Raw genomic sequence first — 272,072 nt, 5'->3', positions numbered from 1 at the left:
AGAGTTTTATGCTCTAACCACTCTACTGTCCTAGGGGAAAAAAATTAAAGACAATTAGTATATTATGTACTAACTCTTCTCTATTTTAGCCTCATTTGAAGCATGAAATAGTTCAAGGTGGATGTTACTATGCACATTTTACAGTGTGGAAAATTGAGGCTGGAAGAGGATAAGCTACTTAAGAATAGTGGGTCAAGACCCACAGCCATGACTCAATTTTCTCAAAAAGCAGCACTCGGGAACACTGACAATGCTGACAACCCCAAGAGGTCACCACCCCACTTGGGTTTACAGCCTCGTGTGCTCTGGGCACCTGTCTAGGGGGGACCCAGAATTCTGATAAAGCTGACTGTTGGCATCTCTGGAGAAACAAGAAAAGTCCTCAGTCTGAGGTCGGATTGGCTGTATTCAAATCCAATCTCAGCTCTGCAGCTTTAATAGCTAGGTTGTCTTGGGTGGGTGATTCTTTTTCCCTAAACCCTCATTGCCTCAGCTGTAAAACCATAAAAACACTAAGGTAAAGTGCTAAGCATATCCTGCCTGGCACACCAGAAGGAGCCTCATCAGTGCTGGCAATTTGCATTTCTTCAACAAGAGAGAAAGAACCAGGGGAGGAAAACAGAGTGCCTAGCGGCATGTAGATTTCTCACAAACCCTGGCTGAAGTTAGCACATACTGAGGGTGGGGAGGAGGTGTGGGATTGTGTTGCTGTTTAGTTGCTAAGTCATGTCTGACTCTTGTGATCCCATGGACTGCAGCCAGCCAGGCTCCTCTGTGCATGGGATTCTCCAGGCAAGAGTACTGGAATGGGTTGCCATTTCCTCCTCCAGGGGATCTTCCCGACCTAGGGATTGAAGCCACATCTCCTGCATTGGCAAGTGAATTCTCTACCACTGAGCCACCAAGGAAGCCTGAGGTCAGGGGAGAGGACTCCAGTGATGGATGATGGGGCGGAGGCAGGACTTTGGAGGATGTGTACCTAGCAGTCCATCAGGGAAGAAGGTAGGTAGAGCTTCAGATCAGAGTCGGGGAAGCTGTCTTCTGGTCTCAGATGAGCCTGAGATGAACCACTGGGCTCAGCCAGCTCAGCTGTAAAGGGAGATGAGGCCGAGCCACCTGGGCTTGGCGCTATCTCAAGACCCAAGGAGGACTAGTTCTTGGACTTCCCTGGTGGTCCTGTGGTTAATCACCTTCTGGACCATCACCTTCCAATGCAGCGGATGCAGGTACAATCCTTGGTCAGGGAGGTAAGATCTCATGTGCCTCGCGGCCAAAACAACCAAAACATAAAACAGAAGCACTATTGTAACAAATTCAATAGAAACTTCTAAAAAAATGGTCCACATCAAAAAAATCTTAAAAAGAAAATGAGGGGAGACTGGGCCTGAGATTTATTGTGCTGTGGGACCGTGAGGGGTGACGACAAAGCCATTATGGGGATCTCACTTGGGGCAATGGCCCTTCTTGTCTGCCCTCCCGGCCACAAGGACTTCAGAAGTTGTCGGCTTCAGGTCAGGGAGCTGAGGGGTAAGGATCTGAAATCCTGCTTGGTGAGCCCTGAGATCGCCCTCACTCCACACACCCCATTTCCTCCTGTCAACTGTCCACAAACCCATCCCTGGAGCTGGCACCTCATGGTCCTTGTGGCCTCATCAGCCAGGAGGATTCAATCAAGCTAGCTCTGATGTCAGATGGATTCTAGGTGAGAATGCGGGAGAGTTACGACTCTTGGCTGGGGCCGTCTGTTCTTTTTCTGGCACCTGGGGCTGGGACCTGACCCCCACGTGGGTTTTCTGACGGCACGACCACCAGAGACGGAGTGAATCTTCTCTTGGTGGCAGCCCATGTGGCTTCCCAGCTGCTCAATGCTGGGGCCCCCAAGGAAAAGGCAAAAGATGCTGTGATGTAGGGGAAGGGAGTACGCTATATTAAGAATACGAGCTTTATTTTCTTATTTCTGTTGAATGTTTTGATGTACAACGTTGTGTTACTTTCTGCTGCACAGAAAAGTGATCCAGTTATACATATAGACACATTCTTTTTATATTATTTTTAATTATTTATTATTATTGTTATTATTTTGGCTGGGCTGGGTCTTCATTGCTGGGCGAGGGCTTTCTCTAGTTGTGGCCAGTGGAGGCTCCTCTTCACTGTGGTGCACAGGCTTCTCATTGCAGCAGCTTCTCTTGCCGCAGAGCATGGGCTCTACGTACATCGGCTCAGTAGTTGCGGCAGGCAGACTTAGTTGCTATGTGCCAGGTTGGATCATCCTAGACCAGGGAGCCAACCCATGTCCCCGGCACTGGCAGGCGAAGTCTTAACCACTGGACCACCAGGGAAGTCCTGTACACGTTCTTATTTTGATTTTATTTTCCATTATAGCTTATCATAGGTTATTGAATATAGTTCTCTGAGCTCTACAGTAGGACTTTGTGGTTTACCAGACAATAGAAAGTGAAAGTGAAAATGTGAGTTGGTCAGTTGTGTCCGACTCTTCGCAACCCCATGGACTGTAGCCCGCCAGGCTCCTATATCCATGGAATGCTCCAGGCAAGAATACTGGCATGGGTAGCCATTCCCTTCTTTGGGAGATCTTCCCGAACCAGGGATCAAACCCAGGTCTCCTGCATTCCAAGCGGATTCTTTACCGTCTGAGCCACCAGGGAAGCCCTTATACTGATTAACTCCAGCCTCCCACTCCATCCGTCCCCTAACACTCTCCCTCTTGGTCACAAGTCTGTTCTTGTCTGTAAGTCTGTTTCCTGTTTCATAGATAGGTTCATTTGTGTCGTGTTTTAGATTCACATATAGTAGTATCCTATGATATCTGTCTTTCTCCTTCTGATTTACTTCAGTTAGTATGATAATCTCTAGTAACATCCATGTTGCTGCAAATGGCATTATTTCAAAGAATACGTGAACTTTAAAGACTCACAGGACTGAGTTTGAACCGTGACTCTGCCAACTTACTAGCTGTGAGGCATTGGGCAATTACCCACCCTTCCTGAGTCTCAGTCCTCTCCTCTGAAGGAGGGTAGATGGTGGTGGAAAGGGAGGGGTTTTACCATTGGGAAAACAGACATGGGACTGCAGAATTCCTGGTTGAAAACTAGTTCAATCCCACCTAATCTTTGGATATGTCTTCGTTCAGATTGAGGACTCCAGGGCCCTAGTCCATCTGAGGGGCTGCTCTACCTCTGAATGAGGACTTCTTCCATCTGACTGAGCTGAACTGGGTCTCCTGTTCGTCCCCATTACTCTATCCCAGAGCTTTCCTTGAGACCATTTTTGCTTGACCAATGTCCCATTTCTGGCAAACTTGCACTTAGCTTTCCAAGGGGGTGGTGCCAATTGGATCAAGTCATTCTTGTTAATGGTGTCAATGAGCCAGTGTGTTGCTTCCTTCTGCCAGCAGAGGTCACTTTTTGAAGGCACCTTCTGGCCCAGACGGTAAAGAATCTGCCTGCAATGCAGAAAACCTGGGTTCAATCCCTGGGTTGGGAAGATGGCAACCCACTCCAGTATTCTTGCCTGGAAAATCCCACGGACAGAGGAATCTGGTGGGCTACAGTCCATGCAGTCACAAAGAGTCAGATACAACTGAGCGACTAACACTCTGAAGACAAGATATCTTATCCCATTTCTCAACCCAGGGAAGGGGGGGATATTCTGAGAATCTGGAATGTATATTTTCTTAGAATTGATGGCTCTTGAGTTTAAAAGGGAAATTTGAAGAAGTAAAACATGGATTCTCTCTGTAACATCCCCACCAAGTGGTCATCTTGTCTACTGCCAGTATGCCTCTCATACTGAGTGCCATACAGAGGCACTCAAAAGCCTCTGTAGCCTTTGAGAACAGTTGAGAACCAGTTGAGAATAGTTCAGAGTGTTAGAAAGCTCTCCTCTAGTCTGAATTGTATCTAGTCTGAATTTTCAGAGTGTCACACAAGCCAGCTTAGTAGTCCCTGTTTCATTCAGACGTTTGAAGACTCCTGTGGTGTCTTACTTTCCCCAAGTGGGTGGCCCTCAATTCTCTCGGTTGCCCCTTATGTAAAGTAGAACATAATCTATCTGGTACTTAGTGTCTGAAGCAGCCCTAACTTTAAGAGTTCAAACATTTAAAAAACCATGTTGTTGCAGTAACTGAAGAAATGTTGTTATAATGAATGTAATAGCATGATGACAACATAATTCATCCAGTAGAGAACGATCTTGTGTGGATGTCACCATGACCCAAATGTCGAGATACGGAGACGACGGTTCTGTCATAATGGCTCATCCCACGGACATCAGGGTGGTCTTGGAGTAGCACAAGGTTTGCCGTGTTTTTCAAGCTTTGGGATGATAACTAACATTTTAAGTGCTTAGCTGTAATTGTGCAAATATTATATATCCGTTCTCTAGTTCATATTTGGGAGTGGGGAGAGACACAACAAGGTGGTGCTGGATGGAGTCTTTTCTTTCTGCCACTGAACTATGGTGGGGTGAAAATGTTGAAATCATTAATTTCAAATAGATCAGATCTAAATTTATTGTATAGGGTTTCAAAAATCCTTAGCAGCCTGGCCTTTCCTATAATAGAACTCAAGTACTTACTTCTCCTCTGAAAGGTCAGGCCCAGAAGAGGTCACAATATTTTTAGTACAGTGCAAACAACACAGAATAGAGCAAGATGATCACCTCCCCTATCCCTGAAGTGATATCTTTAGTTATATGTCCAAAGACTCATTTGGTCTTTTGACAGTAGTGTACTGTGGCTTACTCCCATTGTGTTTGCTGTCAAGTAAAATTCCAATTTTTGCAGCTTTCTTGTCATTTTAAAATCATTTTGGTGTCAAAAATATAAATGTAAGTAAATATCCATGAGTCCATGCTGATACAGATAAATGATTAAGTAAATAAATGGAGAAAAGACAAATCTCTCATGCAGAAAATTTCCAATTAATTTACATAGATACACCCACTCAAGGAGGTGGAGCAGAACTTGCACTAAGAAGTGTTGGCTGCACATAGTGGCTTCCTTCCAAAATACACAACCTAGAAGCTAAGACAGGAACCTGCCATGGAGAAACATGAACAAATTCCATCTCAGCCAGGTGACTGAGATCAACATGACCGGTGGTAAGTCACATAATGAAAATGGCACAATTATCCTTGCAGAACACTCTGCAAAACACCTGGTCAACACTCTTCGAAGCCATCAAAGTCATCAAAAACAAGGAACTGCTGAGAAACAGTCACAGCCTAGAGAAGCCTAAGGAGACATGACAAATAGATGTAACGTGGGATCTCAGATGGGGTCCTGGAACAGAAACAGGACAAGGATATCGGGTAAAAAGTATAGACTTTAGTTAATAATCAAGTATCAGCATTGGCTCATTAGCTGTGACAGACGTCCCGCAGTAATGGAAGATATAGGGGAGAATGGGTGGAAGTACAGAACTCCATAATAATCTTTGTCTGTTAATCAAACAGTTTAATTCATTTTGTTAAATGTGAGTGTTGATATATTTAGTTTAAACCCATCATTTTACTGTTTACCTTCTATTAGTCCCTTCTATTCTATATTACTTTCCTTCTACTTTTTGACTTCTTTTGCATTAATTATTTTTCAGCCCATCTTCCACCCTCCCCCCTCCTTGCATTCACAGTTACATACTTTCAAAAAATAGATTTATTTATTTGGCTACATCAGGTCTTAGTTGCATACCAGGTCTTTGATCATCCAACTCGATGCAGCATGCAAACCCTTAGTTGTGGCATGTCGGATCTAGTTCACTAACCAGGGACTGAACTCATGCCTCCTGCGTTGGGAGCACAAAGTCTTAGCCACCGGACCACCAGGGAAGTCCTTGACAGTTATACACGTTTTATGATTCTTTTAATAGTTACTTACGACACTTATCAAAGTCAACATGACTTGGCACTTTGGCACCTTATCTACACAATGCAGGACCCTTGAGCACCATAACACCATTCCACCCTTCCTGACTTGAATGCTAATGTTGTCATTAATTTTTATTACCTAGATATGTCAAATAACATATGATACTACTATATTTGTCTCATAAGTCAAATGTTTAACTAATTTTTCCACAAAGTTGTTACCTTCCGTGACTTCTCATTCTTTCTCATATCTTCATGCTTAATCCCAAGATACTTTTTCTTTGGTGTTTCCTTTAGTGTGGGGGCCAGTGAGGAAATCTCTCAATTTTTGTTTTTCTAAAAATGTCTCCATCATTTTTTGAAGAATATTTTCACTGGGTATAGAATTTCTTGTTGGCAGTTGTTTTCTTTTAGCATTTTTATGCCTTTGGGGAGATATGTTTTCTGTTTTATCTAGGTCTATTGGATAAGTTATGAAAGTGAAGTTGCACAGTCATGTTGGACTCTTTGCAACCCCGTGGGCTATAGCCTACCAGGCTCCTCTGTCCATGGAATTCTCCAGGCAAGAATCTTGGAGTGGGTTGGATTTCCATCTCCAGGGGATCTCCCCGACCCAGGGATCAAACCCAGGTCTCCTGCATTGCAGGCAGATGCTTTACCCTCTGAGCCACCAGGGAAGGCCAAACATTCAGAATGCTAAACATTCATTAAAGCTCAACATTCAGAAAACTAAGATCACGGCATCTGGTCCCATCACTTCATGGGAAATAGATGGGGAAACAGTGGAAACAGTGACTGACTTTATTTTTGGGGGCTCCAAAATCACTGCAGATGGTGACTGCAGCCATGAAATTAAAAGACGCTTACTCCTTGGAAGGAAAGTTATGACCAACCTAGATAGCATATTAAAAAGCAGAGACATTACCTTGCCAATAAAGGTCCGTCTGGTCAAGGCTATTGTTTTTCCAGTGGCCATGTGTGGATGTGAGAGTTGGACTGTGAAGAAAGCTGAGTGCCAAAGAATTGATGCTTTTGAACTGTGGTGTTGGAGAAGACTCTTGAGAGTCCCTTGGACTGCAAGGAGATCCAACCAGTCCATCCTAAAGGAGATCAGTCCTGGGTGTTCATTGGAAGGACTGATGCTGAAGCTGAAACTCCAATTGGAAAAGACCCTGATGCTGGGAGGGATTGGGGGCAGGAGGAGAAGGGGACGACAGGGCATGAGATGGCTGGATGGCATCACCGACTCGATGGGCATGAGTTTGAGTAAACTCCAGAAGTTGGTGATGGACAGGGAGGCCTGTCGTGCTGCGATTCATGGGGTCGCAAAGAGTTGGACACGACTGAGCGACTGAACTGAACTGATTGGATAAGTTCTCAGCATGATCCTAAATACCTGTCTGCTGTTACTGAAAGCAAAGTTCCTGATTCTCTTTTTATACCATCTGGTAAGACTCACCTCTCCCTGTCCTTGTATGATATGTTATTTATATAAAAGTAGAAATCCTGTTAAAAACAGGTCCACTGTGCTAGCCTCCCAGCAACATGTCATGGGGAACATGTCTACATGTATCTTCCATAGCTTTATCTAAATGTTAAAGTAAGACATTTAATAAAATATTAATTCATTCATCACATATTTATAGAGTTCATACTATGTGCCGGATGCTGTTCTAGGTACTGTGAATACAACAGTGGGGGGGGGAAAATGACTTGGTTCACACTCTCATAGAGTTTAAATTCTAGTCAGGGAAAGAGACCATTAAATAGCTAATTACAACATAGCTATGAGAGATGTACCACTGGAAATCATTTTCTCAGGTTGATATTAGTCATCTGACATGTCTTTATCTTGCCAACAATGATATCAAAAGTAACCTTGTCAAATCCTTTGCTGAAATCCAAAGTCAACATGTTTATTCATTCCACCAGTCATCAGAGTACCTTTAATCTGACATATTTATTTACTGGTCAACCATGTTAATTCCTGAGAACTGTGGATTCCTCTTCTAAGATTACTCAAACTGTTTTTTAATAAAACCCATGATGAGAATCTAATTCCCTGCTCTGGTTTGTGGTTTTCAGAAGGCATTTTCTTTCCCTTTTTAGAAAAAACAAAAACTGGGAGTGTAGGGCTTTCAGAACCCTGAAGCATTTCTCGGGATAATTAATTAATACATATATATATACATACATACCTCACAGTAACCACAAACCAAAAATTTATGATACATACACACACAGAAAAAAGAAAGGACTCCAAACATAATACTAAAAATAGTCATCAAGTAACAAGGGAAGAGAACAGAAGAAGAAAGGAACAAAAAAGAACTACAAAAACAACCCCAAAACAACAAAATGGCAATATGTACATACCTATCAACAATTATTTTAAATGTAAATGAACTAAATACTTCAATGAAAAGACATAGAGTGGCTGATGGATACAAAAACAAGAGCCATATATGTGCTGCCTATAAGAGACTCACTTCAAATCCAAAGACACTGACAAACTGAAAATGAGGGAATGGAAAAAGATATTTCATGTAAGTGGAAATGAAAAGAAAGCTGGAGTATCAATACTTATATCAGACAAAATAACTCTAAAAAAAACTGCAACAAGAGACAATAAAAAAATTGCATAACAATTAAGGAATTGACCCAAGAAGAAGATTTAACAGTTATAAATACATATACATAGCTTCCCCAGTGGCTCAGTGGTAGAGAATCTGCCTGCAATGCAGGAGACCCAGGAGATGCAGGTTTGATCCTTGGGTCAGGAAGATCCTCCAGAGAAGGAAATGGCAACCCACTCTAGTTTTCTTTCCAGGAAAATCCTGTGAACAGAGGAGTCTGGCAGGTTGCAGTCCATAGGATCACAAAGAGTTGGACAAGACTGAGTGACTGAGCATACACATAGACAGCAATGTTCATTGCAGAATTATTTACAATTGCCAAGATATGAAATCAATGCAAGTGCCCATAAATTAATGGATAAAGAACATGATATACATAAACACACATATATATACACACCCACACATACTTGCATACACACATAAACACAATGGAATATTACTCAGCTATGAAAAAAAGAACAAAATCTTCCTATTTGCAACAACATGGATGGATCTAGATAGTATTATGCTCACTGAAATGTCAGAGAAAGACAAGTACTGTATGATTTCACTTATATGTGGAAAGTAAAATAAATAAATAAATAAAACCCCAAACAAATGAATACACCTAACAAAGCAGAAACAGAGTCAGAGATATACAGAAAAAATAGGCATTTGCCAGAGGGGAGGGCTGGGAGGGGAGGAAAGAAATAGGTGGGGAAGATTAAGTACAAACTTTTAGTTGCAAAATAAGTCACAGGTGTGAAATGTACAGTTTGAGCCAATAACTGTGATTCTTGTGTGGTGACATATTGTAACTAGACTTATTGTGGTGATCCTTTTGAAATGTATAGAAATTCCAAATCAAGAAGTTTTGTAACAGGAACTAACATAATGTTATGGGTCAATTCTACTTCAAAGACAAAGAAACTTACAGAAAAAGAGATCAGATTTGTGGTTACGAGAAATGGGTGGGGGTGGGGAGGACAAATTGAAGGAAGGCAGTCAAAAGGTAAAAAGTTCCAGTTATAAGATAAATTAGTACTAATACATGATAGATACATCAAAAATTAACACAAAACTTCTTAATTTTGATCTGTACAAGATGATGAATATTCACTAAACTTACTGTGATGATAATTTCATGATGTATGTAAGCCAGATCATTACTTTTTAATTGAAGTATAGTTGATTGACAGTGTTGTATTAATTTCTGCTATACTGCACAGTGATTCAGTTATATGTATATATTCTTTTTACATTCTTTTCTATTACAGTTTATCATGGAATATTGAATATAGTTCTCTGTGCTATCCAGCAGGACCCCGTTGTTTATCCAGTCTATATGGAACAGTTTCTATCTGCTGACCTTAGCTTCCCACTCCATCCTTCCTTCGCCCCACCCCCTTGCAACCACAAGTCTGTTCGCTATGCCAATGGGTCTGTTTCTGTTTCATAGATAGGTTCATTTGTGTCATATTTTATATTCACACGTAAGTGATCTGGTGACTCAGATGGTAAAGAATCCGCTTGCCGTGCAGGAGACCTGGGTTCAATCCTTCCGTCGGGAAGATCCCCTGGAGAAAGGAATGGCTACCCACTCCAGTATTCTTGCCTGGAGAATCCCATGGACAGTTCATGGGGTTGCAAAGAGTCAGACACGACTGAGTGACTAACACTTTCATAAGTAACCTCATATGAATAGTTGTCTTTCTCTTTCTGTAAGTCAAATAAATCATTATGCTGTGCAATAAAACCAGAAGAAAAAATTTAATCCATGACTATGCCTACTGCCTTTGCATACTGTTCTGGAGAGAGTGAAGGACAGAGGAGCCTGGCATGCTGCAGTTCATGGGGTTGCAAAGAGTCAGACACGACTTAGCAACCGAACAACAACAAAAATGCCCATTGCATCAAGGTTGCTTGTAGGTAAAATCCAAATCTGGGTCTTAGCTTCATAGAGGAAGGAATCATATCTTTAGGTTCAGTAACACTTTATATTTTTAGTTTCTAGGCTGCACAACTCTTCCTGTATAATTTTCTTAGAAAATCTTCACTGTGGTTCATTCACTGGTTTTCCTGGAACTTTAACTAAATAATTAGACTGCAACTTAACAATAAAATTCCCTAAATCAGTAGTTTCCAAATTTTTTGCTTCTAATAATTTAGACCAGTAAATTATTTTTAAGATGCAAGAGATACACATGGAGTCACCAATAGTTAGTTTTGCCAAGTGGAAACACATTAAGAAATCAACTACCAACAGTCTACACAAGAAAAGATATTGTAAGACTGATAAGATGGGCATAGTCTCAGAATAAAATGTGGTTTCATACTGATTGATTTTAACCTTTTAATAAACATTCTATGTTGTCCTCCTCTTTCAGGTGTCACCCCCCCAAAAAAAAGTTGTCACCAACTGGCAGTGGTGAATTTCCACTTGGGAACCAAAATGTGAAGTCTAAGAATGGAAAAGGTCTTGCTCTTAAGACGATAGGATTTCATGCTTAAGAGACGTAGGAAATAAGTTATGGGTTCTGTGGATAGGAAATAGCATCCCAGTTGTTAAAAATTTTGGCCGCACTGGGTCTTCATTGCAGTTCCCAGGCTCAGTAGCTGTGATACTTGGGATTTCCTAGTTGAGGCGCGTGGGTTTATTTGCTCCACAGCATATGGGAACTTAGTTTCCCAACCAGGGACTGAACCGCAGCCGCTGCATTGGAAGGTGGATCTTTAACCACTGGCCCACCAGGGAAGTCACAACCCCAGCGTATTCATCTCTGTTCTTGTTTGGGGGCCCATCCCCTTCTTGACTCTTAGTACTGACCACAGCAAGGGGCAATAAACAACAAGCACCAAAATATGGAAAGGCCAGATACACACACACACACACACACACACACACCCCTCTAAGTTCCATAAGTATGTTTGAGCAGATCACGAGGTAGTTCTCCTCCTGCCAAGTGGGTTCGTAATCTCAACTAGAAAAAGATTTCAATATTCCTCTGCCACCTGATGGTAATTTTGGCTTTATGTTCACACAGATATATAACTCGGATATTTCCAAGTCTGGCTTTCTGAGACCTTCTTTCTCTCTCGTAAGGCTAGAGTCCTAATGCCTCATCAGAACTCAACATTATCCCTGAGGATTTGGGAGGAGTTCCATTTCTCACAAAGCCTTTCTTGCCACCAGTAGGTTCAGGGAGGTCTGGCTCCTATAGGAAATTGGGTTCCCTTGGACCCCAGAGATTCCCTTCAGGCTACTGCATGTGACTCCGAGCTCGGAGCCTTCCCTTCACCCGACAGGAAGACGGCCCCGATTGTGGTCCGCAGAAAGGTGAGTCCGGACAGGCAGAAAGGTGAGTCCGGACAGGCTGCACGGTTCAACACCCTGTCCCACGGTCTCCCGCCGGAAGGCAAGGCTCCCGCCTAGGACGGACCTTCGCTGTGAGCTGCAGGGTGGGAGGCGGCCACAAGGGGGCGGCACAAGGACCACAGAGCCGCAGGGCTTCCACCCCTACTCTGAAACCCCTTGGCCCTGCTGGTCTGGAGCATTTTCTCAGGCTGGTCCTCTCCCCAGGACTCGATTCTGCTTGCTTCCGGTACTTTTGTGCTAATAAAATAATTGACTGGAACAGCAACCAGTGAAACAAACACAAGTTTACCCGTCCTGGTTGCAGCCCAGGTGAGGCGCCGACAACCTTCTTGCTGGGCTTTTCCATCACCCCTGGAGCAGCCCCAAGGCGGGACCCGAGGGCTCGTGGACCCGTGACCAGATGACCATTGATTTAATCTAAACTTGCTGTGAGGAACCTGAGGAGCAGAGGGGGGATAACATTTTTTGCTAGAATCATACAGATAAGGGCGGCTTCCCAGGTGGTGCAGTTGGTAAAGAATCTGCCTGCTACTGCAGGAGATGCAAGAGACCTGGGTTTGATCCCTGGATAGGGAAGATCCCCTAGGGAAGATCCCCTGGAGGAGGAGATGGCAACCCACTCCAGTATTCTTGCCTGGAAAATTCCATTAACAGAGGAGCCTGGCAGGCTACAGTCCATGGGGTCTCAAAGAGTCAGACATGACTGGGCAGTTGAGCACACACACACACACACACACACACACACATACACAGTGAGCATCAGAATTTGATATAAGACCAGGGCTCTTGCTCTGTGTGTGTGTGGGGGGGGGGTGTGTGTGGGTGTGGGTGTGGGTGTATATATGTGTATGTGCATATATGTATATGTAAGTAGGTATGAATATATATGACTCTGTGTATATGTATGTGTGTGTGGGTATCTGTGGGAGTGTATATGTGTACGTGTGGGGGTGGTCGTGTCTCTGTATGTGTGTGAGTGTATGTATGTGTGCCTGCTTTGTGTGTGTGGAAGGCTGGTGTGAGTTCCATCCTTGTTCCATTACAACTCTCAAGCCCAGCTGCTAAGCATCTCCTTGAGCTCTGCAGACTGTAAACTGGAGATAATATTAATAACATCTCCTTCATTGTGTTCTTAGGGGGATTGTATGAGCTCGGTGCTTAAAGAAGTCTTTCTTATCTCTCTTTGCTATTCTCTGGAACTCCGCATTCAGTTGGGTATATCTTTCCCTTTCTTCTTTGCCTTTTGCTTCTCTTTTTTCTCTTCTCTTCTCTTCTCTATGTGTAAAGCCTCCTTAGACAACCATTTACCTTCCTGCATTTCCTTTTCTCTGAGATGGTTTTGGTCATCACCTCCTGTACGATGTCATGTACAGGCTAAGTGTTTTGTACAATGTCAGGTCCAAAGCGCTCATTCAACAATGGTTAACTTCAATGGTTGACTTCAGGAATCTCAACCTTATTTGTGAGTCAGAAGATCATCCTGACCTTCATTTTCTTTACATTTTCAATGACATTTCTACCCATGGAGACTACAGACAACTTTGCCTTTAGGAAACACGTATGACTGTAAATCGAAGAGTGAAGCAATGAGGGTGGAGTGAGGTACTAAAGTCAAATAATAACAGGTTGCTGTAATAATTGGTGTTTGTCTATTTCATGGTTCATCGATTATTTACTAAGTGTCCATTCAGCACCAATAATTGGAAATATGACCTTCCTTGTCCTTGAGGGACTCTGTGAGTAAAGGAGTAAGGTGTACTCATGAATCCATTGTCCTTTCCTCCCATACATTGTGTAACAGAGCAATAATATTAGTAAAGGGACATCTTGAAAGATGCATAAATCCATTTGGATTTATCTGCTTGGAGACTGACAAGGGTTCTCCATCTACATAGCTCCACTTCTGATGAATACATTAAGGAATCAACTCCAAAACTTTCTGTTTCCAAATATTCCTCTCTCTTCTTAATCTACCTCTTAAATGTCTTGGTGTTAGTCCCCATCTCCTGCCTCCACTTCCCTTCCTCACTCTTAGAAAGGAGTGGAGTGTGAGAATTCTACCCTGAATAAAGGGGATAATGACATGAATGCCCCACTCTCACCAGACTGAATGTTTTCTCTGCTCCTTCCCACAAGCAGACTTCCCTGGTGTCTCAGACGGTAAAGCGTCTGCCTACTATGTGGTAGACCTGGATTCAATCCCTGAGTCAGGAAGATCCTCTGGAGAAGGAAATGGCAACCCACTCCAGTACTCTTGCTTGGAAGGTCTCATGGACGGAGGAGTGTGGTAGGCTACAGTCCATGGGATCGGAAAAAGTCGGACACGACTGAGCGACTTCACTTTCACTCTCACTCTCCCACAGCAGAAGGGAGGCCATGCATCCCCTTCGGCGCTGATCAGCCAGGCCAGAGAAACATCCCCATCAAGCAGAGCTGCAACAGGGCCTCTGGAAGCAATTCTTGAGTGTGGTCTAGAGATAGCAACTGCTTTTCATTGATCCATGACGAGATGATGATCATCAGCAAGGACAACATACTAAACTTTCTTAAGACTGAATTCATTTCATTTTAAGTATTATCAGTGGAGAGTATACCCTTCCTCTCTTTTTGTCATTAAGATATCTTTTTGTGTATGAAACAGTGGTGATAGGATATCACAGTTTAGTTGTTGTTTTGTTTTTTTCTTAGTTTGGTTATTTTTTTTTAATATATTTAATTTCCTTTCTTTTAAAAAAGTATTTGTATTTTTGGCTGTGCTGGGTCTTAGTTGCAGCATACAAACTCTTAGTTGCTGTGTGCGGGTTCTAGTTCTCTGATTGAACCTGGGCTCCCTGCCCTGGGAGCAGGGAATCTTAGCCACTGGACCACCAGAGAAGCCCCTTGGTCGTTGTTTCTGTTTTGACTTCCTTGGCAAAATTAAAAGTTGGCAAACCAACACGTCTCCCCAGATTTTGATCTGAAATTTTAGCAGGGTTCAAAATTCAAAAATGTGACAGTCCCGCTAACACACCGCATGGTGGATCTGAGTAAGACAAACCTTGGGTATAAATCCAACTCTGTTACTTCCTTGATTGCATGAACTGCCCTGTCTTGTCTGAGCCACAGACTGCTCACCAACTGTTCAGTTGCTCAGTCATGTCCAACTCTTTGCGACCCCATCGACTGCAACAGGCCAGGCCTTCCTGTCCATCACCAACTCCCAGAGTTTACTCAAACTCATGTCCATTGAGTCGGTGATGCCATCCGACCATCTCCTCCTCTGTCATCCCCTTCTCCTCCCGCCTTCAGTCTTTCCCAGCATCAGGGTCTTTTCCAATGAGTTGACTTTTCATATCAGGTGGCCAAAGCATTGGAGTTTCAGCTTTAGCATCAGTCCTTCCAGTGAATATTCAGGGTTGATTTCCTTTAGGATTGACTGGTTGGATCTCCTTGCAGTTCAAGGGACTCTGAAGAATCTGATGCCTTTGAACTGTGGTGCTCATCAATAGTGGAATAATAATTTGTACCTCATATTGGTTATAATCTGTGTGTAAGTGACCTGGGATATTAGAGTCTTTTATGGCAACCTTTATACAAATATCTTTTTAGCCTCAGCAAAAACTCTTGCAATAGAATTTTTTCACTCTCTGTCCCTTCTTGGAATTTACAAATTGAAAAATAGGAGCCACAGGCAACCAGTATACTGCTTGGTGTGGACTCTTTCCTACGGTCATGGCTCCCAGGCTGAAGGTTCACAGAAGGAGACATGCTGACATCTGTATCTCCAGAAGGGAGATTAAATCTCAGATGAATCTGTAAGAAAGAAGACATTTCAAAATTTGAGAGCACAGCTGAATGCCAAAAGTAAATTATACCATAAGCCAGATGTTCCAGGAACTTCTTTTCCTTTTTTTTTTTTTTTTTTTGCCTAAAGGAAAAGTTTTAGTTCATAAAGAAAACAATGAGCAAAAATAGTTATCACAGAAGTGTTCATGGTTATTTGAAATGAGACTATTTGAAAATAATCAAAGAGGTGCACAATGATTTACAGAAAAGTTGTTCATTTAAGTGTTATTTATCATGTGTTAAATGCAGAAACATCCTAAATGGCTTACCATATAACCAGATATGTTATATAAATTACGGCACTTTCATTTGATGGACTGCTATACAGTCATTAAAATTGTGTTATTGGAGAATATTTAATGTCTTGAGGAAAGGTTTGCAATATTTTTGAGCACAGAGAGCAGGTTGCAAAGTAAAATATATAATGTGATCATATTTTACGCCCTTATCATACAGATATCAGTTGGAACTTCTTAAACTTTGGGATCCAGAGAAGATTGGCTCAAATTCCCAGTCCCACAGCCTGGGGAAGTAAAAGCCTCACCAAGATTTCTCCAAGGTCCTAAGGACCTACCTTCTCACTGTTCCTTCTGCTTCTTTAAGTCATGGTTTCTCTCTACCATTTTGAATTCAATGTGAAACCCAACCTCTCTTTTCTATTTGCAAAACAAAACTGAAAGCAGTAAAGTCAACTGTATTGAACTTCCTTCTACCTTCAGTGGCTTTGGAGTTCAGGTAGCAGAGATGGACAGGATGGAGGAAAAATTCTACCACTGTAGTGGACTGAATCATTAGCATATGTCCAGGTCCTAAATCCATGAACCTGTGAAGGTGACATTATTGGAGAGGAGGGGGTCTTTGTGTATGTAATTAACATAAGGATCTCTAGATAAGATCATTCGGGATTAAGACAGCCCCTGATTCCCAGGACAGGTATCCGTGTAAGACAGAACAGAGACCCAGGGAGATGGGTTGAACGCCCTGGAAAGATGGAGGCAGAAACTGGAGTTATGGCGCCACAGCCAGGGAATACCTGGAGACACCAGAAGCTGGGAGAGACCAGGAAGTTCCTCCCCTAGAGCCTTCAGAGGGAGCATGGCTCTGCCCATACCTGAAATTGGGGCTTCTAGTCTTCTGAACTGTAAGAGAACAAATGTCTGTTGTTTAAGCCACCAACTGAAACAGCAGAGAGTGAGAAAGCTGGCTTAAAACTCAACATTCAGAAAACTAAGATCATGGCATCTGGTCCCATCACTTCATGGCAAATAGATGGGGAAACAATGGAAACAGTGACAGACTTTATTTTGCTGGGCTCCCAAATCACTGTGGACAGTGACTGCAGCCATGAAATGAAAAGATGCTTGCTCCTTGGAAGAAAACCTATGATCAACCTAGACAGTGTACTAAAAAGCAGAGACAACAACCTTTGCCAACAAAGGTCCGTATAGTCAAAGCTATGGTTTTTCCGGTAGTCGTGCGTAGATGTGAGAGCTGGATCATAAAGAAGGTTGGATGGCATCATCAACTCAGTGGACATGAATTTGAGCAAACTCTGGGAGATAGTGAAGGATGGGGAAGCCTGGCGTGCTGCAATTCATGGGGTCACAAAGGGTCACACGTGACTGAATGACCGAACAACAACCACAAAGCCACCAAGTCTGTGGTCATTTATTATGGAAGAGCCAGGAAACTAACACAATCCCTTAAGTGTGTGCAACAGTAAAGGGACCTGTACCTACTAACAGGGGCCTAGGTGTCCTCCCACCATCACAGCAGAGAGTGTCACCGCCCTCGTGGATGCTCCTTTAAGCGTCTCTCACTCTCTTTAGCCCCCGCCTCTTCCTCCTTCCCTTCCTATCCCGTAGACTCGCATTTCTCCTCCTTCCGTCCTGTAGAACTCTCTGCTCACAGCTCACTCTAATGCCCCAACTCACATGTCCCAAACTTGCTTAACCACATCCTTCCCATCTCACTGAGGGCAAGGCCGCCCTTCCAGTGGCACAGCGCTGGATTCCCCTTCACTCTGAGCTCTGACTCAGTCAGTTCAGTCGCTCCATCGTGTCCGATTCTGCGACCCTGTGGACTGCAGCACGCCAGGCTTCCCTGTCCATCACCAACTGCCAGAGCTTGCTCAAACTCGTGTCCGCTGAGTCGGTGATGCCATTCAACCATCTCATCCTCTGTCGTCCCCTTCTCGTCCTGCCTTCAGTCTTTCCCAGCATCAGGGTCCTTTCCAAGGAATCAGTTCTTTGTATCAGATAGCCAAAGTATTGGAGCTTCAGCTTCAGCATCAGTCCTTACAATGAATATTCAGGACTGATTTCCTTCAGGATTGACTGCTTGGATCTTCCTGCAGTCCAAGGGACTCTCAAGAGTCTTCTCCAACACCACAGTTCAAAAGCATCAATTCTTCGGTGCTCAGCTTTCCTTATGGTTCAACTCTCACATCCATACATGACTACTGGGAAAACCATAGCTTTGACTAGATGGACCTTGGTAGGCAAAGTAATGTCTCTGCTTTTCAATATGCTGTCTAGGTTGGCCATACCTTTTCTTCCAAAGAGCAAGCGTCTTTTAATTTCATGGCTGCAGTCACCATCTGCAGAAATTTGGAGCCCAAAAAAAACAAGTCTCTCACTGTTTCCACTGTTTTCCCATCTATTTGCCGTGAAGTGATGGGACCAGATGCCATGATCTTTGTTTTCTAAATGTTGAGTTTTAAGCCAACTTTTTCACTCTCCTCTTTCACTTTCATCAAGAGGCTCTTTAGTTCTTCTTCACTTTCTGCCATAACGGTGGTGTCATCTGTGTTTCTGAGGTTATGGATATTTCTCCTGGCAATCTTGATTGCAGCTTAAGCTTCATCCAGCCCAGCATTTCTCATGATGTACTCTGCATATAAGTTAAATAAGCAAAGTGACAATATTCACCCTTGACATACTCCTTTCCTGATTTGGAACCTGTCTGTTGTTCCATGTCCAGTTCTAACTGTTGCTTCTTGACCTGCATACAGGTTACTCAGGAGGCAGGTAATGTAGTCTGGTATTCCCAACTCTTTAAGAATTTTCCACAGTCTGTTGTGATCCACACAGTCAAAGGCTTTGGTATAGTCAATAAAGCAGAAATAGGTGTTTTTCTGGAACTCTCTTGGTTTTTCAATGATCCAGCCAAAGTTGGAAATTTGATATCTGGTTCCTCTGCCTTTCCTAAATCCAGCTTGAACATCTGGAAATTCACAGTTCACATACTATTGAAGCCTGGCTTGAGAATTTTGAGCATTACTTCACTAGCATGTGAGATGAGTGCAATTGTGTGATAGTTTGAACATTCTTTGGCATTGCCTTTCTTTGGGATTGGAATGAAAATTGACCATTTCCAGTCCTGTGGCCACTGCTGAGTTTTCCAAATTTGCTGGCATATTGAGTGCAGGCACTTTCACAGCATCATCTTTTAGGATTTTAAATAGCTGAACTGGAATTCCATCACCTCCATTAGCTTTGTTCGTAGTGATGCATCCTGACTCAACCCACAACCCATCCATCAACAATCTTGTGGGCTATGACTTCAGAATTTACCCACTACCTGACAAATACGCTGCTACTCACCTGGTCCACTTGACCATCACCTCCTGCCTGGATGACAGCAACAACTCCCTCATGGGTCCCTCTGGTCCACCCTGTCTCCCTGTAGTCTGTTCTCAACCCAGCCCTGTAGAAATCCTTTCATAACCTTAGTGCTATCATGTCACTCATCTGCTGAAAACCTGGGTCAGAGCCAAAATCTCTAAATGGCTCCAGGCTAGATGACTCAGCTCTTGTTGTTTTTGATCTCTGACTTCTATCCCCTTATTCATTCCATTCTAGTCACAAGGGCCCCCTTGCCAACTCCTCCAACACACAGGCTGGATCTTGCCTTGGAGCCTCACTTCAGCTCTTTCCTCTGCCAGGAAAACTCTTGTCCATTTGCTTATTTCCCTCTCCTTCTATGATTCCTTCTTCAAAGTCTCCGCTCAGTGGACCCCGCCCCCACCTCCCTTCCCCTCAACATGCTGTAAATTTTCTCATGAAAGCCTAAGTAACAAACTTGTGGCAACAACAAGGGCTACAATCTGTCTATTCTTTCTTTCTACCAAAAATGAAACAGTTGTCATGAGAATGTTGTTATGTTTATTCAAACTGAAATACAAACTCATTTTTTTTTTTCTAACAGATGATCATTAAATGTAATTTGGGGCATATAACTCAGAAAGAATTCAAATACTTTGATCTGCCTGATTGATTTCATAATGTGGAATGGCTTTGCTTATGATATGTTGAATATTTTCCATAAGTTAAATGAGGTAAATCTTCACTTACAGAGTTGTTTTAAAAGATAGTTAAGACACATGGTAAGACTGTGTTCACAAGATTGCATTTGTGTTGAAATGAACACTCTTTTGATTTACCCAATTCTGAGAACACTTAGTTAAATACGATCCTTCTGAATGAACCAGTGACAGGTCATTCCACAGGGCGATCTCATGGATAGGCAGGAAGCCTTTCTCCTGGTATATTCTCTGAATCTTCCAGATTCCCAACATCCTGTGGTCCATGTTGTGCCTTTGGTCCCCAACATCCTCCCTTGTATTGCTCCATTTCATGTCCTTCTCTCTTATCAAAGGCTCTCTTTCAGCTTCATCTCATTTCACAGGACTTGGGGGAGTGATACAGGGGCCAGGTGTCTTTGGATCCTGGGAGTGAAGGAAGGGAGTAAGCAGGCAGCTTCAGAATGGAGATGATCAGATCTTACAGACCACCAAGGTTAGCTTGCTGATCCACTGGAATGTTCCTCTGATTAGGAAGCCATCAGGAAAACAGTGAACATAGAAGAAACGGAAAGAGAGAATAAGACCAAGAGACTTGGCAAGGCAAAATAAAACTCAAATGAAAATGAAGGGGAAAAACGAAGTATGAAAATGGTACGGCCAATGTCAGGTGTTGTTGGAGATGAGGGATTCACTTTTGGATATCGGGTTAAGATAAATGGACCATTCCCATAAATACATCCCAGTGCCTGTTCATATATATTTGGGAAATGTCAGCTCAGGGTTCAGAATTGAAACTAAGAGAAATGAAGTGTTCTTTTAAGTGAAGGATGTAGACATGAAAGAAAAAAACACTCAAGATTCAGTCTTAGGTTTTAACCCAGTTAGGAGGTGGGAAGAAAATACAAAGTTTCTGAAGAAAGAAAATGGAGAGGAAAGGATGAAGGGGGATGAGAAGACAGAGAAGAACGTAAATACCGAGTGTTAAGGAGAAGGGATTCTGTATGAAAAATTTAGGGTAAGCAATACTGTCTGTGGCAGAGTAATTCAAATGAATGACGACAAGAATGCGAAGCTTCTTTACAAAAAGAAAAATCTAAACAAATGGTAAATTTTGATTTGTCTTATATAACTGAATCCCTAGTGAAACATCTGTGTGAGAATTGCATTTAGTATCATGTAATGAACTCACAGCATTCACAACACTTGCCTTTGGTTTTATAGATGGATCTGAATAGCTTATACGTTGCTTTTCAAGAAACGCCACCTGAATGTTCCTTACAAACAAAGATGGAGAAATAAAAGGAACTTCATCTCGGTCCTGTGCACCACCTATTCATATTACATCGTGCTGCCATGGTCTCTGAGGGAAGAGAACATTTGGGTATGCTGTGAGTTAGGTAAACACCCACTAAATATTGATGCAAGCATAATTAGAATGACTGAAATAATCCTGGCGTAAAATTACCCTCACAGTTAGAAGAGACAAAATGAAGTAATTTGATCACGAAAATTAATACAGGTCAACTCTCACTTTTCAATGCAGCTAATTGAAAACCATCTATTATTCAAACCTCTTTCCCTCCAGGTTTGTACTTTTTTTCTCCTTGCCCTGAGAAAGAGGGCAGGGAGAGGAGTGCCCCAGGGAAAAACTCTCCTATCGAGATGGTGGAGCAAGAGAATCATTTTTATTTTTCTAAGGCAGTGGCTCCTAAACCTTTCCCTGTATTGATTTTGCCACCCATGGCACATTTTTGTGGGCATGTCCAGGGTGAAAGGACAGCTGGTCCTCTTTCACTCAATGTTGAAATGACGAAACTGGCATTTATTGTAGTTGAAATCCTTTTTGAGTAACAGTTTTATTGAGATATAATTCACAGATCATACAATTCACCCATTTAAAGTGCACAAATCAGTCGGTTTTAGTATTTACAGAAGTATGCAACTGTTACCATATTTTATCACCACCACCCGCCCCCCCCCCCGCCTCAAATGCCTACAGGTAGTTCCTGAGATCACTTTCCAAATGAACTACTTGCACTTGAATCCTTGCCTCAAAATCTGCTTCTGTGGAAACTCAAGCTAGAACAGGTAGTTCTCCCACAATCCAATCACCGGAATTCCTAGCAAAGTCTATTCTGAGGCATGTCACTCGCTCCTAAGAGAACTCCCCACATAGAATAAGGAAATATTGATGGGGTTTGTGCTTTATTTCCTAAAGGGAATTCAAAAGAAGCAGGTCTAAGACTTCCCTGGTGGTGCAGTGGATAAGAATCTGCCTCCCAATGTAGGGGACACAGGTTCCATTCCTGGTCCAGGAAGATTCCACATGCCAGGAACAACTAAGCCCAAGCTCCATAACTACTGCCCGCACACTCTAGGACCCATGAGCTGCAACTAATGAAGCCCGTGAGCCTAGAGCCTGTCCTTCTGGAGGGGTGGGGAGATGCATCTCTCTTTCCTAGTTGGTATTGCCATAATAATCCTTTCTCTGTGGCCCTAAGAAGCAAGTCGACAAAGTTGGTTTGCACAGGTTGAGCATCTTATTCATAGTTCTTGTTGTTTAGTCGTTAAGTCAAGACTGACTCTTTGCGACCCCATGAACTGCAGCACACTAGGCTTCCCTGTCCATTACCAACTCCCAGTGCTTGCTCAAACTCATGTCCATCGAGTCGGTGATACCATCCAACCATCTCATCTTCTGTCGTCCTCTTCTCCTTCCTTCAATCTTTCCCAGCAACAGGGTCTTTTCCAATGACTCAGTTCTTTGCATCAGGTGGCCAAAATATTGGAGCTTCAGCTTCAGCATCAGTCCTTCCAATGAATATTCACGACTGATTTCCTTTAGTGTTGACTGGTTTCCTTTAGGGTTGACTGGTTTGATCTCCTTGTAGTCCAAGGGGTTCTCAAGAGTCTTCTCCAAAACCACAATTCAAAAGCATCAATTCTGTGGTGCTCAGCCTTCTTTATGGTCCAACTCTCACATCCATTCATGATTACTGGAAAAAACTATAGCTTTGGCTATACAGACCTTTGTCAGCAAAGTAATGTCTCTGCTTTTTAACATGCTATCTAGGTTTGTCATAGCTTTCCTTCCAAGGAGCAAGTGTCTTTTAATTTCATGGCTGCCATCACTGTCCACAGTGATTTTGGAGCCCAAGAAAAGAAAATCTGTCACCACTTCCACTTTTTCCCCTTCTATTTGACATGAAGTGGTAGAACCAGATTCCATGATCTTAATTTTTTTTTTTTGATGCAAAAGCAGTGAGGAACTTTATTACAAGCTTGAGCAGGGACTCCCTCCACACAACCTAATGACCATGCAGAGAGAGCCCTGAGTGATGGCGGCGATCTATTTTTATACCGTATAGTGGGGGAAACGGGAAGCTTAAGGGGATTGGTTAATTCTTTAACTAAGGATGTCTTGTTAGCTACTGATTGGTGGGTTAGAGTAAGAGGGTGAGGGACTTCCTGTCCTCCCCTGATTGGCTCGTTGAGTTTCTTTGTCTTAAAGTTTTGTTTTCTCTCCTGGGGGCGGGGGGTTTACTCAAAATGGCAGTGCTATGTTAAAATGGAGTCGTTTGGGTTTCACACTTCACATTTCCCCCTCTCTTTGTTTCTATGGAAGGCCCAATAATGGGTCTTCTACAGAGTCAACTATATCCCATGATCTTAATTTTTAAATGCTGAATTTTAAGCCAGCTTTCTCACTCTCCTCTTTCACCTTCATCAAGAGGCTCTTTAGTTCCTCTTCAATTTCTGCCATTAGGGTGGTATCATCTGCCTATATGAGATTGCTGGTATTTCTCCTGGCAATCTTGATTCTAACTTGTGACTCATTCAGCCTGGCATTTCACATGGTGTACCCTGCATGTAAGTTAAATAAGCCACAGGAAGAGAACTGGTCAAATGGGAGAAAGGGGAGCTGAGAGACAGGGAGATGGAACTCTGATGATGTTTAAGACTCTGAAGCTAGATCCAACTTTTGAGCTTCCAGCTACAGCAGCCAATCACTTATACCTTTGATCTACCCATGTTGGGGTAGATTTCTATGATTTGCAACCTGATTAACATGGTTGGTATCTACATTCTTCAATCTCTGAAAACAGTAAAGAACAGAAGTGGCAAAGGCAAGCTTCACTATCTCTGGGGGTCTTTTGTGTTCTAATAAGAAAGCTTCAAATGCTTGAGCCCTGAGCAGAGAACCCTTGGCCAAGATACTCAAAATAACATGTAGTTTTAATCAGTGCTATGTAAATAGCTTAATCCAAGAAGGAAAAAGAAAAACCATTGACCCAAATAGGATATTGGTAATTCTGAATAAGTGCTACAAATGCTTATAAAAGAACGTGTAATCGCTGAATAAATGAAATACAAACATCTATTTTGTTACTTGGAGAGTTCTTTAATACATAATGGGGAAAACGGTGTATTGAATGCACTGTAAGCAATAAATGCCTGTTTCCTTTTCTAAAACAAATCAATTATTGAAACCATTAACCACCATGTAAATGTAACTCTATTTTTTTCCCATTTATTTCTCCCTTTTGAATCTTTCTCATTAGTGGAAGGAAATAGGTTTATCCAGCAGATGGAGCAGCATGGTGGAATGAGCATGGAGTGGAGTGGGATTTGGACGCCTTGCCTGTTAACCCCAGCTCTGCCAATTACTAGTTCTGTGACCTTGGGTAAGTCACTAAATCTTACCTGGGTTCCAGGTGTGGCAAGAGACCACTGTCTGGAATCTCTTACCCACATCTGAGAGTCGTAGTGATAAAAACCTTTTAGGACAGCGTCTCTCAGTCTTTATCATTCATAGGAATTCCCTGGGGACTTCCAAATTTCACAAGACCTTTGCAGATTCTTGTTATGTTTGAAGTGGGATCCAAGATCTGCATTTTGAATAAGCTCCCAAGTGATGCTGATGTGGCTGCCTTCACACTTTGGGGAAACAAGGTAGAGGGTACCTTCCAGGCTCACAATGATTTTCCTTCTTCTAGAAACTGCCCTGGATTTTAGTGGTGGGCTATTAATAGTTGCTCTTATACCTGCTTGCCATAGCTGTATCCCCATAGCTTGTTCCCCCTTGCCACCTCTGCTACATTAGAGGTGATTTCTGACCCAACCAGGGTCAAAAGAAGGTCTCATCTGCAAATCTGGTTTTGAACAGACAACCAGAGTTGGGACATTCACTCACTTGATCATTCATTCAGCAGTTCTTTTCAAATTCTCTCTATGCCAGATACTCTAATGAGCAGAGGAGATATACTAGTTCGATAAAGCAGGTCTCTGGCCTCACAGAGCATTCATGATAGTACTGTACAAGATAATTTCAGATAAGCTAAGTGCTTTGAAGTGATTGGAGGATTTCAAAGGTTGCAGGGGACCTACTTTAAACAGAGGTGCTGGGGAAAGCCAAGGTCTCACTTCCCTTTCTACAATGACCTTGGTGGACACAGGTTGAATACAAATGAAAAACATAACAATTGAAAGAAGGCTGGGTCCCTGGTGATTGTGTGCAGGAGAGCCACTCTCCCCTGCAGATTAATTGACCTATGATGAGAATGAAAAAGAAACTTTTATTGCATTAAACCACTGAGATTTCAGGATTTATCTATTACAGAAGCTAGCACTGCTTACCATAGTACATAAATTATTGAACTCTTTCTGAGATTCTAAAAGTTGCCATTTTTTTCACTTATATTTGCTGGAGCTATTCTCTACTGGGCTTCCCCGGTGGCTCAGTGGTAAAGACCCGCCTGCCAATGCAGGAAATGCAGGAGACGCAGATTCGATCCCTGGGGCAGGAAGATCCCCTGTAGAAGGAAATGGCAACCTGCTCCAGTATTCTTACCTGCAGAATACCAAGGACAGAGGAACCTGGCGGGCTACAGTCCATGGGGTCACAAAGGAGTCAGACATGACTTAGTTACTAAACAAGGACACCAAAATTCTCTACTACTTGAAAGAATCTTAACAGATACAATTTCTGTGGAAATCTGATGAGCTAATAGTACAAACTATTGGACATCTGTGAGGAATCATAACTGTAAACTGGTTTTTCTGAAATGTATCCACTTTCTGGATATATTATTAGGGGAAAAAATTTTTTTTAAGGTTTGACATGTAAATTAATACTGAGGTCAATTTTTTTCCTGGTCATTTCTATCTTCAAATTCTTGTTCAGATCTTTATAAAATCAACTCATTAAATTGCAGTGGGTAGAAATTAAGGAAGCAATTGTAAAGTTTATTATTTTCCCTTAAAACATAAGTGCTTAGATTTTAAAAGTGTCCTTGGTGGCACAATGGTATTAACATTTAAATTTGCCACATTTCTTCTTATGGGCCATCAACAGGCAGTAAACCTGGGCATCTCTTAGAGATGAATTTCCCCAAAGGATGTCTGTCTTACATACTGCATCCTCAGAGGGATATTTTCTTCCTTGGCTGCTGGTCCCAAGAGCATATTGCCGGTCACCTCACTAGCCTTCCTCTTCCCCTCTTCTAATCTTTATGAATGCTGGGAAGGCAGAGAAAAGCTGTTCCTTAGGACTACTTGCGACAACCATATCTCAGTCTCCTAAGACTTATGGCTGGATCACACTTGAGGACAACACAGATAGGATCAGAGAGGAATGACTCAAGAGGTCAACACTGGGGACTCGGCTTTCCTCCTGTGGCCTTCATCAATGTTTATATCCCCGGGCTTGAGGTTTTCTTTGTGATTTTGTGTTCTCACTGAAAATTTAGCAGTAAATGACTTACATCATATGAGCTTACTGGAGTCTGCATGTGGCAACAGCAGTGTATGAAGTCAAAACTCCTATCCTTTGAGCCATCAAAATGAAGTCTTCCCCAGCCAGGGGTCAAGTCGTGTGTGTGTGTGTGTGTGTGTGTGTGTGTGTGTGTGTGTGTGTACACAGAGTCTGCAGGTTTCCATGGAACCAGACTTGTGATGAGGAGAAAAAGATGGGCCTCTCCAGGACACCTTTGAATAAGGATGTCAACATTCCCTTCTATGTGGCTTTAAAGTCTTTGGTTACTTCAGCAACAAAGGTTCAGTTCAGTTCAGTCACTCAGTCGTGTCCGACTCTTTGCAACCCCATGGACTGCAGCACGACAGGCCTCCCTGTCCATCACCAACTCCCAGAGCTTGCTCAAACTCATGTCCAGTGAGTCAGTGATGCCATTCAACCATCTCATCCTCTGTCATCCCCTTCTCTTCCCACCTTCTATCTTTTCCAGCATCAGGGTCTTTTCCAAGGAATCAGTTCTTTGCATCAGGTGGCCAAAGTATTGGAATTTCAGCTTTAGCATCAGTCCTTCCAATGAACATTCAGGACTGATTTCCTTTAGGATTGACTGGTTTGATCTCCTTGCAGTCTAAGGGATTCTCAAGAGTCTTCTCCAACACCACAGTTCAAAAGCATCAACTCTTCGACACTCAACTTTCTTCATAGTTCAAGTCTCACATCCATACATGACTACTGGAAAAACCATAGCTTTAACTAGACAAACATAGCTTAACTAGACTTTGCAGGCAAAGTAATGTCTCTGCTTTTTAATGTGCTGTCTAGGTTGGTCATAGCTTTTCTTCCAAAGAGAAATTCTTTTAATTTCACGGCTGCAGTCACCACTGCAGTGATTTTGGAGCCCAAGAAAATAAAGTCTGTCACTGTTTCCACTGTTTCCCCATCTATTTGCCATGAAGTGATAGGTCTGGATGCCATGATCTTAGTTTTCTGAATGCTGAGCTTTAAGCCAACTTTTTCAATCTCCTCTTTCACTTTCATTAAGAGACTCTTCAGTTCCTCTTCACTTTCTGCCATAAGGGTGGCGTCATCTGCATATCTGAGGTTTTTGACACTTCTTCCAGCAATTTTGATTCCTGCTTGTGCTTCAAATGCGAAGTCAAGTGGGCCTTAGGAAGCACCACTAGGAACAAAGCTAGTGGAGGTTATGGAATTCCAGTTGAGCTGTTTCAAATCCTAAAAGATGATACTGTTAAAGTGCTGCACTGAATATGCCAGCAACAAAGGTTAGTCTTCGCATCATTGCTCACTCATTGATTAGAAGTGGAACTGTAAAAACAGGGAAAATTGGGGACACAGGAAAATATACATAAATATGGAAACTCAGAGACAGAGATTTTAAAGGACACATGGGAAGTGAATACTCAGGAGTCTAGAGAGCCTCATCCATCCATCACCCACCCATCTACCCGTCCACCCGTCCATCTATCCATCCACATATCCATACACCCATTCATCCATCCACGCGATAACTGAGCTGAGCTCCTATTTATCAAGTACTGCCTATGGTCAACATTGTGTGTGCGTTAGTCGCTCAGTCGTGTCCGACCGTTTGCAATCTCACGGACTGTAGCCCGCCAGGCTTCTCTGTCCATGGAATTCTCCAGGCAAGAGTACTGGAGTGGATTGCCATTCCCTGCTCCATAGGAACTTCCCAACCCAGGGATCGAATCCTGATCTCCTGCATCGCAGACAGATTCTTTACCGTTTGCGCTACAGGGAAGTCCTGCTCAACGTTGGAGGTACACAAAGACGAAAACGGAAGTCTAAATTGGAGGTGGTTATAGCCGATGTGCCCTGAAAGGGCTCCCGCGAAGCTGGAACACACGGTTTGGGCACGTCGGGGAGATGCATGACGTGAACTCCACACCACCGCACAGGTGTATGGTGGGAGAAACCTGCACACCATAGAGATGCCGAGACCTCCGAGCATCCTAGAGAGGCCGGAAGTGGCTCCAGGAGGCTGGTCCCACGGCTCAGGCGCCGAGTGGGGATGCCGGTGGCGAGAGGGAGGGGCCTGAGTCGCCCCACCTCGAGCAATCCTGGCGTCGCTATCGTCTTCTACCTCTGTGAGTGGGCCGGGGTAGGGAGGGTCGCCCCTCCGCCGGGACCCAGGCGGGGGCGCCTGGGCTCGCACGCGCGTCAGGATACCGCGGAGGGTGACCTCGCCGGCTGCTACCTGCGCGTCGTGGCCGCCCAGGTGGGACGAGCCCGGTGGCCGCTGGTACGGGGCGCGGTCGTGAGTGATGGCCAACCTGAGTATCCCCCACCCCACCCCCCAACTTCCCCTCGGGTTCCAAGCAGCGGGCCTCACCGTCGCTTTCTAGGATCGTTGCACTGGATAGCTTCTGGTTTTCGTCTTCTTTTTGAAAAAGATGGCAGACCCCAAGCTCAGAACTTTCAACAAGTGTCTGTGTCAAGCTAGACTCCATTCACCTTTTTTTTTTTTTTATTATAATCGCACTTTGTGGGGGAAAGATTACTTTCGCTTGATCACAGATCATTCTAGTTTTCCATTTAAGTGACCGTGTAAGGTTCCTATTTAAAATGAAGGTATTTATTGCTAAAAGATAAGGAGTTTTAAATAAAACACCGTAAGTAAGTACTAGTATCAGAGATAGGGCTTCTCTGGTGACTCAGTGGTAAAGAATCTGCCTGCTAATCCAGAAGACACGAGTTCGATCCCTGGGTCAGGAAGAGCCCCCAGAGTAGGAAATGGCAAACCGCACCAGTAATCTTGTCTGGAAAATCCCATGGACAGAGGAGCCTGGCGGGCTACACTCCACAGGGTCGCAAAGAGCCACACACCATTTAGTGTGCAACAAGGTATCAGAGATACCAGGTGTGACAGAAATTATGAAGGTGATAAGTGAATGACACTGCGTTGTTCACAACCCAGCTGGGTCCTCCTACTCTGACCTGTCTTCAGGTCCTTGCTCCAACTCAACCTCTGTCACCTGCATAATTTGTAGGCCAGTTTTTTGCTTTGTTTTAGATTTTTTCCCTCTCAGCTTGACTAGGGTAAAAATAACGTGTGGCGTTGTGTGATTTTAGGGTGCACTACTTGACGACCTGATGCGCATATACATTGTGAAATGATCAGCACAGTGAGGTCAGTTAACATCTCCATCACCTCACAGAATTATGGTAGTTTTCTTTGTGTGTGGTGAACACTGGAAAGATCTACTCTCACCTGGCACGCAGAAAGATGGCAGCGTCCAGGCGGAGGTCATGAGATCAGATCTGCATGGAGTTGGCGTCTGGGTCAGCAAGGTGGGCCCTGGTTCACCCTGGGTGGTTCGGCCTTGGGAGCTGCGGGGTCCCAAAAGCTTTCAAGCCTGTAATACCGCAATATTACATATGGCCCCCGTGCTGTGTATTTGATCCCCAGAACTCAATTATGTCTTGTAACTAGAAGCTTATACCCTTTGACCAGGATCTCCTCATTTCCCCCATCCCCCACCCCCTGGCAACCACCGTCCTACTCTTTGTTTCTATGAGATCAGCTCTTTTAGAGTCTCTGTGTAATCGAGATCACCCCAATATTTGTCTATGACTTATTTCACTTAGCATAATGCCCTCAAGGTCAATTGGTACTGTCACTAATGATAGGATTTCCTTCCCTTTTTGAGTGGCTGAATAGTATTCCATGTGTGTGTGTCTGTGTGTGTATACATCACATTTTCCTTGTCCATTCTTCTTTTAATGGGCACTTAGGTTGTTTCCATGATTCAGCAATTTTGAATAATGCTGCAGTGAATATGGGGGCACAGATACCTTTTCGAGATAGTGATTTCCTTTACTTTGGATATACATATAAATGGGTAGGCAAGTTTCTTGACCTCTGAGTCTTTTTCTCATATCTGAAAAGCTGTGGATAATAATTACCTCAGAAGATTGTTCTGAGGCTTCAGTGGTAAACCTTAAGCCCCTCGCCAATAATAAATAGTAAATGCCACCATATTGTTATTTTCATTTTAGCAAGGAGGAAACAGGATCCGAGAGTTTCAGTGACTTTCCCAAGGTCACACAGGGAATTGATGGGAGAACCAAGTCTAGGACTCAGATTTTCTGATTTATAACTTAAAAAGCTTAACCCTGCCTCCCCACTACCTCTGCCTCTTGGGAGGGGATGGGGCACCTCCTCCCTGCCCTTCTGGAAATTGGAAGGGCCCCTTTCACATTGCAGAATGCGTTAGCTGTGAAAGCTCCCACGGGACTCAGGTCACCATAGACTTGGCTGCTTCAGATCAGGACTGTGCACAGCCCTGACTGCTTGATGTGGGTTAGGTGTAGCCTGTAGAGTCAGATGCATCTGGGTTCTAGTAGGTACAGCCACCTGCTGTCCCAACTACTGACCTGGCCGTAGTAAATGGGTTTTACCAATTAGTACTTACCTCAGAGGGTTGTTAGTAGCATCAAGGGAAATGATTTGTGGAAACGGTCTAGCAAGGTGCTCAGCACACAGTAGGTGATTAATGAATGACAGGTGACAGTACTTTGATATGTTTTAAGTGGCAGGCATGCTGACCTAGAGGGGAGAAGTACAAGTGTAGTGCTTGCAGGTACAACAGCAGGGGCATTTGAAAGGTTGCAGAGTACATACTGTTTTTGGATTTACCGGGTCTAGGATCTGTCAAATACTCCTCGTTCCTGCTGACTTTCTTAGAGAAATGGCTTAGGTTTGCATGGAGTTAATATGATAGTTTGGGAAGCAGGTGGAAAATACCGATTATAAAACTATGTGATTAACTTCTATCATAAGCATCAGAAATAACTGCAAGACTGCAAGGATCTTTTGTGCAACAAATGTCAGGCAAGTGTATGCTCCTTGGTTCTGTCTCGTCACAACAAAGATTTAGAGTGATGGACATTAAAGCCCTCGGCGCGTCACAGCTGTTGGGTCTTGGATAGACCATGTTATAGCTCTTAGACAAATCAGTGTTACAGCTCTATTTTATTTAGAAAATTGCAGGAAAATCCATCCTCGAGGCGTGAGGGCATGCTGACCCAAAGATGCGAAGAGAAGAGAGTGAGGGAGAGTGACAGCATGTGGGGGAGAGAGAGTGAACTCGCTTTGACTCCTCCTTTTATATGTTTTTTCCTCCCCCTGGGGCTGCCCTATATAAATTGGGCTAGCCCAGGAGTGCTGTTTGTTCTATCTGAGGTCCTCACTCTGGTCCTTGGACCTTCCTTTGACCTTCATTTGTTCTATTTTCACGGGCCTTTCCCTTCCTTATCATTTAGCCACCGCCATTCTGGACTCCTGTTTCCTACTGTAACTAGCTAACATTCCCCCCTCAAGAGATGGGAGGCCCAATTCTTTGGGAATAGGGGCATTGAGGACTTTCTGGCTACTTCCTGCTGAACTGGGATGGCGAGGAGTATTGGGCCTCCCCCTCTTGCTAGTCTCTAACCTCAGAGTCTTTATAGCAGTGTCCATCTAAGAGTGAGTGATGTTTTCCATGGTCAGCTGTAGTTTTATATCTTTGTTGAACTGGCACTGCATGTTGTAGCTTGTTGACCTGGGCAGAGACAAAACAGGTTAGACAATTGATAATACATGGAGCAATCATAAGCAGCATCAATATGGCATAACAAGGACTAGTAGTGGCATTAGCCAATTCCAAATTCACATTGCCAGGATGGCTCAAGTCCCTCCCTGTTCAGGGATCAGAAGATCTATCTCCTGTCTGTTTTGGAGTACAATCCCTGCCAAGCTGTGTTGGCTCTTTAGAGCTATCCTGAGAAATCTTATCCCCAGTAACCAGATTTTGGGGGTGTTCATTAGAATGGCACCCATTTGTAGTTCTGAATAGGCATCTGAGATCTCCCAGGGGCTCACAGGTATATTGAGTGTTTTCTTCTGTTTTCTTCCATGGCTTGACTCATAAGTAGTGAATCCAGGAGTCATGTCCTGATACCTTAACTGCTGTGGGGGTAGAAAGTATTACAAGGTAGGGGCCCTTCCATGTGGGCTAGAGTTGAGCCTTTGGGGACCCATCTTTCCAGATTTTAATTAGGACTTGAGTCCCTGGAGCATATAGTGGTGACTCCTTAGAATCTTTTGGGTCCTGGTTCATACCCCACAAGCATATATCATGTTGGAATTGCCCAATGGCCATGGTATAAGACTGGAGGGCCTATACCTCTGGATCTAGGAAGAGGTCATTGACATAAACAAAAGGTCTTCCATATAAGACCAACCTGTTCCTTAGGGGCAGTACGGGTGTGGAGGAGAGCTATTGGTAAAGCCTCCTTCCATCCCAGGGAGCTTTCCTGGGTTATCTTTTTTATTGCTGATTTTAAGAATTGATTGGCTCTTTCTACTTTTTCTGAAGACTGAGGCTTCCAGACACAATAGAGATAATAAGTAATGTCCAATGCTTTAGAGACCCATTGGGTGACCTTAGAAGTAAATGATGTTCCAATGTCACTTTGTAATGACCTGGGCAGACCAAATCTTGGAATGATTTCATGGAGCAGTTTTTTTTACCACCTTCCCAGCCTTCTCAGTCCAGGTGGAAAAGCCTTCAATCCATCCTGTGAATGTATCTATCATGACTAATAGGTATTTATACCCTTGAGAAACTGGCATCTGGGTGAAGTCCATCTGCCAGTCCTTTCCTGGATAGGCCCCACGTCATTGGACAGGCTGGGCCAGCTGGGGTCTTCAAGCTCCTTAGGGGTTGTTTAACTGGCAAATGGGACAAGAGAAGACCACTTGCCTTATAGTTGTTTGGAGGCCTGTTCCTCTGAAGGACCTTTCTAGTAATCTTTGGAGGGCCTTTTCTCCTAAATGAGTGGTGGCATGTAAAGAGTTAACCAACTTCCATCGGAGGTTTCCAGGCAGAAAAAGGAGTCCCTCCTTTTGCAACCACCCCATATGATCTTCTTGAAAGCCCTCAGTCTTAGCTTTAAGAGTCTCACCTTCAATATATGAAGGAGTTTCTGGCAAATTAGTCTGTGAAACTAAGGTGGCAACCCCTACTAGGCCATTGTTCTGTAATGCTGCTCTCTTAGCTGTCTGATCAGCTGCTTGGTTCCCTCGTGCCACTTCCGTGCTCCCTTTTTGGTGTCCTTTACAGTGGGAGACTGAAACCTCAGTGGGCAGATGGACTGCCTCCGAGAGTCTAAGAATTTGATCACCATATTTGATTGGGGACCCTCTGGTGGTCAAGTGGCCCCTTTCTTTCCAAATAGCAGCATGTGCATGTAGCACCAGAAAGGCATACTTGGAGTCGGTGTCAATAGCTATTCTTTTTCCTTTTCCCAGCTCTAAAGCTCGAGTCAGGGCTACGAGCTCAGCTAATTGGGCTGAAGTACTTGGTGGCAGAGGCTTAGCCTCTATGATCTCAAAATTGGAGACTACTGCATATCCGGCTCTTCTTTTTCCATCTAAAACAAAGCTGCTTCCATCAGTGTACCAGATTTCCTCAGGATTGGTCAGAGGATCTTCCAACAATCCCTCTTTGGGTTTTGTCCAGTGGTCCAAGGTTTCTAGGCAAGAGTGAAAGGGGAGAGAGCCCTAGGGGGCAGGTAGGAGGGTGGCTGGGTTAAGAACCTCACAAGGGGATATAGTGAGGCCTGAATTTTCCATCAGCATTACTTGATATCTGAGGATTCTTTGATCAGACATCCATAAATGGCCTTTACCATTTAGGGGTTGTTTTACTTGGTGCCTGGTAAAATAGTTAGTTTGCACCCAAAGGAGAGTTTTAAAGCATCTTCTATCATGATTGCAATAGCTGCAAGATTTTGAAGGCATGGGGTGAGGGTGGGGGGGGCGGGTGGGCAGCCTCAGGTGGTTGGATCGAGCCTCTTGGATAAGTAAGCTGCAGGCTGGGGCTCAGATTCCAACCTTTGAGTTAACACTCCCAAGGCTATTCCCTTTCTTTCATCGACATAAAGTTGGAATGCTTTTTCTGGGTCTGGCAACCTCAAGGCAGATGCCTGAGTTAAGGCCTGTTTTAGTGTAGCCTCTGCCTTCTTTTGAGGAGTTCCCCACATCAGTGGGATTGAATCATCCCATCCCTTTAAGCTTTTTTTTTTTTTTTTTAATTAGTTGGAGGCTAATTACTTCACAACATTTCAGTGGGTTTTGTCATACATTGATATGAATCAGCCATAGAGTTACACGTATTCCCCATCCCGATCCCCCCTCCCACCTCCCTCTCCACCCGACCCCTTTGAGCTTTCATATAAGGGCTGGGCAATTAGACCATAGTTGGGTATCCAGATTCTACAATACCCAGTTAGCCCCCGGAAAGTTCGCAATTGTTTTCAAGTCGTGGGGGAGGGCAACTGGAGGATTCCTTGTACCCAATCAGAGGACAGCCTCCTGGACCCATGTGTAATCTGAACTCCCAGGTAAGTGACCTTTGTCTCGACCATCTGTGCCTTAGCATGGGAGACTTTATATCCCGTTTCTGTCAAAAAGTTTAGAACCTGAATTGCATGTTCTTGGACAACTTTCTCATCTGGAGAGCAGATTAGTAGGTCATCTACATATTGTAATATTTTCCTGTTAGGCCCCAGGTCCAGATCTAGGAGATCCCGGCTAAGGGCCTGTCCAAACAGCTGGGGGCTATCTCTGAACCCCTGAGGTAATACTGTCCAAGTCATCTGTTGGTGTTTTTCTCCTGGGACCTCCCACTCAAAGGCAAAAAGATATTGGGATTCTTTAGCCAGTTGTATGCAAAAAAAAAAAAAAATGCATCTTTGAGATCCAAGACTGTAAACCACTTGGCACTGGGTGGGATTTCTCCCAAGATTTCATAGGGATTGGGTACTGTGGGATGGAGGGGGACTACAGCTTCATTTATGATCCAGAGATCTTGAACCATTCACCAGGTTCCATCCTTTTTCTTTACTGAGAGGATTGGGGTGTTACACGGCAAACTCATGGGGACCAATAGCCCACAAACAAGGAATTTATTTATTAAAGGCTGTAGTCCCTCCAAAGCCTCTCTTTTGAGGGGATATTGTTTCCAGTTAGGAAACCAAGTGGGATCTCGGAGGACAATGATGACCGGTCCAGCTTGGTGGACTCATCCAGGAATCCCCTGGTCCCACACCTGGGGGTTAATTTTGTCTTCCCATAGTTTTTGGCCCCTCCCTATTGAAGAAGGTGTAAAGGGTTCTTCAGTAATAACCAGGAGCTGTAGGGCTCTATGGGCTGAAAAGCTTCCCATCACAAGGGTGGTCCCCAGTTTAGTGAGTATGTCTCTTCCCATTAAGGGAGTAGGACACTCAGGGACCACCAGAAACTGGTGGGAAAATATTTGTGCATCCCAGCAACAAAGAAGTGCTTGGGTGAATCTTTTAGTAGTTGTTTTTCCTGTAGCACCCAAAATGGTACAGGTTTGGGAGGAGAAGGCTCCCGAGTAGGAGATTAAAACAGACTAGGTAGCCCCTGTGTCAACCAAGAAATTCTCGGACCTACCTGCCACATCCAGTTACACCCTTGGCTCCAGCCCCGTGATGGTTATCTGTGACAGGCGGGCTGGCTGGAGCGGGCCACTTCAGTTCTGTTGAACCATCATGAGGGAAGGCTTGGCGCTTGACCTTGAGGCTCTTGGGTCCCATGGGCCCAATATCCCAGTTGATGGCATTTGTAGCAAGCCATTTTAGGACACTTGTCATGGTTTGGACACTCTCTGGCCCAATGTCCCGCCTGTCTACATATTAGGCATTTGCCTCTTGCCTTGTCCTTCAAGGACTCGGGTGTGCCATCGGGCTTCCCTGGAGGGTGACCAGCATCTGGGCATGCCTTGTCTCTTTCCTTCTCTCCCTCTCCTGGGCCTTGGCCTCTTTCTCCTGTTCTCTGTTATAAAAGGTATTGGTGGCTGTCTGGACCATCTCATCTAAAGAGGAAGCAGGGTCCTGCTGCTGTAGCTATTGTAAGTTAATTCTGATATCTGATGTACATTGGGACAGGAATTTGTCCTTTAAAATCACCTGTCCCTTGTAAGAGTCTAAGTCCAAATTGGTAAACTTTTGGAGGGCCTCTATTAGCCTTTCCAGAAAGGCAATGGGGTTCTCATTGGGCTCCTGAGTTATTGCTGAGACTGGACACAGTCCCACAAGTAATAGGCTTCCTTCTATTTCCATGGGTGGACTTCCTTAGGGGTGAGTCTTTCTGAAGCTTATCCTACCCAGAACTGTTGCAACGTGATAGCCAAGCGTCCCCAGGTCAGGGTGCAGATCCCCAGGCAGGCTGAGGCATAACAGCCTCCTAGAGATTGAATCCCTGGGCAGGTCGAGGCATGATGGCCTCCCAAGAATTGGGTCCCTGGGCAGGTCGAGGCATGATGGCCTCCCTAGAATTGGGTCTCTGGGCAGGTTGAGGTGTGACGACCTCCTGGGACCCCTGGACTGGCAGATCCCCAAGCAGGTTGAGGCGTGACAACTTTTCGAGGACCAGATCCCTAGGCAGGTCAAGGCAGGTTGACCTCCTGAGACCCCCAGACTGGAGTTGGGCATCCCCAAGGTCTCCAGCATGACCAGTGCTGGGTAAGATTACTGCTAAGTCACTTCAGTCGTGTCCGACTCTGTGTGATCTCGTAGGATTAAGGGGTTGTAATTTTAACTCATTGCTGGTTCATCCACTGTGGGTGGGAGTAGATATGATGTAAAGCAATCCAAGCCTGTGCCCTGAGATTGGGCAACAGTGTAACAGTCATAAGCCTTATCTTCTTACTGCTCGAAGGGATTGTAGTCACTGATTTCTTTCCCTAGTCCTCTATAAGAGCAGGTTAGGGTGTCTCCAGTGGTAAATATTTTGTTGTCATAGACCCACTTTAGGTAATAACAGAAGTAGTGACAAAGGACTACTGTGACAAATGGCCCTGTTAGGGGCATTACGGTATTTTAATAGGCTGGGTGGAGCAATGGGGGCAGGGTCCTGATTCTAGGAGTTAGTAATTGGCTTAAGAACAAATTTGTTTAGAGCAACAGACCAAATGTTCCATAAAAGTGGAGTGGAAATTTGATCCGGGGGTATGTTTGTAACTTTAGAAGAAGGGTGGTAAGGGTTTGCCCAAACGACTGTGGGGCTAACTCCCAAAGTGGCAGACATTATCCCTGGAAGCCCAGTTGCCTTTGAAGGGATGCCAACCGATGGACTTCTAGCAGGTGTTTTGTGCCCGTCGCCTGCCCTAGCGGGTTCACTGCGAGATGCTGCTGTTGCACATGTTGTAGGAAACATGGAAGATGAAGGGCTGAATATCTAGAGGGGTTGGATATTATACAGTATTTCCCTCCCAAGGGCCACCTACTTTCTGGTTGTCCCTCCATAAGATTGTAGAGGCGACATTGTGGGCCCAGCAGTGGGGCTGAGGAAAAGAGCATGAAACCGGAAGGAAGGGGGCAGAGCACAACCTTTGAAAGAATGACATAGCACAAGGGCATAACGTGAACCAATTAAAATCAGTTGGGTCCAAGGTGACAAGTCAAATTCAAGTAAACCTTAATCCCCAATCTGTAAACCAAATGACACACCCAGCTGCAGGGCAGCTCTAAAGTACTGTCAAAAGACAAAGGAGTGGGTGGTTCCCCAATGGTTGGGATGATCCTCCCATTCATTAGCATATGAATTCACCCCGCTTTCCAAAACTTAGCCAGGCCTCATTCCATTGCCCCTACCCTGTAGAGTGTAGCGCTTCTCTCTGAATCTTAACAAATCTACCTCTCACCTATCGCTTTGTCTCTCACTGAATTTTTGCAGTAAGACATCAGAGCCTGAGCTTCATGGGTTTTGGCTGGGCTTGAGTCCCAGGAGGGAGCTGAAGGACAGGAGGGAAAAATAGTAGGAAAAACGTGCCAAGGGATCCCCTTCCTAGCCTGCCAGAAAATCTGCTAAATACCTGACATGTGCTCAGTTTTCATTGGCCTGATCCTTGGTACAGAGAAGCTTAAGGACAGAGGAACCCCCACCGGCTTGGCTAACAGCTACTTGGGCTCAGCAGATAGTGCCTTTGGGACATACCAAAGAGTAGCCTCTCCAGAGTCCCTCGGTTGAGCCCACTGCTGCCTGTCTTTCACGGGGGGGGGGGGCGGTTCGAGGAAACAAGAAACAAGAGATTATAAAGGAATTAAGATTTCTTTAGGCGTATGTCTCTCCAGCCATAGGAGTGAGAACCTCCTAACTTAACCAGAGGTCTTCTGGAATCTGAGACTGAGCTGGGTGAGCTTACTACAGAGTTCGATTTTCGGTGTCCTGGGTTCTAGCACGATGGGCCTCTTGTCACTTCCCTTGCTTTCGCTGAGTTGGGCTCTTGCTGTGCTTGCGCCGAGGTTGTTTCAGCCAGGTTAAACCCAAGTCACGGCACCATAGATGTCAGGCGAGTGTATGCTCCTCGGTTCTGTCTCAAGAAAGGTTTGGAGTGACGGACGTTAAAGCCCTCGGCGCATCACAGCTGTCGGGTCTTGGACAGACCGTGTTATAGCTCTTAGACAAATCAGTGTTACAGCTCTATTTTATTTAGAAAATCGCAGAAAAATTCATCCCCGAGGCATGAGGGCATGCTGACCCAAAGATGAGAAGAGAAGAGAGTTGGGGAGCGCGCCGGCCCGGAAAAGATAGAGCACGCGCTTTGGCTCCTCCTCCATATGTGTTTTTCCTCCCCCGGGCCTCCTCTCTGTAAATGGGGCTAGCCTGGAGCGCTGTTTGTTCTACCTGAAGTCTCACTCCGGCCTTCCTTTGTTCTATTTCGCGGCCTTTTCCCTTCCTTGTCTTGTAGCCACAGCCATTCTGGACTCCTGTTTCCTATTCTAACTACCTAACACAAATATCTAGGCAAACGGAGTTTGAGCGGGTAGCTGGACAAGAAGATCAGGTGATAGAATTAACTTCCCTGCCACTGCCAGTAAAACTCAAAACTGCAAATACCCCTGTTTGTTATGATTGTGTCAACTTTCCACTTAATGCTGTGCCGTTAATTTTCTTCGCAGATGTGTTTGGCCTTTTAGGTTTTACACCTCACATCCCTTTTACCTGTATCAGGGTGACTCTCCTTATTGTCTCTAACTACTTGTTCATCCTTATGGCTCTGACGGCTTTGTATTAAATGCAGTTAACTTTCAGATCATGTGTGGAATTTGAGCAGCACCATTTCTAAACCCTCTAGCTTCAATACACTTTCCTGATCTCAGTACGAACACAGTTAACTTTTGCCTCCATTCAGTACCTGGGCAGTAATTTAAAACATGCCATCATAGGATTAAGCTACCTGGATATATTTTTATCTTCCTTTAAATACAGTAAATTTTTTATCTTTATGAAAGCCGTCTTCAGTTCTGCTCACCGTACACAGTAGTGCCTAGATTTGTATGTTGCATTTTAATACCAGAGGGTCAGTAGCATCGTCCTCTTGAACCCTGAGGATGAAGGAACTGTGTGCATAAGCTGAGGTTCTTATTACTGATCCTTCACATTTAATTAGGTCTTTGTAAATCTGAAGTACTCCTAGTCATTTTTATGAGTTTCTTCTCATGACTTCCCTGTGAGATGTCAACTTTATTACCCTCGTTCTATCTTAGTATTATCAAGGGGTCAGGCGGACTTTAAATTTCATTTTTTCTTGCTTATAATTAAGATTCCTTTTTTTTTTTTTTTTGATCATGTACTTAACCATAACCTGTATCTGATAAAATGATTCCTCAGATTAAATGTGACCCTCCCCCTCAACCCAGAGGGAAGCAATTACTGAACAAAGCCACATTTTGGAAGAGCCTTAAAGCAATTGAGATTATAAACAGTGGTCTGAGTGCCCAGCCCTGGAAGGAATCAGATGGAAACTAGTAAAGCAGCCACCATGAAATATAAAAAATCAGGCAGCTGTTTGAAGGAAAACCACGCAGACCATCTTTTCTCCCTTCTAGCTTAGTGTTCATGGGAATTTCTTTTGCTTTCCTGTGAAATGTGTTTGCTGCAATTTTTCTGTGCTCGCTGATACAGACAGCTGGAAAAGGAGGAGGTGGCTTCTGGGTGGTAGCACTAATGGCTGGTCATCTATGAAGGTTTCACCAGCCGGGTGGGTAGGCTTCTTTCCTTGCCATTTGTCTTGCTAAATTATTAATCTTTCCTTACTTCTTACCACTCCTCTGACCCCCCAGTTCAGTTACATAGGTTCTTGCCTCAGATAATTCTGGAATTAGTTGGACGGTAATGAGGAGTAGCATGAATAGGCCTGACAGGTATTCAGAAGCGTTAATAATTTGAATTTGTTCATTCCTGGTGTGATTAATGAGCACATGAACCAGGACTGGCCTGTGGTCTTATGACTGGATGGGAATGTGCAATTTTAAAAACAAAGGACATTGATAACACACTGCTGTATTTAAAATGGATAACCAACAAGGACCTACCATATAACACACAGAACTCTGCTCAATGTTATGTGGCCTCCTGGATGGGAGGGGAGTTTGGAGGAGAATGTGTACATATCTATAGATGGCTGACTGACTTTGCTGTGAACTTGAAACTATCACAGTGTTGTTAACTGGCTATACTCCAATATAAAATAAAAACTTTTTTAAAAAAGGACAATGAGAGATTTGGAAGAATTTCTTTTTTTCTTTTTCCTTTCCTAAAAAATACTTATTTATTCATTTACTTTCACTGCAGGATCTTTAGTTGCAGCATGCGAACTCTTAGTTGCGGCATGTGGGATCTAGTTCCCTGACCAGGGATTGAACCCGAGTCACCTGCAGTGGGAGCACAGAGTCTGAACCACTGAACCACCAGGGAAGTCCCTGCGAAGAATTTTCTGTTGGAAAATTCTTAGCCGGGCTCTTTGAAGCCTTGTCCATTTTCTGATTTCCTTATCAGGGAATTCGTGTGAAGACAGAAAAATATCTTAACCTTCTCCCCCACACACACACCCCGGGCATCCTCTTAATGAAAACCGTGTAACCAAACAGAACAGTTCTAAAACCTGTAAGTGCTGTTTTGCTTAATGGTGTCACCATCCTTAGACTTCACCTGCTGCCCCTGCCTCATCGTGATCTCAGCTGAGCACACTGGCCCTGCCCCTTCATTACCCCTCACCTGGACTCCTGCAAACCTCCAATCTCTCCCTCCTCCAGGTAAAGCTTAATCTTTGACAAGGACTGAAGTGAGCCTGCCATCCTGGACACCTGCAGAGACTGTTGTCTGCAGAATAGAGTACAGGCTCCCCTGAAGGAATCTTGGTTTCTCCGTCTTGCCTTCTACTTTAATTTGCAGAAGCCTGTCTCCTCTAGCATACGCTCCAGAACACAGGAATTCTGTCACATTTTGCTTTATGTCATTTTCATGCCAGAACTTTTCTTTTTAGGAGCTAAGTTAAATGAAAATGGCAGCACTGATTGGCATACACAATGACGACTCTTGGACACGACCGGGCCCTGCATAATTTGTGCCCATCATCATTTTACTAAATTGGATGTATTTCACCGTGTTCCAAATCATCCATGAATTCTGCAAATACTTGACGGCCATCCACTGCATCCGAGGTTCTGGTGGGGACATGCCAGTGAGAAAGGCTAAAGGTTTCGGTTCTCATGGCACCCACAGTCTGCTGGAAGGAGATCAGTCGTCAGAAAGGAAACAAATACATTTAGGTCATGAAATGTGCCACGAAGAAAACAAAGCAGTGTTCAGATAAGGGAGAGCTCTTCAGAAACTACCCGCTGCGTCGAGCACCTGAGCAGACCTAAATATTGAGAAAGACGCAGCCTGGCAGGGATCTGGCTTGTCGGCAGTTCACACAGAGGTGAAGCAAGGAGTGCGCATAGGCCTCAGGGCACAGATGAGCTTGGCATCGTCAAGAAAAGGGAAAAGTTCAGGGGGCTGGAGCGTAGAGTCCCAACAGAAGAGTGAGAGGAAGTCAGAGAAGGAGGTTGCCACCAGTTCATGGTGGTGACAGTAAGAAGTCTGGGTTGAAGTGTCAGTGACGGATACCCTTCTGTGTCGGGAAGCAGCATCAGTGACAACAAAGTCATGTGATCACGCTGAGCGATTTTTATGACTGGCTATTCCAAATCCGAATGGGAGCGTCCTGCACTTGGAAAGTAATAGAAACCTAAGGTCGCATATTAAAAGGATGCTGGGGCATTCATTTTTGATGGATTTTCTTGTAAGCACAACAATGGCAACTGTTTAGTCAGACCTTGGGACTCCAGCCATCCTTCACATCATTTTGCTCAGTTTTCCTAATTTTCTCACCCTCAAGCCACGGAGACAGTCACTTGCTAAATCTTGTCTTCAGCTGTCACACCAACTGATTTCCACACGAATTATCTGGTTAGCTTTACTGGAGATCAAAGCTTCTTAGTAGAGTTATCCAGAAGAATCTGACAAGCTTTGTGTAACCCTGTACTTCTGAGAGACCTAATCATGGTATGTGGGAATGTAAGAGAAAAATTGAATCCCTAGACTCTGGAAGTCAAAGAAAAGGAAATTCAAGAAGTGACATCAGTGGGGCACCTATACTACATCAGACAATTTTATACACGTTCCCATTCGGTCTCCAGAGTCCTGTGAGCTTATTTTTAGCTCTGATTTTTAATGCAGCAACAGCTCAGAGGGATGAACCCGTCCAAATGGTAACACCCTTGGTTGCTTGCAGTCTCCCTAACTATCCACACTTTTCAGTTGTCTCCACTTACTTGACTGAATGAGCAAAAGTGTTGTGTGTGTGTTTAAATGCATTTGAGGACCTGCGAGCCTCCTGTTCCATTTTTTCTTAAGTGGAAAGAGTTGAGTGGGCCACTTTTTGCTTGTTTTGTCTTGTTTTTGAAAGAAAGGTGTCTTGGAGCCTTGAAAAAATAATAATTATAATATAATTTTAGCATAGATGCGGAGGGAGGGAGAAGCAAGGCACTGAGCACACACAGTACTTAGAAGATTTCCTGGGTGGGTGAATATGGTTTGCTACATAAAGAACTTTTTTGTCCTTCCCCGCTTTTTTTACTTTCTTCTTCTTCTTCTTCTTCTTTTTTTTTTTTTCATAAAAGCCAGTATTAAACTATGCTGCAGTGTGCTATCTTAAACAAAAGATGTTGGAAACTTGCTTCAGAGTTCTGTCCTTGATTTTTCTGGTGGGTGGGGGTGTGGTGCGGAAAATGACCCTCCCTGCCAAATTCGAACAGCTTCTTTTCAAAAAGCCTCTAGTGTTTTCCACGGATTAAGAATAATTCTTTCTATTTGGAGAGTGCTTTGTGGTTTTTCAAAACACTTCCAGCTACATTATCTTATTTAACCTTCACACTGACCTTGCCAGGCAGTCAGAGCAGATTATTACTGTTCCGGCTGACACACGGGAAGAAATGTTGACAGCCCAAGAAGTGACAGGAGGGGGGTGGGCAGGAGTCAGCTAATGTCACAAAGCCATGACGGGAGCCCAGGTCTTAGCTTTTCTTTCTGCTGGAGCACACTGCCCTTTTTGCATCTATTAACCCCAAGTAGGGGACCATCGCATCGCATTGGGTCAGTAACAGTGGTGCATCTTCCTTTCTTCATAGGTCTAGTTATCTTTGACTGCCACACATGGATTTCCACAAATCTTCGAAGGAAACGGTCCTCATTACAGGAGGAGGTGGCTATTTTGGATTCCGGTCAGTGCATCTGTAAAATATGTCCATGGAAGTATTTTACTGGTAGTTGCTGGGAAAAGTATAGCTTTCAACCCACATTAATGCAGTGTAGACTTTTACTTGTTGGTACAGTGTAGACCAGGAATGAACCATGCTGCCCACTGCTCAGATTAGGAAATTGAGAACTATAGATACATTCCACTTGAAGAAAAATCCTTTATAAAGCCACTGGATTGGGGTAGGGAGATAGTCATATCACACACAAAAAAAACAATTTAAAATAATAGCTATTCTTTCACAGTTACATTACCATTCATAAATATTCTGAAGAATAGATGGTGGGTGCTAGAACAGGGGGAGGAGGGGTTTTCTGGTGGCTCAGTGGTAAAGAATCCGCCTTCAATACAGGGAGCTACAGGAGATGCAGGTTCGATCACTGGGTCAGGAAGATTCTCTGGAGGAGGACATGCAACCCACTCCAATATTCTTGCCTGGAGAATCCCATAGTGAGAGGAGCCTGGTGGGCTACATTCCATGGGGTCACAAAGAGTCATGCATGACTGAAGTGGCCTAGCATGCATGCATGCCTGGAACGGGGGGCTGGGGGAATGTAATATGTGGACACCACCATCTTTGAAGATAAAGCCTCTCTCTTTGTAATTTAAATAAATGTGAAGATGCTCGTTTTTGAATATTTGCATAAGCAAGACTTGTACCAATGAACGTGTAAAGTGAGGAACTCACAGGATAAGCCAAAGAGACTGGGAAAATTATATACTTTTCCAAGGCATAGCTTAATAGTGATTTGATCTAACTTTTACTCTCATCTTGCAGCCTTGGCTGTGCTCTGAACCAACAGGGAGTCCATGTGATTCTGTTTGACATCAGCCGCCCTGCTCAGACCATTCCAGAAGGCATCCAGTTTATACTGGGAGACATCCGCCATCTCTCTGACATAGAGAACGCCTTCCAGGGTGTCGATGTGGCTTGTGTGTTCCATATCGCGTCTTATGGTATGTCGGGGCGCGAGCAACTGAATCGAAGCCTGATTGAAGAAGTCAACGTGGGGGGCACAGACAACATCCTCCAGGCGTGCAGGAGGAGAGGGGTGCCGAGGTTAGTGTACACGAGCACTTTCAACGTCATCTTTGGAGGGCAGGTCATCAGAAACGGAGACGAATCTCTGCCTTACCTGCCCCTTCACCTCCATCCTGATCACTACTCTCGGACCAAATCTATCGCTGAGAAGAAGGTGCTGTCAGCCAACGGTACAGCCCTGGAGAGGGGTGGTGGGGTCTTGAGCACCTGTGCCCTGAGGCCGGCTGGCATCTACGGGCCTGGGGAACAGAGGCACCTTCCCAGGATAGTGAGCTACGTAGAGAAGGGCCTGTTCAGGTTTGTGTACGGAGACCCCAAGAGTCTGGTGGAATTTGTCCACGTAGACAACCTGGTGCAGGCTCACATCCTGGCCTCAGAGGCCCTGAAAGCCAACAAGTGCCACGTTGCCGCCGGGCAGCCCTACTTCATCTCAGACGGCAGGCCCGTGAACAACTTTGAGTTCTTCCGGCCTCTGGTTGAGGGCCTGGGCTACAAGTTCCCATCCATCCGCCTGCCCCTGACCCTCATCTATTGCTTCGCTTTCCTGACAGAGATGACCCACTTCATCTTGGGGCGACTCTACAACTTCCAGCCCTTCCTCACCCGCACCGAAGTTTACAAAACCGGCGTCACACATTACTTTAGCCTGGAGAAAGCCAAGAAGGAGCTGGGGTATGAGGCTCAGCCGTTTGACCTCCAGGAGGCAGTCGAGTGGTTTAAAGCCCACGGTCACGGCAGACGTCCTGGGAGTTGTGACTCCAAGCGTCTTGTTAGGGATGGGCTGGTGATCTTGCTCCTGGTTACAGTGGTTCTCGCATGGCTGCTGCCTTCCGTGATCCTGTTGGTGTGAAGGAGGAGTGGCACTGAGGTGGTTTTCAGGAAACACAAGTTTTAAAAGTAGATACCTGATGTAAACATTTGGATCTTCAAGTTGCTACTTAGGAATAAATTCTTGGGGGAATTCACCCTGGCTGTCCAGTGGTTAAGACTGAGTTTTCAGTGCAGGAGGTGTGGGTTCGCTCTCTGGTTGGAGAATTAAGATCCCATGTGCTATGTGGCACAGCCAAAAAAAAAGAAATTGATTCCTGGATTAAGTCTTCATTTCCTACCTCCCTGCACAAATCCTGAAGGGAGAAAATAGAAACCAGGATAAGTTTGAGATTCGGTTCCCTGGGTCCTCCTCCTTCAGACACGGACAGTAGACATCATTCTGAAGCCCACAGAGCTAAACTCCCTCAGATGGGAAAAGTCTTACTTGAATTTCTCAGAAGCCAAAAATGTACTTATTTTCATTCCATATGTTCTGCATTGACTTCACAGAGGTTGAAACACACACTGATATGGGAATGGCAAAATGCTAACAGGCTTGTACTTGTGTGAAAAACACCAAGTTGAACTATGTCCCGACAGCCCAAGCCTCTGAGAAGATGGTTGCTTTTGCAGGGGAGGTGGTTGCTAGTCACAGCGTACGTTCTAGGAATGAGTTTTTGCCCTTCATGACATGAAGGTGTTATACCTGTGTGACCACATGGTAATGTTTGATTTTGAAATGAATAGACCTTTATCTTACCTCACAGGATTTTTTGGAGGGTTAAATTAGACCAGGTATATAAAGTGCCACTCACCACACTTACAAGCCATTATTTTTATTAATATTGATTATTATACATTCCTTATGAGGGTTTTCTTCCTCTGGGTATTCTGTTTAGAGGGTGCTATTGCTAGAGACCTATCTGGAATACCTTTGTGACGTGCCTTCAGAGTCTATAACAAGTGTTCCTAAATATATTCAGTGTTGATAAAGCTGTGGTCTCCAAGGAGATATTGAAATCTGGGGACAGCTAAAAATCTGATGATTGATGAGAATATTCAAGTTAATGATACCATTTGCAATTAAAAAATAAACTATAACTCTCAACTAATAGACTGGTTTTCTTACTGGGGAGAATTTCTGTTCTCTGAAGGCCTCTTCCAGTGAAGAATGTTCTGAACAATAGTGGCATTGTCCAGGTGCCCACGGGCACCGCTGTGGCAGACATTCAAGTTGTACTGTCACACGGGAACTGAAGTGTAAAGAAGACAGCGTCTTCACCCATGTTGTGATTCCAACTACAGAAAGGACAGCATTCCCATGCTGTAAGGACAGATGGCTATGGAAAGTCATGTTAGATTTGGTCTGAGAGTATTTATAGGAGGAGGGTGCTGGATGAAGAGGCCCTGGTGCATCCTGCCTGGACATTTTGGAAAAAGTGCTCAACTTGATACCAGAGGATCTGCAACCATGAATATCTTGTATGGTCTTAACCAAGTAACTGTAACTTCTGTGGGTCCTCAGTTGCCTCCTTTGGAAAATAGGAATGTATTTACCCTTTCTATTAACCCACCTGTTGGCTTCTCAGGTGGCACAATGGTAAAGAATCTGCCTGCCAATACAGGAGACACAAGAGACAGAGGTTCGATCCCTGGGTCAGGAAGATCCCCTGGAGAAGGGAATGGCAACCCACTTCAGTATTCTTGCCTGGAGAATTCCATGGAGAGAGGAGCCTGGCAGACTGCAGTCCACGGGGTCACAAAGAGTTGGACATGACTAAGTGACTAACACTTTCAGTTTTCAGATTGTCTGAGTACTTGCAGCATATCTAACACTCCAGGTGCTAAAGGACAGGTATCTATACCCTGTATAGAGGTACAGCCCAGCAGTGACAAGGTGTGTCCATACAGGAAGATGACAGAGAGACCAGGTAAGTGCAGTAAAACATTTTTATTTGTTGTCACTGAGAGGCCTCACAGACTTTCAAAACATTTTTAATGAAGTCCTTCAAAAGAATGGTAGATAGTTCTACCATTATAGAACCAACTATACCGAGCACAGTGGATTTTCCTCATTTATGTTTTCTACAATGAAGGTATCTAAATGAAATTGATAAACGGGCTTCATTGTCATCTAAATATGAGACATTTGACCTTTTCACAACATTTGACACAGTTGTCCACTGTTGCTTTGAAATACAGTCCACTTACTTTTCCTAAACTCGCCCTCTTCTGGCCTTTCTCCTTGTATTAATGATTTATTGTTACATAACAAATTACCCCCCAAGACATATCACCCTAAAATAACAAATATTACTTCTTAGTTGTTGTGGGCCAGGTATCTGGGTGTGACTTACCTGGGTAAACTCTAGTTTAGGGTCTCCTGACGTTGGCTGGCACTGCAGTCATCAGAAAGCTTGACTGAAGCTAGAGGATCCACTTTCAGGATCATCCACGTTACTGTGGGCAGGAGACCTCAGTTCCTCAGCATGTGAGCATCTCCATAGGACTCACTATGTGGCATCATCCTCATGACATGGCAACTGGCTTCCCCCTAGAGCAGGTGACTCAAGAAAGCAAAGTGGCAGCTGCAGTGCCTTTCATGACTTGTCCTCAGAAGTCACACAGTGCACTCCACACTGTACAGTTTGCACAGGGCAGTCCTTTTCAGTGTGGTATTCAGGACACATAACGAAGGAGGAGTGTGCAGGTCTCATCTTGGAGGCTGACCTTCACCATCTGACTCATCTTTCCTCTTCCATGAAAGGTAGCCTATATTCACAGCTACATAATTTTCTCAGCCTGCTTCCCCTCGGTAGAATTTGAGGGGGTCCAAGCAAAGAACTGACTCCTTGAAAAAGACCCTGATGCCAGGAAAGACCAAAGGCAGGAGGAGAAGGGGATGATAGAGGATGAGATGAGTGGATGGCATCACCGACTCGATGGACATGAGTTTGAGCAAGCTCCAGGAGTTGGTGATGGAGAGGGAAGCCTGGCGCGCTGCAGTTCATGGGGTCTCAAAGAGTCAGACATGACTGGGTGACTGAACTGAACTGAAAGTCCTCTTTCCCTTTTGTAGTGTATCCCGTTCAATCCTAATTGTTTATGTGTCTCCTAGGAATCACACTGCAGTTCACTCTATTAGGCAAAAGCCCTACCCACATATTTCTCTGAGATATATTCTATACTATGGGTTTCTGCTGAGACTGTTGAGGGACAAATACCCTCAAGCTTCTTAGAAACCTTACTGTTTGAACCAGACCTGTTTAGGTTTGAACCAGAGGCAGCAGTTTAGATCTCTCTCAGGTCTTAGAAGATTTTAGCCACCACCTTGGTTATGCACTGTCATTTCCACAATGTATGGGCTGCCCTGGTTAGTGGCCTCCACATGGGAGGAGCCTCTAGGATATGAAAATCAGGAGGTGGGGTCACTGGAGGCCACGATGGAGCCTGCTCCCACACTTCTGCATCTCACCAGTTTTCCTGTCTGCTCCACACCAGTTTTTCATGATGGATATCTTCTGTGCTCAGCACTAGGCCCTTGTCTAATACCACAGTTTCTCCTGAAATGCCCTTATCCAAGCTCCTGGCTTTAATTTCCATCTGTATTCCAAATACATTGATACAATACTGAATTTATAGTTCTAGCCCCACCCATCCAACCACCTCTGCACCTCCAGCTGGATATTTCACAAGCACTTTTCAGTCAACATATCCAACATGAAAATCACAATCCCTCCAAATTCTTACAGGGTTCCTCTCCTTAATAGATGTCACCAGTGTTGAATTTCTCATGCCAGAAATCTGGGATAATCTTTGCTCCTGGCTGCCCTTAACCTGACATCTGATCCACCTTTAGCCCTTGAGTTTACTTTCTGCCCATTCCCAGGGTACAGGTGTCACTGCTCTCCCCTCGACTTCAGTAACACCCTCTTTTCTCTTCTATCTGCCTCCACTTCTGTGTCCCTTTTTAACCCATTCTCCACATGCTAAGCAGAGTGGTCGTATAAAGGTGGAAATCTGTGTCACTTCCCTGCTCCAAGCTGTCTGGGTTTGGATTGAGAATCCTTAATGCAACCCAAGAAACTTTGCCTGATCTGACTCCGCCTACCACGCCCTGGTCATCTCACACCATACTGCCTTCTCTGCCCAGCTACACCAACTTACAGGGTCCTGAGTTCTGAGCTTCTCATACCCCCTCCCCTACTTACTGACCTGTGTGTTTATTTCATATCTCAGCTTGATTTTCTTCCAGAGGCCTTCCATGATCCTAACAATTTAGGGTTGGCCCTCCAGTCACAAGCCCTCGTGGCACCTGCTTCTCTTGCGTAGCCTTTCTCACAGCTGTCGTAGTTTGAGTCATCATGTGTCAAATGCCTGTAAGTTCCACGAGGGCAAAACTTTTCCTTGCTTACTCTTGTACCCCTAACACAATATGGGGATTCAATATTAAGTATTTGTTATAAAAATACTTACGGAATTAATGCTGTTTTTCCTTCCAAGTGTGAATACCCATTTCTATCGTGTACATCACTTACTGTTTGTAATCTCTTGAAAACTGGGAAAATATCCAACCTACAAGAATTGTGTGTCAACTAAGTCAAGAGTAGATGAAGTCTAGTAAATCAGTAAGCTCATTTTCCATATAATTTGGTAGTGCTCCCTCCTCCACATTAGAGCTGAAAAACCAATCACTTAAAAGAACTCAATCTATTATCTGAAAGGCAGCGCCTTTCCTTTCCCAAGGTCAGGAGATACTGCAGTTAAGAAATTCCATTGTTTTAGGGTTCCCAACTTCCCTCTCCCTCCCTCAACTGGGTGGAACCCCCAGACCTGCACAGGTGCACAGAACCTGCAGAGGGGAATCTCCTAGACCCCTGAGCATAAGCCACCCAGCACTGCCACCCAAACACTGCCTCCAAGGAATGGGTGAGCAGTTATCCGTAAGCCTGTTGGAGGATCACACCATGTGACAAAGAGCCCTGTCATGGAACCCAAAGGACATGCCAAAGCTGCCGGAGTCTACAGGAAGGGAAAGGGGCCCAGCAGGTCTGTTCACACTGTGGACTTGCTTAGTGCTGCTCCAGTCATAGGTGGCAGGGGATGCCTTGTTAAGAACTGTAGCAGTTACAGAAGGGCCAATTAACTAATTTTGGCACCAAATTACCTAGGTTATCATATTTCTCAAACTACAGAGTCAGCATAGGGATTCTTTCAAGAGAAGGTTTTATTGTCCTAAACCACATAATGTACTGATTGTAAGAAATCCGGTATTGCTGTGTCATAGATTTAATTTGTTTACTAACAATCGTTGGGGCATCTTCTACTGTGTATTCCTTCCAAATCCCTACCAGTTCACTGAGCCTTACAGACAGGTTAGAAGAAATAGCCTGCAGAATTCTACTCCTGGCCATGCACCCTAGAGTTAAGAAACCCCCCCCCCCCCCCCCCGTTAGCTGGCATGGGGACCCAACACCAGCAGTACTTACTGAAATTGTCACTGTTGGCTACCATCATCTCTTGCTGTGGAAGGTGACACCCGCCCCTTCCCATTTCGAAACAAGAAATCCAGTCCCAGCCCTTCCTTAGGACTGACCTCCACATGCAAGACCTGGCCAATCAAAAAACTGCCCTCCTTCTGACTGTGGTCATTGGGCCAGAGTGGGCCAATCAGTGTCCTCTTCTCAACTTTTCCCACGAATGTTCAGCAGAGAAACAGCTTTTGTGGAGGTTGCTTCTTTGGGGAGGTGGGGGCAGTGGTTGGGGGATTGTCGCTGGGCTTTGGGGCTGCCATGAACTGGCGTACCGCGGAGGAGAGACCGAATTCTGATAATGTTTGGGCTCCTGGTTCCAGTTGTGAGTTGAGCACAATAGGGCCATGAAATGGAGAAGGAGAAGAGGTCCTCAAACCCGGCACAGCGCCTTTGCCTCCCACCCAAGGGTCACCTCTTCCTGGACCGTGTTGTCGCGTGAGTCTCAGTATATTTTGTTTTCTGCTTAGTCTTTTGAGTTGGTTTTTTTTCCTCCGTGAATTGGAAAAGGCCTTGGTTTATAATCTCCACTGTCCAGTCCTGGACACAGATGAACATCCTCTGTAGTTTCCAAAGGCACTCTCTCCTTTCTCCTGTGCGCCCTCTTCCTTTTTTTTTTTTTTTTTTTAGCATACCCCTCCCCACCCCCAGGGAACTGAACATTTGCTGGAGTTCTTCCAGAACGGACTAATTTCCTTTTCTAGAATAGCGTGTGTTTGGACTGGGCACATATTTAAGAAGTATTGTCCCAACTCTTTCTCCAGTGGACCACTGGAGAAGGAAATGGCAAACCACTTCAGTATTCTTGCCTTGAGAACCCCATGAACAGTATGAAAAGGCAAAAAGTATGACACTGAAATATGAACTTCCCATGTTGGTAGGTGGCCAATATGCTACTAGAGAAGAGTGACGAAATAACTCCAGAAAGATTGAAGAGACAAAGTGAAAACAACACCCAGTTGTGGATGTGACTGGTGATGGAAGTAAAGTCTGATGCTGTAAAGAGCAATATTGCATAGGAACCTGGAATGTTAGGTCCATGAATCAAGGTAAATTAGAAGTGGTCAAACAGGAGATGGCAAGAGTGAACACTGACATTTTAGGAATCAGTGAACTAAAATGGACTGGAATGCTGCTACTACTGCTGCTAAGTCACTTCAGTTGAGTCTGACTCTGTGCAACCCCATAGATGGCAGCCCACCAGGCTCCTCTGTCCCCGGGATTCTCCAGGCAAGAATACTGGAGTGTGTTGCCATTTCCTTCTCCAGGACTGGGATGGGCAAATTTAATGCAGATGACCGTTATATCTACTACTGTGGGCAAGAATCCCTTAGAACAAATGAAGTAGCCCTCATAGTCAACAAGAGTCCGAAATGCAGTACTTGGGTGCAGTCTCAAAAATGACAGAATGGTTCCTGTTCGTTTTCAAGGTAAACCATTCAGTATTATGGTAATCCAAGTCTATGCCCCAACCAGTAATGCTGAAGAAGCTAAATTTGAATGGTTCTATGAAGACCTACAAGATCTTCTAGAACTAACACCCCCCAAAAAAGATGTCCTTTTCATCATAGGGTACTGGAATGCAAAAGGAGGAAGTCAAGAGATACCTGGAGTAACAGGCAAATTTGGCCTTGGAGTACAAAACAAAGCAGGTCAAAGGCTAACACAGCTTTGCCAAGAAAACACACTGGTCATACCAAACACCCTCTTCCAACAACACAAGAGAAGACTACACATGGACATCACCAGATGGTCAACACCGAAATCAGATTGACTATATTCTTTGCAGTCAAAGATGGAGAAGCTCTATACAGTCAGCAAAAACAAGACCAGGAGACAACAGTGGCCCAGATCATGAACTCCTTATTGCAGAATTCAGACTTAAATTGAAGAACATAGGGAAAATTACTAGACCATTCAGGTATGACCTAAATCAAATCCCTTACGGTTATACAGTGGAAGTGAGAAATAGATTCAAGGGATTGGATCTGATAGAGTACCTGAAGAACTATGGACGGAGGTTCGTGACATTGTACAAGAAGCAGTGATCAAGACCGTTCCCAAGAAAAAGAAATGCAAAGAGGCAAAATGTTGTCTGAGGAGGCTTACAAATAGCTGAGAAAAGAAGAGAAGCAAAAGGCAAAGGAGAAAAGGAAAGATATACTCATTTGAATGCAGAGTTCCAACGAATATCAAGGAGAGATAAGAAAGTCTTCCTCAGTGATCAGTGCAGAGAAATAGAGGAAAACAATAGAATGGGAAAGACTAGAGATCTCTTCAAGAAAATTAGAGATACCAAGGGGACATTTCATGCAAAGATGGGCACAATAAAGGACAGATAAAGATGGGGACAACAAATGGTATGGACCTAACAGAAGCAAAAGATATTAAGAAGAGGTGGCAAGAATACACAGAACTATACAAAAATGATCTTCATGACCCAGATAACCACAATGGTGTGATCACTCACCTAGAGCCAGACATCCGGGAATACAAAGTCAAGTGGGCCTTAGGAAGCATCACTATGGACAAAGCTAGTGGAGGTGATGGAACTCCAGTTGAGCTATTTTAAATCCTAGGAAATGATGCTGTGAAAGTGTCGCACTCAATATGCCAGCAAATTTGGAAAACTCAGCAGTGGCCACAGAACTGGAAAGGGTCAGATTTCATTCAAATCCTGAAGAAAGGCAATGCCAAAGAATGTTCAAACTACTGCACAATTGCACTCCTCTGCACTCATCCCTAGAAAAGTAATGCTCAAAATTCTCCAAGTCAGGCTTCAACAGTACATGAACCGTGAACTTGCAGATGTTCAAGCCAGATTTAGAAAAGGCAGAGGAACCAGAGGTCAAATTGCCAACATCCATTGGATCATATAAAAGGCAAGAGAGTTCTAGAAAAATATCTACTTCTGCTTTATTGACTACGCCAAAGCATTTGACTGTGTGGGTCACAACAAACTGGAAAATTTTTCCAGATGTGGGAATACCAGACCACCTTACCTGCCTCCTGAGAAATATGTATGCAGGTCAAGAAGCAACAGTTAGAACTGGACATGGAACAACAGACTGATTCCAAATAGGGAAAGGAGTACATCAAGGCTGTATATTGTCACCCTGCTTATTTAACTTATATGCAGAGTACATCATGAGAAATGCCGGGCTGGATGAAGCACAAGCTGCAATCAAGATTGCCAGGAGAAATACCAGTAACCTCAGATATGTAGATGACACCACCCTTACGGCAGAAAGTGAAGAGGAACTGAAGAGCCTATTGATGAAAGTGAAAGAGGAGAGTGAAAAAGTTGGCTTAAAACTCAACATTCAAAAAATTAAGATCATGCCAATCTGGTTCCACCATTTCACGGCAAATAGATAAGGACACAATGGAAACAGTGACAGACTTTATTTTCTTGGGCTCCAAAATCATTGCAGACAGTGACTGCAGCCATGAAATTAAAAGAAGCTTGCTCCTTGGAAGAAAAGTTATGACTAACCTAGACAGTTATTAAAAAGCAGAGCCATTACTTTGCTGACAAAAGTCTGTATAGTCAAAGCTATAGTTTTTCCAGTAGTCATGTGTAGATGTGAGAGTTGGACCATAAAGAAAGCTGAGCACTGAAGAATTGATGCTTTTGAAGTGTGGTGCTGGAGAAAACTCTTGAGAGTCCCTTGGACTGCAAGGAGATCTAACCAGTCCATCCTAAAGGAAATTAGTCCTGAATATTTATCGGAAGGACTGATGTTGAAGCTAAAACTCCAATACTTTGGTCACCTAATGTGAAGAACTGACTCATTGGAAAAGACCCTGATGCTGGGAAAGATTGAAGGCAGGAGGAGAAGGGGACAACAGAGGTTGGATGGCATCTCCAACTTGTTGGGCATGAGTTTGAGTAAGTTCCAGGAGTTGGTGATGGACAGGGAGGCCTGTCATGCTGCAGTCCATGGGGTCACAAAGAGTCAGACAAGACTGAGCAACTGAACTGTTCAAACTCTGTTGTTACATGATAAAATTATTTTACAAAATGGTTTGTTCCTTAGAACAAGCCATTGGCATCCTGTGGGAGCAGGGACTATGCCTGTTTTGCTGATTTCTTTATTCAGAAATCCCTTTCCTTCATCAACCCAATAAATGCTTGTTGATTGGTTGAATGCACTTACCAGTTGACTTCACCTGAGGTTATGATTTTGATATTCCAAGTATTCCTTTATACCTGAAATTCCCATTCCTACCTCAAAATAAGTACACTGGAAGTCCAAGGTAAAAACTACTGACAGTATTCCATACAATATTATTAACCATGGTCATCATGCTGTATATTAAATATAAATATCTAGATTTATTTCTGGTGCTATCATCACACACAAAAAAACTAAATATGCAAGGAGAAATGTTAATTAGCTTGACTGTAGTAATCATTTCACTTTGTATATATATATATATGTCAAGTCATCATGTTTTACACCTTAAATATATATAATGTTCATTAAAAATATATTTGTGTCTGGATATATACATAGAGAGAGAGAGACCATGTATGTATAGGCTCCAGAGTCATGTCAGGCAGAATACCAGAGCCAGAAGCTCTAAGGTTAGCCCTTTCACCAAAACGACCAGAAAACTGGGGGGAAATGTGCAGAACCAACAACTGCAGAACAGTTATGTATACTTTACCACAAATATACATATGCAAAGTCTGAAAACTTTCCCTGGTGGTTGTGGTTCAGAAGCTCTGTGTGGGTTGGGAGTCTGCAACCCAGGTGTTCCTTATCTTCCAACAAGAAGGTGGAAAATGCTGTCAGATAACAAACACGTGCTCCCTTTGCAAGATGCTAAGCACGTGGCTCCTGAGTACTCGTTGCTTTTCCCCTTCCAATGCTGTGCACTGCTCGCCTTTGCTGAACGACTGGAGGGGGAAATGGGGCTCACAGAAGAACCTTAAACCGAGGTGACCTCCTGCCTCCTTTTTAAACCAGAGGCCCTGTGGTCTGTTGACTCACAAGCACGCTACTTCTCAGTGCTGACTCCTCCAGGCCACCTGGAACCCGCTTCCTTTGGCCCAAGGACTTCTTTTGCGATGCATCTCTTGGGCCTGGTTAACTGATCTTTTGGGCACAAACTAACTGTTTGCTATTGAAAATCTAACCAGAAATGGAGTCAACCAGACCCCAGCACCCCTAAACTCTGCAGATTCATACAATGTTACCCAACTCCACACACATGGAGAAGATACTTCTGTTACTGAACTCAAGTGTAACCATGACCAAGGCAAAATCTAGCTTACCCCAAGAAATCACATAAAACAGAGTGACCTGGGCAAGTGTCTTGCAGCCAACAAGGGGTAGATCTGCAGTAATTTGCAATGTTTATTTTTAACAGAGCTGGTTGAAGCATGCAAGTAATTAAAACATTCTTCATTACTAATATGTGATATTTTAATCCTGGCAAATATTCTAGATATGTTTTTCTCCAGTCCTCCAGGGGAGCCTTATTACAGATTTAAAAGTAAAATACTTTCTTACCAATACATATTTTTAGTTTGTGTTATGAGAATTGAGTTGCCATGTGCTGTTCACCATCTCTAGGATCTAGTGTCCTGAATAGCTATTACGGCTCTGAAATGCTGCCCAGTTTTGAAGAGGAATTACTTGTTGTGTTGCTGGGGCAATTGCAACACCCACACTTAAATTGTCACCATGCAACTTCTTCAGGGTTTTTTGCTTCCAAGTATGTTTATCACTGGGATAATAATGGATGTAATCCATCACCCTCATTAACTAAGTTATTCCAAGAAGATCATTCTCACTAGTTAAATTTGTTGAACGTTTACTATGTGTAAGTCTCTCTATATTTCCTAAACTCATGTCATTCTCTCAGTGCTTTAAAAAGTGGGGACTTTTATCATCCCCAGTGTACACATGAGGAATTGGTAATGTTGGGAGGTCAAGCATCTGGCCCAGGTCACCCAAGTCACTCGACCAGGAAGTGGCAAAGCTTGGATTTGAGACACATTCACTTGAATCCAGATACCAAACTCTTAAAAAAAAAAACCACAGTTGATTTACAATGTGTTAATTTCTGCTGTATAGCAAAGTGATTCAGTATATCACTTTGCTATACAGCAAAATATATATATATATACATATTCTTTCCATTATAGTTTATCGCAGGCTGTTGAATATAGTGCTGTGTCCTCTAACAGGAAGACCTTGTTTATCCATTCTACAGATAATAGTTTACATTTGCTAATCCCAACCTCACAGTTCGTCCCTTCTCCACCCCTCTTCTCCTTGTCAACCACAAAGTCTGTCCTCTATGTCTGTGAATCATTTTCACAGATAAGTTCATTGTCATATTTTAAATTGCATAAATATTTGATATCATTTGCCTTACTCTTTCTGACTTCACTCAGTATGATAATCTCTAGTTGCATCCATGTTGCTGCAAGTGGTGTGATTTTGGGGTTTTTTTTTATGCTTGAGTGATAGTCCATTGTGTATATATTTGTACTACATCTTCTTTATCCATTCTTCTGTTGATGGACAAGTTGTTGCCATGTCTTGGCTATTGTGAATAGTGCAGCTGTGAACATAGGGGTGCATGTATCTTTTTAAATTATAGTTTTGTCTGGATATATGCCCAGGAGTGGGATTGTTGGATCATATAATAATTCTGTTTTTAGTTTTTTGTGGAACCTCCAAACTGTTTTCCATAGTGGCTATACCAATTTACATTGCCACCAACAGTGTAGGAGGGTTCTGCTTTCTCCATACCCTCTCCAGCATTTGTTATTTGTAAGTTTTTTAATGATGGCCATTCTGGCTGGTGTGAGGTGGTACCTCACTGTAGTTTTGATTTGTGTTTCTCTAATGATTAGCAATGTTAAGCATTTTTTTTCATGTGCCTGTTGACCATCTGTATGTCTCTTTGGAGAGATATCTATTTAGTTGTTCTGCCTATTCTTCGAATGGGTTGCTTGGGGTTTTTTTCTGTTGTTGTTGCTGTAGAGTTATATGAGCTGTTTGTGTATTTTGGAAATTAAGTGCTTGTTGGTACTATTGTTTGTGGATATTTTCTCCCATTCTCTAAGTTGTATTTTTGTTTATTTCTTTTTTGTTGTTGTTGTTTATTTCTTTGCTGTGTCAAAGTTTATAGGTTTCATTAGGTCCCATTTGTTTGGTTTTGCTTTTATTTCTATTGTCTTGGGAGACTGACCTAAGAAAATCTTGGTACAATTTATGTAAGAGAATATTTTGCCTATATTCTCTTCTAGGATGTTTTATGGTGTCATATCTTATGTTTAAGCCTTTAAACCATTTAGAGTTTACTTTTGTCAGACATCAAACCTCTTGATGACCATGTCTGAGGTGTCTGTATCATTTTAACATTACACTGCACAAGGCCAAACATCACCTAAACTCCTTTTGGGATTAAAATAAATGGTTGTATTTATTTGTGGCAAAAAAAAAGCTACTGTGCATAGTGACTTTTGCTGCACAAACCCTTAATAAGTCATAAGCAAAGCATTATTTTATAGATGAATGTGCTATGTGGTGGGACTGGTGTGTGTGTGTGTGTGTGTGTGTGTTTGTGTGTGTGTGTGTGTGTGTGTGTGTAGGCAGGTTAATCTATTGAGTCTCATTTATTTAGTAAAGACTATGGCATGTTAGAGCCCTAATAACCCACAAGACATCCTCCAAGAATAAATGACTTGCTCTTGCATCTAATTACCAGCATTGGTCACATTATACATAACCTAATCTCCTCTCCACATCGGTATCCGAGAGCAGAGCCCACGTATTACTCACTGTTGATTGATATCTGACTTCCTTGCAATCTCTTACACCATTTTGGACACAAAGCACAGGCCTAATAAATATCTGTCAGAATAATGAAAACACAAAGTCCAAGTTTTAGACATGAGACAGGAGGAAAAGGGGCAGGATGCACATTCTAATCAATATTTTTTTACTGAAGTACAATTGATTTACAGTGTTGTTAATTTCTGTTGTACAGTAAATTTGACTCAGTTATACACATATATACATTCCTTTTAATATTCTTTTCCAGTATGGTTTATCCCAGGATATTGAATATACTTCCCTGTGCTGTATAATAGGACCTTGTTGTTTATCCATCCTATATGTAATAATTTGCATCTACTAACCCCAGACTCCCAGTCCATCCTTTTCCCACCCTGTCTTCCCTTTGACAACTGCAAGTCTATTCTCTATGTCCATGATTGTTCCATAGATATATTTATTTCTGTCATAATTTAGATTCCACAAATAAATGATATCATATATTGTCTTTCTGACTTCACTTAGTATGATGATCTCTTGGTCCATCCATGTTGCTGCAAAAGGCATTCTTTGATTCATTTTTATGGCTGAGTAATATTCCATTGTGGACTCCCCAGCTGGCTCAGTGGTAAAGAATCTGCTTTCCAATGCAGGAGATGTGGGTTTGATCTTTGGATTGTTAAGATTCCCTGGAGTAGGAAATGGCAGCCTACTCCAGTATTCTTGCCTAGAAAATTCCATGGACAGAGGAGCCTAGTAGTCTGCAGTCCATAGGGTCACAAAAGAGTTGGACATGACTGAGCAACTGTGCACACATGCGCACAATATTCCATTGTATGTATGTACCACACCTTTATCCCTTCATCTACTGATGGATGTTTAGGTTTCCATGTCTTGGCTGTTGTGAACAGTGCTGCTGTGAACATAAGAGTGTGTGAATCTTTTTGAATTATAGTTTTGTCTGGATATATGCCTGGGAGTGGAATTGCTAGATGGTATGATAACATTACTTGTAGTTTTCTGAGAAACCTCCATACTATTTTCCACAGTGGCTTCACCAACTTATATTTCCACCAACAGTTTAGGAGGGTTCCCTTTTCTCCACACCCTCTCCAGCATTTGTTATTTATTTTTTAATGTTGGCTGTTTTTTATTTTTATTTTTTAAAGATATTTAATGATGGCCATTCTGACTGGTGTAAAGTGGTACCTCATTGTGGTTTTCATTTGCATTTCTCTAATAATTATCAGTGTTGAGCATCTTTTCATGTGCCTCTTGGCCATCTGTATGTCTTGTTTGGAGAAATATTTCTTTAGTTCTTCTGCCCATTTTTTGATTGGGTTTTTTTCTGTTGTTGAGTTGTATGAGCTGTTGGTATATTTTGAAAATTAAGCCTTTGTCTCATTGTTTGGAAATATTTTCTCCCAGTCCATACATTATTTTGTTTATGTTTTCCTTTGCTATGCAAAAGCTTGTAAGGTTAATTAGGTCCATTTGTTTATTTTTGTTGCTGTTGTTGTCTTGGGAGACTGACAACCTAAGCAAACCTGGACACAATTTATGTCAGAATATTTTGCCCATAATCTCTTCTAGGAGATTTATGGACGGTCACACATTATATATGATGAAAAAGAGACACAGCTGTTGGGGTGCAGTAAAGATTGGCTGGAGGGGACTTCCTGGCAGTTCAGTGGTTAAGAATCTGCTCTTCTACTTTAGGGGCACAGGTTCAATCCCTGATCAGGGAACTAAGATCCTGCATGCCTTGCAGTTCAGTAAGACAAATAAAAAAATAGACAGGCTGAAACCAGGGTGGCTTTGATCATCGATTTGATCATTGCCCATCGATCTTTAGCTAATGATGTTGTTTTTGTTCAGTCGCTCAGTCGTGTTGAACTCTTTGCGACCCCATGGACTGCAGCACGCCAGGCCTCCCTGTCCATCACTATCTCCTAGAGTTTACTCAAACTCATGTGCATTGAGTCAGTGATGCCATCCAACCATCTCATCTTCTGTCATGCCCTTCTTCTCCTCCCTTCAATCTTTCCCAGCATCAGGGCCTTTTTCCAATGAGTTGATTCTTTGCATCAGGTGGCCAAAGTATTAGAGCTTCAGCTTCAGTCCTTCCAATGAATATTCAGGACTGATTTCCTTTAGGATTGACTGGTTTGATCTCCTTGCTGTCCAATGGACTCTCAAGAGTCTTCTCCAGCACCACAGTTCAAAAGCATCAATTCTTTAGTACTCAGTTATCTTTATGGTTCAGCTTTCACATCCATACATGACTACTGGAAAAACCATAGCTTTGACTAGATGGACCTTTGTTGGCAAAGTAATGTCTCTGCTTTTTAATATGCTGTCTAGGTTGGTCATAGCTTTTCTTCCAAGGAGCAAGCATCTTTTCGTTTCATGGCTGCAGTCACCATTTGCAGTGATTTTGGAGCCCAAGAAAGTAGTCTATCACTGTTTCCATTGTTTCCCCATCTATTTGCCATGAAGTAATGGGACCAGATGCCATGATCTTAGTTTTTTGAATGTTGAGTTTTAAGCCAGCTTTTTCACTCTCTTCTTTCACTTTCATCAAGAGGCTCTTTAGTTCCTCTTCACTTTCTGCCATAAGGGTGGTGTCATCTGCATATCTGAGCCGATTATACCTTCCCTGTGATACTAAAATCCACTCCCCCTTACAACATGACAGTTCCAAGGCTGACCATAAAAGGCCAAAAAGTGGGCAGTGACCCAATACCTAGGAAATCCCCACCCTTCCCTGAAATAGCATGAATATGCCTCCCACTCCTTAGCCTATGAAATTACTTAATGCATAAAAACATACAACACCCACGCCCCACCCTGCTCTTACTCTGAGACGTCTGCCTTCTACGGATGGAACGTGTATCTCTCTAAGGATACTTGCTTTCCCTTTACTGAGACTCACTCTTGAATTCTTTCCTGCACAAAGTCAAGAGCCCTCTCTTGGCAGTCTGTCCTAAGGATTCCTGCAGGTCCCAGGATGTGACATATCCTCTGCTGCAACAGAGAACTTGAATATCTCTGCAACAGAGATATTTAAATTCTCCCATAGAAAGGTGAACTTTTTCCAAAGCCCCTCAGGACAGAAGTTTCTATAAGCACTGGGATGACTTTAGACCTTTGGCCCAAGTGGAAAAGAGTTCTTTGGTGACAGGTGATCTTGGCCCCCTTCAGTGCACAAGGGACTCACACACTTGTTTGCACATCCTAAGGCAGGATCCATCTCTAGTTTGTAATGTGACTTCCAGCAAATCCATCCCTCACCTGTAAGATGGAGATAAAACATTCCCTGCTCACCTCACAGGGCTTCCTAGGTGGTGCTAGTGGTAAAGAACCTGCTTGCCAGTGCAGGAGACATTAAGAGACACACTTTTGATCTCTCAGTTGGAAAGATTGCCTGGAGGAGGGCATGGCAACCCACTTCAGTTACTCTTTCCTGGAGAATCCCATGGACAGAGGAGCCTGGCAGACTATGGTCCATAGGGTCACAAAGGGTCGGACATGACTGAAGCAATTTAGCACGCCCATCTCACAGGGATCCTTCAGTGGATGAAATGTCATGGAGGCCCTTTTGTAACCTGTAAAGCTCTATGCACATAGATCCTTAATTAATAGTGATCCTTCTGGGAGAGGCAGAAGAGTTTGGAGAGGGAGCTGGTGGTATACAGGAGTAGATATGAGACATGACAGTTGAATTTGAGTCAATCGAATAGAATGCTCAGTAAATGATTAGCGATGTCAGACTGGAGCTTCAGTGAGAAGAACTGTCTGATCAAGTGAGGATGGTAGTAGTGAAACTATTTCATTGATTCATTGCTACAAAATCGGTGCTTATTTGGTAACTATGGTTTTAAGTACCTCAGTTCACTGATGTTTTATGTTCTAAACTGAAAATGAAGAGGGGTTTTTTTTTAAAGTTGCAAAGTCGATGGCACCATGCTAGAGAAAAAATGATAACCTATGCCTCTCTGCTTTAAATTTCGATGTGTTTAAATGCTCACAGTGGTGTTGAAGACACACAGCTCAGATTGGGGCTCAAACCCAGAGTATTCTTTTTTTTTTTTTTTTTTAAACCAGAGTATTCTAATGGCGCTCCTCTCGGACGGTACTCGAACACAGCCACTCTTCAGCTGAGACTCGAACCCACCATCTCCCAATAGAAACTATTTATCTGGTCACAGAATTTAATGAAGCTCAGGTTCTTAATCACTCAGCGCAGAAGGAATTCACCAAGAAGGAAGAAGTAGTTTTATAAACAACAACAAAACAACAACAAAAAAACTATCCTATCCAGTCCCTATTAGTGTGTCTTGGTTTTAAAGATGAAAAGGTCATTCTTAATACTGTGTGCAGAATATTTCTTTTTAGTTTTAAAGGTAGGTATCTAAATAATCCACACATGGATTTTTCTTAGAAGTTACAACTCTGCAGATCTGGCCAAAGAACCCTTTTACCAGTGTATCCCCAGTTCTGTATATGTAGGTGTTGTATAGAAAATTGGCCTATAGGGTTCTTTTCTCTCACCATACTATTGCCTTCTACTTCACATTTGTTCCACTAGTTGTTTCTCACTAAATTGTGCATCGTGGTGATCTACTGGTATTAGTATATATTCCTTATTGGCTGACGGAGGAGGCATGCCGGTGTATGAAATGGTGACTATATGGTCCAGTTTGTCCAGGACAGTTCTGAGTTTATGCTTGTTGTCCCGTCTTAACTTTTAATTGTTCTCTTTTTTTTCACTCTCATATGTGTCCCATTTTGTATTGTGAATTGTATAGTCACTGTATGCAAGATGCTTAGGTTATAATAGAAAGGATGACATATTTTCCCATAATATCTGTGTTGTAAGTTGTGAAGTGGTTTTGAGGGGGAAATATCATTTTGAATGTGTATAGTAGAATCTAGCAGAACATCCTAAATTCTGAGTATGCAGCAATATTCTTCCAACCCTGAAATAATTTTATGAGTACATGTTATTGGCCATCATTTTATGTAATGGGCAGCAAAACACATTTACTAGTGGAAGAGAAGGTAATCCGACATCGGATGGCGTAAAAGTGGATGCTGGCACTCTATTTCACTGAATGCTGGTAGCTAAAAAAAGAAAAGTCACAGTGTAAAATATATTTGAAGGAATTCCTCTAGTGTGCATTCAAAATAAAACAAACAAAAGTTGGTATAGCAAGCCATAATACATTTGAATAAATTCCTATACCAGTAGCTATTGTGCATATAGAAAAATACATATCTCAGCCCAATATTGGTACAAATTATGCAGCATAATGATACACTTGAAAGAATTCCAATATCAACCTTGTCATTGCTGTAAAATAAATTTTCGCAGAATACTACAGTATTCAAACAAAAAGAAAAGCATTTCAATTAACTCAAATGGAACTTGGTATTTCAGTAAACATAGCAACCTGAGTCCAGAAGTATTTGTAAAATGCACTTTAAGTGTTTTACTCTTCATTTTCACAGAATGCTAAAAGCCATCTGTGCTGCCTGAGCGTAGGGAATTCTCTTTATAATTGACCATCACTGTGTTAGTAAGTTGAGTCAGTAATCGCCTCAGACAGTGCATTGCACTTCTCACCATTATGGTAGTTAAGTCTAGTGATCCCATCGCTGCATCAGATTCGAGAAAGCCCAGGCCAGCCCAATAGGAACAGGTGTTCAGTGGCGCTGGGGCCCAGGTTCAGCCCCTCCCTGGGGCTCCCCAGGTTTCTGTGTGCGCACCAGAACTTTCCTAACTCTCTCCTGCTCTCCCACCTCCCTGCTCTCCCAACTTGGTCTGCTCTCCCACCTCCCTGCTCACCGCCCAAGGCCGTCAGTGCGACTCACCCACCCCTGAGGGTGGAGTCTGTGAGCGGGGAGGTCTGACTCCTGGGGTGCCTTTCTGCTTCCCACCCTGGGCACACATGCTGAGCAGCAGCGTGGCTTCAAGGGAGAAGACTCAGAGTGTGAGCTTGGTAGCCTTCAGCCTCAGTCTCGCCATGGTAATATGGGACCACTAGACACGTGACACTTTGTGAGATGACGATATTATGGAACATGTCTTATTTATGGCCCCAGTAAGGTAGTTACACCTAACTCTATTTAACAAAGCTGCTTCGTGTTCCGCACTGTAAACCCACCCCTGTTGATTTAGCCATTTCCTTATGGATGCTTGTTCAGATTGTTTCTAATTTGCCACTTTATCAAACAGCGCAGCCATCAGTTCTCTTGTACACATCTCCTTGGATACACTGGCAAGTGGGTCTCTACGGTAGATGCCAGAAGTGAAATTGGAACTTTAATAGGTACTGTTGTATCAGATATGCATTCGGCTGCTCGTTTGTTAAAAAAGTGAACTCAGAGCAGCTTAAGGTTACAGGGGATTGTTTTTCTCATGTAACAGAGAGTCAGCAGGTCTGGGATGGTGATGTCAGGGACCGGGCCCCCGGTAGAAGTTGTCCATAAAAATTATATGGAGTTGATGACATCTGGAGGGGGTGCAAATCTTTGGCTGCTATTTTTTCTTTGATTATAACTGGAGTGGTCTAACTTCTATATTCTTGGACATGTAATAATTTTTATTTTAATATAACATTGCCTAGTTTGTCTAGGCTCCCAGATGTTTATATTAATAGACTTGAGTGTAATATTTTCTTTTTTAATCTCTACTTATGGATGCTCTTTTTTTCTTCTAGTACTGATAAAGTGCTTTCTTTCCTTTTTCCCTTTATATATTTTATTAGTCTTTTTTAAAGAACTGCTTTATCAATTTTATTTAAGTTCTCTGCATTCTCTTTTTTAAAGAACTGCTTTATCAATTTTATTTAAGTTCTCTGCATTCTATGTTTCTTCTATATTAATTTCATTTTTTACTTTGAGGTTGTTTTCCCTAGCTCCTAAGTTAAAAGTTTAACTCATTTATTTTCAGTTTTTCTTCTTTTGGGGTGAATGCACTTAATGGTTTGATTTTTTTGAGCAGAAGTTTTGTCCTTTCCTGTTAACATAAAAATATTTCAGAAATAGATTGTAAAGTTTTCATGTGTAAGGACTTTTAGGGGATATCTTTACTTTGTGACTTTGTGAAATGGTGAATTTGGACTTGTATTGAAGCAATTAAAATAGTTCTTCCTTCCCTGACCCACCATGCGCTGAGGCTCGTGTTATGCCCGATGTCCGAATCCCCGAGCGGGAAGAGAGAAGGCTTCCAAGACAATGCAACTCGCAAAAAAAGGGAAGTTTATTACTGACTCGAGCCAGGGCCTTCTGCTGCATCCATCACAGTGGTGCAGGGTTAGAAAAGCGCTGAGCCCAAGCTGTTACGCAAATTTATAAGATATGCATAAGCGGTTAGTAGCTGGCTTAAGCGGATTGGTTACATGTTTGCAAAGCAATTCTATTGGTACAGACTTTCGAGGGCTTTTTCAAACCTGGGCATTCGCGGGCTTTTCGGCTCTCCCTTTGTTTCTTACTGGGCGCATATTGATTGGCTGGCTCCAGGTTACCTGATGGGAGTAGGGAATCTTACCACTTCGGGGAAGCTAAAACTTAGGTCCAGGCTGCCTGTCATGGTATTAACCCTGGCAGCCTCACAGCTCGATGTCCAGTCAAACATTTGTGAACATGCTATGCTTGGGCAAAGCAAGTATCCTCTGTGTACAAAGTTTAGTGTGTTTGCAGGAGCATATCTGTGCACTTGATCAAACTTGTGACTTACACTATTTAGAGTCTCTGAGCTTATTTCACTTCCTTTAATAAAAGATTTCTGTCCCTCGCTGTAATTAGAAACTTGTTTTCTTTCCCAGTCTGCTTCATGTTCTTCAGAGCTATGCCATGAAAAACACAAAAGTGTGTGTCTGTAATACTTTGGGGCAATGTTCTTGTTAGCAATGTAAAGTGTTACCTTTAGTGATACCTACCTTGCATTGTAATTTGTCTGATTTAACAATGCTGTGCCAGCTTAATTTTTATTCATATTTGCCAGGTACATCTTTTTATATAGCTTTTATCTTCTTTCCTTTCTTTTATTTTTTTGTTAAATTTAAAAATAGGAAACATGAAAAAGTAATATAATGGCATCTTCTCACTACCCAGAATTATTAACTGCTAATAATAACAGTTTCTTTTCATCTCAGTCTCTCTCTGGCTCTCTCGTTCACTCTGATTCCCACCCCCACCCAAACCTTTACTTCTCCCACCTTTATTTTCCATGGTTATGTATTGTTCAGTTTAGGTGGTCTACTATGGACCAGAAAGATTGAACATGCCTGCATCTGCTTTTGGTAGAGAAACCCTGATTTTTTTTTAAAAAAAAAAAAAAAGCAATTTTATTTAGTGTACTGTTCAGGTGCCAATTCTTTATATTTTTAGTTTAAGTATAGTTGATTTATAATATTGTGTTAATTTCTTCTGTACAGCAAAGTGACTCAGTAATGTATATACTCATACATATATACTCTTTTCCATATGGTTTGTCATAGGATATTGATTGTAGTTCCCTATGCTATACAGTAAGACATTGTTGTTTATCCATTCTATATGTAATTGTTTGCCTCTGCTGATCTCAAGCTACCATTCCTTCTTTCCTACCCCACATATCCCTTGGCAACCTCATATTTGTTCTTTTTATCTGTGAGTCTGTTTTTGTTTCCTACACATGTTGATTTACGTTGTATTTTATATTCCACATATAAGTGATATCATGTGGTATTTGTCTTTGTCTGACTTACTTAGTATGATAATCTCTGGGTCCACCCATGTTACTGCAAATGGCATCATTTCATTCTTTTTGATGGCTGAGTAGTATTTCATGGTATATATGTATCACATCTTCTTTATCCATTTATCTGTTGATGGACATTTTGGTCATTTCCAAGTCATAGCTATTGTAAATAGTGCAGCTCTGAACATAGAGGTGCATGTTGAACAAGAGGTATCTTGTTGAATTATAGCTTTGTCTGGATGTATGCACAAGAATGGGACTTCTATATCAGATAGCAACTCTATTTTTAGTTTTTGAGGAACCTCTGTACTGTTTTCAAAAGTGGCTGCACCAGCTTACATTCCCACCAACAGTGTAGGAGAGTTCCCTTTTCTCCATGCTCTTTCTAGCATTTATATCGTTTGTACACTTGTTCATAATGGACATCTTGACTGGTATGAGGTGATGCTTCATTATAGTTTTGATTTGCATTACTCTGATAACTAGTGCTGTTGAGCATCTTTCCACATGGTTTTTGGCCATCTGTATGTCTTCTTTGGAGAAATGTTCATTTAGGTCTTCTGCCCCTTTTCCAATAGAGTTGTTTCTGTGTTGTTGAGTTGTATGAGCTGTTTATATAATTTGAAAATTAAGCCCTTGTTGATTGCATCATTTGCAAGTATCTTCTCCTGTTCTGTAGATTTGTTTTTTTTAAATTTTTTAATGGAAGTATAGCTGACTTACAGCTTTGTGCCAGTCTTGGCTATAAAGAGAAGTAACTCAGTTATATACATATAAACATTCTTTTTTGTACATTCTTTTCCATTATGGTTTACACAGGATATCAAATATAGTTTCCTGTCCTATGCAGTAAGACCTTGTTTATCCATCCTATATAGAATAATTTGCATCTGCAGAACCCAAACTCCCAGTCCTTCCCTCCCCATCCCTCCTCCCTCTTGGCATCCAAGTCTGTTCTTTGTGAATCTGTTTCTGTTTTGTAGATAGGTTCATCTGTGCTATTAATATATTAGACTGCACATATAAGTGATATCATAGAGTATTTGTCTCTCTCTTTGTGACTTCATCTAGTATGATAATCTTTGGTTGCATCCATGTGCCTGCACATGACATTATTTTGTTCTTTTTCGTGGCTGAGTAATACCCCACTGTAGTATCCCAAAGAGCACTACATATTCTTTACCTCTTCATCTCTCAGGGGACATTTAGCTCATTTCCCTGTCTTGGCTATTGTGGATAGTGCTGCTATGAACATAAGGGTGCATGAATCTGTGTGAATTATACATTTTTTCTGGGGATGTTCCCAGGAGTGGGATTGAATCATATGGTAATTCTATTTTTAGTGTTTTGAGGAACCTCCACATTGTTTTCAGGAGTAGCTGCAGCAACTTACATTTCCACCAACAATGTAGAAGGGTTTCCTTTCCTCCATACCCTCTCCAGGATTTTTTATTTGTAGTTTTTCATTGGAGTGTAGTTTATAGTTTATAATGTAATTTATAATGTTGTTAGTTTCAGATGTACAGTAAAGTGAGCCTGTTGTATGAATAATATCCATTCTTTTTTGGATTATTTTCCCATACAGGCCATTACAGAGTATTAAGTAGGTTCCCTGTAGTATACAGTAGGTATTTAATACTTAACTATAAAATGGTGTCTATTTTATGTATCAGTCAGTTTCGCTCAGTCGTGTCCGACTCTTTGCGACCCCATGAACCACAGCACTCCAGGCCTCCCCGTCCGTCACCGACTCCCGGAGCCCACCCAGACCCACGTCCCAGTAGTGTGTATACGTCATCCCCAGTCTGTCAGTTTATCCCACTCCCTCCCTTACTCCCTGCAGTTTATTCTCTACATCTGTAACTCTATTTCTGTTTTGTAGATGAGTTCACTTGTACCCTTCTTTCCAGATTCCACATGTAAGCAATATCATATGATATTTGTCTGACTTACTTCACTCAGTATGACAATCTCAAGTCCATCCATGTTGCTGCAAATGGCATTAATTCATTCTTTGTAATGGCTGAGTGAGGAGGACATGGCAACCCACTCCAGTACTCTTGCCTGGAGAATTCCCATGGACAGAGGAGCCTGGTGGGCTACAGTCCATGGGGTCACCAAGAGTCGGACACAACTGAGCGACTAAGCACAATGGCTGAGTAATATTTCACTGTACACATGTACCACATCTTCTTTATCCATTCATCTTTTGATGGACATTAAGGTTGCTTACATATTCTGACTATTGTAAATAGTGCTGCAGTCAACATTCGAGTCTATGTATCTTTTCAAATTATGGTTTTCTCCGGATATATGAATGGGATTGCTAGATCATATGTTAGCTCTATTTTTAGAGGTTAGCTCTATTTTTATAAGGATCCTCCATACTGTTCTCCATTGTGCCTGTACCAGTTTATATCCAACAGTGTAGGTGCCTTTTCTCTACACCCTCTCCTGCATGTTGTTATCTGTAGGTTTTCAATGATGGCCCTTCTGACCAGTGTGAGGTGATACCTCATTGTAGTTTTGATTTGCATCCTTCTAATAATTAGTGATGTTGAGCATCTTTTCATGTGCCCACTGGATATCTGTCCATCTTCTTTGGAGAAATATCTACTAAGGTCTTCATTTTTCAGTTGGGTTGTTGGTTGTTTGTTTTTGTGTTGTTGAGTGGCATGAACTGTTTATATATTTTGGAGATTAAGCCCTTGTCTGTCACCTCATTTGCAAATATTTTCTCCCATTATATAGGTTGTCTTTTTCATTTTTTCATGGTTTCCTTTGCTGTGAAAAAGCCTGTAGTTTGATTAGTTCCCATTATTGATTTTAGTTTTTTTATTTTTATTGCCTTGGGAGACTAAAGAAATGCAACTGGTTTCTGAATGTTAATCTTATATCCTGCTACCTTGCTGAATTTTTTTTATCAGTCCTAGTGGTTTTCTGTATATATACTAATAGTATTGTGTCATCTGCATATAATGACAATTTTACCTCTTCCCTACCAGTTTGAATACTTTCTCTTGTCTGATTGCTTAGGTAGGGCTTACAATAGTGTGTTGAAGAGAAGTGATGAGAGTGGGCATCTTTGCTTGTTCCAGATTTTAGCAGGAAGCTTCCAGCATTGAGTATTATATTGGCTGTGGGTTTGTCATAAATATCTTTTATTATGTTGAGATGCGTTCCCTCTATACCCACATTGATAAGAGTTGTTTTTTTTTTTTATCATAAACGGTAATTGAGTCTTGTCAAATACTCTCTGCATATGTTGAGATAATTATGCGGGTTTTGTCCTTTGTTCTGTTGTGTGGTGTAATCACATTTGTTGATTTGCATATATTGAAGCATCTCTGTGACCCTGGGATGAATCTAACCTGGTCACAGTGTATGACTTTTTGTGTGTGTTGTTGGATTTGGCTTCTTAATATTTGATTGAGAATTTGGGGGTCTGTATTCATCAGAAATATTGGCCTGTAACTTGTTTTTTGATAGTGTCTGTGGTACTCTTGGTATCAGGGTGATGGTGGCTTCATAGAAAGTCTTCAGGAGTAGTCCCTCCTCTTCAATCTTTAGGAGGAGTTTGAGATGGATCAGTGTAAATTCTTCTTTGTAAACAGTCCTGCTTTTATATTTGTACCAAGCAGAGCACCACTGCCAATATTTTAAAAGTACAAAACAGCCATAGAGCTAAACCTACCTTTCCCTGTCTCAGTCACTGCCTTCCCCACTGACTCAACCTTTGAACTTTTAGATGTTCCTTTCAGTCCATTTTTATACTTTACCTGTCTCGCTATGTGTCTACTAGAAGGAGTACATAGCGTTGTTTTGCATGTAGTTTTAAAAATGTGTACAAATGGTATTACTGGGTGTGCATTTTTCTGCATTTCAGCTTTTCTCAAACATTATTGTTTAAATGTATCCATGTTGTGTATGTATGCTATTCTCCATGTCATTTTGTCTCCTTACACTGTTCCATCTTACAAACACCCTGCAGTTCCCTGTATACCTTTCTCTTAATCTGTTGTATTCCATTTTTTTCCCTTGCTATATTTGTGTGTATGTAGCTCCTTTCAGTCATAGTGTCATTGTGAGATTCACCCATGTTATTTCATGCAATAGCTCAGTCATTTGTAGTTGCTGTGTGTGTTCCATTGTATAAAGACACACAGTTTAACAACTGTGCAGTAGACGGACAGTAGAACTCTTTTCTGGTTTTGCCTAGCGTGGATAACAGTGCTGTAGTACTGTCTGTAGACAGTCTTTTACATGTTCTCAGCAGACATGGGTATGCATTTCTAGTAGGTATAGAGTTGTCCTTCGGTATCTATGAAGATTACTTCCAGGAACTGCTGTGGATACAAAAATCTGAGGATGTTTAAGTCCCATAGCCAGTCCTCCATATCCAAGGATTTGACATCTGTGGATTCAATCAGCTGTGGACTGCAAGCATAGTACATGATCTGAGGTTGGTTTAATCCACGGATGAAGAACCTGCAGATACAGAGGGTCAACAGTATTTAGGGGTGGACTTGCAAATGGTTAACTTTAGAAGAGAGAATGAAACATCTTTACAATGCATTGATAGTTTGGTACGGGTTTACACAAGCACCGCAGTGCCAAGTGCTCTATGGTCTTGCTAAAAACTTAGTGTTGTTAAGCTTTTTAATTTTTGCTATTCCAGCAAGTGTGTTAGTGATATATTGCGGTCTTAATTTGTATTTTCTCTTACAAATTATGAGTAAGCATCTTTTCATTTGTTTATCAGTTATTTGGATGTACTCTTGGGAATATACCTTTTCCACTAATGGATTATCTTAGTGACTTGGAATCACATTTTCACTGAGGTTCTTTGTCAGATATGTGAATATATGTATGTGAAGTCGCTCAGTCATGTCCAACTCTTTGCAACCCCATGGACTGTAGCCCACCAGGCTCCTCCGTACATGGGATTTTCCAGGCAAGAATACTGGAGTGGGTTGCCCTTTAATATCTTTTTCTACCCTGTCTTGCCTTTTTATTCTCCTTATTATATCTTTTGACGAACAGCAGTTGTGAGCTCTAGCAGAGGCTAGTTTTGCTGTCTTCCTTGCCAGGTAGTGCTTTTGGTGTTCTGTTGAAACAACTTTTCCCTACTCTAACGTTGTGAATGCATTCTCGAATTGGTACTGTTTTATTTTTTGTTTTACATTTTACATTTTGATGTGTAATCTAACTGGACACTTGATTTTTGTGTGTGGTATAAGATAGAGGTCAGATTTCTTGTTCATCTTTGTTGTAAAATAAGTTTGCTGAATAAGTTTAAAATCAGCTGGCAAAACATGTCAGTACTCACAGCTAATAATCAACTGAGCCTTCACTGAAGATTGATATGTCCAATGAGATCACATTTTTATTTTTAAAAAACATGATACAGTCATTTAATTTTCACATTAACAAGAGCCAGCATTTGTGTGACACATTCACATGATTGTATACACACAAGCACCCACTATTCATATAAAAGACAAAGTAAACTTTAATAGTGAAACATGCATTTACAAATGTAGCTTTGTAAAGTCTATGGAAAACAAGAAATACAACACTTCTGAGACAGGGTCACTGTGGAATCTGACTCTTCAGGAAGGAAATATTTTGTGACTGAAGGGCCTGAGACAAATCAATGAGTCGTTTTCAAATGCCAGTTTTGTAATTCTGCATGTTTCCTAGATCTAATAATTTAACTTTCTTTTGGCAAGAATATAGCTTTTAGGGTTGTCTTCAAAAAGCTGGCTGTCACCTAAGTTGAAAGTTCAGCTACATTCCTTCTGGGAATTAAAAGAACTAGAGCCCCTTTCACCATTCCTCTTATTTCCAAACATAACTCGTTCTTAGTGGCCCTCGATCAGCCAGCTTAAAATTTTATGCTCAGAGACTGCATAAGTGAATTCTGACAACCTGTGTGTCCCCTTACACATTTCTAAATCGACATCTAAAATTTTTCACCCTAAATAGTTGTAGAGGATCTAAGTTCTGGCCTGTGGTAGATATAGCATGTTTGGATAAAATGGACATTTCCTTATAAATTAAGCCAAGAGGATCTAAATATAATAGGTGGTAAACTCTATCATCCTTTCAAAAAATGACACCAAAAAAGGCAATTTTTAATGGAAAGGAATGCTGCATTTTTTCTTTTTTACACATTGAATTCGTATTCTATTCCCCCCTCAAAATTTCAGTTGAATTATTTATGTCTTTTATATTATTCAGTTGCACATCTGTGACAAAATTACTAAACTTATAAGGCTCTGCATATTTTAAATTTTTCTGAACTGTGCTTGTTTAATAAACAGAGTTCACAGTTTAGTAAACCACTAAATACAGTTAAAATTTCAGTGACAGCATGTCACTTAATGAGTTGAAGAAGGCTTCTACCTTCAATTATTCCATCTCTGTGTAGATTACTATTATCTTTGTTAGAATGGAGTTATATTCTCCCTTTTCAATTTTATGTAGGGAAATGTTGAAGATTCTTGTCACACAGATAGATTGAAACAGAAGTACTTAGGGTAAAGCCATCTCCTTCGGAAGTACATGCTAAAATAAATAATCAGAAATCTGGAGTGTTCCTTCAATCTTTTTGAAAGCAAAGAATTGGGAACCACCAGCATTGTAAGCGGATCTGTATCCTGTTAAGAGGCTTTCACTGTCCAAACACTGTATTTTGAAACACTATCTTGAGTTCTGCTCTACTGTAAGACTGAACATGGAGAAAAGATCTCTTTTTCTCAGGCTGGTGAATCTTTGGAAAGAGTGCAAATAGGAAGGTGAGGATCTGAAAACTGATCCACTGAAACTATTTGAGTCTGTGAGTCCTTGGAAAGCTCTGGTAGACTGCTTGGGGCTAAGTCTGGCCCAATTTAAAAACCACTGGCCTTGGTAGGATAAGTGTAGATTTTACCTGTGTAATATAGCATATAAATTATTAGATTGTGTTACTTTCTTAATCGAGTAGCAGGTCCTCAAATGTATTCCACAGTAACTAGTCCCGTAAGATACTTCTTGGCAAAAGGGTGCTGAGATCAAACTTGGGAAATGTGACAGTCCACCCTCCTCTTCACTGTGGGCATTAGAATAGCCAGATTTTACAGCAGAGGAATTCACTTTCTCCAACCCAAATTTCCCAAACTCAAATTATCTAACCAGCCTCCTCCATTTCATCTTCCACATAGTAACTAATGTTCACCGTTTCCCTATTCAGTAGAATAAAGACAGCTGTGCACACAGGCAGTCGTGGCCTGAGCCCCTCAGTGTTGCTGCCCTCTTTCACAGTGTTCCTGTCCCTCTTCTGCTTGATCTGAGTTGGCTGTGCTCTTCACGTGGCTGGGAAAGCAGAGTCTCAGCTAGGTATTTTATACTCAGGTTATGTGGCATCCAGGCAGACTCAGGGAAGAGCAGCGATGTCATCTGTGCCCCTCTTTCTCTCTCTGTGCATCCTCATGGAGAGAATCCCACCACCACCCAGAACCCTAGGTAATTATGGGGAGACCGTGGTGCCAAAACAGATACTCTCTAGTGGCGTGTTGAAGTCACTGCAGCACCTAGGAGGAGTAGCCAGCTTTAGGGCTGAGGGTGTTTCCTAGCACCATATGGTCCCCTCATTGCCTGCTTTGTCTTGCAACGGGGTGGCTGAGTATGGATTCTACAACATAGCAGCTGAAAAGATGCTGAACTTCTGCCTTCTGTGCAGCAAATTCTTAAATTTTTTTGATACTGAAAATGCATTTCAAGCAGAAAGGGGATCTTGGTCTGAACCGTAAGACTTAAGAATGGGGTGAGATAGGAAGTCTTAGGTCTTTGTTCTACCCCTCGCTAAAAACAGGTAATGACATCAACACCTGAGCTTGCAGAGGTAATGATGGACCCAAAAGGGACTTATGGGTAGGGGTGCAATAATTAGGCTCCACTGGCTTCCTGTCCAACAGGTAATGAGGCACTGACTGTTGTTATTGTTGTTCAGTTGCCAAGTCCTGTGTTGACTCTATGACCCATGGACTGCAGCACGCCAGGCTTCCCTGGAGTTTGCCCCAGTTCATGTCCACTGAATCGGTGATGCCATCCAACCATCTCATCCTCTGTCACACTCTTCTGCTTCTGCCTTCAGTCTTTTCCAGCATCAGAGTCTTTTCCAGTGAGTTGGCTCTTCACATCAGGTGGCCAAAGTGTTGACGCTTCAGCATCGGTCCTTCCAATGAATATTCAGGGTTGATTTCCTTTAGGATTGATTGGTTTGATCTCCTTGCTGTCCAAGGGACTCTTAAGAGCCTTCTCCAGCAGCATAGTTCAAAAACATGAATTCTTCAGCACTCTCCCTTCCTTATAGTCCAACTCTCAAACTTTATCTGTCCATGACTCCTGGAAAGACCAGAGCTTTGACTATGTGGAACTTTGTCAGCTACAGTGTCAGAATTCCCTCTCTACAGTGCTAACCTCAGTGCCTTTTTCACCTAACCTTTCTTGAAAGGTGCTTTGAATGTTTTTACCATCAGGAATATTCATCCCTCAGTTGCCCCCAGATTGCCACCCTTGACCCCACTCACCCAGCAGTCCCTGTCCTAATGAACGGCCCACCCCACCCCTCATGTGCGGCAGCCGTGGGTCCAAGTGCCGGAGGGAGTTCAAGTGCTCTGAGCTGGGGCAGGACCGGGACTCCTCTCTGGGCCTGGTGAAGTCCGAGGCCTTCAGTGTGAGATCGTTTGCCTTTTAGTTCAGATCCTTTTCAGAATCTAATGAGTTAGTTCCTTACAGACTCAGCTTGTCTTCTATAGAAGTCAGTTAGCTGGGTCTTTAGAGGCCAGAGAAGGAATCCTGCTCGCTCTCAGCTCGTGCACAGGTCACTGATCGAGTTTCACTGCATTTGTTCATGGGGGTTTGGAACGTGAGAGGCCTCATGTGAGCACATTTTGGGATCCTCTATAGAGACTGTAAGTTAAGAAAGTGTCCAAGATGAAAATTTAGCAGGAAATCATCCCAACTCATGCCACTTGGGTCTCCACACATGTCGTCTCAATGACAGGTTGGAGGAGTGACCACCTCACACGTGAGCGTGTTCCCAGGGTCTGAACAGAGCACATGCTCCTCCATGCAAACACACACACACACGACACCCTTACACATGGACCCTGGCTTCTATGAGTAAACTTGCTGTTGCTGACTCTCTTTTCTCTTGACCTGAAATAAGACAGATTTCACCGTCATCCATTAGTCTAGGATTTGGGCCACAAGCTGAACTCTCACATTTCTGTCCACGTGTTTGTGGATATTCAGGGCTGGGTGTACAGGGCAGAGTTGGGGAAGTAGGTCCCTGACAGGATGCTTAACTTTTGTGATGCTGTCTCATCACTGGTCGTTGTGCTGCGGTCATTGTTCCTGTGCAGGTGTTGTCAGGATGACGTGAGAAGAACATGGGTAAGGAATCTCCATGCTGTGTCCTGGAGAAGTTGCTACTGGCATTTTCTTGGAGAATGTTCTTTGTGGAGCAGCACTCTGGCACACCTGGCTATCCTTCCTTACATGTCTATTGTCATGTGCAGTCATGCCTGACTCTTTGCAACCTCATGAACTGTAGCCCACCAAGATCCTTCTGTCTTTGGGTTTTTTTAGGCAAGAATGCTGGAGTGGGTTGCCAATTCCTCCTCCAGAGGATCTTCCCAACCCAGGAATCCGACCTGTATTTCATATGTCTCCTGTACTGCAGGTGGATTCTTTACCACTGAGCCATCATCGACGCCCCCATACAAGTCTATAGCACAATTCAAAGCATCCTCCTCTGGAGAAGGGAGGTGGGGAGAGGGATTCCACTTGAGTTTAGGACCACTGGACGAGCCCAGGCTTGGGAGGGCGAGAAGGGCTCCTTAAACCGTAGTGGCCATTGCTTATTTTCACTCTTACCTGGGCGTGCTCAGGAGGACAGTTCAGCTCAGGGAAGGTGCAGATGCTTGAGCTCTTAGTGTAAGTAATTGATGGAGCCAAGAGGGCTCAGGGCTCAGGCTTTCTGAAGGGGGAGCCTTGCCCTCCGCCCTGGCCCGGGCCTGACCTCACAGGGGCTGCAGGGCTGACCCACCTGCGGTTGCACTTCTCCTGGTACAGCTGCAGCTGGTTCTCATTGACGTTGAATTCTCTGACCAGGGCATCGCGGTTGGCGCTGCGCAGGTTCTGGTGGGTGTCGTACAGAAAGAGCTGGTTGTTCAGTTCTTCTTGCCGCCTCCGCAGCTGGCGGCAGGAGGAATACAGCTCCTCTTCACTCTCCTGGAGAACAGAGGGACCGACAACCATGGGGGGCAGGCTCGTCAAGGCAGATGTGGGACGTGCCACCTGGAGGGAGACTGCAGGGAGCAGGGGGCAGACCCGACCGTCTGCCGGGATCTTCCCAGAAGAGCCAGGATCTGTTTTAACCTAAGATGAACTCTCAGCCACTTACTCCATGAGAAGCAAGCAGCCTAAAAAGCTATGGTTGCCAGTTAAGGGGAGCTTTATTGTGAAACACTGAAACAACAGATGCATTGCCCAGTGATCCTATTTCTTAATCCAGTCTGGTTTGTCATGGGCCTGTGTCACCTTCTGGTTCTCATTCAAATACAAATACATAGGCTCTGTGCTTGCAGTAGACACAGCCGGTGAGGGAGAAGGTGGCCTGGATGAAAAGTAGATTGCTGGTGGCCTGGGGGTGGAATGAATGGAGACAGATAAGGAGCAGGAGTGGCTCTTTGGGGTGATGGAAATGTTCCAGAATTGGTAATAGTGATGGTTACTCAACTCCGAGGAGACTAAACAACAGTGAATTGTACAAGTGGGTGAAGTGTGTGGTATTAAAATCATCTCAAATAAATCTGTTACCCAGTTCCCCCCCTCCTGCCAGAAGACCCAGGGAAACATAGGTTACACCCCCAGGGATGGGCATGTGACTCTAGCTGGTAATGTTGACTTCCTCCCCTGCCACCACCACCTCCAGGTGCAAGACCCAGGTCAGGTTAGTGGGAGGTGTCAGTGGGAGTTGGTTTGGTGCTCTTGGTAAAGAGAAAGTTTCTTTTGTGGGTCAGTGGAGAGAGTGATGAGTGTCTTCAGTTGCTAGTGGTCCTTCTGCCACCCTGTGGAGACAGAGGGGAACAGAGCCCCTGGGAGAGAGCAGCTGGGTCCCGCCTTGACTGAGACAAGCCCTGCCCCTACACTTTGCTGCTGTCTGGGCCAAAGCAGTACCCCTGTTGTGCTAAAACTCTTACAGGGTGAGGACTGTGGATTTCAGCATGGGAGGATGAGTGTGTATTACCTCTCTGATGTTTTTAGAAGATCTCTATTGTGTAAAGGACGGCTCCTCGGGAGGTCAGTTTAGTGGCTGTTACCACTGTTGCAGTGGTTCCAGTGAGAGACTCCAGTGCTACAAAAACATCCATCATTATACACAAATGGGCCTCTTCTGTCCTTTATTTTTACAAAAACTGGGCTCAGACCATACCTTGGTCCAAATTTTTTCCCAGCTTAATGACCCAACAAACCATTATGGGCATCCCCCATGACCACAGGTAGAACTCTGAGTTTGGAGCTGGGGAGAGCCATGGTGAATGTTATTCTGTTCACTGGCAAAGGTGCAAAGGAGTGAAATGATTATCTTTGCACAAGGAGTGAGGTAAATGGATAGTCCTTGCTAACTGATTCAATGTATTGAGTGAGGCACTGGGAAGAATCGGTGATAACTTTGCTTAAATGTTTATTCTTCCTCAGGAAGACCAGTTTCCCTTCCTGTTAATGCTAAAGCAAAACAAGAGCCATGTTGAAATCTTAACTCTCAGCTACAAATGGTCTCCTTTTACCTTCTTTCCACCAGGTAGAAAACAACTTCTGTTGCTTTCATATGCGTAATGACTGTGATCAGCTTAAGGTAAGAAATTAATCTTCTCTGCTAATGCTTCTATAATTGCCTTTATTTCTGAAACCCACAGCATTTATAACTGTTACATAATTTAGTACTTAGTAGTCCATATATATGTATGATATAACATCCAAGAAAGTACATAAAACATATATATAGTTTAGTGATTAAGTATAAAGCAAACAGCTATGGAGCCACCAGCAAGTCAAGAAACAGAGTGTCATCTGGCTTTTTTGGAGTCTGAGTTATTACTAACTTATTAGTTTGTTTTCTATTCCAAGTAGATGGTTATTTCTATTTCAGAATATATCTTACTAATTATTCCCACCACTGCTTTTGTGTTACATTTCTTCTTCCTTTTTAGCAAAGAATGACCATAGTAAGGAAGTGATGGTGGTGGTTTAGTCACTAAGTTGTGTCTGACTTGCAGCCCCATAAACTGTAACCTGCCAGGCTCCTCTGTCCATGAGATTCTCCAGGCAAGAGTACTGGAGTGGTTTGCCATTTCCTTCTCCAGGGAATCTTCCTGACCCAGGAATTGAACCCAAGTCTTCTGCACTGCAGGCAGATTCTTTACCAACTGAGTTACAAAGGGAAGCTGATATAATAAGGAAGCCAGCACCTTAAATACCATATCTAGCTAAAGAGAAAAGAAGACGTCAGGGGAAATGCCACCTCTGAGATGTTATTGGGAAGAGTACAGTAATCAAGGGTCTTTTTTAAAAATTTAATTGAAGTATAGTTTATTAAGAGTATGGTTTTTAATGCAGTTTAAGTCCATGCCTTCTCCACTGATAAGAGTTTCTGGAGGTTTACACATCCCTCTCTTCCTGGTACAGAGATTTCCCTCACTGTTGAATGGTAACTATTAGGAAGTTAATTATCTAGACCTACAGCTGTGTGTCTCAGGCATTTTGAAGGCATCCCTTATTCCCAGGTGGCGCTAGTGGTAAAGAGCCCACGGGCCAGTGTGGAAGACGAAAGAGACAAGGGTTCGGGCCGAGAAGATCCCCTGGGGGAGGGCCTGGCAACCCACTCCAGTATTATACCTCCATGGACAGAAGAGCCTGGTGGGTCGCCAAGAGTCAGACACAAGTGACTTATTCTTTAGGCTGCTGTTGTACATGGAAGCATCCCTACTGTGTGTCAGTCCTCTGTAGGTAATCGCCTTCTCTTCTTTCACGATTTTCTCTTTATCCTGACACTCTTCCACTTCAGGAGAATATGCCTGTATGTGGGTCCCTATACTGCTCTGCTTAGAGCTGGGGGATGTTTGTCTCTTCAGCTCTTGAAAATTATCAACCATGAATATTCAAGATATTTTACTATGGAGCTTCTCATTTTACCCTTTTTTTTTAACCTTTTTCATATTTTTACCTTGTCTTGATGTATTGGAGCAAACTGTTCAGTACAATCTTCACAGTTATTATTAATTCTTTCCCTAACCATACCCATTCTGGAATTTCTCACTTACTAAGCTCTAATTTTTTTTTTTCAGGATTTTTCAACTCCTGTTTCCCAGAATTTCTGAATTTGTTCTTTCATTCCTACATGTTCTTGATTAAGTTTAAGAAAGAGTTGTTCTTTTGTGTGTAACCCTTGGACTCCCTTTTAAATTTTTTTTTAAATTTCAAAGTTATTTTCAGATTCACTGAAGTGAATTTTCTTGCTTTTTTGCTTGTTAGCTATATTAGCATTATATTCCTTGAGGTTTAAATATTCATGTGCAAGCTCGTTTAGAATGGGAAGTTTCTTTCCTCCCTCTGTTTATACATTGGCATCTGGTTTTCTTATTTTTTTAACTTTTTATTTTGTATTGTGATATATCCAATTAACAAACAATGTTGTGATAGTTCCAGGTGAACAATGAAGGGACTCAGCCACACATATATTTCTGTTTTGTAAGTTCATTTGTATCATTTCTTCTTAGATCCCACATAGGAGGGATGTCATACATATCTCTCCTTGTCTGACTTCACTCAGTATGACCCTCTCTAGGTCCATCCATGGTGCTTCAGGTGGCATCGTTTCAGTCACTTTTAATAGCTGAGTAGTATTCCACTCCATACATGCACCACATCTTTATCCCTTCCTCTGCTGGTGGACTTCTAGGTCGCTTCCACATCTTGGCTGTTGTAAACAGTGCTGCAGTGAACACTGGGGTGCATGTATCCTTTCAGATCATGCTTTTCTCCAGATACATGCCCAGGACTGGGATTGCAGGGTCATGTGGTAGTTCTATTTTTAGTTTTTTAAAGAATCTCCCTAATGTTATCCATGGTGTCAGTCCCAATTTACATTCCCACCAACAGTGGAGGACGGGTTCCTTCTCTACACACCCTCTCCAGCATTTATTGTTTGTGAATTTTTTGATGATAGCCATTCTGGCTGGTGTGAGGTGATACCGTATTGCAGTTTTGATTTGCATTCCTCTAATAATTAGCGATGTTGAACATCTTTTCATGTGTCTATTGGCCATCGCTATGTCTGCTTTATAGAAATGTCTGTTTAGGTCTTCTGCGTTTTCTGAGCACGTTGTTTGTTTTGATGCTGTTAACATCATGAGCTGTTTGTAAATTTTGGAGACTAATCCCTTATTGGTCACGTCACTTACAAATACTTTTTCCCAATCCATAAGGTGGTCTTTTTGTTTATTGTTTCCTTTGCTCTGGCATCAGGTTGTCTGAATGATCTAAACGGGGGACTCTCAAGGGTGAGGCCAGCACTGTTTCCATGTTGCACTGGGGCTCTAGGTTCTCTGGATACCAGTAACCCTGTCTGAGTCCCGGCTGCAGGGCTGTGTCCACTTTTACCCCATCGTCTCAAGCAAACAGCTGACCCCTGGCCTGAGTCCTGGGCACCTGCCAGATTTCTTTTCATAAAGAGTGTTTCAGAAGAGTGATGCCCACTAGCCCCAGACCACCTATCTGTGTACAGGTCCATGTGCGTTAGCACGCAAAAATGAAATACAGAAATCACCTAACCAAACACAAGCAATTATAAAAAGAACAGGAGGCTAATGAAAGACAGAGTCACTGGAGATAAACAGAGAAATAGCTGAATTGGTATACCCAAATACCGATTAAATACAAGAGCTAGGTTGTTTTCTGGGAGAAACAGAGTCATGCAATAAATAATCCATTGTCTAAACTAATCGAGCAAAGTATGAAAGGCCAGTTAGCCAAGTAAAACATAACAGGTATAGAACTACAGGTAAGAAGGTGCAGAAAGAACCTATGAAATAGAAAACCAAGTGATGATGAAAAGAATAAATATGTGTATATTTGTTGTAAGGATCGTATCTCCAGTATATATTAAGGTAGGTATTTGCTATTATAGAAAAGTAGCCCGTAAGAGAAAAAAATTTATCCTGGAAGAAAATGAGAAAATTCTTAAATTAGGCCCAGAAAGCTTCACAAATGGTGTCTTAACATATGTTGAATGTTGATAGCAGTTGCCTCCAGTTCTGTTCAGAATGCGCCATTGTCCTGGAAGAGAAAGCTTCCGAGTAATTTTTATAAAGCCAACACAACAAAACCTGATCCAAAACATCAGTGAATACCAGTGAGAAAGTCCTAAAGAAAACATTAACACATACAGTATAGAAACACATTAAACAGTACAATCCTACTGTATTTCACCAAGAAATTCTTTTTTCCTTCTCTTAAGATGACTGTGTCACACGTCTGCTCTCCTAACCCTCCCCAAGGTCAGCTGATGGACTTGCTTTGTGTTTTGTGTAGGAGAAATTACACTACAATATTGTAAAGTAATTAGCCTCCAACTAATAAAAATAAATGGAAAAAAATTAGAATTAAAAATTTAAAAAAAAAAAAAAGAAAGAAATCACACGGGAAATCTTCCCATCTCAGCCCCTTACCAGCGCCCATGGCTTCCCTCCCGCACTCACCCTTTCTCTGCCCTGCTTCCCTTCTCCACTAAGTCATCTCCATCAGCAGCACACGCACAGCTTAAGAAGCTCTCCCTTCACCTCCCCCAGCTCCTGACCCACCCCTCTCGTCACCTTCACAGCCAGTGTCCTTGAATAAAAGTCCCCATCAGTGTATCATCTACTCACACTTAAATTCTACATTTCCAGTTTTATTAATTACATATGCACAGGATTTAAAGAGCCAGAAGTACTACTAGAATTGTTACCGAACATCCCCAGCTGTCTCCTGCCCCTTGATTCCCTGCCCCTTGATCCCTGCTCCCCAGGGTCAACAGTTGTTTCTTTTGATTGTTAATGCCACAGTTCTAACAAAAACATGCTTATACTGAAAATTCTTGGTTTTTCAGTTTTTAGGGATTATCTCAGAAAGAAAGCATTGGTTGTTTCCTTACATCCTCTTTTTTATCTTCCCTCATGGAGATAAATTCATTTTGGGTTATATCAATGTATAATTATTATTCCTACTTGGAACCCTTGAAGCTTCTTTAGCCCCTTGTATTAGTTGGATGTGTGTGTGTGTATATAATTTTAAATCTTTGAATTCTTGGAAAGCAGCTTTCGTAATAAGCTTTCTTTGGCCTGTGACAAAATCTTCACGGAGTTCTCTACCTTTAGGTTGTTTCTGCTTGTTTTCGTCCCTACCTATGCTTTTACCTTTTAATTTTTTTATGTTGGCATTTTAAACTTACAGAAAAGTTGCCATAACAGTTCAGCAGTTTCCGTACCCTGCACCACCCAGGTCCCCAGGGTTACCATCCTGACCACCCAGGTCCCCAGGGTTACCATCCTGTACACACAACCTCAGTACAATTGTCAAAACTAAGAAATTAGCATTGAAGCAATACTGTTAACTAAAGTACAGTTTCTGTGGTTTTCATCGACTCTTCCACTCTTGTCCTTTTTCTGGTCCAAGATCCAGTCCACAGCACATGCAGTTGCAGTGGCTTCCAGTCCTCCCATCTCTGACTTTTCCTCAGTGCCCCATCACCTTCTACTGTTTATGACCTTGACCCTTTTGAAGACTGCCGGTCACTCACTTTGTAGAACATCCTGCATTTCAAGGGCTTGTCTGGGTTTTTCTCATGATTTGTTTGAGGTTCTGCAGCTTTGGCCCAAATGCCGCAGAAGGGAGGTGGATGTGATGTCATACATTACTGGTGGTGACACTGATTATTTTTGGTTAAGATGGTGTCTACTGGGTTCATCCACTGTACAGCCTCATTTTTTTTTCTTTCCAATTGTATTTCTTAGAGGAAGGTATTTTGAGACTATGCAAATAGTCTGCTTCTCCTCAAACTTTGACTAATTTTAGCATTTATTGGTCGATTTGACAGTCACACTACAATAGGGATTTTCTATTTTCATCTCTCTTACATTTTTTTCAGTGTTTATTTTTAAATTTATTTTTGGAAGTTTAGTTGATTTAAAAATGTGTTAATGTCTGCTGTACAGGAAAGTGACTCAGTTACACACATATATTAGTGAAGTCACTCAGTTGTGTCCGACTCTTTGCCACCCTATGGACTGTAGCCTACCAGGCTCCTCTGTCCATGGGATTTTCCAGGCAATAGTACTGGAATGGATTGCCATCTCCTTCTCCAACACACATATATACATTCTTTCAAATGTCCTTTTCCAGTATGGTTTTTTCCCAGGGTATTGAATATAGTTCCCTGTGCTATATGTTAGGACCTTGCTTATCCTTCCTGTGAGTCATAATTTGTATCTACGAACCCTAGACTCCTAGTCCCTCCTTCCCCCACACCCACCTTGGCAAGCACAAGTCTGTTCTCTCTATCTCTGAGTCTGTTTCTGTTTCATAGATATATTCATTAGTGTTATATTTTGGAGTCCACATATAAGTGATTTCATATGGTATTTGTCTTTCTCTTTTTGACTTACTTTACTTACTGTGTATCCTTGTTGCTGCAAATGGCATTATTTCATTCTTTTTATGGCTGATTAATCTTTATGACTGTGTATGTATGTATCACATCTTATTTGTCCATCATCTGTTGGTCAGTTATTTCCACAGCTTGGCTATTGTAAATAGTACTATTATGAACATACGGGTCCTTGTACCTTTTCAAATTATATTTTTGTCTGGGTATATGCTCAAGAGTGGGATTGCTGGATCAGATTTCAACTCTATTATAGTTTTCTGAGGAACCTCCGTACTGTTTTCCGTAGTCGCTGTATGAGTTTACATTCCCACCAACAGTGCAGCAGGTTTCCCTCTCTACACCCTCTTCAGTATTTGTCATTTGTAGAGTATTTAATGATGGCCATTCTGATGGGTGTGAAGTGGTGCCTTGTTGTAGTTCTGATTTGCATTTCTCTGATAATTAGTGATGTGAACATCTTTTTGTGTGCCTATTGGCCATCTTTATCTCTTCTTTGGGGAAATGTCCATTTAAGTCTGCTGCCCATTTTTTGATTGAGTTGTTTTTGAGTTGTATGAGTTGTTTGTATATTCTGGAAATTAAGCCCTTGTTGGTCACATTATTTGCAAATATTTTCTCCCATTCCATTGCTTGTCTTTTCATTTTGTTTATAGTTTCCTTTGTTGGTGGCTCAAGCTGTAAAGAATCTGCCTGCAATGTGGGAGATCCAGGTTCAATCACTGGGTTGGGAAGATCCCCTGTAGAAGGGAATGGCTACCTCCTCCTCAAGTGTTCTTGCCTGGAGAATTCCACGGACAGAGGAGTCTGGTGAGCTACCATCCTTTGGGTCCCAAAGAGTCAGACACAACTGAGCGACTAACACTTTCATGCTTGCCGTGCAAAGTTTGTAAGTTTGATTAGGTCCCATTTGCTTATTTTTATTTTTGTTTTTATTTCTATTGCCTTGGGAGAATGACCTAAGAAAACGTTGGTGCAATTTATTTCAGAAAATGTTTTGCCTATGATCTCTCCCAGAAGCTTTATGGTATCATATCTTATGTTTAAATCTTTAAGCCATTTTGAGGTTATTTTTGTGCATGGTGAGAAGGTGTGTTTCAACTTCATTAATTTACATGCAACTGTCCAGCTTTCCCAGCACCACTTCCTGAAGTGACTGTCTTTTTCTCATTTCATATTTTTGCCTCCTTTGTGGAAGATTAGTTGACCGTAGGTGTGTGGGTTCATTTCTGGGCTCTCTATTCTGATCTGTTGATCTATATGTCTGGTTTTCTGCCAGCATCACACTGTTTTGATTATGATAGCTTTGTAGTATTGTCTGAAGTGTGGGAGGTTTATACACCCTACTTTTTTGTTCTTCCTCAGGATTATTTGGCAATTCTGGGTCTTTTATGGTTCCATATAAATACTAGGATTATATATTCTGGTTCTGTGAAAAGTGTCATGGGTTATTTGGCAAAGGTCGCATTAAATCTGTAGACTGATTTGGATAGTAGTGGCATTTTAAATATATTAGTCCTTCCAACCCAAGATCATGGGATATATTTTCATTTCTTTGAATTCTCTTTAATTTCCTTTACTAATGTTTTGTATTTCTCAGCACATAAAGTTTTCACCTCTTTGAGGTTTATTCTAAAGTGGTTTTTTATGTGATTTTAAAAGGAATTGTTTATATTTCTGTTATTTCGTTTTTAGTGTAAGGAAATTCAGCTCATTTCTGTATCCTGCTACCTTGCTGAATTCATTTATCAGTTCTAATAGTTTTGTATGGAGTCTTTAGGGTTTTATATATATAGTATCATATTGTCAGTGCATAATGCCGATTTTAGCTCTTCCTTACCAATTTGCATTCTTTTTATTTCTTTCTCTTATCTGATTGTTGTGGGTAAGGGCTTCCAGTATTTGTTGAAGAGAAGTGGTAAGAGTGGGCATCATTGTCTTGGTCCAGATTTTAGCTCTTCTTAAATAGCTTTTCTTATGTTGAGAGATGTTTTCTACATGCACTTTTGCAAGGGTTTTTATCATGAATGGATATTGAATTTTATCGATGCTTTTTCTACATTTGTGGGATAATTATGTGGCTTTTGTCCTTTTGTTGATGTGGTGTATCACATTCATTGATTTGTGTTATGTTGAAACATCCTCGTGACCCTGGGATGAATCCAGCGTGGTCTTGGTGTATGACGTTTTTAATGCGTTTCTGGATTTGGTTTGCTGATGTTTGGTTGAGAGTTTGGGCGTCTCTATTCATCAAAGATATTGGCCTGTAATTTTCTTTTTTGGTAGCATTTTTGTCTTTGGTTCTTGTATCAGGGTGATGGTGGCTTCATAGAATGTCTTTGGGAGTGTTCCTTTCTCTTCAGTCTTTAGGAAAAGTCTGAGAAGGATCGATATGTAAGTTCATTGTAAGCAGGCCTGCTTTTACCTTTGTACCAGGCAGAGCAGCACTTGCAGTGTTTAAAAGAGAAAGGAAACACACAGCAGAGTTAACACTGCCTTTCCCTGTCTCAGTCACTGCCTTCCCCACTGACTGTCTTTGTCTTGACTTTCAGATGTTCCTTTCAGTCCATTTCTATACTTCTAGCTATCTATCCATATGTCTGTTACAAGCAACATACAATATTATTTTGTTTGCAGTTTTTAAGGTGTATATAAATGGCATCTCTAATGTGCATTTTTCTGCATCTCACTTTTCTCCTACTGTAGTGTTTAGATGTATCCATGTTGTGTATATGTGCTGAGCTCCATTCCATGTCATCTTTTTACACTAATCCATGTCTCAAGTGGGGCTTCCCAGGTGGTGCATTAGTGGTAAAGGACCCACCTGCCAATGCAGGAGATGGGGGTTTGATCCCTGGGTCAGGAAGATCCCTGGAGGGGGACATGGCCATCCACACCAGTATTCTTGCCTAGAGAATCCCCATGGACAGAGGAGTCTGGAGGGGCTACAGAGTCTGTGTGGCTATAGGGTCACACAGAGTTGGACATGACTGAAGCAACTTAGCACGCATGCACACATCTCTCAAATATCCTGCATTTTCCTTTTTGTACTCGTACTAATTTGTGGTGTTCCTTTTTTTCCCCTTTGCTGTATTTGTGTTTTCAACTCCCTTCACTCAGATTATACTTTGAGTGAGACCCACCCACGTTGTCACAGCTTGGTAGGTTGTAGTTGCTGTGTGTGCTCCATTGTGTAATGGCACACAGTTAACACTTGTGCAGCTTGCAGACAGCAAGACTCTTCTTCTGGTTTTGCCTAGTGTGAAATAGTACCACAGGCTTCTTGTACCTGTCCTTAGGAGACTGTCTCCAGGATCTGCCCTGGATACAAAACTCTCAGGATGCCTAAGTCTCATAGCCCGCCCTCCACACTCATGGGTTCACCACCTGCTGATTCAGCCCGTGTGGAATGCAAACATAGTACACGATCTGAGGTTGGTTGAATCCACGAGTGCAGAACTCACAGATATATGCAGCTGTATGCAGGAGTAGAATTCTTGCTCATAGACTATGCATGTGCTAATCACCAGCAGAGAGTCGAATGTCTTTACAATGTAATTTGCTACCAAATTACACAATTACCAGTTGCTCTGTGTTCTAGTTAACAATGGATAATACTGTTAGGCTTTTCAGTTTTGCCACTTCAGTAAAGGATTTTGTGGTATCTTCTTGTCATCTTAATTTGCATTTCTCTTACAAATAATGAAATAAGCATCTTTTCATTTGCCTACCAGTCATTTGGATGTACTCTTGGGAGGTGCTTATTCATGGAATACTCCTCTTCCACTAATGGATTACCTTAGTGTCTAAGAGGGATGGAGTCACATTTTCACCAAGATTCTTTGTCAGATAGACTGTCACAAATATCTTCTTCCACCCTGTCTTGCCTTTTTATTCTCTTTATTGTATCTTTTGATGGACAGCATTCATGCACTCTAGCAGATTCTAGTTTTGCTGTCTTCCTTACCAGACAGTGCCTTTGGTGTTCTGTTGAAACAACTTTTCCCTACTCTGAGGTTGTGAATTCCTTCTGGAACTGTTACTGTTTTATCTTTTACATTTTGATGTATAATCTAACTGGATTTAATTTTTATGTGTTGTATAAGGTCGGGGTCAGATTTCATGTCCATTGGTGATGCTAAAATAAATTTACTTAACTGACTTAAAAAATTGGTAAAATCGGCCAATACTCACAGCCAATTGAGTCTGCTATTGGACAGTTTGCATTTATAGGGACAAGAATCATCTGAATTACTCCTAGTAGAAGGTGTAGAATCAGAGATTCTGATACCCTAAAATTCTATTGTTGTTTGAATTCTGCTTTTAACCAGTTATAACATTTGTTTCGTTGTGAATTAAAGCGTTAAGTAAATTTTTGGATACATGTTCACATTATGTCTTTATGAGAGTTATGATTTTATTCATTTAAAAAAATGGTACTTTAGCAGTTCTAGTTCTTTCTTCGCTTTTTACTTCTCCGTGACTGTCTACTAATGCAGGGGTTCGTCAGAGACTGTGCTCAAGCTTTTGGGCCAGTGTGACTAGCCCAGTCATCTGAGTGTGAGGATTGGGGGCGGGGAAGCTCTACGATACATGGTCTGGCTTCCTGCGCGCAGGACTTGACGACTGGAAAATACAATGATTGGCAGTTCTAGTATGCCCTGTTACTTAGCTGAGAAATACAGGTATTTTTTTAATAGCATTGCCTGTCTAGCTCAAAATATTCTCCCAGGGACTGACACATTGCTAGTGGTCACATGTTAATTTTAGAAACTTGGTTTTCTACACTGAGTGAACTTTTGCTAAGAGTAAGACCAGTAACCCAGAGAATAGAGTAAATGATAGAAAAACACATAATTTGAAAAGACCTGCACCTGTACCTATCTTGTGACAGAAGTAGTTCTTGTTTTCATATGAGGATGAAAAATTGAATAGTATTTAAAAAGAACAACAAAACAAATTTCTGGGCAAATTATATCCAATGAGACCAAATTTTATTAATTTTTTAAAAAATGTTATACAGTCATTTAATTTTCACATTAACAACTGCCAGCATTTGTATCACACATTGATATGATTGTGTACACACAAGCACACACTGTGTAAAAAAATAAGCTTTAATAGTAAACATGCCTTTACAAATGCAGCTTTTTAAAGCCTATTGAGAAATAAGTATGGACGTTTCTGAGACAGGGTCACTGTGAAATCTGGCTCTTCAGGAAGAAAATATTTTGAAAATAAAAAGCCTGACACAAATCACTAAGTAGTTTTCAAACGCCAGTTTCGTAATTCTGTGTACTTCTTAGTCTAATTATTACCTTTCTGTTGGCTTTTTTCTGTTGGCTTTTAGGGTTGTCTCCAAACTGTTAGATGTCCCTAAGATGAATGTTTATATATATTCCTTCCAAAAATTAGAAGAACTGAAGCCCCTTTTAGCCATCCTTATTTCCAAACACAACTATGCTTAGAGACCCTCAGTTAGCCAACTTAAAAATTTTATGCCCAGAGACCTCATAAGTGAAGTCTAAAATTTTTCATCTGAAATAGTTGCAAAGGATCTAAGTACTGGCATGCATAGATACTGCATCTTTGGGTAAAATGGCTACATTTCCCTTTAAATTTAGCCAAGAAGTTCTAAATACAGTTGGTGCTAGACACTATCATCCTTTCAAAAAATTACACAAAGAATACAATTTTTAATGGTAGGAAATGCTACACTTTTCTTTTTTACTCCCTGAATTTGTATTTTGATTCTACTTCTCCCTCAAAATTCTAGCCTAATTATTCTTGGCTTACATATTATTTAGTTGACTAACAAAATTCCATATCATCCTACCATTATAAGGCTCTACATATTTTAAATTTCTTATGGACTGAGTTTGTTTAATAGATGACAATTTTAATAAACTACTAAACACATAAAATGTCACTGACAATGTATCACTTAATGAGTTGAAGTCTTCTCCTCCCAATTATTTCATCTCTGTAGGTTTACTATTATTTTTGTTAGAATGGCCACAGTACAGCATCAGTTCTGTTTTCCCTTTTCAATTTTATGTGTGGCAATGCTGATGACCCTCCTTAACACAGATAGATGGAAACAAAGGAATTAGTGATAGCAGGGTAAAGCCATCTCCTTCGGAATTACATGCTAAAATAAATACTCAGAAATTCCGATGTTCCTTCAATTTTGTTGTAAGCAAGGAATTGGGGACCAACCTTTGCAGGTTGGTCCCCAGCATTGCAGGAGGATCTCTGTCCTGTTACTGTGCTTTCATTTCCAAACGCTATGTTTTGAAATTGTATCTTGAGTCCTGCTCTACAGTAAGACACATATGGGAATGATCTGTTTTCATCTGTAATGGGGGGAAAAGGGCATTTTCTCTGGCTGGTGAATCTTTGAAAAGAGTGCAATAGAAAGGTGAGGATCTGAAATTTTATCCCATGAAACTGTTTGAGTCTCTGACTCATCAGAAAATCCTGGTAGATGTAAGGCTGCTATTGTTAAGTTGCCAAGTTGTGACCAATTCTTTGCAACCCCCATGAACTGCAGCACACCAGGCTTCCCTGCTTTTCACTGCCTCTTCACAGAGTTTGCTTAAGTCCTTTGATTCAGTGATGCCACCCAGCCATCTCATCCTCTGTCACCCCTGTCTGCTCCTGCCCTCAATCTTTCCCAGCGTCAGGGTCTTTTCCAACGAGTTGGCTCTTTGCATCCGGTGGCCAAAGTATAGGAGGTTCAGTACCAGTCCTTCCAATGAATATTCAGGGTTGATTTCCTTTTGGGTTGACTGGTTTGATCTCCTTGTAGTCCAAGGGACTCTCAGGAGTTTTCTCTAGCACCACAGTTTGAAAGCATCAATTCTTCAGCACTCGGCCTTCTTAATGATCCAACTCTCACATCCATATATGACTACTGGAAAAACCATAACTGTGACTATATGGACCTTTGTTGGCAAAGTGATGCCTGCTTTTTAATACACTGTCTAGGTTGTCATAGCTTTGCTTCCAAGGAGCAACCATCTTTTAATTTCATGGCTGCAGTCATCATCCACAGTGATTTTGGAGCCCAAAAAAATAAAATCTGTCACTGTTTCCACTTTTCCCCCATCTGTTTGCCATGAAGTGATAGAACCAAATGCTGTGATCTTAGTTTTCTGAATGTTGAGTTTTAAGTTAATTTTATTTTCAGTCTCTGCTTTAACCCTCATCAAGAGGCTCTTTAGTTGCTCTTCACTTTCTGCCATTAGAGTGGTATCATCTGCATATCTGAGGTTGTTGATATTTCTCCTGGCAATCTTGATTCCAGCTTGTACTTCACCTAGTCCGACATTTCACATGATGTACTCTGCATATAAGTTAAATAAGCAGGGTGACAATCTACAGCCTTGCCATACTCCTTTCCTAATTTTGAACCAGTCTGTTGTTCTGTGTCTGGTTCTAAGTGTTGCTTTTTGACCTGCATACAGGTTTCTCAGGAGACAGGTAAGGTGGTCTGGTATTCCTATCTCTTTAAGAATTTTCCAGTTGTTGTGATCCACACAGTCAAAGACTTTAGCATAGTCAATGAAGCCGAAGTAGATGTACTTCTGGAATTCCTTGGTTTTTCTGTGATCTAACATATGCTGGCAATTCAATCTCTGGTTCCTCTGCCTTTTCTAAATCTAGCTTGTACATCTGGATATCCCAGTTTAAAAATTATTGGCTTCAGTGACTTAAGTCACTGAAGTGACTTTAACTATGCTTTCAATAAAGCATAGAAGTTATTAGATTATGTCACCATCTTAATAGAGCCTCTGGTCCTTAAATGTACTCTGTTGTAACTAGTCCTGTAAGATGTTTCTTGGCAAATGGGTTCTGAGATCTGTCTATGTCTTTTGGTTGGTGCACTTAATCCATTTACATTTAAGATAATTATGGGTATCAATAGACTGGGCAGATGAAAACATGTGCAAGTATGCACTTCTACTTAGCACGTCACTCTACTTAACCTCCAAATTAAATGTAATTAATTTTTAGGTTAATAATGTTTGCATTATGGCTTGCAATTATCTTTTTTTGGTCTGGCTATTGATTGTGAAAACAGATCTCTTTTACAATGGTAATTATATAACTATTATTTAATACCATTGCATCATGATTTTGAGCTGAACCTTACTAGCATGGGAAATGAACTCAATTGTCCAGTAGTTTGAACATTCTTTGGCACTTCCTTTCTTTGGGATTAGAATGAAAACTGACTTTTTCCAGTCCTGTAGCCACTGCTGAGTTTTCCAAATTTGTTGACATACTGACTGCAGCACTTTAACAACATCTTTTAGGATTTGAAATAGCTCAGCTGGAATTCCATCACCTCCACTAGCTTTGTTGGAAATAATGCTTCCTAAGGCCTGCTAGACTTCACACTCCAGGATGTCCAGCTCTCAGTGAGTGACCATACCATTGTGATCCTTCGGGTCACTAAAACCTTTTTTGTACAATTCTTCTGTGTATTCTTGCCACCTCATTTTAATCTCTTCTGCCTCTGTTAGGTCCTTACTATTTCTGTCCTTTATTGTGCCCATTCTTGCATGAAATTTTCCCTTGATATCTCCAGTTTTCTTGAAGAGATCTCTAGTGTTTCCCATTCTATTGTTTTCCTCAATTTCTTTGCATTACTCATTGAATAAGGCTTTCTTATCTCTCCTTGATATTCTCTAGAATTCTGCATTCAGTTGGGTTTATCTTTTCCTTTCTCATCTACTTTTCACTTCTCTTCTTTCCTCAGCTTTGTAAAGCTTCCTCAGACAACCACTTTGCCTTCTTGCGTTTCTTTTTGGGAGGATGGTTTTGGTCACTGCCTCCTATACAATGTTACAAATCTCCATCCATAGTTCTTCAAGTACTCTATCACATCTAAGCCCTTGAATCTATTTGTTACCTCCATTGTATAATCATAAGTGATTTGATTTAGGTCATACCTGAATGGCCTAGTGGTTTTTCCCTGCTTTCTTCAATTTAAGCCTGAATCTTGCAGTAAGGAGCTGATGATCGGAGCCATAGTCAGCTCCAGGTCTTGTTTTTGCTAACTGTATAGAGCTTCTCATACTGTTCATACTGTTCATGGGATTCTGAAGGCAAGAATACTGAAGTGGTTCACCATTCCCTTCTCCAGTGAGCCATATTTTGTCAGAACTCTCCACCATGACCGGTCCACCTTGGGTTGCCCTACACAGCATGGCTCATAGTTTTCATTGAGTTAAACAAGGCTGTAGTCCATGTGATCAGATTGGTTAGTTTTCTGTGATTGTCTGTCTGCCCTCAGATAGAGAAGGATAAGAGGCTTATGGAACCTTCCTGATGGGAGAGACTGACTGAAGGGGAAACTGGGTCTTGTTCTGATGGGGCAGGGCCATGCTCAACTCGTTAATCCAATTCTCTGTTGTAAATCGTTAATCCAATTCTCTGTTGATGGGTGTTAATCCATTTTTCATGCTCAACTCCGTAATCCAATTCTCTGTTGTAAACTCTCTGTTGATGGGTGGAGCTGTGTTCCCTCCCTGTTATTTACCTGGGGTTAACTATAAATTCTCCAAGCCAGGCTTCAGCAATATGTGAACTTTGAACTTCCAGATGTTCAAGATGATTTTAGAAAAGGCGGAGGAACCAGAGATCAAATTGCCAACATCTGCTGGATCATCAAAAAAGCAAGAGAGTTCCAGAAAAACATCTACTTCTGACTTATTGACTATGCCAAAGTCTTTGACTGTGTGGATCACAATAAACTGTGGAAAATTCTGAAAGAGATGAGAATACCAGACCACCTGACCTGCTTCTTGAAAAACCTATATGCAGATCAAGAAGCAACAGTTAGAACTGGACATGGAACAGACTGGTTCCAAATAGGAAAAGGAGTACATCAAGGCTGTATATTGTCACCCTGCTTATTTAACTTCTATGCAGAGTATATCATGAGAAACGCTGGGTTGGAAGAAGCACAAGCTGGAATCAAGATTGCCGGGAGAAATATCAATAACCTCAGATATGCAGATGACACCACCCTTATGGCAGAAAGTGAAGAGGAACTAAAAAGCCTCTTGATGAAAGTGAAAGAGGAGAGTGAAAAAGTTGGCTTAAAGCTCAACATTCAGAAAACTAAGATCATGGCATCCAGTCCCATCACTTCATGGGAAGGGGAAACAGTGGAAACAGTGTCAGACTTTATTTTTGGGGGGCTCCAAAATCACTGCAGATGGTGATTGCAGCCATGAAATTAAAAGATGCTTACTCCTTGGAAGGAAAGTTATGACCAACCTAGATAGCATATTAAAAAGCAGAGACATTACTTTGCCAACAAAGGTTCATCTAGTCAAGGCTCTGGTTTTTCCAGTGGTCATGTATGGATGTGAGAGTTGGACTGTGAAGAAAGCTGAGCGCTGAAGAATTGATACTTTTGAACTGTGGGGTTGGAGAAGACTCTTGAGAGTCCCTTGGACTGCAAGGAGATCCAACCAGTCCATCTTAAAGGAGATCAGTCCTGGGTGTTCACTGGAAGGACTGATGCTGAAGCTGAAACTCCAATACTTTGGCCACCTCATGCGAAGAGTTGACTCATTGGAAAAGACCCTGATGCTGGGAGGAATTGGGGGCAGGAGGAGAAGGGGGAGACAGAGGATGAGATGGCTGGATGGCATTACCGACTCGATGGACATGAGTTTGAGTAGACTCCGGGAGTTGGTGATGGACAGGGAGGCCTGGCGTGCTGCGATTCATGGGGTCGCAAAGAGTCGGACATGACTGAGCGACTGAACTGAAACTATGGTGGAGGTAATAAAGATAAGGGTGACCTCCTTCAAAAGGTCCCATGCATGCACTGCTACACTCAGTGCCCCCAACCCTGCAGCAGGCCACCGGCGACCCACGCCTCTGCCAGAGACTCCCAGATACCCACAGGCAAGTCGGGGACAGTCTCTTGTGGGGTCACTGCTCCTTCCTTCTGGGTCCTGGTGCACAAGGTTCAGTTTGTGCCCTCCCAGAGTCTATTTCCCAGTCCTGTGTAAGTTCTGGTGGCTCTATGGTGGGTTAATGGAGACCTCCTCCAAGGGAGCTTATGCCGGACCCAAGACTGCTGCACCCAGAGCCCCTGGCCCCGCAGCAGTCCACCGCTGACCCACACCTCAGGAGACACCCAAACACAGCTCTGTCTCAGTCTCTGTGGGGTCTCTGGGTCCTGTGCATAAGGTTTGTTTGAGCCCTCTGAGCGTCTCTGGTGGAAATGGGGTTTGATTCTAAATGCGAATTCGCCCCTCCTACTGTCTTGCTGGGGCTTCCCCTTTGTTCTTGGACGTGGGGTATCTCCTCACAGCCGCTCCAGCACCTACCATCTTACTGGGGTTTCTCTGACCTTGGACGTGGGGTAACTTCTCACGGCCTCTCCAGCGCCGCGCAGCCGCCACCCGCTGCTCCAGTGCTTGCAAGTTGGACGATAAAGAAAGCTGAGCACCAGAAAATTGATGCTTTTAAACTGTGGTGTTGGAGAAGACTCTTGAGAGCCCCTTGGACTGCAAGGAGATCAAACCCATCCATCCTAAAGGAAATCAGTCCTGAATATTCATTGGAAGGACTGATGTTGAAGCTTAAACTCCAATACTTTGGCCACCTGATGCGAAGAACTGACTCATCTGAAAAGACCCTGATGCTGGGAAAGATTAAAGGCAGGAGGAGAAGGGGACGACAGAGGATGAGATGGTTGGATGGCATCACCGACTCAATGGACATGAGTTTAAGTAAACTCCAGGAGTTGGTGATGGACAGGGAGGCCTGGCGTGCTGTAGTCCATGGGGTTGCAAAGAGTCGGACACGACTGAGCAACTGAACTGAACTGAACTGATAGAGCTTATCCATCTTGAGCTGCAAAGCCTAATAATCAGTCTGATTTGGGTATTGACCATCTGGTGATGTCCATGTGTAGAGTCATCTCTTGTGTTGTGGGAAGAGGGTGTTTCCTATGACTAGGGCATTATCTTGGCAAAACTCTGTTGGCCTTTGCCCTGCTCCATTTTTCAGTCCAAGGCCAAACTTGCCTGTTCCTGCAGGTATCTCTTGACTTCCTACTTTTTGCATTCCAATCCACTATAATGAAAAGGACATCATTTTTGGTGTTAGTTCTAGAAGATCTTGTAGGTCCTTATAAAACTAGTCAACTTCACCTTCTTCAGCATTACTGGTTGGGGCATAGACTTGAATTGCTGTGATGTTGAATGGCTTGCCTTGGAAATGAACCAATATCATTCTGTCAGTTTTGAGATTGCACTCAAGTACTGCATTTTGGACTCTTTTGTTGACTATTTCTTCTCAGGGATTCTTGCCCATGGTAATAGATATGATGGTTGTCTGAATTAAATTTGCCCGTTTCAGTCCATTTTAGTTCACTAATTCCTAACATGTCAATTTTCACTCTTGCCATCTCCTGCTTGACCACTTCCAGCTGACCTTGATTCATGGACCTAACATTCCGGGTGTCTGTGTAATACTGTTCTTTTTTCCTTAATATATACATACTTTATTGAAGGGTAGTTGGCTTACAGGGTTTCAGGTACACAACCAGGTGATTCACTTGTCCATATAACATACACTAGTTTCAGATTATTCCCATTATAGGCTATTACAAAATACTGGCCATAGTTCCTGGTGCTATACAGTAAACTTTTGTTGCTTATCTGTTTTTTTAGTTAGAAATATAGTTTTCTATTCATACTAAGTCAAACAGGTGGAATCGAAATGTCATAAAATTTTTAGTTAGGCAAAAATTCATAAGCTTTCTAAAATATATATATTATACATACTATTTATATATATATGAAATAGCTGAAATTAAGCAGAGAGATTCTGCATTTCCTTGGAGTGAAGTGAAAGTCGCTCAGTCGTGTCTGACTCTTTGTGACGCCATGGACTGTCCATGGGATTCTTCAGGCCAGAATACTGGAGTGGGTTGCCATTTCCTTCTCCAGAGGACCTTCCTGACCCAGGGATCAAACCCGGGTCTCCCGCATTGTAGGCAGATGCTTTACCGTTGAGCCACTAGGGATGTCTTATATATATATATATATATATATATGAAGTGAAGTGAAGTCGCTCAGTCGTGTCCGACTCTTGTGACCCCATGGACTATATATAGCCTACCAGGCTCCTTCATCCCTGGGATTATATATATATACAAAAACTTTTCTGCTATGCTTGATGAAGACTTGAGAAAGAACACCAAAAAAAAGAGATGAAAAAATTGGAAAACATAAACTAAATTAAATGGGAGCAGTGAATATGAAATAGAAAAGTGAAAATAACTAGATAAAAGTAAAAGATCATCATATAGTCCAGTTGTTTTTAAACATGGCTGCTCATTAGAAACACATCTGGAGCTTTGGAGAAAAAAAAGTATTTGCTATTTTTCAAAAAATTCCAAGATAATTCTGATATGATCTGGATTTTAAAGTGATGACAGGATTTTCTATTAAATGTTAGTTTTGGTGATAATTCTATTACTTTTTTGTTGACAATCATGATACAATGGTATTAAGTGAGTAATAGTTACATAATCACAAGATGTTTATCAGTTTTCACAATTAATAGCCAGACAAAAAATAAAAGATAATTACAATTGCAAGCCATAATGGGAACATGATTAACCTAACAATATAAAATAATTGCATACAATTTTTGAGCGGGTCAAGCAGAGTAATATGATAAGTGAAAGTGCATATATGCACATGTTTTCATCCGCCCAGCCAGTCATTGTCTTTTGGTTGGTGCATTTAACCCAATTACATTTAAGGTAATTATCAATACGTATGATCCTATTAGGGCTTCCCTCATAGCTCAGTTGGTAAAGAATCTATCTGCAATGCAGGAGACCTGGGTTCAATCCCTGAGTTGGGAATATCCCCTGGAAAAGGGAAAGGCTACCCACTCCAGTATTCTGGCCTAGAGAACTCCATGGACTGTATAGTCCACCGGGTTGCAAAGAGGTGGACACACCAGATCGATTTTCACTTTCACTTTCATTATCCTATTACCATTTACTTAGTTGTTTTGGGTTTATTTTCTGTAGGGTTTTTCCTCCTCTTGTGTTTCCTGCCTAGAGAAATTCCCTTAGCATTTGCTGTAAAGCTGGTTTGGTGGTGCTGAATTCTCTTAACTTTTGCTTGTCTGAAAAACTTTTGATTTCTCCATCAAATCTGAATGAGAGTCTTGCTGGGTAAAGTATTCTTGGTTGTAGGTGCTTCTCTTTCATCACTTTAAATATATGGTGCCATTCCCTTCTGGTTCATAGAGTTTCTGTTAAGAAATCAGCTGATAACCTAATGAGACTTCCCTTGTATGTCATTGGTCATTTTTCCCTTGTTGCTTTTAATATTTTATCTTTGTCTTTACTGTCTCAGTGCATTCCTCCTTGGGTTTACCCTGCCTGGGACTCCATGTGTCTCTGGGACTTGGTTGACTATATCCTTTCCCATGTTAGGGAAATTTTCAGCTATTATCTCTTCAAGTGTTTTCTCAGGTCCTTTCTCTCTCTCTCTCTTCTACTTTGGGACCCCTATATTGCGAATACTGGTGTGTTTAATGTTGTCCTAGAGATCTCTTAACCTGTCTTCATTTCTTTTCTTTTTTTTCTGTATTCTGTTCTGTGGTAGGGATTTCTGCCATCCTTGTCCTTCAGGTTATGTATCCGTTCTTCTGCCTCAGTTTGTTTATCTCTGTTTGTTTGTTCTTTAGTTCTTCTAAGTCTTTGGTAAACATTTCTTGCATCTTCTCCATTGTTTCCCCAAGATCCTAGGTCATCTTTGCTATCATTATTCTGAAATTCTTTTTCTGAAAGGATGCCTTTCTCCACTTCTTTTAGTTGTTTCTCTGGGGTTTTACATTGTCCCTTCATCTGAGACATAACTCTCTGCTTTTTCATGCTGATTCAGTTCAGTTCAGTCGCTCAGTCATGTCCGACTCTTTGCAACCCCATGGACTGCAGCATGCCAGGCTTCCCATCACCAACTCCCAGAGCTTACTCATGTCCATCAAGCCAGTGATGCCATCTAACCATCTCATCCTCTGTCGTTACCTATTCCTCCCGCCTTCAATCTTTCCCAGCATCAGGATCTTTTCAAATGAGTCAGTTCTTTTCATCATGTGACCAAAATATTGGAGCTTCAGCTTCGCCATCAGTCCTTCCAATGAATATTCAGGACTGATTTCCTTTAGGATTGACTAGTTTGATCTCCTTGCAGTCCAAGGGACACTCAAGAGTCTTCTCCAAAACCACAGTTCAAAAGCATCAATTCTTTGGTGCTCAGCTTTCTTTACAGTCCAACTCTCACATCCATACAAGACTACTGGAAAAACCATAGCTTTGACTAGATGAACTTTTGTTGGCAAAGTAATGTCTCTGTTTTTTAATATGCTGTCTAGGTTGGTCATAGCTTTTCTTCCAAGGAGCAATCGTCTTTTAATTTCATGGCTGCAGTCACCATCTGCAGTGATTTTGGAGCCCAAGAAAATAAAGTCTGTCACCGTTTCCGTTGTTCCCCATCTATTTGCCATGAAGTGATGGCAAATACTGCCATCATGCTGATTAAGTTTCTGTAATGTGATTTTTGTTCTAGCTACTGTGGGATTGTGATTCTTCTTGCTTATTCTGTCTGCCCTCAGATGGAGGAGGCTAAGAGGCTTGTGTAAGCTTCCTAATGGGAGGGACTGGAGGTGGGAAAAACCTCTTGCTCTAATGGGCAGGGCCTTGCTCAGTAAAGCTTTAATCCAATTACATACTGATAGGTGGGGTTTCCTCCCTGTTAGTTGTTTGGCCTGAGGTGACCCAGCCCTGGAGTCTACTGGCTCTATTGTAGGGATAATGGCACCTCCAAGGGGGACCTTCCAGGACTACTGCTGCCAGCTCCCCTGTCCCTGTGGTGAACCCCTGCTGACCCATGCCTCGACAGGAGACCCTCCAACACTAGCAGGTAGTTTGGGTTCAGTCTCCTGTGGGGTCACTGCTCCTTTCCTCTGGGTGTTGGTGCATGCAACCTTTTGTTTGTGGCCTCCAAGACTGGAGTCTCTCTTTCCCCCAGTCCTGTGGAAGTCCTGCAGTCAAATCCCACTGGACCTCAAGGTCACATTCCCTGGGGATTCCTAGTCCCTTTGTCAGATCCCCAGGCTGGGAAGTCTGATGTGGGGTTCAGGACCTTCACAACAGAGGGAGAACTTCTTTGGTACTGTCCTCCAGTTTGTGGGTCACCTATCCAGCAGGATTTGATTGGCGTTTGATTTTATTGTGATTGTGACCCTGCTACCATCTCGCTATAGCTTCTTTGTCTTTGGAGATGGGTATCTATATTTGGTGGGTTCCAGTGTTCTCCTGTCAGTGACTGTTCAACAGCTAGTTGCGATTTTGGTGCTCTCCACAATATTGTTCTTTATGGCATCGGACATTATTTTCACCCCCACACGTATCCACACCTGAGCATAGTTTTCACTTTGGCCCAGCAGCTTCATTCTTTCTGGAGGTATTAGTAATTGCCCACCCCTTTCCTGGTGGCTGAGACGGTAAAAAAAAAAAAACAAAAAACAAAAAACCACCTGCAGTGCAGGAGACCTGGATTCCATCCCTGGGTTGGGAAGATCCCCTGAAGCAGGCAATGGCTACCCACTCCAGTACTCTTGCCTGGAGAATTCCGTGGACAGAGGAGCCTGGTGGGCTACAGTCTGTGGGGTCACAAAGAGCTGGACACAACTGAGTGACTAACACTTTGACTTTCATACTTCCCCGGTAGCGCATTGGATACCTTCCAACCTGGGGGACACATCTTTCAGAGTCATATCTTTTTGCCTTTTTATACTGTTCATAGGGCTATTGTGTCAAGAATACTGGAATGGCTTGCTATTCCCTCCTCCTGTGGACCACCTTTTGTCAAAACTCTTCATTGTGACCCATCCATCTTGGGTGAACCTGCACGGCATGGCTCATAGCTTCATTGGGTTACGCAAGCCCCTCACCACGACAAGACTGTGATCCATGAAGGAACTTTGGCATAGAGTTTGGCGTATGGAAGTACTTGATAAACTTGTGTGGAATGGAGGCAGGGGGGTCTTCTGATCACACAGAGCTTGGCTGGCTTCAATGGACTCTTTCAATGATATAGGAGCTTTAAGCCCAGTGTAATAAGGGGAGGGCAGAATGTGTTTCTAGGACCCAGTTCCATCCGAGTAAAGCCACCATGCTGACTGCTAGTTGGTTCCTCCCCAGCGCAGTCACTTTCTTCCCATAGTTAAACCTCTTTTCTCCTAAGTCAGTTCTCAGTTCATTCTGACTATGTTGTGCCTCTGCTGACCACCCCCAACCTCATATTTTCGCCTTAAAGAGCCTTACTAAAGCATCACACTGTAAATCACATCATCAGTCAGTAAATAGCATCCCAGGATGTAGACGAGTATCATCTCGTCCTCGGTGGGTCTGCCCCTTCGGGAGTGGCCACACCTGAGATTTTCTGTTGTTCCCTAAAGCTTAGCTCACTGCTCCAGGAAACTGGCTCATCCAGGGAGCTCACCCTGTCTCACCCCGTGTGAGCAATGAGCGAGCCTGCGACTGTGGAAGCTATAGACCCGGAGCTGCCCCGTGGCTGTGCAGACCAGGGAGTGGACAGGCCAGGGGAGTAAGAAGCTGGCCAAGCCTTCACGGGGCTCTGCTCTCTGATAGGCTTGTAAGTCAGAGAGCCCCCAGATTGCCACCCTTGACCCCACTCATCCAGCAGTCTCTGTCCTAATGAACGGCCCACCCCACCCCTCATGTGTGGCAGCTGTGGGTCCAGCCGCCGGAGGGAGTTCAAGTGCTCTGAGCTGGGGCAGGACCAGGCTCTCTGAGCCTGGTGAAGTCCGAGGCCTTCAGTGTGAGATCATTTGCCTTTTAGTTCAGATCCTTTTCAGAATCTAATGAGTTAGTTCCTTACAGACCCAGCTCATCTTCTGTAGAAGTCAGTTACCTGGGTCTTTAGAGGCCAGAGAAGGAATCCTGCTCACTCTATAGCTCGTGCACAGAAGGTCACTGATCGAGTTTCACTGCATTTGTTCATGGGGGTTTGGAACGTGAGAGGCCTCATGTGAGCACATTTTGGGATCCTCTATAGAGACTGTAAGTTAAGAAAGTGTCCAAGATGAAAATTTAGCAGGAAATCATCCCAACTCATGCCACTTGGGTCTCCACATATGTTGTCTCGATGACAGGCTGGAGGAGTGACCACCTCACACGTGAGCGTGATCCCAGGGTCTGAACAGAGCACACGCTCCTCCATGCAAACACACACACACACGACACCCTTACACACGGACCCCAGCTTCTATGAGTAAACTTGCTGTTGCTGACTCTCTTTTCTCTTGACCTGAAATAAGACAGATTTCACCGTCATCCATTAGTCTAGGATTTGGGCCACGAGCTGAACTCTCACATTTCTCTGTGCTCACAGTTGCAGAATATTCAGGGCTGGAGGGTACAGGGCAGAGTCAGAGAAGTGGGTCCCTGGCAAGATGGGTAACTTCTGCAATCTGTCTCCTCACTGTTCATTGTCCTGGGGTCACTGCTATGGTGCAGGTGTCGCCAAGATGAAATGGGAATAACGTGGGGAAGGCATCTCCATGCCGTTTCCCAGGGAGGTCACTACTGACATTTTCTTGGAGACAGTTTTGGTGGAGCAGGACTCTGGTATACCTGGCCGTCTGTCCTTATGTGTCGGCAGCACAACTCAGAGTGCCCCTTGTTGGGGGTGGGGGGATTCTGGTCAATAGACCCCTGGCCTAGCCCATGCTTGGGAGGGTGAGAAGGGCTCCTTAAAGAGTAGTGGTGATTGCTTATTTTCACTCTTAACATGGACGTGTCCTTCTCGTGAGGACAGTTCAGACCAGGGAAGGTGCAGATTCCTAAGCTGGTGTGTGTACTCAGTTGCTTCTGTAGTGTCCAACTCTTTGTGACCCTGTGGACTGTAGCCCACCAGGCTTCTCTGTCCTTGGGATTCTTCAGGCAAGAATACTGAAGTGTGTTGCTGGGTCCTTCTCCAGGAGATCTTCCTGACCCAGGGATCGAACCTGCATTTCATGTCTCTGGCATTGGCAGGCAGGTCTTTACCACTATTACCACCTAAGCTCTTAATGTAAATAATTGATGGAGCCAAGAGAAGAGGGCTCAGGGTTCAGGCTTTCTGAAGGGGGAGCCTTGCCCTCCGCCCTGGCCTGGGCCTGACCTCACAGGGGTTGCAGGGCTGACCCACCTGCGGTTGCACTTCTCCTGGTACAGCTGCAGCTGGTTCTCGTTGACGTTGAATTCTCTGACCAGGGCATCGCGGTTGGCGCTGCGCAGGTTCTGGTGGGTGTCATACAGAAAGAGCTGGTTGTTCAGTTCTTCTTGCCACCTCCGCAGCTGGCGGCAGGAGGAATACAGCTCCTCTTCGCTCTCCTGGAGAACAGAGGGGCCGACAGCCATGGGGGGCAGGCTCGTCAAGGCAGATGTGGGACGTGCCACCTGGAGGGAGACTGCAGGGAGCAGGGGGCAGACCCGACCGTCTGCCGGGATCTTCCCAGAAGAGCCAGGATCTGTTTTAACCTAAGATGAACTCTCAGCCGCTTACTCCATGAGAAGCAAGCAGCCTAGAAAGCTATGGTTGCCAGTTAAGGGGAGCTTTATTGTGAAACACTGAAACAACAGATGCATTGCCCAGTGATCCTATTTCTTAATCCAGTCTGGTTTGTCATGGGCCTGTGTCACCTTCTGGTCTCATCCAAATACAAATACGGAGGCTCTGTGCTTGCAGTAGACACAGCCAGTGAGGAAGAGGGTGGCCTGGATGGAAAGTAGATTGCTGGTGGCCTGGGGGTGGAATGAGTGGAGACAGATAAGGAGCAGGAGTGGCTCTTTGGGGTGATGGAAATGTTCCAGAATTGGTAATAGTGATGGTTACTCAACTCCGAGGGGACTAAACAACAGTGAATTGTACAAGTGGGTGAAATGTGTGGTATTAGAATCATCTCAAATAAATCTGTTACCCAGTTCCCCCCCTCCTGCCAGAAGACCCAGGGAAACATAGGTTACACCCCCAGGGATGGGCGTGTGACTCTAGCTGGTAATGTTGACTTCCTCCCCTGCCACCACCACCTCCAGGTGCAAGACCCAGGTCAGGTTAGTGTTAGGTGTCCGTGGGAGTGGTTGGTGCTCTTGGTAAAGAGAAAGTTTCTTTTGTGGGTCAGTGGAGAGAGTGATGAGTGTCTTCAGTTGCTAGTGGTCCTTCTGCCACCGTGTGGAGACAGAGGGAAGCAGAGCCCCTGGGAGAGCAGCTGGGTCTCGCCTTGACTGAGACAAGCCCTGCCCCTACACCTTGCTGCTGTCTGGGCCAAAGCAGTACCCCCGTTGTGCTAAAACTCTTACAGGTGAGGACTGTGGATTTTAGCATGGGAGGATGAGTGTGTTACCTCTCTGATGTTTTTAGAAGATCTCTATTGTGTAAAGGACGGCTCCTCGGGAGGTCAGTTCAGTGGCTGTTACCACTGTTGCAGTGGTTCCAGTGAGAGACTCCAGTGCTACAAAAATATCCATTGGTAATCACAAATGTGCTTCTTTTGTCCTTTATTTTTACAAAAACTGGGCTCAGACTGTACTTTGGTCTGAAATGTTTTCCCCCAGCTTAACAACGTTAACAAGCCATCATCGACATGCCCTGGGATAAAGGGTTGAATGAACTCTGACTTTGGATGTGGAGAGAGCAATGGTAAAGGTTATTCTGACCACTGGCCAAGGTGCAGAGAAGTAAAACAATGATTGTCTTGCACAAGGGGTGGAGGTAAATGGACAGCCCTTGGTAGCCAATTCAATGTACTGGATGAGTCACAGAGAAGAGTCAGTGGTTACTTGCCTTAAATATTTGTTTTTCCACAAGGAGACCAGCTTCCTTTTCTGTTAAGACTAAAGCAAACAAAACAAAAGTACATAAAAGTGTTAACACTGCTACGAATCATCTCTTTTCATCTTCCCTCTGCCTAAAAGAAAACAACTTCTGTGGCTTTCATATATATAGAATGACTGTTTGTGATCTGGTTGAGGTAAAAAATTCACTGTATAAATCATTTATAGCTATTATATAATTCAGTCTGTAGTATTGCATATCTGTATAGAAGAAACATTCAGATAAGTACATAAACATATATATAGTTTAGTGAATAACTATAATGCAAACAGCCATGGAATCGTCAGCAAGTCTAGAAATAAAGCATCGTTCATGCTGCATACCCCTCCCAATCAAGATTCCCTCTTCCCTTTTAGAATTCTGTGATATGTATTTCCTGGCTTTCTTTTGAGTCTGAATTGTCACAAAAATTTTTAGTTTTATTTTCTATTCCAAGTCCATGATTATTTCTGTTTTGTTTATATATATAATATATATATATATATAACTAATTTTTCTTACCATTGCTTTTGTATTGCATTCTTTCTTGCTTACTATGATCATTCTTAAAGCAAAGTTTATTAGTACTAAATTATTTGTCTTTGTATGTCTGAAAATACTTCCATTCTTCCCTCTGTCTTGAAAAGCAGCTATTAGGATATAAAATACCTAGACCTACAGCTGTGTGTTCAAGGCATTTTGAAGGCATCCCTTATTCTTTAGGCTGATCTTGCTATACATAGAAGCACTTCTGTTGAGTGTCAGTCGCCTGTAGATAATCTGTCGTCTCTTATTTTACAATTTTCTCTTTATCCTGATATTCTTCCACTTCAGTAGAATATGCATGTATGTGGGTCTCTATACTGCTGTGTTTATAGTTGGAGGATGCTTGTCTGTGCAATGCTAGAAAATTCTCAGCCATGATTTCTTGTTGTTCAGTCAGTCGTGTATGACTTTTTGCAACCCCATGGACTGCAGCACACCACACTCCTCTATCCTTCACTATCTCTCTGAGTTTGCTCAAACTCATGTCCATTGAGTTGATGATGCCATCCAACCATCTCATCCTCTTTCACCCCCTTCTCCTCCTGCCCTCAATCTTTCCCAGCATCAGGGTCTTTTTCAGCGAGTTGGCTCTTTATATAAAGTGGCCAAAGTATTGGAGCTCTTAACTTCAGCATCAGTCCTTCCAATGAATATTGAGGGTTGATTTCCTTTAGGATTGAGAGGTTTGATCTCCTTGCAGTCCAAGGGACTCTCAAGACTCTTCTGCAACACCACATTTCAAAAGCATCAATTCTTTGGCATTCAGTCTTCTTTATGGTCCAACTTTCACATCCATACATGACTACTGGAAAAACTATAGCTTTGACTAGATGGACCTTTGTCAGCAAAGTGATGTCTGCTTTTTAATACTATGTCTATGTTTGTCATAGCTTTTCTTCCAAAGAGCAAGCATCTTTTAATTTCATGGCTACAGTTACCATCCACAGTGATTTTGGAGCCCAAGAAAATAAAGTCTGTCACTGTTTCCATTTTTTCCCCATCTGTTTGCCATGAAGTGATGGAACCAGATGCCATGATCTTAGTTTTTTGAATGCTGAGTTTCAAGCCAGGTTTTTCACTCTCCTCTTTCACCTTCACCAAGAAGCTGTTTAATTCCTCTTTGCTTTCTGCCATTAGGGTGGTGTCATTTGCATATCTGAGGTTGCTGATATTTCTCCCAGCAATCTTGATTCCAGCTTGTGCTTCTTCCAGCCTGGCATTTTGCATGATGTACTCTGCATATAAGTAAATCAGAAGGGTGACAGTATACAAACTTGACATACTCTTTTCCCAATTTTGAACCAGCCTGTTGTTTCATGCCTGGTTCTAACTGTTGCTTTTTGACCTGCTTCTCATGAGGCAGGTAAGGTGGTCTGGTATTCCCATCTCTTTTAAGAATTTTCCAGTTGTTGTGATCCACACAGTCAAAGGCTTTAGCATAGTCAATGAAGCAGAGATAGATGTTTTTCTGGAATTCCCTTGCTTTTTCTATGATCCAACGGATGTTGCAATTTGATCTCTGTTCCTCTGCCTTTTCTAAATCCAACTTGTATATTTGAAAGTTCTCAGTTCACGTACTGTTGAAGCCTAGCTTGAAGGATTTTGAGCATTACCTTGGTAGCATGTGAAATACGCACAATTGTGTGGTAGCTGGAACATTCTCTGGCATTACCTTTCTTTGGGATTGGAATGAAAACTGACCTTTTTCAGTCCTGTGGCCACCGCTTTTTCCAAGTTTGCTGGCATACTGAGTGCATCGCTTTAACAGCATCATCTTTTAGAATTTGAAATAGCTCAACTGGAATTCCATCACCTCCACTAGCTTTGTTCATAGTGATGCTTCCTAAGGCATTCCTTTGCATTCCAGGATGTCTGATTCTAGGTGAGTGATCACACTAGTGTGGTTATCTGGGTCATTAAGACCTTTTTTGTGCAATTTTTCTGTGTACTCTTGCCACCTCCTCTTAATATCTTCTGCTTCTGTAGGTCCATACTGTTTCTGTCCTTTATTGTGCCCATCTTTGCATGAAACGTTCCCTTGGTATCTCTAATTTTCTTGAAGGGATCTCTAGTCTTTCCCATTCTATTGTTTTGCTCTATTTCTTTGCATTGTTCACTTAAGGCTTTCTTATCTCTCCAGATATTTTACATTGGAACTTCTCATTTTACTCTTTTTTTTTTTTACCATTTTAATATTTTATTTTATCTTGCTATATTAAAGCAAATTATCCGAACACGATCTTCACGTACATTAATCCTTTCCTTAACTGTACCCATTCTGGAACTTCCCACTTACTAAGGTCTAAAAAAATTGTTTCAAGACTTTTCAGCTCAGAGTTGCAGAGATTTCTTTCCTGGTCCTTTCATTCCTACATGTTCTTGATTAGGTTTAAGGAAGGTTGATCTTTTTAAAATGTGTTTATCCAGTTGGACTCTCTTTTTAAAAACTTTTTTGTAATTTCAATGTTATTTCATATGCACTGGAGTCAGTGCTCTTGCTTTTCTGCTCGCTAGCATTATATTCCTTGAGGGTTAAAATTTCTGTGTGTAGCTTATCTGGAATGGAAGTGTCTTTCCCCCTCTGTGTGTTCAGTGGCATCTGGTGGTCTGAAAGTTCTCGCCCTTGGAGACTCCCAAGGGCGAGGTCAGCAGTGTTACTGTCATGCACTGGGGCACTAGGTTCTCTGGATGCTACTAATCCTCTCTGTGTCCCAGCCACAGGGCTGTGTCCACCTTATCCCATCCCCTCAAGAAGCAACTGACTGCTGGCCTGAATCCTAGGTATCTGCCAGGTCCCTTTTCTTAATGGGTGTTTCGAAAGAGTGATGTCTACTAGCCCAAGGCCACCTGTCTGTGTACAAGTCCATGTGTGTTAGCACACAAAAACGAAATACAGAAATCACCTAACCAAACATAAGCAATCATAAAAAAGAACAGGAGGCTAAGGAAAGACTGAGTCACTGGAGATAAATGATAAACACAGAAATGGCCAAATTGGTCAACCCAAATATCAAATAAAAGCAAGAGTGGTTGTTTTGTGGGAAAAGCACAAACACAGAATCAGGGAAGTAGATAATCCATTATCTAAACTGAACTAGGACAGTGTGGAAGGTAAACTTGCCAAATAAAACCTAATAGGTATAAACTAAAGATAAGGAGATGTGGAAGGAGTGTATGAACTAGAAAACTGAATGATGACGGAGAGTAAATACATGCGTGTAATTATTTTAAGGCTCTTATATCTTCAGTGTATATTTTAGATATACACATACATAGTAGCTATTATAGAAAAGTAGCCCAGAAGAGAAAATAAATTCTTTTATCCTAGAAGAAAACAAGAAAATCCTTAGGCCCAAAAAGCTTCACAAATGGTGTCTTTGTTGTATGTTGTAGGTAGGTAGCAGTTGCCTCCAGTTCTATTCAGAATGTGCCATCGCCCTGGGAAAGAAGGCTTCCAAGTAATTTTTATGAAACCAGCACAAAACCTGACACCCCCCCCCCAAAAAAAAATCAGTGAATACCAGTGAGAAAGTTCTAAAGAAAACATTAACATGTATGTTATAGAAACACGTCAAACCATACAATGCTACTGTATTTCACTAAGAAATTCTTTTCTCCTTAAGATGATTGTGTCACACCTTCATCCTCCCTGTGTGTGCATGCTAAGTCGCTCAGTTGTGTCCGACTCCTTGTGACCCCATGGACTGTAGCCCACCAGGCTCCTCTGTCCATGGGATTCTCCAGGCAGCAATACTGGAGCGGGTTGCCATGTCCTCCTCCAGGGGATCTTCCCCACCCAGGGATCAAACCCACGTCTGTTAGGTCTTCTGCACTGACAGGCACGTTCTTCACCACTAGCGCCACCTGGAAAGCCCTAACCCTCCCCAAGGTCAGCGGATGGCCTTGCTTCGTGTTTTGCGTAGAAGAAATTACATGGGAAACCTTCCCATCTCAGCCCCTTACCAGCGCCCACGGCTTCCCTCCCGCACTCACCCTTTCTCTGCCCTGCTTCCCTTCTCTACTATGTCGTCTCCATCAGCAGCACAAGCACAGCTTAAGAAGCTCTCCCTTCACCCCCACCCCAGCTCCCGACCCACCCTCTCGTCACCTTCACAGCCAGTGTCCTCGAATAAGTCATATGTTCCTCATCAATGTATCATGTACTCACATTCTGCATTTTCAGTTTTTATTAATTACATATACACAGAGTTTAAAGAGCCACTAAGAGCTACTAGGATTATTACCAAAAAAAAACAAAACCAAAAAACCTCTGTCTCCTGGGCACCACCCCCTGCCCTTGATCCCTGCTCCCCAAGGTCAGCAGTTGTTTCTTTTGATTATTAACTCCACAGTTCTAACACAAAAGAAAAACCTGCATTTATACTACAAGGTCTTGCTTTTTTTGATGTTAGTGATTATCTTCACAGAGAAAGATTTGACTGTTTTCCCCACATACTCTCTTATCTTATTCCATGGAGGTAAATCCATTTAGGTTGTATCAATTCATGTTTACATTTTGATTTTATTATTATTACCAACTTTGAACTCGTGAATCTTCTTGGACAACTGGTTTTAGATCGATGTATGTGTGTGTGTAATCAAATAGAAAACAATCCTGTGTTCCTAGAAAACACCTGTGGTGAAATGTTTCCTCTGGCCTGTGACAAAATCTTCATGGAGTTCTCCATCTATGGTTTTTTCTCTTTGTTCTCTACCATCAATGCTTTTCCCTTTTAATTTTTTATGTTGACATTTAAAGCTTACAGAAAAGCTGCAATAAGAGTTCAGCACATTCCATACCCTGGACCACCCAGTGTCCCCAGGGCACAACCACAGTACAGCTGTCAAAGCTAAGATGCTGGCACTGAAGCAATGCGAGTAATGTACAGATTTTATTCGGTTTTCACTGGCTTTTCCACCTGTGCCCTCTTTCTCATCCAAGATCTAGCCCAGGATCCCACACAACATGCAGTTGCTATGGCTTCCAGTTTCCTCCAATCCGTGGCTTTGCTTCAGTGCCACTGTCCTGCACACGCTCCCTCCGCCAACCCCGGCCGTTTATGACCTGAACACTTTTGAAGACTGCTGGTCATTTGCTTTGTAGAACATCTTGCATTTCAAAGGTTTGTCTGATGATTAGTTTGAGGTTGGTGGCTCATACAGTAAAGAATCCGCCTGCAATGCAGGAGACCTGGGTTCCATACTCTGGAGAAGGGAGTGCTATTCACTCCAGTATTCTTGCCTGAAGAATTCCATGGACAGAGGAGCCTGGCAGGCTACAGTCCATGGGGTCACAAAGAGTCAGACGTGACTTGAGCGACTAACACTTTCACAGAAACGAGGTACCTCTCAGGTATATGATGTCACACATTAGTGGTGGTGACACTGATCATTTTTGGTATGATGATATCTGCTAGGTTCATCCACTGTAAAGCTCTTGATTTTTTACAATTATATTTCCTAGAAGAAGGTATTTTGAGACTGCAGATAGCCTGTGTCTCCTCAGACTGTCACTAATTTTAGCGTTCATTTGTAGATCTTAACAGTGGTGTTCTGATGGTAATTTGTTTCTCTCACGCCTGTATTTATGCTTTTCAAGGTTTATTTTTTATTGTAGTTTATTTTCATGGAAGTATAGTTGATTTATAATGTATTAATTTCTGCTATACAGTAAAGTGGCTCAAATACGCACACATATATATTCTTTTCAGTATGGTTTTATCCCATGATATTGAATATAGCTCCCTGTACTATACAGTAGGATCTGGTTGTCTATCCATCCCATATGTAATAATTCGCATCTACTAACCCCTAACGTCAACACCATCCCTCCTCACCCTCCCTGCTGCTTGGCAACCACAAGTCTGTTCTATATGTCTATAACGATTTTACTCTTTTCCTACCAATTTGAAGAACTTTTATTTCTTTTTTTTCTCTGATTACTGTGGGTAGGACTTCCATTAGTGTGTTGACGAGAAGTGGTGAGAGTGGGCATCCATGTCTTGGTCCAGATTTTAGCCAGGAGGCTTTCAGCTTTTTAAGCTTGAGTCTATTGCATATGGTTTTGTCATAAATAGCTGTTCTTGTGTCGAGATATGTTCCCTCTATACCCACTGTTGTAAGGGTTTTATTGTGAAGGGATGAATTTTATCAAATGCTTTTTCTGCATCTATGGAGAGAATCATGTGCTTTTCTCTTTTGTTGATGTAGTTTATCACATTGGTTTACATATGTTGAACCATCTTTGTGACCCTGGGATGAATTCAAGTTGGTCATAGTGTATGACTTTTTTCGACAGGAAAGTAGGATTTATATCAGTGGGCAAGAGTAAGGAGGGGACAAGGCCAAGGTTCTCATGAGCATAGGGCCCACCATTTGTTTCGAGGGCCATGATGAGGGATAGATGTGACTTCACCACCATCTGGGATGAGCTGCTTTTCTGCCACCATGTTTTCAAACTCATTCACATTAAACTTGGTAAATCCCCAGTTCTTGGAGATGTGGCTCTTCTGGAGACCAGGGAACTTGAACTTGGCTCCCCATGGAGGACCTCAATCACATGTACCTTGTTCTGTAGCTTGGTGCAGATGGACATAACGAATTGGGCAATGTGGACCCTGGCCAGTGTGCCCTGGGGCTTTCCAAAGGCACTGTGCATTCCTGTCTGGAGCCCAGATTGGGGACGGCATGCCAGTCATGCACGTCCACTGGAAAGGGCTGTCTCCAAGGCCCCTTAGGGCAACTGGAGCAGGCCATCGGGCTGCACACCCCACTGAGGACGCGGCCATGTGCCGCCATCGCACACTGGGCCCCACGCGGAAAAGGGTAGAGCTGGCTCAGTTGGCTGCCATGGCTTATGATCTTTTCTATGTATTGTGGGATTCAGTTTGCTAATGCTTGGTTGAGATTTGTTGGGTCTGTAGTCAACAAAAGGACTAGGCTGTAGTTTTCTCTTTTGGTGGAAGTCTTTGGTTTTGGTATCAAGGTGATAGTGGCTTCATAGAATGTCTTTGGGAGTGTTCCTTCCTCTTCAGTCTTCAGGAGGGGTTGGAGAAGGATCGGTATAAGTTCTTCTTTGTAAGCAGGCCTGCTTTTACATTTGTACCAGGCAGACCAACACTTCCAGTGTTCAAAAAAGAAAGGAAACACACAACAGAGTTAACACTGCCTTCCCCACTGACTCAATCTTTACCTTGACTTTTCGATGTCCCTTTCAGTCCAGTTTTATACTTCCACTTATCTGTATGTCTGTTCCATGCAACATATAATAGTTTTGTTTGTAGTTTTTAAAATGTGTATAAATGGTATCACTGAGTGCATTTTTCCGCATTTCACTTTTCTCACACTGCAGTGTTTGAATGTATCTGTGTTGTATATATGTGCTGAGCTCCATTCTGCATTGCCTTTTTATACTAGTCCATCTCTCAGATATCCTACATTTTCCTGTGTATCATCCTAGTAATTTGTGGTTTTCCTTTTTTTTTTTTTTCGTTGCTGTTTGTGTTGTTAGCTCCCTTCACTCAAATTACACTTGTGAGATCCATCCATGCTGCTTACAGCTCAGCCATTCGTAGTTGCTGTGTGTGCTCCGCTGTGTGAAGACACACAGTTAACACATGCAGTAGAGGGACAACAGGACTCTTCTGGCTTTGCCTAGTGTGGAACAGTGCCACAGACTGTCCTGTACATGTCCTTAGGGGACACAGGCATGCACCTATAGCAGGTATACTCTTGTCTTGCAGTATCCATAGGGGATTGCCTGCAGGATCTGCTGTGGATACAAAACTCTCAGGATGCTTAAGTCTCATAGCCCGCCCTCCACGCTCATGGATTCGGCACCTGCTGATTCAGCCAGTGTGGACTGCAAACATAGTACATGATCTGAGGTTGGTTGAATCCATGAGTGCAGAACTCACAGATATGGAGGGCCAACTGTATGCAGGAGTAGAATGCTTGCTCATAGGCTATGCACGTGGTAAACATCAGTAGAGAATCAAACATCTTTACAATGTAATTTGCTCCCAAATTACACAATTACCAGTTGCTCTATGTTCTTGCTAAGAACTGACTGTACTGTTAACAGACTTTTCAATTTTTGCCAATCCAATAAGTGTGTTAGTGGTATCTTCTTGTGGTCTTAATTTGCATTTCCTCTTGCAAATAATGAGTAAGCATCTTTTCATTTGCCTATCAGCCATTTGGATATACTCTAGTGAGGTATGGTTATTCGTGGAATACACCTTTTACCCTAAAGGATTATCTTAGTAACTTGGAGGGGTCGAGTCACATTTTCAGTGAGATTCTTTGTATTGGAAAGTCTTCTTCCACCCTGTGGCTTGCCTTTTTATTATCCTCATTGTATCTTTTGATGAACAGCAGTCGTGAACTCTAGCAGAGTCTAGTTTGCCAGGTGAAGCGTTTGCTGTTTTGTTGAAACAACTTTTCCCTACTATAAGGTTGTGATACTGTTTGATCTTTTACCTCTTGATCTGTAATCTAACTTTGGTTGATATTTGTGTGTGGTATAAGGTCAGGGTCAGATTTCATGCCTGTTGGTGATGCTAACATAAATTTGCTCAACAGATTAAAAAAAAAAAAAAAAAAAAAACCTAGGAAAATTGGTCAATACTCAGAGTCAGTGACCATTCAGTCTTCACTGGACACAATCTGGGTTTCTAGGGATAAGAATCATCTGAACGTCTCACAATGAAAGGTGTAGAATCAGATAATCAGGACCACTGGGGAGCCTAATCGCGTGTTCTTCTTTGAATTCTCCTTTGAACCAGTTATTATATTTTATTCATTCCATGGTCAATGAAGGGGTTAGATAAAATTTCAGACAGGTGTTCACTTAGTATCTTTATGGGAGTTATGACTTTATCCACTTTTAAAAAGTGCTCTTTCAGCAGTTTTAATTCATTCTTTGTTTTTTACTACACGCTCCATGTCTCTCCTACTGCAGGGGTTTGTCATGGACTGCACTCAAGTCTTTGGGCCAGGGCGACCAGTCCAGTCATCAGGTCTAGGATGCAGCGTGGCTTCCTGCGCACAGGACCTGATGACAAGAAAATACAGTGATTGATAGTCTGGCGGGCCCTGTTGCTTAGTTGAGAAATACAGGTGTTTTTACTAACATCATTGCATGACTAGTACAAAACATTCTTCCTAAGACCAACAAACTGCAGAGTGGTCACGTATTAATTTTAAAAACTTGGGTTTCTACACAGAGTGAGATTTTGCTTAAAGTGAGAAAGACTAGTAACCTAGGGAAAAAAGGAAAGGATAGGAAAACATTATTTTTAAAAAATGGTAACTGTGTTATCACTGGCAGACCTATATCCTAGTTTATAGAAGAACAAAAAATGTGAATAGTTTTTAACAACAAACAACAAAAAATGATTCCAGACAGACTGCTAGTAATCTATTGAATGAGACAATGTTTTATTTTTTTTAAATGTGATATAGCCATTTAATTCTCACATTAACAACAGCCAACATTTGTGTGATACATTCATATGATTGTCTATGTACACACAAGCACACACTATTTATATAAAAAAATAAATTAAGCTTTAATAATAAACACACGTTTACAAATGCAGCTTTTTAAAGCCTATTGAGAAATAAGTATGGACATTTCTGAGACAGGATCACCATGGAACTGGTTCTTCAGGAAGAAAATATTTTGAGAATGAAAAGCCTGACACAAAATCACTGAGTAGTTCTCAAACACCAGTTTTATAATTCTGCATATTTCTTTATCTAATGATCAGCTTTCTGTTGGTAAGAATATAGCTTTTAGGGTTGTCTCCAAAAAGCTGGATATCACCTATATGGAAAGATCAGCTACACTTCTAGAAATTAAAAGAACTAGAGCCCCCTTCAACCATCCTTCTTAAGTCCAAATAAAACTCACCCTTACTGACCCTGGACCAGTCTTCTTAAAATTTTATGCTCAGAGACCTCATAAGTGACTGTGGAAAATTCATGGGTCCCCTTACGCATTTCTACATTGATGTCTAATAATTTCATCCTGAACAGTTGCAAAGGTGCATGCGGTACATGGTAGATACTGCATCTTTGAGTAAGATATTTCCATTTCTCTTTAAATATAGCCAAAGGTTCTAAATACAATTGGTGACAGACACTACCATCCTTTCAAAAAATTCTACAAAGAAGGGAATTTTTAACGGTAGGAAATGCCACATTTTTTTTTACTCATTGAATTTATATTTTTATTCTACTTTACAAAATTGTAGCCTAATTATTCTTGGCTTATATACTGTTTAGTTGCATATCTGTAACAAAATTACACATCATCCTACCTACACCATCATTTAAAAAGGCTCCATATATTTTAAATTTCTTCTGAATTCAGCTTGTTTAATAAACAGAGTACACATGTAATAAAGAACTAAACACAGTAAAATTTCACTGGCAATGTAATGAGTCAAAGAATGCTTCTCCTCCATTCTTTGATCTATGTGCGGATTACCGTTATCTCTGGTAGAAGGGCCATGGGACAGTATCAGTTCTGCTCTCCACTTTCAGTTGTACAAATGGGAATGCTAGTGATCCTTTTACACAGACAAATGAGAACAGGAGGAGTTAGTGACAGCAAGGTAAAGCCATCTCCTTCAGAATTACATACTAGAGTACTCAGATATCTGGATACTCCTTCAGTTTTGTTGAAAGCAAGGAACTGGAAACCATCAGCACTGGAGAAGGATCGGTATCCTGTTAAGAGGCTTTCACTTTCCAAACACGGTGCTTTGAAACTGGCTCTCGAGTCCTGCTCTACGGTAAGACTGAATGTGGGGAGAAGACCTACTTCTTTCTGTAAGGGGAGAAAAGGGCATCTTCTCACGCTGATGAATCTTTGGATAGAGTGCAACAGGAAGTCGAGGATGTGAACATTGATCCCCTGAAAAAATGAGTCTGTGACTCCTTAGACAGCTCTGGTAGACTGCTAGCGGTAAGCTGGCCCAGTTTAAAAACCACTGGCCTTGGCTTAAGTTCAGATCTGATTTAACTACATCGTAAAGCATATAAATTATTAGATCATGTCACTGTCTTTAATAGAGAAGCAGGTCCTCAAATGTGTTCCTGTGTAACTAGTCCTGTAAGATGTTTCTTGGCAAAAGTGTTCTCAGATCAGACTTAGGAAATGTCATATTCTACCCCCTCTTCAATGTGCACGTTAGAATAGCCAAGTTTACAGCAGGGAAATTAACTTTCTCCAACCTAAATTTCCCAAACTCAAATTGTCTAACCAGCCTCCTCCATTTCATCTTCCACATAGTAACTAATGTTCACCGTTTCCCTATTCAGTAGAATAAAGACAGCTGTGCACACAGGCAGTCGTGGCCTGAGCCCCTCAGTGTTGCTGCCCTCTTTCACAGTGTTCCTGTCCCTCTTCTGCTTGATCTGAGTTGGCTGTGCTCTTCACGTGGCTGGGAAAGCAGAGTCTCAGCTAGGTATTTTATACTCAGGTTACGTGGCATCCAGGCAGACTCAGGGAAGAGCAGCGATGTCATCTGTGCCCCTTTCTCTCTCTGTGCATCCTCATGGAGAGATTCCTAACACCAACATGACCAGATTCATGTGTTACCCTATTATGGGAGAATGGTGGGGCCAAGGCAAATACTCTGCGGTGCTGAATCGACATCACTGTAGCACGTGGGAGGAGAAGCCAATTTTTCGGGGCAAGGGTTCTTGTCAGCACCGTTGAGAATGTCAGCACCTCCCCTCAGCTGTGCTGCTCTGCTCTGTGAGGAGGTGGCTGGGTATGGATGCTACAGCACAGCAGCTGAACAGATGCTGAGCCTTCTGTCCTCTACGCTGCTACTTCATCATTCCTTTGACGAGTAGCAGATAAATGCATGTGAAGTGGAAAGATGGTTCAGATCTTAGCTTTTAAACTTTTAAATGGGGTGAAGTGGGAAAGTGTTATGTCCTTTACACACCCCAGGCTGCAAACAGGTAATGCCATCGACACTTGAACTTGTAGAGAAAATGATGGAGCCAAAAGCAGCTTGAGCTTAGGCTCCACCAGCTGCCTGGCCAACAGCTAATCGGACACTGCCCACTGTGTCTGCCCTGCAGCACTCAGCTCGGTGCCTTTTTCATCTAAGCTTTCTTGAAAGTTGCTTTGAACATTTTTACCACCAGGAATATTTGTCCCTCAGTTGCTAATGCCAAATAAACTCGCAACTTTGACTCGGGAATAACTAAGTGAATTAAGAGCCCCACTTGGTCAGTGTGCTATCAGGTGTCCTGCGGGCTTCATGGGAGAGAAATGCATTTTAGAAGCACATGGAGAGGTTCCGTGAGACCAGGATAATGGCTATTTTTCCTTAACATTTTAAAGACAAGGTCTCCCCTGACTTTACTGCTTGCTGTGTGGAAGTTCTCTGTAAATTTGTGTGGAATGGAAGGAGGGGATCTTCTGATCACACAGACCATGGCTGGCTTTAATGGACTCTTCAGATAATACAGGCACTCTAACCTCAGGATAATAAGGGGAGTGGGTTTCTAGGACCCATCCAAGTAAAGCCACCAGGCTGACTGCTAGTTGGTTCCTCCCCAGCGCAGTCACTTCTTCCCCATAGTTAAACCTCTTTTCTCCTAAGTCAGTTCTCAGTTCATTCTGTGGTGTGCCTCTGACCACCCCCGCCTCCAGCCCACTACTATCCTCACCTTGAAAAAGCCTTGCTAAAGCATCACACTGTACAAATCAGTAAATAGCATCCCAGGATGTAGATGAGTATCATCTCGTCCTCGGTGGGTCCGCCCCTTTGGGAGTGGCCGCACCTGAGATTTTCTGTCGTCCCTAAGGCTTTAGCTCACTGCTCCAGGAAACTGGGTCATCCAGGGAGCTCACCCTGTCTCACCCTGTGTGAGCAGTGAGCGAGCCTGCGGCTGTGGAAGCTACAGACCCGGAGCCTCCCCATGGCTGTGCAGACCAGGGAGTGGACAGGCCAGGGGGAGTAAGAAGCTGGTCAAACCTTCACAGGGCTCTGGTCTCTGATAGGCTTGTAAGTCAGAGAGCCCCCAGATTGCCATCCTTGACCCCACTCACCCAGCAGTCCCTGTCCTAATGAACGGCCCACCCCACTCCTCATGTGCGGCAGCTGTGGGTCCAGCCGCTGGAGGGAGTTCAAGTGCTCTGAGCTGGGGCAGGACCGGGGCTCCTCTCTGGGCCTGGTGAAGTCCGAGGCCTTCAGTGTGAGATCGTTTGCCTTTTAGTTCAGATCCTTTTCAGAATCTAATGAGTTAGTTCCTTACAGACCCAGCTCGTCTTCTGTAGAAGTCAGTTACCTGGGTCTTTAGAGGCCAGAGAAGGAATCCTGCTCACTCTACAGCTCGTGCACAGAGGGTCACTGATCGAGTTTCACTGCATTTATTCAGGGAGGTTTGGAACGTGAGCGGCCTCATGTGAGCACATTTTGGGATCCTCTTTAGAGACTGTAAGTTAAGAAAGTGTCCAAGATGAAAAGGTTACCCTGACTCATGCCAATTGGGTCATCTTCAGGTATGTCATCTTGGTGACAGGCTGGGGGAGTGACGACCTCAAATGTGAGCGTGTTCCCAGGGTCTGAACAGAGCACACGCTCCTCCATGCAAACTCACACGCATACACATGGACCCCAGCTTCTATGAGTAAAACTTGCTGTTGCTGACTCTCTTCTCTCTTAACCTGAAATAAAACAGATTTCACTGTCATCCATCAGTCTAGGACTCAGGGATACACAGCAGAGTTGGGGAAGTGGACCCCAGGCAAGAAACCTCTACAAATCCGTCTCCTTCCTGGTCGTTGTCCTGGAGTCACTGCTACTATGCAGGTGTCATCAAGATGAAATGAGAATAATACGGAGAAGGCATCTCCATGCTGTGTCCAGGGAGGTCACTACTGACATTTTCTTGGAGACAGTTTTGGTGGAGCAGGACTCTGGCATACCTGGCCGTCTGTCCTTACATGCCTGCAGCACAATTCGGAGCGCCCCTTGTTGGAAGTGGGGGGATTCTGCTTTAATTTAGGACCCTGGACAAGTCCAGGCTTGGGAGGGCGAGAAGGGCTCCTTAAACGGTAGTGGTCATTGCTTATTTTCACTCTTACCTGGGTATGCTCAGGAGGACAGTTCAGCTCAGGGAAGGTGCAGATGCTTGAGCTCTTAGTGTAAGTAATTGATGGAGCCAAGAGAAGAGGGCTCAGGGTTCAGGCTTTCTGAAGGGGGAGCCTTGCCCTCCGCCCTGGCCCGGGCCTGACCTCACAGGGGCTGCAGGGCTGACCCACCTGCGGTTGCACTTCTCCTGGTACAGCTGCAGCTGGTTCTCGTTGACATTGAATTCTCTGACCAGGGCATCGCGGTTGGCGCTGCGCAGGTTCTGGTGGGTGTCGTACAGAAAGAGCTGGTTGTTCAGTTCTTCTTGCCGCCTCCGCAGCTGGCGGCAGGAGGAATACAGCTCCTCTTCACTCTCCTGGAGAATAAAGGGGATGACAGCCATGGGGGGCAGGCTCGTCAAGGCAGATGTGGGACATGCCACCTGGAGGGAGACTGCAGGGAGCAGGGGGCAGACCCGACCGTCTGCTGGGATATCTGCCAGTGCCTATCTTATTCAAAGCAAAAAATGATGCTTTTAAAAGATCTCTAAGGGATGGCTACTCAGGAGGTCAGTCCAGTGCTGTTACCACCAGTACAGACCAAGTGGGAGACTCCAGTGCCTCCAAGGCGCACACAGATATACACAATGGGCTTCTGCCATCACTTACTTCTACAAGTGGACGGTGACCTTACATTGGCCTGAAATGTTTTTCCCAGATTAACGACCTAACAGACTGTTGAGGTCATCCCCCAAGAAAACAGGCACTGAGTAGTCAGTGATGACTTTGCGCAAATGTTCACTCTTCTTCAAAGAGACCAGTTTTCCTTCCTGTTAATACTAAAGTGAAACAAAGCAAGAGCCACGCTGAAGTCTTAACACTCAGCTACAAATGGTCCCCTTTCACCTTCTCGCCACCTGATGGAAAACAACTTCTTTTGACTTCATGTATGTACTGACTGTTTATGATCTGTCAAAAATTCATCTTTTCTGCTAATGCTTATATAATTGGAGGCCTTCATATCTGTTTCTGAATCCCAAAGGATTTATAGATGTTACATAATTTAGTCCTTAGTAGCCCATATATATGTGATATAACAAACATCAAGGAAAGTAAATAAAACATATATACAGTTTAGTGAATAACTATAAAGCAAACAGCTGTGGAGCCACCAGCAAGTGAAAAAGTAGAGTGTCATCCACTCTGTGAACCCCTCCCAATCAGGACTCCCTCCTTCCCTCTTAGAATTTTGTGACAGTTATTTCCTGGCTTTCTTTGGAGCCTGAGTTGTTTCCAAAAAACTTAGTTTTTATATTCTAAGTCAACTGTTATTTCTATTTGGCCATACATATATCTTTGTCACCGGTGTGTTTGCATTGCATTCCTTCTTCCTTACCATGGTCATTCCTTCAGCAGAGTTTATTAGTAGTAAATCAGGTCTTCGTTTATCTGAAGATACCTGCATTTTCCCCTCACTCTTGAATGCAGCTGCGAGGATGTGGAGTCCCTGACCTACAGCCGTGTCTGAGGCCCTGTGAGGCCTCGCCTCAGTCTGCAGGCTGCCGCTGCCTTACACGGAGGCGCCGGGGCTGTGTGCCGGTCCTCCGCAGGTGATCTGTCTTTTCTACTTTTGTAATTTTCTCTCTGCCCCGATATTCTGCCACTTCAGTAGAAAAATACCTGTATGTGGGTCTCTATACTGCTGTGTTTATGTTGGAGGATGTTTTTCTCTTCAGTGCTAGAAAATTCTCCACCCTAAATATTTCAAGTATTTTATGTTGGAGCTTCTCATTTTACCCTATTTTTCCCCCTTGTAATATATTTTTCTTGTCTTGCTGTATTAAAGCAAATTCCCCAAACACAATCTTTACATTTATTGTTTCCCTTAACCGTACCCATTCTGGGATTTCCCACTTACTAAGCTTTAAAGATTTTTTTCCCCCCCAGGATTTTTCAATTTGTATGTTCCAGGAATTTCTTCCCCCCCCCATACTTTAACCTTTTTGTTTTGTATAGGGGTGTAGGTGATTAACAATGTTGTGGTCGTTTGAGGTGAACAGCGAAGGGACTCAGCCGTACATATGTTAATACATGCATCCGCTCTCCCCCAAACCCCCCTCCCATCCAGGCTGCCACGTAACATTGAGCAGAGTTCCCTGTGCTGTATATACAATAGTTTCCAGGGATTGCTTAACTGGTCATTTCATTCCTACATGTTTTTTATTAAGTCTGTAAAATGTATGTATCCACTGGGTTCTCTTTTTAAAAAGTATTTATTTTCAGTTATTTTCTGAGTCACTGGAGTCAGTCCTCTAGCTTCTGTGCTTGCTGGCTGTACTAGCGTTATTTTCCTTGAGTGCTAAAATGTTCACGTGCAGGTTCGCCTGGAATGGCAAGCTCCTCTCCTCCCTCAGTCTGTACACTGGCCTCTGCCCTCTACCAGGCCCAGAAAGCTTCTGCGTCTTAACGTGTGTTGTAGGTAGGCAGCAGTTGCCTCCAGTTCTATTCAGAATGTGCCATCACCCTGGGAAAGAAGGCTTCTGAGTAATTCCTATGAAGTCAGCACAACAAAACCTGACCCAAAACATCAGTGAATACCAGTGAGAAAGTCCTAAAGAAAATGTTAACACGTACATCACAGAAGTTCATTAAGCAATACAAGCCTACTGTATTTCACTATGAAATTCTTTTCTCCTTCTCTTAACTAGGCAGACTCACCCTTTCTCTGCCCTGCTTCCCTTCTCCACTACATCGTCTCCATCAGCAGCACACGCACATCTTCAGAAGCTCTCCCTTCATCCCCCAGCTCCCGACCCACCCCTCTCGTCACCTTCACAGCCAGTGTCCTCGAATAAGTCATATGTTCCCCATCAATGTGTCATCTACTCACACTTACATTCTGCATTTTCAGTTTTATTAATTATATATTCACAGAGTTTAAAGAGCTAGTAAGTGCTACTAGGATTATTACCAAAAAAACAAAAAACAAAAAACCCCAGCTGACTCCTGGTCACTACTCCCTGCCCGTTGATCCCTGCTCCCCAAGGTCAGCAGTTGTTTTTTGGTTATTAACTCCACAGTTCAACAAAAACAACACGCTTACACTGCAGGTTCTTGGTTCTCCAGGTTTTAGGGATTATCTTCGGAGAGAATGATTTAGCTATTTTCTGCACACATTCTCTTATCTTCCCCCATGGAGATAAATCCATTTAGGTAATATCAATTTATGTTTACATTGCAATTTTATTATTATTCCCACTTTGAACCCTCCCATCTTCTTTTACCCCTTGTTTTAGATAGATTGTGTGTGTGTGTATGTGTGTAATTTAGAGTTTAAAATCCTTGGAATCTTGCAGCACACTTGAGGTAAAAAGCTTTATCTGACCTGTGACAAAACCTTCATGGAATTCTCTATCTCTAGTTTTTTTTTTCTGTTTGTTCCCCGCCCTCCCCCACCACCACCACCAGTGCTTTTACCTTTTACTTTTTTTATGTTGACACTGTAGACGTACAGAAAAGCTGCAGTAAGAGTTCAACAAGTTCCGTACTCTGGACCACACAGGGTCCCCAGGGTTACTACCCTGCACAACCAGAGCAAGGGTCAAAACTAAGAAACTAGCATTGGAGCATACTAGTAACTAAGTACAGAGTTTCTGTGGCTTCCACCAGCTCTTCCACCCTTGTCCTTTCTCTGGTCCAAGATCCAGTCCAGGACCCGTAGCACACGCAGTTGCGGCGGCTTCCAGTCAGTCCTTCCATCTCTGACTTTTCCTCAGTGCCCCATCCACCTTCTACTGTCTATGACATTGACCCTTTAGAAGACTGCCAGTCACTCGCTTTGTAGAACATCCTGCATTTCAAGGATTTGTCTGGGTTTTTCTTGTGATATGTTTGAGGTTCTGCAGCTTTGACCCAAATGCCGCAGAAGTGAGGTACCTTCTCAGGAGGTATGTGATGTCACACATTACTGGTGGTGACACTGATCATTTTTGGTTAAGATGGTATCTGCTGGGTTCATCCACTGTAAGCCTGTTTTTCTTTCCAAATAAATTTCTTAGGACAAGGCACTTTACATAAATAACCTGTTCCTCTTGAAGTTGAACTTTAGCATCCATTGATAGATCTGAACAGTTGTGGTCCCATGCTGATTTTCTATTTCCCTCATCTTGCATAAATTTTTCTTCAGTGTTTATTTTTTTATTTTTAATGGAAGTATAGTTGATTTACAATGTTCATTTCTTCTGTATAGCAAGAGACCCAGTTAGATATACATTCTTTTTCGCATTCTTTTCCAGTATGGTTCATCCCAGGATATGGAATTTAGTTATTATTATCCTATTATTATCCTATGCTGCACAGTAGGACCTTGTTTATCCGTCCTGTGTGTAATAATTTGCATCTACTACCCCAGACTTCCAGTCGATCCCTCCTCTGCACCTTGGTAACAACCATGAGTCTGTTCTTTTTCTGTTTCTTGGGATCACCTGTGCCATATTTTAGATTACACATATAAATGATATCATGTGGTATTTGTCTCTTTCTGATTGACTTCACTTAGTATGCTACTCTCCAGGTCTATCCATGTTGCTACAAATGGCATTATTTCTTTTTTTTTTATGGCCAAGTCACTGGAAGGACTGATGCTGAAGCTCCAATACTTTGGCCACCTGATGCAAAGAACTGACTCAATGGAAAACACCCTGATGCTGGCAAAGTTTGAAGGCAGGAGGAGAAGGGGATGAGAGAGGATGAGATGGTTGGATGGCATCACCAACTCAATGGACAAGTGTGAGTTTGAGCAAGCTCCGGGAGTTGGTGATGGAAAGGGAAGACTGGCATGCTGCCATCCATGGGTCACAAAGAGTCAGATATGACTGAGATACTGAAATGAACTGAACATTCTTCTGCATGTATGTATACACACTAGATCTTCTTTATCCATCTGTCCATGGACATTTCATTTGCTTCCATGTCTTAACTATTCTAAACAGTGCTGCTATATGATCATAAGGGTGAATGCATCTTTTTGAATTAGAGTTTTGTCTGTATACATGGCTAGGAGTGGGATTGTAGGATCATATGGTAACTATTTTTAATGTTCTTGAGGAAGCCCCATACTGTTCTTTATAGTTGCTGCCCCAGTTTACACTCCCACCAACAATATAGGAAGGTTTCCTTTCCTTCATGTCCTCCCCAGCATTTACTATTTGTAGACGCTCTGATGCTGGCCATTCTGACTGGTGTGATTTGCATCTTTTTGGTTTTGATTTGCATTTCTCTAATTAGTGATGTTGAGCATCTTTTCATGTGTCTTGGTCATCTGTATGTCTTTCCTGGAGAAATGTCTGTTTAGATCTTCTGCCCATTTTTTTGGTTGGGTGCTTGCTTTTTAGCTCTATGTCTCTCATTATTAAACACTCACATGTCCATGGGTTATAATCCAGTATCATTATTTTGCTGCTCAAACTGTTCCAGCTTTGGCCTTTGAGAGGTTTTGATGTGTCACCATCCTTTCTTGGCCTCTTCTTAACTCACTGAAATTTCAGTATAATCCAGGCTCATATTTTATCTGTCCCAGCTTTCAGACTAACCATTTGTCTACAGAGCTCTGATTTCTTTTACTGGAGAATGACATTTAGAAAGGAAGATGTGGGTACTTGGTTGTGCTCATTGCTACTGGGGTGTCAGTTGTTCTAGGTGCTCTGAGTAGACAGAGCTTGGGTATGTATGCACATGTGTATAGTTACTAATGCAAACGTGTTCATTTCTCTATACCTATGTGTATGTATTTTGAATTTATACTGATACTGCTGATTTCCATCAAACAAACATTAATTTTGGAAGGGTTGTATATACTTCTGTTTATTCAGGTTGGTTTATGTCTTCCAGTAAGATTTCACACTTTTCCACCATAGGCCCTATTCTTTTCTTATTGAAATTCTTTCTACCATGTTACAGTTTTTGTCAGTATCATGAATGACATTTCCCATCTGTCCCTACCTCCCATCCCATTTTTCCAACTATTATTTCTAGAATACAGTGACTTAATAAATATACAACAAATAAACAAGTCTCCTTAAAACTGGGGTCCTTTTTAAAAACTATATAGCCATAATTTGTGAGCAGAAAATTTTACCTCTTTAACACACTTTATATTGTTTCTTTTAATTGGTTACATTTGTTATATCTAAAGGTATTATTTTAATCACTATGTTGCTATCCATGCTAGTGATAAACCATCCTTGCATTATTTATTTGTAATATATTGTTCTTCCAGTAAATAGCTGGAAACTACTAATTTTTTTAGAATTTTATTATTATGAATACTAAATTCTAGAAATTTAGAATTCTGTATTCATAACTGACATTGATCTATGGGTGGAGAAGGAGGCATACTATTTCCAGTTTTGATATGAAAGTTATACAGCTTCAAGACAAGCTAATGGCAGCATTTCTGGTTTTCTGTTGACTTCAGCAGATTAAATTTGGAATTGTGTTATTTAAACCCAGACTGAATACAGCTCTAACATCATCTACGACCTGATAGGTGCTTTATTACCCTTCAGGTATTTTCTACAGGACTTTGTAGCCAAGGTTTCTACTGCTTCTTGACACAATTTTAGCCCATTCTTCAAGGCAGTCACCCATTTGCCCTAGGTTTTCAAACTTATTTATCTTACTCTTTGGGGTTCAGTCTCCTTTCAATATTTACTGTTGTATGGTTTTGCCCTTACTTTGTTCTTTTTTGTTAAGCAGGCAAAGATTTAATCGATCTTTTCAATGAATCAGCATTTGTTTCATTCAGCTGACTTATCTTTACTCTTTTTTTATTTTAAATAAATATTCAGTCCCTATACAGTTTCAAGGCAAGGACTTTCCTAAATATACTTATGGCATAAAATGTTTTACTACTTTGGGGTAATCTACTTGATTTTCTTCATCTCAGAATTCCTTATTTTCAAATAGGGAATATTTTGACCCTCTTATTCCCATCTTATTATCTTTCCAACTTTATCAGGTTATAATTTATTCAGGTTTTGTGACCAAGAACTCAATCAAGTTTGAGAAACAGAAGAAAACAATGTACATTATCCAGGTGTAGGACCTAAGTGTGTATCTCTTAAGTCTAACTTGTTAGTCATTAGTTTGATTATCTGTCCTTGGTGATTTTTTTTATATACTAGACATCACAGATTCTGAAAGATGTTTTCAGTCAGGTAAACTTTTATTGTATGAGCCTTTGTTTTCTATGTTTAACAAGTAATGATGTGCCGGGAGCCAGCACACGAGATCCCACCCATGACAAGGTCATGAGGGAGAAAACCTGACCGGCAAGGCGGATCAGGTTTTCAGGGATTCCGAAAAGCTGCCCCTGGCGCTCACCTTAAAGATGATCTCTGTCTTTCTGATGCTTGCTTCAATAGACTACTCCCTAATTTCTGTGACACAGGCAGAAGGCCTTCCCTGATCTCTTTCCTAATAAGAATCAATTTAGAACTTAAATCAATAAGTTTCCCAGGTGGTGGTATTTTATGAGAGTATCCAGGGTGAAAGGAGTGTTTTAATTTAAACTCCTTTGCTGTATTTTAGTTTGTTTGGCAAATTTGTTTATGCCCTTGGTACTAATATGCATGATTGCTTATAATACCCTAATCATAAAACAGCATAAAGAACCTGATCACATATAGTCCCTAATAGACACAGAGCCCTTCGGGGGTGAGGAAGCCCTATTAGAGAACATAAAAATATTATTCTAAAAGTGGTTATAGTTAAAGATTTAGAAAAATAAGAGTTTAAACCTGTTAATTTTAACCAGGAATGCTAAACAGGGGCTGCCTCACTGAAGCTGCAGAGTCTTTGTGTGGTAAACCTTTTAGATAAATTTAACTGATAACTTCTGCAAAAGGACTGACCTTTGTGTTCATTAAATAATAGATTACAGAAAACAGCTTTGCTTTCACCTAGGTCACAAAATGTCAATAGGCCCCAAGTCCAGAAGATAATGTATAAGAGTCTCACAAAGAAGTTGCAGAAAACACCCTGGTTTCATGAAGGATAAGCTGATGTAATATTAAACTATCTTACCCTTAAAAATATACTAACTTAGAATATAAAGCTACGTTAAAAAATAAAGATTTGCCAGACTCTGCCAGACCCTGCAAGCACCCCCGTCTGGTGTCTCTCTCTCTCTCTCTCTCTCGTCTGGTGTCTGTCTGTCTGTCTGTCTCTCTCTCTCTCTGTCCTTATATATTGTCCCTCTTAATGCTCTTTAGCACTTTCTCCCTTAAATTCTACTTTGGCATTAACTTTTCCTTCCCAGTTTTTCCCAGTAACTCCTCATTCCTGTTTGGTTTTGGGGGGGCGGGGGGGGTGACCTTTTATTAGACTTACTTCCTCTAAACATCACACTGCTCCATTTCTTTGCTTCTTCTCTAATAGAATCCAGGCCATTCACCTAATCAAATATGTTATGTTCATTCCATTTTAATTATTATATTTTTCTTTAATTTCTTTCATCCTTTTGTATAATTTTTACTCTCTTGGTCAAGTTTCTATTTTTTTCCCTCTCCTTTGCTTAAACAATTCTTATGATGGTTACTTTCAGTTTCTTAACATTTCCTTTGTACGTCACAATATCGAAATTAACTGTCCCCAGCAGGATGCTTTCTCTGCCTCCTGACCTCACAGGCATAAATGCTAAAACCTTTTAGGATGCCTGTATTTTAATTCCTGGGTGTTACTGATACATTTGATTATTTTTGGTTCTAGACTATCATGAAATCAAGCTCTCTCTCAAGCTGGGGACACACTGTGTCTGAAATCTTGCATGTCCACAGATCTGTCTCTATTGCCTTGGTATGTCCCAGAGTGTAGCACCCCCTGCTTATCCTCCAGGAGTATGCGCCCCATTAGCCCTTCTCCAAAGGGTACGTGTGAATCCACAGGTCTGCTCTGGCTGAGCCTCAGCAGGAAGCATAGATCCTGGTCTTTCCCACCAGGCCACCCCACCCCTGTACCTTTGCTCCACCCAGCCCAGTCCGGGGATCCGTCCTGAAAGGTCCCGGGGCAGCCAGTTTTCTCAAACACACCCTCCAGCTGCGGCCAGCCTGCCCATCGGTGAGGATTAGGGTGACTGTTCAAGGGTCCATACTGTCTCGTGCCCATGCTTCCGAATCTCACACGTTTAGCTCATTTGAGTGAGAGGCCCTTTGCAATTAACAGCAGGATTGGAGATCATACAACTGAAAAGAAACTATTCTAGAGAACAAGTCGACATGGATCCAAAAATATATGGTCTTTTTCCCGCCCCCCGTCTTTGAGCTGTTATTCCATTAAAAAGAGCTAGCCTCAGGAAATAATTTTTAATCAATGATATATGAAGATCTTCATTATTTATAAAGTAAAAAAGAAAAGTACACAACAATGTGCCTGTCGTTCAGTGGGAGAAGGCTACGTGGGTTAGGAACTTCTGCCCGATGAAACAGGGGTTTAACGGCTTTGACAATCACAGTAACATGGAAAACTGCTTAGCATCACTTGTGAAGTGGAAGAAGGGCACATATTCATACTTATTATATGAACCCAACTATGAAAATATCATGTGCAAAACAATGACCAGGCAAAGGGAAGACACCAGAATGCCAACAGAAGTGGTGTGCAGATGGTTTGTGGCTTTTCCAACCTCCCCCCTTCTTCCTTTCCTACTTGTCAAATTAAATATCCGAGGTAATAAAATGGTGTTAGAAACACCATTTGTAAACCATGCATACAGCTAACAGAGTAACAGAATTGATAAGTGATTGTGACATTTGAATGGCTTCTTCAGAAAGGGCTCAATGTGCTTACTGACAGTTTTCTGGGGCTTTAAACTCTTTACCTCAGCCAATGTTTCATGAGTAAACTCCATCTCAGTTCTCCTGGATCAATCATTTGCTCAGATAAAGCTTTCTGCCAGTGCCCCTTGCAACACAGTGATAAATAAAACTGTTTGACCTTGGGCACCCAGAATGCCCAGGTCTCCCAAACACACCCCTCATCACAGTGTGGGCAGAGACACCCAATGGTGCCTGTGAGTGCCTTACAACCATGGAATTAAAAGCTTGGGAACCTGCAGCAGCGATGAAACCTGCACCTTCTCAGACAGCTTTTTCCCTGGGAACCCCATGCAATGCCCCTTCTCCCCCCTGCTCCCCTCTCAGGGGAGAAGTTTCCCTCACCAAGGGTCAAACCTGAGTACACACGTTTTCTTCTAAATATACTAATTTTATCTGCTGCCAGCAATGCCTAATCATTTAAATTCCTTACAATGCTTCCAGATTGTTGATGACAGCTTTGCAGAGCAGGGCACACACAAACGCTCAACAAGGACCACCAGGAAAGGAAGGGCCTGAAGACCTTCCTGTCCCAGCATTTCTCTCACTTAGAATCATGAAAGGTGACTTTTTTTTTTGATCCATAGTTTAAGGCTCAAGTGAAAACTATAATTTTCATATAAACATTACATTTATTTTGACAGAGTCTAAAACACTAACACTTAAAATTTGTTTCAAAACGGAAAAACCTTCCATTATCCATCCCTTTATCCTTTCAGACAATTTCATCATCATGAGCTTATTTTATACCAACAAACCATCACTGAGGTTCTCTGGCCCCTGCCTACTGTGCTTTGTATTTTTCATCCTCTTCCATCTTGATACTTCTAAAATGCTCTGAAGTGGAAAACTCAAGGTTGTAAAAACTGAACGCAAGGCAAACAGGTATGCAGAAAGCCTGGCATTCTCTCTGAGGTTCTGCTGTGTGGGCGGCGGCTATGGCTGTTCACAGGCCCCGGCCCTGCCATCTCCCTCCCCACTTGGATGCTCAGCTCCGCAGGCACACCTGGGAGACACTGCAGGCTGGGTTCCAGACCACCACAATAAAGCGAGTCACACAAATTTTCTGGTTTCCCAGTACATAGAAGAGTCACCTTTCCACCATACTATATAGCCTGTTAATTATGTCTTTAAAAATATATACTTACCTTCATTGAAAAGACTACACTGCTAAAAAAATTTTAAAAAGCTTATCATCATCTGAACAAGGCACAGTATCAATAGTTAACAGCTAAGATCACAGATCACCGTTACAAATAGAACAGTAAAGGAAAAATGTGAAATAAGAGAATTATCAAAATGTGACCCAGACATGGAGAGAGCAAATGCTGTTGGAAAAATGGTGCCAACAGACTTGTCACAACTCTGCAATTTGTTTTAAAAAAAAAAAAAAAAAAGGTGCGATAAAATGAGGAATGCAGCACTGACCAGGTCATCCCAGGAGAACTGGGGTGACCCCAGACTCACCTGACCCATGCTGAGTTTTGCAGGAAGGGAACAGAAGGATCCTGTGAAACTATAGTGGCCACACGTGGGCCCTTGTGGGTTTCATTTTATAGGGGTGGCCATCAGGAAAATTCTGAGGCTCCAGAATCACCATGCATGTGTGTATGTGGTCAGTCGCTCAGGTGTGTCCGACTCTTTGTGACCCCATGGACTGTAGCCCACCAGGCTCCTCTCACCATGAGATTCTCCAGGCAAGATTACTGGAGTGGGATGCCATGCCCTCCTCCAGGGGATCTTCCCGACCCAAGGATCGAACCCACGTCTGCTGCGCTGCAGGCGGGTTCTCTACCGCCAAGCCACCGGGAAAGCCCCCAGAATGGCAACACACACCATCAAACCTAAAACCTGAGCTACCAGCCGCTTGGTGGTGCGTTCTTAAGCTTTTGTCTGACCAGCCTTATCTCATCCTCTTTCATAGTTCAAACAGGCCAGGCCCTTTCCACCAAGCCAACCCAAACTGGCTCATCAGCGTAGAGACTGTGTATCTTCAAGGCCTCGACAAACCAAAAGAACCAAGAAGGCAGGCTCCACCAAGAGCAGAAAGAACCACAAGGGGAGTGCCGCTCCCTGTGGGAAGCTGACGTCTGTGAATTTCCTTCTGCAGGACAAGCCGTGACGAGACCCTATGGGACACTTGCGGAACTCTGGAAGGGAGTACCAGAATACCAGGTGGAGGAAAGCACGTCGGAAGGGCGAGTGTGCCCGGAAGGGCGAGTGTGCCCAGAAGGGCTTCGTTTTGCCCGGCTCTGAAATGAAAGCAGGGAACTTCCAAAGAGCTTCCCCCTTTCCAGCGACACAACCCTATTCACAGACCTGTCCAGCATCCTGCAACAAGACAGGCCACTGGAAGGAAAACCCGAGGACCTCGGAGGACATGTGTAGCTAAAAGGAATCCTCCTTTTATGGTGTGGCGCGCTTGGCTAGATGACTCTCAAAGTTTTCTAAGTCCTTCAGTCACACTCAGAGGTCGTCTCCACCTCCCCCTTGCCGCAGACGTGGCTAAGCGAGCCCCCACTGGTGTTTCTCCACTCACCAGGACTGGCCGCATCTCACAGAAAACCAGGAGGGACGCCAGTTCAATGTCTTCACTGTAGCCGTTCTTCAGAGGAACAGATCTAAATCCTGCAGGTCGAAAACACAAACCAGTTCACGTCAGATCTCTGCTTTTCTTGGAGTACCCAGGGATCAGGCGCCCAGTGCACAGAGCGGAGAGGTGTGGGCCCCGTGCTGGGGGGCTGACTTCCCTTCTGGAAGCCAGAGGTCCCTCCCCCGCCTGATGGTTGGGGAGTGGGGCTACAGAACACGCCCTGACTGCCAGGTCCAGCCAGAGAAATGAAGCTAAAAATGCCTGCCCTCTAGAAATGCAGATGGCTCGGAAGAATTAAAGTCCACAGAACACTGCACACTGAATTCAGACCCTCTACAGCTGTGGTTTCCGTCCCTTAAATATTCCTGAGCCCAAAAGATGCAAAGGAGTAATGAATCCCCACGTCCATCTTCTTCACTCAGCCCTGTACAAAGCTTGGGATGAGCAAGTGTTTTCAAAGATGTCCAGTGGGAAGAAATCTTTACATCCCTTGGCAGTTTGCCCTGTTGATCATCCTCCCCTAAAAGGAGGATGCCATTTCCCTGTTTGTAGTTTGCCATTTCCTATTTGTAGTGAGGACCTGTGTCTGCCAGTCATTTAAATGTTTCTTTTTATTGAGGGAGAGGGTTAAGATGGGACTGCAGTCCGCCCGCCCCTCCCCAGTGAGTAATGTTTAAGGCAACACATCTTAAAGGTTGGTTGTTTGGCTTGTTTTGATAGAGTAGTAGAACTGAATAGACAGCAGAAATTAACATCTCATTCCCACCCACTCATACCTCTTATTACAGAAGGAACTATTGTTAACGGCTTTCCAAAATCATCTATGCAGTGTGTGTTTCCTTTAAAATCACAGAGAATAGTACCCTAACCAGCCATTCTGAATCTTACAGGTTCCACTGAACACTGTATCTTAGGGATTCACTATGTAGCCCTAGTTTGACTTCAAAGCTTTTTCTTAAATGGAAACATAGTTGATGTACAATATAACATTAGTTTCAAGCGTATTGTACAGTGATTTGACATCTGCATGTACTATGAAATGATTATCTCAATAACTCCAGTAACCATCTGTCCCGAAGTAAGTACAGTATTACTGACCACATTCTTTATGCTGTTATACAGTACATCCCTGTGGCTTATTAGTAAGTAGAGATTTGTACCTTGACAGCTTTATATTTGCCTTGTATCTACTGATTTTCTGGGACAAGCAACGCACAAAGTGCCTTCCGCAGTCAGGTTTTGGCTTGTTTGATGATTATCCTTCTATCTCTTAAAGAACCTTTTAGTCTGTTAGTTGCTTTATCATCTTTAAATAATACCTACTGAATCTCTCCCTCTGTGCCACTTCTGATGAGGACACTGGCATGCTTGCATAACTTGACAGCATCTCTCCCTTTCCCTTCCCTAATCAGGTAAACTGTATTATTATTTCCACATTGATGTAGTATGTAATATTTGCATTCCATTTTGTAACCATAATTTTCCCACAAAGGGAGGCTTAGTTTTCCTGATATTTAGCAAAAGCCAAAAGGATACAATAAGGAACGTTTGAACACCCACGACTTAAATCCTACATTAACCTTTTACTTATGCTTGTCCACCCACTAATCTATCGCGTGATATTTACTTCCTGTTTCAAAGAAAGATAAAGACATCTATACACTTCTTCTTCTGTCAGCATGAATCTCATGAACAAGAACTCATGCTTGTCCAGTGTCCTTTTTGTGATGTAAAACTTACAATGATTTTTTTCAATGTCCAATGCTCACCACCTCCTTACTGAACTGACCTTTTTCCATTAGATATTCTGGCTGGCTTTTGTGATCTTCAGTACGAGCTCAGGGGAACATATAATCCCCGGACTATGCCGCTTTGAACATATCCATCCTCTGATTTTACACTTGAGTGGGCACAAAACTCTGAGGTCACACTCTTCTTGAAGGATTCTGGGGGACCCTGCTCTCCTTGAATTCTGCTGTAGAGAAGTTTTCTGAACTGTTTTCCCCTTATACGTGTTGGGAATTATGCTAAGATGTGAATCACCTCTGGGTCTTGTTAAAATGCAGATACTGACTGCAGAGGCCGGGGCTGAGGTTCTGCACCTCTACGGAGCTGGTCTCTGGAAGCTGTCAGTGTAGGTGCTCATCGACTGCCAGAACGTACTGCAGTGCCAACCGCCCCCTGATGCTCAGGGAGGCTGCCCACCCACCCAGAGTGGGCCAGCCCAGTGCCCAGCGCAGGTCTCCCTGTTTGGGGCAGTGAGCTCCACCCCCGCCCTCGGAGGGACGTCTCCAGGTCCACAGACGTCCTGCCACCGCCCAAGTCGCATTGTTATCAGCAGCCCTTCATGTGGACGGGGCTGAAAGTTGCTGGCCAGTTTCACTAGAAACTGATGCCATGTATATTCTGATTGACACAAGCAAGACCCGAGAGGAAAGGGAAACGGAGACACCACTTGAAGCAGCCTCAGTATTTGGCTGGTCAGGAGTCGCGGCGGCCCCCAGGGTGGCCGGCAGAGTAAGAAGAACATGGGGTTGAAGTCAAGGCATTCCCTGGTCTGAATCCCAGGCTCTGGTCGGACAGGCGCGTGACCCCTGAGCTAGTTAATTAGCATCTCTCGGCCCCAGAGTGCTTATAGTTAAAAAGCGGAGATGATAAAACTCCTTTCACAGAACTGCTGCGAGGATTAAGAGAGAGAGAGTTTTGAGGCAAGGAGCACAATAAATACTGTTTTCCCTCTTTGCTGAGCTCCAGCTGGCTTAAAGGCTTAAGTGCATCCCTGGTAACAACGGGCAGGGTTTATTTTCGAGTTCAGAAGCCCCCCCCCCCCCCCAAGCCTTATGCACAAAGGTATTGTTATTCTGTGGCATGCCCTCCATGAATATGGATGTCCCAGGCAGGAGCGGGAGAGAAGGTCTTCCTGGGAGCATCTCACAGCTGGTTACATTCTGTATCATCCTTGAGATGTTCTTTGTGCTCTAAATCCCCCCAAGCTCAGTCACAGCGTTTTCTAGAGAAGTCCACCCAGTTAAGGCAGCTGCGCATCAGCTGGCCGCTGAGTCCTGGGAAGGGCGCCAGGGCTCCGTGAGGACCCCGTCTGGAGGGGGGCACGGCAGAGCCCCTGCTCCGTGCGGGACGCGTCCGGGGGCTGCTGTGTCCAGAGGGGAGGGGCACAACTACCACAGAGAAACCCACCGCCACCTGATTCGAAGAGCTGACTCACTGAAAAGACCCTGATGCTAGGAAAGATTGAAGGCAGGAGGAGAAGTTGAGGATGAGATGGTTGGATGGCATCACCGACTCAATGGAGATGAGTTTGAGTAAACTCTGGGAGTTGGTGATGGACAGGGAGGCCTGGCGTGCTGCAGTCCCTGGGGTAGCAAAGAGTTGCACATGAACGAGCAACTGAACTGGAACTGGAATCCCCTACAATGTGGATTTTGTGTTTGTTTTTTTGTTTGGCAGCTCTGCACTGTGTGTGTGATCTTAGTTCCCTGAACAGGGATCAAACCCATGCCCCCCTGCAGTGGAAGCATGGAATCCTCACCACTGGACCACCAGGGAATGCCCCTTACAATGTTCTTGTCTATTTACCCTAGTACTCTTATAATTTTTGATTTTCGAGCATTATTGCCACATTATTTGTTGCAAAAATATACATTATTGTTTATGAAAAAAAAAAAAAAAAAGACATCCATCCTAAGCCTGACTTGCTGATGTAAAGGAGGTGACTTGCAGAGTGCAGAAGTCCTGCAGCTAAATAGCTGAGTTTAAAGTCGTTTACTGGAAAGTGTGGGCAAGTTAACCTAGAGGACTGGCAAAATCAGGCCTCTCGGACTTACAAACGAGTGTACACTGCTCTTACCAAATCAGGAAAACGGTATGGTATTTCTAATCAGCAAGCATTTCTCAAGTGGGAATGTGTTTCCTCAAAAGGGGGCAGCCGAGGTCTCGCTCAGTTTTCTCCAAGTGTCAGCTGAGGAGCCGGCTGCACATGCAGTTCCTGGGCCCCACCCCGGAGGGCCTGAATGAGAACACCCTGGGACAGGTCCAGGAACCTGGATTTCCCCCCACCCCACACACACTCACCTAGTTGTAGAAATGATCGAAGGCAGAGACAAAGAAAGGTGCAGAAATTTAGGGAGTATCTAATATGTTTCCAAGTTGAGAAAGAATTTTAAAAAGTAAATAAATAAAACCCAAGGTTTTCAACAGCATCAAGAGAAAAGACTATCTGTGTATACAAATTACTAAAAGGAGAGTGGTCTTTTCCTCTTGAAAAAATGATCCTTGAAAAACAGGGACCAGTGAGGATCTGTGGCTGTTTTTTCTCAGAAATACAGGGCCCCTTCTCCAGGCACACAGGGGATTGTTTTGCCCAGCATGGGAGAGAATCAGAAGTGAATCAGCCAACCTCAGAGAAGAGGAAGGGGATGCTCTGACAGCCCAGATGACTTGCCCAGGACGAGGCGGGGAGAAGGGACCTAAGACCGTGGCTCTGGGCCTTGTCCTCCCCTATAAGCACCTAACCAGCCCCTGAGCCTGCCTGAGGAGAGGCCAACAGAGTCTAAGTTTCCAAAACGAAATCCAATTACAGTGCCAAGTGGACCGTCAGGTAGTATTCCAATGTTGGATGCAGGAGCCCCCCGGAGCCGCCCTGCACCCCATCCTGCCTCCCTCCCTGTCTCTGTCCTGCTCACGGGACTCCCATGAGGATCCACTGCTCAACCTACCCACAACTGAATACAAACCAAGACAAAGGCTCCATTCTTCCCAAAAGCCAGCAATGCAAACCAAAAGACAAGGCCAAGAAAAACTGAATGCTGTAATTAAAAGGGGCCTTACCTGACTTGATTCCTTTAATGGGGTACGTGGCATGGGCCAGAAAATTGGGATCGCTGAACATATCTTCCTCATAAACCACAAAGCGCAGAAACGCAAGGTTGGGGTCATAAATCTCAAACGTCACCTTCTCCTGCATTGGGGTCCAAACAGGGCTGAGGCCATTGTCATCTGGAAGAAGATCCAGGCTCTTTCAGGGGTCCCATTTGTCCTGCCCCTTCTCAGCTCACCATCTTTACACCCAGCAGCTTTGGATCTCCTTAGCAGCTGTGTAGATACACATCTAGGCCAAGATCTGATCTTTTTTTTTTTCAGTGGCATCGCAGACCTGGCCCTCAGGAAGCAGAGCGGACCGGACCACCTCTCCTTAGAGCTCTCCCATCTCAACTCCCTGGCACGTGGGAGGGATGGGAGGTGGACCACAGAGCAACAACACGTTTGTAAGAAAGAAAAGACAAGGTGGGGGCCACATCCCTCATCTGATGGGGGAGGTGGGCCAGGCTCTGAGCAGGTGGTGGGTTCTGGAGTCCCTGGGGAGAGCCAGCCTCAGGGAGCAGGGAAAGAAGCGACCTTCACCCTCCATGGGGCCAGCTTCACCGGCCAGTCTGTGAGCTGTTATCCCTACCTTTTACCAGGGGCCAGTGATCCCAAGCCTAGAAAGGCCCCCAGTTCAGTTCATCCCAGGCTTCAAGTGGCAGAACAAGCCATTTCTCTGGGCCTCCCCGCCCACTGTGGGCTCAGATCACCCAAGTTTGGCTGCAGCCTTGGGGGCGGGTCAGCCGCATCCTCTCTGAGCCCTGGACTTAGGTGGTGGCTGATCCACAGAGGGGACACTCCAGCGTGATGGGCACAGGGAGCTGTGGCCTCGCCCAGGCCTCCTGATGTGGGTGATGGGCTGACAAACACTGCGGTGGGTCCAGCTCTGGAGTCCCACGCCCTCCATTGCCCCTCCGAGCTGCCCACAGAGGGCAAGGGGACGACGGGAAAGACCCGGCCACCAGCGCGTTAGTGAAGCCCCGCCGACTGGAACCCCCAATGTGTGACTCAGCTCACCTGAAGTCTCAGTGAGGGAAGGACCCAGGCAACTTACTCACAACTGTCGTCTTGAACTTGTTGTTGTCATACTCCGCTCCGCATATCTCCACCTCCACAAAGGGACACGCGATGCTTCGTCCGGGTTTGGGGAGATGACGGGCCCCCAGAACCTAGGACCCCAAGAGCCAAGTGTTAGAATTCTTCCGCTCCCCCCTCGCACTCCACCCTGGGCAGAGCTGGAGAGTTCTACATGGGTGGGTTCTCGTTTCCTCATCACTGGTGAGGTGCTACACCCTCCGGGAGCAGACACCCCCACCGCTTCCCTGTTGTGGACGAGGAAATGGGTGAGTGGAGTCAGGGCGGAGTCCCAGAGCCGGCAAGGATGAGCCAGGATCGGAGCCCCACACCAGACTCAACAGGGAGACCTCCCTGCACACTGAATCACAACACCCAGGGGACACCTACAGAGACAGAGTTTGCTCACTCGGTTTCCCAGCTCCTCCCGGGAAAGGATGCGGAGAAGGTCCAGTTCTTTTTGTAATGGGCCTTTTAAGACCTTTGGTCACATATGCCTCAGTGTCTCTTCCTTAATCTTGTGTGTGTGTGTGTGTGTGTGTGTGTGTGTGTGTGTGTGTGTGAATCACTTCCGTCATGTCCCGCCAGCCTCCTCTGTCCATGGGATTCTCCAGGCAAGAACACTGGAGTGGGTAGCCATTCCCTTTCCCAAGGGATCTTCCCAACCCAGGGACTGAACCTAGGTCTCCTGAATTACAGGCAGATTCTTTACCGTCAGAGCCACCAGGGAAGCCCCCTTAATCTTATGAGAAATGCAATTCATTTCCCTACTTTGCATAGTTTCCAAACAGGAGAAGACAGAAACTCTTCATTAAGAGACAACGCAATGTCTAAAAGTTGGCTCTGTTTTAAAAAGCTTCCACCCTTCAAAGTGGCCATTGCAGGGATAAGCCCTCTCCTCAGTAAAGAGCAGAGAGCCATGTCGCACCTGTTTTATTTCTCTCTCTCTGGCCAGATGCTGACCCTGCTGATCCCAGCAAGAGATGGATCTGTAACTCGCCCCAACAACAAGGGGAGGTGACCACGACGGACCTGGGGAGACGCCCTCCCGCCTCTCTGCCCCTGCAACGACCCTGGCGGGCCCCACAGTGAAGGTCCTCAGCCGTGTCTGAGTGTTGGCGGTTCACACAAGGAGGCCGGGCAGAGGCCGGGGCTTTACCTTGACCGTCAGGGTCATCAGGATCTTCCTCTGGGACTCGGGTGGCATGGGGTCGTACTTCTCCGCCCTCATGCTCTCAGGCTGCAGGACGTAGCCCGTCCGCCCATTGAGGGAGAACAGGGCGTGGTTCATCTGCATGTACTTATCTGGGGAGGAGAGAGAGCTGCTGCTGAGAGCAGGGCAAGAAAGGGGCCCAAGGGGCTTCTCCAGAAGTAATCTGAGGCACACCGACAGATGAATGGATAAAGAAGATGTGACACATGTATACATCGGAATACTACTCAGCCATAAAACAGGAACAAAACTGGGTCATTTGTAGAGAGGTGGATGGACCCAGAGTCTATCACCCAGAGTGAAGTAAGTCCAAGAGAGAAAAGCAGGTGTCAAATACTGATGCATATATATGGAATCTAGAAAAACAGCACTGATAACCCTAGGAACAGAGACGCAGATGTAGGGAACGGATATGTGGACACAGCGGGAGACTAGGACTGATGTATGTTCACTGCCAACTATAAAATAGATAGCCAGCGGGAACCTGCCGTGTAGTCAGGGAGCTCTGCACGAAGCTCTGCGGTGACCGAGACGGGTGGGGTGGGAAGTCCAAGAGGGAGGATGTATGTCCACAGACAGCTGATTCACTTCACTGTACAGCTGAAACTAACAACACTGCAAAGCAATTATACCCCAATAAAAGGTAAAAATCATTTGAGGTGGCTGTTAAAATAGACATCTGACTTAAAACTATGGGTTTAAAAATTCATTAAAAACTCATGTTATTGGAAGAAAATTGGATTTAAAAAAAAGCTCACACTGGGGACAACAGACAGGGGCCTGGCTTCCCCAGCGAAGGTGTCGAAGGTGTCGCAGACGTGAGATGAGTGAACCCAGCATCTTGATGGAGGGAGAACCGCCCACCCACAGGAAGGGGAGAGAGAGAGCAGGCAGGGTGCCTGTGGAGGGACAATGAATGGGAAGCAGCGTAGAGGGAAATGCAAACAATTCTTGAACTGTTTGGATAAAGCTCTGCTTTAGGTGGGAGAGCTCCTAAACATGCCGGGCCTGGCCGATTCCAGTTAAGAGCTCCAGCCTCTTGCCCTGGACATCAAGAGGTGCCCAGGGACCAGCCTCCTGGATCCAGCTGTGCCTGAAGCTCCACTCCTAGACTTTTAAATTACATGAGCAAATGCATTTTCTTTCCTCCCTGACACCAGACCGACCCCGTGTCTGTCACTTACCATCAAGAAGCCCGCCAAACACAAAGGCCTGGCATGGCCTGTGGTCCCCTTCACCGCTCCACGCAAGGAACGGGACCTCACGCTAGCATGCTGGCTGAGCTCTGACGGCTCCTAAGAAAAGCTACGTGCTCCGGCCACCACATCGCACTGGCGGCCCCAGAAGAATGTGCCTGGAATGATGCCCCGTCATAGATTTATTGGCCACAATCAGCCCCCTTTACCTGGAGTCTGGAAATTGAGCGCCACCATCTGGGAGCCACACAGCCAGAGGCGGAAAGGGTCGTAGTTGGACGAGTCCACCCGCTGTCCTTTGGGGTAAACACGGGTCAGACCCTTTTGATTGTATTTCAGGAGATCGCCGGGCTTCTGTCTGACGATACTGTCAGCCTTCGTCTCCACGAAGGAGCGGATTTCTCGGAAGTCGGGGTTTTCTGCACAAAGAGAGGGAGTCAACATTTATCCTGTGTCTCCTGAGTTTTTCTTAACGCCACTGGCAGGATGTGCAGGTTGTCAAATGCAACCCAGAAACTCTCTCGGAGAAGACGTTCAAGTGGTTGTGACGATCCCAATGTAACTGGTTCTGCAGTGGGCTCTTGCCCTCTGGAGAAGTCTCAGAGATGAAAAGGCAGCCCAGGGTTCCCACCGCCTCAGTCTAGGATTAATGTAATCTGCTTTTTTTTGTTTAAAACTACCAGCAGCCTTGTGCAGGAAACCACCAAAGCGATACAGGATACAGTTATAGAAAGGTGTGGTGCAGGAAGGGATCAGCAGGGAGGAGATCTGAGGAGCAGAAGACACAGACAGGGGCCTGGCTTCCCCAGCGAAGGTGTCGAAGGTGTCGCAGACGTGAGATGAGTGAACCCAGCATCTTGATGGAGGGAGAACCGCCCACCCGCAGGAAGGGGAGAGAGAGAGCAGGCAGGGTGCCTGTGGAGGGACAATGAATGGGAAGCAGCGTAGAGGGAAACGCAAACAATTCTTGAACTGTTTGGATAAAGCTCTGCTTTAGGTGGGAGAGCTCCTAAACATGCCGGGCCTGGCCGATTTCAGTTAAGAGCTCCAGCCTCTTGCCCTGGACAGCAAGAGGTGTCCAGGGACCAGCCTCCGGGTGACCATGAACTCTGGGGTTCAGGGCTGCCTCTCTCTCTGCCCTGGAATTATAGGTTCTCTGGTCTGCCCTGGAATTACAAGCAACTACAGGAGTTGCTTGAAAGGGGAAAGAAAATATGACTAGGGCCATTACTAGTGCAAAGAACCTGCTGCTTTGGAAAATGTGGTCAAAGATCCACTTTGAATTTTCCTGCAGCAGGCCTCCAAAGATACCGAGGTCCTGACCTCTGGAACCTGTAACTATGTTCTTTTAAAGGGACTTGGCAGATGGAGGGCTTGAAGTGGGGAGATTACCTGGCCCTAAGTGAAACTATGTACTTGAGAGGTTGAGGGAGATGTGACTACAGAGAAGAGAAGGCAACACGACCACAAAGGTGGGGACTGGAGAGACGTGGCCACAAGCCAAGGAATGCCAGCGGCCACCAGAAGCTGCCGGAGGCCAGGACCAGATCCTCCTCTGGAGGGAGCGGGGGCCCTGCTGACACCTTGATTTCAGCTCAGTAATACTGACTTTGGATTTCTGTCCACAACTACGAGAGAATAAACATATGTTGTTTCTGCCACCAAATGTGTAGTAATTGGTTATGTCGGAGGAAAAAAAAAACCACCAATCCACCCCTTAAGAGGGTTTCTCCTTCTAAAGATACCAGGAGGGCCTGCTTCACCAGCATCCTGGCCCCAAGGACACTCTGACGGGGAGGTTCCCACTTGGCACGCAGAGTGAGCAGGTACCACGGTCACCATGCTGCGTGACAGCACCAGGCTCGGAAAGGAACCTGTGTTCGCCAAGCTGGGGAGGTGGTGGCGGCAGCTTACCGAGGTTGTCCTTGGTCTTGCTGGTCGGCTTGCAGTAGACGACGAGGTCCGAGAGCTCAATGGCGATGGACTGGTTCTTCTCCCAGTACTTCATGTTGTTCTCCTGTGTGGAGCCAACCGTCTTTAGTTTCAGCTCTCAAGCTGGCCCCTGGGAAGCCCCACTCTTCCAGCTCACCTGGCGGGCGCCCTCCTCCTCTGAGTCTCTCCCCTGCTTTCCCCTTGGCCCTCGTGCATGCGCAAATCACAGTGGCGGAGAGTTTTCCCTCCCCCAACCCCCGCCCCGCTCCCTGCTTCCTCTGCCTGCAGAAATTCTCCACCACGCTGCCCGGCCCAGGAGCAGCGTGGAGCTCAGTCTCCGACTGCGGCTCTCGAGAATACCCGGGAGAGGGCTCTTCTTCATCACCGCCTCTTCTTCATCACCGCCTCTCTCCTTAACCCTCTTGCTCTCACCCACCGCCCTATCCGGCCCCCCAAAACCACTCTTAGAGCTCATCCAAAACCCTAGTTCTCCAGTTCGGGATCTCCGTAGGCCACGGCAGCTTTGTGGCTCGCTCACTCCCCTGAACCACGCACCGCTCTATGCAAAGGGCCCCCGGGAACCAGACCACAGCTGTGGACTTGGGAGCCATTCGCCCCTGGAGGACCCCACAGTCAAGTCCATCCCCGTGTCGCAAACAGGCCACTCACTCCACTCCAAACCAGGGCTCCCTCTCAAGCCCTGCCAGCCTCGGACTCATCCTCCCAGGGGCCACAGTGGGGACGGACCCCCTGGGAGGATTATCATGTACAGGTGGCAACATTCAGCATCTGGGGCGGGGGGTGCTGCCTGGCTCCAGGCATCGCACACTGAGAGCTCGATGGATACTGTCTAAGCCCACCCATCCCTGAGAGGAAGACTGTCTCCGTTCCTCAAAGAACCCGCAGCACACAGACAGGGTGAGCGGTTGAGCCCAGGCCCCGCAGCAGGCCCGGGCCGAGCCCAGAGGCCGAGCAGCAGCCTCACCCGTGTCCCCATTCTGGATCTGTCGCTTCCATCCACACCCTCGGCCACCTGGTGCCAGAGGAGACCTCTGCAGCGCCCCCAGGTTCACAGGCCGGGTCCCCCTGAACCACAGCACAGCCCGTCCTGGCCCCTCGCCCCCCTCCCTCTCCGGCAGGCCCATGGGTCCCTCTTCCTCTGGACCCCGCCGCCTCACGCCTTCTCCAGGATGCCTTCCCGGAGACCTCCATCCGGGACCAGGAAAGAGACGCTGCATCCCCCACACCTTCTGGAATGCCCACAGCCTCACCCAGCCTTGCACCGTCCCTCATCCGACTGTCCCACGCTGGGGCCTCTCAGCCCGAGTGTCCAGACCCGTCTCCACCCCCCCCCAACCCCGAGACAGGTCCCTGGGGAGCAGGACCCCTCGCGGGTGGTGAGTCCTCAGGTGACAGGTGGTGACAGGAGTGTCCCAGCGGTTACCCGGCGGGGACTGGACTCGGGGGCGGGTCTGAAACCTGGCCCGAGTTGCTGGCTTTGCCAAGTGGGCCAGCCATCGAGCCTCTCTGCCTCAGTTTTCTCATCTGTATGATGGGGCTAACGTGGGTCCCTCCCTGCTGCAGCTACCGTGCGAATTCAAGGAGGCGGCCTCTCCCCTCGCTGGGCATGTGAGAAACAAGGGTACCACACGGACTGCCCCAGCGACGCCTTTCCAGGCCAAGGACAGGAGCGTCCACTGTTTAAACAAGTGGGGGAGGACAGCCGAAGTCCGCTTTAAGAATGCCTTCACCCAGGACCGCCGACGAAAGTCCCGAGGCCCCGGTGAACCCCAGCAGTGACCTGCAAACAAGCCCGTCACCTTAGCCCGGGCAGCAACCACCTCACCGGGGCAGATCGGAACGTGAAATCTGCCGAGTTCATCTAAGCACACCCAGCTTCCACCAGCCGCTCCCACACGCCCTGAAGCCCCGAGGCACAGAACAAGCTGCACCGGTGAGGCTCAAAGGGCTGGCATGGGGGGGTGGGCACGGAGCAGGGACGGCGTCAGTCAGCCCGTGGCCAAGGCTTCAGGGAGACTGAAGCCTCGGCTCAGCTCAAACCTCAGGCGCGCTCTCCTAGTCCCTGTGTCAACCTGGCGTGGTCTTCTTGGTACACAATCTTCACCACAGGCTGTTTGGGGAGAGGAAACCGTGGTAATGACACAGCTCACTTCTAATGACGATACAAGCGCTTTAAAGTCAGGGTAGGGCGAGGCAAGCCACACCGGAGTCAGGGCAGGGACCTCTGGCCTCACAGAACACAAAGCAACGAAAGATTATAGAGCATCACTTTTTCTCTCAACTTCAGCAGAAAGCAGCATCAGTTCAAGTTAAAACACCAGCTGCTACTTCAAAACTGTGCAACAGTTCCTTTCCAGGCCCATAGAGTTTTGCCCAGAGGCTGTCCCAGAGTCTGGCATCACAGCACCCTTCAGTGGTCAGGCTTTGGAAACTAACTAGACAGACCTCAGTGACTGATCTTTTGCCATCGACCGAAAGAAGCCAGAGATGATGCAAAGTTACAGGGCCTTGAGCAGGTTCTCAGGGCCTCGGTGAGGAGCCCCCAGGAGTGAGCAGAGGGCGCAGCTCATGCTTGCTTCCCAGTGGCAGCATGGGTCCACCTTCCTTGTTCCCAGGGCAGCCGCTCCTACAGCTGGCTGTGCCCAGACAGAACCTCCGTCACTTCTGCTGCCTGATTTTGTTTTGTTTTTTGAACATTCATAACCAATATGAGAAGGCTCCTCTGTCCATGGACTTCTCCGGGCAAGAATACTGGAGTGGGATGCCATTTCCTTCTCCAGGGGCTCTTCCTGACCCAGGTCTCCCGCATCGCAGGCAGACTCTTTACTGACTGAGCCACCAGGGAAATCACCACGAGAAGACTTAGCAGATGTAAACGCTACTTTAAAAGGAACGTAGACCAAAGGCAGAGAACAGCAGCCTTGAAGAGCTAGGCTTAGCTTCAAAAGCCTTCCTGTGGTGGGGAATGAGGGAGACAGTCTTCCAGCGAAGTCGTGTTTTCCTCCAGAAGAAACGGAGAGAGCCAGGGCTCCCCAGGTAATGCCAGTGGTAAAGAACCTGCCTGCCAATTCAGGAGACCTGAGAGACACAGGTTCGAGCCCCACGTTGGGAAGATCCTCTGGTGGAAGATGTGGCAATGCACTCCAGAATTCTTAGGCCTGGAGAATCCCCATAGACAGAGGAGCCTGGAGGGCTACAGCCCATGGGGTTGCAAAGAGTTGGACACGGACGGCTGAAGCGACTTAGCACGCATGAAGCACCAGGCCAGAGGGTGTCACAGCCACGCCCTCTCCCCTCCCAGCCCCACACTCGGAGGAGGCTTGAGTGCCTGAGAATAAGTCCACAGGAACGGGGGCTAAACGCTTTCTCATTAGCCTGTTTCTCTATTTGCAGTCAGAGCGGCCCAGAACGTCACACACTAGAACACGCTCAGGAGGACCACCGGCTGGCAAACAGTGCCATCCAGATCACGATGACAACCACTCAACCGACAATGAAAAACACACCTGGAAGAAGACGGGGGAAATCTTTCAGATGAACCCCAGGACAGTGGCGCCCCACCCCTGTGCCTCGGAGAGGTACTGCACTGGAGGCGCAAGAGCAGAGATGAGACGGCCCCGGAAAGGTGGGAGCAGCCTTGCTGGCCACAAGCTCATGGTTCATCCCAAGTGACTGACGTGACGGTGTGACAAGCCTTGCAAAGAATAAGGACCCATACGTAAGGCCTCTTGACGAGGATCTGGGATGGGAGGAAGATGGGAGGCATGCCAGGGAAGGTGCCCGTCTGGACAGCCCTCGACACAGAGCCTTGTAAAGAGGTCTTTACTCCAGGGTGTTGAAAAGATGAGTCCCGGGGCCTCTAGTGACCAGAGACTGGCCAACTGTAAAGTCACCCCCAGCAGGGAGAAGAAAAGATCAGGTCAAGTACACTGGAGGAGGGAGACTCGTTGACTGTAAGCAGAGGCCAGAGGGGTCCAGGAGATCCTGAGAAAGTTCTGGAGTCAGTCCTTTGGGTCAGGACCTGCCTGAGAAGCAGCTGGGCACACGGGGAACCCTAAAGCTTCTTCCTGGCTCTGTGGCCACAAGAAAGGGCAGATAGCACCTTGCTCCATCATCCCAGAGATGGCAGCACTTCCCGAGGTCCTCCAGGCACGACGGCAGTGTAATGATGAAACACTACCACGAGACGCAGCCCCCCAGGAAGACCCACCGCCCCCTTCCAATCCGCGATGCTCCTGCTGTCTGAGCTCCCCTCCCTGCCACTCCCCCCCAAATTCTCTGTGGCTGCAGGGCCTGCTCCTTCTGCGGCCTGGACCCACCCACACCTCGGCAGAGGACCAGGCCCAGCGGAGCCCAGGTGCCCAGGCTTACCTTGGTGTCCATCTTCCAGGTGATCTCCCGGATGCTCTGGAACCACTCAAACAGCTCCTCCACGCTGTCCGTGGCAAACTCTACCGGAGGGTCGCCCTGCTTCTTGGGCTCCAAGATAAAGACGAAAGGCTTCTGGTTCTTCCCATGTGGGGCTTTTACTTTGGGAAAAGGATAACAAAAGTCCTGATCAGCCTGACAGAAGACCAAGATGACCAAACTTCTAGTTCCCAGGCCACTTCTCTTATGACCCCAAGCTGACCATCACTGTGGATGTTGGGGTTGACTGGGATGTCTACCTTGGATCAGGTAGTGGTGTGGGTCTTAACGCGTGTCTTAAATGTGAATGTGACCCTATCTGGGAATGGGGGTCTGCGCAGACGTACAGAAGGACCTCAGGAGGTCATCCCTGCCTTCCAGGAGGACCCTAAACCTGAGAACCAGCATCCTCATCACAGGAAGGAGAGGAAAAGGGAGCCCGAGACACCGGGGAGTCAGCTGGCCATCGAAGATGGAGGCAGAGACTGCAGCAACGGGCGTGGGGCACGCATGGCCAGCAGCCCTGAGAGGCTAGGCATGGAGTCGGTTCTCTCTGCAGAGAAAGTACGTTCCAGAAAGAGAAAATGATGGCTACAAGAGGAAAAACTAAAATCTCTGGGCTCATCTGCCAGGCAGTGCTCTAAGCAGAACACATCCCACTGTATCTTATTTCATCCTCATCACAGTTTTTTGGGGTGCTACTCCCGTTCTGCCCATCTCACGGGGGAGACAACAGAGACTTGTTGAAGTAGAGAAGCCCACGGAAGGTCGCAAAGCTGGCAGCGGCCAAAGCTGAGGCTCCACTCAGACCTGACTACCCTCCCCTGAGCCACAGGCCTGCACTCTGAAGATGCAGCCCAGGGTGATACGAAGGGCGACAGAGGGGAGAACAGCGCTCTGAATGCCCTAGATCCAGTGGGGCTGCTCAGTCCTGTCCGGCTCTTTGTGACCCCGTGGACTGTAGCCTGCCAGGCTCCTCTGTCCATGGAATTCTCCAGGCAAGAATACTGGAGTGGGTTGCCGTTTCCTTCTCCAGGGGACCTTCCCGAGCCAGGGATCGAACCTGAGTCTCCCACATTGCAGGCAGACAATCATCTGAGCCACCAGGGAAGCCCTGGATCCAGCCCATCCCATAACTCGCAGCGGAACCTCGGGCAGCTCCTGTGGTCACTACGGGGCTTGCTTTTCTCATCCATTAACAGGAGTAAGAGTCCTTCTCCCACTTGCTGAGGCTAATGGACTGAAGGGCTGCGGTGGGCTGGCGTCGGGGTAGGACGAGCAGAGGACATGGAAGCTGGCTCTGGAAACCTAAGCAGCCCCAGAGAAGCAAGCTGCTCCAGCTTCTTGCCCAGAAAGCCTCTCCTCACTGCCCCCTTCCATCTTAAAAGGCCCCAGAAGCAGCGCAGATCACACCCCTGCCACCACGGGCCCATTGAGGCTGTGGGCTCCCTCCTGCCCCAGGCTCCAAGGGCAGAGGCCAGGCTTCCTGACGTCCAGCTGAACTGAAGGAAGCTGCAGCCTTGGGGGCCGGGGGGGGTGAGTTGACAGGCGCAGGGTCTCACAGGGCCTGAGAGGTGGAGCTGGGCTGAGAGCCAGACACCCCCAACTCCACACTCCACTGCACGGATGTCTCAGCTCCTCCAAGAGAAGCCCAGGGAACCCAGGCGGGCCCCTGAAATAAGGAAGACGGTGCTGGGAGTAACAGCAGCCCACATCCGTCTGGCACTTGTTGTGTACGCACCAGAATGTTTTCACACTTTACAGATGCTAATAGCGTAACAATTTATGAGACATAAGATGAAGTCACTGACCAGCCAGGCCCAGTACTCAGCTTCAGTACCCGAGCTGAGGCTAGAAAGCCCCACCCCCTGCCCGGGGCAGTACAAAAGGGAGGCTCGGGGGCAGGGCGGGGACCTGGGTGGAAATCCAGGCTGAGACCACATGTGCACATACCAACATTATAGATGTTGAGATTCAGGATTCCTCTGCAAAGGGACCCTAAGGGATTGTCTTCAATAATCTGTGAAGAAACAAGACATAACTCACGTTCGTCTTAACGGGAATAATAAAAAGATAACCAGTTTCCAAAGCACACCGTTTAGCAGAGACACTGCCTGTGGAACTGTTTAAAATGCATTTTCATTACAGGCTACGTCCATGGGGAGAGAGCTAAATAATGAAGCCTGTTGCTGATGGGGACCCAGCGGCGAGTAGGTGCCGGCAGGTTCAGCATTTCATTTCCCAACCTGTAAAAACGTGCCTTGTGCAGTCTAGAGCAGGTTTCGAAGTGTTTCCGCAGATCTGGTGTCAAAAAAACACCGTAGACCCTTTCTTCTGACATTACTATGAAATGGGACTGGCCTCCTTTTCCAGCCCAGCTCAAGAACCTTCTGTGGCTCCCTGTGTCCTACAGAACCATCACCTAAGCTCTGCAGTCTGGCCTCCAGGCTTTCTGCTCCGTCTGCCAGCTCTTCCTTCCACTGCACATTTTCCATCCTGGAGGCCAGATGAGATGGGAGTATCTTGGTCTCTGGAAAGTTGGTAGAACTGTGTATCTGCCCATTGCATCGACCACCCCCACCCTCCATCAGGCTAATGCTGACTGTGGGTAAAGGGCAATGTGGTTCAGACACAGCTGGGAGGATCATGTCTCTGCCTCAGGCCAAGAACAGTTTCTACCACCACACCTTGGCTCAGGCCATACCTCCCACCTGGAATTCCCTCCTGCAGGTCTCTCGCTGTTGAACTCTAACTTGACTTTTAACGCTCAAAGGTCCCTTCCTCCATGCAGCCTTCCCTGACTGCCCAACTCTCTTAGAAGAAAGTCCAAGATTTCAGCCTCAGTGCACTGCTGTCACCTTGAAAATACCTGCTCTTCAAGCTTTCTGAGCAAGAGGCAATGAGGAGTAGAAACCAGGTTTGCAACGTCACCAGGAGAGCTTCCCCTCACCCAACATGTGGGCAAGCTTGATTACTCACACCGAACACGTTCTGAACAACTGGCTGGCCAAGCTAAAAGTGTTTCATCTGCAAGTCGGTTTAAGCAAAGGACAAATTCCCTGTCTGGCCGTTTTCACTCTGGAGGGAATCCTCCTGCATATGCAAAGCCTTCCAGCCCAGCACAACCTGATTTAAACCTGACTGTCTGGTCAAGTGACTTTCACCCACAACTCAGTGCTGATTTCCCCATCACTCTGCTGTCCCTGGTCTGGAGCTCAGGGCAACGCGTGCAAAAATGTGTTCACGGAGCCCCCAGAACAGGATCGGTGGGTCCCTCCCTGCTACGAACGATGGAGACTCACTTGCTTATCCGCCTCCTCCCCTTCCATTGGTGAAATGTCCTCGACGTAATTGGACGGGAAGTACTGCTGGATTTTGGTTCCATAGTCTCCTTTCCACCTACAGAAACACAGAAGGCATTGTCAGGAAGCCTGGGCTGAGCAGTGTTAACCCTCATCACTGCTCGCTAGCTCCCTGCTGCTGGGGGCGGGAGGGAGGCAGCCAGTGACTGGGTGACCAGGGGAGGGGGTCATCAGCTGTGGTCCTCTGCTGTTTCCACCAGCAGTGGCTGCTGGGGCTCACCCTTCCCTGACCGTGATCCTAGTGTTTGGTCAGAGCCACCAAGTTCAAAGTTTCAGTGCTTTAAGTGGGCATCAGATACTGTACAAGACAAAAGCTTGGCTCTGGCGGAGGCCCAACCCCTTCAGGGACGGCTGTGAATTTAGAGACGGGGGTGGGGGTAAGGAAGGGTCTGCCGTCAGATGGTCTGGACTTGAGTCCCAGCTCTACCACCAACTGCACCGGTGCCCTGAGCCTCAGACCCTCCATCTGGTGCGGGGGTGGTCCCCGCATCCCCCTCTGAGGACCTTACTGGGACCATAGGAGTTAACATCGTCTTGCGTTCACACATGAAGCGCTCCATAGTGCTAATTCTTGTTATTCAGCTAAAACTGCGCCCCCACCCCTGACCTTCCCACCTTGGTAGCAACACTAATAACATGAGACATTATAGACCTCTGTACGTGTCTTGACTCAAGCAAACTGGCCGCACTCCAAGATGCCCGCAAGTCTGATGCCTGGATTGGATCCTCCTCCGAGCCCTCCCATGGCCCACTTTCTGCAGTCAGGGGGCTCCTTCCAGAATGCACCTCTGACCCACCACACCGAGGCCTTCAAAATCAAGCCTAGACTGTGTAGCTTGGCCATCATAATGCTCTAACCCAGGGACCTCAACTCCTGCCTGTCTCTGCCTTGAACCTGATATTCATTCCAGACCATCTGTGGCCCACTCCCCACATGGCCCTGCCTTACTCTCTACCTTCTATGCCATAGTCCATGCCCTCTAAAGCCACCTAACAATGTAAGACTCAGCCGCAGTCTTCCTCTTCCAGGGAGCCTTCCCTGACTGCCACCAGGCTGAGAGCTCTTCCTCTGTACTCCCTGGGATCTTTCCCCCAGCTGTCAAAGCAGTCCACACCTTACATTAACCTACAGTTACCCATCAGTTTCCCTTCTACATGCGAACTTCCTCAGTCTTAATCAAATCTACACTTGGGGGCACTTCACACATTACTAACTGGAAACATATTAACTCCACAGGCATGAGTTTCTGCAAAAATCTCCTGGTCAATAATGTGTTAACAAATGTTTGCTGACCTGAATAAGCAGAGAGGACTGATTGTCCCATGGCCTGGTGGAAACAGAATTGCCAGCTGTGAGGCCATTTCACATTCTCTTTTCAACCTTCATTTCTCCAGACCCATCTCCAGCAAAGTCTGGCTGAATGGGAAACGGTATGGACCATGTGCCCAGAACTGGGTAGTTTATACCTGCGGTCCAAGTGTAATTATTAACTATGCATTCCCTTCACTCTCAAATGGATCCCAGTTTAAACAAAAATGATTTGGTCCTCTAATCTGGAAGGATGCAAAAAAAATGTGGTCTGAGGCAGGCATCCCACTAGGTGGCAATCTTGACAGCAGGGAGAGAATAAACAATGAGGGCACCTCAGAAGGGCCTATGGCTTACCCTCAGTCCCTCGCTAACAGCACTTACTTCAGTCTCTTAACCCATCTTGAGACAAAATCCTCTGCAGATCCAGGTAAGCAATGGGTTTGGAAAGAGGGTGCTCTCCAAATTAAAAGAAAAAAAAAAAACTTGGTAAACCTCTGGATCTAGCACATGAGTGCGTAGAGTGTGGCCTCTTGAGTCAGAAGGCCTAGCTTCAAATCTCAGGCTGCTATGTGACCCTGGACAAGTTCCTGCTTCACTGTGCCTCAAGTGTCCTCATCTGTAAAATGCAGGGAAGAAGAGAAGCAACCTTACAGGGTCACTGTGTCGATCCCATGAATGATTTCAAATGAAGTCCTTAAGACAGTGCTGACACTGCTCCTTTTAAGTTGCTATTCAGATTTCTAGTCAGGACCGGCTATCTTCCGAGAGGAAGAAGCACCAATTTTGTGAGGTGCCTGAGTCTCTGCAAGGGCTCGTAGTTATGAACAATCCTTACTGCTCTAAGATAGGAACCATCCCATGAAACCACCTGCTGAGGGAACCTATGGGTGGGCAGAGAATTCTTCTCCCTGGGTGAAAAAAGGGGGGAAGAGAGAACTCAACTGTCACACACTCCGGTGCCTTTGGCCTGAAAATGCACCTCTTTATTCCACGATGGGGCCACTATGCAGGGCACGGGACTATGCAATAGCACAAGAATTTGAATTTAAAACGCACAGGCTTGCATAATGGGAACAGCCTGTGGTGTTCAGTAGCTGCAATTTGGAAAGCCTCATTCACTGCGTCTACTCATTGCCCATGGGATTCTCCAGGCATGAGTACTGGAGTGGGTTGCCATGCCCTCCTCCACAGTATCTTCCCAATCCAGGGATGGAACCCACCACATCTTTTATGACTCCTGTGTTAGAGGCAGGTTCTTTACCACTAGCACCACCTGGGAAGCCCACATAAAGTAGAGATAATCACACTCATAATCCTGCAGGGCTGTAACAAGAATTTGCTTAGATAATGTACGAAAGCAATTAGCATAGTGCTTGCCACACAGTAAGACCTCAATAAATGGTAGCTGCTATTACAATTAAGATAATACATAGTATGACATATATTAATAAATGACATCATCATAATTGCTATTGCTGTTTACCCACTTTTGCAAATAGAGCATATATTGGTCACCTTCCCAGAGAAAGTATGACACGTCAAAGCCAGGCCAGAACAGGAGATATGGGGGTCAGGGTTCAGCCAGCACTTGAGTCTCACTGCTAGAGAGGGACAGGTCGAGGGGCCCAGCTTCCCTCAGCCTTACCAGCCCCCGGGCTCCTTGGAGACGTTGTGGATGAGGGCACCACGGCAGAAGCTCAGCTCATCGCTCTGCTTGGCTCTGTAATCATACAGAGCTTTCACGGTTCTCTGAGGCTTTCAAGGAAAACAAAAAGGTAAAGGGTTAGGCCAGGCAACAGAACAGGGAGGCAGCTGCACTTTCTGGCACATTTGATTCTTCTCAAAACAGAGGGCGGCTTTAGTCCAGGGTTATGGCGCCATCTGGTGGCAAAGGACTTGCATTGCCAGGGAGCCACAAGTTCAATTCAGTTCAGTCAGCCTCAGCATCAGTCCTTCCAATGAACACCCAGGACTCATCTCCTTTAGGATGGATCCGACCAGGATCTCCTTGCAGTCCAAGGGACTCTCAAGAGTCTTCTCCAACACCTCAGTTCAAAAGCATCAATTTTTTGGCGCTCAGCTTTATTCACAGTCCAACTCTCACATCCATACATGACCGCTGGAAAAACCATAGCCTTGACTAGACAGACCTTTGTTGGCAAAGTAATGTCTCTGCTTTTTAATATGCTATCTAGGTTGGTCATAACTTTCCTTCAGGAACGCCTAAATCAGAGCCTAGGTTTTTCCAGTAGTCGTGTACAGATGTCAGAGTTGGCCCACAAAGAAGGCTGAGCACCGAAGAATTGATGCTTTCGAACTGTGGTGCCGGATAAGACTTGAGAGTCCCCTGGACTGCAATGACATCAAACCAGTCCATCCTAAAGGAAATCGACCCTGAATAATCACTGGGAGGACTGATGCTGAAGCTGAAGCTCCAATACTTTGGCCACCTGATGCAAAAAGCAGACTCTATTGGAAAAGACCCTGATGCTGGGAAAGATTGAAGGCAGGAAGAGAAGGGGACGACAGAGGATGAGATGGTTGGATGGCATCACTGACTCAACGGACATGACTTTGAGCAAACTCCGGGAGATGGTGAAGGACAGGCCAGCCTGGGATGATGCAGTCCATGGGTCGCAAAAAGTCAGCCACAACTGAGCATCTGAATAGCAAAAGGCACCTCAGAGTAAGCCGGTATTTCCTCAACAAAGGAAGGACATGCCTTTGAGGAACCACGCCCACCACCTCTGAAGTTCTCACTACCCATGTTCACCAGCTCGCTCAGCAGTTCAAGCTCAACACCGTTTCTGGCGGCCCCCGAGCCTCACCAGCATTTTTACCGGGGACGCCCTGACATGCCCTAGGATGCTGGCATTCTGCAGTGCCCGAGGTGCTCCTCCATGAAAGCACCAAGTGCGGCCTCGCACGGGCAGAAACAGGACAGAACCGAGTGCAGAGCGCCTCCTCCGCGATTTGCTGCTGGGCAAGCACAAACCCATAGCAAAATGAGCACCCACACAGCAAGCAGACGCTTAACAGGAAAACCTCCGAAACTGCTTACAACTGCCAACCTGCTTACATCAGCAGCATCCCCTCCTCCGACACAAGGAAGTGGGAATGGGGGTTTTCACAAGGAATCCGTAAAACTGCTCCTCAAGAGCACGGGGCTCAGAAGTCAGACATGTGGTTCCAATCCTCTGTTTGCCCCTTCTGTCTGTTTTCCCATCTATGAAATAGGGATTGAAACACTGCATACTTCACAGGGTCATTGAGACTATTACGTGAGATAATACACGCAAGGATAAAAATGACAACAGTGAGCATTTCTTAAGTTCTTACTACAGTCAAAGCCCTGTTTTAGACCTTTTATCTACAGTATCTCCTCTAATCCTCACTATCCTAACAGGCAGGGAGTAGTGACGGTATCCCATTTTACAGACGAGGAAATAGAGGTCCAGAGAGATGAAGCATCCTTGGCCAAAGTCAACCACCTGGCAAGTGGCTGAGGAGAGAAAGACTCCATTAATGTGAGTTACCACCATAGTCTGTGATGCTTACAGTGTGGGTTCTGTAAGCTTTGCCATGGGAACTCCAACCAGAGCTTTTGAACTTGACTCCTCAACCTTCAAACAGAGCCAGCTCGTCTGTGTATCCTGCTTCAAGGGCAGACCGGACAAGTTGTATCTTTCCCCATGAAACTCTACAGGTCACTGCCAGACTCCAAGGCCACGAGGAAGGTACAGCCAGGGGCAGAGGGGGTGCCACATGATGGCATCTACGAGGAGTAAGTCTCCAGCCTGAGGGATGGCAGGAGAGGTCCTCATGTCAGGTCCCTCGTGAACTAGAGAAATGAGTCACCCATCGTGTGACCAAGCAAGCATGTGTCACCGCAGTGGCTACAAGCGCATGTCTGGGAGCATCCAAATCCTAGCTCCACACTTACATCAACCATTCAACTACTATGTACCTCAGTTGTCTCATCTGTACAATGGGCACAAAAATGGCACCTAATGCCTGGGGCTGTTAGAGGTAATGAGCCATCAGGTGCTTAGCTCAATGCTCGCTATGCAGTCATCAATATGTGCTACCTGTCAATACTGACCTCATCACTCCAGTTCTAAGAACTCACCCAAAGGACATAAAGAGAAAGACACAAAACCTCACAGGTAAAGAAATCATTTTAGTGTTAACGAGAAGAGCTCAGCCTAGAGATAACTCAAATGGCCATTGATGGAGACACAGCTAAAGGGCCCAGTTACCTAGAATATTGTACAGCATAAACAATATTCTATTTTTAAGTTACAATTCTACTCCAGGTTCAGTTCAGTTGCTCAGTCATGTCTAACTCTTTGCCACCCCATGGACTGCAACACGCTAGGCTTCCCTGTCCAGGTAACGCATCAAAAGGGCGTGGCTCAACAAAAAATGGTCATTATGTAGATCAGCAGTGAAGAAACTCACTCGTGGCCAAGCGGCAGGTGAATGAAGAATAGAAATGGCAGGTGCTGGGGTGGGGCTGTAAAACATATCTCCCCGTGGACAAGGATCAGCGGGGACGCAACACCCACAGGTGCAGATGGCTACCTCGTCAGGATGGTGAGACCAGGCCAGACGGTTTTCTCTGCTTTTAAAGTGTTTCCCTTTTCATTGTTACATCATTTTTCAATCACAAGAAGAATAACTGTATTTTGAGACACTCGCCACGGTCTAGCAGCTTGTACTCAAACTCCGCATACAATAGTGTTTTACTAGGCTCACTGGGTATAGGAAGACTTCCTCTACATACCTTGGTATAGTTACCAGGGTTTAATAATGGGGAGATTTCACATCAAACATCCAGATTACTGGCTTGTCTTGAGAAATCAGAAGACCCCGCCTGGTCTCTGAAATGGCAGCTGCTCACGGGGGTGGCTGCTCTCGAGATGGGTGTGTCCTCGGTTTACCATGATCTCCACCATCCCCCGACATCTGCCTGACATGAGGCCGTGTCATTCTCATAAGCAAAGCATCTGTCAGTTCTAATAAATGCATTTTTTTTTCTATTTGGCTAAGTCCCCTAATGCACTTCACACCCGGTTCCATGCACCCACAATTTTTCAAGACTTCACTGCTTGCTGAAAGGGATTTGCATTGGCCAAGGAGTTATAAGTTTAAAAGAAAATCTCCGGATTGCTACAGAGGCCACCAGCAGGGTGTCCCTTCCCAAGCGAGAACTGTACACTAATCACAGACAGGACGGCCCCACCAAATGGAAAATTCGGCTGCATTGCTCCTCTGCAGGCTCCAGCTGAATTTAAGATGAAACCGGGAGCTTCAGGCTAACAGTAAAATCCAGCCCTACCTGCGTGAAGTGACTCAGCAGCCAGGGTGGGAATACGAGATAGCGTGCGCACGGCAGAGGGGTCGCTGAACCAAGTGGAATTTATAAACACCACAGGCTCAGTCAGTGAGCAAGGAACATCTGAAAAGACTTTTAATTAGAAGCTGTTGGGCCCAAAGGTGGTTCATCAAACTTCAGAATTTTAGCAAGGCTTGGTCACATTTGGATGAAATTCTATTAACCTCTTCCCTGAAACTAGATGTCACATTGTCAATCGTCATTTCTTCTCCTCTCCAAAAATTGTTTGGCCAAGTTTTTCAAAACGTTCCCTTGCCCTGTTTTAACTGGGGGATAGACTCTACGTCAATCTGTTTGTTGTTATTTAATCACTAAGTTGTGTCCAGCTCTTCTGCAACCCCATGGCTGTGGCCTGACAGGCTCCTCTGTCTATGGTACTGTCCAGGCTAGAATACTGGAGTGGGTTGCCATTTCCTTCTCCAGGGGATCTTCCTGATCCAGGGACTGAACCCGCATCTCCTGCATTGGCAGGCGATTTCTTTACCACTGAACTACCAGAGAAGACCCATGTCAGTCTAGTGAGTAGGTAATAGTGTGAATCAGAAGTTTGCACTATACCATTGAAGGGTTGATTTCACTGGGATCCACATACATCCTGCTGACGTCATAGAGGGAGTTTATATCTCTTTCCTGAAAAAGAAGAGAAAAATAAATGGAATCATTCAAGCTCCTGGGACAGCCCTAACTTAGAACAAGGATTCTAGGCATCCTCATGGTTTCCTGCCCTCTAGCAGAAGAGCTGAAACCTCAGTTTGTTCACTTTGTGGGTAGAACCAGTAAGAAGCTATTAAGAAGTTCCCCCAAACTTGGAAATCTTACCCCAGAATTAGAGAGAGGCCCCTATGCAGGCCTACCCCATGCCAGGTGCCATCCTCCTTTGTCAAAACACAAGATCTGAGATGCGCTGGTGTCCTGGAGCAAGCTCACCACTCTTCCTGACACACGTTCAATGTCGGCAGCTTGAAACTGGCCACCGCGGGAGTACTCACATCGCAGAAACTGGCAAATGCCACAAAGCAGGGCTTCTCTCCACAGAGCGGGCAGTAAACCGTCACCAGCACACGCTGGAGACCCCTCCTGCCCTTCCCCAGCCCCCATGGGCTGCACCCCCACCCCACACTGCAGTCCTGTGCCTGCCTGCCCCCCACCTGGAGCCCGCCTCCCTCACAGCTCCCCAGCCGCTCCGCCCCCGGCTGCCTTCCCACCCTCTGCAGGAGGCCCGCTCCCAACTCCCTGGCCCCAGTCTGATGCAGGGTCCACCCCACAGCGCCCCATCCTGTTCTTGTCTTCACTGTAACTCACCCTGCCCAGGAGCATCATATCTATGTGACTGTGTCACCCACTCCCCTTTCTAGAACCTGAAGGTCCCAAGGGCTCACGGTGTTCCACCGTGCTCTCCCCGCATCCAGACACACGGTTCCTGACACGTGGCTGGTGCACAGTCAATCTCTTTTCAATAAAGTACTGAATCTTGGATAGGAACTGGGACACGGTAATCAGACTGGCTCCCTTCACTGCTCAGAACCCCCCAGTGGGGACTTCCCTGGTGGTCCGAATATCACTTCCACTGCACGGGCTGCAGGTTCAATCCCTGGTCAGGGAACTAAGATACTGTGTGCTTGCATGGCATGGACCAAAAAAAGAAAAGAACAACTATCTGATAGCTCAGAATAAAAGCCCCTGTGTATGGCCCCACTCCACACAGTTCCGTCCTTATTTAGTTCTGCCCCAACCCTGGACCACTTAGACCCAGCCATGCCAGCTTCTCCTCTTTGCCCCCATGCATGCTCTCACCTCAGGACCTTTGCACTGACTGTTCTTTCCTCCTCCTCAAGCTGCAGGCTGTCTCCTCCACCTCCCAGCGTGTCTGCCCACGTCTCCTCGTCAGCAACCCCTCCTGAGCACCCCCGAGAACTGCAGCCCCTTCCCCATCATCTACCCACTTAGCCACCTGTCTCAGTGTTGTTCTCTGGAGCACTTATCATCCTACCAGCTGACACGTGCTCTGAGAGTTCTTCATCTCGTGTGTCGTCTGTCTCCCCCACACTAGACTGTGAGACCACGGGGCACTGTCTGCGTCCACTCTGCAGCTCTGGACCCAGAGCCGTGCGGGGTGCACGTACGTGCTCGATAAAGCTGAATGAACCAACAGGTGAACCGTAACCTCAGGCGGGATACCCCACCGCGTCCCGGGCGGGTCAGCCACCCACCATGTTGTAGCGCTCCAGGAGCTCGGGGGTCACGGGGTAGCGCAGTTTCATCTTCCGGTAGAGCGCGTGCTTCTCGTAGTAGCTGACCAGCTCCACGAGGCTCTCGAAGTAGGCGGAGGTGCCCAGCACAAAGTGCCGGCCGTCTCGGTTGATGCGACAGTGCTTCACCTTGCCCCTGGCCCTGGGAAGAGACCACGGGGCTGACATCCCGCAGCCGGGTGACGGCCACACGAGCCCACCAATGGCAAACAGCCGGGTCACCCATCCTGGGGCACCAGACAGACCGACGTGGCAGGACTTCCCTGGGGCCCCGGTGGGTAAGCGCCACACTTCCAACTCGAGGGGCACAGGTTTGATCCCTGGTCAGGCAACCAGGATCACACATGCCATGCGTTGAGGTCAAAAGAGTATCTGAAGGGCCTTCCCTGGTAGCTCAGCGACTAAGACTCTGCACTCCCGATGCAGATACCCTGAGTTCAATCCCTGGTCCAGGAACTAGATCCCACATGCTGCAACTAAGACTTGGCAAAGCTAAATAAACGAATAAATACTTTTGTAAGTATCTGAAAAAATACTAATTAATTTTAAAATAAATAAATAAAAATAAATAGGTGAAGCCTTGAAGGCAGCCCAGTGTCCAGAACATCACTTGGGAACTCAACCCTTGGAACCCAGTGTTCTACTACCATCACCAAGAACACGCAGGGAAACCCTGCAAATGGGGAGATGGAGGGACCGTTTGATGAACGGGGTCTGACCCTCCCTCACACTGCTTTTGGTGGAAATTGGAGGACGCAGGTGTCTCGGGGTAGAATTAACACCGAGAACCACAGCCCTGAGACGGCTGGTCCACACGGCCTCCCCACTGGCGGGCAGCGGCGGCTGGGAGGAGACCAGGGCTCCATCACCACCCGTCTGGGTTGCTAGTGCTGCTGGGGTGCAAACTCCAACTCCACTGCTAACGGGCTGCCGCTTTTCAGCAGGTCGTTCCATCGCCCTGTGCCTCAGTTTCCTCCTCCGAAAAGTAGGGGTATGGGTCACGCTCACCCCACAGAGTTGTGGGAAGGTTAAACGAATCAACGTAAAACATGTTACTCTCGGGAACACAGACCAGTGGCTGGCATGCTGAAAGCACACAGTATTAGCGCAGCCTGCTTCTGCTCTCCTTATTACTGTTACTGTCTCCATCGTAGCTGACACTCTGGACAGAGGACCCTGGGTCCAGCGTCCACCTGCAGTTCCCCCTTTCTTTTCCCACCTGCCCTTCCCAGGCGCCTCTGCAGAGTGAGAAGTGGCTGCAGTCCAGGGACTTACCTGAAGGTGATGGCGTAGGAGTCGGTACCTTCCCGCTTCCGGATCAGGAAGGCCCCGTCCCGGGGGACCCGCATCAGCATGTCCTCCGCTTCTCCGCGGCTCAGCCCGTCGTAGTACCACCTGCAGCACAGGCCAGGGAAATGGCCAGGGGAGAGGCCGCTGAGATGCAGCGGAGGAGGATGTGGTGGGTCCCCGGGAGGCCTGAAGTACAAGCCTGGAGCCCACCACGGAAATTACACAGCAGGCCTCCCCATCCAAAATCCCTTCTAGAGACGGCGACTGTGAAAACGATCACCCAGACACAGCTCAGGTGAAGTATTCCTGTGGGGAGTCTGCTTGGAGCACGAGAGAATAAATCAACTTAAATCTATAACCCCCCCCGACCACTGACCCAAGCATCAGAGTGACACAGCCACTGCAGTGTCTCAGAAACTCAGAGGCAGAAAACACACACAATGGGGTTTTAGAGAGGTTGGGGGTTAATTTCAAAGATGCAAAATAGCAAATTTTAAGGCCATACACTTGAATACAGACAAGAAAAGTAAAACTCAAAGTTGTCACAGCTCTATGGCTTCCTCAGAAAGGTGCACTTGAGCAGGCTTCTGATTAAACATTACTCTTTTCTTTTCAGAACTAGTTAACCCTTTGCAAGGCCTAACCGATATTCTCTTTACAATCATTTATTTATTTTTTTTTGCTTTCAGACCAACAGGAATGAGCTCTGACAAGTAGAACGGTAACATCGGGTCAGAATTAGTCTCTGAAAAATCAAAGCCCAAGAACTCGGGACTCTGAAGACAAAGCAGAAGAAAGGATGGGAGGGGCGGAGGGAGAGGAAGGAGGAACAGGCAGCTGGCATCTGGACAGCGGCCGCCCGGGGGGGACTTAAAGAGACCCTGGTGGGCCCAGGCGAGGAGCCTCGTGGGAGCGCGGGCCCCAGCCCACCCACAAGGCTGGCATTTCCGACTCACGCCCCCAGAGCAGGGGCACACGTACGGCTTGGACTCGTGCGGGTTGGGGTTGGGCACGGGGTCGGTCAGCCGGAGCTCGAACTCGGCGCAGCGCAGGTGTGTCTCGCGGTAGTGCTGGATGAGGGCGTAGATGCTGGTGAACATGAGGTTGTCAGTCAGATAGTACTTCATGGTCCCGCCCTCCATGGTGGAGCGGATCCGGCAGTGCTGCACGCGGCCCGACCGCCTGCGGGGAGAGGGACCACGTCAGAGTCAGCCCGGAGGGCTCCTCTTGCACCCGGGCCAGAGCTGCAGCCGCAGCCCCCCGGGGTGGACGCTGTGTGTGGCCGCACAGGCCTCCCTCTGCTCTTTGAACCCACCAGGGCTTCCATACAAGCTACTCCTTCAGCCTGGATTCCAGAACATTCTACCTACTTCCTCTGCCTGCTCTCCCCTTTACCTACATAACTGGTCCTCTGGAGCCAGACAGCCTGGGTTCCAATCCTGACTCTGCCACTGATGAGCTAAGTGACCTTGAACAAGTGACTTGTCCTCTCTGAGCCTCCCTATTACGATCCTAGTGGTCCAACAAGGACAATGGCAGTATCCGCCCCACAGAGATCTCCTGAGGATGGAACAGGATCACACACACACACAGAACATGCCTGGAATGCTGCCTGGTACGTGGTAAACATCTTACAGGTGTTAGCTCTCACTATTAATTGTCTGTTGTTAATATTAGAACTTTTATCCCTCAGGTCTCAATTTAAGCACCACTTCTTTCAGGAAGTCTTCCCTGATTTTTCTCCCAACATCACACCAGATCCCGCTCTGACATTCATAACATCCTGCATTTTTTCCATTGCACTTGTCACAACTAGAATTATGTATTATTTGCATGATTCCTTTTTCACTGTCCATCTCCATTCTCAGACTCTTAATTTCCAAGAGGACAGGGACTGTGTCTGCCTGGTCACTGCTAAATCACTGTGCCTAGCACTGAGCAAGTACCCCCAAAATAAGTATCTTTCAATGAATAGGTGTAGATAAGCTCACTATAGCCTCACCACGGTTCTGTAAGTTTACTTTACAATATTTAATACTGCACTAAAATATCACTAATGTTGATGACTATGTTTTGGGGGCCTCACTCAACCCAAGTCTTGCCTCCCAAAACTCACTAAATGAAGTCTGGGTTTCTAGCCCATGCGTGCATGCTAAGCCACTTCAGTCGTGTCCAACTCTTTGCGACCCTATGGACTGCAGCCTGCCAGGCTCCTCTGTCCATGGAATTTCCCAGGCAAGAGTACTAGAGTGGGTAGCCATTCCCTTCTCCAGGGGATCTTCCCGGCCCAGGGATCCAACCCGTGTCTCCTGTGGCGCCTGCATTGCAGGCGGATTCTTTACCGCTGAGTAACCAGGGAAGCCTCGGTTTCTAGCCCAGCCCCACCCAAGTTCAGCCTAAGCTGGAACCACTTGCCACGTGGCCCCTTGAGCCCACCAGCTGTGGGGAGAAGGTGGGCATGGCCGGACAGAGGGGCATTACCAGAAGGACAGGGTGTAGTCGTTGGGGAAGGTCTCACTCTCCCGCACCAAGAAGGTCCCATCCTTGCCCCCTGTCTCGGCGCAGTATTCCTGAAGCAGCTTCTCAGCACTTGTCCTCTTCTCCACCTTCTTGTGGAACCACTTCTCCCCAAAATGTAGCTCCGTGGGGGGTATATCCTGGGCCACAAAGAGAGGAGAGGCTTCTGAAAACCAGGGCCAGCATCACCAGACCGGTCCATCTGTGCACGCCGCTTCAGGGGACTGGGTAACAGACCAAGGATGACCTCAGCTGGCCTTCACCCCAGGAGGTCTGGGAAGCCAGCCTCCACTGCTCTCCCCCCACCAGACACCTACTCCTGACAGCCCCCATTCACGGTGGCCTCCTGAGTCATGGCCCAGGACAGCCTCAACTCTATTGTACAGGAAGCCTGAAAGCTACAATACCCTGGGGACTGCACTCAAGAACCACACCAAGGATGATCAGCAGCCCAGGGGCAGAGGGCAGGAAAGCCAGGAACTAAGTTAGTGGGTAGGGCTGAACAGAGCACCCAATTGTCCTCATCCTCTTCTATCAAGGCCAATCAAGCCTTTCAGAGAGCAGGAAAGACTCTTAAGCCTCATTGGCTAAGCACATGGGCCAGCCAACCAATCAGAGAAAAGTCAGGCAAGCCTTGGTACCCAAAGAGGCAGCTCCATGGATGGGCTCAGCATGTCCAGGCCTGCTGGCCACAGGATGAGAGCAGTATAGGAGGTCTCCACCTACCAGCGGCAGCTCCTCTTCCACAGTCTGTTCAATGTCATCGCTGAAGGACAGCTTGGCATCAGCAATGGCACAGTAGTGCCGAGTCCATTTCTACAAAGTAAGATCAGCATTAGGTCTCCCCCAAAATCTCTGCTGCATCAACTCTGAGGCCCAAGGCTCCTGCCTGGCATCACCCCGGGGACTTGCCTTTCCCATTTTTGTAGCTGTTTATGGTGGTTTCACTGAATTCAACCCCCTGTGAGACGTTTCCTTTAGAACACCTATTACTCTGGGGTTCTTTCAGCATTTTGAGGGCTTCTTTATTCAGCACGCCTAAAAGCAGACACAACGCAGCACCATGCTCGTCTGATTTGAAGCCTCTGAAGAATGATGGGGTTGTTTTCTCTGTGTGTGCCTCCATGGCTGTCTTTTTCTATTTCATCTACCTTTTAAAACTTTCACAATTTCTCAGCCAGTCTGTCTAGAGACCATTTCTTCAACATTTAAATATGACTTAATTCTTTATTTAACCATTTTTAAGGTTTATTTCTAGGCTATAAGAACAGACATGTAAAAAATACTCAAATATTTGCAGAAAAACAAATATTACATATATATGTAAAATCTGTAATAATCACTTTGCTTTACACCTGAAACTAACATAACACTGTACATCAATTATATACTTCAATCAATCATTTGATCAATACTCAAATGGATTGCCATGTCAGGTTAAGGGATATGAGAAGTGGCATTAACATTCAAAATGCCTCATTCTTATCAAAACACAATGTTTCTTTGGGAATTCCCAGGCAGTCCAGTGGTTAGGACTCTGTGCTTCCATGCAGGGGACCTGGGTTCAAACCCTGGTGGGGGAACTGAGATCCTGCAAGCCATGTGGCACAGAAAATAATAATAATAATGTTCCCAGTGGAACTGTCTCAGGTTGGAGGACACTAAGGAGTTAGGACAACTAATTGCATTATTGCATCCTTTGGACCAGAAAAAGGACATCAGTGGACAGACTGGAATAAGGCCCATAAATTAGTCCGTAGTGATATAGCTAGGTTTCCACTTCCTGGTTGTGACAATTACACTCTGGTTACAGAGGATGTTTTTATTTGGGAAACTGGGTGAAGGATGTATGAGGAGTATGTGTATGTGCCTGCATTTCTGCGTGAGAATCTATAGTATGTTACACTGAATATAAAATTATTTCAAAATAAAACATAAAGCCAGAGAAAAACACGGTTTGCTAACAATGAGCCGTTCGCTTAGAACAAGCTGAGCGTAGGATGGGAATGGCCTCAGTGCTGCCGGCTCTGAGCGGGCGTGAGAAGCCGCACCTGGTCGATGGGGTCCCACATGTGCAGCTCGCCCTGCTGCTTGTGCTCGTCCTTCTTGTCCTCCATGTTCACGTCCACGTCGCCTCGGGGGCCCAGCTTCTTATGCTGAGGGGAGAACACACAGAGCCGTCTCCCTGAGACCCAGAGTGAGGATCGCGGAGCCAGCAAGCCCTCCTCCCCGTCGGCCCAGCACCCACCCACACCGTTCTGCCTCAGGGCCTTTGCACTGCCGGTTCTCTCTGCCCGGCTTCTCTCTCACCACCTTCAGCTCGGCACGCTGCATCACCTCCCCAGAGGAGCGTCCCTTGTCTGTGTGACATGAAATTGCCCACATGCCCCTTTCCCGTCCCTGTCACTCTTTGGCCCTGTGTGTAGCTACGTATCTGTCTTCAGTCCTCCCTGGTGGAATATAAGCCCCATGAGGGCAGGGACATTGTTTTGTTCCCTGTTGAATCTCCTGAGCCAGCTGAGCAGATAGTGATTGCTCAGTAAATATTCAGTGAATCAACGACGTGCCCACGTTCTCCAGCACACAGAGGGAAAGGCAAGGCCACAGTGCATCTGTGGGCACACTGGGGACGTAGGCTGAGAAGACCTGGGTGCAAACAGCCCCACTGCTGCTTTATCAGCTGTGTGACCCGGGGCAGGTGGCCATGCTCCTCTGAAACCTTTGTGTCCATCGACAAGACCAAGAAGACGACTATGAAGACATCCCCCCAGGCAAGTGCTGACCACCCACACCACACACACCAGCCTTGGGCAGCTGTGGCCTGGCGGAGGGGACTCAGGATGGGGAGTCAGACCCAGGCGTGAATTCAGGACCCATTGCCTTCCTCACTGGGGGGCCTTGGCCGCATGACAATCTGCCTCAGTAACTTCCCCTGTGAAATGGGGGTGACAGAGCCCCTGCTGGGTCCCGGAAGGCAGTGGGCAAGCAGGATACATGGCGTGGCACGACATAAGTGTCCCATTTGAACAGCCCTGAGTGACATCTTTGGCAGGAACTGTGTAGCCTCCGCTGGGTCAACCTCTGCACCTGTGTCCTCCCCTGTCAAGGGGGCTGGGGACCCGGGTGACCCGTCCTGCAGGGCTGTCATGAGGCTGAAGACCACTTCTGAGTGTGAACCCAGTCCCACATGCAGCACTTGCTGACGGGGTCACAGATGCTATTTCCACCCCCTTTCCCTGAAATTGACAGCAGTGAGCCACGAGCGGGCACAGGGCTGCTCCTGAAGGGGCGTGTGCTACCCCACACCGGGAAATGGGAGCCAAGAAATCCCTGGGGACATGCAGAGAGCTGTCCTAATGGACACAGAGGGACATTACGGAGAAAGGCAACCAGGCCCCCCAAAGAATCACTGACCAAACCTGAGAAGCTGTGGACCCTCCCCGGCCAAGCCCCCTCTGCCCCTCGTCCTGCCAGAATGCTAGAAGCTTCCCTGGACAACTTAGGGAAATCTACCTCAAAATCTCAGCCAATTCCTCCGAATACGCTGCTGCTCTGACCCAAGGGCACACTGGGGTCCCCCCCTCCAGATGGGCCTCGGCCGAAGACCCCTCACTGCTCCACTCTCCTCTGCTTAGAGGCTGGTCTCCCCCCAAGCCCATGTCCTCCCGACACGTGGGCCTGTCCCACTGACGTCCTGCCTGCCTACCAGGCATCCCTCGCCCTGGATCCACCGTGTTCCCCTTTCTGCGAGCCGGATCTCCATGTGCCTGCAACCCAGCATCGACTGCACAAGGACAGTGCCCCAAGGCAGCCTTGGCCAGTTCTGGGCCATGGACCCCACCTCTGACGTCTGGGGAAGAGTACAGATCCTTTCCTCAGAACAACATTCATGATGCATAAAATTACAAGAGAAATCAATGATACTGAAATACAACTATTAAGACAGTAAATAAAAATCCTTGTAACATACTAATAGACATGCCTCTTTATTAACACCTCACATAAGATCTAGAGGCAGATCTAATAACCATCATAATTTCAAAGTTGTGATGAGCACACATTAGTTTGAGATATTTGCAACAACTGCAAATGTGATGTGAAAATATCCATGATTGCTGCTGGTGACAAAGCCCTAGGTGGCTTGTTGCCAATATTCATGATGAAGGAGATGTTACATTTTGCTTACATGTTAACAAAGAGGCAACATTTTTGCCCCAAGTTCACATGCCACCATCGCCTCCCCCCGAATTCTACCTGTGGACTCCTGGGGGCTCTGCAGGACCTCATCACCTGAAAACCCCTTCCCTGGGAGAGCACAGAACAAGGGGAGTGGGTCCGGGTCCCTGGACAACCTTGTGGACCAGAGTCCACTCTCCTGCACATTGGGCTTGAACCGACATTCTTTAAGCCGCTGTCCATCTGGTCTCTTGACCCAAATGTCACCCTCTCCACGGTGCTCATGGCTGCCACTCATCCCCCCGATAGCACCCAGCTTGCCACCCCCACCACCCCCGGTGCACACAGTCCTTTGGGGGCAGCTGTCCATCTCCAGTCCACCTCCCGAGCTACCCTGGGAGCTCCCGAGGGCACGAATGGAGCCTGGGTCTCACTGGGACAACCCCAGCACATCGCGAGGGCCTGACAGAGAGGAACATGGTGACAAGCTGCCAAGAAACGGACGAGAGACACTGAGTGAATGCGTTCGGGGCACTGCTGTGGGGCAGGGTAGTCCCGCGCACTCTGCACACACTCTTTCGCACTTATACTTGAGGCGCACTGACGGTGTGGGTTCTGTCGTGAGCCCCCAGACAGTGAGCCCCCAGAGGTACTGGGAGGTTAAGCAACCTTGCCCAGGTCAGGAGTGGAGTGAGCGAGGAGAACGGCGAGCCAGGACCCCGGCCCCCGCGCGCGTGACGCCCCGAGCCGCTACCTTGATGATGATCTTCCCACGCAGCTGGCTGGGCGACGGCAGCTGGTCGGCACTGGCCTCCTTGGGTTTAGTCAGCAGCAGGTCTCCAAGCACCTCCTTGAACACCCGGGCCATGTGGCGTTGCTGCTCCACACAGCAGTGCTCCTCGATGGACAGGATCACGGGGAAGCTGTGGGCGGGCGGGTGGCAGGGGTCAGTGGGGTGGGCGCTGGCCACCCGCACAGGGCTCCCCAGCCTCCTCCAGGCTCTGCAAGCAGGACCTGACCTGCACTCTCGGCCTGGAGGGGTGGCGACACTCAGTCAAGGTTTGTCGGCAGTGCCTTTGGTCAAGATGGAGCCCAGCGGGTGAGATGGGGGTGTGTGTTGGGGGAAAGGGGTGTCGTGTCTATATGGGGTGTGTGGGGGTGGGGAGTATGTCTGTGTGTCTATGTGGAGTGTCTAGGGAGTGGGGAGTCTGCGTGTGTCTATGTGGGGTGTGTGGGGGGTAGGGAGTATGTGTGTGTGTGTGTGTGTCTATGTGGGGTGTGCAGGGGGGTGGGGAGTATGTCTGTGTGTCTATGTGGAGTGTCTGGGGGATGGGGAGTATGTGTATGTATGTGTGTCTGTGTGGGGCGTGTCTGGGAGGTGAGGAGTGTGTGTGTGAGTATGTGTCTATAAGGGGCATGACTGGGAGGTGGGGAGTGTGTGTATGTCTGTGTGTGTCTGTCTGTCTGTGTGGGGTAACTGGGAGGTGGGGAATGTATGCGTGTGTGTGTGTCTATGTGGGGTGTGTCAGGGGGTAGGGAATGTGTGTGTGTCCATGCAGGGTGTGCAGAGGGGTGGGGAGTATGTCTGTGTGTCTGTCCACCCAACCCCAGCGGCCTTCCCCTTGAAGGCGAACCACCAGGAGACCAGCCGCCGACCTGGAGGTGACAAAGGCATGGTCTTTGATGGCCTGCACGACGTCGTCGAACTTGATCTTTGTGGTCCGCGTCCAGCCGTGGTAGATGATGGGCTTGCCGTCGGGCCCATCCCAGCAGTCCACTGCGGGCAGAAGCAGGCACCCTGAGCTCCCGCCTGTCCCCCTCCATGGCCACGCTGCCCGGGTGATGGCCATGCCCCGGCCCCTGCCCCAGCGCCAGCTCCACCACCCGGACACCGGGCCAGACCCGGCCAGCCCCGGGCCACCAGCCTGAGGACACGCGTCACCTGCGTGCACATTACAGGAAGACTGGGTGGCCTAATTAAAGGTCCCTTTGTAATGCCACACGTCCGTCCCAAAGACACTAGTTCAAATTTTTTTAACAGAGATTTATCGTGCGTTTTAGCTTCTGATGTGACTTGTCTAAACCCTGGCTTGCTTTCTCTGCTAGAGGGAACATTACAGAGCAGTGAGAGATTTATTTTTCAAGATTCATGGTTACGTAGAAGGTGAACAGTCTCTATATTTTTAACCCCCAGAGGAGACAGGAGCTGAGAGTGTCTAACTAAATTTTTTTCACATTTGCTTTTTCCCTAAGAGAGAAAAAGGCATAAATGAGGCAGCACTCTACTCTGTAAGAGGAACTGCCATTAAGGTCTGATACCTGATGAATGTTTCTGATTGAGCTGGGGCCTACATCAGCGCCTTGTGCCTTTCCCAGCCTGGCACACCCAGGAGCCTCTGGCATGCGTCAGGCTGGGGTGTCAGGAGGAAGCACCCGCTCCCAGCCCCATCCGGGGGCCTGGAGTCGCCTGTGTGGGGCAGCTGTGGGCACCCGGGCACAGGCGCTCAGGGACCCCTGTTGAACCGCGCAGGGCGCCCTCCTGCCTCTAACTATAGCCCCGAGGGGCCGCAGGACAGGAAGGCCATCTTTACGATGGGCTTCCCAGTCTCTCCGCTGTATCTGATGCTTTCTGAACAAGACGACCACTGCCCAAGAAGACCACTGTCCGACCTGGCCAGGCCCAACGTCCCTCCTTGTTGTGGGGGACCCCGTCTTTGGGGGAAAGCCCCCGGCCTAGTGGGGGCCGCCTGGCTCCTCCCCCAGGCTGCCCCGCCCACCCCCACCCCTTGGGCCCCCACCCAAGGCATCCGGCGGGTGGGTACTCACGCTCGATGCAGCGGCAGCCCATCCGCAGGCAGCGAATGTAGGCCTCCGGGGACGACTCACTCCGCAGCTGGTCCCCCGTGAGGTACCTGCGGGAGCAGGGGCCATGTGGGGGCAGGCCTGTACCTTGGGGCGCCCCTGGGGAACTTCTCAGCCGGAGCCCACAATGCCCTGAGTTCTTCCTGTCTAGAAAGATTCCCCCCACCTCACCCTCATTAGGATCTGGGTCAGACACAGGCAATCACATGCCAAGACAGGAGCCTCAGACTCAGACTATGGTCATGGGAGGTGAAGGGGAACCATCCTGGAAACCCAAGGGTGGGGTGGAGAACATGTGTTCTTTCAAGGAAAACGTGGTCGAAGGGAGTCAGGAGTGAGACTGATGGACAATGATAAACGGACAACTCCTGACAGCTGCCCCCCAGGCTACACAAGGCAGAGATGGGCCATCATTCTGACCTCAGGGCCCCAGGCCCGGCACAGGATAAACGGAACTGCTACCCCGTGAACTACGTCCACCAAAGCTGATCAGAAAGACCCTCAATTTTTATCACTCTCCTTCTTACCACCCACGTTCCCCTCCTTTAAGAGTCTGTGTGGCTCAGCTGTCTTCTGGGTTTGGTCGAATCCGCCATTCTCCGACACGTACTCAAACCAAGGGTGCGGATGAGAACTATGAAGTCCCTTTGCCCCTGAATAGGAAGATGTCTTCCAAAATGCCTGGAGACAAGCCTCAGGGCCTGCTCTCCACCTCCTGTCTGGACGACACTCAGGAAAGTGCCAGTCAACAGCCCAGGACCGAAGGCCTCCACCCCCTCACCTTATAAAGCAGACCGAGGATCAGAGCTTGAGTGCACACCCATTTCTCCCTTCCTGTCTGCCCTTTTTTTCAATCAGGGCACACTCCCAAAGATACACATCTGAGTGTGCTGGTCTCTGTCCTAAAATCCATCAGTGGGGGCTCCCACTGCCTTCACAGATTTCACTCAAGCTGACCTGCTGGCCTCGTCTCCTGCCACTCACCCTCCCAGGGCTCTCGTCTTACTAGACTCCTCTCAGTTCCTCCTGCCCCCGGACATTTGCATGTGCTGTCTCTGTGTCTGAAGCCCTCCTCCTCACCTCGCCACCTGTTCTCTCACCAACTCCTGCTCATTGCTGAGACTCAAGGGAGGCCCTTTTCCCATCCAAACAAAGGAGGACAGGGGCTGATCCTGCCCACTCCCCCGTGTTTTTCTATTTTTTGGCCCCACTGTGCGGTATGCGGGATCTTTGTTTCTCAACCAGGGACTGAACTCAAGCCCCCTGCAGTGGAAATGCAAGCCCAGGGCCTGGCGCAAGGCGAACTCTCAGTAAAAGTCAGTTCAGTGACTAATTCAACTGCTTTCCTGAGAGCTGGACCATAAAGAAGGCTGAGCACTGAAGAACGGACGCTTTTAAACTGTGGTGCTGGAGAAGACTCTTGAGAGTTCCTTGGACTGCAAGGAAAACAAACCAGTCCATCCTAAAGGAAATCAACCCTGAATATTCACTGGAAGGAGTGATGCTGAAGGTGAAGCTCCAATACTTTGGCCACCTAATACGAAGAGCTGACTCATTGGAAAAGACCCTGAGGCTGGGAAAGATTGAAGGCGGGAGGAGAAGGGGACGACAGAGGATGAGATGGTTGGATGGCATCACCGACTCAATGGACATGAGTTTGAGCAAAGTCAGGGAGATAGTGAAGGACAGGGGAGCCTAGCGTGTTGCAGTCCTTGGGGTCACAAAGAGTCAGACATGACTTAGGGACTCAACAACAGCAACAGCTATGAATGAGATGCCTAAACTGGGCAAACTGGCTTTGTCAACCTGCTTCTTAGGGCCACAGAAAAAGGATTACTAAGGCAATACCAACTAGGAAAGACAGATGCATCTCCCCTCCCCTCCAGCAGCTTCCATATAGCCCAGCGTGAGCAGTGAGGGCCTACACTCTGCCCACTGCCCATACGCTCTGCTGGAGCAGTGCACCAGAGTGCCCTCTGTACCACCCTTCTCCTGCCTGACGGGCCGCCGGCTGGTGGGGAGACTCACGTGTTGTGAGACGAGGAGATCCAGTAATGAGACAAGGGGTTGTTCATGTCCTGCATGTCCACCACGTCATACTTCTCGTCCCAGATGCTGTTCTCCCGGGAAAACAGGTACGTGAGGAACTAGGAGAGTCATAGACACGAGGGATCACCACACGAGGCATGGGTAGCGACTGGTTCCTACGGGCCTGTGTCAGCTCGGGGAGACGGTACGTGAAGATTCAACACACGGCCCCCTGGCCTCAGCTACCCAAGTTTCCAAAGCAGAAAACTCGGATTGCAAGAGGCTGTATGAACACACGCCTCGCTGACCTATACAGTTAATTTCTTTTTCAATATGCTTCCTCAAGTATTTGAGGCTACAAGAGTACACGCTGCCCATATACAAGGGTTTAGGGACAATAATACCATGAACATTTGTGAACGCACCATCCGATATGAGAACAGAACACTGCCAGTATCGTGATATCTAAAAGGCAGGAAATTCCATCTACCAGTTCCTGACCCCTTAAAAAAGAAAATAGAAGCCTGAGTGACACTGCTTCCTGGGAACAACCTTACATGGGGCGAAGGGAGCTCCCCAGGTCCCCTCAGCCCCTGCTGCCTCACGCGGGGCCAAGGGCACCCACTTCCACATCTTGCAAAAAGCCACACAAACCCTGAAATTCTAGTGCTGTGCTTGTAATGGTTTAAGGCTCACTGGCAGCAACTCCCTCTAGCGGCAAAAGAAAAGATTTCACCTACGTGATCAAACAGGAGGAGGTGAAAGATCAAAGACTATGATGGTTTAGGACCAAGGAAAAAAACAGCTCTTGACTGAGAGAGGCAGTCTAGGGACATCTAGTAGCAAAGCCCTCCAAGGGAAGAGATCTAGAAGATACACTTTGGAGGACAGCGATGTGAATCCAGAAGCCATGCCCACAGGACAGGGAGCTCACTCACCTCATCCACAAACAAGAAGGGTTCAGCAGTTTCCCTCATGGTGTCGTCAATAAACTTCGTCATCCGCTCACGGACTTTGCTCAGATCCTGAGCCCAAAGCTCCTTAGAATGATAAAAAGAACATGAAATCATCAGAGAGAGGACTCTGCAAAATTCTTTACCTCCCAGACGGAGAAGGCAATGGCAACCCACTCCAATACTCTTGCCTGGAAAATCCCATGGATGGAGGAGCCTGGTAGGCTGCAGTTCATGGGGTCGCTAAGAGTTGGACACGACTGAGCGACTTCACTTTCACTTTTCACTTTCCTGCATTGGAGAAGGAAATGGCAACCCACTCCAGTGTTCTTGCCTGGAGAATCCCAAGGAAGGGGGAGCCTGGAGGGCTGCCGTCTATGGGGTCGCACAGAGTCGGACACGACTGAAGCAACTTAGCAGCAGAAGCAGCAGTTACCTCCCAGGATCCAGTTTTAGTCAAACACTGAAACATGGATGTATTCTGGACACGCATACCATCAAGGCCTCACCCTATGCACAGCACACATTTTCCCTAATGAACCAGAGAGTAAAGATTTTAGGCTTTTGGCCACAACCACTCAATTCTTCCATAATAGTGCAGAAAGAACCACAGACAACAGGCACACAAATGGCCATGGTTGTGTTTATAAATAAAACTTTATTTATAAAAAACAAGCTGTGGGCCAGATGCGGTCTGTGGCTATAGTCTGCCAACTCCTGCTCTAAGCTAATTCTTCACACTTGCTAGCCTGAAGAGGAGGGGAGCACAGTTATGTCAGACAACTAGGGCTATTCCCCTGGCTGATGGTTGGCAAGTTAAAGACCCTCTCTGAGCTCCTGGTCCATTACCTGGGAATAATGATACCTAAGCACAGAGGCTGTGAGGACTGAATGAAGTAAAAGTTCTGTGCTTAAAACAACTCCTGCAGCTCAATTCCAGAAAAATAAATGACCCAATAAAAAAATGAGCCAAAGAACTAAACAGACATTTCTCCAAAGAAGACATACACATGGCTAACAAACACATGAAAAGATGCTCAACATCACTCATCATCAGAGAAATGCAAATCAAAACCACAATGAGGTACCATTACACACCAGTCAGGATGGCTGCTATCCAAAAGTCTACAAGCAATAAATGCTGGAGAGGGTGTGGAGAAAAGGGAACCCTCTTACACTGTTGGTGGGAATGCAAACTAGTACAGCTGCTATGGAGAACAGTGTGGAGATTTCTTAAAAAACTGGAAATAGAACTGCCATATGACCCAGAAATCCCACTTCTGGGTATACACACCGAGGAAACCAGATCTGAAAGAGACACATGCACCCCAATGTTCATCACAGCACTGTTTATAATAGCCAGGACATGGAAGCAACCTGGATGCCCATCAGCAGATGAATGGATAGGAGGCTATGGTACATATATACCATGGAATATATGTTAAAAAGAATTCATTTGAATCAGTTCTAATGAGATGGATGAAACTGGAGCTCATTATACAGAGTGAAGTAAGCCAGAAAGATAAAGACCAATACAGTATACCAATGCATATATATGGAATTTAGAAAGATGGTAACGATAACCCTATATGCAAAACAGAAAAAGAGACACAGAGGTACAGAACAGACTTTTGGACTCTGTGGGAGAAGGCGAGGGTGGGATGTTTCGAGAGAACAGCATTGAAACATGTATATTATCTAGGGTGAACCAGATCACCAGCCCAGGCTGGATGCATGAGACAAGTGCTCGGGCCTGGTGCACTGGGAAGACCCAGAGGGATCGGGTAGAGAGGGAGGTGGGAGGGGGGATCGGGATGGGGAATACATGTAAATCCATGGCTGATTCATGTCAATGTATGACAAAAACCACTACAATATTGTAAAGTAATTAACCTCCAATAATAAAAATAAATGGAAAAAAAAAAAAGTTCTGTGCTTAAAACAGCACCTGGTACACAGAAGGTGCTCAAATCACAGCAACATGAATGGTCAGTTGTCGTCCTCCTGTGACATCTCGTTCCATCCAGACAATTCTGCAAGTCACATACTGTCACTGTCATTTTAGAGATAAGGACACAGAAGCTCAGAACATCACACGATCCCAACTTCACACAGCTAGTAATTCGGAGAGCTAGGCTTCCAAATAACCAAACTTTGGAAAACCGACACAGAATTGGTCAAGATTAGCAAAGTATTGCTACTCAGACACCAATAAGGTCTGAAAGATACATGACCAGTTCAAAAACAGCTTCTGCCCAGTCTCAGAAATTCGGAAGCCCTTTAGAAAAAAGAACATATAACGGAAAGAACTTCACTGTTTTCTCTTCAAACCCTAAATCCCCAAATATTCCTAGGCAAAAGGATAAAATATGACCAAGGCATTCAATTTTGGCTCATGTTTTCTGGATTCCTAATATTCTAAAACCTCTATCTGTAAGAAAAATAAAACCAGATGTGCTACCAGCTACATGTGGTTGGATGGGAAGGTCAGAACAGGAAGTTTAAAAGAAGATAGAGCATACGGGCAGACACAAATGAGGTAGGTGTAAGTCAACAACAAGCCTCACTGTTGATTCTTGCAAATTGACTTGGATGAAGGACACCCAACAGCCAGGAGCCAGGGGAGCAGCTGGTTCATTTGTGTACAGGGTGTTACAATCTTTGAATACCAGAGCAGGAGACTCAAATTGTAGGATACTTAATGCAAACACCCTGCCAGGCCTAGATGCCCTGCAAAGGCCAGACACTTCCTACTTCCTTCTCCTGTAGAGCTTTTGCATAAAAAATCATGGGTACCAAGCCGACATAACCTGGAACTGAAATGGCTGTGAAGAAGAAATCTTCTGCCTAAAGGAGTTTAAAATATGAATATCCTAGGGGGGTAGTAAATGTTTCTACTTGGTGGGACTTCCCTGGTGGTCCAGTGGTTAAAACTCCACCATTTCAATGCAGGGGGCACAGGCTTGTTCCCCAGTCAGAGTACCAAGATGCCACATGCCACATGGCTGAAAATGAAAAGAAAAAAGTGTCTCTGTGGTGTGGGGTACTGTGCTGGCAACTGCAATAATGGCAATGATGAGAATACGAGGAGAGAATTAACTGTGATGAAGTGGTCCACGCTGGGCAGGGCGGCACGCCAGGCTTTGCCCTCAACCTTGTCATGTGTGGCTCATTTTGAACTCACACAAGCCCAGGAGCTACGTATAACATTATTCTCTGGTTAAATAAATAAGATAGCTGAGGTTTCAGGTCATTAAATAAGCTGACCCAACACTGAGTCCCAGACACATCAGATTCGGGTCAGTTCACGTCACCTGTCCCTCCCAGGGCTGGACTGCAGCCCACTTGACCAGTCCCCAGATGGAAGTTCAGACGGGTTCTCTGAAATTCTCACATGTATTACAACGCCGCCATCACACCAGCTTGTTAGAAAAGATGGAGGTGGTGGATTTCCATGTGAAAACTGCCAGGAACAGAAGTACCAGGCACAAAACCTGGGTTGGGAGTAAATCTGGAAGAGTCTTCCCTGTCCTTCATCTAAAGAATGAACATAAAGTAAAATCCTGAAGTATGATCCCTCAAAATACTGCCACAAGTTAAAGAAGATAGGGGAGGATTTCACAAAGGCTGTCCCTATATCCAACCTCCCTTGGGAAGTGGAAGGAGGGAACGGTCCTATGAGTAAGAAACGGCGAGGAGGATTCTCTGACTTTCACAGCCCTGCCAAGAAGACAGTAAAGGTGCAGAAGAATGAGGGTTCCGCTGCATCTCTAACCATCAGATCAAAACCTCGTAGTGTAACGGAGAGTCCACATTTAAAACAACAGGTTGCACGAGAAACACCCCATAATTCCATTACTCCTAAATCACCCTCTACAACTGATGATGATGATGGTCAGAAATTTTAAAATGTATTTTTTCAGACTTCTGGTTTAGAAACTACCAAAAACAGAAATAGCATATCTGATGATGATACTGATTCTGAAGATGAATTAAGACTAATGATTGCAAGAGAGGAAAACTTAGAGAAAACGACATGGTCCTCAAGTGAAATTGAAAATGATCCCTTTGAAGTTGGTAAGGGATGGTTTTTAAATCTGATTTTCACAAATTTCATACTTCAACAGGTTTACGCCTCAAAAACAATGTCTCTTGCCTCAACAGTGAAAATAATGTTATGGAAAGTGGTTGTGATTCTACTTCAGGAGATACAGATGAAATCACTGCAATGAAAAAAAGTTCTGGTAAGATCAAAAACAGTGTAGATTTTTCACAGAAAAGTCTATGTACAAGAAAACTTATTTGAAAAACATTTAAAAAGTATGCTCTTTCTGATGGCTGTATTAAAGTACAAAAAAGAAAAAACAGAGATAGCCCTCAGTCACAGAGTTAAGGCTCTTGGTTGTAAATCTCTGACTGAGTCCAGTGAAGATGCTGATTCCATATCAGAATCAACTGAGTCTGGAGGAGATGAGGAGTATAACACCTTGATGGAAAACTGTCTCCGTGTGGATCTGACTTTGGCTAATTTGGAACAGTTGGCTGGCAGTAACCAGGAGGCTCCAAAAGACAAGACTGAGAGCAATGGCCAGGAAACCACGGCCAAGCGTGACAGGGCCTCCAAGAGCCAAAGGACTCCAGGTGACCTCCACAGAGGCCAGCAGTGTAGTCGTCCCGAGGAGATTGTGGCTTCTCTTTTAGAAGGAAAAGAGAACCCACGTGGAAAACAGAAACCAAAGGAAAATACCTTAAAGTCAAAATTTCAGGCTTTCAAAGGAGTGGGCTGTCTCCACGGAAAGGATTCAATGAAAAATTCCTTGCAAGAGAGTGTCGCCTCTAACAATATTAATAAAGATCAAATTTCCTTGAAACTTGAGGAAGCCAAGAAGATGTCCATGGAAAAATGGTCCCTGTGTGCTAATGGCCCATCAAGTGAACAGACTCCTTTCCAACATGCAAAGGAGTCAAATGACTCAAACCAAATTCAGCCTCAAAAGAGACAGTCTTCTTTTGAGAGCCAGGGTCACAAAGCAGGTGTCCCCTAACAGTTCAGAAAAGACAAACAGGAATCCTATTTCTAGTCTGCTGCCACTGACAGATAAGAAATCTTTAAGTGTTGGTGCTAAGACTCACAGCAGAGACCTTGATGAAGACTGTTGCCACAGGACTAGAAACTCAGCAGAGGACTCTGATCGGAGGCCACATCTGTGCAGCTCCAAGGCCCCTAAGAAACTACCAGAGGTTTTCTCAAGGAGAGACTCCCCGGGAAGCAAAACTGACTTCCCACTTTCTGTTAACAGTTCATCAGATGTTAGTGCCAAGGATAAGCATGCTGAAGATAATCAGAAACATTTGGCAGCCTTAGAGGCAAGACAGAAAGCAAAAGAAGTCCAAAAGAAGTTGGTTCACAATGCTCTGGCAAATTTGGACGGTCATGCAGAGGACAAGCCGACGCACATCATCTTTGGTTCCAACAGTGAAAGTGAAACAGAGGAGACATCCACTCAGAAGCAAAGCCATCCAGGAGAGGAACTGGTAAGAGTCCATGGGTAGAGCCTCTGGGAAGCTCTTTGACAGCAGTGATGATGAGGAATCTTGTTCTGAAGATGACAATAACAGGTTCAGAATTAAACCTCAGTTTGAGGGCAGAGCTGTACAGAAGCTCATGAATTTGCAGTCTCACTTTGGCACTGACTCCCGATTTCTAGAAAGTGATAGTGAAGAGGAACAGGAAGAAATAAATGAAAAGAAAACAGCTGAGGAGGAAGAGCTTGCTGCAGAAAAGTTTTTTTGAAAGCCCTGAATGTTGTGCAGAGCGTTTTGCAGATCAGCTTAAGCAATTCTACAAGCAAAGGATCAGTAGCTGCAAAGAAATTTAAGGACATCAGACATTATGATTCAATGAGGCATGACCATGCCGCTTATGAAAGAAAGCAAGATGATAAACTCAAAGAAAGTAAAGCAAAACAAAAGAAGAAAAGGGAGGAAGCTGAGAAACTACCTGAGGTGTCTAAAGAAATGTGTTATAACATTCAGTTCAGTTCAGTTCAGTCTCTGTCGTGTCTGACTCTCTGCGACCCCATGAACTGCAGCATGCCAGGCCTCCCTGTCCATCCCAACTCCCGGAGCTTGCTCAAACTCATGCCCATTGCATTGGTGATGCCATCCAACCATCTCATCCTCTGTCATCCCCTTCTCCTCCCACCTTCAATCTGTCCCAGCATCAGGGTCTTTTCAAATTAGTCGGCTCTTCGCCTCAGGTGGCCAAAGTATTGGAGTTTCAGCTTCAGCATCAGTCCTTCCAGTGAATATTCAGGACTGATTTCCTTTAGGATTGACTCGTTGGATCTTTTTGCAGTCCAAGGGACTCTCAAGAGTCTTCTCCAACACCAGAGTTCAAAATCCATGGCTAATGTATGTCAATGTATGGCAAAAACCACTACAATATTGTAAAGTAATTAGCCTCCAACTAATAAAAATAAATAGGGAAAAAAAAAAAACATCAATTCTCTGGCACTCAGCTTTCTTTCTAGTCCAACTCTCACATCCATACATGACCAGTGGAAAAACCACAGCTTTGACTAGAAGGACCTTTGTTGGTAAAGTAATGTCTCTACTTTTTAATATGTTGTCTAGGTTGGTCATAGCTTTTCTTCCAAGGAGCAAGTGTCTTTCAATTTCATGGCTGCAGTCACCATCTGCAGTGATTTTGGAACCCAAAAAATAAAGTCTGTCACTGTTTCCATTGTTTCCCCATCTATTTGCCATGAAGTGATAGGATTATAACATTGCTACAGATTTAAAACAAATATTCCAGACTGTAAAAGATACCAGTGAAAAGGAAGATAACACATCTTGGAATTTGGACTCTGATGGAGAGAAAGCTGAGGTAGTCCAGGACCCTACAGCTCTGATGATTTGGGATGAACAAACCAGCAGATTCACATTTTCCTTTTTTGAGTCTGATGCCAAAGATAAAAAGGAAGAGACCTGTAGAGTTGAAGCAGTAAAACTTGGGAAGATCGCCTGTCAGGGAGGCCCTGGTTTCCAAGACAGCAGTTCAGAAGAGGAAGACATTACTGAAGAAGGGGATGACAAAAAGCACAGCCCTGAAGAAGTATCATTACCTGAGAAAGAGACTACTAGATTTTTCTTCTTCTCTAAGAATGATGACAGACTTCATGGTTCAGACTTATTTTGGAGAGGAGTGGGAAGTAATATTAGCAGGAATTCTTGGGAAATCAGAACAAACAACTTAAGTATGGACTGTCCAAAGAAACATAAAGACGCCAAAAGGAGAGTGAAACCAAAATAATAAATGTCACTATTAGTTTTGATACCAAATGTAAACAAGTCTCACCATGGAAATTGGAGTGATCTAGAAAATATTTTAGCTGGCAAAGAATTCAGAGTGAAGGAATATTCAAAATCTTATCTGGTGGATATCATTCTGATTGCTTTCTTTCTCTGTAGCTTTCCTATCTGCTCTTACCTAATTACTTCAAACAACCTAAACCTTTATTTTAATGAAGCATAAGATAGTCCCTCAAAATACTTTTGTATAATAATCTCCTTGCCCTCCAACTTCAATAACTAATGAGCATTTCCTGACATGAGGTTTACATAAAGCTTTTCAAAATATATGCATCAGAGCACGTATATTTTCCAAGTTATGTTTCATGTAAATTATACTTGAAATATTTGATTGTATTAAGTACACCCTACCTCCAAAAAAAAAATATGCTGCTCTCATTTCTTTAGGATAAGTTCCTAGGAGAGCAATTATTAAAGTGCAGAAGGCTGTTTTCAAAGTTTCCATATTAACTCCATTTTTCCCAAAGTGTTTTCTGAGAAACTTGCACTAACTCGCACACCAAGTGTGGCAGCGGTTATTTCACATGAGCCTCCAGGCCCCGGGTCACCAGCTCAGCGACCCACAGAGACATTTAGGGTCCACGAGACTGATGGCCCCGGGCCCCACCCCTTGCTTCCGCCATGCACACTCACATGGAGGCACTCAGTCTGCCCGAGTCCTGGCCCCTGGATGTGGGATCCGAACTCTCTGCACTCTGCAGCCAGCCCGTGACCCTGACCTCTGAGGGCAGCCCAGTGATGGGGCCAGTGTGGGGCCAGTGGACTCTCCCAGGAATGTCACTGCCCTGCACGAGGAGGTGGATCCAGGAATGGACCCTCCTGGGAATACCACTACCCTGCACGAGGCGGTGGATCCAGGATACATGGTAAGTTGTCCCCAGGGGTTTAACCATTTAACTCCAAAACCTCCTTACAAAACTGAGTAATTCAGTGCAAGCAAGAGCATGGAGAAAAAGCAGACAGCATGGGTGCCTCTCTCTCTGCTTCGATCTCCGGGCAGTTCAGCACCTTACATGTAATTGGGTCCAAGAGACTTCATCTATCCCCCTCATTTCACCTGCCCTGGGTCATAGTCCCAGGTGGGCAAGTAAGAATTCCCTTGGTCACTCCCATGCACCCCAGCATCCTGATCACCATTCATCATGAACCACCGCAGCTACCCGCTCCGCCTGGACCTTCCTGCGGCCGGACTCATCCAAGTGTGTGTCTCTGTTCATCAATCTCCCTACAACCAATGGCATCTGAACACGGGATGGGTGCTGACACTAAGAAGTTAGCGCTTGTGCTCGCTTCGGCAGCACATGTACTAAAATTGGAACGATACAGAGAAGATTAGTATGGCCCCTGAGCAAGGATGACACGCAAATTCGTGAAGCGTTCCATATTTTTGGACGCCACGGCCGAGGAGGAGGGCGAGTTTGAGGAGGAGGCCGAGGAGGAGGTGGCCTAGAGCCGCCGGAGCCGGGAGGCCGAGGCCGTGGGAATTCTTTATTCACTCACAGCCACTCTGGTAGTCTGTCTCACTGTGTGTGTGCTTTCCTATCCTGACATCACGTTCTGTACAGCCGCCACCATTAAAGCGTTTTCATAGTGTTAAAAAAAAAAAAAAGAAGTTAGCGCTGGTTGCGAAAGGTGTTAACAAGAGTGCTACTGTCCTGTTTTGTTAAAAAAAAAAAAAAACTCCATTTCACGAGAGAGACATATTGGAGTATTTACAAATGGAATGATACAGAGTCTGGGGTTTCCATTAGAATTTGCCAACAAAGAAATGAAGAAGGAGGGAAGGGAAGGGAGACACGTGGATGTGGGGATGGAAGAGGGATGAAATGAAAGTAGCAAAACATTCATAATTCTGTAATCTGAGTGATGGGTCCACAGTAGTTTATGATACCAGCCTATCTACTTTTGTGTTTGTTTGAGATGCTGTACATACAAAGTATTTTTTAAAGTAAATGAGCTGGATATCATCATGAATCTAAAGCTGTTCTTAAAAAGTCTATTAAAACAGAAATAAAGGACGTCCTTCACAGTCCAGTGGTTAAGACTTTGCCTTCCAACGCACAGGTGAGGGTTCGATCCCTCATCAAGGAGTTGAGAATCCCACGTGCCTCAGGGCCAAAAAATACAAAATCCAAAACAGTCGCGGTATTGTAAAAATTCAATAAAGGCTTTTAAAATCTTTAAAAACAACTAAAGGGAATAAAAGCACGTGAAACTCCAGTGATAGAAATAACATTTTTGAACAGACAATGTGACTATGTGTGTACACACATACCCACACATGCACACAAAGATCAGCACCATCTTCTCCGAACCCCACAATTCTGAGAGGCAGGGCTCTCAGCCCCATTCAAAGAGGAGGAAAGCGGGGCACAGACAGGCCGAACCACTGCCCAAGGTCACACGGCTAGTGACAGGATGCCAGTTTCTCTCAGTCTAGCTCGGCTTCTCCCTGAGGCACTCCTGACACGCGGGGCTGAGGAATTCCTTGCTGCGGGAGTGGGGCGAAGGTGGGGTGCAGTCGCCTCGCAGCAGCCCTGGGCTCCCCCCACTAGACGCCAATAGCCCTGACCTGAGTCTGCAGCCCCTGCCCGGATGGCCCCATAAAAAACCACTGCTCGACACGAATGCCGACTCAGCCACCAGCTCGGGGCCCACCCGCAAGCACCCCGAGAGACACCCACAGGTCACATAAGGACAGCATGCTGCCTTATCCCTTGGAGGACCCGCAGGCTCGTCCACCTCAGTCCCATCCTCCCTGAGCCAGGGATGGCTTCCCGGGGAAGGGCCCCCCAAGATGAGCCGGAGGCAGGGGAGCAGAGGCCAGCAGGTGAGGGTCCCCATCGCCCCCTCCTCCATCTGTGCCCAGGGAAGGGGCTGCTGCGAGGCCAGCCTCATTCCAGAGCCTCAGCACCCAGGCGCCACTGGGCAGGGAGACGATTCCTGTTTCCTGACGGCAGGTGCCGACAAGGTGACAACTGTGGGCACAGCACCCCAACCCTGCTCTCCCCTCACCTGCTGTTCATGCAAGAGAAACCGCTGGAAGTCGTGCAGGTGGACAGCAGAGGCGTCCGGCCGGTCGGTGTTGCTGCCCTCGGGGAAAGACATGGTGTTTAGACGGGGGCGGTCAGTAGTTGGGAGGCGGTCCCAGTCCGCAGACACCCGGGCGCCCAGCTGAGCCCCCCCCACTGCTGCCCAACGGGGTCAGGTGTGGGCTGGCCGACGGGAAGACAAAGGTCACTCAGATGACAGCCCTGACTCAGGAGGATGCAAAGAGGGGCGCTGACACCAGAACCCTGGAGAATTAGGCCCTGGAATCCACACCCAGCTGCTCCCAGCCGGTCTCGCAGGGGTAGGCAGGGCAGGCAGGACAGTGGAGGCCAGGGTGGGGCTGGCCGTGGAGTGCATTTAGGGGGTGGCGATGCTGGAGAAGTGACCCCAGAGTCTGCTCTGAGGCAGGAGAGGGGCCTGGATGAAGCCCCGACTCTGGGCGGGTGGGGAGAACCCGCTGGAATATGCAAGACCAGGGCCAGGGAGCCAGTGGAGGGCCTCTGCTGGGAGAATCTTCCGCCTGAGACAGGGACTCCTTCAGCCTGACCGCTGGCCTCCTGGAGAGGGTGCTCAGCTGGACAAAGAACCTCACTGGACCAGCACAAGCGATCAGGAGGGCTACACAAGCTACGTCCTGTAAAACAGGGCTCTCCAGGGAAACGCATACTTCTCCCTGAGCATCTGCAGTGGGGGTGGGAGGGTGTTTTTTTTTAAATACAGGAGATAAAACACGCTTTAAGTTTTATCCCTTTACTAAACACTCAGGGTCCAAAGTCTACTATCTCTGAGTGTATATTTCTAGCCTTCTTTCTTAACAGCCTCATGGTCCAACACTAATCTTTTCAGTAAAACACTGCAAACAAACCAGATTCATTGAGATGAATGAATACTTTGGAGTTTTCAGGTTTCTGGTTTAGAACTCAACAGAGGAACAGTTGCCAGGGCATCTTCATCAACGAGGGCTGGTTCCTAAAAGCAGGCCCAGGTCAGCAGACCACAAATCATATTCTGGGTGCTGTTAACTCCACAGTAAACCTTTCTCCCAGGTAGAGAGGCTTGGGAGACACAGCACACTACAGATCTCCCACTTGGGGAATCAGTAAGTTCAGTAAAGGGCCTCACAGGTCCTGCAGCACTTGTTTTAGCCATCATATCATCACCACTATTTATGAGCCTTGGCATGCACCACATAAAGCACTTTATGTGCTTCAACTCATTTTAATTCTGTTCAACCTGCTTAACCAGGACGTCCTGAAGCAAGCAGGCTTCTCTACAGAACCTTCTGGGCCATCCTCCCAACACTCCACAAATCCTGCTGCTGTGCACATTTATTCGTGGCATTGGATTGATTAGAGTCCATGACTCAATGGACATGAGCTTGAGCAAGCTCTGGGAATTGGTAATGGACACGGAAGCCTGGCATGCTGCAGTCCGTGGGGTCGCAAAGAGTCGGACGCGACTGAGCAACTGAACTGAACTGAGAGTCAGGATAGTCAGTTCCCCAACAAGGGGACCCCATCTGTGTGGAGAACAGGGCCTGCCAGAGAGGTGACCTCCTGGAGGTCAGGTGGCCGGGCTGGGAAGACCCACAAGGGCGCCACTGCCTGGCACAGCTGCCCAGAACTACAACCCAGCAGGGTGCCTCACCCCAAGAGGAACACGGAAGAATCCTTTTTGAATTCGTCAAGGATCTGAAACAGAAAATAGAACACACACACACAAAACAAGAAAATTAGACATGTCAAGACAATGAAAATAAAGAGTTTTTGTTAAAAAACTACCATGGCCGTTTATGTGACTTGGAAATATTCAAATATTTACATCTTGACACAAAAGGTGGAAGTCTTCCTCACCTCTTTCACAGCCTGATTCTTGAGGAGCAATCACTCATAATAATTTGGTAGTTCTCCATCTTGAGTTCATTTTATAGATATTCAATTAATTATATCTTATCAAATTATATCTTATCATCTTATGTTACGTCTATGTCTTCCAACATGTTTGCTATTGTTTCACACTTTGGACATTATTTAGCAACTTCAAATTGCTCTGCCTCACTACTTTGAAAACTCACACTGTATTCCACGTCTGTCCTTCAATTTTCTGCTAACACATCCAGTATCACACAGAATGTTCCCACATATCTACCTTCGCCCACTTGTGCCAGCACTTCCGTGAGGTGGATTCCTGGGTGGGAAAGCACCTGGACACCAGGTGTGCACATTACCTTTCAAAGATTCGCCAAAGTGCTCTCTAAACCACTGTCCTGCCTGGCAATGCCCAGCAGAAAATACACACCCCTTTCTGCACCCTCACAGCTACATTTCAAATCCTTAATAATTCAATGGGCTCACTTCTCATCCTTGAATTCAAGAGAAAAAAAAAAATATCAGTAGCTCTAGTCCAGGCTTCAGGGCCTGCTCATACTCCAGCTGTTGATGAAGGGCGGTGAGCTCCTCCACAAGGAGGACCGGGGACACCCCCGTCCCCAGCCGCCACCACACCAGCTCCCTAGCAGGTATCTCACACACACATGTGCAGGGATGCACACACACCCACATACCACACACACACATGCACACCCATAGTGCGTCCATTTCCAGTTAGACAGTATGACTGGAACAGTCTCCAGTGAGACTGACTGGATCAACACTGGAGTAATTCAGGACACAGATGGAAATGCAGCTCCTGGCAGGCTATAAATGCTAACAATCTAAAACGACTCCTGCCCTCAATGCCCCAGTCCTCTTGCCAAATAGCCTGCAATCCAGGATGACATGTGGAAAATCAATGTTCTAGAAAAGGTAGCCACTGGCCCCTAGGAAGCCTCAGGCGGTCTGCAGAAGTCTGTGCATGTATTTTTTTTTCCTTTTCCTGGAAAGATGGTCTGTAGCTTTAATCAGCATCTCAAAGAAGTAGGTCACCAAAAAAGGTTAGGAATCACTCTCTTAGAAAGACTTAGAAGGACTTCCTTTCATGTTCATGTCATTTACAGCAGCGGTCCCCAACCTTTTTGGCACCAGGGAACGGTTTTGTGAAAGACAATTCTTCCAAGGACTGGGGACGGGGGGATGGTTTCAGGATGATTTAAGCATATTACATTCACTGTGCACTCTACTTCTGTTATTATTGTACCAGCTCCACCTCAGATCATCAGGCATTAGATCCCAGAGGCTGGGGAATCCCTGATTTATAGCATGGCTTTTTTTTTAAGGAGGTAGGATTTTAGGGAGGGCATGCTGTTTGCTCTCTGGACTCATTTGGCCCTTACATCGCTGGGTCAACCGGGGCATAAGAACAGATCCTCTCAAAAAACCCCCGAGACTGGTTCCCCACATCTGGAGAAAGGCCACCTGTGACTCCCCTCCAAGTGTTTCCACTCCACGTGGTCCTTACTGAAAGCCAGCCCCTTCCTCTCCACGCAATGAAGCAGAGAAAAAGCTTCACTCCATTCCAGCCACGCGGGGAGCCAGGATGAAGGAGAGGGGTGCCTCTACTTCAGAGGTGACTCCAGAGCCAGGAAAGACCAGGAGGTACACTCCGGCTTTCCGGTCCCTCTGCCTGCAGTCTCACATCACCCCACTTTCTGAACCCCCAGAAGCCTGTGCGCAGAGGCAGAACATGTTTGTAGGAACCAGCCCCTTGGGGTACAGAGCAGGGACCAGACTGAAAGCAAAGGGGTTTGTCACACTATTGTCTCTGCCTGCCTATGTCTGAAATTTCCCTTAACACAAAAGTTTAAAAAATTAAAAAGTATCAACGGGAGGGGCTTCCCCAGGGGCTCAAACGGCAAAGAATCTGCCTGCAATAACCCAAATTCCATCTCTGGGTTGGATCAGGAAGATCCCCTGGAGGAGGGAATGGCTACCCACTCCAGTATTCTTGCCTGGAGAATTCCATGGACAGAGGAGCCTGGCGGGCTACAGTCCATGGGGTCACAAAGAGTTGGACGTGACTGAACAAGTACACACACACACACACACACACCCAACGGGACCCCTGGGGGTCCAGTGGTAAGACTCCACTGCAGGGGGCCCAGGTTCCATCCCTGGTCAAGGAACTATATCCTGCATGTCGCAACTAAGACCCAGCAGAGCTAAATAAACAATAAGTATTTTTAAAATAATAAAAAATAAAAAGAAGTATCAGTGAGTGGGCAGTGAAGCTGAGCAAAGGAGAACTGAAGCTCTAGCTCTGAGTAGCCACCTGACCTCCAGCAAGTGACCTCTCTGCGTGTCAGCATCTTTGGTCCATAAAATGAGGATAATAAGAGTTCCTATCCTACAGGGTCTTGAGGAGAATTAAATGCATGTAAGACATATAGCACAGTGCCTGACATAGAGTTTACACTTAGCAAATGTTAGTTGTGATCTTTTAGTCATAACACTGTTATTACAACCTAGTCAGAGATATACCCCTCTCCAGAGGGTGGACACACATGAAATTTTAAGTTCTTATCCTCCTCCTGCTGCCAAAGTTTTGGAAGCTTTGAGGTGTGAGTGCAGCAATGTAAGGAGGTAGTTAGACAGGAGAAGGAACTGGCAACTTCAGGTTGGAAACCTACAGCTACTGATAAGCAGGACTCCACTCCCTGGACTTAAGTCTGGGGATCACCAACCATCATGAACAGCTCTATCACCCCAAGGAGCCCAAGAAAACCAGCTGAACCCCTAAGAGCACCAAGGTAATGCTTTTCTCTGCCCTGAGCTTCCAGCGAAGCACTAGGGAAGTAAATGGTATGCTGACAGTTGGAAAGTGAAAGTGAAATTCTCTGTGACCCCGTGGACTATATAGTCCATGGGATTCTCCATTTCCCTTCTCCAGGGGATCTTCCCAACCCAGGGATCAAACCCAGGTCTCCCACATTGCAGGCAAATTCTTTACCAGCTGAGTCACAAGGGAAGCCCGCTGACAGTTGGGGGAGAGGCATTTACATACACAAGAGCAGTGAGGCTTCTCAAGTGGACCAGCAACTATCTATAGAGCCTGGGGCTTTGTTAATCAAATTCCAAGTTCACTGAATTAAAACATGCAGTTGCCAGACAGGACAGTTATACCCGCCAATGAAACAGAGAAGAGGCTATTGACCCAAAAAGTCTTATAGGGACCAGGGGAGGTGACCCTGGCCCCTAAATTAGTAAAGAGAGCTGCATGGGGGTGGGAGGCAGGGCTGGGACAAACCAGAAAGCATTCTTCCCTCCACTCAGAGGTTGCCAAAGATAGCCAGAACATGATATTTTTTTCCCAAAAGAAGCAAAAAATCTGGATCTTAATAAGAAAGCTTCCAAGTTTTAAACACAGACAATTCATTTTAAAAACACTTAGCCACACCACCCTGAACATGCCTGATCGCATCTGATCTCAGAAACTAAGCAGAGCCAGGCCTGGTTAGTACTTGGATGGGAAAAAACATTTCAACCACTAGGCTGAGTACCAACCAAATGCCGGCTGAATGTGGCATTCTGACCACCAGGGGTAACTTCTGGTAGGTACAGACATTTCCCCCAAAAAACTGGCCATCTAGGACTCATGGATTATGCAGAAATTTGACTTAAATTTCTCTCTCCCTCCTCCCTCTCAAACACACAAACATTCGCTTTAAAAAGAACCACAGTGAAAAGTTCTCTTATGTGGGATTTGATCATGGTGGAGATTATCAGTGGGTAACCTGTACTGGCAGGTACAACAGCTTTTATGCAAAACGTATTCCCAAGCGTCGCCTGCCCTCCATCTGATGAGACAGCAGCTTGAAATGTCACGGCAAATGATAAGTACTGTTTTTCTTGCAACTGCTTATCTTGAGTGAATCAACTTTTTCTCAGTCCTGGTCAACTGCCTAAGACAGCAATTGTCATTATTCTGGACTTCGTTTACATACTATTATCACAACATTTTCATTGCTCTCAAAATCTGATTATAAATGAAAGCTGTAGATTTAAATCTAAAAAGTGTTTTGATCAGCTTTTATGCAGCAGAATTGTCTTAATTAAGGTTTCATATAAAAAAGAAGAGGGGACTGAGTAGTTTAAAAAGTTGTATAACCAAAGACTTGATTTAATACTTTCATTTTATAGAGGAGGTTGAGTGATGGAGCAAGATGGCTTCCCCCAAAACCACCTGGGGGCTGGAATTCAACTCTTTCAACTCCCAAAGTCTACCATTTCTTTCTACTCTACTTGGCAAACCAAGCACTAATTATTACATGGGTAAAAAAGTGAACACACTGCAACTCAATCTTTTACTCTATACAAGCATGTATTTTTCCCCAATCTAGGCAGACAAGAAATGCTTCTCCCATTTGGATGTATCTGCCTCAGATACACCCAAAGTCCCACAGCCAGTGGTCACTATCAAGAGGTGTGGCCCTGCGGCCAGTCTGCTGGAAGAAGGTGACTGATAACTGTCTCGCATGCTCATCGCTTTAAAACGTCTGCACTCCTGACCTCCAAATCCTCGTTCCGCCTTCCCCAGAGCCCGGTGGGGTGAGACTCATCACGCCCACTGCACGGATGGGAAGACTGAGGCCGGGAGGGGTCAGTGGCTGGCCCAAAATCACACAGAGTCCTGCCCATTCCCTGCTCCAGACCCACCTCGGCCGCCTGCGGAGCCCTGTCCCGACAGCAACAGCAGCGACCACCAGGCACACTGCTCCACGCACTGCACCCAGCACCTCCCTTTTTACGCCTTATGCTTAATGGGACTTCTTTTTTTTTTTCATTGCAAAAGTAGTGTGCTACTTGGAACAAGCTGAAGAAAACTGAGGGAAGCAAAGAAAAATTTAATTATCTCGCCGGCACATTTTCTCAAATCCCTCCAGGACACACAGAAAATCAACATTAAATGTGAGGTGTGCGTACTCTTCTCCTTGTTCATAGAAACACATGCAGACGTATACAGGAGGATTACTGTTTGTTACCAAGAAGTCAGACCTGGCTCCTCATTTCTGCTGCTGGTTTTCCTCACAAAATATCATCAACAGCTCTCAGGAAGGACAGAAACCCAATGAACTCAGGCTTCTTAATCAGCTGCAGGGTCCCACAGTACGACGGGACCATAACTTACCCGGCTATTACACTCCTGAGAGGCATTCAGATGGCTCCCAGGTATTCGGCCAGCATAAGTAATGCTGCAGTAAACAGCCCGGTAATACACTCCTAGATCTCAGTGCTTTCATTTCTCTAAAACAGAGCCCCTAATGCCACTGTCAGGTCAAAATGCATGCCCATCTTAATTTTAAAATAGCACATTATCGTAATCAAAAAACATTCTCATTATAGGAACACAACTATAAAAAGAACAACACACACACATAATCCCTCAACCCAGAGGTAGTTAACTATTAATACTTTGGTAAATTTCCTTCCAGAACAAGTTGACACAGTAGAGTTAGCTGAACCTTTTTACTTTAATAGTCCCAGACTAAATTCCAATCAGACTAACAGGCACTCACATTCCCACCAAGAAGGTAGGAGACGGTCATTTCCCCACCCTGTCCCCTCAACTCTATCCCATTCAAGACCTTTGCCTATCGAACAGATGAAAACAGGACATCACTGTCATTCCCACTGTCTATGTCCTGGACTAGAAGGAAGACAGAACACTTCTCATGGGTCTCTTAGGAATGGGCCAGACTTCAAAACCCAGGGGAAAGAGAAGCATCGTTTCATCGTTGGCTTAGGAATCATCCTACCCATGCCGATGGCTGACAGGCACAAGAAAAGATGCTCAACATCGCTAATCATCAGGGAAATGTCAATCAAAAGCACAAAGAGGTATCACCTCGAACTTGTCAGAATGGCCATCGTCAAAGAGAACACGAATAACAAAAGCTGGCGAGGAAGTGGAGAAAAGGAAACGCTCAGACACTGTTGGTGGGAATATAAACCGACGCAGCCACTGTGGAAAACAGTATGGAGGTTTCTAAAAAAAACTTACCACAGAGTTGCCATATGACCCAGCATATCCACTCCTGGGTATACATATCCAAAAGGAACAACAGTACTAATTCAAAGAGATACATGAACCCACTGTTCATAGCAGCATTATTAATAACTGTCAAGGTACAGAAGCAACCTAAATGTCCATCAGCTGATGAATGGATAAAGATGTCACACACACACACACACAATGGAATACTACTCAGCCATAAAAAGAAGGAAATATTGCATTATTTCTGTGAAATATTGAAATACTGCCATACCCAACATGGATGAACTTAGAGAGTATCATGCTAAGTAAAATAAGTCAGAGAAAGACAAACACTGTATGATATCACTTACACGTGGAATCTAAAAAATATAACAGACCAGCGAATATAACAGAAAAGAAAAAGAAAAAAAAAGATTCACAGATACACAGAACAAATTAGTGGTTACCAGTAGGGAGGGAAGGGAGGAGAGGCAAGACAGGGGTAGGGGATTAAGAGGTACAAACTGTAATATTATGTACAAAATAAACTACAAGGATATGTGGTACAACACAGGAAATACAACCATATTTCCATAATAACTATAAATGGAGTATAACCTTTAAAAAGTGTACACCTGTAATTTATATAACATTATACATCAACTATACTTCAATTTTAAAAAATAAGGTCAAACAAAACTATCAAAACCTTCAAAAACTGAATGGGGAAAAAAAGAATCGTCTTACCGATTTTTGCTGTTCAAACATAAGTTTTTTATAGAAGAGATGGAACTGTTCAAAGCTGAGTTCATCTTTGTGTGCGCCTATTTCCTGTAAATATAAAAAAAAAAAAGTGACCACACAATTTTTGGTGTCCACCACAAGAATGCCTCCTCCCTGTTCACAGACATAGCCAGCTCTGCTTCAACACTGGCTAAAAGCAAACTTCCATTCCTCTGAACCCAATCTCCCTGCTTGGAGAACATACCCACCGGGGACCCCAGGTAAGACCCTTCAGCTCCCCAGAAGGGAAGGGTCTCAGCCAGAACTCCAACAGGCATAATGCAGAAGACCTCCTTTTAGGGCAGGAGAATCTTTCAAATCTAGATATACTTATAGGGTATGTACACACACAGGTAATTTTTAAAAGCACAGCTTCCTAGGTGGCTCAGATGGTAAAGAATCTGCCTGCAATACAGGAGACCCAGGTTTAATCCCTGGGTCGGGAAGATCCCCTGAAGAAGGGAACAGCAACCCACTCCAGCATTCTTGCCTGGAGAATTCCATGGACAGAGAAGCCTGGCAGACTACAGTCCATGGGATCGCAGGGTCGGACATGACTGAGTGACCTTCACTGTACTGTAAGAAAAAGAACCGAGCCTTTAGAGTTAATAGAGCTCGACGTCAGTCACAGCTAGTCCCCTGAACTGCTTCACGGCTTCCCTGGTAGCTCAGCTGGTAAAGAATCCGCCTGCAATGCAGGACACCCTGGTTCAATTCCTGGGTTGGGAAGATCTGCTGGAGAAGGAATAGGCTACCTACTCCAGTATTCTTGGGCTTCCATTGTGGCTCAGCTGGTAAAGAATCCACCAGCAACGTGGGAGACCTGGGTTCAATCTCTGGGTTGGGAAGATCCCCTGGAGAAGGGAAAGGCTACTCCTTCCAGTATTCTGGCCTGGAGAATTCCATGGACTGTATAGTCCATGGGGCTGCAAAGAGTCGGACACGACAGAGCGACTTTCACTTCACTTTGTCCAACTCACTTAGCCCCCTCAGACCCTCAGCTCCTTCCTCTGTAAAACGGGAGAACTGCCACTACCCCCCTAGAACTTTCCTGAAATCAAACCAGGTAACATTCACGTAACACCTGCTTGGTAAAGGCAGGATAAGGGACAAAATCCCAATTACGGGATGGCCAGTGGTAAATGCTTCTCTCACCTCTCTTCTCTCAATCCCCACCCTTCTCTGGTTTTGCCTTCTTGGACTAGTTGGAAATGATGGGGGAGGGCCAAAAGATGGCCAAAAAATGCCATAAAATGGGTTAACTCTTTTGGGAATTCACGGGTACAAAATCCTGTGACATGGCCCCAAGAGCCTCCAACTGGGACTCTTGGGGTGGAGTCCTGCTGGGGTCCTTGACAAGGGTCCGGACCTCTGTGAAGGCCAGAAAGGATCCCCAGGGGTCATCTCCATCCTTACACCCTTCAGAAGAACCCCACCCACCCTACCCTCTCCCCTCACTCATGGAACAACCTGCCCCAGATCTACCAACAGTTTAACTACACAGGAACAGAAATGAAATGATGGCGGAAGAAGGGATGGAAGGAAGGATGGGTGGGTGGAGGGGGCGCTGGGAGGAGGGGAAGGGCAGAGAAGAGCCAACTCCACAGCCACTATCATGGCTTGCATACAAAATGCCACCTCCCTGGCAACTTCCATAAGGAATCATTCATAATATTTTCCAAATGAAACACATGTGTTCATATTATTAAAAGAAAAACAGGCTGTGGGTTGGTGAGGGCAAGGGAAAGTTAGACTGATGGAAACATCCTGAGCCAAGCAGCTCGGTAAACATGGTCTTCCTGGATGACACCCTCTGTCAGGATGGAGAACGCGGGCCTGAGAGCTTCACATGCTCCCCCGGTCTGGACTAAGACGGATGAGTCTGGAGGCGGAGGGCTTTCCTGAGCACACCACGCAACAGCGCCTGAAGGCGTGCAGTGGCTTCGTGGGAGAGGCACACATAACCCCGGGATCGCCAGGCTGAGCCGCGAAACTTACCAGGAACTTATCTTTGAGGAACTTGGCACTGCTCACTTTGAAGTTGACCAGGGGCAAGATGGTCTTCAACTCCCGGAGGCTGATACTGCAAAAGAGGGGAACCCCAGCTCTGTCAGACTTGAGGGCTTTCAACAGTGGAAGGTCTTGCTACTCCTGCCAGCTCCCACCTCAACGAGAAGACCTGCCACCAGCTCTGAGTGACCGCTGACTAGGGACAGAGGGCCCGAGATCAAGGTGGGGGTGACACCCCATGTGCAAGGAGGGTCCCCACCATCAGGGGACTGGCCGTGAACGCGGGTCACAGTGGAGATGCACGGAGTGAGCAGAAACACTGTCAGATGACCTTGGTAGATAGGAAAGGTTACCGGGGTTCAAACCAAAAGGAGGTCACTGAAGGCCAGAGATGAGGAAGGGAAAAAGCCAACCTTTTCTGAACACCTACTATGTGCCAGGCTGCCCTGGATACCTCCAAGCAATGATGTCACCTCGCCTCTCACTGCACTCAACCCTCAGGGTTCAGAACAGGCAGTGAGGGCGGGGGCCAGGACACTCAAGATCAGAGCTGCCCTAAAGACCTTAAAAGGTGGATATCGTTATCACCATTATCACAAGTCCATCCTAAAGGAAATCAACCTTGAATATTCACTGGAAGGACTGAAGCAGAAGCTCCAATACTTTGGCCACCTGATGCAAAGAGCCGACTCATTAGAAAAGACCCTCATGCTGGGAAAGCCGGAAGGTAGGACAAGGAAGGGGTCAACAGAGGATGAGATGGTTGGATGGCATTACTGACTCGATGGACATGAGTTGGAGCAAACTCCGGAAGATAGTGAAGGACCAGGAAGCCTGGCGTGCTGCTGTCCATGGGGTTGCAGAGACCCGGACATGATTTAAGAGGTTGAACAAGGACAACCATGATTCCTCTGCATTCCAGGTGAAGAAACTGGGGCTCAGAGAGGTTCGGTGCTGGCATGTGGGAGATAAGACTGCAGAGGAGCTGGCCTCTGGGTCTGTCTGTAAGCGCTGCATTTAGCTGTCTCCCAGGGAACGGCAGAAACAGAGTCGGGGGAGGAGGGGGTCAAGGGCACGCGTTCCAGACCCTTGTGGCTGCAGAGCCAAATGCTCAGCAGAGCGAGCAAGGGTGGTCCCGGGGAGCCTCTGGCTATGGCCAAAGAAAACTGCGCCGTGTTCTCAGAGACGTCAGACCAGACAGGGGCTATGCGCGGCCAGGAAGGAAGTCTGCCCAGGCTGTGGGCAGACGGCAGCCCCGCTTCCCCTACCCCGTCTACTCGCCCAGAAGGAAGCGGCACGTCCCAGCCAGCAGCCGCCCCGGGAGACGGCCAAGCGGCCTCCTGGCCGCCTCGTGGCCCCACCCCCAGCATCCTTGCCTCTCGTCTAACGGCCTCCCTGATGCCAGAGACCGTCATGGGCCTGGTGCCCCCTATGCCCCCTGCTCCTGGAGCTGGCATCCAGGGCTTCTCCCGAGAGACGGTGGGAGCCACACAAACTCCCCAGCACGCCAGGCGGGGCTGGCTGGGCAGAGCAGCGAGTAGACTGGCTGAGGCCCCTTTCTCACCCTGCCCTGGGGTGTCCATGAAGAGCCTGCCGGAGTGGGGTGAAGGCAGGGAAGTTGGGGGGGGGGGTGCTGGCACTACAAAACGAGGCAGGGTGAGGGTCTGGCCAAGACGGTGGCCCCGGGGGCTCATCCAGGACCAGGGGAGAGGAGAGAGTGCCCTGTGAAACCCAGAACTTCCAGGCAGAAACAGGGCCAAGAGACTCTCCCACAACCAGCAACAGACAGACTGGGGAGCCGGGAGCCAGGGCAGCTGCTGGGGGCCAGGGGAGCAAACACAGCCTCCTGGGGTGTGAGAATCTGAGCACTGGGACGTCTGAGCCCCCTGCTCCAATGGGCCCCCCTCAGAGCAGAGCAGCTGAGCCTCCAGGTAGAGGCGGGGGCTGAAGAACTCCTCGAGCTCCAGTGCAGGGACCTCTCCCTCCCTCCCCGCCCTGGGCATGTGGTCAGGACCTATCTGACCCCCAGCCAGGACTGGCACTCGGATTCTCAGCCACTGGAGGGCAGGAAACTAGCAGTTCCCAACTTCACCCCTCTCCCTGTCCAGGACTTGTCTTCAAAGAAAGAGAGGGCCTCGGCCACGGTCACACCCTGCCCTCTGGCCTTGATTTGGGGCAGTTCTGCAGGGCCATCCTGGAGCTCCACCAGGGAGCTGAGACTGTGGTTGCGACGGCATCGGAGCCCAGCAATTCTCCCGGCCTTCACTTCCATGGGTGCGGGGTCCCCTACGCATTCCATAAGCTTCCTGCACACAAACCCACAGCTCACGTTGTTCCCTGCAGGCTCAGCCTGTGAAGTGGGCTAGGAACTGGGGCGATTCCTTTGGGGAGAGATGGCAAAAAAGTGATTCCTTGCCCTAGAGGCAATAAACAACCAGGGCCCCTCCCCTCCTCAGGCTGGCCTGGTCCCAGAACCCACCACACTGCACCCCGGGGTGTTGATGGCCCCAGAAAACTTCCCTGCCACGCTGAGGCTGATTACCAACAGGCCCGCCATCCCTGGCTTATTGTAATGGTGGCTCAGATGGTGAAGAATCTGCCTGCCATGCAGGAGACCGGGTGTGGATCCCTGGGTCAGGAAGACTCCTGGAGAAGGAAACGGCAACCCAATGCAGTGTTCTTGCCTGGAAAACTCCATGGACAGAGAACCACGGGAGGGGGACACGACTGAGCGACTAAACCACCACCACACCCACCACCGCAGGCCGGGTGCTGGCCAAGCACTTCTCATACACTAACCCACTGAATCCTCACACCAATCCCAGGAGGTAGGAACCGGGATCTCTTTTACAAATGAGGAAACCAAGGCACAGGGAAATTGAGCAATTTTCCCAAACTCATCCAACCAGTAAGTGTGAAGAGCTGAGAGCAAACCTTAGTGCTGCCCAACAGAATGTTCTACAGTGTTGCAAATGTTCTAGATCGGAGCAGTCCAAGGCACCTAGGGCGACCAAGGAACCGAATTTTTAAAATTTTATTTAACTGTAATTAATTTAGATTTAAATAGTGACATGTGGACAGCTCAGCTCTAGAAGCTTGCTCCTCTAAGTAGGGTCCCTGGACCGGCAGTATCAGCGTCAGCTGGGAATCTGCTGGAAATGAAAATCTGTGATCCCCACCCAGACAGAGAGAAGCAGAGTTTCTGTGGGGCAGGCACAGCCACCACCACCCCCCACCCCCACCCCGCCAGGCTGTCCTGGAGCCAGGACTGCTGACCACGGGGAACCGATTTGCCTTCCTGTTGAAGAGAGAACTGGACTACACACCTGTAAGTCTGCCCCTTCTGCATCCTGAAGGCCCGGCTGAGCAAGAACAGGAAGTGCAGGCTCGGCTTATGCAAAGTCAGGGTTACGGGCCAAGGAGCAAGGGCAAGGTAGGAAAGAAACATCCACAACCCTGAGGGCTGCGGGCCCCTCCACAGGACCCACCCGTGAGCCCCACCCTGAGGAATGCAGATCCAGGGGCTGTCCAGAAGGTCCAGGGGCTTTCTCAAGGGGTATTTTGACAGGAGAAGTTTTCACCTAATGCACTGACCTTAGAAACCTAATTCCCAGATAAGAGGCAACTAAACTCTACAGATTCAAAAAGCGGGGGTTTCTGGAAATCTGGCCAGGGTAAATGTCAAAACATTTCTGCCTTAGACCCAATGTCCCCAGGCCTGGACATGTCATAAGGAAAGCTTCCAAAGGGGGAACGATCTAGTTGTCTGATGCTACATGAAGGAATGAAAAGGGAGGGCCTTTCGTTTCATCTGACCAACCGGCCAGATCCCTGACCTCAAGGAGCCCCTTCAACGTGAACAGCAACAACGAGGATGAAATTCTAAGAAAGCAGACGGAACAGCGGAGCCTGGCACTAAGGCCAGAATCCTACAGTGACCCCAGAAGCGCTTCTTGTGAGGGGCACTTCCTACTGCATCGTACGTCCACTTTGAAACACAAGACGCAAGCCAAATGACAAACAAAAGGCAACTTTTCAAGCTAGATATCAAATCCCACTGGTTGAACTACAATGCTGGCATTGATACCCTTCCCAAGAGTTACAAGGAAACGTAAACATGTTACGATTTAAGGGGAGGTGAAAAAAACAGTTTGCCCTCCTTTCACATGGGCTGGACTTAGTGACTGATTCCCAGAAAACAGAGTGGGGATGGCGGGGTGGGTTGGCGGGGGGGTCATTACAAAGGAGAGATCTGGAAAACACCACTTTGGCCAGATGGTCAAGATTTCCACCACTCTCGACAGACCAGGTGAGAGCAGACAGCCCTTGACTGAGGTGAAGGAAAAGACCCTCACCTCCACAATGTTCGCCTCCCTGTGCTCTTCCCAAACACAGCCTCGGGTTACCCTTATCTCCAGTCTAACTGTGACGAAAGCGCCAGAGCCACACAAACGGAGGGGCACGCTACAGAATGCCCAAGACCTGCTCCTCCATGCTGTCAAGGTCGGGGCTTCGCCAGTGGTCCGGGGCTAAGACTCCACACTCGCGGTGCAGGGGGCCTGGGTTGGATCCCTGCTTGGGGAACTAGATCCCACATGCTGCAACTAAGAGATCACATGCTGCAACTAAAAGGAAAAAAAAAAAGATTCTGCACACAGCAATGAAGATCATGTCATGTGCATCTCGTGGAATACCATTCAGCCTTAAAAAGGAAGGAAGTTCTGACACCTGCTATAGTAACATACGTGATTCATGAAGACATCACACTAAGTAAAATAAGGCAGTCCAAACACAGCATCCTTCCACTCAGGCGGTACCCGTAGGAGGCAAATTCAGAGACAGAAGAAAGAATAGAGGTTACCAGCGGCTGCAGGAGGGAAAATGGGGTAATGGTTTGATGGGTAGAGAGTTTCAGTTTTGCAAGATGAAAAGAGCTCTGGAGACAGACATTGAAGGCAGCATGGCAACATAAATGCACAGAAATGTACCCTGAAAAAGGTAAGTTTCATGTTACGGATAGTTCATCACAAGGAATGAGTAATTTCCAGTCACAGGAAGTCACGGCGGGAAGAGATTTCTGCCTTTTAGCAGCTTAGTGATCAATAAGCCACGGCTGACTGGCTGGGGTGCTCTGTTCAAATGACAATCGCTCGTGGCCTCGGCATCCTCATAAAATGGCCCAAGGGATGCCTAGTTGCTCAGTCTGCCAGCATCCGTTCCATAACCTCTCCCCAACTCACTAAGTCCAGACAGTGCTCAGAACAGCGGCTGCCGCAAAGCCACTTCTCGACAGACGCCAAGGTTGAAAAGTGAAACACACGTTCAGGCCAAGGAAAACCTGGGAGCAGGCCCTGCCCAAGCCCGCCCTCCCTGCCCAGAGGACGCTTGACTCCCCTGCTGCGCCTTTGTTCTCCTTCAGGAAACGTCTCATGGGCGACAGGAAAGGAGGGGAAACTGGCAGGAGTCAAGAGCCCTTTCATGGGCACCTTGGGCAAAGCTCCTTTAGAAGAGCTCTCTCAGGGCCTCACAGAGCCACGTGAAAGGCGGGATTTTCCACATGCTGACAGAGCAGCAGGGCTCGGCCCACCGGGAGGGAAGGAGGGATGTTGGGGGGCAGGGATGGGGAACAGCGAACAAGGCGTCAAGGACACAGACTCGCTCTCTGCAGAAGGTTCCGAAAAGCACTTCTCAGTGAAGGAATTGCAAGAATCGTTCTGAGCAGAGAAAGCCAGGCTCCCATTTCTCGACAACATAAGACGGAGAGCAGACCCTGCAACCAGACCGATGATGCCATATACCCCACCTCATGGAGACAGGGCCCTGGCGGGTTCCCTCCGTCCGCTCTGTGCCAACCTCAGCTGTGAATCTCCGGGCAGCCAGAGAAGGGAAATGGTCATGCGAGGCTCCGCCCTGAGGCTGAACGAGCCCAGTGTGTACCAAGGCCCCCAGTGCAGGGATCTCGTTTGATTCGCCTCTGAACACCAGGCTCAAGCCCAGGGTGTGGGACCACAGAGGATGCTGGCTGGAGAGGGGGAGGAGGAAGAGGGAGGGAGGGAAAGGCAGATGGAAAGAGACAGGGAGATGCTGGCTGACCTAATAGCATCAGTTAACTCTCCACCGCTTCCTGGTTATACCATTTGCAAATCACCCCTCGGGGCATGCGTGCGAGGACCACGGAGGCTCTGAAATTGACAAGTGATGGGTGACACCGGCCTGACAACAAAATGCCTTGAAGATGGAAAGACTTTCAGGGGCAAGCTGGGTAGGGACTTCCCTGGTGGTCCAGTGGTTAAAACTCTGCACTTTCAATGTTGGGGGCGTGGGTTCAATCACTGGCGGGGAATTAGCTCCCACGTGCTGTGCAATACACGAGGAGAGCGTGACAGAGGTTACTTGTTGCCTCGTGTATGAAGTTGACATCTCTTAATGGAGAACGGAAGGAAGGAAAGATATTTAAAAATGCTGAAAGAGGTCTGATGTGAGGCTAAAGTGATACAGTGATTGTCAAGTGCTGAGGACAGCGCCTGGCATGCAAGGTGCTCCATAAATGGTGGTTTTTATCATGACACTATTAATGGGAACTGGATCATAACTCCCCCCAAAAAAATTGATGAGAGGATGTTCAACCTCTCCCATAAATAAAGAAATGCAAATTTAAGCCAAAAATCCACCGCTGCTTTTCACCCATCAGGTTAATGAAGGCCAAAGTCTGGTGACATATGGAAAAGAGGACTCCTCTGAACCGCTAGTAGAAATATAAACTGCCATCACCTCTCTCAAACTGTCAGATTTGACGACGCCTGGCTTCTGGAATTCCTCTTGTAGGAATGTATCCTGTTCATATCTGTGTCACACACATTTACAAAAAGGAGACCCAGGGATTTCTCTGGTGGTCCAGTGGCTAAGACTCCACGGTCCCAGTGAAGGGAGCCCAGGTTTGATCCCTGGTCAGGGAATTAGATCCAACATGCTGTAACTAAGAGTTTGCATGCTACAACTACAGATCCCACCTACTCAATGAAGATGGAAGATCCTGCAGACGTCAACTGAGACCTGGTCCCGCCAAACAAACAAATAATAATAAATAATAATATTTTTTAAAAGGGAGACCTAAAAGTTTTCATAGCTTTATAACAAAGAAACAACCTGATGTTCATTGGGAAGGAACTGGTTTCCCATCAATATGGCAATGACACCACATCTATCCAAGGACAAATCACATTTGTTCCAAAAATGTGTGGCACAGAGCCTTGTATGTGCCAAGAGGGAACCACTCCAAGACGTGCTATTAAGTGAACCAGTCAGGGACACTTAATTACAGGCTGTCACATCGCCTGTCTCGTGTTCACCCAGCTCTTAGAAGCATCGCCCCCGAACTGGGTTTACTTCTGATGGTCAATCTCCACCACAAAGGATGGGCGGGGCACCTTGGGGATCCTGTTTCTCCCCAGGACACAGAAGACGCTCAAACGCGAAGGCCTAAGTGACGTGGTCCAAGTGCTTCACACAGCAGAGAAGTCCTCCCCGCAGATGGAGTGGCATTTTTCACTGCAATGAGACCCTACATGGGTGGAGAATTTTTATCACCATGACCCACACCATTGAGCACTGTGTCCACCGCCTTGTTAAGTCAAATCTGACTTCACAAGGACCTTTCCACAGCATAGAACTCACTCCAGCCCCTTCAGAATATTTCAAGAAAGAATGAGATGATCCAAAATGATCGGGAGGAAACCACAAAAATGCGAGTGAAGCTTACCTGTTTCTCCTGGTTTGGTCCACAGAATAAATCTGCTTTCTCAGCCAGCTGGGAAGAGAAATGAGACAGACAGAGAGAGTCAGAAAATCAGAAATCTATACTCACAAGTCCAAGGAAGTTCTGTAGAATGGGACACAGAGCCTGGAAATGAAAATGAAGGTCTTTCCACTTTCTAAACACCAGCGACCTGGGAAGCAGCAGCTTCTCCGTGTGGGTGAAATGTCACCCTGCCAAGCCAAGCAGCCCCGTGGACTCACAGAGTCTGGATTCTTTAAACTGACAGTTCCCTCTGATGCTCTCTGTTAATCTCCCAAAAAGCTGGTAAGAGAAACGGTCAAGATCAGAGGGCTCCGGTTCGCTGAATGGACAGCAATTCATACACAAGTCCCTCCGGACACCCAAGACACTGTCTTGGTGGACTGTCCTGAGAAGGCCCTCATCAAGCCAGGAGGAAAACCCCAGACCTCGAGCCAGAGGTCCTTCAATCAGTCAGCTTAATCTCTTCTTAAATCCTCTGAGAAATAAGCCTGGGGCCCTCCCCTCAGACCCAACACCAGGACGAGTTTCTGTCTCAATCCCGGTGCCCTTCTCACCCTGGCAGAACAAGGCCCAGGGAGATGGGAGGCTCTTCTGGGAGATGCTGGAGTGTCCACAGCCACGACTGAACACCTACTGCATACAGGGCACTCCAGGAGCCTCTAAGACGAAATGTCTCCTCTTCCTTTCTTTCTCCATACCGGCTAGAGGGAGCAGAACAGACGCCCGAGTGAGCGAATACGGAGAAATAGGCAAAGCCATTACCTCTCGATGATGGTGGGGGTGGACGCGCTCATCACTTCCTGGTGTAGGATCTTCAAGCCAGATAGCCACTTAGCAGCATCTTCCTTCGAGTCGGCTGGAGAGCGGAGGGGCCAGAAATGCAGTGTTACTCCCTGGGAAGATCTCTGCTTGGACACTCCCACCCCACACAGACCACGGGGATGGGAGGAGCCTGTGCTGGTCTCTGGGACCTGCTTTTTGCCCGTGGTGAGCCTCCTACAGCAGGAGTAACAAGTTAGTAGAGCTTTAGCTTTAGTCCTAGTCCTATACTAACGAACAAGAGGCAGAACTCAGGACAACTTGGACCACGATCCTGAGAGCCCTCAGCACCTCCCTTGTTTCCCATCAAGCCCAGAGAGAGGGCCGCCAAGTAGGCGAGGCTGATGCCTGGAAGGGAAGCAGCAACAAGCGGTGGGAAGAGCTTGGCATCATCCCCAAGTCCCACTGTAGTGCTTCAGGGCTGTGTGATGTTCAGCTGGTTACTTAACCTCTCTGTGCCTCATTTCCTCATCATAAAATGAAGCTGGCAATGCAAACACGTGGTCCTGCTATTATACATCTTTTCACACCACCACGGGCTTTGTTCGCCTGGACAGAGCATGCCGAGGTCTCTGCTCTCATTCTTCCCAGGTGGATGAAGAGAAAGGTGTGGCTAGGAAGGGTGAAGGGAAGAAGCCGGGATCCAGCCAGCAAGCTGGCATCCTGGGCTCCACATCTTGCTTGGGCTTTCACGGCCTCCCTACCAAGAACAGCAACCAGGCCTCAGCCTGCAGCCGGGCTAAGTGAACAAAGCTCAGAAGGTTCAGGGTCACGGGCCCCTCTTTCCTGTCCCGCCCCCGCCTCCTGGCACACCCCCTCCATCAGACATTCACCCATCACTTCCCCCATGCGGCTTACCATTTCCCTCCTCCAAGCCTGGCACATGCAATGCTCTCTCCCTGGACCATCCTCCCTCGTTCCTCACAACTCCTACTGATGCCTCAAAACCCAGTTTAAAAAAAGTCACCTCCCCGGCAAAGCCTCCCAGGGAATTAGGCACCATGTATTCCTCCAGCACACTGTATTACGTTTAGACTATGGCTCTTTTCAGAGAGGACTCTAAGTTCCTGTCCACACGTCTGTCTCCCCAAGTAGACCATGAGCTCCTTAAAAGTGGTAACTGGGTCTAAGTCTCATTACAGCCCCAGCGACATCTAGTACAACCCGAACTGAGCATATGCTCAAAAGATGCCTGAGGAAAGCATGAATGAGAAATTAAACCAGTGAGAGTCATTGGACCTGAAATTAAAAGTCCCTAATGCTACTCAGCTTCCACAGTTTCCCCCCACTTTGGTTTATTTTTAATGCTACTTAATCTCTCTCTTGTCCACCATGATTTTATATCAAGTTCTAAGTCAAGAAATTCTGGGGTTAGACCTGAAGGTAGCTATAAGCTTCCATCCCTGAGCCAAGTGCCTGAGCTTTTTCAGCTCCTCTCCCACTCAAAGGCCTCTCTGACTTTCTGGTGGATTCACAAGGATGACCAGACGTCACACCTCCGGATTGTGTCTATGAGTGTGTACTGTGTGTATGCGTGTATACATGTATGAGATAGAAGATTTCAGGATCGTGCCTTTAGATCAGTTAAGCTGAATAAATGGTGCAGGCCACACTCGACTAGACAAAAAAATGTAACCTGCCTTTGGCTCTCAGCACAGCATGAGCCAAACAGGCCCTTAACATAATCCTTTCAACATCCCCAGGAGGTCAGCATGAGGACGAACTGGGTCCTGGTTTACAACTGAGTAAACTGTAGCTCAGAGAGGCAGAGTCACTTATTCAAAGCCACACAGCTACAAAGGGGCAGGATCAGGATTCAGAACCGTGATGCAAACACGCATCAGCAGTGGGGCGGGCTGAGCATCCCGCTGGAGAACTCTCTCTCGGGAGGAAAGCCAGGCCCAGGGAGGGACGCGCACACGGCGGGCACCCACCTGCCAGGCTGAGCGTGCTGAGCACAAACTGGGTGCCGTAGAGGATGGTGAAGCAGCACTCGTCCTTCTGGCGGACCGCTTTCGCGCGCTCGAAATCCTTGGAGTTCTTCCCTGGCCGGATCTCCTTTATCTCCATGATGTCCACTGAAGGAAAAGTAACAGCAGCCGGTCAGAAGCCGGACGTCACTCCCTCTGAGGCGGCCGCCACGTGCCGGCACCCCAGACACCCCGCCCAGCTCTTCACTGCGCAGGGTGAAGACAAGCTCGACCAGCCCCAGGCCCTGCCCGTCCACAGCTGTGTGTGCAAATAATAAAACGCGTGCGGTTCTCAGGCGCTCAGGGCTGGGAGAGCTTTGTACAGCCATGCTGCGAGTCACTCATCGTGTCTGACTCGTCACGACCCTACGGACTGTAGTGTAGCCCGCCAAGCTCCTCCGTCCATGGGATTCTCCAGGCAAGAATACTGGAGTGGGTTGCCATTCCCTTCTCCAGAGGATCTCCCCATCCCAGGGATTGAACCCAGGTCTCCCACACTGCAGGCAGATTCTTTACCGTCTGAGTCACCGGGGAAGCCCTAGATGACAGAAAAAGAGGAAATTCATCCTCCCCAGAACCCCGGCCACAGGACTCTGACTTTCTCCTGGGCAAAGGTCAGGACGGCCCCTGACTCAAAGGTGAGCCCTTCCCCTCACAGGATGGCCATTTGTTGCAAGATGGACACCCCCCCCCCCCCAATCTCAGGATGTCCAGTGAACTAAGGAGTGTCACAAAGAGACAAGTCCTTCCATCGTTTCCTCCTTTTCTTCTGTCAGAAAAGCACCTTTTCCTGGGATGGAACCACTTCCCACGCCTGAGATGAAGGTGCTCCACTTCCCTCCCCCAAGGAGGGGCCCAGGGTCCCAGAAATTACCAAGGCATCCCACCTCTTGGTCAGGATTCAGAGAGTAGCACACGGCCTAAGCTGGGCCCGCCAGCATCCTCCTGGGACTTACTTGGCCAAATCCACTCATCACCTTTCTCCTGCTGCTGCTGCTGCAGGCTGACAAAACATGAGTTGAGGGGTGGCAGGGTCCACGCTGCTGGGCACGTGGAAAGCAAAATGACTCAGTCCCAACGCACTATCGAACTCCTGGGTCCGTTTGGGCTTGAAGCCTCTTCTGCATTTGAACACGCTATCTATGTGACCTAATCGATTCTCTTTTTTGCTTTGGTGAGTGGGAAATTTCTGTCGCATGCAACCGTGAGAATCCTGAGACATACACCTCCAGTATTGCACTGAACAGAAAAACAGGAAAGAGAGGTATTCCTGGATATGAGAGGGTAGGAAGGAGACCTCAGCTTTGACCTGGAGTCCAAGAAGCAAACAGACCCACATGAACCAGGGCATCTCAGAGTCAGAGTTGAAGCAGCAGGAAAGGTTCACAGCTGTTCACACGTAACCGCAGAATGAGGTATATGCGTGCTCAGTCATGTCCGACTCTTTGCGACCCCATGGACTATAGTCCACCAGGCTCCTCTGTCCATGGGATTCTCCACGTGAGAACACTAAAGTGGGTTGCCATTTCCTCCTCCAGGGGATCATCCCAACCCAGGGATCGAACCTGAATCTCTTGCATCTCCTGCATTGGTAGGCAGATTCTCCACCACCAGCCTACCTGAAATGGTATCATTTCGTTCTTTTTTTATGGTTGAGTTGTCAGGCCATCATAAATTTTCATCATTTTTTATATGGACTCAATTTTGGTTTCTTTTGTTTCGGTGTAGAGTTTTAGGGAATTTTATCACATGTACAGACTCATGTAGCCACCACCGCACACAGGAGGCAGAAGAGGGGAGACACTTAAATTAGGGGAGGAAGCGGGTGGAATGAACTAAAGGCTTCCACTGTCTCACCATGGATCTAGCCAGACTGGAAACAGTTTGGGGGACAAGAGTCCTGAAGTAAAGTGAAACAACTTTAAATAAACAGCGTTTGTTCTGCACTCTGTGTGTGGTGGTGGTTACACAAGTCTATACATGTGATAAAATTCCTTAAAACTATTCACTGAAACAAAAACAAACCAAAACTGAGTCCACATAAAAAAAAAATGATGAAAAGTCACTATGGCCTGACCACTCAGCCATAAAATAGAACGAAATTATACCATTTGCAGCAACTTGGATGCAACCCGAGATTACCACAGTAAGGGGAGTAAATCACAGAGAGAAAGATAAACACTTCATGGTATCACTTACATGGGCTTTCTCGGTAACTTGGTGGTAAAGAATCCACCATCTACGCAGCAGACACTGCACAGTTTGATCCCTGGGCTGGGAAGGTCCCCTCAAGGAGGAAATGGCAACCCAGTCCAGGATTCTTGCCTGGGAAATCCCATGGACAGAGGAGCCTGGTGGGCTACAGTCCAGGAGGGTTGCAAAGAGTCTGACACGACTGAGCGACGGGGCACACACACATCACAAATTTGTGCAATCAAAAATATGACACAAGCGAACCTATCTATGAGCCAGAAACAGAATCAGGGACATAAGAGGACAGACTGGGTTGCCAATGGAGGCGGGTGAGAGAGGGAGTGGCACTGGGAGCTTGGGATTAGCAGATGCAAACTGGTATATACAGAATGAATAAACTACAAGGTCCAACTGCAGAGTATCCTGTGATAAGTCATAATGAAAAAGAATGTATATATGTGTGTAAATGAGTCACTCTGCTGTACAGTGTAACTGACATAACAGTGTAACTCAATTATACTTCAATAAAAAATAAATTTAAAAAAACTAATTATGGTCTGCAGTTTAATAACATTTTACCAGCGTCAATTTCCTGGGTTTGATAACTATGGTTATGAAAAATGTTATCATGGGAGGAAATTAGATGAAAGGCACACAGAAACTTCGTATTATCTGAATCTATACTTGTTTCAAACCAAAAAAAAGTTTTTGAGAGACTTAGCAATTATGAATGGCCCTATTACTGGGGGGTCTCTAAACCTTGCGGGGTAGGGAGGTATAATCCCACCCTTCATCCAACCCTGAAACCGGGGAATCTTATCTTTTCTTCTTATCCTCATTCCTCAAAACCCAACAACAAGACACAAGGAGCCTTTGTGTGTGCTCAGGCTCACCGCCTTCTGAGAGGTCAGATCAGCAGTGCTATCTACCTGCTTCAGCAGTTATCTGGGAACATCTAAGGTATTAAGGTCTGTTCTCAGAAGCCACTTACTCACCCAGCCAGTCAAGAGTCTAGCAACTTTAAGTAAATACTCTTTTTTCCCCCCTAGTTAGTCTAGCAATGATTATCTAACCATTCTCTTTCCCCATAAAATATTGCTAAGAGGGAATTTCTGAATTGGCCTACTGTGAACTTTTTTCCTTACAGCAAAATTATAATAAACATATGACTGTTAAAAGGGGAAGGGGACAGGACTTCCCTGGCGGTCCAGTGGTTAAGAATCAGCCTTCCAATGCAGAGGGCACTGGTTCGATCCCTGTTCCGGGAACGAAGATCCCACACATCACGGAGCAACTAAGCCCGGGCCCTCCAGAGCTCGCGCACCACAACTACGGAGTTTACGGGGCTGCGGCAAAGAGCCCACGTGCCGCAACTGAGACCCAGACAGATAAACGTGTTTTTAAAAGACAGAGAAAACAGGAAATGGGAAAAGAATGAACTACAGCAGCTTTACTCTGACGACACAAACAGCCCCGATGACCCCTACACCACCGCCCCTCACTTCAGTGCAAGCAAGCACCCTTTGGAGGCCAGCCCTGTCCCGGGAGAGGGCTGCAGGTGTCCACCCTCATCGGCAGGACTGGACACCTCCATGACGTCACCCTGACCGCTCCCCTCTTTCTTTGCCCAGATAAGTCCTGGCCTATTCATCATACTTCCAGTAAGACCATGCTTTCTCCACTAGAGCCTCCCTTCCATTATCAAAAGTCAGCTGACTATTGGTGTGAGTGTATTTCTGGTCTCTCTCTTCTGTCCCGTGGATATGTTGTTTCCCTGACTGTCCTGATAACTGTGACTTTACTGTAAGTCTCAGAGTGAGGCTGCAACCCCCCCTGACTTTCTCCTTCAACACTGCATTGGCTGTCCCAGGTGTCTTGCCTCTCTATGTGAACTTGAGGATCAGACTGTCAATATCTACAGAAGAACCTGCTAGGATACTGATGGAGACTGTGTTGACTACACTCGGTTGCATAGAACTGACATATCAAGTCTTTCTATCCACGAAGGTAGAGTATTGATCCATCACACCTTGTCAGCCAGACAATCCCCTAACTGTACACAGTCCTGGCCCCCAACGGTCTTACAGACACACTGATTTCAACCGTGAGAAAACAAACCCAACCAATGATAATCACATACAACTCACACAGAGCACACACCATAATGCCAAGCACGCTGCCAGTGCTTTGCCCAAGTCATTGGTTGGTTCCCTGGAAAGCTCCTCACCAGCACCACCTGCAATTCAGGTGCATCTGTTCACTGCCCATCCACTCTCTCCTCCAAGCCCCAGCAGGACAAGGGTCGTGTCCGTCCTGCGCACACCTGGAGCCTCACAGCTGCCTGCGTCAGAGCCTGACTTGGAGGAGAGACTCAGACTGCCGTGCAATGAATGAGAAGGCTTCCCAGGTGGCTTGGCTTGGCTTCCCCCAGAAGCAGATTCTGAGACCGTGATTTGAGCACATGCAGTTCACCCAGGAGTGGATGCCAGGAAACACTAGCAGAAGCACGGGGAAGCAAGACAGTTGCTATGTTATCAAACTGGTATCCCAGGGGCACTGAGGGCTGACCCCACGGGGATTAGGAGCCCCTTAAAGGCTGCCCCACGGAGGAGGGAGGGAGCTGGGGTATTTATCCCCCAACTTCCACCTGTTACTGGTCAAGGACTGCTTCTGGAGGCCCTACCCCCCTTCCAGGCCTTGGGGAGAGGGCTGCAGCGTTCACAGCAAAGTGCCTTCAACGTGCAGCAGTGACCATCTAGCATGAGGGTCAGCCCACAGCACCCTCTGCTGTATCAGCTTTTCAATCCGGTAGTTTCTGTGCTGTGTGTGCCCAGCCACTAAATCATGTCCGATTCCTCGAAACCCCATGGACTGTAGCCCGCCAGGCTCCTCTGTCCGTGGAATTCTCCAGGCAAGAATGCTGGAGCGAGTTGCCATTTCCTTCTCCAGGGGATCTTCCCGACCCAGGGACTGACCCTGACTCTTCTAAGTCCCCTGTAGATTCTTTACCACTGAGCCGCCTGGGAAGCCCTGTAGTTCTGTGCTACCCTCGCGGAACTCGGGGATCAGACGGCATCAAAGTTGCAGCGTCCCCAGTTCAGGCAGAACACTGGGGGATGTGGACAGGCCCCAGTTATTGACAAGAACAGCGTCTCTGGGCTCCCCCAAGTGGAGCTGCTGAGTGGAGACAGGACGAGAGGTTACTACTATACTTTCTGGAGCCCTGAAGGTGTCCTGAAACTACAGAAAGCAGTGCACTCTCTCGCTCAATCTCTTCAAAAATAACAGCTTTATTAAGATATAGTTCAGGACTTCCTGGGTGGTGGGGCGGTTAAGAATCCTGCCAACGCAGGGCACAGGGGTTGGATCCCTGGTCTGGGAAGGTTCCCCACGCCTCAGGGCAACTAGGACCGAGCGCCGGAACCACTGAGCCCGTGTGCTGCAGCTACTGAAGACCGCATACCCAGAGCCCGCGCGCAGCCAGAGAAGCCCGCACACGGAGAAGCCCGTGCACCACATGGGAGGGGGGCCCGCTCATGGCAAGGAAGACCCAGCACAAACAGAAACAAGTTTTTTAAAGGAATATAGTTCCTATGCCATAGCTACAGTGCCCATGCCATCCACTTGGAGCAAACACTTCAATGGCTTCTAGCAGATTCTCAGACTCGTGCAGCCACCGGAGTCAATGCTAGAACGTTCTCATCTCCATGACAAGCAGCCCGTACCCTTCCGTCTCCACATTCCCGCTCAGCCCCACCAGCTCCTGGAAACCACTCATCCACTTTCAGTCTACACACAGTTGCCCGTTCTGGATGTTTCATATAAACGGAATCACAGGATACATGGTCTTCCTTCTGGGCCTGGCTCTTCCATTCACTTGGCAGGACATCTCCGTGGTCCTTCTGTGTTGCCACACGTGTCGTTTTTATGAATGAATGACATTCCATCATATGAATCTGATCTAACCATTTATCCGCTGTAGGGTATTAGGGTTGTTTCCACGTTTGGGCTATTGTAAATACTACAGTTCTGAACATTCTCAAGCAGGTTTCTGTTTGAACACCTGTTTTCAGTTATCTTGGGTTTCTGGTAGGAGTGGAAACTGGTCCTCTATTGTTTACACCCTCAGGGCCGCAGGTGTGATGGTGACATGCCCCCTACACACCACAAGGCTGACCAGCCGCCCACCCGGAGCAGCAGTGGCTCATACGTAGGTGGACAGTCACCTGTTTGCGTGGGCTTGTGGCTGAGACTCCGCGAACCACCACCAAGTCCTTCCAAAGAGTCACCACTACTTCCAGACATTCTGGGCGAGCAGGGGCCGCCTCCAGAGACACAGGGGTGCCCACTGTCTGGCCACCCCTTGAATACCAGGAGCCGCAGGAAGGAAATCCCTGACCAGTGGGAGTGGCTTTCTATTGGTAATCTGCAGAGGCTGATTCTTAAAGAGAAAGAAATACCAGACCACCTGACCTGCCTCCTGAGAAATCTGTATGCAGGTCAGGAAGCAACAGTTAGAACTGGACATGGAACAACAGACTGGTTCCAAATAGAGAAAGGAGTATGTCAAGGCTGTATATTTGTCACCCTGCTTATTTAACTTATATGCAGAATACATCATGAGAAATGCTGGGCTGGATGAAGCACAAGCTGGAATCAAGATTGCCAGGAGAAATATCAATAACCTCAGATATGTAGATGACACCACCCTTATGGCAGAAAGCAAAGAACTAAAGAGCCTCTTGATGAAAGTGAAAGAGGAGAGTGAAAAAGTTGGCTTAAAACTCAACATTCAGAAAGCTAAGATCATGGCATCTGGTCCCATCACTTTATGGAAAATAAGATGGGGAAACAGTAGAAACAGTGTCAGACTTTATTTTTCTGGGCTCCAAAATCACTGCAGATGGTGACTGCAGCCATGAAATTAGGAGACGCTTACTCCTTGGAAGGAAAGTTATAACCAACCTAGACAGCATATTAAAAAGCAGAGACATTACTCTGCCAACAAAGGTCCATCTCATCAAGGCTATGGTTTTTCCAGTAGTCAAGAATGGATGTGAGAGTTGGACTACAAAGAAAACTGAGCGCCAAAGAATTGATGCTTTTGAACTGTGGTGTTGGAGAAGACTCTTGAGAGTCCCTTGGACTGCAAGGAGATCCAACCAGTCCATCCTAAAGGAACTCAGTCCTGAATATTCATTGGAAGGACTGATGCTGAAGCTGAAACTCCAATACTTTGGCCACCTGCGATGAACTGACTCATCTAAAAAGACCCTGATGCTGGGAAAGATTGAAGGCAGAAGAAGAAGGGGACGAGATAGGATGAGATGGTTGGATGGCACCACCGACTCAATGGACATGAGCTTGAGTAAACTCCGTGAACTGGTGATGGACAGGGAGGCCTGGCGTGCTAAGGTCCATGGGGTCACAAAGAGTCAGACACGACTGAGCGACTGAACTGAACTGACTGAAGAGGTTGCAGGAGCCCTTTGGGCATTTTTGCTGACATGCCCAGCACTTGATCTTACATCACACAGGGCAGCGGGGCACCCTCCTTATTGAAGGGTTGTCCCACTGACTTAGGGGTGCAAGACTTAGGTGGGTGATGCTGGCTACACTCAGCTAGGTTAACCCCAAAGCGCCTTTCTGACCGACCTGCCCCTGGGAATAAAACCCCAGTGCTGGGGATGCAAACCCACATGTTCCCAAGGGTCTCCCAGGTGTGGGAGACTTGTGTGTGGATCCTCATGTATGTATACACATGGGCATGCACATACTGTGTACAGGTGCCTATTGCTATTCAAATGTTCACATATGAGTATCTACTCTAAGACTCAGATGCTGGGAAAGACTGAGGGTAAGAGAAGAAGGGGGCGACAGACAATGAGATGGATGGATGGCATCACCGTCTCAATGGACATGCGTTTGAGCAAACTCCAGGAGATGGTGAAGGACAGGGAAGCGTGCTGCAGTCCGTGGGGTCGCAAAGACTTAAGAATGACTTAGAGACTGAACAACAACAAGTTACCATTTTTCACCTGAAATTCACCACCTGGACCACACACAGCTGCTATAGGAAGGTCACGAGCAGGCACCTGTGGAAATATCACTGCGTATCAGTCTGCCTTGGAGAGGAACGTGTCCAGTGCCGTCGGTGGTACAAATCGTCATGCAGCAAACCTAGTGTCCTGCCACCCTAGTCCATCTCAGTGTTTACTTCTGGCAAGCCAACTACCAACCAGAGTGCAATTTAGATACTCTCTTTAGTATTTCTAACAGGTGATTTCACTGTCATTTCTATTAAGCTACAAAGTAGTTATACGACTGAAACAAAAAATCAAAATTCAGGACCAATACTGCACGGCATCATATACACAGGTAATAACACCATCAAAGCATCAAATCATTAGCTGTTTGTCGCTGTCAATGATCTATATTCTTGCAGAAATATTTGATGGGCTGGTCCTAGGTGCTTAAGGGTGTTAAGCAATACTGTGGAAATGGGTTGGGTTTTTTCCAAGCTGTTGGTGATGCACCACCACTTGTATTCATGTAATAGGACATAACACACTATCCCAAGAAAGACGCTCTCCACTGCGTCTTCAGGGATGCATGAGGCTCAGCTAAGGATGTGTGTGCATGTGTGTGTAAAAGTGTGAGAAGAGGTTCAAAAAGAAAGAGGTTCCCACCAAGTTGCTGACAGTAGGGGTGACTCATGGGAAGGGTGATGGGCGGCGGCCGGGGGACCTTGACCTGTGTGGGCGGGAGTTTTGGCCAAGGGCTCAGGCAGAGCACAGACTCGACTACCGAGTGGGCTGCCAGGGCCGGGGCCTGGGCCGGCGGGGCTCATGTGGTCAGGCTCCGCAGCCGCGCTTCCGGCTTGAAGAAGCGAGATGACACAGCCACAGAGGCGAGGTCTGCACAGCCCCCTTCCCGGCATCACCCCGGGTCTCCCCAAGTCCAGCCACCACTACTCACCCATCACCTGCAGGCGCGCACTTGGGGTTTCTGTGCCCCGTGTCGGTTCCCCATGACCCTGTTTCTCGGCTCCTGTTTCCTTCCTCCTCTCACTCTTGACTCTGGGCCGCTCTCAGACTGCCCCCCACGCCTGGCACCTCCTCCTGCGCTCGCCTGGCCTCCTCCCCATCTCCTCACCCAACCTCAGGTGGCACCACCTGCCAACGAGCTTAACAAAACACCTTCAGGGAAGCTCCAGGTATAACCGAGGGGAAAGGAGACAGACCAGGCTCGGGCACCTCCCTGCACATGCCCACCGTCCCCCTTTCCATCTTTCAGTCATTCAACCAACCAGGTGGGGAGCAAGCAGTCTGCTGAGTGCCAGGGAAGGAGCTGACAGGCACAGTCCCCGTCCCCGGAATCTCTGAGGCTGGAAGTGGGGACAGACCCTGAGCAGATTTGCACGTAAACCTCCCACCAAGCTAAACATCGCAAAGCAACAAGATCAAGTATACACAGGGGCTTCGGCCCAGCAAGGGGAAGGAAGGCTACTCGAGACTGTGAGCATCCCGGCTGGGTTCTGCAGGGTGCAGTTATCCTGTGTGGGGGTTAAGGGGGAAGCCCTGGGAGGAGTCTGCACTGCAGAGAAACCGGTTCCAAGCCCAGCTCTGCTCCCCAACGACAGCTGGGAGCCTGGGCGAGTCACTTCCCTTCTCCCTTCAGCTGCACGCACAGTGCTAAGAGCAGCACCCTCCCTGAGCTGCTCTGCAAATGAGATGAAACGGCAGTCAGTGAACACTGTGGTGGCCCCTGGGAGGTCTCAGAGTCGGGGTTAGCTGAGCTGTCGGGATGAACGCTCTTCCACGGCATCTCTCAGCAACACCTTCACCACCGCTGGTGGTTTCGCTTTGTCTCAGTGAAGGACCCTGCTTTAAAAAGCCAAAGGGCATGGGGTTACTTTGATAAATAACTGAGATGCACCACGGAACGCACAGTTACAGGAGGTGCACGTGGGGGCACAGGAACAGTCCAACTCCACAAAAACCGAGGAGACACGGCTTCAAGTTGCACACTGTCATCCCCAGCTATGCACCCGGGGACAAGTTCCTTTATTCTGACTTGACGTCTACTTTCTCATAGGTGCAATGGGGAAATAACATCCATCCCATAGGTAGATATGCCTGAAAGAACTTGGTAAAATGTCAAAAAGGTGGAGCTTTTGATATTAGAGATTATTTTAGGATCTTCCCTGGTACAGTCCAGTGGCTAAGACTCTGCACTCCCAACGTCAGGGAGCCCAGGTTCAATCCCTGGTCGAGGAACTAGAGTCCACGTGCTACAACTAAGACCCATCACAGCCAGATAAATAAATATTCAAAAAATTATTTTAAAGGCTAGAGATGGGGAGTGAGGGGGGCTGCTCTCATCTTCCTTGTTGAGGAAAGCAACATGAAATGGATGAGACTGTGCTGACACTGAGCTGAGGACATCCGTCTCCTGCTTCCACGCAGAGACTTTTCCAGAAAAACGACAAACATTGAGCTGTTCCTGGAAGGCTCTGCATCGATGCAGGAATGTTTGAAGAGCCAATTTAGGGGTGTTTAAGAGTTTGAAGTGATCCTGGAGAAACTGACCAGCCTTCTCTTACCCTCAGGGACTCCCTCTCCCCCAGAGAGGAGGGAACGCTCCCCGACAGGAGAGTCTGGGTTAAGGAACCTGGCTTGCCCAGCTCAGGCTGCTTATCCAGCTCTGGTCCAACCTACCCCCCAGGAACCACACACCCGGCCCCACTCCCTGTGGCTTGGAGTGGGCATCCAACCGTGCCCAGGGTGAGCAGGTCAGGGGTCAGAGAGCAGTGCTAAACCAGACTCTCGGGGAAGCTCAAACACAGAGCAAATCTTCTCATAGCCCGCGATGAGTGACCTGGGTCTCAGTTCTTAATCGTGTTCGAACTCAGGAGAAGATGACAGAAAGAGAACCCTTATGAAGTGGCCAGCCAAAACATCAAACACAGTTCTTTAAGTATTCATTGTTTTAGAGTCACTTAAATTTGATGTTTCCTCCCTCCTGCTGAAAACAAAACGAGAATGATCCCACGAGTCTGACGTGGGAGATGATTTTAACAGGACCTACATTCTTTCTATGTCTTAATTGTGATGTGTATTTTCCCAATTCATATTGAAACACATCTAGCAGCCTCTAAACTGTGAGCTCAAAGTTCCCTCCATACAAATTTAAGTTTAAAAAAGTTGATTTTAAAATATGTATTAGGTATAGAAAACAGGTGGTATGCAGATACAACAAAAATCATTAAGGCATTAAAAGAAAGGACTCACCCCTTTATGCGTGCGTGGCCTAATAAAATTTTAATTTGTTTTGCTTTAAACCCAGTACTGGGGCTTCCTTGGTGGTCCAGTGGTTAAATATTTGCCTTCCAATGCAGGGAGTGGGGATTCATCCCTGGCCAGGAAGCAAAGATCCCACATGGCCAAAAAAGCCACATCAAACAACAAAAGCAATATTGTAACAAAGTCAATGAGGACTTTAAAAGTGGTCCACATCAAAAAGAATCCTAAATAAAACCCAGTACTGTGAATCAAAATTGCATAGAAGGCCCTCATTGGACTGACCAATTGGGGTCTGGAGTTTTTTGGAACCCTGTGTGTTTCTGACACTATTTCTCAAATGCCATCTGATTATCAGCTCAGTAAAGTCTGCCATGTGGCATGGTGCTGGTACCGTTTGTCTAATATTTATCTTTAAATCAACTTGCCTTTTTATCTGAGTATTCTGAGTTTATGTCTCAGTGAAGTCGCTCAGTTGTGTCCGACTCTCTGTGACCCCATGGACTGTAGCCTACCAGGCTCCTCTGTCCATGGGAGTTTCCAGGCAAGAGTGCTGGAGTAGGTTGCCATTTCCTTCTCCAGGGGATCTTCCAGACCCAGGGATTAAATCCAAGTCTCCTGTATTGGCAGGCAGATTCTCTACCACTGAGCCACCTGGGAAGCCCTTGTATATCATAGGTATTGTGAAATGACGCAGTCAGTAGAAATGGGACAATATTATTAAAATTCAGCCTACAAACAGTTGATGCCAAAGCAAACCCTTGGGTGCTTCTGAGTTACAAGAGGACAGAGCAGTTATTAGAGGGCGTGAGGCCAAGTTCACCGCACTCAAGCTCACAGAAGGACACAGAAGCATACAGCGGTCACTTCCCGGGGACAGTGGCCAGAGCTGGACACGTGTAAATCTGAGCTCATGCTCACCTTGCTTGCGTTTCTTCCCATAGCTAAGTTATAGCTTACTGAAGAAAACTTACACCTTTCAAAGTGAGATGTGTCAAAATTTTAGAAATGGAGGTGGGTGTGGTTATTAAGAAGGATGCTGATGGTAATGAACTTCAGGATCTTGACTGTGGTGGGGGACGCAGAAATCTCTCCATGGGATAAAACTGCACAGAATTAACACATGAATGCACACAGAGCATAAGGAAAACTGGGGGACTTCTCTGGTGGTCCTGTGGCTAAGACTCTGTGCTCCCGATGCAGGGGGCCCGGGTTTGATCCCTGGTCCGAGAACTAGATCCCACATGTCACAACTAAGACCCAGCACAGCCAAATAAGTAAATGTTAAAAATAAAAGGGAAACCAGGGACATCTGAGTAAGACAGGCTGAGGACTGATCGGGGCCAGCGAACTAGCTGTGATGTCACATTACAACTTTGCAAGATGTTATTAGTACTGGGGAGAACTGAGCACAGTCCACATACAGACGATCCTTCGAAGACCTCAACAAAATTTTCAGTTAAAAATACAGAGTATTAAGAAAGAAACAAACCAACCGTCCTAGTACCACACAGATGTTCTCCTCGATGTGCTCAGAAAGACCAGAAAAGAGCTTTGGAGGGAATGGTGTTTCCAGCACCGGCTCCCGTCCCCAGGGCCTGAGTCAGGCTCCCGGTGGGGGCGTTGGGGACAGCATCCCTTACACCCCCCTGTGGACTGCTCCTCCCTCCACCAGGATCCATACTATTTCTAGCTGGACCACAAATAGACGCACATGGGGCTGCCTGATAACCAGTCACAAACCCAGAGGAAGTGGCCTGCAGGGGGCCCGTGACGGGGCCCAGCCTGGGGGCCCGCTCATTCTGCAAAGGCCGAGGACGGCTGCCAAGAACACAATTTCAATGAACGTCCGGGAGGAGCCCGAGCACTCAGCACCGAGCACTCAGCGTGAACTCCCTGTGACAACAGCCTCTCATCCCATCACCCCTCCCTGACTTCAGTTCAACCAGCATGCATGCTCAGTTGCTCTGTCATGTCCGACCCTTTGCGACCCCGTGGGCTGTAGCCCTTCAGGCTCTTCTGTCCAGGGGCTCAGGCAGGCAGCATGACACATAAACACATGCTCATCCTTTGTGTCAGACGGTTCTTTTCTTATCATTTTTTTTTTTAAACAGGAAAAGAAAGGTTCTGAGAATACACAACTATCTCTACTTTGACCACTGTGTGTAGAGAAAATTCTCAAGGTGGATTGATGTTGAATCCTCCGATGGAAAATGCTGGCCCTCATCTTTCTACCAGGGACCTCTTGGCTTCTGTGGAAATCCAACAGGCACAAAAGGACAGGAAAGCCACATTCACAGAAACGCCAAGTACGGCTGGCCAGGCACCACACCAGAGACTCTGACATGCACGTGAGACCAGAGATCGTCATCTGTGTTCCAAAGATGGGGAAACTAAGGCAGAGATTCATGACTTTCTAAGGCTACCACCAGGCTTCCCAGGTGGCCCAGTGGTAAAGAACCCACTTGCCAAGCAGGTTTGATCCCTGGGTTGGGAAGATCCCCCGTAGGAGGGCATGGCAACCCACTCCAGTATTCTTGCCTGGAGAATCCCATGGACAGAGGAGCCTGGTGGGCTACAGTCCACGGGATCACACAGAATCAGACACGACTGAGCAACCGAACGGCAGCAAATGAGGTCACCACCACCCTGGTGCAGCCAGGACTTGAACCCTGGCAGTCCGGCTCCCTGCTCTTAACCACTCCTCAGGGAAGGCCAGCTCCTCTTCTGGGAAGACCCCTGCCTGCTCAGATCTCCTCGGCTCAGTTGTGTCCCTCGGGGTCCTTCATCTCAGAAACACCCTTGCTCGGATCCTGGCTCCAAAACCCCTACACACAGACAGCAGCAACTCTGACAGGTCACCGTCCACCAAACACCAGCCAAGGATAAGACTCGGCATCCGTCCCCTCAGAGGTGCCTCCTGCAGCCCTGAGGGGTGAGTGGCCACTGTTATCAGCATCCGTTTGCAGAGGAGGAAGCAGACTCTGGCAGGTTGGGTGACCCAGGTCCAAGCCCTGCCAGTCCAACTCCAGCACCACCCAGGCAGGCTCCCCAATTCCACCAGCAGGAAGGGGGAGCCCTGCCAAGGTCAAGATCCAAGGTCAAAACACCTGAGCTGGACAGTTAAGAGACAGGACCCTTCTTACGGAATATTTATTAGCTGCCAGAGCTGAGCTCACTGGCTCCTTAATCCTCCACCAACCTCGGGAACAACCCCCCATCTTCCAGACTCAACTCGAGAAGGTGAGGTCAGCCCCTCACGGCCACCTGGCCGGCCAGACCGTGACGCCAAAGGCAGCAGGGCGGTGACATGGAGGTGTCACACAGAGAGAGTCCGCCACCCAGGGAAGCCTGCCTCTCTCCTCTCCCCACTTCTGTTTCGGGGGGCAGGCTGCTCCCATGATGGTCTTCAGGAAAACCTTTGGGGTGAACAGGACAGATACTGACTCAAGGGGCCTCTTTGAAGGCAAGTCTTGGCGGGCTTTGGAGAGAGATGCCAGAAGCATTCAGGGCTCCCAATGCCAAGCTCAGTCCCCGGAAGAGATGGCAGAGGAACCCCTTTTCACCCTGCTGTTGATCAGGACAGGCCAGGGGTCGTCAGCAGAACACTCTCCCAGCCTCCAGCAGGGCCTGGGCCATGTTGGCGAGAAAAGGGGCTCAGGTGCCTAGGGACCTGACCGACGGAGCCACGGTCAAAGGGAAGGGCCCCGAGGGACGTGGGCACCTGCAAGGGAAGGCCTGGCTCTTTCTGGAGCCGACCCGGGGCCCCGGAGAGTGAATTCAGCCGGGGAACAGGAAACAGCGTTCATCTGGCTGGGCCCCGAGTCGATGCCCCCCTCCTCTGGGAGGCCTTCCCTTCCTCTTCTCAACTTCCCCTTTCCTGGTTCTCACCACACTTTCGGTAATGACTCGCTGCTCTGCTTTACTGCTACGGCCTTGACCTGGCCCCGGCCTCGGGAGAGCTAGGCCCCCTGGGAACCTCCAGAGAGTTACTGGTGGGGACGCTGAACCTCCGGGCGGGGAATGTGGGGGTGCTCACTGGGCACCCGTGGGCTCCCCTGCTGGTCCTAAGGCGGGAGGCCCAGCTTGGCCTCCTTGTTCAGCTTTGCAGGCACGAGGTCTGACCCTCACAACGCCCTCCATTGAATCAATGTCAGACTGCCCCATGGGAGCTTGACTAAATTGGCCAGGTCTGCTCAAACAGGAAAAGGGAAGCATGCATCAGGAAATATCCTTTTCCCCCCTGGTTGCTCCACCTGAGAATTATTCCTAAAAAGCAGCTACCGCCTGGAGCACAGGCTGGAAGAGCGGTGCCCGCTGTCTGTTAGCACCCCAGGAATGATGCTAAGAGCCCCCCATGAGGAACAGGGTGTCAGGTGCTGTGTGCATCTCCTCCTCTGAGCAGCCATCGGACCACCACCATATTATCATGATTACTCCCGTTTAACGGAGGGGAAGACTGAGGCTGAAAGATGAGAAAGCCCACAGTCCGTTAGCTATCTCAAGGCTCTCAGGCCCCATAGTGGGGCATGAGCCGCCCCAGCAAGACAGCTGCCTACAGATGTGGGTCCCTTCTGCCAGGGCAGAGAAGGGCCCTGCGGCCCCTGCTTTGCCTTTGCAAATGAGTTTTTACTGTGGTTAGCGAGCCAGCCCTTCATTTCCCCACCAGGCTCAGAGTTTTGCAAACCAAGGCTGGGGGGTGGGAGGTGGCAGTTCCTGTTACAAAGAGCTAGAAGGTGAGAGTCTTCCTTCCCCTTCGGAGAAGGCAGGATGGGGGCCAGAGGGTCCCACCAGCACTCCAGGCCAGGCAGGTCCACCCGTGTCTTCCCAGCACAAGGATCCCATGTCCCGCCCAGGACTACGAGCAGTTGTCTGCCTTCACAGCCCAGAGCGGAAACCCGCAGCCTGCCTCCTCTTTGCAGCATCTGCCAGGGAGTCAGCCCGGGCTCCCAGCCGGAGCTCGGGTCAGCGGATGGCCAAGTCCCCCTGCCCCACAGTCACACCACCCACAGCCCCGCAAGCTCCCACCCCCTCTGCAGAGAAGAGACACCATAACTTGGGCCGGGCTCACGGAGGGGATGGGGGGATTGAAGGAGAAGACAGCTCACAACACAGCTGCATCTGACCAGTGCTAAATGCTCACTGCTGTCATCTCAGGTCAGCCCAGCGAGGGGAACACCCAGCCACTCGTCCCGTTGGCAGAGGTGCCGAGGGTCCAGGGCCCGGCACCCTGGGGTCCGGGGTGGGGGCTGGAGAGCCAGAAAGACCAAATCCCTGCCCTCAAGGAAGGACACTCTAAGGAGGCTGACCGATAAATCCACATGTATTATATCTGCCATCCAGGATGGCATCAACAGATCAATGGACATGAGTCTGACCAAACTCCAGGAGATGGTGGAGGACAGGGAAGCCTAGAGTGCTACCGTCCATGGGATTTCAGAGTTGGACACGACTGAACGACTGAACAACAACAACAGTATGCCTGCCAGTGACAAGGGCTACAAGAATTAAACCAAAACAGAGTGAGGCCCGGGGCTTCTCAGATGGCGTGGCGGTAAAGAACCCGCCTACCAATGCAGGAGATGCAAGAGACGTGGGTTTGATCCCTGGGTCGGGAAGGTCCCCTGGAGGAGGGCACAGCAACCTTTTCCACCCGGGACTCCTGCCTGGAGAATCCCACGGACAGAGGAGCCTGGGGGGCTACCGTCCCTGGGGTCGCCAAGAGTCGGGCCCGACTGAGCACAGAAGCACAGGGTGAGGCCTGGTGGGTGATGGGCAGCGGAGAAGCTCCAAGGAGATGCCCTCTAGGCTGCGGCCCGAAGGAAGTGAGGCCAGAGCCACGCAGACGTCTAGATCAAACGGCAGGGGGAGGATGGGGGGATGGGATCATTAGGGAGTTCGGGGGATGGACATGTACACACTGCTGTATTTAAAATGGGACACCAACAAGGCCCACCGTGTAGCACAGGGAACTCTGCTCAATGCTACGTGGCAGCCTGGATGGGAGGGAGTTTGGGGGAGAATGGATGCACGGCTGAGTTCCCTTTGCTACTCACCTGACACTATCACAGCATTGTAAATTGGCTACACTCCAATATAAAATACAAGTTTAAATTTAAAAAAAAGCAAACAGCAAGTACAAAGGAACCAAGGGGGAGCTGGGTGCATTTTGTCCTGCACTCCACCCAGCTCCTGGCATGAGGATCAGGAGGGCGCTATGGACGCATGGCATGCGCCCCCGGAGCCCCATGGCCCCCCGTGCCTGCTCACCTCCCCTCCTCTGCCTAGACAGTCTGATCGCACCAGCCCCGCCTCGGTCCAGTTGGTCAGCCCACCTGCCTGGAGCCCCATCCCAACACCTTTCTCAGCCCTCTCCACCGTCCACCCAGCTCTTCTAGGGTCCTCTGGGGTCAGCTGCGACCCACACTGGGTGGCCTTGCCATGATTTAATGGACATCTATTAAAAAGATGTCTCCCTCATTTCTGCATCCACAGCATTCAGTGCCTGGCACCAAAGAGGGAACTCAGCCAAGAGGCAGAACAAGGACTCTGGAGAGTGACCTGGCAACCAGCAATCACACTACAAACAGTCTCCCTCCCACCTGGCGAATCCACCTCCCAGTGTCCATCCACCCACAAGAACCCCCACCTGTGCTGAGGGCAGTGCGACTCACAACTGCAGAAGGGAAACAGAATCAACGTCTGAGTTCAACCCTGGAAATACGAGCAAAAGGGCTCTCATCATCAACAGATCCCTCTCCATCAATTAAAAAAACAGACCTATACATAGCAACATGGATAAATCAAAACAACTCAATGCAATGGGCTGCTCCAGATGGATCCTGCAACAGAATAAGAACATTTGTGGAAATAAAGTCTGGAATTTAGTTAATAGTCATTCACCGATGTTAGTTTCTTGGTTTGGGCAAATTCATCACACAACAGAAGGTGGCAGCAGCCTGGGAGAAAGGCACAAGGGAACTCGGTGTATCTTTGCAACTCCTCCGTAAATAGAAAAAAAAAAAAATTCCAGGACTTCCCCGGTGGTCCAGTGGTTAGGGGTCGCCTGCCAACGCAAGGCACATGGGCTCAGTCCCCGTTCCAGGAAAAGCCAACATTCCATGGGGCAACTGAGCCCACATGCCCAACTACAGAGCCCGAGCTCCATACCAAAAGACCCTACAGTGAGAAGCCGGAGCTGCACCAGAGCGGCCCCCGCTCACCACAGCTACAGAGAACCCACAGGCAGCAACGAAGACCTGCACAGCCATAAGTGAACAAAAACACAGCCTCAAAGAAGCTTAGTTTCAAGAAACGCTGAGCAGGGAAAAGGCTGTAAAAGTTGGAAAATTTATACAAATGGTAATGACTTATTTAAAAGACACAAGTCAATTGTCACAGGTGCCTGTGATACCAGTTACCCCAGAGTATAGAAATTTTAAGACATAAAAGGGTACATACCATCACGAAATGGTTATTTCTGGGAGAACTGACAGAGGGATTTATAGCCCTTTGACATTTAACAAGAAAATCTCGGGATTTCCCCAGTGGCTAAGACTCCACATTGCCAATGCGGGGGGCCAGGATTTGATCCCTAGTCAGGGAACCAGATCCCACATAACACAACTAGAGATCCTGCATGCCACAACTAAGACCCAATGTTGTCAAATAAATAAACAAATTTAAAAAAAACCTCAAACATGTATTTATTAAAATAATTAAATCAAAGCTCATGAATGAATAAGAAGCACAGAAGCAGGAAAAGGGGCAGAGCTAAGGTACGTGCCCTCAGCATCACTAAAACCCAGATTCTGTGACAAACTATTCCTGAGTCTAGACACCATTAAGAGAGTTAATATTCATAGCAGAGAATTCATTCAATGATTCCTCTAAAACCAGGCTGCAGCTGGTGAGAAAATATGACACAATCTATGAAAATGTTCAATGTGCACGCCCAGGAATTCCACCTCCAAGAATCCATCCTGCAGAAATAGCAGCACAGGTACACGCAGATGCTGGTACAGGGGGTCTCTATTCTGAATGGTGCCCTCCTGTCCACCAGTGGGGCACGTGAGGTAAAGAATGACAGCACAGCCACTGTCTGGAATACCAGGCAGCTGTGAAAAAAGAATGGAACAGACCCGCGTGTCCTGATGCAAAAGCTGCCCAGAGCACGGTTAAGGGAAACGGTAGGCCGCAGAACAACATGCATCGTGTGGTCCTGCTTCTGCTTAGAAAACTGTATCTAAACCTATGTACAGGGGCCTCCCTGGTGGTCCAGTGGTTGAGAATCCGCCTTGAAATGCAGGGGACATGGGTTCAATCCCTAGCTGGGGAATTAGGATCCCACATGCTGTGGAGCAATCAGCCCATTTGCTGCAACTGCTGCGCCCATGCATTCCACAGCTGCTTGCCACAACTAGAGAGCCCATGCGCTGCTATGGAAGATCCCGCATGCTGCAACTAAGAACTGACACAGCCAAATAAATAACAAAAAACTTATGCACGTCAGTGTGTGTATGGACACATACACACACAGGAAAGATGTAAAAAAATTACACTAAATGGTTAATACTGGTTACCTCCAAGATGTGGGAGAAGAACAGAACAACTTTTCCTTCACTTGCATTGTTCAAGCTTGGCACAGTAGGCAGGTAATGCTTTTGTACCAATACGGCCCCTTTATCTCAACATTTACAGTGGCTAGCAGAAAAAACAAACACCTGACCACACAGTGAAGGTGGAGGAATAGGTGATCTACCTGTGGTCCTGCCACACCATGGGTTATTATGCAACCAGCAAAAAGGGCAGATTAGACTGCCTGTGTCAACTGAATTGGAGATTTCCTGAGTTATTATTCAGTGACAAAAGCAAAAAAAAAAAAATTTAAATGGAAAACCCCACTGTGTACACAGCTGGTCAAACTATACAGAAAAGTGAAGAGCTAGTTGGCAAGGGAGGACGGGTGATTGGGACAATACACAGGAAACTTCTGGGAATTGCAAAGTTCTTGGTCTCAATTTGATGGTAACATGGTAGTTCATCTTGTAATCATTCATTATACTGAATATTTAACGTGTGTTATTTCAAATTGGAGAAGGAAATGGCAACCCATTCCACTATTCTTGCCTGGAAAATCCCATGGACAGAGAAGCCTGGCCAGCTACAGTCCATGGGGCTGCAAAGAGTCGGACATGACTGAGAAACTAAACAACAACAATTTCAAATATAAAAAATTTAAAAAGCCTACAGGACTTCCCCGGCAGTACAGTGCATAAGAATCTGTCTGCCAATGCAAGGGATACAAGGTTTGATCCCTGGTCCGGGAAGATTCTACATGCCGCCCATTCCAACTAAGCCCATTCACCATAACTACCGAGCCTGCACTCCTCAACAAGAGACGCCACTTCAAGAAGTCTGTGCACCCGATGAAGAGTAGCTCCCACTCACTGCAACCAGAGAAAGACCACTCTCGGCAACAAAGACCCAGTGTAGCCCAAAATAAAAAAAATTTTAAAAAGCTTACAAACACATAGTCGACACAGAAGAGTCTCTATAAAGGCCACATGCCCATAGTTCACTAACCTCCCTTCCAGTCACTCTGGTCCTCATCAACACCCTGCCCTCCTTGCCCTTTTTTTATTTAAACACATCCAATTCATGTTAAAAACACAGCTCTCTGACGCATGCCAGGATTCAGAATCCATTCTTTTGCAGCGATCACTCTTCCCTTTAGACCACCCTGCCAAGTGCATCTCCAGACCTGGAGTCAAGTCTGAACAAGAGCAACACACACAACATGAAGCCCACACAGAGATCCTGGGCGACTTGCAATGTCTCCCTAAAAACAGGTCTCTAGTGATGAACCAAAAGGGCAGTGGGCCATTGTGGGCTCCTTGTTTTAAAAATTTTAATCCAAAACATGGAAAAGAAAAGGAATGCAAATAGATGGGAAAGAACTCCACCTTACTGAAACCTTCTATGTAACACACCTTTCATGCTCTGAGAAACATGCAAGTTGAGCTGTCACAGCGGCTTTGGAAGGCTGGCGTTGTACAGGCCAGCCGAGTCTCGGAGATCTGTAACTTGCTTAAGGTCACACCAGCATGTCTTCCCAGGCTCCTCTGTGGACTCCAAGAACACACTGATCAAAACTGTGGCTGAAATAAAGGAGGAGGCACCACCTGCCACAGAACAGTAAAAAAAGCTGGCTTAAAACTCAACATTAAAAAAACTAAGATCATGGCATCCAGTCCTATCACTTCATGGCAAATAGATGGCGAAACAGTGGAAAGTGACAGCCTTTATTCTCTTGGGCTCCAAAATCACTGCAGATGGTGACCGCAGCCATGAAATTAAAAGACACTTGTTCCTTGGAAGAAAAGCTATGACTAACCTAGACAGAATATTAAAAAGCAAAGACATTACTTTGCCAACAAAGGTCTGTATAGTCAAAGTCATGATTTTCCCAGTAGTCATGTATGGATGTGAGTTAAAACATAAAGAAAGCTAAGCACCAAAGTATTGATGCTTTTGAACTATGGTGTTGGAGAAGACTCTTGAGAGTCCCTTGGAGATCAAACCAGTCCATCCTAAAGGAAATCAGTCCTGAATATTCATTGGAAGGACTGATGCTGAAGCTCCAATACTTTGACCACCTGATGTGAAGAACTGACTCACTGGAAAAGATCTTGATGCTGAGAAAGATTGAAGGCAGGAGGAGAAGGGGATGACAGAGGATGAGCTGGTTGGATGGCATCACCGACTCAATGGATATGAATCTGAGCAAGCTCCGGGAACTTATGATGGACAGGGAAGCCTGGCGTGCTGCAGTCCATGGGGTCGCAAAGAGTTGGATGCAACTGAGCAACTGGACTGAGCTGATCCTCAATAGTCTAAAACAGAGTTTACATTCATTGGCTGGGGGCTGCATCTGGCTGCAGACATGTTTAAGTAGGACAAGACCATGTTGCTTATTTATTTGTTTAAATGAGTCAGCACTTTTTAAAACTGAGCTGATTTCACAGTGACGACCAGCGTTTTCAGCCGCAGGTCTGTCAACCCTGAGCCCGCAGCACTGGGCATGATCTGCCCATCTCGCACCCCGGGCACCACGGCTCCCACCCGCCCTCACGTCTCTGCAGCCCAGGTATGCCGTCACTCATCCCCTAGACCCTGTCCGGTTCTCTTATGTATATCATCTGCCCGGCCTCCTACGAGCAGACGAGTTTCTGGTTCCCCCATCTGGAATGGAGGAGGTGGTATTTTAAAAGAATAAATGCAAAGTTCTATTTTGGGGTCTGAAAACTTAATTGACACAGAAGTATAGAAGTAGTCAGAGTTCCCAAACAACAAAGATCCTTTCTAACTGCAGTAGATGTGAATTCACCAGGCTCCTTCCCACATATCTCATCTATGAGGTCCCGGAAGACGTCCAGCGAGTCTGATTTCAGCACAAAGTCACAGCGAAAGGCATCTAGAGACCTCACGGACATGGTGACAGACAGTCTGTACATTATGAGGCAATTCCTTAGCCCAGCGGTCCCCACTGCAATGAGAAGCCCATGCCCTGCAATGAGAGAGTAGCGCCTGCCCTCTGCACAGCTGTGAAGACCCAGCACAGCCCCTTCCCCACCAAAATAATAAATAAATTAACAAAAGGTTGGGGACTGCTGTCTTTGGGGACTGAGGAGGTGGCATCTATAGAGGAGTTCAGGGCCAAGGTCCCTGGTGCCAGTTAACTGATCCACAGGAAGCAGGAGCCTGGTTTTGCTCTTCTCCAGTAGTAAGATCCAGACTTCCAAGTGGTTACAGGAAGAAACCTTCAAAACACCCAAGAGGTGCTGAAAATGGTCCCAGGCTGCACTGAGACATACTGGAAGAAATCACAGCAGTTTTACCAGCTAAGTGGCTTCAGGAAGGTCAGGGTACTCTGTGAGACTCAGTTTCCCCATCTGTAAAATGGGGAGGCTTTATAAAGGCACAGTGAGGATTGATAAAGGCACCAAGGACAGAGGTCATAAGACCCCTCAGAAGACACAGTTAGAAAGTGGCCACTGCTGTGAGGATTTTCAGTGCTTCTCCACCATTTACAGAGGGTGTCATTCTAAGTGCTTCCTGCATTTTAACACGTTAAATTCCATGACACCCCTAGGACATCAGTACTACTTCTATTACCATTTTATCAGTGAGGAGGCTGGGGCACGCGAAATGAAGTCATGTGACCTCAGGAGCACGCTGCTGGGCTGCCCAGGTGGTACAGTGATGAAGAGTCCCCAGGAGACGTGGGTTCAATCCCTGGGTCGGGAAGATCCCCTGGGGAAGGAAATGGCAACCCACTCCAGTGTTCTTGCCGGAAGAACCCCATGGACAGAGGAGCCTGGTGGGCCACAGTCCACGGGGTCACAAAGAGCCGGACACGACAGAGCAACTGTCCACGAGCACATTAAGTGCAGAGCTGGGGCCTCAACCCGGGAAATCTGTCCTCGGGCCCGCCCTCTGGCCGTGAGTGACCCCTGGGGCCTCCGCTACCTGTATGAGGGAGGCAGTCATACAGGTTTTTCTCCATTTCCTGCATCTCTGACCCTGGATATCAGTGCCGGGCACCTGGCAGGCGGGGAAAGGACCTCCAGACCGGGACAAACCCACAGCCCTCGGGGGCGGCTTTGGTATCGGAAGCGGAGGAGCCAGCGGAGTCAGTTTGTCTGGTGTGGTCTGCTGGGTGGGTGTGGAGAGCCTCTCACCGAGGTGGGGAAGCGCGGAGTAGGCTTTAAAGAAGGAGGCCCTGGGACTCTGCCGTGGGATAGGAATCCACCTGCCAATGCTGGGGACGTGGAATCGATCCCTGGTCCGGGAAGATCCCACAGGCCAGAGAGCAGCTAAGCTGCTGGGCCACAGTTACTGAGCCTGTCTGTGCTCCAACATCTGAGAGTCACCGTGACTGAGCCCACACGCCACAGCCACTGAAGCCCGCGCGCCTAGGCGGGTGCTCTGCAGCAACCAAAGTCACTGCAATGAGAGGTTCACCCACAGCAACAAAGCGCAGCCCCCACTCGCCACAATTGAAGAAAGCCCGCGCGCAGCGACCAAGACCCAGTGCAGCCGAACAGAAATAAACAAACGAAGGCAGCCTCAAGTTTGCTTTTTGCTTTTTTTTTTTTTGGTGACAAATTCCATCTTGAACAGTTTCAGCTTAAAAGACTTAACTATTCGTCCAAGTAGGGATAACCAAGAGATGACGGGCCATTTCTAGAATCCCTACTCCAAGCTCAGGGGTTCTCCCAATGACTCTCACCACAACCCTCCCAGGCCCGCCCCCAGGTGGGGTTCCACGTCTTCCCCGACAATATTCCAGGGCACCCTGAGCTCAGGCGTCATCACCCCTTACCCACCTCCCCCGCAGACTGTGAACCCCTGAGAGACAGGATCCTGCTGCATTCAACCTGCTCACCTCGATGCCCAGCAGGGTGTCTCAATCACGGTTGATAAATCTCTACCAAGTGGACCAGTCTGAAAGAGCTTGAAAGGAGGTGCGCATTTGGGAGTGTATTCACTTTCTGTTACTGCTCTAACAACTGATCGCAAACTTAGAGGTTTAAAACAATACAGACCAGAATTCCAAAGCAGGTGTGGCCAGGGCTGCCCTTCCTGGAGGCTCTGGGCAGAACACTCGCCTTTTTCAGCTTCTGGGGCCGCCTCATCCCTTGGCTGTGGACCCTTCCTCCATCAAGGCCAGAATCTCTCAGCCTCTCTATGACTCTGACCTTCTACCTCCCTTTTCCACCTTTTACAGATCCTGGTGATGACACAGGCCCACAGGGATCGTCCAGCATCATCTCCCATCTCAAGCGCTTTAACTTAATCACACCTGCAAAGTCCCTTTTACCACATCAGTCACATATCCACAGGTTCCGGGAATTAGAACCTGGACATCACTGGGGACCACTATTCTGCCCACTCGGTGGCGGGGGCAGGGACAGGGGTATCTTGGAAAGGACCAAAAGGGCAAAGGTCACACGATGACCATCTCACAACCAGTGAGATGACCCAGCCATGGCACGCGCCTCATTTCTCAGCCTTGGGGCTGCTCCTTCATTAGAACAATGATTGTTCTAATGAAGTTCTAATCCAACTACATTGGAATGCCCACCACGGCCTAGCACCTCACATAAGCAGGACATGAGGAAAACTGCCAAGACTGCCCAAGACGGACCCGAACAGGGTTCTTGCAGAGAGCGGCGGCCAGCTCTGCAGCCCCACTCTTGCGCCTCCACGGAGGCTGGCCTTGACACTCACACCTCCAGGGGTCGGGTAGTGCCACATCACAATAAAACAATCATTTAAAAGACTACCCACAGACTCACACTGGGCAGAGAGAGGCGCCCTCGTCAGAGGACACCGGACATCAGAGTGCCCTCCCACCCCACCTGGACCCCGGCGCGCCGGCGGGCGGAGGCAGCACACAGGAAGCTGGCCCCCGACGCTGCTCGGCTCGTTTCTCTTCCTGCTGGAGAGAGGAAGCCCGTCTGCAGCAGCTCCCCCAGCTCAGGGGGAGGCTCGTGGCCGCCTGACCACAGGGGCCGAGGCCAGGCCCCGGAGAGGCTGGAGCGTCTCAAGTCCCACAGGCCTGACCAAAGCAGTCCATCCGAGTCAGAAAGGGAGACGCTTACACACGGGCTCAGGGGCCACCACCTCGGAGGCCACCTTCCTACGGAGCCATCACAGCACGAACCCGGCGGGCTCTGCAAGTCTCCCATGGCTGCTGTGACAAACGGCTGCAGCTGGAGCGGCTGGCAGCAACAGACACTGACGCTCCTTCTGTCCCAAGGTCACGAGCAGTCTCACTGGGCTCAGGGCTGGTCTCGTCTGGGGGCTGTGGGGAGAATCCATCTACCCACACTGTTCTCAGCAGCCAGGGGCCTGGGCATCTGCACGCCTCGGCTCGTGGCCCCTTCCTCCAGGACATCGCGGCAACCCCTGCTCCTCCCATATCTCTATGAACCCTGACCTCGCACTTAGAAGGACCCTTGTGATGACACTGGACCCCCATCCCCGCCACCCCGTAGACAGATCATCTAGAATGACCTTCCCATGGCAAGATCCTTAACTCAACCCCATCAGTAAAGGCGCTGCTACCATAGAAAGGAACATGTCCACAAGTTCTGGGACATCTGGGCCACTGTTCAAGCTCTGCCTTTCAACTCTCCCTATCAGCGACCTGCAGAGGAGGAGGGTATTACTTCAAAGGCGCTCTTGCAAGTACTTTCCTAGGAAAGCCAAAGCTTACCCCTCCCCCTCATGCCTACCACATTTACAGACACCGAGGCCCAAGTGCGGGGACAAGAAAAGTGGGTTAACAAAAAAAAGGATACTTCCTATTTGCAGCAGCCCACCACGTGTCAAACGCAGGGCAAGGTGCTCTGCAGACACATTTGAGAGTCTGGTCTCATCACTGCCAGTGAGCACAGAGGAAAAGTGAGGCTCAGAGAGGTTAAGGAACTTGCCCAAGAACCCACAGCCTGGTAATGGTGCATCTGGGATTCCAATTCAGGCCTCTTACTCTGCGCTCCTCAGAAAAAAACTTGGATCTTCCTGAGATTTTCTTTTTTTCCCCTTTTGGTCCCAAAAAGTTGTTCACAGTAAAAACCTTTCCTTTCGGGTAGGAAATTATGCAAAGCATTCACCACTGCCTCCACTGGCTTGGAGACTCAGCAGAGAAAGATCTATTTTGGGGCTTTGCGCTCCAGTGATCTGCTTTCTTGGCCTAAAGCTCAACACCACCCGCTGCTTATACGTGTTTTTTTTTTTTCTACAGAGGCCACTTCCTGAGGCCCAAATGAGGCAAGCTGGTGGGTCGTCTCAGCAAGGCCAGAGCCAGGCGCAGGGCAGGACGCAGGGTGAGAAGCAGGGCCGGTGCTGAGCAGATCAGAGCCCCCAGGACCCACCTCCAAACAAAACCTGCCCGTGTTCAAAGCAGCAGCATCTGCCTGTTAGCCTGTTGCCAAGATGCATGCCGACTTTATTCAATCGTTCGTATTATTCAAAAGCGCCTCACGCTGAAAACGCCCCCAATGTCTACCACTCAGTTTCCGGGGTAGTTTGTTACAAGCAGCAGGTAACTGAAACCATTATTATTCTCAGGAACAACCCCAGTCATTCAGCGCTTGCCATGGGCCAGGTAGTCTTCGCATCACCCACAGCAACCATTAAATCCTCACAGCGACCCAGCAGAGTGAACCTATTTCCCCCCATTTTACAGAAGGGGAAACTGAGGTGCCCAAGGTCATCCATCAGAAGGGTGGGTGGAATACCATTCATCAGTAGGAAAGAACAGGCTACTACGGCCTGCGACGACACGCATGAACCTCAAGAACGTCATGCTGAGTGGAAGCAGTTGACCACCAAAGAGCACAGACTGCAGGTTTCCATTTACGTGAAATTCTCACACACAAAACAAGCTAAGGATGGAAAGAAGGCAGATGAGGAGCTCCCTGGGGCAGGAGTGGGGTGGGGCGGGGGTACTGACGGCAAAGGAACAAGAGGGAGCTCTCTGGGGTGATCGGGGTGGTGATTACACGTGTACACATGTGTCAAAGTGCACCAAACCACATACTTAAAATGGGAGCACTGCACTGCATGCAGATTACCCCTCAATAAAGTCCATGTTTTAAATACCAGGCACAGCTATCTCCCAGGAGATCATAACCCTTAGACATGACACATCATATCTTCACAGAAAAGCAACCAAATACTAGCTTGGTTCCTGAGCGGATGCCTAGGTCACAGGCAATGGGAGATATTTTCCTTTTATCTGTGTTTTTCTGTACCTGCCAAAGGTTCTACAATGAAAATTTCTTCACTTATAAAATGGAAAATAAATCTACACTCAGTGGGAGGTCACCCAGCCTTCCTGAGATGACTCGGATGACAGCCTTCCCCAAGGAAGCGTGGAGAGGAGTCAGGAGGTGTCCTGGGTTCAGTCTGGAGCTTCCTGGACATCTTGGGCCTGATCCTTAACTTCTGTGAGCCTGGCAGTACAAGGGGGCTCATGTGAGACCTCCTGACAATTCTGCCCGACCACCTGCTCTAAAAGGGACACAGGTCACCCTCTACGCGTCCCCAGAAGCAGCCAGGCACCCAGCTAGGTCTTTGTGCTCCACTCGGAAGCCCTGCCGTCCCCCCACTAAACCCCAGGGGCAGGCCGGCCAGGAACTGGATCCCACCGCTGCCATCCCCTTGCTGTGTGGTCTCGAACAAGTCACTGGACCTGAGCCTCAGTTTCCTCATCTGCAAATCAGAGGAGTTATTCCTGCTTATGAAAGGGCTGGAAAAATAAAATGAAACAATGATGGTATGGGGTATACCCTAAATTCCCACTAAAAACCTGTACTTCTTTTTCCTTTTCTTTATTTATTTGGCTGCGCTGGGCCTTACTTGTAGCATGCAGTATCTTTAGCTGCAGCATGTGAACTCTTATCTGCAGCATGTGGGATCTAGTACCCCAACCAGGGATTGAACCTGGGCCCCCTGCATTGGGAGCTCGAAGTCTTAGCCACTGGACCACCACCAGGCAAGTCCCTGTTTTTACTTTTGATTCAAAGATTCCCCCACCAAAAAAAATTCAATGAGTCCCCACTAGTTAATGGAAAAGGAAGCAAATCTCCCCCATTCATGCTTTAGCTAAACACCAGCTCCATCCTCCTCCCTTATGCCAAGTTGACGAGGTAGGCAGCCTTCGGTTTCCATAGAAACTCATGACAAGGGGCACCCTCATGGAAGCCACTTCCTCCTGCCTGTGAGTACCAACCAGGCTGACGGAGGCTGGGTCCGGATGGGTGGCTCTGGCCTGGCTCTCATCCAGACCACAGAGGTCTGCAGACACAGTGCCCTTGCTGGACAGATGGTTCCTGAAGCTCGGGCCTCCAGAGCTTCATTTCACTGCAGCGGAAGGGTATCCCCAAGCTGGGCAGGGAAAGGATGGCATTCACCCACTCAGACGATGTCTACGGTGTAGCTGGTGTATGTCAGTCATCATGGAGCACGCTGCAGTAGTGAAGAGAACAAACACGCCCCCTCCACACCAAGGGCTAACACAAATGGAGCGGGCACAGAAATAAGGAGTGACAACAACGCTGACAAAGCTCCCAGGCAGAAGGCCACGGTGCAATGAGAAAGGACTATGATGAGCTGGACGGAGGAACGAGAGACCAGACGGGGAGGCAGGAGGTGAGGATTCAACTGAACTCAGGTCCTCTGAGTCAGAAAGGCCCTCACCAATGAGGAAACCAAGGCACTGCAGGTGGAAGTGGTCAGAACAACTCAAAGAGCTTCAGACACCAGCGTGCTGAATCCTCACCACCACCCGACCAAGGACAGCAATCATCACTTGACAGATCGAGGGCTTGGGCTCGCAGAGAGGAAGTGACTAGGCCCAGTCACGTGGCGGGAAGGGGCAGTGGGGGGATGACCCCCAGCACTCCACATCTCACCCCTCCCTCCCAGAGCCTGACTTCTCCTTTCAGGCTTGCTCTCAACCCCAAAGGCTCACTGAATCTCTTTCCTTCCCTCCCCTGAAGAGTAAGGGACACAAGACTCAATGCTCCACAAGAGCAGGGAGCTTGGCACGACTGGGAACACCCTGGTCCGGCAGGGGCTGTCAGAAGTACTCAGGGAGCACGTCGTGGGAAAGAAGTACCCCGTACCCTCTGAAACAGTGCATTCATGTCTAGAGTGTTCTAGAAGAGCAGGTGCAACGTGAGAACTGTGATCAGCTGTATTAACTGAAGCTGTGGTCACGCAACACACAAACGGATAAAGTGCCTTGAGGAGGGAGTGACCAACTGTGTCAACTGAAGCTGTGGTCACACAGCATGCAACTGAGGAAGCACCGGGACGAGGGATCAGACGGTGACCCTCAGGGTGGCGATCGTGGCCGGAGAGCATACCATGAAGCACGGCCCGCCTCACGGCTCCTCCCGCCAAGGAGGGTATCCCTCTCCTCAAATCTGGGCCTCGTGACCTGCTCTGATCAACAGGACGAGACTGAAGTGACACTGTGCAAGGCCCAGGGTCGAAAGCTCAGGAAACCTTGCTGCTTCTGCCTCTCAAAACACTTCTCTGAGACCGCCATGTGAGGATCCAGGCTGGGCCTGCTGGAGGATGAGAGACCACACAGAGAGCAGAGGCCAAGAGCCAGGACCACCTGTCCGCCACGTGAGCAAGGCCCCAGCAACCAGAGAGGAATAGCCTCAGAGCCAGCAAAATGACAAGTCATCGCAGGTTTAAGCCACTGAGCTTTGGGGCAGTTTGTTACAGACCCACAGCTAACTGAAACCACTGTGACCACTATCAACAAAAACCATGGACCATGCAGTAGTTACTACCTGCCGGGCAGTCTTCTAATCACTCGTACATTAACTCATTTAATCAGCGCAACATTCTGATAAGGTGGGTGATGTTTTCCCCTACTACACATAAAGGGGAAGCTAGGGTGTCAAGAGGCGAAGTGACTTACCCCAGGTCACCCAGGGTGACCATTTGAACTCAGCTCCCCTGATTCAAGCTCAGGATCTTAATCCCTTACAACTAGTTAACAGCTTACATTTCTTCAGCCCCCTCTGGATGCCAGCAATTCAACAAAACACTTCGTGTGCATTAACTCACTAAAAATTCATCACGATCGGCAAGGTAGTTGTGATTATCCTCACTTTACAGATGAGGGGAAAGCCCGGAGAGGTGACCCTACACGCCCCCAGTCACCCAGCATAAGGGAGAGCGTGCCAGGATCTGGACAGGCTGTGTGGTTCCAGGGTCCTGCTTCTGAACCACTCCCGGCAACGGCAACCGAAAAGCCACAGCACCATCCGTCTTTTCATCAACACCGCCCACTTCTCTGTCAGATATGCTGAGGGCACGCACCACATACCACTCTGTGACACGGCTCACGGCCGAGCTTCACAAACAGGCCAGAACACATTCCTGGTCTTTGGGCATCACACACACATACACTCACACACTCACTCACACTCACATTCACACACACACTCATACACACACTCACACACACTCACACACACATACACACTCACACACACATACACACTCACACTCATATACACACTCATACACACACTCTCACACACACACACTCACACACACACACTCACACACATTCACACACACACTCACACTCTCACATTCACACACACACTCATACACACACACACATACACACACACATACACATACACACTCACTCACACACACACTCATACACACACTCACACACATTCACACACACTCACACTCTCACATTCACACACACACTCATACACACACACTCACACTCTCACACACACACATACACATACACTCATACACACACTCACACACACACACACACACACACACACACATTCACACACTCTCTCTCTCACACTCAGGTTTCCCAGGAGAAAGAGTATAAGACTCCTCTTTAGCATAATAATAAAATAAAAATAATGATACCCATAAAAGCCTTTTGTGCTTACTTAGGGGGTAGATGCTTAGGCCATAATTCATTCTATCTTTACAGCTGCCAAGGACATGGATGCTAACACTCCCATTTTACATGTGGGTTGGCTGAGACCTCAATGTCCTCAGAGAGGGGTCTTCATTGACCAACCCCACTGCGGGTGGTCTCACAACCCTTGAGCTGCCTTCATTAGTAAGGATGGGTCTTGGTCTTCAATTCATTACCCATCTCTTCCCACCAGCCTATAAGAGACATGAGAAGGACCTTCTCACTGTTATTTACCCATTTACGCAGCATCCAATACATCGAGTGCCTGTCACCTCCCAGGCTCTAAGCGGGTAGCAGAGCAACGGATACAGAAGCAAAGAACCTGACTCGGAGGAGACCCACAGTTCAGCTAAGGAACCAGCACACGGCCCCGGGCGTCTGAGTCCCGCCCTACACATGGCCACCACACGTCCACAACTCTCGGTTCTCCGTTCTGGAGCCCCGTCATCTTGGGAGTGAGTGGTCATCTCTAATGAGGGACAGGGTCCTCTTCTCAGATCTGTCAGGTGGCCCTTTCATAGCCCCAAACTGGGTTTTGCCCAGCAACTCGGGACACAGGGATGCCCCCGAGGAGACGGGATCCCCCCAAGGAGACAGGATCCTCAGGGGCTCAGAGCCGCAGCTTCTGGAAGGGGACCTGTGTTCCAGGTGGTTCCAGAGCACCCTTCACCTTTGGAAGAGCCAGGAGGACCCCCAAGCAACAGGGTGAGTGGGCAGACTCCAGGCAGGGGTTAGCAGGAGGCAAAGTAGCCCACGACCATGGCAATTCTAAAGAAATAAATCAGACAGCCCTGGGGGGGTGGCCTCACAGTCCCCAGGCTTCCTCCCGGAGGGACAGGTCACCCTGGGGCTGCACCTTCTGATCCTGGGATTCCCAGGGCCCAGCCGAGCACGAGCAGCTCGCTGTCCTGGGTGGCCCCCAGCTGCTCAGGCCGAGACCCCTCGGGGAGGGCTGGGAGGCTCGCAGGCTAACCTGGGCAGCCCCCCAAGAGAGGGCCGAGACCCTCCAGCCGAAGGGCCGCTCCCCTCTCCCATCAGAAAGCCTCCCTTCACTCACTCTCAGCATGACTGGCCATTGCCAGTCTTCACCACTCCTTTGATAACGGGGAGAAAAAGAAAACTTAAAAGTTAACCTCAGTAACAAATCACCTGGGAGGCCATTTGTTAGGCTGGCACAACTCCTGAAACAAGCAGTCCTGGCCACAGCAGAGGTAACTCCTTGTTGGCAGGATCCTCAGGACGAGCGTTCACAGAGCACCTTCTCTGGGCCAAATCCTGGGCTGCACACCCGGCACGTGAGCTCATGTGATCTCACCCCAACCCTGTGGGGTGGGAGCCGTGATGATCCCCACGGAATACAGAGAATCCGAGTTCAGAGAAGGTAAGTCTACGGCCCATGGCCACACAGCAAGGCAGCACGGGGCCCCGACAGGAACCGGGGTCTCTGCTCTCCAGCCTCCCTGCGCTTCACCTTCCACTGGGCGTCCTTCAGTCTGGCCCCGCTACACCCCACCTCGCTGACCTCCCCAGGCAGGTCCTCCACTCCCGAACGCACTGACCTAAAACTATACCCATGCCCCCTTTCCAGGTAACAGGCAGATCCCCGCCTAAGACTTTATACCCACCCAGGGGAGCAGCGCCATAAACAGTGGACAGAAAACAAACAGCAAAGAGACAGCCCACCCTCCACCTCCCACCCTCTCTCGCTGGGGAGGAGACCCTCTAAATACCCCCTTATCAGAGATGCCCTGGGAGACTCGCTGGCTACCAGGGTCGTTCTCTCTGGGGGTTAAAGACGGCCACAAATTCTGTGCCACTCACCCCATGAGGGGGTAGGGTCTACTTCCTTCCCCTCGACTCTGGGCTGACCCTGTGACTTGCTTTGACCAGGAGAATGCAGCTGAAGTGACACTGGGCCACCTTTCGCCCCGAACCCTGAAGGTGAGCCCCAGGTCCCTCTCCACAGGAGCCTGTCTGGTGCAAGAAGTTCAACTACTGCGAGACCACCAAGCTGTTAGGGAGCCCAAGCTAGCCATGTGGAAGGAGAGAGGCAGGCAGGCGGACGGACTGCAGGGAGGAGTGTGGCGAGCAGACACCAGGAGAGAGCCCCCTGGGGGCTTCCAGCCCAGCCAGCAGCTGACTACATCCTGGTGAGTCCAGTCAACCCCAAGGAGCAGACCCACGCCCAGCTGAGCCCTGCCCAAATTCCTGACCCACAGAATTCAGGCCCAGTGTTCGGTAAGGTTTGTTATGCAGCAATAGAGAAATGAAGCAGGATTCCCAAACCAGTCTCCAGGCTGAGGGGGTGGGGAGGAGCGGGGCAGAGGCCACATCACCTTCCCAGGAGACTGACACCAGGGAAGACCGTCCTCCCTGTGAGTCCTGGACCCTGGGTAAGCAAAGCCATGCCCTACTGATGACACGACCAACAAAAGCACTCAATTAACACTGAGCAAAAAGCTCCAGGAAGTGACCTCTGGTCTGCACACCAACCCACAAAGCAGGTACCACGGCTGTGCCCATTTCACAGATGCAGACCCTGGACAGAGCGGCAGAGCTGGGACTCAAGCCCAGGCTTGAGCACTCCAGTACTGCTCGCACATGTGATGTCACACGCCCTCCCGCAGCCCAGCAACCACCCCAGCGGCACCCCTGGATGCGCACGCTCACAGCCCCCTGGGACACAGGGCAGACTTGGGCTGCAGTCACAGAGCGCAGCCAGTGGGATCAGACAGGTCACAGGGGCCTCGGCTCGGCTGCTGTCTCCTGGGCCCCAACCAGATATAAAACCTCCCGGGGTCCCTCCAAGAAAGGGCCAGAACTTATCTCCATTTTCATCACAAATGTGTTCATGTGTGTGTTCCACCAACGCTTGCCCATCCTCCAAAACAGTAATGTCCGTGTCATTAAAGGCCGTGTCTATTTCAATCAGAAGGCAGTTTCCTTGCCCTTGGTAGATGATCAGTATCTGCTGCGCCAGGCTTAGTCGCTCAATCGTGTCCAACTCTTTGCGACCGGATGGACTGTGGCCCACCAGGCTCCTCTGTCCATCGGATTCTCCAGGCAAGAGTACTGGAGTGGGCTGCCATGCCCTTCTCCAGGGGATCTTCCCCACCCAGGGATCGAACCCGCAACTCCTGTGTCTCCCGCATTGCAGGCAGATTCTTAACCTGCTGAGCCATCAGGAAAGCCCAACGATCAGTAAGTAGTTACTAAATGAATGAATGGTGGGAGGAATGAAGTCAGCAGTGATGAATAAAAGAGGTGACCACTTGGCTGGTGGCCCTTCTCCCTGACCAGCCTTTGAGAGCCATGGTCTAGACATGTCCCTGAGACCAAAAAGCCTTCACAACTTTGCAGTAGAAAAGGCTAACTCTAAAGCAGCAGAACTTCTTCCCTCTCAGACCTCCTGGGGCTGTGGGAAGAGCAGGCAGAAGATACTAGAAAGCAGGATGGGGGGCTGAGTTTCACGTTGAGACTCCCAGTAGGTGGCTTTCGTTGCAGGAGACATGCTCTCAAGCCCAGGGAAGCGGCCAGGCACACACTCCCACCCGTCCTCTGGCCTCGAGTGACCCTCTTCTAGAGTTCACGTCGGGTGAGGAGCCCAAGACAAAAGCAGAACCAGTCTTACTCCTGTGTTGACATATAGGGGCAAGTCTCATCTTCCACAACCATCACATTCTGTAAAGTCACTGTAAACACTGCATTGCTTACCCATGAGTACTGGAGTGCTCAATAATAAACCATCACCCCAGGGGGGAATACAAGGTTGGGTTCCTGCGAGCCTCTGGTCACAACATTTTTCTCAATCAATCAACACAAAACCTTGGTTTTGGGGGAGGGAAGTGAACTGGGAGATTGGGATTGATATATATACACTACTGATGTGTGAGTATGCTATCTCGCTTCGGTCATGTCTGAGTCTTTGTGACGCTATGGACTATAACCCGTCAGGTTCCTCTGTCCATGGGGATTCTCCAGGCAAGAATACTGGAGTGGGCTGCCATGTCCTCCTCCACGGGATCTTCCCAGCCCAGGGACTGAACCCATGTCTCTTGCGTCTGCGTTGGCAGGCAAGTTCTTTACCACTAGCACTGCCAAGGAAGCCCTACATACTATTGATTTGTCGTCACTGTTTAGTCACTCAGTCATGTCCAATCCTTTGTGACCCCATGGACTGCAGCACGCCAGGCTTCCCTGTCCTTCACCGTCTCCCAAAGTTTGTCCAAGTTCATGTCCATTGAGTCAGTGATACCATCCAACCATCTCATCCTCTGTCGTCCCCTTCTCCTCCTGCCCTCAATCTTTCCCAGCACCAGGGTCTTTTCTAATGAGTCAACTCTTCGCATCAGGTCACCAAAATATTGGAGTTTCACCTTCAGCATCAGTTCTTCCAATGAATATTCAGGGTTGATTTCCCTTAAGATTGACTGGTTTGATCTCCCCGCAGTCCAAGGGACTCTCAAGAGTCTTCTCCAACACCACATTTCGAAGGCATCAATTCTTCCGCACTCTGCCTTCTTTACAGTTCAGCTCTCCCAACCATACATGATCAATGGGAAGACCATAGCCTTGACTAGACAGACCTTTGTCAGCAAAGTAACATCTCTGCTTTTCAACACACTATCTAGGTTTGTCATAGCTTTTTTTCCAAGGAGCAAACATCCTTTAATTTCATGGCTGCAGTAACCATCCACAATGATTTTAGGGCCCAAGGAAATAGTCTCTCACTGTTTCCATTGTTTCCCCAACTATTTGCCATGAAGTGATGGGACTGGATGCCATGATCTTCATTTTCTGAATGCTGAGTTTTAAGTCAGCTTTTTCACTCTCCTCTTTCACCCTCATCAAGAGGCTCTTTAGTCCCTCTTCACTCTCTGCCACAAGGGTGGTGTCATCCACATACCCCTTAGGGGTAGCTGGCAGCCAAATGGCAGGCAGAGGGGCTCGAGCAGACAGTTCAGAAGGAAGGAGGCACCTCCAGGGTTCTGTGAAGAGATTCACTATGTATCTCTTCTCCACTGGGGCCAAGGCATTAAACCTTGAAGTGAGAGTAAATCTGTGCTGACTTTGAACATTTACTAAGAAAACTAAGATGAGCTACCCCCATGAAAAACTGGTCCTTTGTCCCCCAAAAGCAGAAGTAAAGGTTAAAATGTATGGTTCTAGACTGAAGGCAGGAATAGCACCCCTGATGACCAGTGTCCATCCACAGGTGCTCCACGCTAGCCTTTTCAGAGATTCTTCGTTCATTTGCCCTGTAGTAATAAGCACCCAGATGGGAATGCCAGACCCCAGGCAAGTGAAAGTAAGATTGGATGCTGCTGTGGAAAGCAAGCATTTGATGGGAAAGCACTGCATCAGCTCAAAAGTGCACTGTACAATCAGCTCCATTTAAAATAGAACAATGAGCCATCAGAGAAATGCAAATCAGAACCACCAGGCGATAAGACTTTACCTCCACCGAGAACAGAAGGCTAAGATCAAGAAGACAGACAGCAGGGACATTTCCTGGCGGTCCAGTGGCTAAGAGCTCCCGATGCAGGGGACCCAGGTTCAATCTCTGGTCAGGGAACTAGATCCCACATGCCACAACTAAGTGATCCTGCATGCTGCAACTAAGACCCGGTGCAGCCAAATACACGAAATGTCAGTCCCTCAGTCGCGTCTGACTGCGACCCCACGGACCGCAGCCCGCCAGGCCCCTCTGCTCATGGAGTTCTCCAGGCAAGAATACTGGAGTGGGTTGCCATTCCTTCTCCAGGAGATCTTCCCGACCCAGGGATTGAACCTGGGTATCCTGCACTGCAGGCAGATTCTTAACCGTCTGAGCCACCGGGGAAGCCCAAATAAATAAACGTTTTAAAAAACAAAAAAAAAGGAAGACACAGCAACAAGTGATGGTGAGGTTGCAGAGAAATCGGAACCCTCATCCATGACTGGCAGGAACGTAAAACGGCACAGCCACTTTAGGAAACAGCCTGGCAACTCCTCAAATGACTGAACGGCTACGTGTGACCTGGAAAATCCACTCTGAGGGACACATCCAAGAGAATGAAAGTACATTCACACAAAAGCTTGTATACAAATATTCACAGCGGAACTATCCATGATGGCCAAAAAGTGGGAAAAACTCCAGCGTCCATGAAGCAATGAGCAAATACTGTCTATCCTTACAGGGGAGTATCACTCAGCCATAAAAAGGAGTGGTACTGCCATGCCACAGCACGGATGAATCTTGACAACATCACATTAAATAAGAGCAACCAGGTGCAAAGGGCAATGCCTCATCTTTATTTGCTAAGTTGTGTCGTTCTCATGTGCGACCCTGTGGACTGTCGCCGACCAGGCTATGGCATTTCCCAGGCAAGAATACTGTAGTTCTATTTAAATAAAATGTCCAAACTGCGCAAGACTACAGAGGAGAAACTAGTTCCTCCAAAAAAAAAAGGACTTCCTTGATGGTCCAGTGGCTCAGACTCCACATTCCAAATGCAGAGGGCTCGGGTTCGATCCCTGGTCGGGGAACTAGATTCCACATGCTGCAGCGACGAAGCTCACATGCCACAATTAAGATCCCCCCATGCCTCAACTAAAGACCGAAGATCCTGGCGCAGCCAGACAACTAAACAAATAAAAAATTTTTAAGTGGTAGCTCATAGTGGAAAATACTCACTCAAGGGCACACATTTATCGAGAGCCTCCTGATGGAACTGGTGCCACAAGCTGGAATTACAGAGACCAACAAGACACACCCCACCCCAAGGAACTGGGGTCCAATCTTTGCATTCCAGACTCAACTCTGGTCAGCAACTCTGCACAGCCATACATTTTTGGAACCAACTTCAAAAGGGGAGGTCATCCAAAGCCTTACTCTCAAGACAAGAAAATGACACCCAGCTCGCATCCCAGAATAGAGCCCACCCTGCTAGTAAAGCGAGTGAGCTGAGCAGTGAGAGTAACTGGAACTAAATCCCTGCTGTCAACCTTGGAAAGTTCCTCAGCTTCCCTCAAGGCCACATTTCTCTTACCAACTTCACGGGGCTATCGTGAGGGCCCGTCAGCAGCTCTGGCCCCCCAGGAGGGGCTCCTAAGTTTTCTACCACCATCTGAAGTGGTCCTGCTGACGTCACGATGAGACCCACAGCCGTCAGCCAACAGGAAATCAAGCTGCTGGTGTCACGTCCTGGGACAGAACAAATGCAAACCAGGAGCAGAAGGATGGGCAACTGACACTCAGGGTAACACTTCATCTTCCTGTGAATTTCACAAAAGACCTGAGAGCCCACGATGTCCACAGCCTGGCAAGGGTGGTGGGTGGACATACAAGTCAGTGCAGCTTTCCTGGGGACAACAGAACTCTGTGCCCAGAGACTGTGACGCAGCCTGTCCTTCCTCTCAGAAATTCTTTTAGAAATTTATCCTAGGGAAATTACCAGGGATGTGCTTAGCGGCTAGGAATGAAACTGTCCCTGGGATTACTGTTTGATGTGGAAAATAATAAACTACAAGATGTCCGAAAATAGAAGACTGATTTTAAAAATTAAAAAAACATTAAGAAATCAGGTAGAAAACCATAAAACAAAATGGGGGATTCCCTGTGGTCCAGTGGTCAGGACTCCAAACTTCCACTGAAGGGGGCACACGTTAGATCCCTGATTGAGAAATGAAGATCCCATAAACCTGCAGTGACAAAAAATATATGAAACAAGATGGAAGGCACACAATTGGAATGGAAAGATTTTTGCAACTGGAAACAGCCTAAACATCCATAAATGAAAGGACTGGGGAATGTATCAAGGTGCGCTCACTGAGTGACCAGCTCAGGGCAGTTCAGATAGAGCTACTGATGCAATGTGGATGCCTTGCACACAATACGCTGTATCAACTGCAGGCTAAAATTTTTTAAATAAGGGTAAAACACATGCACAGGAATGACAGTTATCAAAGCATGCTACTGGTTTCTCTAGGGAAGGAGGGGTATACGTGAGGACTTAAATGTAAAACCTCATTTCTTAAAAACAAAAGAAAAAGACCCAAACCAAATACTATGATGTATCTAACTTGGTGAGAAGGGTACACTCATTTCCTATTGCTGCTGTGATGATTTACCACAAACTCATTGCTGCCAATTATTATCTGAGTTCTGGAGGTCAGAAGTCAAAACTGAGTCTCACTGGACTAAAATCAAGGTGTCGGCAAGGCTCTCTTCCTTCTGGGGGCTCCAGGGGAGAATTCACCTCCCCGCCTTTTTCAGTTTCTGGGGGTCATCTGCATCCCTTGGCTCATGGACCCCTTCCACCTTGAAAGCACAGATGTCATCACTCTGACCTCTGCTTCCGTCATCCTATCTCCTCTGAATCTGACCCTCCTCCCTCCCTTTCACTCATAAGGACCCGTGGGATGACATCAGGCCCCCCAGACAATCCAGAATAATCTTATCTCAAGATCCTCAATTTTATCACACCTACCAAGAGCTTTTGGCCACATAGGATAACAGAGTCACAGGTTCTAAGGCTTAGAACCTATCTGGGGGCGGGGAGTATTCTGCTGACCACAAAGTACATAGAAATAATAACAGTATAGTAGCAGCAGCTATCTGTTACTGAGTGATCTGGGCTATCTGTGAGGTCCTATCCCAAGAGTGCTACAGAGCTAGTTCTCCTAACCCCCATGAGAATGTGGTGAGGGAGGCATTACGATGGCCCCATTCCATAGATGGGAAAATGAGAGGCTAAAAAATTTGTCCATGGTCACAAAACTCTAAGAGGCAGAGCCAAGACCTGAACCCTAGAGGACATGCTCTTAAGAACAAAGACGTCTCTATGCCAATCACTACATTTTAAATAACTCAAAAAAGATGGTGGTCACGATACAGCACAAAATAAAAAGGCATGTAACTAAAGAGTATTATAAGAGGGTCGCGTTTTGTAAAAATATATCTATGTCTTGCAGAAAAAAAATGTTGAAGGGTTATACCAAGTGTGAACACACATCAGCTCTGGGGGTAGGTGGGTAATCCTCACTGTAGAGTTTAAAATCTTTCTACTCATGGACACATGTTACTGCTTCAAGGAGACCCACTTAATTAGGGGAAATAAAACCAGGTCAGACAGAAAAGCTTGGCTCAGGGCTGTCTTCAACAGGAAACCGGTGTAGCTTTTGCCATCAGCCACCAAGCTCAGGCCTCCCTGGGGACACTGGCCCTTCCCCGGCCAGGTCTCTGCTAACCACCAGCAGACGCTGGCCAGGCGTGGTGGGCAGGCGACACCCGGCTGGTAAAATCCAACCAGAGAAGCTGAAGCAGGAGGATGCCAGCGGGCCTCTCGGTCCTGAGCCGGCCTGTTCCCCTGCCATATGCTCTCGGCCCTGTTGTGCTGACTTCACTAGTTTCCACTCTATGGATCAGCAAGTTCCCAGAATTTTCTTTCTCAGAAAAGAGTTCTTCACACGCAGACAATTCACCCCCCAATATTCACTCCCACTGTGGCCGCCAGCACACCATGCAAGACGAAGGCATCTTCCCGCTTCTTCCCGCTGTGCAGGGAGCATGGAAGAGGGCCCCCTGCTCTCAGCTGGCATCCGCACTGACTCTGTTTACAAAACAATGTCACCGCTGCCCTGCAGATGCTCTTCCTCCAAGGCCAGGCCTCCCCAGGCTTGCAGAAGGACAAAGGCAAGGAGGGGGGCTGCCCAGTGACACTCGGGCTCAAACCGAGGACGTTAACCTCGTAGGGACCCTCCCCACACGCACCAGAAGGGACCAGCCTCTACACGGGGGAGCGACACCACAGCCACCCCAGTGCCCCCAATCAGACAGAGATGCACAGAGACGAGCTATGTGAGGTACACACCATGGGCGTGAGATGCACTGACAAATGTAATCCTCACTACCATCCTGCACGGCAGCCCAGCCGCTACCCACCTCACAGAAGAGAAAACAGGCCAGCACAGGCCTGGGCCAGAACCACCGTGTGTGGTTAAAGCAGGGGTCGTGAGAGGAAAGCACAGGCAGTCCCCTCCTTGACACGCATCACAGCAAGAGCCTCTGTGACCCACCTCCTAGAGTAATGGAAATAAAAGAAAAAGCAAATGAAGGGGACTTCATCAATTAAACACTTTTGCACAGCAAAGGAAACAAGGAACAAGATTAAAAGACAGCCCTGAGAGTGGGAGAAAACAATTGCAAATAAAACAGCTGACAAAGGACTGATCTCCGGAATATATAAGTGGCTCATATAGTTCAATATCAGGAAAACAAACAGCCCAATCAAAAAGTGGGCACAAGATCTACACAGACATTTCCCCAAGGAAGACATCCAGATGGCTAAGACACACATGAAAAGATGCTCAACATCGCTCACTATTAGAGAAATGCAAACCAAAACTACAATGAGGTATCACTTCACACCGGTCAGAAAGGCCATCATCAAAAAGTCCACAAACAATAAATGCTGGAGAGGATACAGAGAATAGGGAGCCCTCTTGCACTGTTGGTGGGAATGTAAATTGATACAGCCACTATAAAGAACAGTAAGATTCTGTCAGAGATTCTAGAGAGATGTCCTTAAAAAACTAGGAATAGAACCACCATATGATCCAACAGTCCCACTACTGGGAGGTACCCTGAGGAAACCATAAACTGAAAGAGACACATGTACCCCAGTGCTCACTGCAGCGCTATTTACAATACCTAGAACACGGAAGCAACATATGTCCATCAACAGATGAATGGGTAAAGAAGCTGTGGTACACATACACGATGGAATATTACTCAGCCATAAAAAAGAACACATGTGAGTCAGTCCTAATGAGGCGGATGCACCTAGAGCCCACTATACTGAGTGAAGTACTCTGTAAAGAGAAAAACAAATATCATACATTAATATATATAGTTGGAATCTAGAAAGATGGTACTGATGAGCCTATCTGCACGGCAGGAATGGAGACACAACGGAAGATCCCCTGGAGAAGGGCATGGCAACCCAGCCCAGTATTCTTGCCTGGAGAACCCCATGGACAGAGGAGCCTGGCAGGCGAGGGTCCATGGGGTCACCAAGAGTTGGACACGACTGAAGCGACCGCACAGTGGAGACGCAGACATAAAAGAACAGACGGTGGACACAGCGCGGGAAGGAGAGGGTGGGACGAACTGAGAGAGCAGCATGGAAACAGAAATCACCACATGGAGAACAGCCAGCCAGGGGGATTTGCTTCACGATGCAGGGGGCTCAGATCAAGGGCTCTGTGACACCCGAGGGGGGTGGGGTGGGGTGGGAGGGAGGTTCAAAAGGGACATATGTACACCTACGGCTGATTCATGTTGATGTATGGCAGAAACCAATATAATCCCGTAAAGCAATTATTCTCCAACTAAAAATTAAAAACAAGAAGAGATATTCAAGCAAGAAGGAGAAGTCACAGAGCCGCCCTACCTTAACCACAGACACTGCCATCTCTGCAGAGAGAGGAGGGTACAGAGGCTGAGAGGGCGGTAGCCAGGTCCTTTCCCTGGCTCGTCGGCTGACCGCTCTCTGGGAAGCGCCAGCAACAGGTCAGGTGTGGGCCAGGAGCTGGGACTCCTCCCGGTGAGCAGAACCGATGGGTCCCTGCCTCTGGGAGCTCACCGCCTGGGGTGACAGCCACCGGGGGGCCTGGCTCCAGGACCAGGCATTGCCGGGGGGCAGGGAGAGTCGATACCAAGATTTCTGGCTTCAACTTCAATGCACACAGTGCTTAGGTCTCTCCCAAGATGAAAAAAAGACATGTCACTTCACCAGCCCAACATGCAAAAATGTTCACTTACAGCTAAGCTAGACCGTAGTGTGGCGGCAGGAGGACCTGTCCTGAAGGATTCAGCAGAGGATGCCTCTAACAGCTCCCTCCCCTAATCAGACAAGCACAAGAGATCTGGGATCTGCCTTCCCAGGGCTTGGCTCTGCCCTCAGATGCTCCAGGTGCGGCCTCGGGCTTCTCAGAGCAGATGTGTCCACAGCCCAGCTGCCCCTCTCCTCCTGTCCTCTCCTCTCCAACAGCCAGACGGACTTCTGGTGGGGACACTGAGATCCCCAAAAACCCAGAGGAAAAGAGAATTGCGTGCACACACTCCCACAGTGTGTGTGGGAGAACTGGATGGACCACAGCTAACCAGACAAGCACAGCGTCCTCTGGGGTGGGGGTGGGGGCTGGTGACTTGCAGGACAGACTTCAAGGGACATGCCCCCAAGATACGAGGAAGATGCGTGAGCCATTGACAACAAGAGCAAACCACACAGGGGACTTCCCCTCCCGACCTTTCAGGAGCTCATCTGATCCTCCTGAAGACCGTCGAAGCTGGGTACTCTCGTTCTTCCCATTTTACAGGTGAGGAAGCTGAGGCACAGAGTGGGCAGTCTCCAGCCCAAGCCACAGGGTTAGGATTCAAGCCCAAGGATGCTGGTTCCAGTCCCCGCGGTTAACCAGGATACAATGCTGCCTCTCACACCCTCACAGCCAAGACCAATGCATCTGAGAAACAAGATGACACTTGGAATAGAAACAGGGCTCTTAAATTTCTTTATGACAAAGTCCAGCTTGTCCATGGTATCTGCAGCCACGTGGACACATCAATTGCCAAGCTCACCGCTCTCCCCGTCCCTCAGGCCCCTTTTAAAGGGCAGTGTGTTGGTATGCTATGGCTGCAGCAGCAAAATGGCCCCACAAAAATGTACTGTCTTCTACAACAGAAATGGACTGTCTCACAGCTCAGATCAAGGAGTTAGCAGGGGAGGCTCCTTCTGTGGCTATGATGGGGAAACAACTCCCCAATTCCCTCCTGGCTTCTGGTGATGCCAGCAATCCTCAATGGACTCATGTCCATTGAGTCAGTGATGCCATCCAACCATCTCATCCTCTGTCATCCCTTCTCCTGCCTGCCTGCCATCTTTCACAGCATCGGGGTCTTTTCCAGTGAGTCAGCTCTTCGCATCGGGTGGCCAAAGTATTAGAGCTTCAGCATCTGTCCTTCCAATGAAAATTCAGGGTTGATTTTCTTTAGGATTTACTGGATTGATCTCCTTGCAGCAAGGGACTCTCGAGTCTTCTCCAACACCACAGTTCAAAAGCATCAATTCTTCGGCAGTCAGCCTTCTTTATGGTCCAACTCTCACATTCACTGGAGAAGGAAATGGCAGCCCACTCCAGTTTTCTTGCCTCAAAAATCCCATGGATGGAGGAGCTTGGTAGGCTACAGTCCATGGGGTCGCAAAGAGTCACGTGTCTCGCAAAGAGACACGACTGAGCGACCTCATTCACTCACTCACTCTCACATTCATACATGGCAACTGGAAAAACCATAGCTTTGACTATACGAACCTTTGTTGGCAAAGTGATATCGCTCTTCTTTTTAACACACTTGTCTAGGTTTGTCATAACTTTTCTTCCAAGGAGCAAGTGTCTTTTAATTTCATGGCTGCAGCCATCATCCGCAGTGATTTTAGAGCCTAAGAAAACAAAGTCTCTCACCATTTCCACTGTTTCCCCTTCTATTTGCCATCAAGTGATTGGACTGGATGCCATGATCTTAATTTTTTTTAATATTGTGTGTACTTGTTTATAATAGCCAGGACATGGAAGCAACCTAGATGCCCATCAGCAGATGAATGGATAAGGAAGCTGTGGTACATATACACCATGGAATATTACTCAGCCATTAAAAAGAATTCATTTGAATCAGCTCTAATGAGATGGATGAAGCTGGAGCCCATTATACAGAGTGAAGTAAGCCAGAAAGATAAAGACCATTACAGTATACTAACACATATATATGGAATTTAGAAAGATGGTAACGATAACCCTATATGCAAAACAGAAAAAGAGACACAAATGTACAAAACAGACTTTTGAACTCTGTGGGAGAAGGTGAGGGTGGGATGTTTCGGAAGAACAGCATGTATATTATCTATGGTGAAACAGATCACCAGCCCAGGTTGGATGCATGAGAAAAGTGCTTGGGCCTGGTGCACTGGGAAGACCCAGAGGAATCGGGTGGAGAGGAAGGTGGGAGGGGGGATCGGGATGGGGAATACGTGTAACTCTATGGCTGATTCATATCAATGTATGACAAAACCCACTGAAATGTTGTGAAGTAATTAGCCTCCAACTAATAAAAAAAAAATATTGTGTGTACATCTTCTTATTTATTTACTTACGCCTGTGCTGGGTCTTCATTGCTACACGCTGTCTTTCTCTAGTTTCGGGGAGTGGGGGCTACTCTTTGATGTGATGGGTGGGCTTCTCACTGCGGTGGCTTCTCTTGACAAGAAGCACAGGCTCCAGAGCTTCAGGAGTTTCGGCTCGTGGGCTCCAGGGTGCAGGCTCAGCCGTTGTGGCGCATAGGCTCAGTAGCCCCACAGCGTGCGGCTTTTCCTGGACCAGGGATCAGACCATGTCTCCTGGACTGGCGGGCGGATCCTCAACCACTGGACCACCAGGGAAGTACTGTCCTCTTCGTACAAGGATACCAGTCGCAAGGGATCAGCGGCCCACTCTATGCCAGTATGACCTCGTCTTGGCTAATCACCTCTGCACTGACCGGATCTCCAAATATGGCCACATTCAGAGGTCCTGGGAGTTAGGGCTTCACCACATGAATTTGGAAGGGAGAGACAGTCCACCCATAACAGGGATCCACCTCCACCCAGAAGCCCTGAAGAAGTCAGACCGTGTTCTCGATCAGAAGACCCATCTAACCCAGCTTCCACATCGAAGCTGACCGGAGCGGACACTGTTCTCAGAGGCAGCCAAGCCTCGTGCACTGGCTCAGAAGAGCATCGGAGGCCTCTCTTGGGCATCCGTCACTAGGAGGCTGGGAAACCTGAGCCTTTGCTAATGGGGCGACAGAGTCAAGGTGGAGAGCTTTGCTGGGGACAGTCTAACCATGGCTCCAAAAAAACCTAAGAGGGCTAACGAGGCCAGTCTGTACAGGTAGACATCATCACCATAGCAGTTTCCATCACAAACAGGATGGGAGAGACCTCAATGCCACCACCTCCCGTTCCCAGGAGGCCCAGGGCAAAGGCTCTGCACCCTCCCTTCCTGCAGGAGTCCCTAAGTTCCTACAATCATTCTACGAATGTCTGCATCCTCCAAAATGAGGGGCTGCGAAGAGCCTGGGGGATGCCCACCACACCCACACGCCATTCCACCTGGCACGCAACAGGACCACACTTCCCAGCGTCCTTTGCAGCCAGTCCCGTGCCGAGCTCTGGTCAACGGAAGGCGGGGGGAAGAGGCACGCTGGTTCCAGGCCTGAGCCCCTAGCACCTCCTAAGCCATCCTCCACTCGTCCTCTTACCCCACATGCTGGCCACACACAGAGTCCTACAGTGGCCTCAGACGCCTTAGGGGATGGCGGTGTCACCAGACAGCAGAGCGGCCCCATCCAAACCCACTAGGTCATGACTTGAGTGAAACATTTATATCAGGAAGGCATTTGTCTACACAAGTGGCTCATGGAACTCAATACCAGAAAAAAAAACAACCCAATCAAAAAGTGGGCAGAAGACCTAAACAGACGTTTCCCCAAAGAAGGCATACAGATGGCTAAGACACACAGGAAAAGATGCTCACCACTGCTCATTATTAGAGAAATGCAAATCAAACCAATGAAGTACCACTTCACACTTGTCAGAATGGCCATCAGCAAAAAGTCTACAAACAATAATGTCGGAGAGGGTGTGGCGAACAGGGAACACTCTTGCACAGTTGGTGGGAATGCAAGTTGATACAGCCACTACTGGTAACAGTATGGAGATTACTTTAAAAAATGAGGAATAAAGCTACCATACGACCCAGCAATTCCACTACTGGGCAATGGCCTGAGGAAACCACAACTGAAAAAGAAACGTGTACCCCAGTGTTCGCTGCAGCGCTATTTACAATAGCTAGGACATGGAAGCAACATATGTCCATGTGCAGATGAGAGGGTAAAGAAGTTGTGGGACATGTACACAGTGGAATATACTCAGCTAGAAAAATGAATGCATTTGAGTCGGTTCCAATGAGGTAGACAAACCCAGAGCCTATTATACAAAGTGAAGCAAGTCAGAGAGAGAAAGACAAATATCACATATTAACACATATAAGCGGGATCTAGGGAGATGGTGCTGATGAACCTATCTGCAGGGCAGCAATGGAGCCAGACATGGAGAACAGACTCGTGGACATAAAGCGGAAGGAGAGGGTGGGACGGATGGAGAGAGCAGCAGGGACACACACACACCGCCACATGTGAGATGGACAGACAGCGGGGATGTGCCGGATGACTCGGGGAGCTGAAACCAGGGTTCTGTGACAACCGAGGGGGGATGGGGCGGGAGGCTCAAGAGGGAGGGGACATATGTGTACCTGTGGCTGACTCATGCTGACGTATGGCAGTACCCAACACAACATTGTAAAGCAATTATCCTGCCATTAAAAATAAATTTAAAAAGTAATTTTAAAGAGGAAGACATTTGTCACTGCCATTCATCTACCCAGACTCATATGGAAGCTTCATTGCTGTGTCCTCAGCGAGGAATGTTCCCCCCCACCCCCAGCCAGAGCTTCCCATGGCTCCCTTATCACCCTTCAAGTCTCAACTCAAACGTCGCCTCCGTGGACACACTTCCCTGAGAACTGCCCTCCCAACACTACGCTCTTCACTGGTTACTCTGTCACGGGCTCTGCTTCTTCCTTCCCTGGCGTCCAGCACAGCCCTGAATGCTTAGTCTGGCCTTGTCTTTCCTGTGACACCATAAGCTCCTCTGGGGTCCCCGCCGTCCCACTCACCAGGCGTCCCCAGTGACAACGCTCATATCCGACACACATCGGTCCTCTGAGTATTTGCTAAGTCAAAGAAGGGACGAGGGACTTCCCTGGTGGTCCAGTGGTTAAGACTCCGAGCTTCCGATGCAACGGGCACAGGTTCAACTTCTGGTCAAGGAACTAAGATACCATACGCCCCGCAGCATGGCCAAATACATTTTAAAAAATAATGACAAAGGGATGAATTCTAAGGATGTCAAGTGACTGTCACCCAGGATAAAAGACAATCCTTGAACGGCCACAGAAACCAACTCTTCAGCTGAATGGCAGACAGGCAGGTCTGTATCAGGGTCAGGGATAAAAACACCAGCTCTCTTTCTCACACCAGCAGGTTCCACGTGGAGAATTCGTACTGGGGAAGGGGAGCAGGACGACCCACGTGGATACAGCAAGGAAAGTGATTTCCTTATATACACGGGCGCTCTCACTCACCTCAGCCTTTCCACGATGCCATTTCCCTTTATGTCTGATGCTGACAAGAGCAGTGAATACCTGAGCACCCATCTCCTCTGTGTGACTGAGAACAGATTATAGGAATTATTTTGTTTAATTTTTTAATTACTTCATTTAATCTTTTAATTCTCCTCCACTCACTCACTCACTCAGTCACACACTCACATAGACACACACACAGGAATACTGCTCAGCCATAAAAAAGAGAATGGAATAATGCCATTTGCAAATAGATGGTAAAACAATGGAAACAGTGAGCGACTATTTTCCTGGGCTCCAAAATCACTGCAGATGGTGACTGCCGCCATGAAATTAAAAGACGCTTGCTCCTTGGAAGAAAAACTATGACCAATCTAGACAACATATTAAAAAGAAGAGACATTACTTTGCCGACAAAGGTCCATCTAGTCAAAGCTATGGTTTTTCCAGTAGTCATGTGTGGATGTGAGAGTTGGACTATAAAGAAAGCTGAGCGCTGAAGAACTGATGCTTTTAAATTGTGGTGTTGGAGAAGACTCTTGAGAGTCCCTTGGACTGCAAGGAGATCAAACCAGTTAATCCTAAGGGAAATCAGTCCTGAATATTCACTGGAAGAACTGATGCTGAAGCTGAAACTTCAATACTTTGGCCACCTGATGCGAAGAACTGACTCAATGGAAAAGATCCTGATGCTGGGAAAGACTGAAGGCAGGAGGAGCAGGGGATGACAGAGGATAAGATGGTTGAATGGCATCACCGACTCGAAGGACGTGACTTTAAGCAAGCTCCGGGAGTCTGAGCAAGCTCAGGGAAGCCTGGCGTGCTGCGGGTCATGGGGTCGCAAAGAGTCGGACACGACTGAGCGACTGAACTGAATTGAATGGCATCTGCAGCAACATGGATGGACCGAGAGATTATCACACTGAGTGAAGTGAGGCAGAGAGAGACGGATCATACGATAGCCCTTATATGTGGAATCAAAACATGATACAAATGAACTTATGTATAAAGCAGAATCACTGACACAGAAGACAAGCCATGGCTACCAAAGAGGAAAAAAGACGGATAAATCAGGAGGTTGAGATTAATACTATACTGTACCAACAAGGACCTACGGTATAGCACAGGGAACTATAATCACTATTTTGTAGTACACTGGGAGCACTGGCTGAATCTTATTTCTGATGAGACACTTGACTAATGCAGCTTGGGAACCACTTTCAGACAATGGATTTTGTAGACAGAAGATGCCGGTGAAAAAAACACCTGCTCCACTGTTTCAAAAACACATTGTTAAAATAAGAACTTTGCAAAATACTCATTTTTTTTTAATGGATAAGTAGCTCAAAGATGGATCTCAGAAGAAGCCAAGATAGAGTACAAGCCCATTTCAGCGCCCCTGGTTGGGTCCACACTTGTCCCCACTGTGGGGGCTCCAGCAAGCACGTCTGGCTTCCAGCTAACCAGGCACCTCTCAAGTCTCCTGCCCTTGGCATCTCAGCGCCGGGCAGGGCGTGTCCTCTGTGGGAAGGAGGAATCAGTGCCTTCCCTCTCGCTGTAACAAAGGCTGAGCAAGGCCGTCCTTCTTCGGTCCCCAGCAGGGCGCTCCGCTATCCTATACAGAACTCAGACGTCCCTGAGGTCACACAGGAGGAGAAGGCAACCCAGACAGAAGACGTGAGACTCCACAAGGCAGGTAGAAGGAAAGCAAATCGGGGAGCTGCCCCTTCCTGGCTGTGTGGCCTTGGGTGTGTCCCCGAGTCTCCCCAGGACTCGGTTTCCTCATAAATAAGGTGGACATGATTCCTACTCACAAGGTCACTGTGAGGATTTAAAGACCAGCGACGTGTGATGCATTCACACAGGGACTAGGCCACGGAGAGCACTCAGGCGGCTCTCATCACCAACAACATCATCACCATCACTACCGTTCACTTATTACTGTGAGGCAGGCAAGCCGAGAGCCTAATACTGGGGAAACAGAGCAGCTCCTGTTTGTGAGCACCCCTCGTTCGCAGACAGCCCCCACTCGCCAAAAACAAGCAGATGGAGAAAATGTGCAGGAGCAGAAGAGAAAACCTGAAAACAAAGCCCATCCAGCCAGATGGACGCGGCCCATGCCCTCGCGTTGGTTCATCGCACAACCAGCCCGTCCACACCCCATGGGCAGGTGGACCACTGGGGCTCCCAGGACACGTCCCAGGCCACCCTCCCAAACCGACAAGGTGCCAGCGGACCCCAAAGTTCAACTCAGAAAGGTGCTCCGGCGGACTCCCTTCTAGTCGGAGTCTGTCCCACTAGCGCCCGGAGGGAAAGAAAAACCAGAGAGGCAGGACTTCCCAGCACAAGCTCCCGTCCCGCACCCAGAGGCTCTCAGGAGGCCCGCACAGAAGGGAATCTAGTGCACCAGCGGCCTTGGAAAATCAACAGGAGAATGATGGCCAAGACGTGAGTGTCTGGCTGAAGTTCATCTTCTTTGTCAGAAGCCAGGCCTTGGGACTCCTACTGTTTAAAACATGCACCTTTTATATACAGATAAAATACGTAAATACATACAAAAAAGTACTTAAATAAAATCCACTTGCTTCTCACGCTTATCTCATTGATAGAAACTACTGTCATCTCACTTGACCAACAGAGAAACTGAGACACAGACAGGTCAAGCAAACCTGCCCCAGATCACACAGCTCCTAGGAGGTGGTGGCGCGGGGATCTGAACTATGAGTCTGGACCCAGAGTCCACGTGTCCTTGTGGTCGTTTAGCACCAAGGCGGCTGCTGTCAACTTTCTCCCCACCTGGGACGGTCTCACCTCCTCCAAGAGGAGATTCCCCATTCTTTGAACCTGAGTTGGCCCTGCAGACCTGAACAGGTGACTTCCTCAGGCTAGGTCACAAGAAGCCCTGTGACTCTTGGAACACACGTCCCGAGGGGACGCCAGGCACCGCGTAAGGAGCCCGATGATCCTGGGACGGCCACGCGGTAGGTGCGCAGCCAACATTTTCAGCTGAGTCCAGGCTACCGGCCATCATCACCACAGCACCAGACACAGGAGGAAAGATTCTGGAAACTTCCAGGCCAGGGGACACGCCAGCCGAGTAGCACCTCGGTCCAGGCCGCAGAGAGAAGAACCACCCAGCTGCTGTTGCTTAGTCACTAACTTGTGTCTGACTCTTTTGCCACCCCATGAACTAAAGTCCGCCAGGCTCCTCTATCTGTGGGATTTCACCTGTTCCCTCCAGGACAGGGACCCCATCCTTCCTCCTGTCTCTTAGCAAAGCTGGGGGCCTGGTGTGATGGCAAACATGGGCATGGCACTACACACGGAACAGCTCCGTCATGACACGGTCCAACGGGGAAGCCTAATATATCCAGTGACATTTTACGGTTCTAAGCAAAGCAAACACATGACTTCAGACCAGGGTTGCTTCATATTTTTTTAAGGAAGAAATACACTTTTTCTTCTTCCGTTTTAATAATTTTTTTAAATTTTACATGGCTGTGCCAGGTCTCAGTTGTGGCACGCGCGATATAGTTCCCTGACCAGGAACTGTGCTTCCCAGGTAGCTTAGTGGTAAGGAACCTGCCTGCCAATGCAGGAGACTCAGGAGATGTGGGTTCAATCCCTGGGTCGGGGAGACCCCCTGGAGAAATGGCAACCCACTCCAGTATTCTTGCCTGGAAAAATCCCAAGGACAGAGGAGCCTGGTAGGCTACAGTCCATAGGTTTGCAAAGGAGTTGGACACAGCTTAGCAACTAAACAACAACAAAAACCCCTGCATCGAAGTGCAGAGTCTCAGCCGCCGGACCACCAGGGAAGTTCCTAGGCCAGGGTTTCTAACCTTGGCACCCCTGATATCTTATAATTTTATACCGGATAATCATTTGGGGTGGGGGCTGTCCTGTGCATTTTAAGATGTTTAGCAGTATCCCTGGGCTCAACCTGATAGATGCCAGAAGCTACCCCCTCCAAATAACCAGGACTAAAGTATCTCCAGGCATTGCCGAATGCCCCTGCATGGGTGGGACGGGATCGCCCTGGCCAAGAACCATTCACTGCTGTGCACAGTGAGACCCGTGGGTGTCTACCTTCACCCAGGCCCACACAGGAGGCTATGACACCTGTTCAGAGGTCAAAGGCCACCTGCCAATGACCCCAGAACCACACACGGGTGCTGTCTTCTGCAGACCCCACAGTAACCTGCAGGCTCCTGCTAACTCAGACCCCTAAGGCAACACCATAGCTGCGGCCCCCCAGGACACCACCCCTATATCAAGAGGCTGGAAATGAGGTGCTGAGTGGCCCCGTCCAGGGCTCGAAGGCCTGTTCTCTCTAGGTGGTCAGGGGAGCACCTTTTTAAAGCGCTTTACCCCCACATTGGCTGCTGTGTCACTTTACAAACTCCATGACACAGCCATCTCACACAGGCTCGCCAGTGCAGGTTCAAAAACACAAAGGCATTCACACCATCCCTCGTCTGAAAACCCTTCGGCGGAGCCCTACTGCTCTCCAGAGAAAGCCCAAACACCTAAGCAAGACTCTGCTGCCCCGGACAGGCTGGCCACCGCTCGTCGCCCACAACGACGGCAAAAGCAAAAGCAGCAGTTCGCACCAGTCCAGGGCTGCACGCCGTGCTCAGCCTTCTGATCCAGCGACTCATCCGTCCATTCACAGCCGTGACACTGCATGGATGCCAATACCGCCCCCGTCCTGCAGACAGGAGAACCGGATCTGAGCAAGGGGATGGAACGTGCCTATGCTCATGTGGCCAAGCTCATCAGACCCTGCTGGAGTCAGACTCCACGCTGCATATACCTAATCCAACAATGCAGACTCTGTGAGGACTGGAGTCTAATTCAATTACTGCCGTATCTCCAGTACCTAGAATAGTGCCCAGCAGAGCAGGCATTCAAATATGGATAGATGGAAGGAGGAAGGGAAGCTCCCAGTGGAAGGAAAGAAGGAAGGCTGGAAGGAGGGGAGGGTGGAGGGGTGGGAGGACGGGGTATGGGGTGAAGGACATGGTGGGATGCGGTGGGAGGAGGGAGTCGCTAGCGCAGTAGCTACCAAACCTGGCTAGCTACCAGGATCACCTGGGGAGTTCATTAAAATACTGAATCCCAACCAACCTGATGAATGACAGTCGCCCTCAGCCACCCCAAAGAGAAGGAGGAACTGCTCTTACCTAGTGACTGGGGAGAACCATAGCGTGTGGGTTTCAGGAGGCAAAATCCTGTCTCACACCATCAGAACCGTCAGGAGAAAGCGCCAGAGGCCTGCACCTTCAAATGCCCCCTCACCAGGTGTTTCTGGCGCTCAGCCAGCGGGCCGGCAAGGGCCCGGCCGTCCACGGTCAGTGGGCGGGACACCTGTGTTTACCGCTGGGCCCGCCCTGGCCCTGCAGGCCCCCGCCCCCGCCCCAGCTGCCACAGGTCTGGGCCACCGGGGAGGTCGTGAGGCCAACGTAAACAAAGTCAGGGGGAAGGCCGGCGGCCTCCAGACACGGGCACTTTCAGAGCAGGCCCTCTGGCTCAGGGCCGCTGGAGGCCGGCTTGGCTCCAGAGTCAGGAGAAACCTTTTGGAAAGCTACTTGGTCTCACTCATGATAAAAGAAACCAAATGAAGAGCCACGATGTGCTATCAGAGTCCACCTGTGAACCGTCAAGTTCAGAACCCCATGGCAGCATGGGAGCAGATGGGGGGAACTAGAGGGGCCCCCAACACCTCAGGAGCTTCTGCGGGATGTGATCCAACCGTCCTTCAAAGTTAAAAACACCCCGTGCCCTCTAACTCAGAAATTACACATGGAGGACACTGTCCTTCAGATAAACCCAACATGTGTGCATGAAAGAATAATGTAAAGGTGACCCCCACACACAGCTGGTGGAAATGTAAAATAGTGCAGCCACTTGGGAAACAGCCTGGGGGGGTTCCTAAAATGATCAAACAAAGTTACTGCATTGGCTGAGGAGCAGCCCTACCCCTGGGCATACACCCAAGAGAAATGAGAACACACAGCCACACAAAAAATCATTCACGAAAGCTCACAGCGGCAGGATTCATACCAGCCAAAAAGAGCAAACAACCCAAATTTCCATCAACAGATGAATGGGTCAACAAACTGTGGAATATTTGTAGAAAGGAATATTACCCGGCCACATAAAGGAATGAAGTCCTGAGACACACACAGCACGGACGGATTGTGAAAATGTGGGAAACATTCTGTTTAGTGAAAGAAGCCAGTCGCAAAAGGCCACATAGTATGTGATTTCTTTTATAGGAAGTGTCCAGAACAGGGAAATGGAAAGGAAATGAAAGGTTGCTTAGGCAGGAGAGGTGGAGGAGGACCAGATGGATGGCTGGAGGGTACAGGGTTTCTTTTAGGGGTGATGAAACATTCTAAAACTGTGGTGGCTGCACATATCTGGGAATATACCAAACTGAATTATAAGGTATGTGAATTGTGTCTCCATAAATCTGCTAGCAAAAAAAAAAAAAAAAACAAAGAAGAATCCATGAATAGACGCTACAGCTAATAGCAAAAGACTGGAAAAACCCAAAGTGTCCATCTCTAGGGGTTAAACTATCACACTGTAGCCAGAATGCTATGTGGTGATAAAAGAAAAAGGCAGATCAATATGCTGATAAGAAAACACCTCAATGGTTAACTATTAGGGGGCTTCCCCTGGCAGCTCAGTGGTAAAGAATCTGCCTGCTGGTGCAGGAGACACAGATTTAATCTCTGGTCCAGGAAGATCCCACGTGCCTCGGAGCAACTAAGCACATGCACCATAACTATACAGCCTCTGATCTAGAGCCGGGGGAGCCACAACTACTGAAGCCCGCGCCCCAGAGCCTGTGATTCACAGCAAGAGAAGCCACTGCAAGGAGAAGCCTGCACGCCACAGCTAGAGAGTGACCCCAGCTCGCCACAGCTAGAGAAAGGTCCATGCAGCAACAAAGACCCAGCATAGCCAAAAACAAAGAAGTAAATAAAAATTTTTTAAAAGAAAACTATTAAATTTAAAAAAGAAATCACAGTGCAGAAGTATATATGCAATAGGTATTCCTTTGTGTAAAAAAACAACAGACAAATCACACAAGCACAGAATACATCTGGAAGACCGCAGAGCTGGGTGGGAGCGGGCCTCTAGAGCCTGGGGTGGGACTGGGGAAGACAGATTTTGTTTATGATTGTCTGATTTTCCCCCCAAGCACACGCTTTAATTTCTCAATTTAAAAGGAGTCAACAAAAAGTCATTAAAGCAAGTCTCTGCAACTGTACATTGCTCACATCTCCAGACCCTGAGTGAAAAAGGGGCCTTAGAACCTTGAGGATCTGAACCCACTGCTCAGTGTACGGCGGAAGGAAAAAAGAAACTGCCCCCACTCGGAGCAGAGCCTCACCGGAGGGCTACACACACTCAGCGAAGTGCCCACATGGAGTAGACCACAGACCTCTCGCTCTGCTGTCTGCACTAAAACCCAACATCTGACCACCAAGTGAAGACTTTCCACAAGCTCTGGCCAGTGAGCCCTCAAGAGGGCAGACGGCTTGACCATCAACACAGACCGAACGGTCCCTGACGCCGTGACATGGGGCGCTCAGCTGCCAGCAGCCCAGGTGAGCTGTCTGGAGGTCATTTCCCAGCTGGCCCACGCACGCCTCCGCTCCCTCACCAGGGCTTTGCTGGCCGACGTCCCCACCTGCTCCAAACCCCAGTCAGAGACCCAGACAGAGCAACGCCACTTCTCCTTTTCAGAAGAAGGTGTCGAACCAACGACAGCTGCTGGGCCTGCTGCCCAGGGCGGGGAGGTGAGAGGTACTCACGGAAGCCCTCGATCTTGTCGGCCGTCTTGCTCCAGGCCACCTGCCGCGTCTCCATGATCACCTGGACGGTCCTCCGCTCCGGGGTGGACTTGCGGAAGCTGAACACGGTCATGACGGTGCCCAGCTCCAGGGCCCGCTTGATCTGACTCTTCTCGTACTCCGGGAGGGTGTCCACGTTGGCCATAGTGCTCGTGGTCGTCTGCTCCCCAGGGGGGAGGCGAGGAGGAAGGGGGTGAACAAGGAGGCTGGAGGAAGGAAGCAAGGGGGAACTTGTTTCAGTTAACTTAGCGGGCTTCGGTTAGCAGGAGGGAGCTTCAGAAGCCAAAATCCTCTCTCATGCCCATCAGGATGAGTGTGGGAAGAAGGTGCAGGTGGCAGGGGGGCTCACCAGCCGCTCAGATGTTTAAATGGAAGCAAGGTGTGGGTGGAGCCCTTGACCTCAGTGACCCAACCGTTATCCCGGCTTTGAATAACCAAATCACCCCAACCTGGGCCGCCATCTCTCCCTCCCCATGCACTTTTATGCTGTAGAATATTTGAATAGCCAAAGGAGCCCAGGCTGGCTCCTGTCCCCACCCCTGACACCCTGCCCAGAGACTTCTAACCATTCCTTTACTTCCCAAGTGGAGCTGGGAATAGGAGAAAAAACCTCCCAAATGGGTGCGTGGAGACCTCCGCGTGGAAACGGAGCAGAAAGAGCAGAAAACAGCAGGGCCTGGCAGCCCCACGTGGAGGCTCCCGCTGACCGTGTGGCCCTGGGCAGGCCGCGTGACCCCTGGGAGCCCCACTCTGACTGGGACAGTCAAGAAGCCACTAGCGATGCACCTGGTGTGGGGCTCAGCTTCCAGGGGGGTCCCTGGTCACCCCTCATCCTCCTGAACACTCAGAGCTTCCCAGAGAGGAGCCTGGGCCCCAGATCCCAGAGCCTCCCTTGTCTGGCTCCTCTCACACCCGCATCTAGCCCACCAGCAAACTCAGAAAGCAGGGGGTCTCCTTCCCCGCTTCCTCCAGGGATCTTATATTCGTGGGTCACTCTGGTCGCCCGCTCCCACCCCAGACCCTGGAGTGAATTCTCAGGCCAGGAACCAAAAGGATGCTTTAAGAAGAGTGGAAGGGGACATAGGCATACCTATGGCTTATTCATATTGATGTATGGCAGAAACCAACACAATATTATAAAGCAATTATCTTCCGACTAAAAATAAATGAATTAAAAAAAAAATTAAAGAGTGAGACTTCCCTGGTGGTGCAGTGGATAAGACTCCACCTGCCAATGGAGGGGACACAGGTTCATCCCTGGTCCGGGAAGACTCCACACGCCATAGAGCAACTGAGCCTGCACATCACAACTACTGAAGCCTGCGTGCCTACAGCCCGTGCTCCACAACAAGAGACGCCACCGCGGTGAGGAGCCCAGAGCAATGTAATCAAGAGTGGCCCCCACTGGCTGCAACTAGAGGAACCCGAGCAAAGCAATGCAGACCCGCACAGCCCCAAAATAAACACACACAAACAAAAAGAATGAGTGGATTCAGGCCGCTCCCAGAGCTACGCTCTGCACGACCCCACCCCCACAACATCCTGCCTCCCAAGTGTCCCAAGGTTCAGTGCCCCTCGCTTCGAGGGGACTTGACCACAGCCCCAACCCCAAGTCACCACACCCCCAGGGCTGGATTCCACCCTTGTAAATGGGAAGAAAACAGATGCAGGATTCTCCTTCAAGGAAGGCTGAAGGTTCTTCTGCAGATTAAACCAGATATCTCAGCCCTTAAAACAAAGATTCATAGTCAGCGATGCTCAGGTTTAGCTCCTGTTACCATCCACTGTTTCCTGTATCTTTTTTTCCCCCTTTTCCACTCAGGCTTTATATATATGAGTATAATTGCTTTACAATGTTGTGTAAGCTTCTGCTGTGTACAACAAAGTGGATCAGCTCTCTGCATACCACACACTGGAGAAGAAAGTGGCACCCCACCCCAGTGTTCTTGCCTGGGAAACCCCATGGACAGAGGGGCCTGGCGGGCTGCAGTCCGTGGGGTCGCACAGAGTCAGACACGACTGAGCAGGCACACAGGTGCGTACGCTGTATGCCCGTTCCCGTTAGGACTTCCCGCCCAGCCCCTGCCCCATCCCACCCCTCCGTCATCACAGAGCACGGAGCTCAGCCCCCATGCCCTACAGCAGCTTCCCACGAGCCGTTTATCTCACATGTGGCAGGGTGTGTACACGTCACCCCCTCGGTGTGTGCCACCCTGCCCTTCCTCCCCGAGTGCATCTCTAGCCCTGTATATTTCTTATCTCGTCCCCACCTGCAAACCCCGTTAGGCTCCTGCAGTTCTTACCTTGCAGAGAAGCCGGGTGTTCAGCCAGGGCTCCTGGGCCGCCCCAGAGCCGCTGTGCCAAACTGCTCAAAATCAGGGCCTCGGCTGTCCCAGCTGTATAATGGGAATACCACCACCCTCCAGGGGCTCTGGATGGACTAGACCCCACAGTGTTTGTACAGCCCCCAGTCAACCCTATAGGAAATCAACCCTGAATATTCACTGGAAGGACTGATGCTGAAGCTGAAGCTCCCAATACTTTGACCACCTGATGCAAAAAGCCAAGTCACTGGAAAAGACCCTGATGCTGGGAAAGACTGAGGACAGGAGGAGAAGGGGACAACAGAGGATAAGAACATTGGACAGCGTCACCAACTCAAAGGACGTGAGTTTGAGCAAACTCCAGAAGATGGTGAAGGATAGGGTAGCCTGGCGTGGTGCAGTCCACGGGGTCACAGAGAGCTGGACACAACTTAGTGACTGAACAACAACAAAAACAGAGTCTAGCAGGGCTTCCGATGATATTAATCAGCCAGCTGATCAAAGCACTAACCAAGGGTCAGCTCTATGACAGGCAGGGGCAGTGGACTCGCACGCAAATGAGGGGTGAGGCCCAGACCCTGTCCTTTGCCCCTGTCCCCCTCTACCTCACACCCACAGTCAGGGCACCTCCCAGGTGTGCTGACAGTCCAGCAATAAAGTCATGAATTACACCCGATCTCCACCCATTAGGAAACAGTCAGCTCCATGATTCTGCAGAAGCAGAGACATGGGGGTCTTAAGGGAGCAGCAGGAAGGGGTTCCCAACTGAGTCTAAGGTGAGGCTGGGAACTTAACAGTGCTCAGAGGAAGCTTCTAGGGGAAGACGGCATCTGAATCCAATGTTTAAAAGAGATGAAGCGGGAGGGGACGGTGCTCTAGTCCGAGGAACTCGCTGAAACAAAAGCCCAGGGACCAAGGGTGTGCAGGAACCCTGCCTGATCGGAGCCTCCTGCCTCACCACCCCCTATTCTAGGTCAGGGGACAAGCAAGGGGCCTGAGGCCAGTCTCCACCCTGGAAAACCTGCTGTTTATTGGCCCTCCCGGGTGCCTGCACCTGCCATATCAGGTTCATCTCATTTATCTCAGTGAGAAATACTTGGGCTGCAAACTCAAGGCCTGGGAGGTGAAATCACGTGATCAAGGTCACGGAGACATGTGGCAAAATCAGGATGGGAGTCCCGGTCTGAATCCCATGCCCCTGCTCCTTCTGGAACCCCCTTCTGGAATTCACAATCTGGTCAGATAGTAACTAACAGCGCAGAGATGTCAAACGACTCATCCATGGTCACACAGCTGCAGTGTCAGGAGCAGGACACACCTCTCGAGTTCCCCACTCCCAGGGGCAGCAGGGCGCAAACAGGGAACACGCCCCGCCTCACAACACTGCCCCTTAAACCAGCCGACCTGGGAACACCAGGGCTCTCAGTTCCTTCTGACTCTGGGAGGGCCCTGGACTCATCTTCCCAGGATTCTGGTCACTCCCCATGCAGAAGCCCAGTGGACTGGCTCAACCATAAACATCAAGTCTCTCATGTCCTTCTCTAAGAACCAGGAAAGCATCCTCTTGGCCACAAGATCCCTGGAGTCAACCACTAAAACCCACCAGCTCCCAACTCGGGCTTTCAGGGTTCAACGCTTCAGCAACTAAGACAAGGTCTCCAAGGCCTTGACCCCGGAGGAGGGCACTGGCCATCACAGGCAATTTCTATTTTGCTTCTGCTTTCAAAAAAAAAAAAATGACATAGGCTTGAAATCCCTTTCTTGTTCCTGTTTCTCATCCTCCCTGGGTAATTTTATAAAATGACTTATGGTGTTAAACACAAATGAGGCTGAGATTTAATAAGATCCTACTTTTCATGTTCTTCTCTTTGAAATAAACTTCTGGGAAAGACAAATTATCATATGACATCGTTCATATGTGGAATAAGGTACAAATGAAGTCATCTACAAAACAACTAAGACTCACAGATGTAGAAAACAAACTTATGGTTCCTGGGTGAATGGAGGGCATAGACTGAGAGCCTGGTATTGACATATACACACTACTATACATAGAGGAGGTAACTAACAAGGTCCTACTGTATAGCTCAAGGAACTCTACTCAATACTCTGTAATGACTTGTATGGGAAAGAATCTAAAAAAGAGTAAATATATGTATATATATGGGCTTCCTCAGTGGCTCAACTGTAAAGAATCCGCCTGCAATGCTGGAGACATGGCTTCGATCCCCTGGATTGGGGAGATCCCCTGGAGGAGGGCATGGCAACCCATTCCAGTGTTCTTGCCATGGAAAATCCCATGAACAGAGAAGCCCGGCGGGCTACAGTCCATGGGGTGGCAAAGAGTTGGAGACAATGGGAGCGACTGAGCACACGTAACACATGTGTGTATATATAATTGCTTCATTTTGCTGTACAACAGAAACTAACACAACGTTTTAAGGCAACTATAGTCCAATAAAGATTAAAAAAATAATAATGCAAGGACCCAGAACCAGGAAACAGGAGAGCTTTCTTCTCTTCAAGGCTCTCTGCACATGTCAGAGCAGGGCAGGATTTCATACAAAATCCCACAAGACAATTCTCTTGGACTCCCGGCACAGTTGCACCCTGAGAGGTGACAGCCCCTCCGAGGGCAGGAGGGGTGTTATCGCTGCATGTCACACCTACCTGCAGAGACAGGGTGATTCATATTCTCACTGGAGGAGCTCGGCAGGGTCAGCCATGGCAGGTACGGGTGTGCATGAGTTCCATTTTTTTTTTTTAGGGTAACCTGCGAGCATCTATTAAAATGTAAAACATGCATCTGCTTTGATCCAGCGTTGTACAGAAAAATGCACAAAAATATTTGTAAGAGGAAAGAACAGGAAACAATTCAGCTGCTCATGAATGGGTTGGGGGCGGAGGGCGGAATCCCTTACATGACGGGATACACACGTTAAAGAATTGTTTAGCTGCTCAGTCGCATCCAACTCTTTTACGACCCCACAGGCTGTAGCCGGCCAGGCTCCTCTGTCCATGGGATTTCACAGGCAGTAATACCACAGTGGGTTGCCATTTCCATCTCCTGAGGATCCTCCTGATCCAGGGATCAAACTCATGTCTCCTGAATTGGCAGGCAGATTCTTTACCACTGAGCCACCAGGGAAGCCCACATTAAAGAAAGTTCACTAGCTACTGAAAAGGAGGAGGAAGATTTACAAGTACTGTGATCTGGGAAGATTTGTGAGGCAGATGAAAAAGAGTTGCAAACTAATAAATATTATTACATGTTTAAAAAGGCTGTCTGTTGCCATATGTGAAATAGATCAGCAGTCCAGGTTCAATGCATGAGACAGGGCGCTCAGGGCCAATGCACTGAGATGACCCTGAGGGATGGACTGGGGAGGGAGGTGGGAGGGGGGTTCAGGATGGGGGACACATGTACACCCATGGCTGATTCATGTCAATGTATGGCAAAAACCACTAGAATACTGTAAAGTAATTAGCCTCCAATTAAAATAAACTAATTTTTTAAATGATTTTTTTTAAAAGGCTGTCTGCTTATAAACCTAGGAGGAATGGTTATTTTTGGAGAGTGGGAGCAGGTAAAGGGTCTGACCATCCACTCGTGACTGATTTAAGTGCTGATATAACGGATGAGCTTTTCGGCTTTGAGTTTTTAGAGTTTTCTAAATGAAGACACGGTTTCAAAAGTTTTCTCAGTTTCAATTTTCCACCAACTCCACTCAGCCCAAGGGCTATTTATGGGGGTCCTGGCTTTGCCTCCTCCAGAGGAGTTTCACAAGCTGGGGGGGAAGGGGGGCGGGTATCATTAGGCGATCTGAGCATCAGGGAACCCTGCAGTGGTACACACGTGGCATTCGTCGCTGTAATAAGGAGAACTGCCTGGGACAGCCAGGGACTCAAGACTGCCTGCAAGGCTGTAGCTACGGATGCTGGCCCGGGCCCCCACGCAGGGCTCTTAACCAGAGAGTCAAGAAGTGGCAGATAAGCCCCAACTTTGCACATAGCCCTGGGATGTAGGCTTCGGTGGCCCAAGTATCCAGGGGAAGAAACTGGGGCTGAGAGAGTCTTTGACCTGCCCAAGATTACACAGCTGGAATCGAAATTCGAATTACGTTGACTAACAAGGCCACCTGTTTCCCGTGCGCGTCACCCCCCGCCCCCACCCCCCCCACACACACTTTCTTACTCTAAGTTCATGATCAGGGTGCTAGAAGAGCCATCCCAGGCCCCCTCTGGAATCCAGTGGCCAACCGCCCCCGCCCCCACCCCGGGGTCCACACCGGACTAGTCTTTTCCTCGAATTCTTCCGCTGTGGGGGGAACCACCTATCCGCGATTCCACAACATAACCAGGAAAACGCACAGTCGCACAAACATAATTCTGCACACCACTGTGGGGCGGGGCAGGGAACCTTGGATCCCCCGAAAACTCTCCAATCTCTCAGAGCGAGGGGCTGCGCCTTCCTCGGTACCGCTCGCCACCCGCAACCACCTGTGTAGTGCAGGGAAGTGCCAGGGGCCGGCCTGCGCCTGGAGTCCACAGCCCTCGGCACAGTGGTGGCCAGGAAACACGCCCGACCCCCCACGCGGGACCCCCAGGGCCACCGGAGCCTAGAACGCCGGCGCTCGCGCGAACCCCAGACCGCAAGTCGCGCCGCTTCCTCCGGTTCCCATTCAAAGCCGGGCTGCCCCGGGGCATCAACCGACGGAGTGGCGCCGGTCCGGGGTGAGGAAGTGGCCGTCCTCGCCCGGACGCTGGGCACAGCGAGCCGGGGGCCGGGCAGCACGCCCCACCCCTGCCTGCGCCAGCTGCGCCCTGCGCAGGACCCCCGCCCTGGACGTGGCTTCCTGGGCGCGCGTCCCTGGGGCGCGCGTCCCCGGGCGCCCCCGCCCAACCCCGCCACTCACCTGGCCGCGCCCCTGCCGCGGGTCCCGGCTCCGGGGTCCCGCGCGCAGCCGCCCGCCGTCCGGGCTCCGGGGACTCCCTGCCGCGCACGCCCTCCGACGCGGGCACTGCTACTTCTCCTTCGGCCGCGGCCGCACGCCACGTGACTCCTCCGGGGCCGCCCCCCGCGCCCCGACCCGCCCCACCCCCGGCCCCGAGGCGGGCCCAGCACCGCCCGCTGCTGGGAGCACCCGGGGCGCCGCGTGCTCCCTCCCCGGGGGCGGGCCAGCCTCGGGACCGCGCCTCTGCGGGCGGAGGAAGAAACTGAGGCAGCGGGAGGGGTTCGACCTGCCTGCCCCAGGTCCCTTGCAAGGTGGAGCGAGAACTTCCAGAGGGACCAGCATTTATGGAGCGCTTACTGCACACGTGTATTTCACATGCATTTAATATGCTCCCCTGTAATCCCCGTGAATTGGCCATTCATGGTCCTACTGTGAGATCGTCACTGAGTCTGCGCAGGTGTCTGACCGCCTCTAGCTACGTGGGGCAAACCACATAAATACCCTAAGCTCAGCTTCCTCATCTGTCAGACAGGATCAAAGTCCCAAAAGTTTGTTCTAGGGAACATGGAATACCATGAGAACTGATCTCTCGTTTTCCCAATGAGAGATTATTTTATGGCTCACTCTATAAACTTCTAAGCATATATAGATGACACCGTCAAGTGCCTAGTGATGGGATTTAGTTGATTATTGAGCTACACCAAGCCTATTTCAAGTCGCATATTGTATGATGTAACATATTCTTTGAGAAATACTGCTCTTTTCCTCTTTCCTGTTTCATGAAGCTGTTATTCAGACCTTTCAT

The 272,072-nt window shown here is 47.0% G+C and overlaps 2 protein-coding genes, 2 non-coding genes and 1 pseudogene across 5 annotated transcripts; 3 read left to right on the top strand and 2 right to left on the bottom strand.

Moving 5' to 3' along the window:
* The first annotated feature begins 28,847 nt into the window (after positions 1–28,847).
* Positions 28,848–47,376, top strand: SDR42E1 (short chain dehydrogenase/reductase family 42E, member 1). Of its 2 annotated transcripts, none has more exons than XM_065920434.1 (3): positions 28,848–28,891; positions 44,331–44,423; positions 45,237–47,376. In XM_065920434.1, the coding sequence occupies exons 2-3, from the start codon at positions 44,356–44,358 to the stop codon at positions 46,348–46,350; spliced, it is 1,182 nt and encodes a 393-aa protein (XP_065776506.1). In that variant the 5' UTR covers positions 28,848–28,891; positions 44,331–44,355; the 3' UTR covers positions 46,351–47,376. The 2 variants fall into 2 exon arrangements, with proteins under 2 accessions (XP_065776506.1, XP_065776507.1); XM_065920435.1 differs by lacking the exon at positions 28,848–28,891 and adding an exon at positions 42,156–43,206.
* A 66,974-nt stretch (positions 47,377–114,350) lies between these two features.
* LOC136162227 (small nucleolar RNA SNORA70) lies at positions 114,351–114,485 on the bottom strand. The gene has a single exon (XR_010662042.1). It is a non-coding gene; the product is annotated as a small nucleolar RNA SNORA70 (small nucleolar RNA).
* Positions 114,486–117,069: 2,584 nt separating this feature from the next.
* Positions 117,070–271,353, bottom strand: PLCG2 (phospholipase C gamma 2). Its single transcript, XM_065925092.1, has 33 exons — positions 271,229–271,353; positions 263,950–264,194; positions 206,750–206,893; positions 204,759–204,852; positions 203,958–204,005; positions 196,187–196,271; positions 194,153–194,236; positions 187,145–187,188; positions 185,462–185,534; positions 175,058–175,159; positions 174,120–174,238; positions 172,056–172,141; positions 170,886–171,006; positions 169,984–170,152; positions 167,105–167,209; positions 165,780–165,869; positions 165,018–165,193; positions 163,518–163,718; positions 162,522–162,641; positions 161,208–161,388; positions 159,556–159,627; positions 155,245–155,354; positions 152,228–152,324; positions 150,879–150,945; positions 148,890–149,047; positions 144,480–144,582; positions 142,775–142,984; positions 141,316–141,461; positions 140,137–140,251; positions 139,050–139,217; positions 134,151–134,239; positions 121,932–122,116; positions 117,070–121,334 (listed from the first exon to the last, which is right to left on the bottom strand). Exons 2-33 carry the CDS (start codon positions 264,131–264,133, stop codon positions 121,292–121,294), a joined length of 3,789 nt encoding a protein of 1,262 aa, XP_065781164.1. The 5' UTR covers positions 264,134–264,194; positions 271,229–271,353; the 3' UTR covers positions 117,070–121,291.
* LOC136159085 (nucleolar protein 8 pseudogene) lies at positions 178,433–182,387 on the top strand (annotated as a pseudogene).
* Positions 183,729–183,835, top strand: LOC136162037 (U6 spliceosomal RNA). The gene has a single exon (XR_010661889.1). It is a non-coding gene; the product is annotated as a U6 spliceosomal RNA (small nuclear RNA).
* Positions 271,354–272,072: the final 719 nt, after the last annotated feature.

This window comes from Muntiacus reevesi, chromosome 2 (assembly GCF_963930625.1).
Source record: "Muntiacus reevesi chromosome 2, mMunRee1.1, whole genome shotgun sequence".
In the NCBI taxonomy this organism is placed as follows: domain Eukaryota; kingdom Metazoa; phylum Chordata; class Mammalia; order Artiodactyla; family Cervidae; genus Muntiacus; species Muntiacus reevesi.
Note: the sequence above shows the minus strand (reverse complement) of the source record. Positions and strands in the feature narration are given on the sequence as shown.

Coding starts and splice junctions, on each gene's coding strand:
- SDR42E1 (XM_065920434.1), top strand. CDS start 44,356: ATGGATTTCCACAAATCTTCGAAGGAAACGGTCCTCATTACAGGAGGA. Junction 44,424..45,236: donor GGTGGCTATTTTGGATTCCG/GTCAGTGCATCT, acceptor CTCATCTTGCAG/CCTTGGCTGTGCTCTGAACC.
- PLCG2 (XM_065925092.1), bottom strand. CDS start 264,133: ATGGCCAACGTGGACACCCTCCCGGAGTACGAGAAGAGTCAGATCAAG. Junction 206,894..263,949: donor CGACAAGATCGAGGGCTTCC/GTGAGTACCTCT, acceptor CTTTTCCTTCAG/TGGACATCATGGAGATAAAG. Junction 172,142..174,119: donor ATCTCCTCGTCTCACAACAC/GTGAGTCTCCCC, acceptor CTGCTCCCGCAG/GTACCTCACGGGGGACCAGC.